This window comes from Leptopilina heterotoma, unplaced genomic scaffold (assembly GCF_015476425.1).
Source record: "Leptopilina heterotoma isolate Lh14 unplaced genomic scaffold, ASM1547642v1 Lhet_18, whole genome shotgun sequence".
Classification (NCBI taxonomy): Eukaryota; Metazoa; Arthropoda; class Insecta; order Hymenoptera; family Figitidae; genus Leptopilina; species Leptopilina heterotoma.
This window is the reverse complement of record NW_025110896.1, coordinates 1-288,358: the sequence shown is the minus strand read 5'-3', so window position 1 is coordinate 288,358 and position 288,358 is coordinate 1. Positions and strand designations below refer to the sequence as shown.

General features: G+C 24.4%; 1 protein-coding gene across 4 annotated transcripts; it reads right to left on the bottom strand.

The window, feature by feature from the left end:
* Positions 1-66,332: 66,332 nt before the first annotated feature.
* LOC122499912 (fibroblast growth factor 17-like) lies at positions 66,333-279,166 on the bottom strand. 4 transcript variants are annotated; one of them, XM_043608492.1, is made up of 5 exons: positions 278,733-279,166; positions 89,502-89,547; positions 85,442-85,574; positions 68,957-69,063; positions 66,333-66,900 (listed from the first exon to the last, which is right to left on the bottom strand). In XM_043608492.1, exons 1-5 carry the CDS (start codon positions 278,744-278,746, stop codon positions 66,457-66,459), a joined length of 744 nt encoding a protein of 247 aa, XP_043464427.1. In that variant the 5' UTR covers positions 278,747-279,166; the 3' UTR covers positions 66,333-66,456. The 4 variants fall into 4 exon arrangements, with proteins under 4 accessions (XP_043464427.1, XP_043464429.1, XP_043464426.1 ...); XM_043608494.1 differs by lacking the exon at positions 278,733-279,166 and adding an exon at positions 163,710-164,905 and having other exon boundaries at positions 89,498-89,547; XM_043608491.1 differs by lacking the exon at positions 278,733-279,166 and adding an exon at positions 163,710-164,904.
* Positions 279,167-288,358: the final 9,192 nt, after the last annotated feature.

Genomic DNA, 288,358 nt, shown 5'->3' with positions numbered 1-288,358 from the left:
AAAATTAGTGAAACTCTTAAGCCAGAACTCTTGAGCCGAAAAAATTTGTCGTGTTAAAAAAATAAGTTTGCAAAGAATCAAAATCAATTAATTTCAGAAAATTAGTCCAACTCTTGCGCGAAAAATAATTTTTTTTGTACATGAACTAAATTTAGAAATATTCTGAATCAATTAATTTTAAAAAATTAATTAAACTCTTGCATCTGAACTCTTGTTCTAAAAAAAAAATATAATTCAAATTCCGAATCAATTAAAAAATTTATTTTTTAAAACCAAAAAACCTTTTTTGTACAAAAAATACGCTGAAAAATATTTCGAATAAATTAATAATAAAAAAAATATTCAAATTCTTAAGCCAAACAAATTTTTTTTAAATAAAATACGCTTAGAAATATTTCTTGCGCGAAAAAAAATTTTTTTGACCAAAAATACTTTTAGAAATATTCCAAATTAATTAATTAAAAAAATTAGTTAAACTCTTGGGCCAAAAAAAATTAATTAAGGTACTCTTGCGCTAAAAAAAAAATTTCTTGTATAGAAAATACACTTAGAAATATTCTAAATCAATTAATTCAAGAAAAAAATAATTCGTTATACTCTGGAAAAAAGTTTCGGAACTCTTGCGTTAAAAAATTAGAAAAACTCTTGCGCGGAACTTTTGTACCATAAAAAGTTAGGTTTTCTCTTGCGCCAGAACTTTTTAATTAATTTAGAAAAATTAGTGAACTTAGAAATATTTCGAATTAATTAATTTTTTAAAAAAAATTGTTAAACTCTTACGCAAGGACTCTTGCGCCAAAAAAAATTACAGATAATATACTCTTGAACCTGAACTCTAGAACTCATAAAAAAATTTGTGCCGAAAATAAACTTAGAAATATTTTTTATCGATTCCTTAAAAAAAAAATAAAACTCTTGTGCAAAATTTTTTTTGAAATTAAAATAGGCTTAGAAATATTTTTAATTAATTAATTTAAAAAAATAGTAAAACTCTTGCGCCAAAAAATTTTTTTTAAATAAAATACGCTTAGAAATATTTCGAATTAATTAAAAAAAAAATTGTTAAACTCTTACATAAGGACTCTTGCGCCAAGAAGCTTGAACTCTTGAACTTGTAAAAAAAAATTTGTGCAGAAAATACACTTAGAAATATTTTGAATCAATTAATTAAAAAAAATGGAACTCTTGCGCCAAAACTCTTGAACCAAATAAAAATATTTATACTCTTGCGCCAAATAAAACTTGGTTTATGCTAAAAATAAATTATAAAAAATTACGAATTACTTAATTTTAAATAAAAATTAGTTCATCTTTTGCGACCAAAAAAAATCAGTTATGCTTTTGTACTTGAACTCTTGCGCCAAGAATACTTGTCTTGTATAGACAATAAATTTAAAAATATTCTGAATCAATCAATTTCAAAAAAATTAATTAATTAATTATTATTTTATTATTAATTTTTAAAAAGGTGCATTTTTTTAAATTAAAATTTTAAATAAAAAAAAGCAAAAGACTAAAAAAAATTGTTATCATCCGCAGTGTAATAAAAATACAATTTTTCGAAACAAAAAAAAATAATTTCAAGACACTAATAATTAAAAATTAAATTATTAATGAAAAAAAGTAAATAGAGATAAAAAGAAAACCATGATGAAAGTGGTTTTTTCTTTCTCGACATAAGAGTAAATAGCTACTCGATAAATATATACAACTAATTAATGTGAGACTATTTTTAGTGGATAGGATATAAAAAGTGTATAAAGAAAAAGCGCGAAAGTAATTTCATACAATGTTTTTGTGTTTGTAACGTTTGCGATTCGGCACGCGACCAATCCCGTTTTACGTGCACGTGCCGCTCAATCTAAATCTAATAACACAAACAGCCGTCCCACAATAGCGTGAGTTTTCATGTAATGGGACACCATGTGAACTAATCGTTCCGAAGTGGTCCTCGAGAGAGCGTATCCTGTTTCGTCGCAATTTGTTGACCCGACTAAAACATGTTCTCTCCTTCGTTTTTCCATTTCTTTTCTCTCTCTCTCTATTTTTTTTCATTCCACCGCACAATGAAACACGAGCGAGACTATTATAATAAAAGTTTACTTTAGTTGTCATTATATGCAAACTTTACGTGCGTTTTGCTTCAATTTATTTCGTAAATTTTTTATTTATCAACAATTAAACAATTAGTAAATATTATTATCTTTGATTTTTTTAAATTTGTTTAATTATTTCAATTCGTTTTTATTTTGGTAACTTTTTTTACATATTTTTTTTATTTTTGGTTATTTTGAATTGATTATTTGATTATTTAAAATATAAATTAATTTTTTTATTCAGGGTTGACACAAAAATTTAATTTTCTTTTCCCTGACTTTTTTTCCCTAATTTGCAGAAAAAATTTTGCATTTTTCCCTGATCCTAAAGAATATTCTGATTCACTTTAAAAATTAGATACTCAAAAAAATATTCTATCGCAATTATTTACGAATTTCTTTAATTGTAAAATTATTCGAAATATCAATAACTTAATTTATTTTTCAATCATTATTATTTTTTTTATAGGAAAAAAGATTTCAAAAATTTCAAATTCAAACCTTTTGAAATTCAATAACTTGAAAGAATATTATTATAAAACATGAAGAAATGGATTACTCCAAGTCTTCGACTCGTAGTGATTATTTTCATCGTTTCAATTCAATTATTATTTTCTAAAATTTTTAAATAAAATTCTAATAATTTATAATAAAGTTCTTCTGAGAATTTTCAAATTCATTTGTTTGCAATTCAGTTTTACTAAAATTTCGATTATTCGAAAATTCTTCAATTAAATATACATTAGAAAATAAAAACTTGAAATAATTTTAAAAAATTGCGATTAAGCTTTTTGAAAAAAATTAATTCCTTATAGAAATTTCAATTAAAAGTATAAAAAATTCAAATTTTCAAAGATTTTAATTTGAAACCTTTACAAAATTCAATTATTTCTAAAAATTGCAATTATTAATAACTTCACAAAAGTTAAATCTAAAACTTTATATGAAATTAATTTTTAAATCAATTTTTATTAGAAAATTCTACGAGAATTCAATTATTTAAATACAAATGTAAATAATTTATTGAATAAATGAATAAATGTTTCTTAAAATTTAATTCTTATATAAAATTATATCAAAAAATTTTTAAATATTTGGATTCTTTCGACGAATTTTAATAAAGATTTTAATAATAATTACATTCTTTGGGAAATTTGATTAAAATTGTATTAAAAAAATTATTGAGAAGAATTTTATAAAAAAGTTTACAACAATTGATTTTTTTCGAAAATATGAATGCAAATTCTATTTTTAATAATTGAATTCCAGTGAAATTTTCATTATTTTAGAAGATAATTGAACATTCGTTTAGAACTTTGTCAAAATTGTTTTTAAATAATTGAATTCTTTTAAGAAATTAAAATTAAAATAGTATAATATTGAAAATCATTGAATTAAGAAAATTTTTGATAATAATTGAAATTTTGACATGAATTTTATTAAATTTTTTAAAAATAATTGACATTTTAACTTTTAAAAATAATTGAATTCTTATGACGAATACTATTATTTATAAAACAATTGAATTTTGCAAATGAATTTTATTAAAATTCCTGAAAATAATTGAATTTTATCGAAGAATTTTGCTATTCAATTATAAAGATAATTGAAATGTTGACAACAATTTTTTTTTTATTTTTTGAAAATAATTGAATTTCTGCCAAGAATTTTATTAATTTTGAAAATAACTGAATTCTTGTGATGAATATTGTTATTTATGAAAATAATTGAATTTTGCAATGAATTTTATTAAAATTCCTGAAAATAATTGAAATTTTGCCATGAATTTTACTAAAATTTTTGAAAATAATAGAATTTTATTACTTTTAAAAATAATTGAATACTTTTGACGAATACTATTATTTATGAAAACAATTGAATTTTGTAATGAATTTTATTAAAATTTCTGAATGTAATTGAATTTTGTCGAAGAATTTTGCTATTTGATTATAAAAATAATTGAAATGTTGACGTCAATTTTTCTTGGATTTTTTGAAAATAATGGAATTCTTGTGATGAATACTGTTATTTATGAAAACAATTGAATTTTGCAGTGAATTTTATTAAAATTCCTGAAAATAATTGAACTTTGTCGAAGAATTTTATTAATTTTGAAAATAATTGAATTCCTATGATGAATATTGTTATTTATAAAAATAATTGAATTTTACAAAAATTTCTGAATATAATTGAATTTGGCGATGCATTTTGATATTTACAAAGATAATTTAAATGTTGACGAGAATTTTTAAAAAAATTTTGAAAATAATTGAATTTTGCAATAAATTTTATTAAAATTCCTGAAAATAATTGAATTTCGTCGAAGAATTTTGCTATTTAATTATGTAAACATAATTGCAATGTTGACGACAAGTTTTTTTAGATCCTTTGAAAATAATTGAATTTCTGCGATGAATTTGATTAATTTTGCAAATAATTAAATTTTTGTTAGGAATATTGTTATTTCTGAAAATATCTGAATTTTACTATGAATATTATAAAAATAAACTCATCGAAAGTTTAATTATCGAGAGTCGACTCGATGAAAATGAAAAAACAGAAAAAAAATATAGACCCTAATAAAAAATAGAAAATTAAAATCAAAATAATAAAATAAATTGTTAGTTGGAACAAAATTAAAAAAAGAAACAAAAATCAAGTGCAATTATACAGAAAAAATTGCCTGAAATAAGAAAAATAAAAAAAAAGTATAAAAGAAAAAGTTGATGAAAATTGAGCACACTGCATGGCTTGTGAAGATGTCATTTTGGACATAACAGCAATGTAACCCTCGAATGTCTGAGCTTCAATTTGGAATTATGGGCAATGGGGGATGAAGATCAACGATGACTGGATATGAGCAATCTAGAATTTTGCACCCCTTGACAGCAACTGATAAGATCATACGTTGATGCGTTATTCTACTGGTGGCTAAATTTGAATTCTGTTTGTGAGAGAGGAGTGCATGGTGTACCCACGAAAAAGCCGCCCTTTTCAAAAGGCTATTGTGTTTCATTCGCCGAGTCTTCCAAAGAACATTAACATCTGCTGATTACCGATCATCTTCCATCTTCACTATACATATAAATTTCGTACTTTATTCTCTTTATATTCAATAGTATTATGTTTCATGGAACACATTAATGTACATTCTGACATGAACTTTCTAATTATATGCAAACACTTTTTCTGTATTTTGACCCCTGAGCTTCAATCTCGAGTAAAATGTGAAAATGTAAAATAAAATGCAGAATTTAAAAACAAAATGTTGCAAATAACATTTTTTAAAATATTTATTTGAATAGTACAAATGCACCATTAAAATAATGGTAACAAAATTAATAAAAATTGTATAATTTATAAAAATATAATTAATAATTAATAACTATTAATTGCTATAATGAAGTAATAATTATAGTTATTTATTTATTTATTATCATTATTATTATTAAGATTGTTATGATTATTATCATAACTAAAATAGTATTTTTTTATAACTACTATTCTTAATAATATTACTTTTATTGTATTATTCTCCTTCGTCTATTTTTTAAAATAATTAAACTCAGTTATTAATTATTATAATTATTATTTATTAATTTATTTATTAAATTAGTATATTTACGAAGAAGTATATTGCTGAAATTGAAAACAATTACACAATACTTGCAAAAAAAATACCAATTTGGACATTTGTAGAAATAATCTACCATTTTAAGTAGAAAAGCCTTTGTTTAGTCAGACAATATTATTATTTTTATTTTAATCAAAATGAATGAGTTTCATTAATTGTTTAACGTTAATGTTGTGAAATATTTGTAGACTCGACCATTAATAAAGTTTTAAATTATTTTTCTTTTGCAAATAAAGATTAAAGATTAAAAAAAAAGAAAAATTGAGAAAAACCTTTTCCTGGTTGAAAAAAATTATTTTAATAAATAAAGAAACATTGGGACTATTATTTTTCGAATAAATTAAGAAGCAATTTTTCAGTTTCAATTTTTTCACTTAATATTTAAATCTAAAATTAAAGAGTTAATTAATTCTTTAATTATATTTATTATTATTATTATTTATTATTTGATTATTTATTTATTTAATTAATTAAAATTCAAAATTTAATTATACCTTTGGCACGAATAAAGTATTTTCATATCTGGTTCAAATAAAATGTTTTCCTTTGTTTAAATAAAATTTTCATTTAATTATTTAATTTTTTCGAATATATTATTATTAATGTAGTAAACAAAAATGTTTTTGGGGCTGAATAAATTTTTTATTTAAATTAAATAGAATTAAATTTATCAGAAACAAGGAAAAATGAATAAATTTTTATACTCTGAGGCAAATGGTTTCTTTTTCTGGTTAAAAAAAAGTAGCGAAAAATAAATTGATAAAATTTGTTTAGAAAACGATGAATTGAGAATTTATTTACAAACAATTCAAAATGGAAAATAGAGTGAGTGCCATCTGTGGATTTTGGATTCAACTGATTTGAAAGGATGCTGATAAGGCAGGAGACGCGAGAAGAGAGAAAATTTCTTCAGTACCAGCTGATGGTAAAGGGAATTCTATTCTATTCTCTTCTACAGTTTGCATTTCACTTTGTAGATGACGCTACTAATCACTTCTAACGTTACCAACTAATTCAAAATTATTGAAAATTCATTAAAAATTACTTATTTTCGATTAAAGTGAATAATTATAAAAAATTTTTTTTTGAGTAAATAAATAAATTTGTAAATTATTATTAAATATATTCTATTTCAATTTTTTTGTATTCTCATTTTTTCTATTTTTATTCTATTTTTTAAATTAATTTTTAAATTTTCTACTCTTAATTTTTTATTTTTACTTTTTTTATTTTTCTTCTTTTTTTACTTTTATTTTGTTTTTACTGCATTCTATTTTTATTTTTTTTCTTCATTGATTTTCAATTTCTACTTTTATTATTATTTCAATTTTATTGTTACTTTTTCTATATTTGTTTTGTTACTTTTACTTTTTTTTACCATTTCTGTTCTTATTCTATTTTTATTCTATTTCTACTTTTATAATTTTTAATTTTTTTTCTATTTTTATTCTATTTGTACATTACTTTGTATATTTTTATTTTATTTTTACTCTTCTCCTTTATTTTGTTTCTAATTTTATTTTTAGCTTTTCTATTTTTATTTTATTTCTACTTGTATTTTTATTGGATTTATATTTTTAATCTATATTTTACTTTTTATTTTTTTTTAATTTATCTTTTACTCTTTTTAATTTTCTTCTATTGTACTTTTATTTTATTTTTACTTTTTCCATTTGTATTTTATTTCTAGTTTTATTTAGAACTTTTCTGTTATTATTTTATTTTTACTGTCCTTTTTTCTACTTCTCTACGTTTAATTTAAATTTTCTACTTTCATTTTTTACTTTTTCAACTATGTATATTTTTACCTTTTCTGTTATTATTCTATTTTTACTTAAATTTATTCTGTTTCTATTTTTATTCCTTTTTTAATTTACTTTTTTTATTTTCATTTTATTTTTACTTTTGCTATTTTTATTTCCATTTTTTTATGTTTTCAAAATTCAAATTTCTTTTTTAATATTTTAAAAATGGAAATTTAAAAACAATTATTTTCATATATTAAAAAAATTAATTCCCAGCTAAAAAATTTCTTATTTTTAATTATTTTTTTACTTACTTCGTAAATTTACAAAAATAGTCGAACAAAAACAATTTTTCTTTATGTATTTTTTTTAATCCTTCAAAACTTTACGAAAAATTGATTTTCTATTTTCCATTTAATTTATTTTCTCCTAAAAATATTTTAATAATTACCAAATTCTATTAAAAAATTATCACCACTTTTTTTACAACTCAATATTCAATATACACCATTTAGAAATCCGAAACAACACCCAGAAAATAAATTTCCAAATTTGCTGTAATATTGCTCCGTAAATGGAGACACTTGATATCAGACATTTTAGAATTAAAAAAAAAACCCCTTAAAGATTGCAAATAAAGGATTCTTTTTCACTTCAAAAAAAAACAAAAAAAACAAAAAAAAAATTATATATCTCCATCGCCAAAATGAATGGTAAATTTTTTTGTTGGCATGCATTTTAAATTGTCATTCATATTGCCGCAGCTCGTGGAAGTGATTCCCGCGAATCCTCATCCCCCTAAGAGCAACTCCTTCTGCGCGGGGTATCGCTTAATTTATCTAGATCGTATTAGATCCCACGCCTATACTCATTTCATTGTAACTTAATCCAACAGCGTTTGTCGAGAGGTTTGGCAGCAAGGAAACGAGGTGAAGGAGAAAAAGAGATCGAGAATTCATATATATAATCAGAAGGATTTATTTCTAATTTAGATCGTTAAGTATCTGCTCCTTTTTTTCTCCTCCTCGAAATTATCATTCTCACACACACACACACACACACATATATTTATAACTGACCTGCAACTTGACAGGAATATAGAGATTTAAACGTTTCGGAACAAAATTATTAGATATCTATTGGAGGATGATTATAAAGGTTTTTTCGGAGAAGACAAGTACTTAGGACTATAATTGGGTGAATTTTTTTTTTTTTTTTTTTTTTAATGCATGACATTGTTTTTGTAAATTGTTTCTTGTGTAAAAATCAGCATCGCATCGTGTGTGGTCCAACCTGGACCGAATTGGAAGGACTTTGACTCTGTTTCGGGATTAGGGGAATCGCTTTTGTAAAATCCATATTGCATTTCACTCTCAAGGAATATAATTATACTGAAACGTAATACGAAATTAGCTATGGATACGTGACCCTTTCCCATGTGACGTGTGGCTCATTGGAAGCGATTATCTCCCTCTACATTTTTTTTTCTTTTCTTTCTCTCGATATATACCACCACTGGGGAGATTTCATATCTAGTCACATATTTTTGCACGATACATTTTTCCCTCCCGTGTGTTTTCAATTTTTTTTTTTTTTTTTTTTTTTGAAAATTCATGAATCAGTTATAAAAAATTTAAAAATAAAATTAATAAATTAATAACTAGATAATTGAATTCTTTTACAAGCAAATTTTATTTTACACAACTGGTAAATTTGTCCTAATATTTTTCAATAATAATTTCAGTAATAAAATATAATTAATTAATTAATTAATATTACTTATTAATAAAATTTATTATTATCTAAGATTGTTATTTATTTTTAATAAAATTTATTTTTCATTCGAAAATATATTTTCTAATTCTAATTAATAATTGTTTTTAATGAATTAACCATCGTTTCTTGTTAACAGTTCTACGTATTAGGTATTAGTGTCAAATTGTGGACGACTGTCTGTTATGCTATTCCGGAAATGTTGGAATGTCCCCGTGGCGCCAATGTCAGAGTAATATCGACACATTGCGGTGAACCGCAAATCAATTTGCACACATTGATTTCCCTTCTTTTTTCTAATAAATGTTCGATACATTTTTAATACATTTTGTCCATATATTTTTTTTAATTAAAAAAAGAAGTTAATATTGAATGAATACACTGAAAAAATATTTACTTGATTTAAGTAAATTAAATTTAAATAATAAATATTATAAACAAATAAAATTAATTATATTTATTGACTGTAGGACTTAATTATTTTTACTATTAATTACGATTATACTATTTATTAATTTTTTTATTACCAAATCAAACAATTTCTATTTCATTTAATTAAAATTGTACTTATTTGAATCAATATTATAAGAAGCAAATGCGATTTAATTTTTGCCTGGAAAAAAAAATTAAATAAATTAAATAAATTAAATAGATAAGATAAAATAAAAAAATTAAATTAATTAAATAAATAAAAATTTTAGTAAAAATTATTTGATACTAACAAATAATTGATGCAAATATATTTTTTTTTATTACCAGACAAGTAATCGTTTTTCGAAACGAATAAATTTTCTTTTTAGTGTATAAACATAAACAATTAATTTCTTCGTTTTATGTGCCTTAAATTTTTGATAAATGTTAAATATCGAAAAAAACGAGATGAAAAATGTCAACGTAACTATATAGATTGGAATAATTTTTTTTTTCATAAATTGTAAATTATATATTTATATCGCGCGAAGGAGTGTCAGGTCCATTGACGTCATCAGAGTTCGTTGGTACCTTGATAAAAGACCAGTCTTTCAATATGTGTTAAACATCAGATTAAAATCCCTTGAATCCAATTAACTTTCTGCGCATATCATTGAAATTTTTCGCTGAAAAAAAAAATTTCTCTATGTAAATAAATATATATAAAAAATTCATATATTTATATTTCTTTTATATTTGTATTTATTTATATTTACATTTATTTTTATTTTTTATTTTATATTTACATTCATATTTATTTATACTTATTTTTCTCAATAAAATTTAAAATTTATCAATTTTTTTTTTTTTTATTTTTAGATTACTAAATTTTAAATAATAATTTATTTATAAATTCAAAAGTATAAAATTCAGTAAGTGATACGTTTCATAAAAAAAAGTTGTCGTGGAGAAAATTATTCTTCCTAGCAGTTTATCTCGTAAAAATTATTTTTTTTATCTTGAAGAAAATAAAAACGTATTTTTGTTTTTTTTTTCACAAATTTTTATATTTTTTTTCATAATAAAGTTTTATTTATAATTACATTTCACGTATTTTTTGTGTAGAAATAAAAGAATTTCTCTTGAAAAAAGTACAAAAATGATATTTTATTTTCTTTTTTTTAAGAATATTATCAGTGCGTGAGCAATTGAGACAAACAATGCGAATCTTCCTTTTTTCGCTTCTTTTTATAAGCAAAAGAAAAAAAAAATGTAAAAACAAACAAAGGAAGAAAAAATATAAATATTTGTAAAAATCTACATTGTAATCCAAATATTTGCGAATAATGTCTCGATAAATGTGTGTTTACACTTTACAGTTTGATTGATAAAGGCGAATTTTGCAAGAATGTGTAAAAATTTCATTAGATATTTTTATTAAATATTTTGAATAATTTTAGTTGCAAACTTTTTTTAATTTATATTATTTTCATTTTTTTTTTTATTTTTTCATTACTTTCAATTATTTTTTTTTTCTCATAGAAAGCTTCATATAGTGATGTCGACTTCCGAATTTCTTAAAATCAATTATTTTAAAAATGTTGTTTTATTTTTATTATTTTTTATTTTATTTCTCTTACTATTTTCTCAATTTTATTATTATTACCTAATTTTAAATTATTTTCCATTTTTTTTCTTATTTTTGTATTTTATTTTTATTTTATTTATTGTCATTTTAACAAAATTCATAAGTATTATGAAATAATCTTTATAATTTTCCAGAAAGAATAATATGCAGTTTGTTTTTAATGCAGCTTTAAATTTTTGTTATGCAACGTATAGTCTTACGATCGCAGAACAAAATCTGTCGAGTATTTAAATCTTCTTTCATATTACATGCTCTGAAGAAAATGAAAAATATTTTTTAGATGAAAAATATACTTTTCAGTAAAAATTATGTAAAAAATAATAACTCATCGAGTTTTTTTTTATTTGTGTTTATTTTGTGTTTTTTGTTTGCTTTGTTGCTTCTTTGGTTTTTCATTTTTTATTTTATGGATTTTTATGCTTCTTTGTTTTTTGATTTTTTGCTTCTTTGAAAAGATGAGCTTCAGAGGAACACGAGTAAAAAGTATATGCGAGTCCTGAAGAAAATGATACTTATTCAAAAATAATCCCTAATTTTCAAAATAATATTATGACTGGACGACAGAAACACCAGTAGAGAAACATCTTGTTTTATCTTCTTTAATTCTGAGAAGAATCTCGAACATAGATACGTGGGAGATTCAACTTGATTTTGAAGAATTTGCACAGATTGTGTTACACATCCCTTTCCTATCTTTGTGAATATCTGCATTCTTGATGCAAGCAAAAAGGAAAATATTCTATTTTTAAATATCGCCTCAAAAAAAAAAAAATAATCCCTCGAAAATTTCCAGTAATAAAAATATCAAAATACTTTTATGGAGCAATTTCTTTGACCAGACAAAAATATTAATTTGCAGACAATTAAATTTTTATTTCTATAGAAATAAAAATTTAATTGTCTGCAAATTAATATTTTTCCCTAGTCAAATTTTGATTGTTTTGATTTATCAAAAAAAGTTTATAAAACCTCCCTGAAAGAAAGTATAAATCACCGCAGAGAAGAAATTGAACAAGGCAAAAAAATGTTTCTGATTAAATGTAAAACGTACAATCTCGACATTGGTCATCTATAAAAAGAAATTGTCATGATAAAAAACGAGAAACATTTTTGTTGATAGTATAAAAGCGATAGCGTGGGAAGATGTTCAACTCTTCTCTCATACTATCATTGAACATCATATTTTATTGGTAAATTAAAAGTGCAAATGAAAGAACCGACAACAACAACAAAAAAAAAAGAAAAAGAAAAAGAACCTCTCCCCTCCCCCTAAAAAAGAAACTATATCAAAAAAATGCCCTAATTAGTCGATTAATCGAGAAGCATTTTTTTTCAGAGACTCAAACCGTATTGAATACGATCATTACACACTGGGCGGATCGTATAACGAACGACATTTAAATACATTCACGCGTAAGAATTAATGGTGAAAGCGAACGATGAAAAAAAAGTAAAATAATAATAATAATAATTATTATTATTATTATTGAAACTAAAAACCGCCGCGCAGGTATAATATAAGAAAAACAGACAGTAAATGAAAAAAAAGAAAAAAAGAAAAAGAAGAGAAAAAAATGACAAAACGAAGATATTTTTTCTCTGTCTTTCTCGCCTCTTGTTTCATTTGGGATTTCAATCGTGAGATCTTGTTTATCGTCAGATCGGACTCGAGAGAAGTGCGCTATAGAGGAACTTACCCTCTTTTTCTTCTTTACCCAAGATTCACAGATCACGTGGGTGGATGAGAACAAGCGAAATAATTGGGCGGCCAAGAAGCTGACGGTATAACACCAAGCAAGGGCCTCGCGGTTAAGTATTATATGGGAGGCGCCACTCAACTTCACGTGTATATATTCCTTTCTTGACTTTCCGTTTTGCAGACATTTGAAAAATGAAAAAAAAAGAAAGAAAAAAAAGGGCCAGGGAATTTTTTTTTTTCAAGAATATAGATAAATGATTGTTGTTGAAAAATTCAAAATAGATCTAACTCAAAAAAAAAAGTTTGATTTTTAATTTGACACTTTGGCAAAATTCAATTATTTTCGAAAATTCAATTTACAACTTTCTAAAATTCAATTATTTCCAAAATTTCAATTGGAAACTTCCTAAAATTTAATTATATTCAAAAAATTCAATTCGAAAACTTGGGAAATTCAATTATTTATTAAAACTTGAATTGCAACTTTTACAGAAAAATGTTATTGGAAAATTCAAATTGAAAACCTGCCAAATTCAATTACTTTCAAAAATTTCAATTAAAATCTGTTGAAATTCAATTATTTTCAAAATTTCAGTTTAAAACATCATAAAATTTAATTATATTCAAAAATTTAATTTTGAAAACTTGATAAATTCAATTATTTATTAAAACTTGAATTGTAACTCTTACAAAATAATTCATTAACAAAAATTCAAAACCTGCGAAATTCAATTACTTTCAAAAAATCCAATTAAAATCTGTTAAAATTCAATTATTTTCAAAATTTCAGTTTAAAACATCCTTAAATTTAATTATATTCAAAAATTCAATTTGAAAATTTAGGAAGTTCAATTTTTTATTAAAACTTGAATTGAAACTCTTACATAATAAATTATTAACAAAAAACTCAAATTGAAAACCTGCCAAATTCAATTACTTTCAAAAATTTTAATTAAAATCTGTTAAAATTCAATTATTTTCAAAAATTCAATTTAAAACGCGTTAAAATTCAATTATTTTTAAAAATATCAATTAAGATCCTTGTTAAATTCAATTATTTATAAAATTGGATCTGAAACTCATTTAAAATTTAATTATTTTTACTAAATTCAATTTAAAAAGTTGTGAAATTTATAATTATTTATAAAAATTACAACTACAACTCTTCCATAAATTGAAATATTTTATAATATTCATTTTAAAAGCTTAAAAAATTCAATTATATTTATTAATACTTGAATTGCAACTCTTCGAGAATAAATTATTTTCAAAATTTCAAGTTGAAAACTTGTGAAAAATTAAATTTTAAATTTTTGTTACAAATGAATAAATAATTTTCAAAAATTCAACTTGAAAACCTGCGAAAATCAATTATTTTCAAAAATTTAATTTGAAAATTTGGGAAATTCAATTATTTATTAAAACTTGAATTGCGATTTATAGAATAAATTATTAACAAAAATTTAAATTAAAAACCTGCGAAATTCAATTATTTTCAAAAATTCCAATTAAAATCTGTTAAAATTGAATTATTTTCAAAAATCTTATTTTCTTAAAATTAAAATTTAAAACCTTGTAAGGTTAAATTATTTATAAAAACTCGAAATGTAACTCGTCCAGAAAAAATTATATTAGAAAATTTCAATTTAAAAAGTTCCAAAATTCAATTCTTTATAAAAACTTGAACTGCATCTCTTTTAGAATGAATTATTTTGAAAAATTTCATTTTAATGTTACAAGCAATTCAATTATTTTTTTAAAATCAATTTAAAAGCATGTAAAATTCAATTTTTATTACAAGTTACAACTTGAACTTAAACTCTTCCAGAATGAATTATTTTCAAAAATTCATTTTCAAAAACCTGTGAAATTCAATTATTTCCAAAAATTTCAATTTAGGTCTTTTTGGTCAATTAAATTATTTACAAAATTGAAACTGAAACTCTACCAGAATTGATTAATTTTAAAAAATTGCACATCAAAGTTATTGAATTTTAATTATTTTCATAAAATTTAATTTTAAACCTTGTAAAATTCAATTATTTAAAAAAAAACTTGTAACGCAATCAAAAAAAAAATTATAGATAATCAAAAATTTCAATTTAAAATCTTTTAAAATTTAATTTTTTATAAAAATTATAACAGCAACTATTCCTATAAATTAAATAATAATTTAACACTGATTCAATTATAAATAATATTTATTGATTTAGAGAATAATTTGACTTAAATCTTAAGAAAATAATTAAATTTACGATTGTTTTGAATTTAAATACATGGAAATTTTAATTATACAAAAAATATTTCTGAAAAAAATTTTGTTACAATTATTGAACAAATTTCTTCGAGTAATAAATTATTTAAATTAAATAAAATTTGTGTATTATTCAAAGTTTATCAATTATTATAAGGAATTGAAGAAAATTTAGTCCTCTTTCAAAATTCGTTGTGCTTTCAAAATTTTTAAAGTGTAACGAAAAGTTAAAAAAGATTTAAATCTTTTTAAAAAGTATATTTCCATTTTTTATACTTTTCTGATTTTTTTTTACTTTCTTAATTTTTCTGAATTGAGAAAATAATAATAATAATAATAATAATAATAATAATAATAATAATAATAATAATAATAATAATAATAATAATAATAATAATAATAATAATAATTTTAAAAAATAATTATTTTATTATTCAATTATAATATGACTTTTATTGAATAAAAAAAGAAAAAAGTGACAACAATAAATAACAATTATTGTTATTATTATTATTATTACTGTTCTTCTTAATCTCTTCCAAGAATCCAAAAATAGAACAAGCATTGCATTGCAAGGTAATCAAGAAATGTCAATAACTCTTTAGCAGAAAGTTTTAATTAATTCTCAATACACCTCGTTATAATTGCAAACCTTCGTAAATCCGAATCTTTAAAAAAAAAATCCAAATTTCAATTTTTTTCTTCTAAATAAGTTTATTAGAAAAAGTTAAGCAAAATTATTTGTTTAAATAAACTTTTGAATGTTTAATTTAATGTTAACTTATTAAATTTAATTTTAAATTAATTTTTGTTTTGGAAAAGTTTTCAAACTTTTATTAAATTAAAAAATATAAAATATAAAATTAAAAATAATGAATTAAAAATGGTAAATAAATTTATTTTGCTGAATGTAATTTTTTGCATAATTTAGTTTTTTTTGCATAGTTATCAATTTATCAAAATTCTATTAGAAATTAATTATTGCATAATTTGTCAAATTGAGCCCGCACTTTTTGGCGCGAGCGAATTGTGAAAACAAAAATAAAAAAAAAACGAAAGAAATATAAATAAATACAAAAAAGCAAAGGAGAGATAGAGAAAGAGAGACGAAAAAGACAATGGTATAGAACACAAGGTGAATTTCACTCTGTTGGCTTTGCGTGGGTGTGTAGATTGTAGATGCATGGCGAAGATTATTTTAGCTCGAGACCGTGAGTCGCGTGGCCTCTTCCCTCTTTCACCCCCTCTCACACTCTTTTTCCATCTTTTTCTTTCTGCCCCCTTTTAATCCCTTCCCGTGAAAGGACTCTTGTTGCCTCGTCCTCCTCCACCTCCTTGTGCGAGCGCAAACTTTGGCATTGCACACACAAACAATAAAATAAAACCTGGAATTTTAATAAGCCCACTATTGTATATACAGATGTTGCACATTATTTTTTATCCATTCGCGCGAGAGGAGACAAGGAAGTTTAGAGTGTGTGAAAAAAAGGCGCAGATGCAAATTTTTCAAACAAAATACGTCCATAAAGAATTCTTAGGTATATTCCCATTAATTTTTCTCTTCTTCAATTTCTCTTAGTTATTCTCTTATTTATTTCTCCTCATTTCTGCTTATTTCTACTTCTTTATGCTTCTTTCTGCTTCTTTCTCTTAATTTGATTGAAATTTATTACACTTTATTGAATTCAAATTTATTGAACTTTATTGAATTCAAATTTATTTAATCTTATCGAATCTTATTGAATGTTATTGAATTTCTTTGTAGCAAAAAATTTCTCTTTGAAAAAGGTATTTTATAGCACATTTTGTTTGCTTCTTTTTTATTTACATTTGGTAATTTCTGCAGATTATCTCTTATTTTTAAATGGTGGGAGAATACATGAGTTTTTTAAAAAAAATATTTACAATTTAGGGGAAAAATGCGACAAAGCGAAATTTTCATATAAAAAATACTAAAATTAAAAAAACTTTAATTAGTATTCTTGAGATTTAAATTAAATTATAATTATACTAAATTTCAGATAAGTTTTTTTTCAAGTTTACAGATTTCATAATAAAATCATAAAACTGACAAAAAATTTATTTTATATTTTTTTGCTGCCTTTTTCCTAATTTCTAATTTCTAATTCCTAATTCCTGCAATTAATTTTATTATTCATGAAAGAATTGAATTCTTACAAAGATTTTTACAAAAAATTGTTTAAATAATTGAATTCTGAAGGAAAATTTTATTATTTATGAAAATAATTGAATTTTGCAAAGAACTTTATTAGAATGCCTCAAAATAATTGAATTTTTGGAAATAATATTGTTGTTTATCGACATCATTGAATTATTTCTTTCAAAAATTTTAATAAAATTCTTGTCACAATTTCTATTACGTTTATAAATAATAAAATTTTCCTTAAAAATTTAATTATTTTCAAAAATTTCAATTATCTTCAAAAACAATAAAATTTTGCTTCAAAATTCACTTATTTTTAAAAATTTAATAAAATTCTTGTCAAAATTCAATTATTTTCAAAAATTTTAATAAAATTCTTGTCAAAATTTCAATTATCTTCAAAAACAATAAAATTTTGCTTCAAAATTCACTTATTTTTAAAAAATTTAATAAAATTCTTGTCAAAATTCAATTATTTTCAAAAATTTATTAAAATTCTTGTCAAAATTTCAATTATCTTCAAAAATAATTAAATTTTGCTTCAAAATTCAATTAGTTTCAAAAATTTTAATAAACTTCTTGTCAAAATTCAATTATTTTCAAAAATTTTAATAAAATTCTTGTCGTAATTTCAATTATCTTCAAAAACAATTAAATTTTGCTTCAAAATTAAATTATTTTTAAAAATTTTAATAAAATTCTTGTCAAAATTTTTCAAAATAATTGAATTTCAAAGAAGAAATTTATTACCTTTAAAAATGATTGAAATCTTGTGAGGAACATTGTTATTTATGGAAATAATTGAATTTTGCAAAGAAATTTAATTAAAATGCCTGAGAATAATTTAATTTTCAAGAATAACTTTGTTATTTATCTTTAATAATTGAATTCTTTCGAAGAATTATTTATAAAAATAATTGAATTCTTGGAAAGAATTTTATTAAAATCTAAAAAATAATTGAATTATTTCAAAAAAATTTAATTAAAATTCTATTTAAAATAATTGATTTTTTTCGAACAATTTTATTAAAATATTTGAAAATAATTGAAATCCTGTGAAAAATTCTAATATTTTTTGTAAATAATTGAATTCTTCCAAAGAATTAAAAAAAAATATTTTATTAAATAATTGATTTTTTCGAGAAATTGAAATTAAATTAAGAATTTACGTTCTTAAGAATTAACGTTTCTCGAGAAATTCCTGTAAAATTGTGTTAAAATAATTGAAATCCAGCGATGAATTTGATTGTTTATGAAAATAATTGAATAGTCTTTAAGAATTTTACTAAAATTAATAGAAATAATTGAATTTCTGAGAAGAATTTTATTATTTTTGAAAATAATTGAATTAATGCGAGAAATTTGATTAAAATGTTTAAAAAGAATTGAATTTCTGTGAAAAACTTTTGTTTGTGAAAATACTTGAATTTTTCGATTAATTAATTTTAAATAATATTAAAAATAATTGAAATTCTCCGTTAAGTTTTATTATTTATGAGAGTAATTGAATTCTTGCTTAGAATTTTATGAAAAATTTTTTTACAAAATAGAATATCTATCTATGAAAAATGTTATTGTTAGTGAAAGTAATTGAATTATTGTTAATTTCGGTTTTTCCCCAAATCATAAAATACTTTTACAAATTTTATATTCTCTCATCTTGTATTTATTTATTTATTTCAAAATTTAAAAGGCTCTCCAATTTGTATTTTTCCGAAAAAATGAATTTTATTTTGAAAAATAGAATAAATGGTGAAATATGCGTTGAGGGAGAGTGCATTACCCTCGCGACTGTATTGTTGTCTCGGTTATCGCTGGTCGCGAGGCGCTTATCAAAAAGGCGCACAAACTGTATACAGGTGAATGCGCATTCATCTCGAGGATTATCTGCCAGAGACACAACTTGTATTATACCAAAAATGTTCCTTATATTTATTCCCTTCAAACATCCTCCGTGGCGAATTTCTTTCCATATAGGTACAATAAGACCGCCAGCAACTGTTAACATCCAATGTCATCTTATCTTATTTCCGATGTTTCATTTATATTGCAGGAGGGAGAAAATATGACAGAGTCAAATTGTTGCGAGAAGAAAACTTATTTTGCAAAAGAAATAATCTTCTCCTTCATGAGAAAGAGGTTTGCCACAAAAATTAGATACTCAAAAAAATACTCTAATACATTTATTCCCAAATTTCTTTAACTGTAAAATTATTATTCCGAAAACATCAATAACAGCTTTTTTAAATAAATATTTAATCACTATTATTTTTCCACAAGAATAACATTGAAAAAAAATTTACTTAATTCAAATAACCGATTGTACTGAAAAATGAAGTTATTTTATTTATAATGGCGTTTTATTTTATAATCATTCTCGTTTATCCTCCATCCTTCAAAATACATATTTATATAAATATTATATCGTTTTGATCAGTAAAGAAATTCTCGTAGGTATCTCGCATGATACAAGGAGAATAAGGATGCGAGAACTTTTAATGTGTGTTTGAGACCGTAAAATAAACGTAACTCAATTACACGCTAAGACCGTAAAACGTTCGTAAATCTCAATGTTGATATCCTTTGCAGAACGTGCTTGTGCGTTGGAAGCTCGTCAACATTCACTCGTTACACATTTTTTTTGCTTCTTTTTTTTAATGGAACCATAAGTGCTGTTGATTCACATTCTGTTGGGTATTTCTTTTTTTTATTTTGCTCTCTTATGCATACAAATATCAGGGAAAGGACAGTGCAAGAGACGCTATAAATATTCATCCCTTCGTTATATTGGCCCTACCCTCATTTCATACAATAATAACAAAAGCCAACGTGATACCCGTCATATTTTTCCTTTTTTGCAAATGTATTTATATTCACTGGAGAGTGAGAGAGAGAACGTGAGCTGATTGTATCCAACCATAAATTATCGCCGTGACACAATTTATTTTTTATGTTTTTGATTTGCCGGCAAAATTTTATTTTTAGGATACAGGTAAAATTCAATATTTTAAGACACTTTATTCATAATAATATTGTATATTCCTACATAAAAATATATCCCACTGCGTTTATCGAATTTTCAAAATAAAGTTGTACAGGATCAATTTTTCTTCATTTGTTCAAAATTCAAAAAGCTTTTTCGTATCAAGCGAAATGTCGGAAAATTAGGTCCAAAATTCTATTTCAAATTTAGTTTTATAAATTTTGCTGAAGTTGCGATAGGTCAGAAACATCATGATTAAAATTTAAAAGATAAATAAATTAAATTAGACATTTTAAAAAACTCAGATTAAATTTTGTGTAACAAAAAACAACTTATCTCTTAGACACTTTTATGTAAAACAAAAATAAAAAAAGTTATCAATCTCTTTCCAAAAAACCACAAACAATTCAGATTTTTTTACTTTGAAAATTTCAAACTTTGGAATCTTCTTTAATTTTAATTAAAATCTATTTTTCTGCTTTTCTCCTCATATTTTGAACAAAAACAAACATTTTTTCCTTTAGACACATTTCTATAAAACAAAAATCAAAAAAGTTATCAACCTCTTTCCAAAAAACCACAACAAATTTAGACTTTTTTACTTTGAAACTTTCAAACTCTGGAATATTTTTCAATTTTTACTAAAATCTATTTATCTGCTTTTCTCCTCATATTTTGAACAAAAACAAACATTTTTTCCTTTAGACACATTTCTATAAAACAAAAATTAAAAAAGTTATCAACCTCTTTCCAAAAAACCACAAAAAATTCAGACTTTTTTACTTTGAAAATTTCAAACTCTAGAATCTTTTTCAATTTTTACTAAAATCTATTTTTCTGCTTTTCTCCTCATATTTTGAACAAAAACCGACAACTTTGACTTTAGTCAATTTTCTGCAACACAAAAATCAAAAAAGTTATCAACCTCTTTCCAAAAAACCACAACAAATTTAGACTTTTTTACTTTCAAAATTTCAAACTCTGGAATCTTTTTCAATTTTTACTAAAATCTATTTTTCTGCTTTTCTCCTCATATTTTGAACAAAAACAAACAACTTTTCTTTTAGACACTTTTCTGTAACACAAAAATCAAAAAATTTATCAACCTCTTTCCAATAAACCACAAAAAATTTAGACTTTTTTACTTTAAAAATTTCAAACTTTGGAATCTTTTTCAATTTTTAATAAAATCTTTTTTTCTGCTTTTCTCTTTATATTTTGAACAAAAACAAACAACTTTTTCTTTAGACACAATTCTGTAACACAAAAATCAAAAAAGTTATCAACCTCTTTCCAAAAAACCACAAAAAATTCAGACTTTTTTACTTTGAAAATTTCAAACTCTGGAATCTTTTTCAATTTTTACTAAAATCTATTTTTCTGCTTTTCTCCTCATATTTTGAGCAAAAACAAACATTTTTTCTTTTAGACACTTTTCTGTGAAACAAAAATTAAAAAAGTTATCAACCTCTTTCCAAAAAACCACAAAAAATTCAGACTTTTTTACTTTGAAAATTTCAAACTCTAGAATCTTTTTCAATTTTTACTAAAATCTATTTTTCTGCTTTTCTCCTCATATTTTGAACAAAAACAAACATTTTTTCTTTTAGACACTTTTCTGTGAAACAAAAATTAAAAAAGTTATCAACCTCTTTCCAAAAAACACAAAAAATTTGTACTTTTTTAATTTGAAAATTTCAAACTCTAGAATCTTTTTCAATTTTTACTAAAATCTATTTTTCTGCTTTTCTCCTCATATTTTAAACAAAAACAAACATTTTTTCCTTGAGACACTTTTCTGTAAAACAAAAATTAAAAAAGTTATCAACCTCTTTCCAAAAAACCACAAAAAAGTTAGACTTTTTTACTTTAAAAATTTCAAACTTTGGAATCTTTTTCAATTTTTAATAAAATCTTTTTTTCTGCTTTTCTCTTTATATTTTGAACAAAAACAAACAACTTTTCCTTTAGACACATTTCTGTAACACAAAAATCAAAAAAGTTATCAACCTCTTTCCAAAAAACCACAAAAAATTTAGACTTTTTTATTTGAAAATTTTAAACTCTGGAATCTTTTTCAATTTTTACTAAAATCTATTTATCTGCTTTTCTCGTCATATTTTGAACAAAATCAAACATTTTTTCACTTAGACACATTTCTATAAAACAAAAATTAAAAAAGTTATCAACCTCTTTCCAAAAAACCACAAAAAATATAGACTTTTTTATTTGAAAATTTTAAACTCTGGAATCTTTTTCAATTTTTACTAAAATCTATTTTTCTGCTTTTCTCCTCATATTTTGAACAAAAACAAACATTTTTTCCTTTAGACACATTTCTATAAAACAAAAATTAAAAAAGTTATCAACCTCTTTCCAAAAAACAACAAAAAATTTAGACTTTTTTAATTTGAAAATTTCAAACTCTGGAATCTTTTTCAATTTTTACTAAAATCTATTTTTCTGCTTTTCTCCTCATATTTTAAACAAAAACAAACATTTTTTCCTTTAGACACATTTCTATAAAACAAAAATTAAAAAAGTTATCAACCTCTTTCCAAAAAACCACAACAAATTTAGACTTTTTTACTTTGAAACTTTCAAACTCTGAAATCTTTTTCAATTTTTAATAAAATCTATTTTTCTGCTTTTCTCCTCATATTTTGAACAAAAACAAACAACTTTTCTTTTAGACACTTTTCTGTAACACAAAAATCAAAAAAGTTATCAACCTCTTTCCTAAAAACCACATCAAATTTAGACTTTTTTAATTTTTAAATTTTAATTTCTGGAATCTTTTTCAATTTTTACTAAAATCTATTTTTCTGCTTTTCTTCTCATATTTTAAACAAAAGCAAACAACTTTTTTTTTAGACACTTTTCTGTAACACAAAAATCAAAAAAGTTATCAACCTCTTTCCAAAAAACCACAAAAAATTTAGACTTTTTTAATTTGAAAATTTTAATTTCTAGAATCTTTTTTAATTTTTACTAAAATCTATTTTTCTGCTTTTCTTCTCATATTTTAAACAAAAACAAACATTTTTTCCTTTAGACACATTTTTATAAAACAAAAATTAAAAAATTTATCAACCTCTTTCCAAAAAACCACAACAAATTTAGACTTTTTTACTTTGAAACTTTCAAACTCTGGAATCTTTTTCAATTTTTACTAAAATCTATTTTTCTGCTTTTCTCCTCATATTTTGAACAAAAACAAACATTTTTTCCTTGAGACACTTTTCTGTAAAACAAAAATTAAAAAATTTATCAACCTCTTTCCAAAAAACCACAAAAAATTTAGACTTTTTTAATTTGAAAATTTTAATTTCTGGAATCTTTTTCAATTTTTACTAAAATCTATTTTTCTGCTTTTTTCCTCATATTTTAAACAAAAACAAACATTTTTTTCTTTAGACACATTTCTGTAAAACAAAAATTAAAAAAGTTATCAACCTCTTTCCAAAAAACAACAAAATATTTAGACTTTTTTAATTTGAAAATTTTAATTTCTGAGATCTTTTTCAATTTTTACTAAAATCTATTTTTCTGCTTTTCTCCTCATATTTTAAACAAAAACAAACATTTTTTCCTTTAGACACATTTTTATAAAACAAAAATTAAAAAATTTATCAACCTCTTTCCAAAAAACCACAACAAATTTAGACTTTTTTACTTTGAAACTTTCAAACTCTGGAATCTTGTTCAATTTTTACTAAAATCTATTTTTCTGCTTTTCTCCTCATATTTTGAACAAAAACAAACATTTTTTCCTTAAGACACTTTTCTGTAAAACAAAAATTAAAAAAGTTATCAACCTCTTTCCAAAAAACCACAAAGTATTTGTACTTTTTTAATTTGAAAATTTCAAACTCTGGAATCTTTTTCAATTTTTACTAAAATCTATTTTTCTTCTTTTCTCCTCATATTTTGAACAAAAACAAACATTTTTTCCTTTAGACACATTTCTATAAAACAAAAATTAAAAAAGTTATCAACCTCTTTCCAAAAAACCACAAATAATTTAGACTTTTTTAATTTGAAAATTTTTATTTCTGGAATCTTTTTCAATTTTTACTAAAATCTATTTTTCTGCTTTTTTCCTCATATTTTAAACAAAAACAAACATTTTTTTCTTTAGACACATTTCTGTAAAACAAAAATTAAAAAAGTTATCAACCTCTTTCCAAAAAACAACAAATTTTTAGACTTTTTTAATTTGAAAATTTTAATTTCTGAGATCTTTTTCAATTTTTACTAAAATCTATTTTTCTGCTTTTCTCCTCATATTTTAAACAAAAACAAACATTTTTTCCTTTAGACACATTTTTATAAAACAAAAATTAAAAAATTTATCAACCTCTTTCCAAAAAACAACAACAAATTTAGACTTTTTTACTTTGAAACTTTCAAACTCTGGAATCTTTTTCAATTTTTACTAAAATCTATTTTTCTGCTTTTCTCCTCATATTTTGAACAAAAACAAACATTTTTTCCTTTAGACACATTTCTGCAACACAAAAATCAAAAAAGTTATCAACCTCTTTCCAAAAAACCACAAAAAATTTAGACTTTTTTACTTTAAAAATTTCAAACTTTGGAATCTTTTTCTGCTTTTTTCTTTTTATTTTGAACAAAAACAAACAACTTTTCCTTTAGACACATTTCTGTAACACAAAAATCAAAAAAGTTATCAACCTCTTTCCAAAAAACCACAAAAAATTTGGACTTTTTTAATTTAAAAATTTTAAACTCTGGAATCTTTTTCAATTTTTACTAAAATCTATTTTTCTGCTTTTCTCCTCATATTTTAAACAAAAACAAATAACTTTTCCTTTAGACACATTTCTGCAACACAAAAATCAAAAAAGTTATCAACCTCTTTCCAATAAACCACAAAAAATTTAGACTTTTTTACTTTAAAAATTTCAAACTTTAGAATCTTTTTCAATTTTTACTAAAATCTATTTTTCTGCTTTTCGCCTCATATTTTAAGAAAAAACAAACATTTTTTCTTATAGACACATTTCTATAAAACAAAAATTAAAAAAGTTATCAACCTCTTTCCAAAAAACCACAAAAAATTCAGACTTTTTTACTTTGAAAATTTCAAACTCTGGAATCTTTTTCAATTTTTACTAAAATCTATTTTTCTGCTTTTCTCCTCATATTTTGAACAAAAACCGACAACTTTGACTTTAGTCAATTTTCTGCAACACAAAAATCAAAAAAGTTATCAACCTCTTTCCAAAAAACCACAACAAATTTAGACTTTTTAACTTTCAAAATTTCAAACTCTGGAATCTTTTTCAATTTTTACTAAAATCTATTTTTCTGATTTTCTCCTCATATTTTGAACAAAAACAAACAACTTTTCTTTTAGACACTTTTCTGTAACACAAAAATCAAAAAAGTTATCAACCTCTTTCCAAAAAACCACAAAAAATTCAGACTTTTTTAATTTGAAAATTTCAAACTTTGGAATCTTTTTTAATTTTTACTAAAACTATTTTTCTGCTTTTCTCCTCATATTTTGAACAAAAACAAACATTTTTTCCTTTAGTCAATTTTCTGCAACACAAAAATCAAAAAAGTTATCAACCTCTTTCCAAAAAACCTCAAAAAATTTAGACTTTTTTACTTTAAAATTTTCAAACTTTAGAATCTTTTTCAATTTTTAATAAAATCTTTTTTTCTGCTTTTCTTTTTATATTTTGAACAAAAACAAACAACTTTTCCTTAAGACACATTTCTGTAACACAAAAATCAAAAAAGTTATCAACCTCTTTCCAAAAAACCACAAAAAATTTATACTTTTTTAATTTGAAAATTTCAAACTCTGGAATCTTTTTTAATTTTTACTAAAATCTATTTTTCTGCTTTTCTCCTTATATTTTGAGCAAAAACAAACATTTTTTCTTTTAGACACTTTTCTGTGAAACAAAAATTAAAAAAGTTATTAACCTCTTTCCAAAAAACCACAAAAAATTTGTACTTTTTTAATTTGAAAATTTCAAACTCTGGAATCTTTTTCAATTTTTACTAAAATCTATTTTTCTGCTTTTCTCCTCATATTTTGAACAAAAACAAACATTTTTTTTTAGACACATTTCTATAAAACAAAAATCAAAAAAGTTATCAACCACTTTCCAAAAAACCACAAAAAATTTGGACTTTTTTAATTTGAAAATTTTTATTTCTGGAATCTTTTTCAATTTTTACTAAAATCTATTTTTCTGCTTTTCTCCTCATATTTTAAACAAAAACAAACAACTTTTCCTTTAGACACATTTCTGCAACACAAAAATCAAAAAAGTTATCAACCTCTTTCCAAAAAACCACAAAAAATTCAGACTTTTTTACATTCAAAATTTAAACTCTGGAATCTTTTTCAATTTTTACTAAAATCTATTTTTCTGCTTTTCTCCTTATATTTTGAACAAAAACAAACATTTTTTCCTTTAGACACATTTCTATAATACAAAAATTAAAAAAGTTATCAACCTCTTTCCAAAAAACCACAAAAAATTTAGACTTTTTTAATTTGAAAATTTTAATTTCTGGAATCTTTTTCAATTTTTACTAAAATCTATTTTTCTGCTTTTCTCCTCATATTTTGAACAAAAACAAACAACTTTTCCTTTAGACACATTTCTGCAACACAAAAATCAAAAAAGTTATCAACCTCTTTCCAAAAAACCACAAAAAATTCAGACTTTTTTACTTTGAAAATTTCAAACTCTGGAATCTTTTTCAATTTTTACTAAAATCTATTTTTCTGCTTTTCTCCTCATATTTTGAACAAAAACAAACAACTTTTCCTTTAGACACATTTCTGTAACACAAAAATCAAAAAAGTTATCAACCTCTTTCCAAAAAACCACAAAAAATTTGGACTTTTTTAATTTAAAAATTTTAAACTCTGGAATCTTTTTCAATTTTTACTAAAATCTATTTTTCTGCTTTTCTCCTCATATTTTGAACAAAAACAAACATTTTTTTCTTCAGACACATTTCTATAAAACAAAAATTAAAAAAGTTATCAACCTCTTTCCAAAAAACCACAAAAAATTTAGACTTTTTTAATTTGAAAATTTTTATTTTTGGAATCTTTTTCAATTTTTACTAAAATCTATTTTTCTGCTTTTCTCCTCATATTTTAAACAAAAACAAACAACTTTTCCTTTAGACACATTTCTGCAACACAAAAATCAAAAAAGTTATCAACCTCTTTCCAATAAACCACAAAAAATTTAGACTTTTTTACTTTAAAAATTTCAAACTTTGGAATCTTTTTCAATTTTTACTAAAATCTATTTTTCTGCTTTTCGCCTCATATTTTAAGAAAAAACAAACATTTTTTCTTTTAGACACTTTTCTGTGAAACAAAAATTAAAAAAGTTATCAACCTCTTTCCAAAAAACCACAAAAAATTTGAACTTTTTTAATTTGAAAATTTCAAACTCTGGAATCTTTTTCAATTTTTACTAAAATCTATTTTTCTGCTTTTCTCCTCATATTTTTAACAAAAACAAACATTTTTTTCTTTAGACACATTTCTATAAAACAAAAATTAAAAAAGTTATCAACCTCTTTCCAAAAAACCACAAAAAATTCAGACTTTTTTACTTTGAAAATTTCAAACTCTGGAATCTTTTTCAATTTTTACTAAAATCTATTTTTCTGCTTTTCTCCTCATATTTTGAACAAAAACAAACAACTTTTCTTATAGACACATTTCTGCAACACAAAAATCAAAAAAGTTATCAACCTCTTTCCAAAAAACCTCAAAAAATTAAGACTTTTTTACTTTAAAATTTTCAAACTTTGGAATCTTTTTCAATTTTTAATAAAATCTTTTTTTCTGCTTTTCTCTTTATATTTTGAACAAAAACAAACAACTTTTCCTTAAGACACATTTCTGTAACACAAAAATCAAAAAAGTTATCAACCTCTTTCCAAAAAACCACAAAAAATTTGGACTTTTTTAATTTAAAAATTTTAAACTCTGGAATCTTTTTCAATTTTTACTAAAATCTATTTTTCTGCTTTTCTCCTCATATTTTGAACAAAAACAAACATTTTTTCCTTTAGACACATTTCTATAAAACAAAAATTAAAAAAGTTATCAACCTCTTTCCAAAAAACCACAAAAAATTTAGACTCTTTTAATTTGAAAATTTTTATTTCTGGAGTCTTTTTCAATTTTTACTAAAATCTATTTTTCTGCTTTTCTCCTCATATTTTAAACAAAAACAAACAACTTTTCCTTTAGACACATTTCTGCAACACAAAAATCAAAAAAGTTATCAACCTCTTTCCAATAAACCACAAAAAATTTAGACTTTTTTACTTTAAAAATTTCAAACTTTGGAATCTTTTTCAATTTTTAATAAAATCTTTTTTTCTGCTTTTCTCTTTATATTTTGAACAAAAACAAACAACTTTTCCTTTAGACACATTTCTGTAACACAAAAATCAAAAAAGTTATCAACCTCTTTCCAAAAAACCACAAAAAATTCAGACTTTTTTACTTTGAAAATTTCAAACTCTGGAATCTTTTTCAATTTTTACTAAAATCTATTTTTCTGCTTTTCTCCTCATATTTTGAGCAAAAACAAACATTTTTTCTTTTAGACACTTTTCTGTGAAACAAAAATTAAAAAAGTTATCAACCTCTTTCCAAAAAACCACAAAAAATTCAGACTTTTTTACTTTGAAAATTTCAAACTCTGGAATCTTTTTCAATTTTTACTAAAATCTATTTTTCTGCTTTTCTCCTCATATTTTGAGCAAAAACAAACATTTTTTCTTTTAGACACTTTTCTGTGAAACAAAAATTAAAAAAGTTATCAACCTCTTTCCAAAAAACCACAAAAAATTTGTACTTTTTTAATTTGAAAATTTCAAACTCTGGAATCTTTTTCAATTTTTACTAAAATCTATTTTTCTGCTTTTCTCCTCATATTTTGAACAAAAACAAACATTTTTTCCTTTAGACACATTTCTATAAAACAAAAATTAAAAAAGTTATCAACCTCTTTCCAAAAAACCACAAAAAATTTGGACTTTTTTAATTTAAAAATTTTAAACTCTGGAATCAAAATCCTTTAGACACATTTCTGCAACACAAAAATCAAAAAAGTTATCAACCTCTTTCCAATAAACCACAAAAAATTTAGACTTTTTTACTTTAAAAATTTCAAACTTTGGAATCTTTTTCAATTTTTAATAAAATCTTTTTTTCTGCTTTTCTCTTTATATTTTGAACAAAAACAAACAACTTTTCCTTTAGACACATTTCTGTTACACAAAAATCAAAAAAGTTATCAACCACTTTCCAAAAAACCACAAAAAATTTGGACTTTTTTAATTTAAAAATTTTAAACTCTGAAATCTTTTTCAATTTTTACTAAAATCTATTTTTCTGCTTTTCTCCTTATATTTTGAACAAAAACAAACATTTTTTCCTTTAGACACATTTCTATAAAACAAAAATTAAAAAAGTTATCAACCTCTTTCCAAAAAACCACAAAAAATTTAGACTTTTTTAATTTGAAAATTTTAATTTCTGGAATCTTTTTCAATTTTTACTAAAATCTATTTTTCTGCTTTTCTCCTCATATTTTGAACAAAAACAAACAACTTTTCCTTTAGACACATTTCTGCAACACAAAAATCAAAAAAGTTATCAACCTCTTTCCAAAAAACCTCAAAAAATTTAGACTTTTTTACTTTAAAATTTTCAAACTTTGGATTTTTTTTCAATTTTTAATAAAATCTTTTTTTCTGCTTTTCTCTTTATATTTTGAACAAAAACAAACAACTTTTCCTTAAGACACATTTCTGTAACACAAAAATCAAAAAAGTTATCAACCTCTTTCCAAAAAACCACAAAAAATTTGGACTTTTTTAATTTAAAAATTTTAAACTCTGGAATCTTTTTCAATTTTTACTAAAATCTATTTTTCTGCTTTTCTCCTCATATTTTGAGCAAAAACAAACAACTTTTCTTTTAGATACTTTTCTGTAACACAAAAATCAAAAAAGTTATCAACCTCTTTCCAAAAAACCACAAAAAATTTGGACTTTTTTAATTTAAAAATTTTAAACTCTGAAATCTTTTTCAATTTTTACTAAAATCTATTTTTCTGCTTTTCTCCTCATGTTTTGAACAAAAACAAACATTTTTTCCTTTAGACACATTTCTATAAAACAAAAATCAAAAAAGTTATCAACCACTTTCCAAAAAACCACAAAAAATTTGGACTTTTTTAATTTAAAAATTTTAAACTCTGGAATCTTTTTCAATTTTTACTAAAATCTTTTTTTCTGCTTTTCTTTTTATATTTTGAACAAAAACAAACAACTTTTCCTTTAGACACATTTCTGTAACACAAAAATCAAAAAAGTTATCAACCTCTTTCCAAAAAACCACAAAAAATTCAGACTTTTTTACTTTGAAAATTTCAAACTCTGGAATCTTTTTCAATTTTTACTAAAATCTATTTTTCTGCTTTTCTCCTCATATTTTGAACAAAAACAAACATTTTTTTTTAGACACATTTCTATAAAACAAAAATCAAAAAAGTTATCAACCACTTTCCAAAAAACCACAAAAAATTTGGACTTTTTTAATTTAAAAATTTTAAACTCTGGAATCTTTTTCAATTTTTACTAAAATCTATTTTTCTGCTTTTCTCCTCATATTTTAAACAAAAACAAACAACTTTTCCTTTAGACACATTTCTGCAACACAAAAATCAAAAAGTTATCAACCTCTTTCCAATAAACCACAAAAAATTTAGACTTTTTTACTTTAAAAATTTCAAACTTTGGAATCTTTTTCAATTTTTAATAAAATCTTTTTTTCTGCTTTTCTCTTTATATTTTGAACAAAAACAAACAACTTTTCCTTTAGACACATTTCTGTTACACAAAAATCAAAAAAGTTATCAACCTCTTTCCAAAAAACCACAAAAAATTCAGACTTTTTTACTTTGAAAATTTCAAACTCTGGAATCTTTTTCAATTTTTACTAAAATCTATTTTTCTGCTTTTCTCCTCATATTTAAAACAAAAACAAACAACTTTTCTTTTAGACACATTTCTGCAACACAAAAATCAAAAAAGTTATCAACCTCTTTCCAATAAACCACAAAAAATTTAGACTTTTTTACTTTAAAAATTTCAAACTTTGGAATCTTTTTCAATTTTTACTAAAATCTATTTTTCTGCTTTTCGCCTCATATTTTAAGAAAAAACAAACATTTTTTCTTTTAGACACTTTTCTGTGAAACAAAAATTAAAAAAGTTATCAACCTCTTTCCAAAAAACCACAAAAAATTTGAACTTTTTTAATTTGAATATTTCAAACTCTGGATTTTTTTTCAATTTTTAATAAAATCTTTTTTTCTGCTTTTCTCTTTATATTTTGAACAAAAACAAACAACTTTTCCTTAAGACACATTTCTGTAACACAAAAATCAAAAAAGTTATCAACCTCTTTCCAAAAAACCACAAAAAATTTGGACTTTTTTAATTTAAAAATTTTAAACTCTGAAATCTTTTTCAATTTTTACTTAAATCTATTTTTCTGCTTTTCTCCTCATGTTTTGAACAAAAACAAACATTTTTTCCTTTAGACACATTTCTATAAAACAAAAATCAAAAAAGTTATCAACCACTTTCCAAAAAACCACAAAAAATTTGGACTTTTTTAATTTAAAAATTTTAAACTCTGGAATCTTTTTCAATTTTTACTAAAATCTTTTTTTCTGCTTTTCTTTTTATATTTTGAACAAAAACAAACAACTTTTCCTTTAGACACATTTCTGTAACACAAAAATCAAAAAAGTTATCAACCTCTTTCCAAAAAACCACAAAAAATTCAGACTTTTTTACTTTGAAAATTTCAAACTCTGGAATCTTTTTCAATTTTTACTAAAATCTATTTTTCTGCTTTTCTCCTCATATTTTGAACAAAAACAAACATTTTTTTTTTAGACACATTTCTATAAAACAAAAATTAAAAAAGTTATCAACCACTTTCCAAAAAACCACAAAAAATTTGGACTTTTTTAATTTAAAAATTTTAAACTCTGGAATCTTTTTCAATTTTTACTAAAATCTATTTTTCTGCTTTTCTCCTCATATTTTAAACAAAAACAAACAACTTTTCCTTTAGACACATTTCTGCAACACAAAAATCAAAAAAGTTATCAACCTCTTTCCAATAAACCACAAAAAATTTAGACTTTTTTACTTTAAAAATTTCAAACTTTGGAATCTTTTTCAATTTTTAATAAAATCTTTTTTTCTGCTTTTCTCTTTATATTTTGAACAAAAACAAACAACTTTTCCTTTAGACACATTTCTGTTACACAAAAATCAAAAAAGTTATCAACCACTTTCCAAAAAACCACAAAAAATTTGGACTTTTTTAATTTAAAAATTTTAAACTCTGAAATCTTTTTCAATTTTTACTAAAATCTATTTTTCTGCTTTTCTCCTTATATTTTGAACAAAAACAAACATTTTTTCCTTTAGACACATTTCTATAAAACAAAAATTAAAAAAGTTATCAACCTCTTTCCAAAAAACCACAAAAAATTTAGACTTTTTTAATTTGAAAATTTTAATTTCTGGAATCTTTTTCAATTTTTACTAAAATCTATTTTTCTGCTTTTCTCCTCATATTTTGAACAAAAACAAACAACTTTTCCTTTAGACACATTTCTGCAACACAAAAATCAAAAAGTTATCAACCTCTTTCCAAAAAACCTCAAAAAATTTAGACTTTTTTACTTTAAAATTTTCAAACTTTGGATTTTTTTTCAATTTTTAATAAAATCTTTTTTTCTGCTTTTCTCTTTATATTTTGAACAAAAACAAACAACTTTTCCTTAAGACACATTTCTGTAACACAAAAATCAAAAAAGTTATCAACCTCTTTCCAAAAAACCACAAAAAATTTGGACTTTTTTAATTTAAAAATTTTAAACTCTGAAATCTTTTTCAATTTTTACTTAAATCTATTTTTCTGCTTTTCTCCTCATGTTTTGAACAAAAACAAACATTTTTTCCTTTAGACACATTTCTATAAAACAAAAATCAAAAAAGTTATCAACCACTTTCCAAAAAACCACAAAAAATTTGGACTTTTTTAATTTAAAAATTTTAAACTCTGGAATCTTTTTCAATTTTTACTAAAATCTTTTTTTCTGCTTTTCTTTTTATATTTTGAACAAAAACAAACAACTTTTCCTTTAGACACATTTCTGTAACACAAAAATCAAAAAAGTTATCAACCTCTTTCCAAAAAACCACAAAAAATTCAGACTTTTTTACTTTGAAAATTTCAAACTCTGGAATCTTTTTCAATTTTTACTAAAATCTATTTTTCTGCTTTTCTCCTCATATTTTGAACAAAAACAAACATTTTTTTTTTAGACACATTTCTATAAAACAAAAATCAAAAAAGTTATCAACCACTTTCCAAAAAACCACAAAAAATTTGGACTTTTTTAATTTAAAAATTTTAAACTCTGGAATCTTTTTCAATTTTTACTAAAATCTATTTTTCTGCTTTTCTCCTCATATTTTAAACAAAAACAAACAACTTTTCCTTTAGACACATTTCTGCAACACAAAAATCAAAAAAGTTATCAACCTCTTTCCAATAAACCACAAAAAATTTAGACTTTTTTACTTTAAAAATTTCAAACTTTGGAATCTTTTTCAATTTTTAATAAAATCTTTTTTTCTGCTTTTCTCTTTATATTTTGAACAAAAACAAACAACTTTTCCTTTAGACACATTTCTGTTACACAAAAATCAAAAAAGTTATCAACCTCTTTCCAAAAAACCACAAAAAATTCAGACTTTTTTACTTTGAAAATTTCAAACTCTGGAATCTTTTTCAATTTTTACTAAAATCTATTTTTCTGCTTTTCTCCTCATATTTTGAACAAAAACAAACATTTTTTCCTTTAGACACTTTTCTGTAACACAAAAATCAAAAAAGTTATCAACCTCTTTCCAAAAAACCACAAAAAATTCAGACTTTTTTAATTTGAAAATTTCAAACTTTGGAATCTTTTTTAATTTTTACTAAAATCTATTTTTCTGCTTTTCTCCTCATATTTTTAACAAAAACAAACATTTTTTCCTTTAGACACATTTCTATAAAACAAAAATTAAAAAAGTTATCAACCTCTTTCTAAAAAACCACAAAAAATTCAGACTTTTTTACTTTGAAAATTTCAAACTCTGGAATCTTTTTCAATTTTTACTAAAATCTTTTTTTCTGCTTTTCTCCTCATATTTTGAACAAAAACCAACAACTTTGACTTTAGTCAATTTTCTGCAACACAAAAATCAAAAAAGTTATCAACCTCTTTCCAAAAAACCCCAACAAATTTAGACTTTTTTACTCTGAAACTTTCAAACTCTGAAATCTTTTTCAATTTTTACTAAAATCTATTTTTCTGCTTTTCTTCTCATATTTTGAACAAAAACAAACATTTTTTCCTTTAGACACATTTCTATAAAACAAAAATTAAAAAAGTTATGAACCTCTTTCCAAAAAACCACAAAAAATTTGAACTTTTTTAATTTGAAAATTTCAAACTCTGGAATCTTTTTCAATTTTTACTAAAATCTATTTTTCTGCTTTTTGCCTCATATTTTAAGAAAAAACAAACATTTTTTCTTTTAGACACTTTTCTGTGAATCAAAAATTAAAAAAGTTATCAACCTCTTTCCAAAAAACCACAAAAAATTTGAACTTTTTTAATTTGAAAATTTTAAACTCTGGAATCTTTTTCAATTTTTACTAAAATCTATTTTTCTGCTTTTCTCCTCATGTTTTAAACAAAAACAAACATTTTTTCCTTTAGACACATTTCTATAAAACAAAAATCAAAAAAGTTATCAACCACTTTCCAAAAAACCACAAAAAATTTGGACTTTTTTAATTTAAAAATTTTAAACTCTGAAATCTTTTTCAATTTTTACTAAAATCTATTTTTCTGCTTTTCTCCTTATATTTTGAACAAAAACAAACATTTTTTCCTTTAGACACATTTCTATAAAACAAAAATTAAAAAAGTTATCAACCTCTTTCCAAAAAACCACAAAAAATTTAGACTTTTTTAATTTGAAAATTTTAATTTCTGGAATCTTTTTCAATTTTTACTAAAATCTATTTTTCTGCTTTTCTCCTCATATTTTGAACAAAAACAAACAACTTTTCCTTTAGACACATTTCTGCAACACAAAAATCAAAAAAGTTATCAACCTCTTTCCAAAAAACCTCAAAAAATTTAGACTTTTTTACTTTAAAATTTTCAAACTTTGGATTTTTTTTCAATTTTTAATAAAATCTTTTTTTCTGCTTTTCTCTTTATATTTTGAACAAAAACAAACAACTTTTCCTTAAGACACATTTCTGTAACACAAAAATCAAAAAAGTTATCAACCTCTTTCCAAAAAACCACAAAAAATTTATACTTTTTTAATTTGAAAATTTCAAACTCTGGAATCTTTTTTAATTTTTACTAAAATCTATTTTTCTGCTTTTCTCCTCATATTTTGAGCAAAAACAAACATTTTTTCTTTTAGACACTTTTCTGTGAAACAAAAATTAAAAAAGTTATCAACCTCTTTCCAAAAAACCACAAAAAATTTGTACTTTTTTAATTTGAAAATTTCAAACTCTGGAATCTTTTTCAATTTTTACTAAAATCTATTTTTCTGCTTTTCTCCTCATATTTTGAACAAAAACAAACAACTTTTCTTTTAGACACTTTTCTGTAACACAAAAATCAAAAAAGTTATCAACCTTTTTCCAAAAAACCACAAAAAATTTGGACTTTTTTAATTTAAAAATTTTAAACTCCGGAATCTTTTTCAATTTTTACTAAAATCTATTTTTTTGCTTTTCTCCTCATATTTTGAACAAAAACAAACAACTTTTCTTTTAGATACTTTTCTGTAACACAAAAATCAAAAAAGTTATCAACTTCTTTCCAAAAAACCACAAAAAATTTGGACTTTTTTAATTTAAAAATTTTAAACTCTGGAATCTTTTTCAATTTTTACTAAAATCTATTTTTCTGCTTTTCTCCTCATATTTTTAACAAAAACAAACATTTTTTTTAGACACATTTCTATAAAACAAAAATCAAAAAAGTTATCAACCACTTTCCAAAAAACCACAAAAAATTTGGACTTTTTTAATTTGAAAATTTTTATTTCTGGAATCTTTTTCAATTTTTACTAAAATCTATTTTTCTGCTTTTCTCCTCATATTTTAAACAAAAACAAACAACTTTTCCTTTAGACACATTTCTGCAACACAAAAATCAAAAAAGTTATCAACCTCTTTCCAATAAACCACAAAAAATTTAGACTTTTTTACTTTAAAAATTTCAAACTTTGGAATCTTTTTCAATTTTTAATAAAATCTTTTTTTCTGCTTTTCTCTTTATATTTTGAACAAAAACAAACAACTTTTCCTTTAGACACATTTCTGTAACACAAAAATCAAAAAAGTTATCAACCTCTTTCCAAAAAACCACAAAAAATTCAGACTTTTTTACATTGAAAATTTAAACTCTGGAATCTTTTTCAATTTTTACTAAAATCTATTTTTCTGCTTTTCTCCTCATATTTTGAACAAAAACCAACAACTTTGACTTTAGTCAATTTTCTGCAACACAAAAATCAAAAAAGTTATCAACCTCTTTCCAAAAAACCCCAACAAATTTAGACTTTTTTACTTTGAAACTTTCAAACTCTGAAATCTTTTTCAATTTTTACTAAAATCTATTTTTCTGCTTTTCTTCTCATATTTTGAACAAAAACAAACATTTTTTCCTTTAGACACATTTCTATAAAACAAAAATTAAAAAAGTTATCAACCTCTTTCCAAAAAACCACAAAAAATTTGAACTTTTTTAATTTGAAAATTTCAAACTCTGGAATCTTTTTCAATTTTTACTAAAATCTATTTTTCTGCTTTTCTCCTTATATTTTGAACAAAAACAAACATTTTTTCCTTTAGACACATTTCTATAAAACAAAAATTAAAAAAGTTATCAACCTCTTTCCAAAAAACCACAAAAAATTTAGACTTTTTTACTTTGAAAATTTTAATTTCTGGAATCTTTTTCAATTTTTACTAAAATCTATTTTTCTGCTTTTCTCCTCATATTTTGAACAAAAAAAAACAACTTTTCCTTTAGACACATTTCTGCAACACAAAAATCAAAAAAGTTATCAACCTCTTTCCAAAAAACCACAAAAAATTTAGACTTTTTTACTTTAAAAATTTCAAACTTTGGAATCTTTTTCAATTTTTAATAAAATCTTTTTTTCTGCTTTTTTCTTTTTATTTTGAACAAAAACAAACAACTTTTCCTTTAGACACATTTCTGTAACACAAAAATCAAAAAAGTTATCAACCTCTTTCCAAAAAACCACAAAAAATTTGGACTTTTTTAATTTAAAAATTTTAAACTCTGGAATCTTTTTCAATTTTTACTAAAATCTATTTTTCTGCTTTTCTCCTCATATTTTAAACAAAAACAAATAACTTTTCCTTTAGACACATTTCTGCAACACAAAAATCAAAAAAGTTATCAACCTCTTTCCAATAAACCACAAAAAATTTAGACTTTTTTACTTTAAAAATTTCAAACTTTAGAATCTTTTTCAATTTTTACTAAAATCTATTTTTCTGCTTTTCGCCTCATATTTTAAGAAAAAACAAACATTTTTTCTTATAGACACATTTCTATAAAACAAAAATTAAAAAAGTTATCAACCTCTTTCCAAAAAACCACAAAAAATTCAGACTTTTTTACTTTGAAAATTTCAAACTCTGGAATCTTTTTCAATTTTTACTAAAATCTATTTTTCTGCTTTTCTCCTCATATTTTGAACAAAAACCGACAACTTTGACTTTAGTCAATTTTCTGCAACACAAAAATCAAAAAAGTTATCAACCTCTTTCCAAAAAACCACAACAAATTTAGACTTTTTAACTTTCAAAATTTCAAACTCTGGAATCTTTTTCAATTTTTACTAAAATCTATTTTTCTGCTTTTCTCCTCATATTTTGAACAAAAACAAACAACTTTTCTTTTAGACACTTTTCTGTAACACAAAAATCAAAAAAGTTATCAACCTCTTTCCAAAAAACCACAAAAAATTTATACTTTTTTAATTTGAAAATTTCAAACTCTGGAATCTTTTTTAATTTTTACTAAAATCTATTTTTCTGCTTTTCTCCTTATATTTTGAGCAAAAACAAACATTTTTTCTTTTAGACACTTTTCTGTGAAACAAAAATTAAAAAAGTTATTAACCTCTTTCCAAAAAACCACAAAAAATTTGTACTTTTTTAATTTGAAAATTTCAAACTCTGGAATCTTTTTCAATTTTTACTAAAATCTATTTTTCTGCTTTTCTCCTCATATTTTGAACAAAAACAAACATTTTTTTTTAGACACATTTCTATAAAACAAAAATCAAAAAAGTTATCAACCACTTTCCAAAAAACCACAAAAAATTTGGACTTTTTTAATTTGAAAATTTTTATTTCTGGAATCTTTTTCAATTTTTACTAAAATCTATTTTTCTGCTTTTCTCCTCATATTTTAAACAAAAACAAACAACTTTTCCTTTAGACACATTTCTGCAACACAAAAATCAAAAAAGTTATCAACCTCTTTCCAAAAAACCACAAAAAATTCAGACTTTTTTACATTGAAAATTTAAACTCTGGAATCTTTTTCAATTTTTACTAAAATCTATTTTTCTGCTTTTCTCCTTATATTTTGAACAAAAACAAACATTTTTTCCTTTAGACACATTTCTATAATACAAAAATTAAAAAAGTTATCAACCTCTTTCCAAAAAACCACAAAAAATTTAGACTTTTTTAATTTGAAAATTTTAATTTCTGGAATCTTTTTCAATTTTTACTAAAATCTATTTTTCTGCTTTTCTCCTCATATTTTGAACAAAAACAAACAACTTTTCCTTTAGACACATTTCTGCAACACAAAAATCAAAAAAGTTATCAACCTCTTTCCAAAAAACCACAAGAAATTTAGACTTTTTTACTTTAAAAATTTCAAAATTTGGAATCTTTTTCAATTTTTAATAAAATCTTTTTTTCTGCTTTTCTCTTTATATTTTGAACAAAAACAAACAACTTTTCCTTTAGACACATTTCTGTAACACAAAAATCAAAAAAGTTATCAACCTCTTTCCAAAAAACCACAAAAAATTTGGACTTTTTTAATTTAAAAATTTTAAACTCTGGAATCTTTTTCAATTTTTACTAAAATCTATTTTTCTGCTTTTCTCCTCATATTTTGAACAAAAACAAACATTTTTTCCTTTAGACACATTTCTATAAAACAGAAATTAAAAAAGTTATCAACCTCTTTCCAAAAAACCACAAAAAATTTAGACTTTTTTAATTTGAAAATTTTTATTTCTGGAATCTTTTTCAATTTTTACTAAAATCTATTTTTCTGCTTTTCTCCTCATATTTTAAACAAAAACAAACAACTTTTCCTTTAAACACATTTCTGCAACACAAAAATCAAAAAAGTTATCAACCTCTTTCCAATAAACCACAAAAAATTTAGACTTTTTTACTTTAAAAATTTCAAACTTTGGAATCTTTTTCAATTTTTAATAAAATCTTTTTTTCTGCTTTTCTCTTTATATTTTGAACAAAAACAAACAACTTTTCCTTTAGACACATTTCTGTAACACAAAAATCAAAAAAGTTATCAACCTCTTTCCAAAAAACCACAAAAAATTCAGACTTTTTTACTTTGAAAATTTCAAACTCTGGAATCTTTTTCAATTTTTACTAAAATCTATTTTTCTGCTTTTCTCCTCATATTTTGAACAAAAACAAACAACTTTTCCTTTAGACACATTTCTGTAACACAAAAATCAAAAAAGTTATCAACCTCTTTCCAAAAAACCACAAAAAATTTGGACTTTTTTAATTTAAAAATTTTAAACTCTGGAATCTTTTTCAATTTTTACTAAAATCTATTTTTCTGCTTTTCTCCTCATATTTTGAACAAAAACAAACATTTTTTTCTTCAGACACATTTCTATAAAACAAAAATTAAAAAAGTTATCAACCTCTTTCCAAAAAACCACAAAAAATTTAGACTTTTTTAATTTGAAAATTTTTATTTTTGGAATCTTTTTCAATTTTTACTAAAATCTATTTTTCTGCTTTTCTCCTCATATTTTAAACAAAAACAAACAACTTTTCCTTTAGACACATTTCTGCAACACAAAAATCAAAAAAGTTATCAACCTCTTTCCAAAAAACCACAAAAAATTCAGACTTTTTTACTTTGAAAATTTCAAACTCTGGAATCTTTTTCAATTTTTACTAAAATCTATTTTTCTGCTTTTCTCCTCATATTTTGAACAAAAACAAACAACTTTTCTTATAGACACATTTCTGCAACACAAAAATCAAAAAAGTTATCAACCTCTTTCCAAAAAACCTCAAAAAATTAAGACTTTTTTACTTTAAAATTTTCAAACTTTGGAATCTTTTTCAATTTTTAATAAAATTTTTTTTTCTGCTTTTCTCTTTATATTTTGAACAAAAACAAACAACTTTTCCTTAAGACACATTTCTGTAACACAAAAATCAAAAAAGTTATCAACCTCTTTCCAAAAAACCACAAAAAATTTGGACTTTTTTAATTTAAAAATTTTAAACTCTGGAATCTTTTTCAATTTTTACTAAAATCTATTTTTCTGCTTTTCTCCTCATATTTTGAACAAAAACAAACATTTTTTCCTTTAGACACATTTCTATAAAACAAAAATTAAAAAAGTTATCAACCTCTTTCCAAAAAACCACAAAAATTTAGACTCTTTTAATTTGAAAATTTTTATTTCTGGAATCTTTTTCAATTTTTACTAAAATCTATTTTTCTGCTTTTCTCCTCATATTTTAAACAAAAACAAACAACTTTTCCTTTAGACACATTTCTGCAACACAAAAATCAAAAAAGTTATCAACCTCTTTCCAATAAACCACAAAAAATTTAGACTTTTTTACTTTAAAAATTTCAAACTTTGGAATCTTTTTCAATTTTTAATAAAATCTTTTTTTCTGCTTTTCTCTTTATATTTTGAACAAAAACAAACAACTTTTCCTTTAGACACATTTCTGTAACACAAAAATCAAAAAAGTTATCAACCTCTTTCCAAAAAACCACAAAAAATTCAGACTTTTTTACTTTGAAAATTTCAAACTCTGGAATCTTTTTCAATTTTTACTAAAATCTATTTTTCTGCTTTTCTCCTCATATTTTGAGCAAAAACAAACATTTTTTCTTTTAGACACTTTTCTGTGAAACAAAAATTAAAAAAGTTATCAACCTCTTTCCAAAAAACCACAAAAAATTTGTACTTTTTTAATTTGAAAATTTCAAACTCTGGAATCTTTTTCAATTTTTACTAAAATCTATTTTTCTGCTTTTCTCCTCATATTTTGAACAAAAACAAACATTTTTTCCTTTAGACACATTTCTATAAAACAAAAATTAAAAAAGTTATCAACCTCTTTCCAAAAAACCACAAAAAATTTGGACTTTTTTAATTTAAAAATTTTAAACTCTGGAATCTTTTTCAATTTTTACTAAAATCTATTTTTTTGCTTTTCTCCTCATATTTTGAACAAAAACAAACAACTTTTCTTTTAGATACTTTTCTGTAACACAAAAATCAAAAAAGTTATCAACCTCTTTCCAAAAAACCACAAAAAATTTGGACTTTTTTAATTTAAAAATTTTAAACTCTGGAATCTTTTTCAATTTTTACTAAAATCTATTTTTCTGCTTTTCTCCTCATATTTTGAGCAAAAACAAACAACTTTTCTTTTAGATACTTTTCTGTAACACAAAAATCAAAAAAGTTATCAACCTCTTTCCAAAAAACCACAAAAAATTTGGACTTTTTTAATTTAAAAATTTTAAACTCTGAAATCTTTTTCAATTTTTACTAAAATCTATTTTTCTGCTTTTCTCCTCATGTTTTGAACAAAAACAAACATTTTTTCCTTTAGACACATTTCTATAAAACAAAAATCAAAAAAGTTATCAACCACTTTCCAAAAAACCACAAAAAATTTGGACTTTTTTAATTTAAAAATTTTAAACTCTGGAATCTTTTTCAATTTTTACTAAAATCTTTTTTTCTGCTTTTCTTTTTATATTTTGAACAAAAACAAACAACTTTTCCTTTAGACACATTTCTGTAACACAAAAATCAAAAAAGTTATCAACCTCTTTCCAAAAAACCACAAAAAATTCAGACTTTTTTACTTTGAAAATTTCAAACTCTGGAATCTTTTTCAATTTTTACTAAAATCTATTTTTCTGCTTTTCTCCTCATATTTTGAACAAAAACAAACATTTTTTTTTTAGACACATTTCTATAAAACAAAAATCAAAAAAGTTATCAACCACTTTCCAAAAAACCACAAAAAATTTGGACTTTTTTAATTTAAAAATTTTAAACTCTGGAATCTTTTTCAATTTTTACTAAAATCTATTTTTCTGCTTTTCTCCTCATATTTTAAACAAAAACAAACAACTTTTCCTTTAGACACATTTCTGCAACACAAAAATCAAAAAAGTTATCAACCTCTTTCCAATAAACCACAAAAAATTTAGACTTTTTTACTTTAAAAATTTCAAACTTTGGAATCTTTTTCAATTTTTAATAAAATCTTTTTTTCTGCTTTTCTCTTTATATTTTGAACAAAAACAAACAACTTTTCCTTTAGACACATTTCTGTTACACAAAAATCAAAAAAGTTATCAACCTCTTTCCAAAAAACCACAAAAAATTCAGACTTTTTTACTTTGAAAATTTCAAACTCTGGAATCTTTTTCAATTTTTACTAAAATCTATTTTTCTGCTTTTCTCCTCATATTTAAAACAAAAACAAACAACTTTTCTTTTAGACACATTTCTGCAACACAAAAATCAAAAAAGTTATCAACCTCTTTCCAATAAACCACAAAAAATTTAGACTTTTTTACTTTAAAAATTTCAAACTTTGGAATCTTTTTCAATTTTTACTAAAATCTATTTTTCTGCTTTTCGCCTCATATTTTAAGAAAAAACAAACATTTTTTCTTTTAGACACTTTTCTGTGAAACAAAAATTAAAAAAGTTATCAACCTCTTTCCAAAAAACCACAAAAAATTTGAACTTTTTTAATTTGAATATTTCAAACTCTGGAATCTTTTTCAATTTTTACTAAAATCTATTTTTCTGCTTTTCTCCTCATATTTTGAACAAAAACAAACATTTTTTCCTTTAGACACTTTTCTGTAACACAAAAATCAAAAAAGTTATCAACCTCTTTCCAAAAAACCACAAAAAATTCAGACTTTTTTAATTTGAAAATTTCAAACTTTGGAATCTTTTTTAATTTTTACTAAAATCTATTTTTCTGCTTTTCTCCTCATATTTTGAACAAAAACAAACATTTTTTCCTTTAGACACATTTCTATAAAACAAAAATTAAAAAAGTTATCAACCTCTTTCTAAAAAACCACAAAAAATTCAGACTTTTTTACTTTGAAAATTTCAAACTCTGGAATCTTTTTCAATTTTTACTAAAATCTATTTTTCTGCTTTTCTCCTCATATTTTGAACAAAAACCAACAACTTTGACTTTAGTCAATTTTCTGCAACACAAAAATCAAAAAAGTTATCAACCTCTTTCCAAAAAACCCCAACAAATTTAGACTTTTTTACTCTGAAACTTTCAAACTCTGAAATCTTTTTCAATTTTTACTAAAATCTATTTTTCTGCTTTTCTCCTCATATTTTGAACAAAAACAAACAACTTTTCTTTTAGACACTTTTCTGTAACACAAAAATCAAAAAAGTTATCAACCTTTTTCCAAAAAACCACAAAAAATTTGGACTTTTTTAATTTAAAAATTTTAAACTCCGGAATCTTTTTCAATTTTTACTAAAATCTATTTTTTTGCTTTTCTCCTCATATTTTGAACAAAAACAAACAACTTTTCTTTTAGATACTTTTCTGTAACACAAAAATCAAAAAAGTTATCAACTTCTTTCCAAAAAACCACAAAAAATTTGGACTTTTTTAATTTAAAAATTTTAAACTCTGGAATCTTTTTCAATTTTTACTAAAATCTATTTTTCTGCTTTTCTCCTCATATTTTTAACAAAAACAAACATTTTTTTTTAGACACATTTCTATAAAACAAAAATCAAAAAAGTTATCAACCACTTTCCAAAAAACCACAAAAAATTTGGACTTTTTTAATTTGAAAATTTTTATTTCTGGAATCTTTTTCAATTTTTACTAAAATCTATTTTTCTGCTTTTCTCCTCATATTTTAAACAAAAACAAACAACTTTTCCTTTAGACACATTTCTGCAACACAAAAATCAAAAAAGTTATCAACCTCTTTCCAATAAACCACAAAAAATTTAGACTTTTTTACTTTAAAATTTTCAAACTTTGGAATCTTTTTCAATTTTTAATAAAATCTTTTTTTCTGCTTTTCTCTTTATATTTTGAACAAAAACAAACAACTTTTCCTTAAGACACATTTCTGTAACACAAAAATCAAACTAGTTATCAACCTCTTTCCAAAAAACCACAAAAAATTTATACTTTTTTAATTTGAAAATTTCAAACTCTGGAATCTTTTTTAATTTTTACTAAAATCTATTTTTCTGCTTTTCTCCTCATATTTTGAACAAAAACCAACATTTTTTCTTTTAGACACTTTTCTGTGAAACAAAAATTAAAAAAGTTATCAACCTCTTTCCAAAAAACCACAAAAAATTTGTACTTTTTTAATTTGAAAACTTCAAACTCTGGAATCTTTTTCAATTTTTACTAAAATCTATTTTTCTGCTTTTCTCCTCATATTTTGAACAAAAACAAACAACTTTTCTTTTAGACACTTTTCTGTAACACAAAAATCAAAAAAGTTATCAACCTTTTTCCAAAAAACCACAAAAAATTTGGACTTTTTTAATTTGAAAATTTTAAACTCTGGAATCTTTTTCAATTTTTACTAAAATCTATTTTTCTGCTTTTCTCCTCATGTTTTAAACAAAAACAAACATTTTTTCCTTTAGACACATTTCTATAAAACAAAAATCAAAAAAGTTATCAACCACTTTCCAAAAAACCACAAAAAATTTGGACTTTTTTAATTTAAAAATTTTAAACTCTGGAATCTTTTTCAATTTTTACTAAAATCTATTTTTCTGCTTTTCTCCTTATATTTTGAACAAAAACAAACATTTTTTCCTTTAGACACATTTCTATAAAACAAAAATTAAAAAAGTTATCAACCTCTTTCCAAAAAACCACAAAAAATTTAGACTTTTTTAATTTGAAAATTTTAATTTCTGGAATCTTTTTCAATTTTTACTAAAATCTATTTTTCTGCTTTTCTCCTCATGTTTTAAACAAAAACAAACATTTTTTCCTTTAGACACATTTCTATAAAACAAAAATCAAAAAAGTTATCAACCTCTTTCCAAAAAACCACAAAAAATTTGAACTTTTTTAATTTGAAAATTTTAAACTCTGGAATCTTTTTCAATTTTTACTAAAATCTATTTTTCTGCTTTTCTCCTCATGTTTTAAACAAAAATAAACATTTTTTCCTTTAGACACATTTCTATAAAACAAAAATCAAAAAAGTTATCAACCACTTTCCAAAAAACCACAAAAAATTTGGACTTTTTTAATTTAAAAATTTTAAACTCTGGAATCTTTTTCAATTTTTACTAAAATCTATTTTTCTGCTTTTCTCCTTATATTTTGAACAAAAACAAACATTTTTTCCTTTAGACACATTTCTATAAAACAAAAATTAAAAAAGTTATCAACCTCTTTCCAAAAAACCACAAAAAATTTAGACTTTTTTAATTTGAAAATTTTAATTTCTGGAATCTTTTTCAATTTTTACTAAAATCTATTTTTCTGCTTTTCTCCTCATATTTTGAACAAAAACAAACAACTTTTCCTTTAGACACATTTCTGCAACACAAAAATCAAAAAAGTTATCAACCTGTTTCCAAAAAACCTCAAAAAATTTAGACTTTTTTACTTTAAAATTTTCAAACTTTGGAATCTTTTTCAATTTTTAATAAAATCTTTTTTTCTGCTTTTCTCTTTATATTTTGAACAAAAACAAACAACTTTTCCTTAAGACACATTTCTGTAACACAAAAATCAAAAAAGTTATCAACCTCTTTCCAAAAAACCACAAAAAATTTATACTTTTTTAATTTGAAAATTTCAAACTCTGGAATCTTTTTTAATTTTTACTAAAATCTATTTTTCTGCTTTTCTCCTCATATTTTGAGCAAAAACAAACATTTTTTCTTTTAGACACTTTTCTGTGAAACAAAAATTAAAAAAGTTATCAACCTCTTTCCAAAAAACCACAAAAAATTTGTACTTTTTTAATTTGAAAATTTCAAACTCTGGAATCTTTTTCAATTTTTACTAAAATCTATTTTTCTTCTTTTCTCCTCATATTTTGAACAAAAACAAACAACTTTTCTTTTAGACACTTTTCTGTGAAACAAAAATTAAAAAAGTTATCAACCTCTTTCCAAAAAACCACAAAAAATTCAGACTTTTTTACTTTGAAAATTTTAAACTTTGGAATCTTTTTTAATTTTCAATAAAATCTATTTTTTCGCTTTTCTTCTTATATTTGGGACAAAAAGAAACCACTTTTCCTTTAGACACTTTTCTGTGATACAAAATTTTAAAAAGTTATCAAGTTGTGTCTATAAAACTTCCAAAAATTCAGGTTTGTCACTTGACAATTTCAAACCTTGGTAGCTTTGTTAATTTTTAATAACATTAATTTTTTATTCTTGTTCCTTAATTTTTGAACAAAATCAAACAACTTTTCCTGTAAACACTTTTCTGTAGAACAAAAATCAAAAAAGTTATAAGCTTCTTTCTAAAAAAGTATCAAAAATTCGGATTTTCCTACTCTGAAAAATTCAAACTTTGGTATTTTTTTCAATTTTTAATAAAATCCGTTTTTCTGCTCTTTTCTTTAAATTTTGATTAAAATTCAACAACTTTTCCTTTAGACAATTTTCTGTTGAATAAAAATCAAAAAAATTATCACCTTCTTTCCAAAAAAGTATTAAAAATTCGGATTTTCTGGCTCTGAAAAATTCAAACTTTGGTATCTTTCTAAATTCTTTACAAAATCTGCTTTTTCGCCTTTTTCCTTAATTTTTGAACAAAATCAAACAACTTTTCCTTTAAGCACTTTTCTGTAGAACAAAAATCAAAAAATTTATCAGCTTCTTTTCACAAAAGTACAAAAAATTCAAATGTTCCTACTCTAAAAAATTTAAACTTTGGTATCTTTTAAAGTTTTAAACAAAATCTGTTTTTGCGCCGTTTTCCTTTAATTTTGAACATAAACCAACAACTTTTCCTTTAGATACTTTTCTGTACAACAAAAAACATAAATGTTACATTATTTAAAATTTCAATCCGAAAAACTTATTTTTGAAAAAATATAGTGTTTAAAAGATTCTCAACTACTCTGTGTGGAGGTATTCGTCGACTTTTTAGTGAGTTGTGAATCGTCTTAATTGGGCTTAAACTGAAGGCAGTATGAGAGAGAAGTAGGATATACTACTCTGTTTGGTATAATCTTTCTTATCGGGCCATTATCCGTAAACGAAGGTCCTTCTCTTCATGGCCGGAAATATTGTCGACCCTAAATGACTACCACCACCATACTCATTTCAACGACAAACAAAGACACCGACCAATTTCTCCGAAGATAGAGGTGAACAAGGAGTGATAATTACTAGAAATCGTTTAAAATTTTACGATCTTTTCGCAAGCAAAAGAAAAAAGACACTCTTTAAAAACCAAATCATTCTGTAGTTTAAAACATTCTATCTAATTAACGCCTTTTTTATTTAATTTACGACGAAAAATTGCAAAATCCTTTGCATTTTCATGCAGAAAGAATTTGTGCATTATTTCTTGTATTTTGATTTTTGAAAAGGTGAACAATTTTTTCGATTAACTAATTAACAATTAACTAATTATTTTTTTTAAACAATGTTTCTTATCACTGCTTTTCTAAGGAATATCAAATTAACACAAGAAACAAAAATTGTATGAAATATCATTATATTTTCATACATTTTAATTTTTTATGTTTTATTATATTAATTAACATAAATATTTTTAATAACATAAAGTTTACGAGCTAAATTAGCGCAATACAGGGTTTTATTACTTTTGAAAATAATTAAATTTTTAAAACAAAAAATGTTTATGAAGACCACGCTAAATTTTAAAATAATGTGATACAGAATATGAAGAAAATAATAAAACTTTTCGGAAAAGTTCACAATTTGAAATTAATTTAATTACTAAAACTGCCCTTTCCGGTTTGTTTCCACGAATTTGAAAATATAATACCAAATGAAAATAAATAAACGGAAAACATTAATCCAGTTTAGTAGCATTATTTTCCTTCTTCTCATGATGCACACCGCAAAGGATAGTTTAATAGAGGGGAAATATTTTTACTTCAACAAAGTATGAAGAATTTCTCCGCACGCAGGTATTTTTTTTCTCATTTTGTTGGTGACAATTTGTCGGCAATTTTGGGTTTTCTTTTCTCTTTCTATTTTTTTCTCTGACAAAGAGAAAGGACCTTGACGAGAGAAAGATACTGGTTCAAAATTTGTCACTCCGAGCGGTCCATCTTGTTCCGGAAGTGCGCAGGTGAAAGATGGTCGGCGAAAGGCCGACGAAAGGAGATGACAATAGGGTTAGAATAGCGAATGCCATCTAAAATATTACGTCATGCTGATCGTTTCCCTTCATTTTCTCTTAATTGTCCTGAAAAATTTGCTGCCGAAATTTATGTATATATCATTATGTTTCTATTATATGAATAACATTGAGAGAGAGAGAGAGTTCATTTTGCGTTTATTTTGGAGAAATTCTGGGTCGCAAGCGATTTTTACAGAATGACCTTCGTTATTAGTTTAGTATGAAGAAAATGAATAAAGCGGATGTACTTTCTTCATTTTTCGCTCGTTGTTCTTTTCTTACTTCCGTTGAATTTAGAAAATTTTTACAAATTTTTCTTCTCTTTTCAATCCTTCAGTTGATTTTCAGAATTTTTTCTTTATTACGAATAAGAATAATAATAATTAGTTATTATAATAATTTAAACATTTTTTACTTTTACAGTTTATGGCTTCAAAAAATATAATATTATAATTAATATTTCATATATAATTCGAGAAATCAAATTGCTCGAGAAATGTAATTATTCTTAAAAATGTTATTAAAATTCGTCTTAGGAATTTAATTATTTAAAAATTTGTTGATAATATTCTTTATGAGAATTAAATTTGGTAAAAAATCGTTCATTGAAATTAGTTTAAATTCTTGTACAATATCCCAAAAAGTGGGAGAAATTTACCAACATATTGGTCGTTAAATCATTTTGGAAACAAATAATAAATTATAGAAGAATTATAGCCAAGTAACATATACAGAAATAGAGGAATTAGTAATAAAAATAAGGTGCAAAAAGACGACCTACCGGTCTTTTTCTTGTAAATGGAAATTTTTTTATTTTTTATGGAAAAAAGATACAAATAAAAACCTGTTGAACCTCGATAAGCAAAGTAGAGATAAGATATACTGTACGTTAATTGAGAGATCTTAATTAGACATCGAGACCTCCCATATTATATACTACATTCGATTTTAACTCATGAATATGAAAATTAAAAATTTATTTTTTATTACAACTTTTCGTTTTTTTATTATAAAAAAAATTCTATTCAATTTCAATTTTCATTCAACTTTTCACTCGAACTTTAAGAAAAGAATTTGTTTAAGAATTAAATAAAATTTACTTCTTCAAATAAATTCCATTCAATTGTAATTTTTATTCAATTTTCCACTCTAACTTTAACAAAAAAATTTTTAGCAATTAAATAAAATTTAAGTAATTAAATAAACTCTATATAATTTCATTTTTTATTTAATTTTTAACTGTAACTTTAACAAAAGAATTTTTAACAATGAAATAAAATTTACTCTTCCAAATGAATTTCAGTCAATTTCTATTTTCATTCAATTTTTCACTCGAACTTTAACAAAAGAATTTATTTAACAATTAAACAAAATTTATTTTTTTAAATAAATTCCATTCAATTTCAATTTTCATTTAACTTTTCATTCGAACTTTAACAAAAAAATTTTTAGTAATTAAATGAAATTTAGTTATTTAATAAATTCAATTTTATTTTATTTTTTATTCAATATTTCACTCGAACTTTAACAAAATTTTTTTTTCAAATAAATTCCAGTCAATTTCAATTTTCATTTAATTTTCCACTCGAACTTTAAGAAAAGAATTTGTTTAACAATTATATGAAATGTACCTACTTCTTCAAATAAATTCCATTCAATTTTTAGTGTCATTCAATTTTTCACTTGAACTTTAACAAAAAAAATTCTAGCAATTAAATAAAATTTAGTTTTGCAATAAATTCAATTTCATTTTATTTTTGTTCAATTTTTCAAACGAACTTTAAAAAAATTTATTTTTTCAAATAAATTCCATTCAATTTCAATTTTTATTCAATTTTTCACTAGAAATTTAGAACACTATAGCAAGAAAAGTAAAAATTAGGGAGTGAAAATTTCTCGCTTCTCGAGAGCAAGGGAGGGAAAAATTCATAATTTTAGATTTTTAATAAATATATTTTTGAATTGAATTAAAATTGAAAAAAATATTAATTCTATCAATAATTTAATTAATAAAAATTACTTTTTCTATAAATTTTATTCAATTTAAATTTTCATTCAATTTTTCACTTGAAAAAAAAATGTTTGAATTGAATTGAAATTGAAGTTGAAATTAAAAACAATTTTAATTGAATAATAAAAAATATTACTAAATTAAATTTACTTCTTCTGTAAACTTAATTTATTTTTAAATATTATTATTCTATTTCTCACTGTAACTTTAGTAAAAAAAATTTTGAATTGAAATTGAAATTAAAAACAATTTGAATTGAATAAAAAAATATTAATTCTATCAATAATTTAATTAATGAAAATTACTTTTCCTATACATTTTATTCAATTTAAATTTTCATTCAATTTTTTACTCGAACTTTAATAAAAAAAATTTTTGAATTGAATTGAAATTCAAAACTATTTTAATTGAATAAAAAAATGTTACTGAATTAAATTTACTTCTTCTGTAAATTAAATTTATTTTTAAATATTTTTTTTCACTTTTTTACTATATAACTTTAGTAAAAAAAAAATTGAATTGAATTGGAATTGAAATTAAAAACAATTTTAATTGAATAAAATAATATTACTAAATTAAAATTACTTCTTCTGTGAACTAAATTTATTTTCAAATACTATTATTCGATTTTTCACTATAACTTTAGTAAAAAAAATTTTAAGTTAATTGAAATTTAAAAAAAATGATAAATTTTAAACTACTAAGATATTTGTTTTTGTCATCTGAAAAATGAATAGCTCTCAAAAAATTATTGTCCCTTCAAAAGTAATATTCGTGCGCAAATTTCTCAAAAAAATCCATTCCCACAAGGTAATAACAAAAATATGCAAATTTCCCTAAATCGAGAAAAGAAATTGTCGTGATAAGACGATATTTCCGCTATGCTATACTGAAAACGATTTATCAAGGACAAAGTATAAGAATTTCATATATATATATGACAAAGGACATAAAAAACAAAAACCATACAAATGTATATCTAGATTTTTGCACAAGATAAAAACTGTATTATATTTTCATGCGCATATAGAGTATATGTATATAATATTATATACATTAAAAAATATATACACATATACATCCAGAGAGGTAGTGTGAATGAAATATATCGAGAGGGTCGTATACAAGATAAGCGCGGAATAAAGGAGGGAGTTAAATTTAATAGCTTTCTCTGGTCGAGACACATGATTTCTAGATCAAACACTTGAACGCGTTAAGAAGGAAGCGGTATAAGGGTTGGCTTATAAGGGGATTGAAGGAAAGGATTTTTTTCTCTATGTTATTTGAGGAGCTCTTGAAAATCCACTCTCGGTGAAATCAACGGTTGGAATTGAAGTATCCTGTATAGATGCTTGTAGATTACACAAGTACGACTATACACAGTACTCCCTAGAGCTTTTCTGATCACAGTCCTTTACATCGTGCCACGAGAATTTCACAATAAAAAAAAGCAAAAAAAAATTAATAAATAAATTCAGAATAGAAAAAATCTTTCACTACTACTTGGCACACTTGTTTACTTCACATGTCAAAAATATTCTTCCATTTTTCGATTATTGAACATGTCAATTAATTTTCAATGCATTTTGTAAATTACAGGAAAAATTGATGATGGAGGAGAGGAGCGTGGCAGTTTTTTTTATTTTTGACCCCGTCAATGTTGTGAATAAAAATATTTTTTTATAATTAATGTTAAATTAAATGTCAATGTTATGAATACAAAATTTTTTATAATTAATTTTACAATTCATTTTTTCACTAGAATTTAGTAAAAAAAATTTTAATTACTAAAAATAAATGAAAAATAAAATAAATGAAGGGAACAAAATTTTAAAAACAAAAAATATATATAAAATACAAAAGAGGAATAAATAAAAAATAAATGAAAATAAATGAAAATAAATAAAAAACGAGAAAATAAATGAGGAGAAAATAGGGTAAGTGGAACAATTGACTAGAAAATAAGGCACGAAGAACAAAAAATTTCATTTTATTCCTATTTTCAAGATTATATTTTTGTAATATAACAATGTTAATTAATAATTTTGTTAATTATTAATATTTAAATAATATAATAGTGTTAATAAACAGTATTAATACTAAAAGTATTAATAATTATAAAAATCTATAAATAATAATTTTTTATTATATTCTACTCTGAGTTACCTTACTAAAACTTTATTAAATATTAATAGTTTTAATAATAATTTTGTACTATTACTTTTACTTACCTGATGTGATTGGAAAATCTCAGACAGTAAAATTTTACCTAATTATTTTAGAAATAGAATAGATAAATATAGTTTTATTGAACTTTTAAGATTACTATTAATTTTTTATTTAATAAATATTATTTAGTTATATGATTTATTATATTATTTACATAAATATTTGTATATTAGTTACTTTATTATTTATATAATTATTTATATGATTTATATTAATAATAATAATGCATTATATTTTTTAGGAATAATTAATTATTTCGATCACTTCGACTAAGTTTGAGAAGAGAATATTATTATTTTATTTTAATTTTAAGTTTTTATGTTACTTAATTAAAATTTTTATTTAATGTTTCACTCGAACTTTATAGGGAAAAAAAATGTTTAACTCATAAATAAAATCTACGTTTCCACTAAAAATTCCACTAAATTTCATTCAACTTAAATTTCTCAATTAATTTTTCAAATTTTAAGAAAAATTCAATTTTTATTAAATTTTTCAATAAAATTTTAATAAGAAAAACTAAAAAATTTTATAATTACTAAGTAAAATTAAATTTTCCACTAAATTCCATTCAATTGCAATTTTAATTCAATTTTTCATTACAATTTTAATAAAAAAATATATTTTAATCATTAAACAAAATTTACACCCCTAGTAAATTCAATTCAATTTTCGTTTATAATTTTTCACTAGAAGTTTAGTAAAAAGCTTCTCATATTGTAATTAAATTCTCTTTCCCTGTAACTTTTGTTTAATTTCAATTTTTATTTAATTTCTTATTAGAAATTTATTAAAAAAACTTTATAATTACTAAATGAAATTTAATTTTCCATTATGTTCCATTCAATTTCAATTTTTTCATTAGAATTTTCATTAACAAAAAACGTTTTAATCACAAAATAAAATTTACTTTTCTACTAAATAAAATTCAATTTCAATTTTTATTAATAACTTTTTACTTGAAATTTGGTAAAAATATTTTTAACATTTTAATTAAATTCACTTTTCCAGTGAATTTAATTCAGTGATTTTATTAAATTTCAATTTTCATACAATTTTTCTATTAGAAATTTATTAAAAAACTTTTTAATTAATAAATTAAATTTACTTTCAAAAAATTATTGTATTCTCGAAAATTAATTTTACTGTTACGCTATAAATACCATTCAATTTTAATTTTTATTAAATGTCTTACTAAAATTTTATTAAAAAAAATTCAAACTACCTACTTATTAAAAATTCCACTTTTTCTCTCAATATTATTCATAATTTAAAGTTTCACTCAATTTTTCCTCTAGAAGTTTATTAAAAAAAATTCCAAATCCGAAATAAAATATAATTAAATCCAGTTAAATGCAATATTTAATTCCAATTAGATTCTATTGATAAAGATTAGTTAAAATTTTTGTAAAAACATTAAACATCAATAATTATTTAAAAATAGTAAAAATGATTTTTAAATTATTTTAAAAATTATAATTAATTATTAAAATAAAAATAATTTATTATAAAGTTATTTTTAATTCTTTAATTAGTTGAAAAAATTTACTTACTTTGATATTATTTTCTTTTCCTTTCTTTTTGCTTCTGAAAAGGAAAAATAAATCGCTTTCAAAAAAAAATTTATTCTTCTCGAAAGCAATGTTCGTGGGTTTGAGAAAGAAAAAAAATTATTTTATTTTTATTCTTAATTGTTAATAATTATTTAGAAAGAAAGAAAAAAATTTAACCTGTTGAATAACTATCTATATATTTATATATTACGATGAGACAAAAAAAATAGCCGTGAAGCTAATGGAAAAGGATATAAGATGGAATGTAGAGGTATACAGACATCATTAACTCACAATTATTAGCAGTGTATGAGCGTGTATTTGACAGTGTTTTTTTTCTCTCTTTTGTTTCTCTCTTATTCTCTTTTCGTCATTTTCTCTTTTTCTGTTTCTCTTTCTCTCTCTCCCTTTTTTTCTTTCTCTTTTTCACTCACTCTTTCGCTTTCGTACGGGGGGCACACCAGTATTAAGAGTATGATTACGATTTATGTCGGAATGTTATTATTGCTAATTGCCGCCGAGCGAACTGTCCTCTCTTGTACTCAAATGTTTTCGCCATTTTTCTTATTAATCGCCAGCTTCTCTTTTTTTTTATTAAAAATAAATTAAGACTTTCATTTTAATTAACATATTAGATACTCGTCTGACTAACAAATTCGATCGCATTGCATCGATTTTATTATTTTTTTTCGAAAAAAAAATTTACAAGTCTACCTCTAAGCAGGAATTTTAGTATTTAGTATATTTAGATTTTTGATTTTAAATTACTATTTTATTTATCTATTTTATTGCAGTAAATCCGACAGCTGAAAAATCGAATACAAAAGACAAAATTTTCGTAAATTAATTATTACTTATATTTTGGTTTTGAATTTTTGTAAATTTGACTAAATAAATAGGAAATTAAATTTAGTTTCAAATTCTTTTTCAATTTCTTGATTTTTTAAATAATTTTAAATTATTATCATATAGTTTTATTGGTAGCGAATGAATAAAGAAATAAAATTAATTTTCTATTCTAAATTTGAATAAAAAAAATTTTAACTTACTTCAATTAGTAACTGACTCCTTTTTGCTTTTTGAATCAGTTTAAATTTACTAAAAATTTATTTTAAAAAATAACTGATTTTTACTGTCTCTTTCATTTTTACTTTCAATCTTTTTTTATTTTTCCTTTTATTTTTATCTCCAGTTTGACAAATTTTTAATTTCACTTTCATTTTTACTTTTTTAAATTTTCATTTTCAATTTTGTAGATTTGTGTTAATTTTACTTAACTATAAATTTTTATTTTCACTTTTATTTTCATTTTCCTCTTGATTTTCGGAGATTTTTATTTTCACTTACATTCTTACTTTTATAAAACTTATTTTTACATTAATTTTTACTTCTATATTAATTTTTAATTTCATTTCCATTTTCCCTTTTATTTCAACTTTCATACTTTTTTATTTTCACTTTCATTTCGAGAAATTTTTGTTTTCATTTTCCATCAAAGCGAAAATGAAAGTGAAAATAAATTTAAAAATTTATCTAAATGCCAATGAAAATAAATAACCTATCAAAGTGAAAGTAAAAATGAAAGTGAAAATAAAAATTTCTCAAAGTGAAAGTCAAAGTGAAAATTTAAAGTCCAGGTAAAAGTGAAATTACGTAATCGTAACAATTTTTTTATTAATTTTTATTTTCCCATTCATTTTCAATTTTATAAATTTGTATTAAAAATAGCAAGAGAGGAATAATAGAAAATAGCAAAAATAGAATAATTTAAAATCGCAAAAGTGGAATAATTTTAAATAGCAAAATTTTAAATAAATAAAAAATTTTTAATTTTAAAATTTTAAAAAATTTAACATTTTAAGTAAAATAATTAAAAGTACCAAGAGTGGAATATAAATTAGCAAAAATTAAATAATTAAAAATAGCAAGAGTGGAATAATTAAAAAAAAATAATAATAATAATTAGAAATAACAAGAATGGAATAATATAAAATAGCAAAAATTGAATAATTTAAAACAGCAAGAGTGAAATAATTAAAATAATTAAAAATAGCAAAAGTAAAATAATTTAAAATAGTAAAAAAAATAACTAACCAAAAAAAAAAATTGATCCAGGTTCTTTTTGCATTAATTCGGATAAAAATTAACAGATTAGAATAAAAAATTGTTTTATTAATTTCTTTGGATAATTTTTTATTTATCTTATTCATTTTTTTTTTCAAATAGACATTTTCGTGTGTCAATGACAGTTCGCTCGGGTACATCAACACATCAATTTTTTTTTTTTAGTTTTTTTTAATGAATAACGGAGTATGTATGCCTCTATATTACAAACGCGATTGGTGTAGGTGTGTCTTTTTTGTTCGACATCATCGTAAATTATTTATATATAATCCATTATTATTTCATCTTGATCGTCTTTCTTGATTTTAACATCAAGTGGAGTCTAACAAGTCGGTATTAAATATCTTACAATACACATCATCTTTTATATATTTTTTTTTATTTATATATATAATATTTATACTTTACCTTTTCTTCTGTGTAATAATTTTATTATTGTATATATATATTTATATTTATATACTATCTATCTAAGGTAGTCAGATTCTTCTGGATTTTCATTTTCTTCCATCAATTAATTTTTAACTTATCTCGTTCGCTTCGGTTTTTTTTTGTCGGCGGTGGGCAAAAAAGTGTAGAAAATGAGACAAACTTGTTCTCTTTTTTTAATTAGCCGTGTCAATTTATTTATCTTCTTTCATTTTTTTTACCGTATAACTTTTTAAACATTCGTATATAACATAAAATGTATTTTGATTAATTCCTCAAGTTTTAAAAAAATATCTAAGGGTTGCTTTCGTTTTTTTGTTGTTCTTGTTGTTGTTGCAATGATCAAACTCTTTCACGCACGATAAACTTCGACTCCAAGTTTACAGGTAAGTTTTTTTTTTATTGGAATGTCGGGTAACTTTGCTGCGCCGAAGAATTTCGAAAATAAAAATTCTGCATTTTATTTTTTATTAAATTTTATTTCTAATTTAATTATATTTGGTAGTTCGATTTTTTTTCGAATTTAATTACTTTCGGTAATTAATATTTTTGCAATGTAATTTTTTTGCAATACAATTTGTTTTCGTAATTTAATTTTATTTTTGTAAATTATTTGACGAGGAAAATTAAAATTGAGGAGAAAATTAATTAAATTCGGAAAAAATTGAAGGGTGAATGAAATTTAATCTTGGACACAGCAAAGCCACTTACACACATACAAAATGAGTATGTTTACTTTTAAAGGGTGTCGTTACAATACCGTCGATACCATATTACAATACAATTACAATATACGTTACATTAGCTGTCTGTTATTAAATTATAAGCGTCGGACTTTACGTTTCTTTTCTTATGAACAGTTGCATGTTATTTTTTTTGCGCTACTTTGTATAGATTTTTTTTTTAATTCGCGCGCCTTTCTACCAACGAAAATACAAATTTGAACAATTTTTTTCCCTGTTATTCGTCGTTGAAATAAATTAGGAAAAAAAATATTTACGACCGATTTACACTGGGAGTTACAATTTTTCAATTGCGAAGAAAACATTTTCTTTTTTGATAAACAAATCGGTCGTTGACAAAGCTACCACTTAACGGCGAACAATAGGAAAGAGTAAAAAAGTTCAAATTAAAAAAAGTAAAAAAAAAAAAAAAAAAAAAAAATTCAAAAATAATTAAATATCGTCGGAAGGAAGGCGTATTTTTATTAGTCTTTTTATACGCACGTTTCTTGCTACTTTTGTTATACTTTATAAAATTACATACAAACACCGCACGTCCGGGAACCCCTCTAAGCGAAATTAACTAATTACAATTAGGTAATTGAGTATTATCAAATATCAGGTGAAATTGGGAACACAAACGCGGAGGACTCACGAAAACAGTGAAATAATTGCCGAACAATTTTAATTTTAATGCAACACTGCATTTTTTGCATAAAAAAAAAAATTGAAATTAAAAGAAATTATTGTAATTAATTAGTTGACTACACTTATTTTTTGAATAATAGAAAAAAAGTTAAATTAAAGCAAAGAATTAATTAATTTACTTACACTTTTTGAAAATTAAAAAAAGATTAACTGAATTTAGAAAAAGTTATCGTAATTAATTAATTGACTATGGACTTGTATTTTTTGGAAAATATAAAATAAAAAAAATAAAATATGAAAAAAGTTAAATGAAATTTCAAAAAAAAAGTTGTTGAAGCAAAAAAGCGAACGAGTGATATGAAAATTGAAATACAAACATTATTTTGTTCGCTAACATAAAAAAGGACCAATTTCAAGAATTGTCGGACCAAAAAAATGACTTAGATTTGATTTTGAAATTGATCCCCCCCCCCCAAAAAAAAAAGAAAAAAATAATCCTCCTCGTTTATTTTCGAGATCCTCGACGGAAAAAGGTGTTCTTAAATCAAAAGAAAACGTACCAAATATAATTTTTTCTTTGTTTTTTGAAAACAAATTTAAATAAAACCGTAATTAATTACCTACACAATTTCTACATTAAATTTACAAAAAAAACACATAAATACAAAAAAAAACATTCAGTGATTAAATCACTCTAAATTTTTCTCTACTTATAATTTAAAACTTAAAGGATTATAATCTTTTCATAAAAATTGTAAATTTTTTTTAAAAAAATTTCTAACTACTTTTTTTTGACTCAAAGATAATTTATTTTTTTTCAGATAATAATTTACAATAAGTTCCTTAAAAAACTACCGTGATATAATTTAATTTAGTTCAGTAATGATAAAAATTAAAATTATATCTTTTGACTGAGAAGACCCTTCTCCGCGTAGGTAATACGACTGTGTAATTACATTAAAAAAAAAAAATTGGGCCGTGTAACCGAAACGGAAGAGAATCAAGAAAAACAGGAAAGAGAGCAGTACAGTTTTTTTTGTACATACGAGGGAAAGGAAGGATCGGTCGGTTTTCGTAATACATACCTAAATTAATTTCAATAAATAAGCTACCTAGGGAGCGGATCTTTTTTTTTTGGGAGAAAGAGGCAGGCGCTCCTTAGATGACGATCCTGCAAAGGACCAAAGGGATGAGCGGAAGTCGTTTCACGGACATGGCAACTTTTTACCATTTTATTTTTGTTATCTCTGAAAAAAGAAGAATTTTCCTCGTGTTTTTTTTTGGATTTTTGTTTCGCTGGAATTTTTACAAACAGAAGGTTTTTTCTTGGAAAAAATTTTCTATTTGAAAGAATTCTTTTTTTAAGGTAAAAAAAAAAAATTTGTCAAAATATTTCGCCAGATAATTTTTTTCTGTAGTAAACTACAGAAAAAAATTATCTGACGAAATATTTTGACAAATTTTTTTACGATAGTTTACTACAGAGGGGAATTCTTTTCTGTAGTTTAGAAAAGAAGAAATTTTCTACAGTAAAAAATTTACTAGTTAAATCTTTATTTAAAAATTTTTTATTTGAAAATTTCTTCTGTACTAAATTTTACTAAAAAAGAATTTTTTTAGTAAAAAAAAATATTATTTTCTGTAGTTTACTACAAACGAAGAGTTTTAGCCAGTAGTTTACTAACGATGAGAATTTATATTATTTGTAGTTTACTACAAAGGAAAATTTTTTTTCTTCAATTTACTAAAGACAAAAATGTATTTCTTTGTAGTTTACTAAAAAACGAAAAGTTTATTTTTCTGTAGTTTACTAGAGACGAAAAATTTTGTCTGCAGTTTACTAAAGAAGAAAATTTTTTTTCTCTAATTTACTAAAGAGACGAAGATTTACTTCTTTGTAGTTTATTACAAACGAAAACATTCCTCTTCAGTAGTTTATTGAGAAAGAAAAATATTATTTTTGTAGTTAACTGAAAGTGAAATTTCTTCTTTAGTTTACTAACGACGAACATTTTTTTTCTGTAGTTCACTAAAGAAGGAAATTAATTTTTTTTCCAGTTAATTATAAAAAAAATTTCTTCTTTTGCGAACTACAAAAAAAATTCTAACTACGAAAAATATTTTTTTGTAGTTTACTAAAAACAAAATTGTTTTTCGTAATTACTAAAAAAAAAACATTCTTCTGTAGTTTACAAAAGATTAAATATTTTTGTCTATAGTTTTCTTAATTTTTTTGTAGTTTACTAAAGACAAAATTTTTCGTAGTTTACTAATGTCAAAAATTTTTTTTTCTTTAGTTTAATAAAAAGAAAATATTTTTCTGTAGTTTACGATAAACGGAATTTTTTTCTCTGGGGTTTATTACAAAAGAATTTATTTTTTCAGTAGTTTACTAGCAACAAATTTTTTTTGAAAAATCATATTTTCATTTCTTGTAGTTTACCAAAAATCAAAATTTTTTTTGGGAAAATCGAATATTTTTTTTCTTGTAGTTTACTAAAGACCAAAAATTTTTCCGTAGTTTACTAAAGGCCAACATTTTTTTTTTGTAGTTTATTACTAATTCCTCTTTCCAAAGTTTACTAAAGACGAAAAATTTTCTTATGTAGTTCACTAAAGATGCAAATTTAATTTGTTTTGTAGTTCACTAAAAAAGAAAAGTTTCTTTTTCTTTATCTGTAGTTTACTAGAGAAGTAAATTTTTTTCTGTAGTTTACTAAAAAAGAAAAGTTTCTTTTTCTGTGGTTCATTAGAGATGTAAATTTTTTTCTGTAGTTTAATAAAAAAGAACATTTTTTCCTGTAGTTTACTGGAGACAAACACTTTTTGTAGTTTTTGAAAAACAAAAATTTTTTTTACGGTAGTTTGTCAAAGAATATTTTTTTCTGTACTAAACTACAAAAAAAATTTTTTTTAAGGTAAACTACAAACGAAAATTTCCTTATTTTGTAGTTTACTACAGTCAAAAAATTTTTGAATCAAAAAAATCCCAAAAAAAAGTAAATTTTCAGACGAGAAAAAATGTAGTTTCTTCTGTTAAAAATTCCTTAAAATCAACTCGACTATTTTATCAATCGATTTATATTATAAATAAGTACCTCAAGTGTAATTTACCAATAAAAAGATCCGTATAAAATTTGATGATGAGGAAATCGTGAAACTCTTCCTTGGATCGTCATCACGTCATATTCTGTACCTAACCTAGTAATACAGTCTGCGATTAGCATCCTAAGGATTAAATTCATTCGCGGTAAAGTTACATATATATATATTACACACACTCATACATATTACACACTCATTATTTTTTTCACTCTCTCTCTCTCTCTCTCTCTCTCTCACTCACGCGTACAAGCAAATACGCACACAAGTGCAACATACATACATATACACCAGTTATTATTTGCATCCATGGTTTTTTTTTTTTTTTTTTTTTTTTTTTTTTCCTGAAAAATACTGTGGATTTTGACCATACATTTATATTTCCTCCATATAATAAAATGCGAAACCTGTTTTTAAAGGATTTTCACGGAATTCATTTTTCTCCAAAGTATATACTAAATGCTTAATGCTCAAAGTGAGGAATGTATTGGACAATATCGCCAGTTTACAGTTTATCGGCCATTGAATTTTATAGCAACATGATCGCGTCGGAATGAGAGTCTGAGATTTCACAATAAGAACATTGAAGAAAAAAGAAGAAACGAATTGGAGAAAAGAAAACATGAAAATTTACAATATGTGTGGTAAATTTTTTTTTTTTTTTTTTTTTTTTGCAAAAAAAATTGTTTAACAAAATTAATTTTTAAACTTTGATTTCGCTTCGATGGAGCAGGAAATAAAAATGTATTGAAGGAGAAATTATAATGTGTTCAGAATTGATTCATTAAAATTCTGATTTCAAAAAAAAAAATTGAATCTCGATTTTTCAATTGAAAATTCAGAATTGATTCCTTAAAAATTCATATCTGAAAAAATGGAATTTCTATTTAACGAACAAAAACGAAAGAAACAAAACGACTTGTAATACACAAAAAATATTAATGTCCAAAGAAAAGAAATTATTAAAAAAAAAAAAAAAAAAAAATTCAGCCCAAAACAAAAGTTTCCGAAAGAAAAAACCACAGGATTGCAATTATCACAGGTGTATATATACAAGTGCACACGTACAAACACATTAACATACTATTTTTAGGCGGCATAATAGCACAGCGAGCGAGAGTTTTTTTTTTTTTTTTTAATTCTTTTTTGCGCGACTTGAGCTCTATAGCGCAGACAAATGCGCAAAAAGGAGATAACGAGTGTAGCGCACACGTCGCGTCGCCCACATTGACTCTATGGTTTTGTTTATTTTCTTCATTTGTTTTTTAATATTATTATTATTATTATAATTAATATTATTTTTCTTCTGTTTCTCATTCTTTTTGACTGTTGGCGCTGATCTGGCGCGACGCGAGCAACCAGAATCACGGCCGGAGCACGAAGCCTTTTTTCGTCAGTCAAATATAATAATCATTACGCGATAAGATTATCAAGAAAAATATACGAAAGACTCGCAGCATACGCAAGTAATCAAGGACAGTAACGATTAAGCGATTACCAGCGAAGCATATATAATTTAATACAGTCATTTTTTTTCTTTTTCTTTTCTTTTCTTTTTTTTCTGTTTTTGGTCGCTAGTGATCAGCCGAACGAACTGAACTTGTATACAAATTGAATTTTTTTTTTTAATAACTTGACTCGATGCATTTTGGATTCGATAAAAGTGGAAATTAGAGCAAATTTATATTGTTTAAATTATTTATCAAACTTTGGAACAAAAAAAGTCGGTTCACATTTTCGGTACAAACGGGACTTGTGTTTTTGAAAATTCAAGTTCAATTTGTGGAAAAATCTTTTTCTTTGGGCTTTTTTGAAATTTGACAAAAATTCGACAACACAGAAAAAAGTGAGTGTTATTTTAACACTGAATTCGGTGTTAAAAGTGTCTGCATCAAACTTTAGCTCGGAAGTGTTATTTTAACACTGAAAATAAGGTAAATTTTCTATTATAGAAAATTTATCCTCACTAAAATTACCCTACCAAAATTTACCCGCATCAAAAACAACACTCGCTTTTCTCTGTGAAGAATTTTTTTAATAAAAAATTGTCAAGAGTGCAAAAAAAATTTTTGCGAGGTGCGAAAAAAAATTGCTTAAGCGGATATTATTTGTGTTTTTTTAAATATCAGTCCAATTTTTCATGCGGCGTTCATTTTCATCACGCTACACGTTAAAGAGATTTTTTCATTATTATTTTTAAACATTAAAGAGAATTTTTCGTTTTTTTTGTTGTTTTTTCGGTATTAAAAAAGGGGATTTCGAGGGAAACTATTTATTTTTTAAATGAGAGGAATATTTCGATCAACAAAATTAAAATTAAAAAAAGTAGTATTTTTACAATAAATAATGTTTGATAATAAATTATTTTTAAATAATGTGAGTATTACTACTTTTCTTTTTTTAAATAATAAACTTTTTCTATTTAAATATGAATTTAAATATTTTTTTTCTAACGAAAATTTGTTATTATTTTTTTTATTTTTTTTTAAATAATACAATTTTTCTACTTAAATATGAATTTAAATAGTTTTTTTCAAACGAAAATTTGTTATTATTTTTCTTCTTTTTTTTAAATAATAAAGTTTTTCTATTTAAATATAAATTTAAATAGATTTTTTCAACCAAAATTTGTTATTATTTTTCTTATTTTTTTTTAATAATAAACTTTTTCTACTTAAATATGAATTTAAATAGTTTTTTTCAAACGAAAATTTGTTATTAACTAATAAAAATAAAAAAAATAAGAATGAAAGAACAAAAATAATAAGAAAAATAGAAAAAAATTGGTAGAAAAATAATAATACTTACATATAATAGAAAAATAATAACATGAATTCTATTGTTCATAAATGAATATTGAAATAGAAAATAAAAAAAATAATATGAACACTAGAAAAAAATAATCAAAAAATTGAATAAGTAGAAAAAAATAATATAAATACTAGAAAAAAATAAGAAAATAATGTCATTGTAAAAAAAATAATAAATAATAGAAAGATATTACGAATACTACAAAAAAAAATAATAAACAAAATCATATTAATATAAAATTAAAAAATAATTCAAATGTAATAGAAAAATAAAAAAAGTGTTAAAAGAATAAAAAAATAAGAAAAGAATAAAAAAAGAATGCAAAAGGAGTAAAAAATAGTAATAAAAACAATAGAAAAATAGAAACACTAAAAAAATACTGTCAAAAAATAAAAAATGGGGGAAAGATAAGTAAAATAAATAAAAATTTCCCAAATAGAGATCAAATTATTCCTCGCGGATAAAAAATCAATTTTTCCTTAAATATTCCAAATTCCCATTGTGAATTTAATACCAAAAACCTAACAAACAGTAAAAATTAAAATCATAAATTATTATAAAAAATATAATAAATTATATTTATTAAAAAAAATTCTCTCTCAATTAATTATTTTCCGAGGGGATAAAATTAATACCACTTTGATTCATACCTTTTTTTTTAAATGCAGGGATGTTTTTTTCTTTTCATTTTTTAAAAATTATACTCTAAATTTCACCGTCGTGTACATTATCTCATCTTGCTGCTCTCTGTGTTTACAAATAGTATAAAAGCTCATTATTAGAATCCGATTAGAAGAATTTTCTCGTGTGATATTCGTAAGGCGCGTTGTCGAATCTTTCGCTGCATGTTTTTTTTTCTTTCTTCTTTTCTTTTAATTATTATTATTATTAATTATTATTTTTTCTTTTTGTTAAAGTTCTCTCGTGTTTTGAACACTGATTTTTGTGTTTTTATTTTTTAAATGCTAGACTTTAATTTTCGGGCAGACGCAACTCCGACCGGACTTGAAGTTTAGCCGATTGGATTTTTTTTTTCCTGGGACGTCCCACAAACTCGAATATATATATAAATATATATATAAATATTTATAATAAATATATTTATATTTTTGTATAAATATATTTAAAAAATACGTATATAAATTTGTGAAAAGGGCAAATAAATATATAATTGTAAACATATATTTAAATATATTTGTTTATGTGTATAATTATATATTTATTCACACAAAGACGCATGTACGTATATTTATAAATAATTTATTTATGAATATACGTTAATTTATAAATATTCGATTCATAAATATTTATATACGTAAAATAAATATTTTATTTATAAATTAAATTTATAAATTAAAAAATTTATAAATGGAAAAAATTTAGAAATATTATTTTTTTTTTGAATTTATAAATATTTATAAATATATAAATTTATGTATATACTCGGAGGGTCTCAGGATCTCACGGATGAGGCAGTCTTGATCCACGAGTCGTAAAACGGCTCAATACTTGCTCGCATGAAGAAAGAGACGACTCCCGTGCCTTCTTCGCAATATGGAATGATCCTCCTCGCGTAACTTCCATCGATTTGAATGCCGATGACGATGCATCGTCACCATTTGCCTTGTTCGACCGCCTAATTGTAGGGAATTTTTCGCAGCCCTCAAATTTGTCGACGCCTTTTTTAATTGTAAATTTGTCGATGGCTCGCGCGTTTCTCGCGCGCCCATATTCATTGTTACTTTATTATTGTGTTTCTCAATATCTGAATTTGGATTGTATTTGATAAAATTATAACACTCCTGTCGGCCGTGTGGATTTTTTATTGGTTTTCCCGCTTTATTGAAGCCAAGATATCGTGAACTGTCCGCTGCACTTCGATACCTCAGGTACGAGCCGTTATAAACTTCGTAGAATTGACACATCGGACCCTTGTGCTTCTTGGTCTGCAAAAAAAAATTTTTTTTTGTTTTTAAAATATAATTATTTTGCAATTTTAGTTCAATTTATTTTTGAATTTTTCAATTGTTATTATTTATTATTAATTTATTATTATCCATTATTATAAATTATTATCAATTATTATTTCAATTATTATTATTAGTCACTAGCAATTCTATTATTCAGAAGCAAAAACAAAAATTAATTCAATTTTTATGCTTCAATTATTTCTTATAAAAAAAGCAGAAAAGAAATCAGTTGAATTTTTCAATTCTCAAATTTGCTACAAAATTTTCGACTTCAAAAACAAAAAAGAATTTATTTAATTTCTATAATTCTCTTTCAACTAAAGAATTCTATTTCAATTATTTTAGAAAACTATTTTCTATTTCAATTCTTTAAGAAATTAAATTTGTTTAATTCAATTCTTTTTTGCTTTTCAATTCTCAGAATTGATACAAGTACAAAATTTTTGAATTCAAAAGTAAAAAAAAATTATTTAATTTCTATAATTCTCTGCCAACTCGAGAATTCTATTTCAATTTTAGAAAACTATTTCTATTTCAATTCCATTTTAATTTTTCAATTCTCTAATTTACTACAAAATTTTTGTAATCAAAAACAAACAGGAATTCAATTAATTTTTTTATTTTTTGTTTCTCTAATTTTCTAATAAATTCTCTAAATAAAAGAAAAAAAATAAGTTTTATTTCAATTCCATTTTAATTTTTTAATTCTCTAATTTACTACGAAATTTTTTTATTCAAAAACAAAAAGGAATTCAATTAATTTTTTTATTTTTCAATTCTCTAATTTTCTAATAAATTCTCTAAATTTAAGAAGAAAAAAATCAGTTCTATTTCAATTGTATTTTAATTTTTCAATTCCCTATTTTCTACAAAATTTTTGCATACAAAAACAAAAAGGAATTCAATTAATTTTTTTATTTTTCAATTCTTTTATTTCTTTAATAATTTCTCTAAATTAAGGGAAAAAAATCAATTCTATTTCAATTTCATTTTAATTTTTCAATTCTCTAATTTACGACGAAATTTGTTTATTTAAAAACAAAAAGGAATTTAATTAATTTTTTTTTATCTTTCAATTCTCTAGATTTCTAATAAATTCTCTAAACTAAAGGGAAAAAATAAGTTCTATTTTAATTTTAATTGAATTATTTAAAATTCTATTTCAATTTTAGAATTTCTTCTAATATTTCAATTTTTCAATTCTCTGATTTGATACTAAATCTTTTAATTAAAAACAAACATGAATTCAATTAAATATTTATTATTCAATTTTCTAATTTGCTACTAAATTTTGTAATTCAAAGAAAAATATAGAAATTATTATCTACTTTAATTCCAATTTCTTTTTTACCAATTCTGAAATTTTTCCTACTAAATTTGCTAATGCTAAAGTAAAAAAATCAAATCTAATTTAATTTTTATTTTTCAATTCACAAATTCTCTAGTTTGCTACCTAATTCTTAAATTCAACAACAAAAAAGGAAATCAATTCTTTAATTTATTTGTTCAATTTTCTATTTGCTATTAAAACCTTAATGAAATAGCGAAAAAAGAAACTAATTTTTAGTTAATTGAATTTTCTTTTTTCAATTCTCAAATTTTTCTTTCTAAACTTTATAATATTAAAGCAAAAAAAATCAATTCTAATTCAATTCAATTTTCATTTTTTAATTCCTTGAATTCTCTAGTTTATTACTAAATTCTTGAATTCAAAAACGAAAAGGAAATCAATTCTTTAATTTTTTTTTCAATTTTCTAATTTGCTATTAAATTTTTAATTGAAAAGCAAGAAAGAAAATTAATTCTTATTTAATTGCATTTACATTTTTCAATTCTCTAATTTCTGCTACTAAATTTTCAAATACTAAATTTGAATTTCAGGATAGTAATAAATTGTAAATTTGGATGACCAAACAACATTTCTAAGTTGCAAATAAAAGTATGAAGAGACAAGAAAACTAAGTAAGAATTTAAAGTAAGTAAAATAAAAATTGCAAAAAAAAAAAAAATTCACAAAGTAAAATATATTTACCAGGCCGACTAGTTTCCACTTCTTGTTGAAGCAAATGTATCTTTGACTCTTATCGGCAAGGATATATAGCTTTCTACTAAAATCCTCTGATTGTGTCGTCAACGATTCTGAAACAGAAGAAAATTACAAATTCATTAATTTTTTTTTGTATTTGTTTTCTTTTTTCGAATAATCAAAATCATATTATGGGCAAAAACTGAAATATTTTTTTTTCAATTTTTAAAAGTCAATTTTCTCCTAATAGTTTTTTTTTTAATTCTTAAAAGTCAATTTTTTCCTAATCGTTTTTTTTAATTCTTAAAAGTCCATTTTTTTCCTATAATAGTTTTTTCAATTCTCAGAATTGAATTTCTATTTTTTGTGTAAAGTAGTAAATTAATAATTAGAGAATACTTGAAAATTGACACTATATTTTTTAAAAATACCGTTTATTGAGCAAACGAGTCAAAAAAAAAAAAAAAAAATTCTTCTGCAAAACAGGGACAATTATCGATGCAAAATTCCTCTTGACAATTTTAACATGTTTTTTTTTTTGCCTGACCTGTGCAGACTTCTTGAAGATGTCAAAGAAACCGTCTACTTGTTCTGTTTCCACGTAATCTGTGTATAGGCATTCGCGACGAATTGCGATCTTGTGTTTGAAGAGGCGGAAATGAGAGGAGAGGTGAAGAGAGAAAAAAGAGAGAAAGGGGCGAAAAGAGAGACAGAGAGGGAAATAGACAAAAAGAGAGAAGAGGAGAAAAATACAGAAAGGGGGAAAAAGATAGAAAGAGGGAAAAAGACAGAAAGAGAGAAAAAGACAAAAAAGGAAAAAGAGACAGAAAGAGAGAAAAAGAGGGAAAAAGAGAAAAATAGAGAAAAAGACAGAAAGGGAAAAAGAGACAGAAAGAGAGAAAAAGACAGAAAGGGAAAAAGAGACGAAAAGAGAGAAAAAGACAAAAAGAGAGAAAAAGGCAGAAAGAGAGAAAAAAAGGGAAAGAGAAAAAGACAGAACCAGAGAAATATAGAGGAAAAGAGAGAAAAAGACAGAAAGAGGGAAAAAGAAGCAAAGAGAGAAAAAGAGAGGGAGGCAGTTTTCCAAGAAGAGACATTTATGACGTGCGTTGTACCTACTTCGGCAAGGCCCTCTCCTGATTCTTCTTTAAATTTTACTACTACACAGAGAGACTTCCGAGTGAGGCGAGAGACGCTAAGAAAAGAAGAAAGACGTGCGGCTAGTTGGTGCTAATGAAGGGGACACAGACGGGCCCGTGTGTACTCTGCCACTTAGCGTTGGAACTTGGACTTCGAAGTGCACACTGGCCACTCATGAGTATGTACCATCTTTCGTACCAAGATTACGAAACACGCCAAGAGAACGTCAAGCGAGTGCTTAGTGTCCTTTGTTCTAGAAATATCAAAAAAAAAGAAAAAGAAAAAAAAAATTCGAAAAATATCCCTAACACCGTGTTCAAGTTTCGCTCCCTCACCCAGAGAACAATTTTATTTAAACCAAATAAATTAAAGAGAAAAAAATTAAGAAAAAAATTGAAAAATCATATCCACATAGGAACACGTACGAGTAAAATATGAGATAAATTCCTCCCCCTTATTTTCTCTTTAAATTTTTCTCCCTTGTTTCATCCCCCTCTCTCTCTCTCTTCTTCTGGCCCCACTATACAATAGTCTCTTATCCTTAGCGAGTCCCTCCCACCGGTTATTATCGAGGGTAATCGTGCCTAAAAAGTCGGTGTCCGCTTTTGATTAAAATTGGCTTTTAATTCATTTGGCAGCCTCTAATCTCGTGGCGGCTCCGATCAGAAGACTCTGTTCTCGCAAAATCTCCGCTCTCCATACCAAACGTAAACGGGTCAGGAAGGAGAGAGAGAGTCCATGAATAAATTCCTTCGCGTTGCTTTTCACCCTATATACGTATATGTTTATAATGGTTGATCGTTTTCAACGCAGCAAACTTTCCAAAGCGCAAGTAAAAGCGATTTACCCTCGGCAATCTAGACATTTTATTATTTCCTGTAGTTCCCAAGTGTTTTTTATTTCTTCTTCGATAAAGCGCAAAAATTATTGATGAAAACATTCATTTTATGAATTTTTGCAAAATAAGGATTTCTTTTATTGAGTTATTATTTTTAATTATTTCAGTACATGGACATTTTTTATGTAAAATTAAATCAGGCCTTAGACTCACGCGACTGCTGAAATTTATTACTTTTTGAAAATTTTTCCATCTCAAAAAACAATATTTATTTTTATGTAAAAAATTAAATTTTTAGAATTCATAGGAAAATTCTAACTTTAAAAGAGTTACGTTTCCAATTTTCATAAATTAATTCACTTCAAACAGTTACAATTTAAAATTTTATAAAATTTCAATATTGAATGATTTTAACTTAGAGTTTTGAAAAATTTTAATAATTCAAAATCTTCTAAAATTAGTTAAATTTGGCACATTTAATTTGTCATATTTAATTAATTATTAAAAATAATGGATTTACAGACGAATTTCAGTTAAAAAACCCAAAAAGAAAAATTGAATTTTGATCGAAGAAGTTACAAATAATTGCAGAAATTCAATTATTTTCAAAAGTAATAAAATTCTTATCACAAAATTCAACTGTAAATTTACAAAAAAATCTCGACAAAATCCCAACTATTTTCTTTAGAAATAAAAAAATTCTTCTTCAAAATTCAATTATTTGAAAAAATAATAAAATTCTTATCACAAAATTTCAATTATTTGTTTTAAAAATTTAAATAAAATTCTATGCAAAATTTCAATTACTTTCAAAAGTTTTTCGCAATTCAATGAATTTTAATATTTACTATTTTCATAAAATTTCGCAAACGAATTCAATTATTTAAGAAAAAAATTGATAAAATTCATCCAAAATTCAATTATTTTCATAAAAAATAAAATTTCTACAGGAATTCAATTAATTTAGAATACTATTTAGAATATTTAGAATAAATTTTTTCGAAAAACTCAATTATTTCTCAAAATTTTTATTCTATTCTTCACAATAATTCAAATACTTTCACTAATAATAAAATTTTTCATGGAAATTCAATTTTTTACAAAAATTTTTGATCAAATTCTAAGCAAGAATTCAATTATTTTCATAAATAATTAAACTCATCAAAAAATTTCAATGATTTTTAATAATATTTTTTAATTAATCAATCGAAAAATTCAATTATTTTCCCAAATAAAGTTTTCCACAAGAATTCAATTATTTAAAATAAAATTTTCATAATAATTCAATTATTTTCATAAATAATAAAATTCTTCTCAGGAATTCAATTATTTTCAAAAATTTTAATAAAATTCTTGTCAAAATTTCAATTATGCATAAAATGGTTATATTTTCTACTTTTTAATCAAAATTTATTAACTATTAACAATTTTCTAGTATTATTAATTTATTATAAATAAAAAGCAAAAAAATTTGTATAATTTAAATCAGTCAAACGAAATTTGTTATAAAAAAGCGTATAAAAAACAAAATGGTTATATTTTTTATTTGTTAATCATAATTTTTTTAAAAATTGTCAAATTTGTAATATTATTTTATTATAAAAATCATGAAAAAATACCAGCATATTTTTGATTTGTCAAACAATATTTTTTAAAAGAAAAAAAAACAAAAGCATATAACTAACTTCAAACTGCGGACGAAAGAATACGGAGATTATTGTAGTTAATAATAATTTATTATTAATTTTAGGTATAATTATTTTTATTATTAATATTATTAATATTAATATTGTTGCTACCATTATTTATTTACTTCATAATTTTTTAAATATTAATCATTAAATCGCATCAATCATATGTTCGACGTGGTGAGAAACAGGAAATACGAAATTGCGATCTAAATTGAAAAATGAATAATAATCGAAGAAAATGAACGATTTTGCAATGTTATAAGTTATAAATGCAGGATGTGATTTAACCTTTCGTGAAATAATAGTTACACTGGTTGATTAGTGACGTTTAGAGGTTTGTAATTTTTAATTGCAGTTTGCAATTAATAAACAATTAGAAATATGAACTTTCAACGATCAGCGATTATATACTTGGAATATCAGAAGAGTACAAGGTGATTTGAGAGAGAGCACCAATTAATTGCAGTGCTGCTACTAATTAATTGTATCCACCGCGCGATGGGACACCCGATTGCGTATATGGGAAACTGCGCTCGCGAGAGGAGCTATTTGTTCCTTCGCTTCATCACACCTCCATTTCTCTCTCTTAATAATAATAATATTAATGTTTCTCTCTCTCTCTCTCTCTTGAACAAGAAAAAGAAATTTTTTTTCTCTCTTGAACAAGAAAAAGAGGGTTTTTTTTTCTCTTGAACGAGAAAAAGAGATAATTTTTTCTCTCTTGAACGAGAAAAAAAAATAATTGTTTTTTTCTCTTGAACGAGAAAAAGAGTATTCAAATTGTTTTACAATTTTTTTTTCTTATTTTATTCTAATTAAAAAAAATAATTAAAAAATCAAAAGAGAAATGGTGCGTTGTGTAAAATATAAAAAGAAAGGGAAGGATTGTGTGCGTGTGACAAAATTGATAAAGTGGAATACTTCATCAGAGTATTTTCCTCCAGGAGCCGATGAACAAAGTCATCCTCGATATGACTATTCAAGTGCGATAGTCGATAACGGTTTGGTTTTGAATACCAATTATAAAGCGGATGTCCTATACTATATATATGTATGCATCTTGTCACGACTTAATTAATTTAAACACTCGATTAATTAAAGCAGCGCCCAACTGTTCACGCAAAACATGAAAAACATTTTAATCGAATAGAAAGCTTCAATTTGATATAGAGAACGATAAGCCTAATGAATATATATATATATATACTCTTTCCAGTGAAGATTTTTTTTTACCGCGCACAAAACTTCGTAATTAATTTCGTAACTAATTTCGTAATAAAGAAAATAATTTTCCATTTTTCGAGAGGAGTCAAAAAACAAAAAATTTACGAAACTTTTCAATTTATTCGAATAATTATTATACATTTTCGAAATGTGAATAATTATTTGTTTATGGGGTTTTAATTTTAATTTATTTTATATTATTAAAATAGTATTACTGAAAATTCTTGAACATTATTTTCATCATTTATATATGTATACAATTATTATTTTCTAGAATTTAAAACAAAAATTCTTCTTTGAATCAATTATTTTTAATAGTTTTTGAAAAAATTCTTAAAGAACTTTTTTTTTCTTCGATTACTTCGATTATACTGAAATTCTCAATTAACAATTTTTTACTCCAAAAGAAATTAATTATTTTCAAAAGTTGTTAAAAAAATTCTTCGTATAAATTAAATTTTAAGAATCATATTCAATTATTGAAGAAATTATTTATTTTTGTATTTAAATAATTGAATTCTCGTAGAATTTTCTAATAAAAAAATGATTTAAAAATTTATTTTCAGTTAAAATTTTGGATAATAATTTTAATATTAAAAGCATTAAAGCATGAATTTTTAGAAATAATTGAATTTTGAAAAGGTTTCGAATTCAAATTATTGGAAATGGTAGTTGGATTTTTCGACTAAATTTTTTTCAGTGTATATTTTTTCCAAGATTTTTTTTTACTTTTTTTCTTTCTTTTTTTAAGTTTCTTGTTACAAAATCGATAACAGTTACAGTCAATGGCAATGAACATAAAGAAAGAAGTAAATTTTATTGTTTCCAATGGAGCAAAGATTTGCAGAGCGGTAAATTACTTTGAAACTGCGCACACCAAATATATCTTTAAAAGTAGTGTAGATAATTTTCGAGAGACCAAATATTTTTCAAAAAGAATTCTTTTGAAATGATTACATGTTTTTTTTTTTTTTTTTTTTTTTTTTTTTTGAACGAGAAACAGTTTGAACAATTTGAGAAAACTAAGAACATTTTGAGATATAAAAAAGTAAAAGTTGATACGTCTAGAAAAAAAAGTAGAGAAAAGATTGAAAAAGATTTGAAATCTTTTTGAAGGAACAGTAAAAATATGCGTTTAAAAGTAGTAAATGCGAAAATCTTGAGAAATGTGTTATATACACATACGATTCTTAACTTTGGAATCTATAGTTTTCTTAGTCAAAGTTTATGTTCTCTCGTCAACAAAAATTTACGATAAAGCGCGCAATCAAATCAAGAACTTGTTCAAAGTGTCTCTTTTACGATATATTCAACTGCTGTAATTTTGCAAAAGAAGTTCCAAATAACTCGTTAAGTTTGAGGGTTACGATTTATACTGGACATTGTTCTGGATTATATGGATGATTCTTTCTGAAAGTCACATTTTGGTTGTGTTGATTAATTTCGCAATCGGTATTTTATATTTATTTTATAAAGTTAAATTATTTTTATACTCTTTAAAATTTGAATTTTAAATAATAATTAAAATTTCACATTAATTTAATTATTTACAAAGTTTTTTATAAATTTTTTCACAATAATTTAATTATTATCAAAAATAATAAAAATGTTTACAAATATTCAATTCTTCTGAAATCTAATAATATTCTTCACAAGAAATTCAATTATTTACAAATTTTTTTTTTAAAATATCGTCAAAATTTCAATTGTCTTTATAAATAAAAAAATTCTTTGCAAAAATTCAATTATTTTCAAAATTTTTTTTAAAATTCTTATCAATATGTCAATTATTTTCAACATTTTTTCTAAATTCAATGATTTTCAATATTTATTGAAATAAAATTTTCCAAAAGAATTCAATTATTTAAAGAAAGTTTTTATAAAATTCTACTCAGAAATTCAATTATTTTGAGGGATTTTAATAAAATTCTTTGCATAATTCAATTATTTTCATAAATATCAATATTCCTCGCACAAGAATTCAATTATTTTCAAAAGCAATACAATTTTTCTATGAATTTTAATTATTTTCAGAAATTTAAAAAAAACCCTCGTCAAAATTTCAATTATACATTTATAAATAACAAAATTCTTCGCCGAAATTCAATTATTTTCAAGAAATTTTCTCAATTTAGAGATTTACAATGTCTATAACTTTATTAAAATTCATCAAAAGATTTCAATTATTTAATTAAAATTTTACTGAAATTTATAATATTAAAGAAGTTTATAACAATTTTTGAAAATAATATTGAAAACTTTTTGAAGAATTTTATTAAGATTTTTAAAAATAAATAAATTCCTGAGAAGAATTTAAATAATAATTTATAAAAATAATTGAATTTCGGTGAAGAATTTTGTTATTTATAAATGTAATTGAAATTTTGACGAGGTTTTTTTTCTTAAATTTCTGAAAATAATTGAATTTAGTAGAAGAATTTTATTACTTTTGAAGATAATTAAATTCTTGTGCAAATAATATTAATATTAATATTGGCATTAAAATTTTTGAAATAATTAAATACATATGTATTTAAAAAAATTCTACTAATTTCAACAGAATTGAAATTAAAATTTAAAAAAAAACTTTTGCAGAATTAATTAAAAATTTTTGAAAATTTTATTTATTGAATAATTGAATGTTTCTTAAAACTGAATTCTTTCGTCAAGTTTTAATAAAATTTTCAAAAATAAATTGCATTTTTCGAGGAATTTACTTAAAATTGTATTAAAAATATTGTAAATTCTGCGATTGAAAATAATTGAATTTCTAAATCGAAATGTTATATTATTTATGAAAATAATTGAATGTTTTCGTAGAATTGTATCAACAAATTTTTTTCAATAATTACATTTTTTGATCAATTTTATGAAAATAGCTTGAAAATCATTGAATTGCGTAAAACTTCAGAAAAAAATTGAAATTTCGCAAAAGAATTTTATTTAAATTTTTTAAAATAATTGAATTCTTGGCGAAAAATTTTATTATTTATGAAGATAATTGAAATCTTGGCAAGAATTTTATTAAAATTTTTAAAAATATTTGAATTTTGAAGCAAAATTTTATTATTTATGAAGATAATTGAAATTTTGGCAAGCATTTTATCAAATTTTTTGAAAATAATTGAATTTTGAAGCATAGTTTTATTATTTATGAAAATAATTGAAATTTTAACAAGAATTTTATTAAAATTTTTGAAAATAATTGAATTTTTGGCGAAAAATTATATTATTTATAAAGATAATTGAAATTTGACAAGAATTTTATTAAAATTTATGAAAATAATTTAATTTTGAAGCGAGATGTTTGTTAAAATTTTTTTAAATAATTGAATTTCTTCGAAAAATTTTATTAATTTTTGCAAAAATAACTGAATTTTTGTGATGAATATTGTTTATTAATGAAAATACTTGAATTTTGCAAAGATTTCTATTAAAATCCCTAAATATAATTGAATTTCTGTGAAGAATAATTTTCTTATTTATCAAGATAATTGGGTTAAAACTTTGGAAATAATTTAATAATATTAAAAAATTCATACTGGTCAGAAATAGAAACAAATTTTGAATGTTTTGTATTAGAATTCATGGTAGTTTTATAGTTTAAGAGGCATACGAAAAAAGACACAAAAAATTCAGAATTTTCTTATGAATTCTAAAAATTTAATTGTTTCCAGTACTTTTAATAAAAATCCCTGACTTTTCCCTGATTTTCCAGACCAATTCTACTTTCCCTGACTTTTTCCTGAATTCCCAGATTTCCCTGACCTATGGCAACCCTTTCAAATCTACTAGAAATTTTTTTGAGTCTAAGATTCGTAATAATTGAAATATTAAAAAATGGTAATTAAAAAAGAATTTAAAGATGAAAAATTATTAAACAGAGTGCGGGAAGAGAAAAAGAGAAGAAGAAGATGAAGAAGAAGAAGAAGAAGAGGAATGAGAGCCACTGATGTGTCAGAAATTTGCAGCATCGCATAAACGTTATGAAAGGTATAATTCGAAAAGAGAATATAAAAGAGAAAAGAGAGAATGATAAAGAAAGCATTTGAGCGTCGAAGGAGGTTAACTCTTGTTATGAAGGTGCATATGGTGACCCTATCATTAACACCTAAACGGACGCTTTGCTTGGTAAACTGGCATCAGCTCTTTTCATCTTTTTCAACCAGAACCAGAAGCGTTGCATGTGTTCCATACCAAGATATCGCAGGAGCCGAGCGCGAGCGCGAGCGCTCGAGTGGTGACCGAGAGAGCTTACGCTCACTTCAAGATGTGGATCAAAGGTGCGACAGGTGAAGTCTCGTTTACCTGGCTGACATGCTAATCACAGACCCTTAGACTGCTAGAATAATTAAATTTCAAGCGTGTTATGAATTTATGGTGTTGCGCGCTCCTTCAATTATTAGATGCTGCAAAAATATATATCTTTTTCTTCAAATCTTTTACTTTTTACACTTCATATTTTCACAAAGCACAAACTGTCGAAATTTCTTACAATAATTATTACTATTAATCAAAAATATAATACTGCATAATTAATTTATTTTTAATTACTTTCTTAGATTTAACTAATTTAATTCTTTATTTTCTTCAACAAGGAATAAATTATAATTATTAATTTTATTATTAACTTTATTCATTTTTGTATGTAAATAAGTAAAACTAATATTCAATTATATCTACGAAATGCGAACATTAATCAATTAACCGATTTGCGCATCATTGTTATTCCCTTTCATACGCTCGAAATAAAGATTAGAAAGTACTATATATTACCCAATCTAATATAATTCATCTATTAAGATCCATTAAATGATTTTATAATGTAATTTTAATGAGATATTGTTCGGCATTCAATAAAGAAAAACATTTAGGATATCATTGCGGCTTCTTTTTCATTTTCATTTTTTTTTTTTCTCTTTTTTTGTTGCGTGTAAATAGTATTCTTACGACCCCATTTCTACGTTAATCAGGGAGCTGCTGCCATTGAGTATATATTATAATATGAGAAGTACTTTTCTGGCCTCTGTGTACAGATGCATATCTCCCATCAATGTATATAAGTACGTTTTCACAAACACAGAATGAATATGTATTAAAACTTTCGGTGAAAAGCATATCTTGAAAAAAGATCACGAAAATGATTACATATTTACCATTATACCACTATATATATTCAATTTTTAGCTTTCAAATGGTTTTATTTTTTAATTGAAAAACCTTCAACGCTCACTCTCTCAAATTGAATCGAATCTTATCAGCTTTAAAATTTTATTGCACTATAAGTTGTTTTGGAATGCAACTGCGGTAGATTTTAATTATTGTTACTTACTGACGATATTTACTTTTCTTATAGTACGCAATTTTAGATTATTTTCCCATATTGTTTCATTTTATTGATTAATTATCGTTTTTTTTTTAAATTTTAAGTGATCTAATTATTTTTTCTATGAGGTATTTATTACTGCTGTAGATATTAATTTCTTTATGGGGTATTTTTCTATAAAGTATTCTAGTAGAGTAATTTTTTATTGGGGTATTTTTTAGAAGAGTTTTTTTTTTATTGGACTATTCTTCTAGCAGAGAATTTTTCTATTAAAGTATTTTTCTAGTAGAGTATTTTTCTATTAGAGTATTTTTTCTGATGGAGTATTTTTCTAGTAGAGTATTTCTTTAGTAGAGTATTTTTTCTATTGGAGTATTTTTCTAGTAAAGTTAGTTTTCTATAGAATAATTTTTAAGTAGAGTATTTCTCTATTAGAGTATTTTTTCTGTTGGAGTATTTTTCTAGTAGAGTACTTCTTTAGTAGAGTATTTTTTCTATTGGAGTATTTTTCTAGTAAAGTTAGTTTTCTGTAGAGTAATTTTTAAGTAGAGTATTTTATTTCTATTTTATTCTATTAGAGTATTTTTTCTATTGGAGTATTTTTTCTGTTTGAGTATTTCTCTAGTAGAATATTTTTTTGATTGGAGTATTTCTCTAGTAGAATATTTTTTCGATTGGAGTATTTCTCTAGTAGAATATTTTTTCGATTGGAGTATTTTTCTATTAGTATATTTTTTCAAGTTTACTGTTCAGTAACCAATAAATTTTTGATGGAAAAAATCAAAACATTTATATTTTTACTATGCGGAGTACAAAATAAACTTGAGGAAAAAAAATTAGTTAAGTTTCATAAATCTGTATACATAACATATATAGAAACTGCGTTAAAATGAGAATATGAAGAAATTTATATATAAAACAATTTTGAAAGTCGATAAATTCAATTCTCAATATGAGGTCTTAGTCAAAATCAAAGAAGAAGAAAAGGAGTGTATTGGAGTTGTGGGAGAATTTTGTCCAAGAATTGAGCCCCCCTGCACAGTTTGCAACCGAATTCCAATGATCGTTTTATCGTTTCTCGACGAGAGTTGATTTGCTGTAGATTTCAAGTCGAGACGACCTCCCTTTGGGCTTTCAAAAAAAATTCAAGCCAAGGGTTGTCTCAATATTCTTCATCGGCTCTTCTACTCTTTCCCTGTTTTTTTACTATACGACGAATAGTAGAAAAAATACTGCACATGGTAGAAAAATTGTGAGGAGAAACTCTACTAAAAGAGTAGAAAAACTCTACTACAAATAGTAGAAAAAAGTGATAAACTCTACCATAAAATGTAGAAAAAGTGCAAGAGACTGAAATTCACTTCTACTTTTTGTAGTACATTTTTTCTCTATCTTTTTCTACTTTTTGTTGTAGAGTTTCTCTCTCTTCCTCTTTGCCTAGAAAATAGTGAGAAAAACTCTACTACAAACGATAAAAAAAGAAGAGGGGGAGATAAACTCTACAACAAAAAATAGAAAAGTAGAGATTGAAATTCTACAGCAAAAAATAGAAAAGCAGAGATTGAAACTCTACAACAAAAAATAGAAAAGCAGAGATTGAAATTCTACTAATAAAAGTAGAAAAGAAGAGAGAGAGAAACTACCACAAACAGTAGAGAAAACGAAAGATAAACTCTAATACAAAAAGTAAAAAAGGGAGAAAGAGGGTAAATCTATAAAATGTAGAAAAAAGAGAAAATCTCTACAAGAAATTGTAGAAAATGAAGAGTTAGGGAGAGAAAGAGTAACTCTACTACAAACAGTAGAGAAAAAAAGAAACTCTGCTATAGAAAGTAGAAAACGAGAAAGAGAGAAACTCTACAACAAAAAATAGAAAAGCAGAGATTAAAATTCTACTAATAAAAGTAGAAAAGAAGAGAGAAAAACTACCACAAGTAGAGAAAACGAAAGATAAACTCTACTACAGACAGTAGAAAAAAGGGGGAAGGAGAGCAAATCTATAAAATGTAGAAAAAATAAAAAATCTCTACAACAAATTGCAAAAAATGAAGAGATAGAAAGAGAAAGTGTAACTCTACTACAAACAGTAGAAAAAAAGAAACTCTACTATAAAAAGTAGAAAACAAGAAAGAAAGAGAAACTCTATCTATAAAAAGTAGAAACCGAGTAAGAGAGAGAAACTCCACAACAAAAAGTAGAAAAGAAAAGAGAGAAACTACCACAAACAGTAGAGAAAACAAACAAATAAACTCTACAACAAAAAGTAGAAAAAAAGGAGAGAGAGAAAGAAACTCTACAACAAAAAAGTAGAAAAAGCGAGAAGGAGAATATTTTCTCCCCTGCCATAAGAACCAACTGATCTTGAGTAATCGTCGGTCCTCGACGGTGCTTGTTGTCGTCTTGTGCAGATGGAAACAGGAGAAGATGAAACGGAGGTGTGTGATGGATTTGGGTGGAAGTGCCGACACGGCGGCGTCAACAACGACACAACGACGGGCGCGAAAACTGACTTTTCTCTTTTGCCCACCAAGTCCTATATATATATATATATATATATATATATATATATATATATATATATATATATATATATATATTTTGTATATATGTACGTACACCTTTTACTTTAACCCGCCGGCAAATACTTCTTTCGCCATTCTTTCTTCTTTTACGAGAAAACATCTCAAATGAGCTGCCACCCATTCTTCCACAAAAGAACACACTGAATGTGCATTTCGCACTGCATTATTACGTCGCGTATTATTATTCTCCTCCAAAGGGCAGGAAATATTTTTTAATCATCGTCAAGAGTCTATTTATTGTTGCTATTGTTGCTACAGTAATAATTACAACAATAATAATTATTCTTCTTATTATTGGTTAAAAATAAAAAATAATAATTATTATTGCAACTGCCACTGGTACCACTATAGTGTAGTACACTAGTAGGAGTAGTATAGTTGTACTACTGTTAATACTCTTACTACTGCTACTGCTACTAATTTTTTACCACTACTTACTAGGAGTGGTAATAGAAATAATAGTATTAATAGTATTAATAGTATTAATAGTATTAATAGTATTAATAGTATTAATAGTATTAATAGTATTAATAGTATTAATAGTATTAATAGTAGCAGTAGTAATAATAGTATTCATAGTAATAGTAATAATAAACGTAGAAATAATAGTTGTGGCAATTGTAATAATATTATTAATAGTATATATAGTAGTTGTAACATAGTGATAATAGTAGTAGTAATAGTAGCAGTAGTAGCAATACTGATAATAATGGTTCTAATAGTATTAATTGTACTATTGTAGTAATAGTGATAATAATGGTATTAATAGTATGAATTGTACTTTTGTAATAATAATAGTAGTAATAGTAATAAATATTATTACTAGTATAGTAGTAGTGATAGTAGTAAAAGTAATAATATTAGTACTAGTAGTACTAGTAGTAATAGTAATAATATTAGTATTAGTAGTACTAGTAGTAACAGTAATAATAGTAGTAGTTAATTATTATTTATTTATTTTTATAAATTAATTATTATTATTTTTCTTAATATTGGAATCAAATTATTTAATCGAGTGAAGAGTTTTTTTTGAAGAAACGACAAAAAAAAATAATGTTTGAAGAAATGATTTGTTTTGAAGGGAAACAAAAGATGTGAGGAGATTTTAAAAATTTACCGAATGAATATATCGATGGTATTTGAGAATGCAACCCTTTGGAGATAAACTGCCTTTATTTCTCCTATCAATATGCAAACTTTTATAAATCGATAAAACATTCAGAGACTATAGGAGTGTGCCGGTGGTCTGTACGAGGATATAAGACCGCCTGTGGATAGTAAACTTCCAATATGACATATATATTCCATTCCTTGTGGACAAGATTGGTAACATGGGCTACTCGTACTTTAAAACTTAATGCCAACTCGAGAAAAGAAAAATTGCATTTCTTTATTGAAAATAATTCTCATAACAAAAACAATATAATATGTGAATTTTTATATGCGTAACAACAAAAATATAAATTTTTACCTGTGTAAAATAAAAATAATAATATTATTATTATTAAATTGCGAACTCTAAGAAAATATTAATAATAAATTAATAAAATAAATAATAAGAATAAAAACAGTAATACCATTTTTATTTATATTATTATATTAATTTTTTATTATTATTAAATTATTTTTTTCATTAGTATAGAGACAGAAAAGTAATTTGAATTAACATAAATAACAATTAAACAATTATAATTTTCTGTAATAATTATATAGAAAAAAAAATAATTTATAAATAATGACTTTAGGAAAGTTAACTGAAAATAAAATTCTATCGTGAGGGCAAACTTTCAGAAAGAGAGAGAGAGAGAGAGTAAAAAATTTTCATGATTTTTCAATTATGACTGCCGACGAGAAAAAGTTCAGAGTAAGTACTTAACATAACTATAAAAAGGATTTTCACCCAGAGAAAAAAAAATTAAAACTGTGTACGAAACCAGCAGTATTTTTATATACGAATATTCGATAATAAATTTGAGAAAATGTTTTTAAAAAACTCGATAACTAAGAGAGACTCTTATCGAAAATATTAATGTCAATTAATAATTTTTGATAATTTATCAGTTTATCTATTACAAAGTTATAAATAATGAGAAAAAAAATGATAATTAATAAAAATGGATAAATAACGAAACTAGGCAATAAAAAAAGATAAAAAATTAAAAATATAGAAAAATATAAAAAATAGATAAACAAAAAAAGTAAATAAATTTTGTTTTCAATAATAATAGAAAAAATAATAGCAAAGAAGAAAATAGCGAAAATAATAAAAAAAGATAAATAATAAAAACAGACAAATAATAAAAATAAATAAAAAGAATAGTTAAACAAAGAAAAGTAGGTAAATAATAAATATATAGAAAGGAATAAAAAAAAGGCGAATATTAATAAAAATAGGGAATATAATAAAAAAGAGAAACAATAAAGAAGAGAAATAATAAAAATAGTAAAAAAATAAAAATACATTGTAGAAATAATAAAATCAAACACCACAAAAAAAGAATAAAATAAATAAAAAGAAAGTTTATCAATTTTCCAAGTCACTCGATAATTTCTAAATGTCAATTGAAACCATTTATATCGCGAGAGATAAAAAAAATTGCGAACTCTGAGCAAAAAAAAAAAAAAAATGACACTAAAATTTCTATAAATAGACTGCAAAAAAAAAATTGAAATCGTCACGATTTTGAGTCATCAGCGCAGTGTGTAATAAGCCTCGATTTAATCGATCGAGGTTGCATAAATTATAAGCTTTATTACCAAAACAATTATACGATATCTAGATAGTTTGTGTGTTGAGGAGGGCAAAAAAAATTATCTAACGCGCGAAAGTATCCAATATATTTAATGTCCTAGCATTCGTATACATATAATCAACACTTGTCAAGATTGATCGCAAAATTTCTTGGAAAAGTTGTAAAATCGCAGCAGAGGCTGATTATAATATTTTATATTATAAATATAAATAAACCTACGGGTAAAACGTCCATTTGTCCTTATCTATCCAAAGATGACTCTATGTTGTATCATACAAGTGCATTAGTGTTTTTTTTCTCTCTCATTTTTTTCCAACGTTATTTGCAATAGTTTTATATATAAATTTTGAAAGTAATTATATTGAGGAATTTTTGTATTTTATTATATTACGTTAATATTATGTTAATATATTACCTATATTATAATAATTATAATAATGTAATAATCTAATAATATTACATTATAGTAATATTATAATTATAATATATTTATTAATATATATTTGATTTCAGTCAATTAAATTTTATTTGAACCAATAATTACAGTATTTGTTGCAAATATTATTTATTGATTTAAATAATTTGATTTAAATAAACATTACTTGATTCAAGTAAATATTTATTTGATAATAGAAAACTAATCGGTTAATTAATTATTTTCGTCTCGAATTTTTTTTCAGTGTAAATTTATAAATAAATATTATTTATATCGAGAATAAAAAAACCACTGAAAAAAATTTTATATTATTATTATTATTATTATTAATAATTGATAATATTAATTAGTAATTATTATTAATTAATTATTAATTAATAAAAAGTGTAAAATCTTATTAAATTGTGGCAAATTTGATGAATACGTTGATTAATTAAAAAGATGAAAAACAGTTAGGGGGAAAAATTTGAATCAGATATTAAATTAATTTAATTTACTTACGATAAGGTGCGTTGTGATCATCAAGCTCAGTGGCTCTGACCTCGCGATCGATTACGGTAATATTGCCGCTGCTGCAAGTCGAGTAGAGACTCACGGAGCGCACCATTGCCGGAACCGCCCCGCGCATCACCACCTGAAATTAAAAATAATTTTTCCATAAATAAAGTAAATTTGCAAAACAATATTTTTTTCGTCATTTACAAAAAAAAATGCAATTACCTCTCTTGAAAATTTCAATTATTCTTTGAATATTTAAGTTAAAATTCACAAAATCAATTCAGTAATAATTTATTCAATAAATAATTTTTAAATAATAATTTTAAGAAATGCATTCAAAAATTCAATTATTAGTTAAGTTTAGCATTTAAAATTTTTTAAGAAAATTTTACTGAAATTTAATTTTATTAATTTTGTTTCTGTAAATTTAATTAATTTTAGAATTGTTTAGAATTTTTTGAATAAATAGTATTTACTTACAATTTAATATTTAATTTAATAATATAAAAATAATACCTAATATTTTATTTAAATTATATTTTTAATTTACGATAAAATAATAATTTCAGTTCAAAAATAAAATTATTTATGTTCATTTTGCGTAAATTCCACTTTTTAATTTCAATTGTACATTCTCTTTTGAAAATTTAATTATTTTTAAAAATTTTCTTTAAAAATTCTTTAAAAATAAAAATTTTTCTACATCAATTACAAATAATTTTTAGAAAGTTCTTCGAGAATTAAATTATTTATGTGTACAATAATATTAATTTTAATTCTATATTCTCTTGTAAAATTTTATTATTTTTAGAATTTTTAAGTACTTTTTTTACTTTTTTAAGCAATTATTAATAATTTTTAGAAAGTGCTTGGAAAATTAAATTATTTAAAATAATTTCAATCTGCTTTTTTCGAATTTCGTAAATTATTGTCAAAAATAGAAAAAAAAAATCCAAAGCTGTGTTTTAAAATTCATGATTATTCAAATATTTTTAATGAAAAAAAAAATATTTAAATATCTTCTTTTTGTAAAATTATTGGAAACTTCAAACAATTTTTTTTAAGTAAATATTTTTTTACTTTTACTTTTTTATTACTTTTAAATTTTCAAAATTTGAATCTTTTTGAAAATTCCCAGACTTTTCCTTGACTTTCCTGAAAAATTCCCTTGTTATTTATTTAATTAAATTTTTTCGCAAGAATTGAAAGTTTTTTTTTGTTTTTTAAGGTTCAATGGCCGACAACGACGTCGTTATAACGAATAACCAAGAGAAAGAGAGAATACACGTAACGATTTGTCCTGATCGACTTTTACGATCGATTCGCATATCACGCGACATCGCGGTACATTCAACGATACTTTTTTATTTATATAAATTGTCGTCTACTCGTTCTATTCTTGTTTGCATGTAACTATTTCGAAAGCAAAATCCCCCGAAACCATTAAATTTCATTTCTATTGCTTTTTTATTTGCCTGTAGAATCTTGACAAATTCACTGTGTTCCCTTTGAATAATTCTCAATCGATAATTTATTATATTTGGTTCAAACAAATATTGCACTAATGCATTGTAAATTTATCGATTAATTCTTTTTTTGCTTTTTTAATGAAAGAAGAGAAAAATTAAACTGAAATTAATTCATTTTAATGGGCAGTTCAAATTAGACGACTAGATTTATTTGTATTTTATTTTTTATTTTTATTTTTTATTTTACTTTTTTTTTAATTAATTTATTTTTTATTTTATTTCTTATTTTAATTTAATAACTAAAGAAATTAATGGGCCTTTTAAATTTAGTCACAAGATTTTTTTTCACCTGCTACTTAAAAAGGAGAAAATTCAACAGGAATGAATTAATTTTTATTTCCATTCAATTAAAAAATAATATAAAAACAATAAATAATTTATTTATTTATTACATCAAAATTTATTGAAGTGAAAGTGAAAATGAATGTTTAAGAAAAATATATTTAAAGTAAAGTGAAATAAAAAGTGAAAATAAAAAATCTACCAAAATAAAAGTGAAACTAAAAATGAAAGTGAAAGTGGAAAAGAAATAACATAATCGGTCTCCATTATAATAATTTATTCAATTAATAAATTAATAAATTTTCATTTAATTAACAAATAATGTAAAAATATAAGAATTTATTTTATTTATATTACATAAAAGGGTCAAGAGAGAAAATGATTCTAATAATAAAAATGCAAAATTAAAAAAAACTAAATTCGTCTCTTTTCTGTAAATGTTTTTTTTTTCTTTCATTTCTTTTGTAGATATTGTTACATAAGCGTACGTGTGGAAAACCGCAATCATTAATCTATATGGCAGGTAAGAACTCGCCAATGTAATCGAGTAAGTTTATAGTGATTCTTCGCAGTTAGGGTTTAAACCTACTAGCACGCGATGTTTGATGGGTCTTGTGACTCTTGCGAACTTATCAGAATCAACAATCTGACCCAGTCAATCTAAAAAAGCACCTCGCAATTTCATGTGTGTAAAAATAACCGCAATCCATGTTGAATAGAACATAAAATTTACAGACCATTGTAAATCACTTTTTTACATTTTTTAAACCACATGGCATTCGTTTTAACATTTTCTTTATTTTTTTATTTCGTTTTCATTTTTGAAAATAAGGGCACTCGACAAGTAATGGAAAATCGATTAGAAAAAAATGAAAAAAAAAATTGTAAACGAATTAATTCGTTTACAATTTTTTTTCATTTTTTATTTCTTTTTTATTTTGATTTAAAGGGCTTTTAAAAATTAATGGAAAGTCGATTAATTATAATTTTTTAAAATTGAAAATCATGTTATAAAATTGTAAAATTAAACGAAAAAGATTAAATTAAGTATTCTAGCGAGGAAAACATTATTTATTTTCATTGCGCCACTATTTTCTTATTGCTTTTCTTTTTTTATTTTTCTATTCTTTATTCTTTATTATTCTACTATTTTTCTACCTTTTCTATTATTATCTATTGCTACATTCTATTTTTCTATTGTTTCTAGTATTTTTCTACTGTTTATTTTTTATTATTTTAATTTTCAACTCTTTATTCGGTATGGAGTCAAAAGTTCCAAAACAGAAGTTCCAATTCCGAAGGATCCAAATTATTATTTTCCCAAATGATATTTTTCCAAAGTATTATTTTTCCAAAGGCCATTTTTACCAAAGTATTATTTTTCCAATAGTCGTTTTTTCCAAACATTGTTTTTTTTATTTTTTAAATTTCAAATCAAAAATTTCATTCAACGTGTGCTCATTCCAAAATTATGTTGTGAAATTAAATTTTTTTTTCAAATTTAAAAATAGTAAACAGTGAAATTATATTAAATTGTAAATTAGTAAAATTAGAAATTTTATTTAAACTATAAAATAGTGAACAGTGAAATTATATTAATTAAATTGTAAAGTAGTAAAATTAAAAATTTTATTTTAATTTAAAATTTTATTTAAACTATAAAATAGTGAACAGTGAAATTATATTAAATTGTAAATTTTAATTATGGTAGAATTAATACAAGTCGGAAAAAAATTATTTACATATCGAAGGATTTCTGTATTACAAGCATTCAGATAGAAAAAATAATGTGAAATATTGGAGATGCCTTATTTTTTCAAACAACTCCAATACTTTTCACTTATTTAACAATTCAACACTTTTTATTTTGGAAATTTTTTTTTTGAAATTTTACACTTTGGTAAATTTATATTTTGGACATTTTGGACTTTGGAACTTTTGTACTTTGGAAAAATAAATTTTGGATCTTTTCATTTTGGAACTTTTTTCTTGGAACTTTTCGATTGGAACTTCCGTTTTGGAACTTTTGTACCCTAATCCTTTATTCTTATCACTATTTCTATTTTTTATTTTGTTTTTTTATTTTTCATTATTCTATTTTTATCTTTGTTCCTCTCATAAATAAAAATTAGAAACTCTCACTAAAAATTATCTGCAATTAATTATCAACTGTATTCAATGATTATAAACAAAAAAAAAGTGCATAATATCAAATGAATGATATTAAATTTAAGAATCAGAAACTCACTTACCATCAGGAGGCACAAAATCTTCGCTAAGACGGTAAGCTGTGGTAACCTGAAACAAAACAAGAAATTCAATTATTTTCAACTTTGTCGCAACGATTTTAATTTCAATATTATAATATTCTATAAGTAAAATAGAAATAAAAATTTATTTTTTTATAAGTAAAATAGAAACAAAAAAATTTTTTTTTATAAGTGAAATAGAAACAAAAATTTATTTATTTATTTATTTACTAATTTAAAGTTACGCGATGAATTTTAATAACATATATTTATCTTTTTGCAAGCGTCAGGCGTCGAAATCACCGCGTGAGTCTGCAAATCTTTTTTCTCCAACAACGAAAGATAAAAATGATAAAGAGAGAAAATAAAGAAAGAAAGAAAGAAAGAGAGGAAGAGAGAAGAGTTCAAAGATAGGTATCGAGATCTCGCGCACAGAGAAAATATCTGGTATCTTCGCCAGGTGAACCTGTCCGGCACGTGCCAAAGAGATTAAGAGAAAGAAGAAAAGAAAGGCGAGGAGAAGAAGAGCAATAACAAGAACAAGCTCGAATAGCAATGCGAAACTTGACCTAAAGTTTGAAATTTCAATGGATTCAAGAAGCGGAAAAAAGAATTAAAATTACTTTTTAGTGTTAAGTAATTTTACTCCTAATTAGATTCATTCATTTGTAATTTTACCTCTAAGTTATTTTACTTAAAGGCAATTTTACCTCTGAGTAATTTATTCTAAGGAGTAATTTTTCCCTTAAGTTATTTTACTCAAAGGTAACTTTACCTCTGAGTAATTTACGATAAGGAGTAATTTTACCCCTAAATTATTTTACTCAAAGATAATTTTACCTCTGAGTCATTTTACCCCAAAGTTATTTTACTCAAAGGTAATTTTACCTCTGAGTAATTTTACCCCTAAATTATTTCACTCAAAGGTAATGTTACCTCTGAGTAATTTTACCCCTAAGCTATTTTACTCAAAGGTAATTTTACCTCTAAGTAATTTTACTTCTAAAAGTAATTTAACCCCTATGTAATTTTATTCCGAAGTAATTTTCCTCTAATTTATTTTACTCAAAGGTAATTTTACCCCTAAATTATTTTACTCAAAGGTTATTTTACCCCTAAGTTATTTCACTCAAAGTTACCTCTAAGTAATTTACCCTAAGTAGTAATTTTACCCCCAAGTTATTGTACTAAGTAATTTACCTCTAAGTAAATTAACTTCCAAGTATTTTACTTCTAAGTAATTTACCCTTAAGGTATTTTACCACTAAGGTAGTTTACTTTTAAGTAATTTTACCCCTAAAGAATTTTATTCCTAAAAGTAATTTTACCCGTCTGTAATTTTATACCGAAGTAATTTGCCTCTAAGTTATTTTACTTCTAAGTAAAAATTTACCCCTAATTAATTTACTAGTAAGTTATTTTACTCAAAAGTAATTTGCCCCTTAGTTATTTTTCTTCCAAGTACTTTTTTACTCATCGAAAAATTGAAAAAAAAACCAAAAGATTAGAAGTCCTTGTTTCCATTCAATGCGGGGAGATTTAATTGCAATTACAAAATAGAGAACAATGGCAATTGTTCTTATTAATCAGCGAATTTAAGACATTGCCTGATTCAATTATCCTCTCGCATGAACGTGTGTGCGGAGCTCTCCTTAGAAATCGCGATTACGGTGACATATTACGAATGGCAAATAATAATCCAGTTTGCAAACAAGCCTAGATGTGTGCGGTTATAGGTTAGCCACTAACTAGAGATGGAAATTGTCTTACGAAATGTAAATGCATCTTGTGTTACATTACAATATATAGATATATATCTTGGTGAATTATTTACGTAATTTTTCATTTTTAGTGTATTATAAAATGCAGGGTTGTTACAAAAAATTTTATTTTATTTTTCCCTGATTTCTAAAGAAAACTTTGAATTTTTCCCTGACCCTAAAGAATATTTTGATTCACTCTAAAAATTTATTAGATACTCAAAAAAATATTCTATTACATTTTTTATATACGAATTTCTCGAATTGTAAAATTATTCAAAAACATTAATAACTTCTTTTTTAAATAAATATTTTATCATCATTTTTTTCCATAGGAATTAAGATTCTTCATGTTTTATAATAATTAAAGATGACCGAGGGATAAAATCATTATTTCATTTTATAAGAATTTTGTTACTGTAACTTTCTCAAGATATTATTTTCATCATTTCAATTCAATAATTATTTTCTAGAATTTTCAGCTAAAATTCATCCTTAAATATTGATTATTTTTAATCATTTAAAAAAAATTCCATTAAACTTTTTCTAAAAAAAATTAATTCTACAAAATTAATTTCTCAAGATTATTTTCATCATTTCAATTCAATAATTATTTTCTAGAATTTTCAGCTAAAATTCTTCCTTAAATATTGATTATTTTTAATCATTTAAAAAAAATTCCATTAAACTTTTTCTAAAAAAAATTAATTCTACAAAATTAATTTCTCAAGATTATTTTCATCATTTCAATTCAATAATTATTTTCTAGAATTTTCAGCTAAAATTCTTCCTTAAATATTGATTATTTTTAATCATTTAAAAAAAATTCCATTAAACTTTTTCTAAAAAAAAATTAATTCTACAAAATTAATTTCTCAAGATTATTTTCATCATTTCAATTCAATAATTATTTTCTAGAATTTTTAGCTAAAATTCATCCTTAAATATTGATTATTTTTAATCATTTAAAAAAAATTCCATTAAACTTTTTCTAAAAAAAATTAATTCTACAGAATTGTTAGTTATAAGTTCTATATGAGAATTCAATTATTTAAATACAAAAATAAATTATTTATTGAATAATTAAATGTTTTAAAAATTAAATTCTCATAAAGAATTTTATCAACAAAATTTTTAAATAATTGAATTTTCTCGACGATTTTTAATAAAATTTTTAAGAATAATTACATTTTTAGGAGCATTCAAATAAAATTATATTAAAAATAATTGAAATTCTGCGATGGATTTCATTATTTATGAAAATAATTGAATTACTAAAAAGAATTTTATTATTTATGAAACTAATTGAATAGCTAATGATAATAATGAAATTATTGCGAAGAAATTTATAAAAAATTTAAAAATAATTGAATTCCAGTGAAATTTTTCCTATTTATGAAAATAATTAAATGTTTGCGTAGAATTTTATAAAAATTTTTTTAAAATATAATCGTATTCTTTTGGAGAATTTTTTAAAAATAATAAATATTTTGAAAAATCCTTAAATTTAGGAAGTTTTTTTAAAAACCTTTGAATTTCGGAGAAGCATTTTATTATGTATTTAAAAATAATTAAAATTTTGAAGAGGATTTTTTTTTTAATTTTTGAACATAATTTAATTTTTGAAAAGAATTTTATTATTTTTGAAAATAATTAAATTTATATAAATAATTGAATCTCTGTAAAAAAAATTCTTTTTTCATGAAAATAATGGAATTATTGAGAAGAAATTTATAAAAAATTTAAAAATAATTGAATTCCTGTGAAATTTTTATCATTGAATTGACGAAAATTTTTGAAAATAATTGATAGTTTGCGCCAAAAGTTTTCAAAAATAATATTATTTGCAGTACCATTTGTACTATTTATAATTGAATTAGAATTTATTTATTTATTTATTTTACAATTAGTTAATTTTAGAATTGACTAATAAAATTTTAAATCAGGTATAATCGGAATATTAGAAAAAATATTCATAAGTAATAGAAATCATTTATATATTATTTAAAAAAAAAATGGAGACTGGTAACGAGCAGAATATAGTATTTAATTCTCGGAAATTTGCAGAAAAAGCAGAAAAAACACTTAAAATTACATTATAGATGTATGTTTTTATTTTTCGAGTGGCAATTTATAATGAGCTTAGTATATCATTTATGTATGTATAATAAACTATTAGTCAAAGTCGTAATTCAGGTCGAGTATTGCGGCAATATTGGCGAAAAGAATGTCAAGATTGTGTGAAAATATTAGCGCGTGTGTGTATATGTATAGGAACCTGAGATTTAAGTGGATGGTCAGTTCATGTTTTTACTGTGAGAAAAGTTTAAGCGACAAATAAACCTAACTCATTTATCATCTTATGTATACGCACTGCATGCGACATGCATCAAAAATCGTATAATGCGCAACGAGCGCGTAACTCGACTCAGGTTTCGAGGTTTAATTGCGGCAGTGGCACTGGCACTCCAAGTGCAATGGCACTCATTTACGCTCGCTAATCAGGAAACTGAGTTTCTTTTCTCTCTCTCACGCACTCTTTTCTTTCTTTTTCTCCCTTCCAATTTTTATGCAAAGGGTAATTAAATATTTTTTTATTTCCAAAAAGAATCATTTTCAATTCAAATTAATAATTTCAATTTTTAATTTTTAATTTTTATAAATGAAATTATTATTATTAATAATTAATTTAAATATAATAAATTGAATAAAATATTGTACTATTTTATTCAATTTATTATATTTAAATTAATTAACTATTATTATTATTATTATTACTTAATTTTTTGCAAAGGGTAATTAAATATTTTTGTATAAAAATTAAAAAGAAATTTTTATTTACATTTTCATAAATATCCAAAAAAAATAAAAAATTTAAAAAGAATACGTTTTCAGGAAAATATATTTGAAAAAATAAATTACCTTTTGGTTTCTGTTCATTATTTTTAATTTATTAATTTTTTTCAATCGAAAAAAATGTAAATTTGCATATTAAGTTTCAGTAAAATTGACATTCTTGGAAATTGTGCTACATATTTGAAAATAACTTCAAGATCTTAACGATCATTTATAATGTGTCGGTATTAATATATATTTATCTCGCCTACATTTTTTTTTTACTTTTATGTCCTTACGTGCGCAAGTAAAACCAGTCGTCGTGGTTCTCTAATAATTTTTCTTTTTTTATTTATTTTATTCCAAATAAAACACCATTTCGATCCAATGACTCGTTATGAGCAAATAGCAAATCACGCTTTAAAATGCAATTAATTTTGCTTTTTAGTTTGGAAAAAAAATGCACTGCGCATATAAAATAAACCGGAAATATCTTGTAAAATCCACCCTCACAAATATATTTAGATTTTATTTTCATCAAAGTTGTTTGCATCAGAGAAAAAATTTTTTAAAAAGAATATTATAGTATTGAAACGAAGAAAATAATTTACTTTTTTATGAGTTTGTATTTTTTTTTTATTGGATTTTGACATTTTTATTTTTTTGATAATTATGAAGAAAAGTGTAAAAATTGAGTAGGAAGAAAAGTTCAAAAAGTAAAAATGAACGAAGAAAAAAAAATTTTACTTTACTTATTTTCATCAAAAATGAAGAAACTAAGTGAAAACGAAGAAAAGTAAATAAGTAAAAATGAAGAAAAAAAAAGAAAACACAAAGAAAACCAGAAAAAGTAAAAATGAAGAAATAAATTGAAAACGAAGAAAACTATAAAAAGTGAAAAGGAATAAAAGAAGTTTAAAATCACATAAATTGCAAATGTGTTGAAAATAATTTATGAACATGCTTAAAACATGTTTTGACATAAAGTGTGATTTGAAATTAATTACCCCTTTGCCGTTGTAATTTTGTAATTAAATGTCAATTGTACAAAAAAAATTTTAAACAAACTATCCTCAAAAGTACACTTCTTATTTCTTCAAAAATCCTGTTTTCCATTTTAAACTTTGTTGATTTTCGATTAAAAATAGAATTTCCAAATTAATATTCTCACTAAAATTAATTAATTCTACTCATTATTAAAATAAAATTTTTAGAATTAAAAAAAAAAAAATTTTTTCCGAAAATACAAAAAGGCCTCTAAAGATTTGGAGGAGAAAAATTAAAAAATAAATAAAAATAGTGAAAAAAAATGAATTTTGAAGAGGATTTTTAAAAATTTTTGAACATAATTTAATTTTTTTTACTTTTAATAATAATTAAATTCATATTTAAATAATTGAATCTCTGTAAAAAAAATTTTATTATTCATGAAAATAATGGAATTATTTTCAAGAAATTTATAAAAAATTTGAAAATAGAGAAGAATTTTATTAAAATTTTTGAAAATAATTTAATTTTGGTGAAGAATTTTATTATTTATAAAAATAATTGAAATTTTGACGAAGATTTTTAAAAATTTTTGAACATAATAGAATTTTTTTTACTTTTGAAAATAATTGAATTCATATAAATTATTTTATTACTTATGAAAATAATTGAATCCCTGAAAAAATTTTTTTAATTATGAAAATGACTGAAATTTTACTAAGAATTTGATTGTTAATTATTAAAATTTTTCAAAAATCTAAGTTTTTTAAAATTTCTGTATTAAGTTAATTGAAAAGAAATTATTTTCAGAAATGGAAAAAATTGAAGGTTTTGTATTACAATTCGTGGTTATTTTAATAGTTTATGAGACAAACAAAAAAGACACAAAAATTCTAAATTTTTGTATGAATTTAAAAAATTTAATTTTTTCAGTAGTAATTTTAATAAAAATCCCTGATTTTTTTGACTTTTCCATGAATTCTCTGACTTCCCTGACCTGTGACAATCCTGAATTACTATTAACGAATAAATTAATATTAAAGAAGAAAATAAAAAATATATTTATACTAAAAAATAAATTATTATTGTTAAAGAATAAATTACTATTAGAATAAATTTAATAATAAATTTAATAATAAATATTATTGGAAAATAAATTACCACTGAAGAATAAATATTATTATTAAAGAAAGAAAGAAGTAAATAATTTCAAAAAAAAAGAAATAAATAAGATCGAATAAATAATTTATTATTAAAATTTATTATCAAAAAAATTAATTATTTATATGAAGAAATAAATAATTATTAAATATTAAATTAAATTATTATTATTATTATTCGAATAAAGTCTTATTTATATAAATGAAAATAAATTTCCTTCTTTGGGTGAGAATATGAAAATGAGGCTATATCGAGAAGCATTACTCTCTCGATTACAGATATAACATGAGTGACGTGATTATAAGCGTGCACATTCGAAACGTCAGGAATTTCCGATCGTTATAATAATAAAAATTCCAAAGACGTGAGAACTCTTTTTTTGATTTCATTTAAGACTTACCAGATAATTATAGTCATAACTGTGCGTATGACCGGCGTTTGTGCGTCATTCCAGTTCAACTAAGTCGTTCCAATTAATATCGCAAAAAAAATGAAGAAAAAGAAGAAGAAGACGAATATCTAGCCGAGGAATAATTAATTACACAAAAAACTATTTCCAGCCGGCTTTTTTATAATTACATAACAGCCGAAAAAACTCACTTCAATTTCAACTACATTTCAACCAAAAATTATTCTCGAACTTTTTTTTTCAATTGTTTCGTTTTTATTCCCATTTTTTATTTTCCAGTATTTGTTTTATCCTTTTTGGTATTTTTTTTTGTTTTTTAATTTTCAGAATTTTTATTTTTATTTTTATTTCCGTTTTTTATTTTTCAGTATTTTTTTTATTATTTCCGTTTTTACTATTTGGTATTTTTCATTATTTCCGTTTTTTAATTTTCAGTATATTTTTATTTTCATTCACATTTTCTTCTGTATTTTTTATTCTTATTTCCGTTTTTTACTTTTTAGTATTTTTTTATTTTTTATTTCCGTTTTTTAATTTTCAGTATTATTTATTTCCAATTTTTATTTCCATTTGCTTAATTTGTGAAAATTTTTCCATTTTCAAAAAATGAATTTATCTAATTTGAAAACACCTTGCGAGGCTAGAAAAGATTAAAAAGCGAAATTACGCCTGTCTTCTTCATATCGACTTGACAAGTCGGTCGCTTTGATATACAAAAGATTAAAAAAAAAATATACGATATCGGCGTTTGAAGGTATATAGTATTTATAGCTTTTAAGTAAAATGCCTCTCTTTCGAAACGGTACAGAAAAAAAAATTGGGACAAAAAAAAAAAGCTTAGAGGCTAATAAACCATTCTATTTTCTGTACACACACAAACACCAAAAATTCCTTTTTTTTTTCCTGCGATAACTAAATGACGACTAGAAATGTGAAAAAAATTATAATAACAATAATAATACTATAAAAGTCCAATGGTCACCGCGCGAGATCAACGCACATTGAATTGTGTGCTCTCGAAAGATATTCCGGCCCAACACCCTTGGGCACGTGGGGGATATTTCAGTGGGGATTGTGTCGCCGGTCGCGTGAAAAACTACCAACACTTGAATAGGCTCCATAATATGAGAAAAAAAAAAAAAAAAAAAAAAAAACACGCGACTACCGACGACGACGCTTCAAAATATGCGACTCTCAAACTGACCGACCGCACGCATATATGACCTAGGATAAAGCGCGCGTATATCGAGACAGTTAATTCCGGTGTTCCCTGCGCTCGCATGCAAATTGCCACTGTTGCCACTCGAGTGAGAACCCTCGAATCCACGAGACAGACACACGATTCAATTAAAAGAAACATCAGCTTTGAGTTTCAATTGGTAAAATAGTCTGATCAATGGGGATTATCAATTCAAAATGGTTTTATGTATAAATGGGGTGCGAAAAAAACAATTTTTATCATCGCTCTCTCTCTCTGCTCATATGTGTTGACGTTTAATAATACCCGAACATTTATGGGTTATTTCGAAATTTATACTCTTGATTTAGTGAATTGAGAAAACAATTATTTTGCTGCAAAGAAAAAAAAATAAACTTTTTGACTAATTTTTATTTTTTTAGTAGTTTGTTTTTTTATTTATTTTTGTTTTCATTTACTTTATTCCTATTTGTACATCTTTCTATTAATTAACATTTTACGAGCAACAATTCTTACTGCCTTTTTTTTAAATAAAATTAGCAATTTTAAAAATAATAGAATTTAAAAATTTTCTATTTTTAATTTTTGTTGGAAAAAAAATGAATATATAAAATAATTTGCAATTATTGTTCGCAAAGAAATTACAATTGTTTTTACCTCGGTTTTTACAAATAAATTATTATTGGAGAATAAATTAATATTAAAAAAGAAGATTTTATTGAAGAATTAATTACAGGGTTTGAAACAAAAATTTAATTTTGATTTTCCCTGACTTTTCCCTGATTTCCAGAAAAAATTTTCATTTTTTCCTTGACCCTAAAGAATATTCTGATTCACCCTAAACATTATTATATACTCAAAGAACAAATTTTTTTAATAATAATTTAATTCTTTCGACGACTTTTAAAAAATTTTTAAAATAATGAAATTTTTCGAGAAATTCGATTAAAATTGTATTAAAAATAATTGAAATTCTGCAATGAGTTTTATTATTTATAAAAATAATTAAAGTTTTGACGAGGATTTTAAAATTTTTTTGAAGATTATTGAATTTTTCCGAAGAATTTTATTACTCTTGAAAATAATTGAATTTTTAAAAAGAATTTTTATTATTTATGAAAAGAATTAAATTATTGCAAAGAAATTTATAAAAAAATTTGTAAATAATTAAATTCCTGTGAAATTTTTATTATTTATGAAAATAATTAATTCTTTTCGTAGAATTTTATCACATTTTTTTTAAATATTTGAATTTTTTTTGGAAAATTTTATTATTAAATTAAATTTTATTAAATTAACAATTTTAAAAATAATAGAATTTAAAAATTTTCTGATTTAAATTTTTGCTGAAAATACTAAAAAAATTCAATTTTGAAGAAATGACAAATGCAGAAATTCAATTATTTAAAAAAAATAAAATAAAATTCTTCTTATAAAATTCAACTATGTTCAAAAATTTGAAAAAAATTCTCGTAAAAATCCCAATTATCTTTATAAATAACAAAATTCTTCTCCAAAGTTTAATTATTTTCAAAAATATTAATAAAATTCTTGGCAAAATTTCAATTATTTTCAAAAATAAAATGCATTTTTCTAATTTCAATGATTTTCAATATTCACTATTTTAATAAAATTCCCCCCAAAAAGAATTCAATTATTTTAAAAAAAATTTTTTAATAAAATCGTATGCAAACATTTAATTTTTTTCATTAATAATAAAATTTCTTTAATGAATTCAATTATTATTTTCATAAAGAATAATTTAAAATTCTAGAAAATAATAATTGATTTAAAATGAATTCCGATGATTTCTATTTGTCATTACAATTTTGAATTAATTATTATTAATTATTTTTAGTGTTTTCACAGTATTTTTAGTTACGATTTTTCTATTTTCTATTTTATTTATCTTATTTACTTATTAATTAATTTATTTATTTAATAAATAAAATAATACTAAATTAAATTAAGGAATTGGAAACTAAAAATAAAAGTTACTATGAAAGTTCAAAAAAATAGTATAAAATAAAATATGAAAATAGAAACTAGAAAAATACTAGGAAATAGTATAAAGTTCTACCAAAATAGAATAAAAAAAATGTTTATAAGAAAAAGTAAAATAGTAATAAAAAAAAATTTAGAAATACTAAAAAATACTATAAAGTCCTACTAAAATAAGATAAAAACTAAAACTGATAAAATAAAATAAGAAAATGGAAACTAAAAAATACTATAGAAATAGTAAAAATAGTAAAAAAATAATAAATAAAAAAATATTAAATAGGAAAAATTAAAATGCTGTCAAAATAGAAAAAAAAAATATTTTTATTAAATAGAAAAATAGAAATTGAAAATACTTTATAAATACTAAAAAATACTATAAGAATACTAAAAAATAGTATAAAATACTACCAAAATAGAATTAAAAATATTTATATTAAATAGAAAATTTGAAAATAAAAATATTTTAAAAATACTGTAAAATACTACCGAAATAGAATAGAAAAATGCTATTGGAAAATAGAAAAAACAAAACAAAAAATTCTATAAAAATCTGGAAATACTAAGAAAATACAAAAAATACTGTAAAATACAACTGAAATAAAATAAGAAAAAATATAATTACAAAATAAAAAAATTAAAATTAAAAACACTATAAAAATAATATAAAAATACTATAAAGATATTATGAAAAAAATATTAAAATACTAGAAATACTAAAAATACTAAAAAAATACAAAAATACTACAAAAATACCAAAAAGTACGACCAAAATAAAATAAAATAAAATAAAATAATACTACTCAAAAATAGAAAAATCAATAGTAAAAATACTATAAAAATACTAGAAATACAATAAAAATACTAAAAATCCTATAAAAATATAAAGTACCTCCAAAATAGATCATAAAATACTCTTATATAAAATAGAGACCACCATTGTGCTTGAGAATAGTTCGTCCACACATAAGAAATGAAGAGGAATTTTTTTATTGCATTTTTTCCTCAAAAAAGAAGGTCTTCTTCTTCTTCTTCTTGAAAAAAGAAATGACACACTAAACTTGATTTACACAATAAGCATCTCTTATATATATTAAAGGGAAACTGAAATCTTGTTTGCTTGAGAGACAGATTCAGTATAGTTATTATATAGTTATATAAGAGTAACACGATTCGTTCTGTACATTGTATGGTGAACCATGAAATTTACAACCTTTGTAATAATGGAACGAGAGCACGAGTCACCTGGTCTTCCGGTTGGACAATAGAAAATGCCCTAAAATGCGGTCCAAACAAGCGTAATAAATTCATCTCTAAATGGGTCCTAGGAAAAAAAAAATCTCTCTCTTCTGGTTAAAAAAATAGTCTCGTTTTTCGTTATTTGCAAATTTTTCTTTTCGAATATTTACACTTAAAAAAATACTTTACTCTGAAACTGAAAAAAATTTTTCTGAGTTAAATAAAAAATGTATTCGTTTCAAATAAAATATTTTTTAAAGCAAATAAAATTTGTATTTAAATTAAATCAAATTTATTTGTTAGAAATAAATAAATAAATAAATAAATAAATATTGAGACTAAATAAATTTGAAAATAATATTGAAGAGCAAAAACAAATTGTAATTTTTCGCATTTGTCATTGTAATTCGTTAGATATTATAGATTCATGGTCGAGCACGCGTCTTCTGTATGGCAGAAAGAGGAGGAAAAAAAATGTCTTTAAAAGTAAAGGATACACCTTTATCGGTAGTCTTGTCATCAAAGTCATAAAATCTAATCTCCCGCAGCTTGGTGGGTCTCGAGGTCTTGTGTGCGCGCTGACTCTTACTCTCCTCTTGCTATTTTGTCCTTGCAGAATAATTTTTTTTTAATTTTCCTTTCTTCAGTTATATATAGCAATCGATTGTGCGTGAATTGCGTTCCTCTACTTTTTTTTTATCCGCAGAATCACAATTATTTATTTCCATAACAATAACCATAGATATTCCATTGCGACAAGATTTTATCTCAAAAATTATTTATCTACATTTTGAAGTTTATTAAAGGTTTTTTTTATTATTTGAAGTTTTATTTAGTTATTTAGTTATTTAGTAATTTAATAATTTCGTAATTTAGTAATTTTGTAATTTTCCAATTTAGTAATTTCGTAATTTCGTAATTTTTACTTATCGAAAAAAAATAATTTTCCTTAAAAAAAAAATTGAACGTCGACAATTGCGATTTTCTAGGATTATGAATTTTTTGTTTATGAAATGATATACATTTGATTACGTTTGATAATCAGTAGACGGCAACAAGTTTTATAATTGATAAAGAAGAATGTGACAGCATATGCAACTTTGATGAGTTATTTTGTCTGCAATGGTAATCAGTGAATCAACTGCAACTCTGAAATTATGCAATTGAACATATCCGAATGGAATAAATTTGTATTTCTCTTCCAAAAGTAAAATTTGCCGCAGGGAAATTTTAAGTTTGCAAATTTTGTTTCTGATTTTGGAAACAAACTTTCTATTCTCATTTGAATCAGATTCCAAATATTCAAGCTGCATATACACCAAATATAAATGGTAATAATTATAATTATACGGAAGGGCAATTTTATTTTTTTCCCCTAAGCCCGTTTGTAGGTTGAAATAAATAAACAATTAATTACAATAAATAATAATTTTTATGAAGATTATGAAAAAGTAGATAAAATAGAAAAAAGTATAGAAAAATCTCCGGGAAGAGTCGAACCCCAGTCCTCTTCGTACTCTAAACGCGCCTTAACGACTACGACCAATGTCGATTTTTTTTTAGTAATAAATAACAATTTAAGTTTTAGTTTGTATTGTAATCAATTTTTTAGTTATAAAGTAAAGTTTTAGTTCGGATTGTTAAAAAAAAATTTCTAATAATAATTTCCAGTTAAACTTTGAAAGTTTGCAATAATAAATTACAATAAAAAATTCTTCAGATTCCAATCATTCCGTCCATTCTTATTTAACATTCAAATACTACGAGTCATTATATTCTTCCGTGCGTTAATGCTTGTTCTAAAAATAGCCTCAGTTGAAAAATGCAGTTAAAGATTGCAAAAAAATGTGCTCTGAGAGAGAGAGAAAGAGAAAAAAAGGTCATAATAATCGCTCTCCTCTACTCCTCCCTTTTTATTTCACAATTTCTATATGTGTACAATATAAATTTTTTCCTAGAATATTCCCAGAACGCGACCGAGTTTTTGTTATCGGTCGTGCGCACGGAGTTTGTCACGATCTGACGATGTGTCACGTAATATGCTAGTTGAATTGTGAATAAGCCATCAATCCCGGGAGTTAATGTGAGACAGAGAAAAAAGAAGGAGGGAGAGAAAGAGAGAGAGAGAGAGAAAAAAAAAGAGAATCGTGCGGAAAAAGAACAATAATGCGTAAATGCGTACTCGATACGTTATACAAAAAAGTATAAATTCGAATCAAAATCGAATCAAATTTGAATAAAAATTTTCTATTTGTAAAATTAAAACTCTATGAAAAATATTCTATTACATTATAATGCTTCTTTGTTGTAAATTTCATGGAATTTAAAGGAAAAAAATAAAGAAAAGCAGAAAAAAGGGGAAAATCGAAAGAAAAGAAGAAAAAACGATAAAAGGGAAAAAAAGAAAGGAAAGGAAAGAAAAGAGGAAGAATAAAAAAAAATAAAGGAAAGGGGAAAAATAGATAAATAAAAAATTACAAAGAAAGGAAGAAAAGGAAAATTTCAAGAGAAAAGAAAGAAAAGAAGAAGGGAAAAGTATAGAAAGAAAAAAAAGAAAAGTAAGAGAAAGAAGAAAAAAGAAAGAAAACAAGAAAAAGGGAAAAATAGAAATAAAATATTTAAGAAAAATGAGACAAAATAGAACGAAAAAGGAAATCATTTGGAAAATGAAAAAAATAGAAAGAAAATAAGAAAAATAAAGGAAAAAAGAATAAAAAACGGCAAAATATAGAAAGTAAAAAAGAAAATAGGAGAAAAATAGAAAGAAAAAAATAAAAGAGAAAGAGAAGCAGAAAAAGGAAAGGAAAAAATAGAAAGAAAAGAAGAAGAGGAAGAGGAAAAAACCAAAAAAAAAAAAGAAAAAAAGTAGGAAAAATGGAAAAATAAAAAGAATATTTTTTCTTTCTTTATAAAGTATAGGGAAAGAAAGAAAAAAAAGAAGTCAAGAATAAAAAGAAGAGAAAACAAGAAAAAAGGAAAAATATTAAGGAAATATAAGGAAAACGATAAAAAACAAAAAGACAACAAAAATACCAGAAGAAAAGGGGGGAAAGTAGAAAGAAAAGAAGAGGAAAAACCAACGAAAAAGAAAGAAAAAAGTAGGAAAAATGGGAAAATATAAAGAATATTTTTCTCTTTCTATAAAATATAAGGAAAGAAAGAAAAGGAAAAAATCAAGAATAATAAAGAGAGAAAACAAGGAAAAGGGAAAAATAGGAAGGACGACAAAAAATAGAAAGGAAACAAAAATACAATAAGAAAAAAGAAAAAAAGGGTAAAAGTAGAATGAAAAGAAGAAGAGGAAAAAACCAAGAAAGAAGAAAGAAAAAAGTAGGAAAAATGGAAGAATCTAATGAAGAAAGAAAACAAAAATACAAGAAGAAAAATGAAAAAAAGGGGAAAACTGTAAAGAAAAAAATATGAGGAAAAAATCAAGAAAAAGTAGAAAAATGTGAAAATATAAAGAATATTTTTTTCTTCTATATATAAAATATAAGAAAAGAAAGAAATGTGAAAAATCAAGAATAAAAAAGAGGGAAAACAAGAAAAAGAAAAAAAATACATGAATAAAAAAACAATAAATAGAAAAAAAAGGAAAGTGAGAAAAAATAAAAAAAAATACAAGAAAAAATGAGAAAGGAATAAAGGAAAAATAGAAAGAAATAGAAATAGAAAGAAGAGTAAAAAAAGAAGAAAAATAAAAAAGAAAGAAGAAGCAGGAAGGGAAAAACAAAAAAAACAAGAAGAAAAAAAAAGAAGAGAAAAAAGAAGAAGAAGAAGAAAAGAAAAAAAAGAAGGAAAAAGACGAAGGAGGTCCTTGAAGAAGTGGAAGAAGAACAAGAGCCACGCGAGAGGACGTACGCGACATGGTTTTTACTCGTAAGCCGCGACGTTCCACCGGCGTCACATTCATTCTGACACGCTCCATGTCAACCTCCCCCGCACATACAGACGAAAAATAAAAAAAAGGAATTCAACATCTTAAAGAGATGATAATTTGTAACCAAGGAATTAATTTCAAATGATTATAAAAATATTTATTTCTACTATTATATTATTATTTATTTTATAAATACAGTAAGGAAAAAGTAACAAAAATAACAAAAAATTTTTAAAAATGTATATTTCGTTTAGTTTGTAACTAATAAAGGAAATAAAAAAAGAGAAAATAACTGAAAATTAAAAAAAAATACTAAATAAAAGAATAAAATTTTATATATTTTTATCTAATAAAAAAATAAAAAACAAACAAACACAATAGAAGTAAGAAAAAATTACGTTTTTACTATAAAAACTATATTTTTTCTAACAAAAAATTATTATTATTATAATAATAATAATAATAATAATAATAATAATAATAATAATAATAATAATAATAATAATAATAATATTATTATTATTATTATTATTATTATTATTATTATTATTATTATTATTATTATTATTATTATTATTATTATTATTATTATTATTATTATTATTATTATTATTATTATTATTATTATTATTATTATTATTATTATTAAGCAATTAATAAAGAAAAAAAATTATGTCGCTACAATCAAAAAATAAAGTATTGTTATTAAATAATTTGTAATTAAATATAAAATTACTGTTTGTAGCGAAATTATCTATTTTTTTCGTTAGAAAAAAATAGATAATGTCGCTACAAACAATAATTTTTAATCTTCAAAAAAAAAGAATTGTTTACAAAAAAGAAAAATGCTAAAATTAATTCTCCTCAAATTAGACGAAACTGATCAAGTTGATTTATCCCCGCGCGGGAGTGAAAATATTACGTAAGACAAGATATCTTCCCAGTCATTGTTTGGGCAAAATATCACGTAGCCCATCAATAAACGATCGTTCTTTTCTATACTGACTCTCGTTCGATTCACTTTCATAAAGATAGAAAATCGTATATATAATAGCAAACTATATATTCAAAGTCTTTGGGAATTACTCTGTTATTATATGGTCCTATGAAAAATTTATGAGCCACGTTATAAAAATATCAAAAAATAGACCCAAAAAAAATACACACACACAAACTGTTATAAATATTCAGTTAGTGTAATTATATTTCAAAATTAGATCATCAAAAAAAAAAAAAAAAAAAGAAAGAAAGAAAAAGAAACATGGGCAATTTTTTAAAATTCGTCAAAGGCTATTATTTATTTAAGATAGGAGAAAAAAAATTTTTTACTATTTGGAAAATAAATTAAAAATAAAGAACAAGATGAAGAAGAAAAAATAATAAAAATAGAAATAAGGGAAATTGGTAAGCACACTATGCTTATTATTTTTTGACAGTTTATTTTTTAATGACTAAGTTTATAATGTCAATTTGAAATAAATTATTGTGCTGATGTTATAAATTATTTTCTTTTTACTATATATTTCACTTTGGTTCATTTTATTATCAACAATTAAACTAAGAATTCAAAATTTTTTCCCCACAAATTTAAACTGAATTTTTGTAAATAAAAATTTGAACTAAAATTGCGCGAGTATTATTATAAAGGTTCTTAAAAGACATCGAGTCGAGTCAATTGGCGCCGCTCGATCCATTTGCCGATAAAATCGAAAGTCGTCACTGACGTCATGGTCATCGAGTTTCATCCCTCTTCTCTCGTGATTCATATTTTCTGCGAAGCGTCCGCTAATGAGTTTTTGATCATGTCGCGACACAAAAGTACCCAACTAGACCATTTCTTTTTCTCTCTCTTTCATCATCATCAACATTTTTTATTCCCCAATCACTTTATTCGTTTCTGAGAATTGTTATTGTTTTTTATCAAAAGCAAAATTAAATTTCCAAGTAAATTCATTTTTAATTACTTATTATTTTTATTAATTTAATAATTAATATTAATTTAGCATGTATTCTCATTTATAAATTTATTTATTTATATTTCTGAAAATTGTTTTAATTAATTTAAACTTTTTACAATCCGAACCCATTTATCAATAAAATAGAAAAAAAATAACATTGTTATTTTGTATTATAAATAGTAATATTGCACAATATTATAAGGGAAGTGTTCCGGTTGTGGGCACCCTTTTGTTTTTGCCTCATAACATTTGTCCATGTGCATATTATTCAAATATATGTGTACGAATTTAAAGCTAGAGGTCTAAGGTGACTGTCAGTGAAGGAATTAAATTGATTCCTTTAAATAAAAAAGTTTTATTAGAAATTTAGTGAAATGGGAATTTTTTGACAAAAAAAATTTTGTACCCGGTTGTGGGCACCCTTGAAAAATCCGCTAAAAATGGAAAAATATTAAAGGAAACCAACACAAATAAAGAAGAAATGAAAGTTTCTTTATTTTAAGAGAATTTGCCGGGATAAAGAACAAAAATGATGACACGTTTTCACACTATGCTCATCGCTAACAAAAGCATAATGCTTGCATGTGAAGTAGCTAGTACGCATACCATAACGCACTTCTAATGCACTGAACGACTATATTCATCGCATTTAATGGAGTTTGCGGCTGTCACTTTCCTTGGCAGAAAGTTTAGATAGATGAGACAGTAGTCCTCATCATTGTCAGATGGTAGAGCCTCCTTAACATAAAGGTGCCCACAACCGGGAATGACAGTCATTTTTTAAAAAGACCAACACATTTTGTGATGCAGGATTTTGGTTAAACACGAAGGTAAATCACAAAATATAATGACAACACTGCAAAAAAAAAATTAAACCCTTTTTTTCTGAACGAATCTACACCCATATGTTGCTCTTCGAAAACAATACAAAATTACTTTTTTATTTATTTAATGCAAATTTTCTTTATTATGCTCACAGCTATTACACAAATGCATATATTTGTTTCGTTATCAATACGAAAAGTCCGTATTGTCAACGAACACGACTTGCAATACTTAGTTCAGTAAAGTCTGCTTGCCGTCGAAGTTTACGTAGGGGTGCCCACAACCGGAGGGTGCCCACAACCGGCGCACTTCCCCTATTATTTACGAAGCCTCCGTGGCCGTGCGGTTTTAATTGCGCGCGGTATGCAGATTTGCGTCGGGGGTCAGGGGTTCGATCCCACATGCGAGCGATATTTTTCATTCCATTATTTAAATTATATTTATCACTTAAATACTCTACCGTATTATTACTATGCTTACTGTAAATTAATTATTACACAACAATTACTGTATTTAAATTATTAATTAATTATTTATTATTATAATTACAATTATAAATATTATAATATTTAAATAATTAAATAATTAGATAGAGAAAAGATGTTTTTTTAAAATACTAGAATAATATTAATTATTGGCATTGATAAATAAAATATATTAATTAACAGAAATATTAATTATAACATTTAAATAATAATTAATACTGAAATAAAAATTAACACGAAAATTAAATTCCTCCTAATTTTTTTAACAGTGTTTGAAGAGAACCCACGATTCTAAATTCTAATAAATTAAATTTTTTCCCGAGCTCAATTAAACCGAATTAAAAAATATTCCCATCTAAAAAGTCGCAAACTCCAAAAAGACTAGAGACTAAAAATTAAAAAAAAAAAGAAAAGAAAAACACAGTAAGAAAGAGAAAAAAAACAAGACTTGTAATGAATGAGCGTAAAAAAGCAAGGCGTGCGCAGAAGCAATTAAATTATCGGTCGGATAAACGAAAGTGAGTATATATATTTAACTCGAAGAAAAATACTCGACGCTATTACTAATTAGCATAGAGCGGATAGAAGTCATTTGAATTAGTGAACAAGTTGGCTTCAACGAAAAAAAAAAAAAAACAAGAATAGATTTGCGAATGCACGAAAAATTAATTAATACGAGCGAGGACATTGGTTATCTCGTCGACCTCGTTTAATAAAGTCTAGTATCTATACGTAAATTCCGCAGGCTGTTCATCTTCATATATAGTATAAATAGAGTCGAGGGAAAAGTCAACGAATTCACCCGAAAAAAAGTGTGTGTGTGTTGGACAGTCGACGATTAGTTCCCTCTTTTTTTCTTTTTTTTTTCTTTTTTACTTTTTTATTCTCTAGTTTTGTGACGCGTGACTCAGCAAGGTTAGTCATACGAACTGCGAGCCGGAGAATCCGCATAAGAGCGAAAGTGCACTTTTAGGGCGCTTCCAGCAATCGGAGACCGAAGTTTGCTCGAATCGATCGATCAGGCTATTCCTAACCAATTAAGCGCGAAATGTATACAAAATGACAGTCAAGTTTTATTTACATAAATTCAACTTTCTTATATAGCAATAACCAGATACATGCACAATTCAATTAAATAATCTCAAGTTTAAAATAATTAATTTCGATATTTTAATTCTCCTCGTAATTCTTCCTCTATAAGAAAGCAAAGTAAAAAAATTTGCAAAAAAGTGATGAAAAACGTAATAAAAAAATATAATATTGAAAATTATTATTTTCAGTATTATATTTTTTTATTACGATTTTCATCACTTTTTTGCAAATTTTTTAAAATAAAATTTTGTTTTAAATAAATAAATTTAAATTAAATTAAATAAATTTAATATTTTAAAAATATTAAATATTAAATTGAATTATTTAATTTAATCGCATAATAATTATTACATGCTGTAATTACTAATTACTAATTACTAATTTTAATTTTAATAGTAAATAGAATAAGAGGAATAATAGTGAGAATAAAATTGTGGAAATTGGATATCGAAGGATAGAAGATAGAGAAAGCAATAAAAAGTAATTATTAAAATAGAATTTTTTTGTTGACCGTATGTTCTGAATTGACGCATAATTCGAATCGTAATCTAGATCTAGTTTGCGGTTGGTTTAGAAAATAGTATAGCACCGGGTGATAATCAATTTTCTCTTTCAAATTTCAAGATTAGTATTGTGGTCGATGATGACGATAAGACAGAAATAAAACGTTTTTTTTAGAATTGTTCTCTTTAGTAAATTAAAACAGATGGTTTCTATTCATTTTGGCTTCCAATTAATATTTTTTTAATTCCTAATTGTTATTAATTTATATCCTAATTGATATTTTAAATCATAATTAATTTCTTTAATTTTTAATTAATATTTCAATTCCAAATTAATATTTTAATTCCTAATTAATATTTTAATTCATAATTAATATTTTAATTCCTAATTTGCCAATAAAATATTCATAATAAAAATTCTTCGCCAAAAAAGTAAAATTCAACACCCCCTTTTGCAATATAGCTTTTAGCTTCCGAACTTATCTCCATTTTACTGACGAGTCATTTAAGCCGAGAGGAATTAATTATGAGAATAATGTTAAGCACGTAAGATATTTAATGAGCGCGCGAGGCAAGAATAAGGCGCTTCCGTACTCGAATTTTATAACTATACGTATGAGCACCTTATCTTGACAAATTGGTTTCAAAAAAAAAGAGGAGAAAAAGAAAAAAAATTTCTGAAAAAAGAAAGAAAAAAATCAAATGAAGAGCCACCAATCTCCCGCAGCATGGAATTATTAATCTTCAATAAAGCAAACGGAGGCAAATTGATCGTCGTCTTAATCGCGTTAATAAATCACGTGAGGAATCCAAAGCACGCGAACCCCCCCCCCTTTTTTTTTGTTACCAACCTAATTAAAACATTGCTATACACAACATACGAGAGAGAAAGAGAGGGAGGGAGAGAGATAAAGTCTTTATGGAGAGGAGTCTTGGTGTAGAGAAAAAAAGGAGATGAAGATGTGGAGGGAAAAGAAGATATTGAAGATTCTGTACACTCTAAAAATTTTTAAATTAAAAAAAATCGCAAAAAAAGGGAAAAATGTACAAAGGAGTTCAGAACAGTACAAAAAAGTAGAGAAAAGTAGAGAAAAGTACAAAAAAGTACAGAAAATTACAGAAAAGGACAGAAAAGTACAGAAAAGTACAAAAAATTCCAGAAAAGTACAAACCTGGAGAAAAGTAAAGAAAAGTACAGAAAAGGATAGAAAATTACAGACAAGTACAGAAAAGTAGAGAAAAGTACAAAAAAGTACAGAAAATTACAGAAAAGGACAGAAAAGTACAGAAAAGTACAAAAAATTCCAGAAAAGTACAAACCTGGAGAAAAGTAAAGAAAAGTACAGAAAAGGATAGAAAATTACAGACAAGTACAGAAAAGTACAGAAAATTACAGAAAAGTATAGAAAAGTATAGAAAAGGACAGAAAAGTACAGAAAAATACAAAAGTGAACAGAAAAGTACAAAAACGTACAGAGAAGTTCAAAAAATACAGATAAAAGTATAGGACAGTATAAAAGAATACAATAATGTACAGAAGAAGTAAAAAGTAAAAAAAAGGAGAAAAAGTACATAAAATGCAAAAAAGAATAAAAAAGTTCAAAAATGGTGGAAAAATACAAAAGAATTACAAAAATACAGAATAAACACAGAAAAGTGCAAAAAAGATCAGAAAAGTACAAAAAGGAAGGAAAAATATAAATGAAGTACAAAAATGTAAAAAAAAAGTACAGAAAACTACAAAAAGGACAAAAGAAGTTGAGAATTGTACAAAAAAGTACCCAAAAAAGTTTTAAAAAAAGAAGAGTACAAAAGAAGTGCAGAGTAGTCCAAAAATATAGAAAAGCTCAAAAGTACAGAAAAGTACAAAAATACAGAAAAGTTCAAAAATACAAAAAATACAGAAAAGCACTAAAACTCAGAAAGAATAAAAAATACAGGAAATTTCAAAAATACAGAAAAGTAATAAAAATATATGAATGTTTAAAAATACAGAAAAGTACAAAAAACTCAAAAGTTCAAAAATACAGAAAAGTATAAAAATACAAAAAAGCACTAAAATTCAGGGAGGATAAAAAATAGAGGAAAGTACAAAAATAAAGAAAAGTATTAAAAATATAGAAAAGTTTCAAATTACAGAAAAATACAAAAATACAGAAAATTACAAAAAACAGAAAAGTTCAAAAATGCAGAAAAAAAAACAAAAATAAAGAAAAGTATAAAAATACAAAAAAGCACTAAAATTCAGGGAGGATGAAAAATACAAAAAAGTACAAAAAATGTAGAAAAGCACAAAAATACAAAAAAATACAGAAATATACAGAAAATGAAATACATAAATGCATAAAAGTACAAAAAAAAAAATGCAAGAAAAAAAGAACCAATTCTCATCTCAATGGCAATAACAAGTTACTTAGGGACAATTAGCGATCGACTCAATCCCAAGGGCCTGTGAGATAAATATATATTCATAATCGCATATACAAGTTCAATTAAAAGAGATCCAGTGTGTGCATATAATAGAAATGTATTAATTCTCTTTGGAAGGCAAATTTGTTGTTTGTATCTCGCGTATCGCTTATAAATACTGTTTTAGACCTAATTAGCAATAAGCTATTTACACTCGCATGTAAGATAGTGAGTCCAGAGAGAATAAAGAGGGCTCGGGGTCCGCCTCAGGTCCAACCAGTCTTTTCCTCGCGGGAGGGACTTGGTCATGCTTGAGAGCACGCCAGGTACCTCAGCATCCAATCACTGGCAAGGATTATAACTAATTAGTCACGATACACATCGACAGTGATTCAACTGCTTTCAGGTGGTCCATTATGGCGACCAGCATCCCAATAATTGTCGCACCAAAATTATTTTTTTTTGTCTCAATTCAAAAAAAAATTTTTTTTTTGATTTTGATACATTTTTTGATATCAATTTGATATCCGCAGAAAAATTATGCAATGATAACTTTAAAAAAATTTTTTAATTCGTTAAAAAAAAGAATAATAAAGAGTAAAAAATTGTTTTACACGAATATTTTAAGTAACGAGAAAAAAAATTTTATACAAAATAAACAAATAAATAATAAATGCCAAAAAATAACAAATACCGAAATTTTAAGTAACGAAAAAAAATTTTAAACAAAATTAACAAATAAAAATAAATAATAAATGCCAAAAAATAACAAATACAAAAATTATTTTATACCGAAACTTTGAGTAAAAAAAAATTTCTGAATAACAAACATTATATTCTACTGAAAGTTTATAAGTAACGAAGAAAAAAATTTCTAAACAAAAGAAAAGAATAAAAATAACAAAAACAAAATTTATTTTATACTAAAAATTTCAGTGACGAGAAAAAAATCTTCGATCAAAGAAACAGTTAATTAAACATAATTAATTACACATTAATCGCCATTTAACTCAACAACAGTTATATTATCCCATTAACACGAACAGAAGCTCAATTATAAATCCAGTTTTCTCCCTTTTAATTTTCGACAAAAAAAGAGGAATTCGAATTTAATTAAATGAAGAATTTTTGAATTAAATATAGATTTTTGTGACATTGGAAATGTTTTTTTTTCTTCCAATGAGAATTTTTTTTATTTTATCTTTTTTTTATTTCAACGAGAATATAATATGTAAAATAAGTGAAGAGAGTTTTTACACAATCGTTAGTTAATGAGTGCCTCGGGCTCTGAAGGAGCAAATGAAGAAATAAGATATAAGCCCTCCCGGGTTGTTGACATTAATCATTTGAACAAAAAGTACATTAAAAAGTCAAATTTTCAAGTGGCACGTTATTAACAATGTTAAAATTGATTATCGAGTAGTGAAACACTTTCTTTTAATTTCCAATACGTGTTTTTTTTTTTTTTTTTTTTTTTTTTTTATTGAAAAAAGGAAAATATCTATGCGATGCTCGTATAGGTGATTAAAAAAAATTAAAAATGACTGGTATAGATGATTGAAAAAAGGAAAATTAAAAATGATTCGTTTGCAGGATTAAAAGGAAAGATTTTAAATGATTCGTATGTAGACATGATTAAAAAAAACGGTTGACGTTTGATTTATTAAAGGAATGTATGTTAAATTCAAATGTATAATTGCAGAAAGCACTTGTGCATGAAGGTGTTAATAAACAATTTGCGACAAGATTACGCCTCATTTAATCAGTTTATTCGCTCTATTAAGAAAAGATAGTTTATAATATGTGGAATCAAATTTATCAATTGGCTAATTAATGGTGGAGTTTAACAAATTGAATGGAAAAACTCGTTTAATTATCTTAGTTTAGAAAAACGATTTGAATCGTATTTATTATAAATTTCGATCCCTAATTTTTGTATTTCGTTTTTTCAATTTCGTTTTCAATGGAATTTTATTTAAAAATTTTAATTTATTTCGCATTTTTCAATTTTCAATTACCAATTTTTTCTAATTTGTAAGTTTCCATCTTTACTAACTTTTAATTTTCAAGATTTTCTAATTTTCAATATTTTTATTTTTTCTTTTCAGTATTTATCAATTTTCAATGCTATCCAACTTTTAATTTTCATTATTTTTCAATTTCATAATTTTTACCTTCTAATGTTTAGTAATTTTCAATATTTTTCAATATTTTTCAATTTTCAGAATTTTTTAATTTTCAATATTATTCAATTTTTTAGTATTTCTTAATTTTTAATTTGCAATTCTTTTATTTAATTTTCAGATTTCCATATCTATTTTTAAATGTTTCAATTTTCAGTACCTATTTTTAATTTTTAATATTTCTTAATTTCCAATTTTTGATTTTCTAGATTAAAATTTTCAATATTTTTCAATTTTTAAGTTTTTAGCATTTTTTAATTTTTAATGTTCAATTCTTTTATTCTAATTTTAGTTATGTTTCAATGTTTTAATTTTCAGTATTTATTAATTTTTAATTTTTAATCTTTTCTAATTTTCAATTATTAATTTTCTAATTTTCTAATTTTCAATTTTAGATTTTCAATATGTTTCAATTTTTTAGTTTTTAGTATTTTTTAATTTTTAATTATTTTATAATTTTCTAATTTTTAGTATGTTTCAATGTTTTAATTACAGTATTGTTAATTTTTAATTTTAAATCTTTCCTAATTTTCAATTTTTTAATTTTCTAATTTTCTAATTTTCAATTTTTAGGATTTTTTATGTTTTAATTTTCAATTATATTCTAATGTTCGAATTTTCAGTATTGTTTAATGTTTTAATTTTCAGTATTTTTTAATTTTGAATTTTAAATATTTCCTAATTTCTAGTTTTTAATTTTCTAATTTTCAATATTTTTCAGTTTTTTAGTTTTTAGTATTTTTTAATTTTTAATTATTTTCTAATTTTCTAATTCTGATTTTTTTTTTCATTGTTTTAATTTTCATTATTTTTAATTTTTAATTTTAAATATTTTCAAATTTTCAAATTTTCAATTTTTAATTTTTTAATTTTTTAATTTTTTAATTTTCTAATTTTCAATTTTGAATATTTTTAAATTTTTAAATTTTTAGTATTTTTTAAGTTTTAATTTTCAATTCTTTTCTAATGTTCGAATTTTCAATATTGTTCAATGATTTAATTTTCAGTGCCTATTTTTTAATTTTTAATTTTCAATATTTCTTAAATTTCAAATTTTTAATTTTCCCTTTTTTTTAATAAAAATAACTCAACTTTTTTAATTTTTAATTCAAAAATGAACTCAAATAGTTTAAAAAATTACAATTTACAGGAAAAATTAGACGCTTTTGGTTTGCAGAACTTCTAATCTTGATAAACAAGAAAATCAGTAGATCAGGTCAACGTTAGTCAGACATCTTGAGTAGTCGTGAATATAAGGTTGTTGTATATCTAATAAAAAATTGTTTTAAATTGTTTCCTCGTGGAAATTCTCGTTTCAAAACTACAATTCTACTGCTTTATAAAAAAAAATTGAAATTAAAAACTAAAAAAAAATTCTAAAGTAAATAAAATAAAAATACTAAAAAAAAGTTATACGAATTCAAATCTTCGCTCTTTTATTTTCCTTCAATTTTTCTTTTTTCTTTTTTTTTTACTTCTATTTTTTCCACAAATCTTTTTATTTTTTTCGTATTTTCTTATCTATTTTCGTTATTATTCTGTTGCAGAAACAAAAAAAATAATTCAGAAAAAAATACAAACAAAAAATAACATTTGTGTAAAATAAAAAAAATTAAATTATAAACTCAATTTATAATTTTAACTTAATTTTTTTTATTTTTCTTTTTGTATTTTCTTATCTATTTTTTTTATAATTTTGTTGCAGAAACAAAAAAAATAATTCAGAAAATAAAATACAAACAAAAAATAATATTTGTGTAAAACAAAAAAAAATCGATAAATTATAAACTCACTTTATAATTACATAAAGTGTTTACATAAAGTGTTATAAAGCAAAAGAGTAAAAAAAAAGTGAATAAAATTATCAGTGACAAGGAGCGTTTGCGATATTATTTGCGTAAAGTTTCCTTTCAATGACATTGAAATGGCCATAAAATGAGTTCAAGTTGGTTTTTTTTTTTTTATTCGCTGGAACCCTTCCGTTGGTTATTCGAGCATGACGTAAGTTTGAGTTTACAACGTAAACTTTTTTCTGGCACGCATTTCTCGCCTGTGCCACACAACCTCCCCTCCCACCCACCTTCTGTGCCCCCCTTGGGATGGTATGAATTTCGTGTCGATGGTTAGTGGTTTTGAAAAACAGTGGTGAGTATATAGTCGACTCTCAGAATAATTGTACTTTTGTTTTTACGGCTTTACAAGCCAGGCGATTGCTTCGTTTTGTGTTCAAAGTTCAACGATCGGCTCCCGAATTCCAATGGCGAAAACCCATGAGATCGTCACTCACGTGCTTTTGCTAACTAATTATTTGTTTTTTAGTTCTTTTTTTTTCTTATATATTTTTTGCTTCTTTTTGTATTTTTTGTCTGTTTTTTTGCATTTTTGTTTGTGTTTTTTGTCCCTTTTGCATTTTTTGTTTGTTTTTGTATTTTTCGCCTACTTTTTGCATTTTTGTTTGTATTTTTTGTCCCTTTTGCATTTTTTGTTTGTTTTTGTGTTTTTCGCCTACTTTTTGCATTTTTGTTAACAAACAAAAATGCAAAATACAAACAAAAAAATACAAGAAGAAAATAAAAATAAAAAATAAATTAAAGAAGAGAAAAAAATTTGTCTTTTTTGTGTATTTAATAAAAAAAAAAATGTCGCGTGTCAGATCATACTGAGAGTATTTTTACTTTCCCCTTTTTTTCGCTGTGTGTGCCAATTCTCTCGCTCATCCTCATATATACAATTTCCTTTTTTTTAAAGGTCGTAAGGTTCTAATCGCTCTGTTCTTCGAACACCTGAAATACATATTTCGTATATACAAGCAAACAAATATAAAGAACTCGACTCTAATCATTCGGGCAAATATATATATACACACCGCCAAAATGTAAATTAAGAGAAAGCCCGTACCAGCCCTGAGAACATGGAGAATTCGTTGAATAGATTCCGTTTGCGTGACTACATTCTACATATATTCATACTTCAAAATTAGCCCTTGGACTGTACTTAAAGTTTCACTCATACTCAAATTAAATTATTCTCTACATTAAAAAAAAGGCGAAAAAAAATTGCAATCGACTTCCATAATAACCGAGTGGAAGAAAAAATTGGTAAAAAAAATAAAAGAAGACTATTTGTACTGTAATTTTGTTTGGAAAAACTAATAATTAGTTTTTTTCCTTATTTTCTGAATTGCAAACATTTATTAAAGAATACATGTTATCATTTTTTTAACTTCTTGTAATTAGTTATTATTTTTTTGTCCTTTTGTCTTTTTAGCAATTTTTGTTTGTAATACCAAAAAGAAAAAATATTTTTCTAATTAAAAAATAGTTTTTCGATGGATAAAATGAATTTCTCCACTTGAGAACGCCAAGATTGCCACCAGGTGGCGAGGAATCGATTTGATCAACCAAACTGCCCTCTGACGGTGACCTTGGCGTTCGCAGGTGGACAGCGTCTCCATATTAAAAAATAGTCGTACGAACTGAAAGAAAGTGAGTCCAAGAACTGTAATTAATAATTAATATGAATAATAAATTAACAAATTTGATAAATAAATAAAAAAAAATTCGTTTATACCAGAAAATTCTTTGATTCACAGAAAAGTTAGTGTGTCAAGTATCGGTCTTCGGAGGGAAAAAAGATTCGACCTCAAAAAGTGATCCATCGCAAAGTGGTTTTACACACAAGGGGGATGGTTTGCATTTATACGGAAAAAGGTGTGTGCGCGCGTAAGTTTACAAAAAAAAAAGAGAGAAAAAAATAAGAAATGAGCGCAGAGACGAAAAAGGCGAATGGGAAATATGCCATGATCTTATAGCAGACAAGATGGGCGGAGCACGCACCAGTCAAAACAAATAATGCGAGACGTTTCAATCCCGACAAGTATATAGTAGTCAAGAGAGAAGTTACTTTACTCGCCTCATCTTTTGGGACCGGGACTCCACCTTCTCTCCTTATATAACTAACGGACACACACAGAAACTTAAAATCGAATGACTGGTGTGGTCCACCTTGTCATCGCAAAAATGTCTGAGACGAAAAAACCTCCCAAGATTTCAACTAATCGTTATAAATTACCTCGTATATATATATGTATGGCGTTTATTTACCGATAATTGATTGCCAGGGAGTTAGAAAAGATCCAAAATGGAAAAAAAATACCACTTTCATGCCAAAAGGTATAAATTATAATTGAATTAGTCCGAGCACTTAATTAGTAACGAATGGACCACACTCGTGGGTAAAATAAGAGAAAATAAATAAAAATAGATCCCAACCCCTTTTTTTTCATTACTGTTCTGACCAAATGGCTTCTTCGTCTTCTTCTTCTTCGAAATATCCACTGTCTCTGTCTATTCGTCGCGTCGTCGTTTGTACCTTAAGTCCACATTCACCTCTCTCTACTATATACTCCTGAAAGATAATTTACAACGAGGGTGTTGCTATTGCATGCTTGATGCAGGGTCTCCCTACTTTTTTTTTCTTTTACTTCACACAAATTGATACCGCCGCCGCCGCCACGGGAAGCCATAGTCAAAAAATTGTCATTTCATCCCGTCTGGGATTTTTCACCGACAGTTCTGACATTTCGTTTTTTTTTTCATTCGCTCAAAAATTTGTACAAATCGGATTCTTCGGGAAGTGCGCGACAATTTGGATGTTTCGCGATTTTATGTGAAATCTAGTGGAAAAATTATTAGATTCAAATATAACGATTATTTGTCTGCTGTTAAATAAATATTTACTTGAATTAGATGAATATTTATTTAATTCAAAGCAATATTTATTTCCTTAGAGGCAATATTTATTTAACTCGAAGCAATATTTTTTTCCTTAGAGGCAATATTTATTTAATTCAAAGCAATATTTATTTCATTAAATGCAAATTTATTTAATTCAAAGTAATATTCAGATTTTCAATGATTTTAATAATAAAAATTCTGCAAAGAAATCAATGAAAATTTTAAAGAATAATTGAATTCTTTTAAGAAATTTTATTGAAAATAATCAAATTCCCGGAAAATAACCAAAATAATTGAATTCAGATATTTCATTGAAATTGTATTAAAAAAAAAATTGAATTCTAGCAAATAATTTTTAAATAATTGAAATTTTTACAAGAAATTTATTAAAATTTTCAAGAATAATTTAATTTTGATAATTTATTAAAATTTTATTGAAAATAATTGAATTCTTGCAAAGAATTTAAAAATAATTGAAAATTTGACAAACTATTTTAAGAGTAATTGAATTATTTTGAGAAATTTTATGGAAAATAATTAAATTCATGCGACAAATTATTATTATTAAATATTTATTATTTAAATAAATATATTAAATTTTAATAATAAATAATAAATTAAATATAAAACTTAAAACATGAAGATATCGATCGCTCCAAGTCTTCGACTTGGAGTGATCGATATCTTCATGTTTTATGTTTAATTTATTCTTTTTTAGAATCTTTAACTAAAATTATTCTTTAAATCAATTATTTTTAATAATTTTTAACAAAGTTCTTTAAGAATTTTTAAATTTTTGTATAATTGGATTAAGCTTCAATTTTTCAAAAAACTAAGATTTAAATTTCTAATTAAATTCATTCAAAAATTCAAATTTTCTAAAAGTAAAAATAATAAAAATTCTGCAAAGAAATTTATGAAAATTTTTAAGAATAATTAAATTCTGATAATTTATTTCAATTGTAGGTATTAAAAATAATTGAATATTTTCAAAAAGCTTAAAAATACTTGAAAATTCGGTAAAAAATTTTAAGAATAATTGAATTCTTTTGAGAAATTTTTTTGAAAATATTCGAATTCACGAAAAAATTCAAAATAATTGAATTTCTGCAAAGGAATTTATCAAAATTATTAAGAATAATTGAATTTAGTTATTTTATTGAAAGTCTATTGAAAAAAATTGAATTCTCGCAAAGAATTTTTAAGTAATTGAAATTTTTACAAGAAATTTATCAAAATTTTGAAGAAAAATTGAATTTTGAAAATTTATTAAATTTGTATTAAAAATAATTTAATTCTTGCAAAGAATTTAAAAATAATTGAAAATTTGCTAAACTATTTTAAGAATAATTGAATTCTTTTGAGAAATTTTATAGAAAATATTCGAATTCACGAAAAAATTCTAAATAATTGAAATTCAGCAATAAATTTATCAACATTTAGAAGAATAATTGAATTCAGGATATTTTATTAAAATTCTATTGAAAATAATTGAATTCTTGCAAAGAATTTAAAAATAATTGAAAATTTGACCAAAAATGTTAAGAATAATTGAATTCTTTTGATAAATTTTATTGAAAATAATTGAATTCTTCCAAAGAATTTGAAAATAATTGGAATTTTAAAAAGAAATTTATAAAAATTTCTAAGAATAATTGTATTTAGATATTTTATTAAAATTGTATTGAAAATAATTGAATTTTTCCAAAGAATTTAAAAATAATTGAAAATTTAACCAAAAATGTTAAGAATAATTGAATTCTTTTGAGAAATTTTATTGAAAATAATCGAATTGATATATAATTAATATTTTTTATTAATAATTAATCTCTAAATTTGAATTTGCAGTTTTTTATTAATTCAAATTTAGAGATTTGTAAATGAAATTGTTGTAAAAATTTCTACCGATTTCTAGTTTCAATTAAGGGAATTTCTCCAAATTGTTTCAATCAATATTGATGATGTGTTTTTTTGTAAACAGACAAAATTATTATACATATTTTACCACATTAAGAAAAATATTTATTTTTTTTCAGAAAAGAATTTACATTTCTTTAGAGAACGACTAAAATTCAAATGGAATTTTGTGTTATTTTTAACTCGCGCGCTAGACACTTAGTAAACTTCTGCCTCAAAATAAGAATAATATCAACAAAGTCGAATGTGATGGGAATTAAAGAATAGGATTAAAGTGCAAATGAAAAAAAGAAGAATCTTTAAATAGTCGTTTCGTTCTTAAGAACGAAAATAACAAGAAAAAAGAAAAGTATTTTCAACATTTTAACTATGGATGTCTATTAATAAAAGCAATTGGAAAATTAATCAATAAAATAATTTAAGAGAAAAATAATTAGAATTGAAAAATAATTAAAACCGAAAAATAATTATAACATAAAAAATAAATCCAATAAATAATTAAAACAGAAAAATATCTAATTAAAACAAGAAAATAAAAAAGAAAAAAAATAATGAAAATGAAAAAAAAATTGAAATACAAAAATAGACAAAGGAAAAAAATAATTGAAACACAAAAATAGAAGACTAAAAAAATAATTGAAATACAAAAAACGACAAAGGAAAAAATCATAAAAACACAAAAATAGACCAATAAAAAAAATAATTGAAGCGGAAAAAGAATTGAAACACAAAAATAGACAAATGAAAAATAATTGAATCAAAAAAATAAATAATATAAAAATAAAAATAGTAAAAAAAACGTGATTATTCCGATTGTATAAAAAAAATATTTTTCCCCCATCATTAATATATTAAACAATAAATAATAGGAAAATTTAAAAAAAGAAAAATTTATTCTCTATTCCGAAAATTCACTTTTCTCTCATCTTCTGATTGTTTAAATGTCCGATAAAGTCACGAGAAGGGGAATTCTCTCTTTTTCTCGTTTCTTTTATCTGTTTTTCAATTTCTCTCTCTTTCTCTTCCACTGAAAATGGACGCTTATCGCAAGACTAACCGGAGTTCGGAACAATATTCAAGCAAGATATAACAGAAAATGGAGTTCGAGAAACCGCTTCTTGACTTTCGTGTAGCATCGCGCCGATTGTTTTGCACACGCTAACGAAAACTAAATTCCGATAAAACTAGAGTTACGAGCTTTAATCAAGAGAAGCTTTATTCCATCTAATTCAATTTACTTCTAACAAAACAATACAACAAACAATTGATTTATATATACAAAGTACACTTAATTGGGAATAAAAATAAAAACACAATTTTAAACCTTTGTCTTTAAATATTTAAAAATAAATTAAAGAGGCAGAATTTTGATTATTCAATCTATTTAATTAAATTTTGCAAAATTAGCTGCATTATATGGAAATTACTCTCTAAATCTGAATCAGTAGTTAGTAGATTTTTCCCGGTAAGAATAAAACGAGAATTCCGTTATTCGAGTTCTTTTCAAGATACATAACCAAAAGAGCATAAATCTTACTTGGGATGCTGGAGAGGCAAATTACCTCTAAATAATTTTACTCAGACTTGTTGTAACGCGTCAGTAAAACTGGCTGCCAGTATATCTGCTCGATCGTAACTGAAGCTAATGTTGGAATATAAATAATTAGTTACACGTGCAGTAAGCGTGCCCATTACACGTACACGTACAGAGAGAGAGAGAGAGAGAACTTCATGATCCTCGCACGCATATCATATTATAAGTTCTCGCCTCCGTTAAGAGTGCGGCTACCATCTTAACTAAAGCGCCACTAATTGCCACTCGGTTTGATAGGTTCGAATAATATATCGACCATTACGAATTCCAATATACAATTTTGCTTCCTACCTATACAATTTTGCGAAATGAATATATAAAAATTTTTCCCTTTTTCATGTAATTTCAATACTATTTTCGATTCAAAAATTTTTATTCTCTATTCTCTTCATCTTTTCGTCTTGCAGTTCTTCCTTTTCTTTGAGAGAGTCTTGTGTCTGACTAAACTTTGCCATTACTACTTAAATCGTTCTATATCCGCGCAATTCGTGTAATTCGTGTAATACGTGTAATACGTACCCTTCTCTTGATGTTCTGAATTTGTTTTATTTTTTATCTTTCACGTACTGAAAATTATCCAAAAGTAGATCTGTAAATTTGTACTTCTCTCTCTTTGTCTCTTCTTCTCAGGCAAAGACGAAGGAATTTTTATGAATTTTTATTCATTGTTGAAAAAGTTACCCGAGTTGGAATTAATTTTTCGACTAGGATCCAATTAAAAATCAGGAAAAAATGCTGCTTCTGGTAAAAATGAACATTGATGGATAAGAACATAGTCTCGTGCCGGAAGATGTTGGAGAGGCTGTGCGAGGAGCTGGGAAAACTTCTCGAGAGCTTTGACTTCTGTTGGTACACACGAATGGTAATTTATGGTCATTGACGGTTAAGTAACCCTGACCGATTCAAGTAAGTTTAGACTGGTTGAGATTGGTTTTGAGTCGAAGAAGATGAAGACGAAAGCGAAGAAGAAGATGACGATGAAGAAAAAAAAAAGACGAACGCCGTGTATGAACCGTGTCCTCTCTATAAATACATTACCTTGTTTACAGAGCACTTGTATACTCGACGACTCCTATACACCAGGAGGAATGTGGTTTCTTCTCGTTGTGTTCCAATAGTTTAACACCAAGTCGCGAGATATTTGCGATAATCAAAATCGACGATAATCAAAATCACTAATAGGGAATTTTTTTCTAAAGTTGTTTTTGGTTTGTAACTTTTGGGATTTTAGGAAAATTTATCACTGTTACAGTTGAATTCAACTTTCAACTGAATGATTCGTTAATTCAACTAAAAATTAGCTGATTCGACCCAAAATTGGTTAATTTAACTAAAACTTTGTTGATTCGATTAAAAAATTAGCTGATTCATCACAATCATTGTTAATTCAATCAAAAATTGTTTGATACAGTCAAAACTTGGTTAGTTCAACTAAAACTTAATTCATTCGAACAAAAATTGTTAGATACAACTAAAACTTTGTTGATTCGACCAAAAATTGGCTAATTCAACAAAAACTTTGTTGATTCAAAAGAAAATTTGTTACTCCAGCTAAAATATTGTTAATTCTACACAAATATTTTTGATTCAACCAACAATTGTTTGATGCAGCCAAAAGTTGGTTAGTTCAACTGAAAATTTGCTGATTCGACCCAAAAGTGGTTAATTCAACTAAAAATTTGTTCATCAGACCGAAAATTGATTAATTCAACTAAAACTTTGTTGATTCGGCCAAAAAGTGACTAATTCAACTAAAACTTTGTTGATTCGACCAAAAGTTGAATAATTCAACTAAAATACAGTTAATACAACCAAAAACTGTTTGATTGAACCAAAAAGTCGTTAATTCAACTAAAACTTTCTTGATTCGAACAAAATTTGTCCAATGCATCTAAAACTTTGCTGTTTCGCCCAAAAATTGTCTAATCATCACAAATTCTGTTGCTTCAATCGCAAAAATTATCCAATACAACAAAAAATTGCTTGATTCAACCTTTTGGTTGAATCAAGCAAATTTTTTGTTGTATTGGATAATTTTAACAGTTCAATGAATTATTTGAATGAATTCAATAAATTGTTTCATATACAAATATTCCTTTGCCAATGACTGAAAAAAAAAGAAACAAGAAGAAAAAAGGAAAAATTACAGAAGCAAACAACCTTCGCTTACATATCTAGTTTCATGAAAATTTTACAACTCGCAATAGTTACAGATCGATTAGTACACTTATTTAGAGATACTTTATTGCCAATCGAGATCAATACTTGGTATGTATGACCATGCAAAATAGTCTCTCTTTCCACGAATCTCTATCTCTCTCTTTCATTTCATGCAAAATTCCACGAATGGAATAAATATAGATTCTAAGGATCGTAAACATGAATAGTTTATGTCATCATTATCTTTCTCTAAAGCTATTTGTAATTTAGGAATCAAGCAATGACATTTGATGCTTTTTAATGTTTATTAAAGTATGATAAATGAATCCTAATTATATAATTCCTGTGTGTAATGGTCTTCTCTCAGCACACACGCAATCTTTATTGTAATGGTCCCACATTGTATTAATAAAAATTTTTATTCTCCTTTTTTCTCTATTCTTTTTTCACCTTGAATTTATGTTAATTTCAAAATTGTTGATTAATTAATTGTTGCAATTGTTATTTCTAGTTTTCACTGGGTATATAGATATTGAATTAAATAATGAATTAAAATGACGAATTTAATGTAGAATTAAATAAACAAGAAAATACTAAACTAACTAATGAAATGAATACTGAACTAACCATTGAATTCAATATTCAATTAATTACTGAATTGAATCATTAATAAATTCTTAATCAGTAATAAATCAAGAATTGAATCAAAAATTGAATTAACTAAAATATTGAATTGAATTGAAAAGTTCTCTGATTGCACACACTTGATATTGTAATAATAAAATTGTAAAATGCACTATATTGAGGTGAAATGACAAGCGTACATGTTTGTCCGGTCGATAAGAGCCTTTTTTTGAGACATGACTAAAATAACTGAGCTTCTTATCCTGACAAATGGTTGTGGTATGAAATCTGGCCCACACAGTGGGTTATAACGCCACATCTCTCTCTCTCTCTCTCATTTCTTCAGACTCGTCTCCCCTTAAGATTTAACAGTTGATTATTCCCAAAGATTATAAATCAATTTGCAACGGATGAACATTTATTGTCAATTGCAAAGAAAAAAATATTTTATATGACAGAAAAATGAAAATCCTTCCGTAATCAACTGCTGCACAAAGTGCATATAACTTTATTAACACACATTTCATTTTCGTTCACATATTTAAATGCAAAATAAATAAATAAATAAATAAAAATAATGTCTCAACAAACCTTAATTGTAATTTATTATAAATAAAAATATATAATTAATTGCAATTTGCAGTAAACAAATTCGTGAGACAAAAATGAATTATTAAATTGTAATTCATTCATGTTACTAAATTGGTTTATTGCAAATTGCAATTAATTATATATTAATTAATTTATTTAGTCAGTAATTTCCAAATTAAATAAATAATAAAGTAATTCAAAAAATAAATAAATTTAATGAATTTAATGAATTTAACGAATTTAATAAATTTAATGAATTTAATAAATTCAATTAATGAAATTGTAATAAAAATAAAAATAAAATAAAATTGTAATTTGTAACAAAAGAAAAATTTCACCAATAAACGAAATATGATTTGTATCCTATAAAAAATGAAATATTAGCATTTATAAAGTTTTTCTCATCCTCTAAAGCTTTCTACGCGACATTCTGAAGGAGTTCCACTTCCCGTTAAACACTTGATCGTTGTTAATCAAACACTCCTCTAAACCATTCAAAATCTTGGTCCTAAACGTTTATTTGATAACTTTTAGAAACTAATTTTACATGGGATTTGTCAAGTGCTTTTTTTCTAATTAACCATTTTTTTTTTTTCATTGAATATGAAAAGAAAACACGTAAATGCTTTTTAATTGAAGAAAGCGACACACACACTGTGAAAGAGGTTTAAATTTGTCCCCATTATGTCTTTTTTCATCTATTGAGAAGCGCTTAACATTCATTTCTTTACTTTTTTTCTTAATATGAAAAGAAAAAAAATGTCCACTTGACAGGTAACTGGAAAATTTTTTCTCTTTTATTGTCAAATCAAAAAGTGAAGAAAATTGACGAAAGTTATTAATTTCTAAATAGAGTTTTGTTGATGATTTTATTTTTTAAATTAATTTTCGATTTTCTTTATTTATTTTTTCGTTCTCTTTCATGTTTTCATTCATTTTTTATTTTTTTCAATTTTTATGTTTCATTTTCCTATTTATTTATTATTATTTTTTATAATATATTTTTTTTCATTTTTTATTTTGTATTCATTTATTTATTTCAATCTCACACGGGTTTGAACATTTATTATTTTATTTATAAACAAATATTTAATTTTTTATCGTTTCATTATTTTTTAATCGACTATAATTTTTGAATTTCTACTTTAGAAAATATATTTTTCTCTCGGAAAAAAAAATTTGGGACGCGCTAATTTTCAATAACACAATATAAATTACAGTAATTTTCCTCAAATGTTTATGATTTGAAACTTTCAAAAATTTTATAAACGCTGCAAACATCAGCTTCATATATATCTTTCTCTCTCTCACTCTGTCTCGAGATAATGAATCTTCCGACAGTAAATTTCACATTTAATAACATCAATCAATTAAAAAGTTGATGATACTCCGTTGAACATATCTCTACCTGTGTATTTTTGTTTCACTCAATATAAAATCTAATAGCAGCCCGAGGAGTATATAATTATTATTTTCTCTCCCCAAAACGAGCAAGTATAATTGATTTTTTATTATGTGGCCAATTTTCTGCTTTTTAACTTGAGATCTATCAAGTTGGCGCCATTGTGCTCATCACACTGATAATCTAATCTTTCAGATAATGTCTTCTCCTCTCACACGCACAATACTCATTCATTAAGCCTATATATATCACGATTAGCAAAACGATAAACCCCAAACACTATTTTTCAAGAAATATTTTCGAACATTTTTTTAATCAAATTTTATTCTTTTTTTCACCTTTTTTTTCTTCTTCTTTCTTTTTCCCCTTTTTTATTTTCAAATTTTATTCTATTTTTCTTTTTTTCCCTTTTTTTCTTCTTCTTTCTTTTTCCCCTTTTTATGTTTTTCCCTTCTTTCTTTTTGCTTATTTTTCCCTTTTCTTTATTTGCCCCTTTTTATATTTTTCTTCCTTATTTTTTTTCGTTTCATTTTTTTTCCTTTTCTTTATTTTTAAAGAAAACAGGCAAAAAGGAAAAACTTTTTTGTTTTTTTTTACCTTTTTCTTTTGTCCCTCTTCTGTTTTGTTCGAAAAAGTGAATTTACGAGTTAACAACATCCACTTTTCTCAAATGATAAATTTTCTACTTTATACTTGAACAGTCTCTAATTCAAGATAAATTATTTTGAACTTATATTGCTACTTTATAGGCAAGATTCTGAGCTCGAAACGACTATTGAGTGTCGCATATTTATCGCCGCTATTAAAACAGCATTAAGAATTTTTTTTTCTTTTCTTTTTTTTCATCATCATCTTCTTCTTCTTTTTCTTCGTCTCTTTTCTTCCCCGAAAGAACGCGGCTTGTCTCAAGTCATAAAAGCCGCGTTTCAGTGGTTCGATAGTTAAGAGAGAGAGAGAGAGAGAGAAAATATTAAACAGTAACATGAAGTCTCTTCAATTAGTTTTATGTAACATTTTAATTTTCTAATATACCAATTACGTAATTATTTGTGTTGAGATAAATTCCAGTTTTTCAATCACTATATACAATAAATCAGTTGTCGTCTTCTCTCTCTTTTCTTGTTTATAGTATTAATCATTATTCCGGTATTGAGAATTTATCCCGCGGCAGAAAATTCATATCATATCAATGCTTTGGTGATCAATTAAACAGAGTGTCAGAGTTGTCATTTTTGCTGTCATCTCTCTAAACGAAATACAAAAAAAAAAGAAAAAAAAAACTCGACTGTACCGGATTTGTTCAAAACTTGTGTCGATCCATCTTCTTACTTCTATCTTTAGAAGTAAAAATGTATCCAGATTTTCTATTAATGCCAGAAATTCTTTACAATTCCCAATATTTTATCCACTTCTATTTTTTTCACTATTTTTAAAAACATTTCTTACTAATATTTTTACTACCATTTTTACAACTACCTTTCATTGCTGTTTTTACTATTTTTTTTACTATTTTTTACTACCATTTTTACTACTGCTTTTCCTACTACCTTTTCATTTGTATTTCTTTAATATTTTTTTCTTTTTTCTTTTACTATTTTTACTACTATTTATTTCCTAATTTTCTTTAATACTTTTTACTGTTCTATTACTATTATTTTACTACTATTTCTTTTACTATTTTTACTAATATTTTTAATACTATTCTTATTACTATTTTTACTACTACCTTTTTATTGTTTTTTTACTAGTTCTACTACTATTTTTTGTATTGCTTTTTAACTATTTTTTAACTGTTTTTCGTTACTATTTTATATTGTTCTTTTCACTACGTTTTACTACCATTTTTACTATTTTTCACTACTATTTTTCCTGCTACTTTCTATTTGTTGTTTTAACTATTTATTTCCTGTTTTTCTTTAATATTTTTTACTGTTCTTTTACTATTTATTTTATTATTTTTACTACTATTTTTACTACTATTTTTACTACTATTTTTACTACTATTTCTACTACCATGTTTACTACCATTTTTACTACTACCCTTTTATTGTATTTTTACTACTTCTACTACTATTTTTTGCATTGTTTTTTAAACTATTTTTTACTGTTTTTCATTACTTCTACTACTATTTTTACCTACAATTTCTTACTGATTTTTTGACATTATTTTTTACCACAATTTTCAAAAATGTAAATATTTTTATAATTATTTGTAAACAAACGGAACTGTTACTCGATATTTATGAAAATTTGTTTTACCAACAATCGAAAAAAAACACTTTTCCTTCTTTTATTACCATAAACTATAAATAATTACATAAGTTCAGAAAAATAGAAATAAAACAACAATATTAAAAATAGTGAAAAAGAAAAATGATAAAAGTCGAGAAAGTCATAAAAGGTGTAAGTCATAAAATATAAAGATAATTTGTAAAAGTTATTATCTTTCCAGTTAATTGAGGTTCTTACGTAAAAATTGAAACATTAAGTGAAAAAAAAATATTTAACGCGAGTATATTCAATAGTTAATTTATTATAAATTTTAGGTAATAACATATTTTGACACGTCAAGAAGGCGAGAAATTGAATGGCTGTGAAAAGAAAACAAAAAAAAAAGAAAGAAAAAGAAATGCAAATCTCTTTATGGAAAAAGCAAGTCTTTGTTCTGCTCAAACAACATGTGAGGAAACGAAAAATTCCAAACATAATTTCAGTATAAATATCGGTCCCGTAAGATATGCAAAGTGCGATCAACACAAAATATCTGGTAATTACAATCACTTTGAATGCCCGCCTTGCCTCAGGCAGGCTCGCGCAACAGTACAAAATTTGATCGTCTTTTTTTTCTTCTTTTTTTTCGTCTTCACCCATGGGATACAAGGTTTCAGCTTTCATTTCACAAGAATAAATGTTGACAATGTTGATTTTATGCAGTAAATTTTCAGGAATCAGAAATTTTAGTGGTACCAATTTTTTTTTATTACAACTCAAAATGCTGCTTCATTTTTTTAGGGATAAATCAAAATTACAAATATTTCACTCAAATCCAAATTGAATCCGACCAAAAATTAAAATAGTTATAGTGGTACTTTTTTCTGATGGTAAAATTCATCTAAAGTTTGTGGTACCAAAGAGTAACCAAACCTTGATGGTAGCAATTTTTAACGGTACAAAAATCAACCAAACTTTAAGTGATTTTATACCAAAAGTACTTTTCAGAACAATTCAAAAAAGTCACTTTGAAAATGTGTTTTAACCAACCAAAGGCAAACGGATCTTGTGCCATTTTTTGACGGTAAAAATCATAAAAAATTTGGGGTACCGAAGAATGACCAAACGTTGTTGGTACCAATTTTTGAAGATACAAAAATCAACCAAACAATAAATGGTTTTCTACCAAAATTACTTTTCAGAACAATTCAGAAAAGTCACTTTGAAGATGTTCCAAAACGAACAAAAAGCTACTAACGTTTGTGCTACCAATCTTTGAAGGTTTTAACCAGCAATAATTGGTACCATTATTTGTTGGTAACAGTGATTTATTTATTATTTTTATCAACAATTTGTTGCTATCTATAGTAGATCATTGCTACCAACAAATTATAAATAAAAATAATAATTAAATCACTGCTACCAACAAACAATGGAACCAATTTCTACTGACGTCTTTTCAGCAACCAAACATTAATTCCTTTCCGCTATTTTTTATCCCAAAATTTTTAAATTGGGTAAAAATTAACCACAAGTTTGTTTGTTTGTTTATTCAGAATATTAAAGTTACGTAACAAAAATCTAGGCAGCAATTATAAATACATACAATATAATTGGATGATCCTCTCATAAGATCCTTCAACTTGGCAGATATACCTGACTGATAAAATGCAAGTATTATTAATGTGTTAATTTATCAACATTTCATGGTACTTGTAATTAGATTTTCTAGAGGAAAAAAGAAACCGATTTCTTCCCCTCTTCTGCGAATGAGAAGATAATTTCTTATAACAGTAAATGTAACATTAACTGTACTTGATCGTGCTTTGCAGTGGTACTGATTTCCCCGCGAATAAATTATTACCACACGTTACCTCACCACCTCCCATGCATACAAAAATCTAAATAATATTATTTATTTATAAATCCTAGCAGAAAATATGTAAATTGTCAGTGTTCGTGAGAGTATCAAATCGGTACCAAAGCGGATCAAATTGTTGCTGAAAATTTGGATCAAATAATTAATAAGTAATACAAATTTTCTGTATTGTTTTTATGTATCAAATTGATACTAAAGCGGATCAAGTCGATAGTGAAAATTTGGATCAAATAATTAATAATTGATCAAAATTTTCGGTATTAATTTAATGTATCATATTGGTACCAAAGCGGACCAAATCGATAATAAAAATTTAGATCAAATAATTAATAATTGATCCAAAATTTTCGGTATTAGTTTGATGTATCAAATTGGTACCAAAACGGACCAAATCGATAACAAGAATTTGGATCAAATAATTAATAATTGATCTAAATTTTCATTATTCTTGAGAGTATCAAATTGGTACCATGGTAGATCAAATCAATAGTGAAAATTTGGATCAAATAATTAATAATTGATCAAAATTTTCAGTATTAATTTAATGTATCAAATTGGTACCAAAGCGGATCAAATTTTCAGTAATGATTCGTTTTGATTTTGATACTTTTAAGCCAACAGTGACAATAACAAATCTAAATAAACATGTATGTTATAATTTATAGAAATAGGTACTAATTAGAAATCAATTTCAGCTACCGCCGATCAAAGCGTATATCCGCGCGCACTATATGATGAACAGCACGAAACAAAGATGAAGAAAAATGAGAGTGTACAGCACATAAATAATAAACGATCGAAACGTCATGGTATATACGGTCATAGAGTGCTTGGCAATCATTACTTGTTCAATTTCTTTTCTTTCCTTCCTCCTTTTTTTTTCTTCTTTCCTCTTTCCTTCAATATGCACACCTCTCTGTTATTATCAGTTAGATCCCTGATATATCGAGACAGAAATTATTATTGTCTGATTGAATGTGTAATTGCACTGACCGACACACCAAATAATAGCCTATTAGGCCTCTGCAGTTGGCGCGAATGGATTATAAGTGAAAAAAAAACGAAGAGAAAGAAGATGAAGAGGAGGAAGGTACATCAAAAGAGGTGAAAGCATCAGGCGCGAGATCGTTTAATCGGAATCTAATCAATTGCGGATCAAGCGGGCTATTAGGGATCCAAACAACAGACCCTGAATCGATTCATATATACGAGACCCTGAAATTAGGGACTAATCATCCATCCATCCCCTCTCCCCCACCTCTGCTCTTCTTCTTGCCCCCATAAAGTCCCGTGTCGATTTTTTTCAAAAAGTTCATTGCGACTTTTAACCGAAGAGAAAAAATAGGGGTCTGACCCTTCTTGCATCATTGGATTTTTCGAATTGTTGTATTGTACACTTTACTAATTTTTAATAAATTTAGTTTTAATTCTGATAAATTATGTTTAATTAGAATTGGATTTATTCTGATAAATACCCCAATTGGAATACTTTTTCATTGAAATAAATGTTCTGAATGAAAAAAAAAAATCTTTCTTCTCTAATTTAGAATAATAACAGTCTGTTGAAATGACTCTCGGGTTATAAACAGAGTGAAGTTGTGTATTTAGTTTTCCCATACGGAATGTTTTTGAGTACTCTCGAAAACGTAGAGTTGTGCACGTACAATATTGAGTGTCAACAGCATATCCAAGTGTGTTTAGTTGTCCTCAATGTGGTCGCGTTCTGAAAACTGACTTACGCATCCTATATTCAAGGATAATAAGAAATTCAATTCCTCTGAAATAAATTATACTTCCACTAAAGAAAGAAATAGATAATTATCTATTTCATTTTTTTATTGTTTATTAATAATATTCCCCTTTAAATCTGAGTAGATAAATTATAGTTCAGTATATAAATTCTAAAAGTAGAACCAAAATTCTAAATTTAGTCTTTAGAAATAGTATAAAGCTTATCAATTAATTAACAATAATAACATGTACAGTAATTTGATTGTATTTTCCAACAAATCATTAGCAATTTTTTTTTTCAAAACGAGGTCAACAGGAAAGCAGTCATTTTTGTACCTATAACCATCTCCGGGTTATTAATAGTCTTAAAGGGAACTACATTCCATATGTATATAATAGTGTCCGATGCATGCGATGATAAAACCAAAGTACTTTTCTGTTTTTAGTTCGAAAAGTTCAGAAGCATTTTTTCAATTTTTACTACTGTTCTAAAAATACGACTGCAGGGAAAACAAAATTTTGTTTCAGAAAAATTTATTCAAATCACTAATTACTTGTCCATTAAATAAAAATTAAAGGAAAGAAATAAAAATCAATTGCTAGAACCAAATATCTACTTGATACAAATAAATATTCGTTTGATAATAGAAAAGTAATTTTAGTTAAATCGAATAATATTCTTTCCAGACTACAAGTAGTAAACAAATAAATAGAAAATAAATTCCTAAATGGATGAAATGATTGAATACCGAATGTGGAATATAAAAATATATTTTGTTTTTTTTTTAGTGATGTCATGTGCCTGGAACAGAACGACGCTGAACAATTCATGAGGAAATGTCGATTTCTGTTGCGTATATATATATACGTGTGTTCGAGAGTTCGTCGTACCATCGACCGTTTCTCAGTAAACTGAAGTCGATTGTGATTAGTAACTTAACGCTGCTTTAACTAACGTGCACCGTGGAAAATGTCCCTTGATAATTTAATATACATAACTCTAGAGTGCAGTCGACGTTACACCTATTCTAAATATATTTTCTTTTATTCTACTAGAATTTACAATTTTTCGCATTCTCATCGCGTGAGAACGTATTTTTAAACCGTTCGACTCTATGAAGAACTATTAAAAAATTTATAAAATTAAATAATTTACAAATTAAATAATTTACAAAAAAAAAATTAGTGATAATTCAGAGCCACTCATTTTTATCAGTAAATATTTTTGCTAATTATGTTTTTTTTCCTGAACGAAATTCTAAGTAACTATTTTATTTATAAGAATAAATTTTTTCTCAACCAGATTTTTGTCGGATTTTTAATTTCAATTTATAGTGTGTTAAAAAAATTGTGTCACAGGTGATATGGATTTTTATCTCTTTAGCATAAAACGACAAGTTGTAAAGTAAAATTTATAAACAAATTGTCAATTACTTGGAATGAAGAATGAAAAATAAATCGTCATGAGGTTGCAATTTTTATAATGCAACTTGTTTCGAACGCTAATTGCAATAATGCGTGATGCGAACGAGTTACGAATAAAGTTTGTTTTTGCATATATAACAACTGTTTGCAGATATAGCGACAGGACAAATATCACGCCCGCGAATAGATAACCGCACATTGACAGACAGTCTGACTGTTGCTTTTTTTGCAATTCACGTCATCATAATGGGAAATTTGATATTTAAATGTCAGTCTAATCAAGTGATTAGATTCTTTCATTTTTAATTAAGTTATGCAAATAAATTATTATCTACTACTATTATTATTATTTGAATTTTCCCGGAATGATTCACAAAAATAATTGTCAATCATTAAAGAACTTTTTCAAAAAGTATTAAAAATAATTGATTTATAACAATGAATCAATTATTTTTAATACTTTTTGAAAAAGTATTTCTACAAGAGCTGCAACAATTCACCTGTACTGAATTAATTCATCAAACAAATAGATAAATCCATTTAAACTACAGCTCTGAAATGAATTCAGTGTGTCGATTTTTCGTGAGAGAGAAGAGTTATATGTGTGACAGTAGAATTTTCTCGGCACCAACGAACGGGTTTACGGACAAAACAAGATGCGCGATCCGAACGACAAGTCAGCGGAATAAAGTTTTCCCCGGTGACTTTGATATGGTATTGGTGCTGAATTTCACGTATACACAGACACACACATCAATTTCTGATGGTGATGGTAGCGGCGCCCGAAAACTTGGGAAAAGTTCAAGTGCTTTCTCTCTTTTCTACTTTTCATAGAGCTTGTGTACTTGTCTGTGTCTGCTCTATCTCGTTCACTCTCTTTCTTAAAAGTACCGGTGAGAAACTCACGCAGTAAAAGAGTTTCTCTCTCTCTCTCACACACATAGAAGACGTGAACTCTCTCTATATGTGAAAGAGAGAGAAGAAAAAGGTGGATGGCCCCGTAGCGCAATACTCTAAACTAAAGTCGACGGTATGCGGGGGCAGACGCGAACAAGGACTGGTAGTCGAACAAGCTTCGGCGATCGACTCGCCGAGTTCAATTTGTAAACAGGACTCTCAATAATGGAAGATTGTTACACCCGAGAGAGCACCACTACTGAACAATGCGTCGAAAGTTTAACGCCGAGAGAGAAAGAAGTAGTCTCTCTTTCTCTCTCTTTCTCTTGCTATATAACTATATACCACCCCTTCTCGAATCGATTTTCAAAGATATAGGTGCTTCGAGAGTAAGTTACTCGTTTTATATATTTTTAAGGTCTTAAAGTTAGAGTTGAGGTGAGTGTCCCACACTTGTCTTATCCTTAACTCATACACCTATTTACGCTCGAGATTAATATCCTATTGTTCAACGAAACTTCCACCGTACCAACAAATCTAAATTTCTGACAAAGATACATTTTATTTTAAAGGATTGTAAGTTCTTCTAGTTTTGAGGACAATTTGTCACCGTCAGAAATCCACTTTTGGAAAGTAAATTTTCCTTTAGGAGAAAATCTCTTAAAATCTTTGTCTTTCTATAGAAAAAAAAACCTCCTATTGTATTTAATAATAAATTTGTTCGCTTAAAAGAAATTTCTTTTGGCTCCAAAAAGTTTTATTTGGTTTAAATTAATTCCCATCGTTTCCAAAAAGTTTTACATGGTTGCCACAGGTCAAGAAAATTAAGGAAGTCAGGGAAAAGTCAGGGATTTTTATTAATAGTACTGGAAAAAATTTTTAAAAAACTTTAATTTTAATTCTGTTGAAATTAGTTTCAATTTTAAAAATTTTAACGCAATTCTTTAAAAGAATTTAACTATCTTAATAAACATTAAAATTCTTTCCAGAAATTCAATTATTTTCAACAATTTTTTTAAAATTCTCGTCAATATTTTCATTATCTATATAAATAGCAAAATTCTTCGACAAAATTCAATTATGTTCAGGAATTTTTTTAATATTCATTGTAAAATTCAATTATTTTCATAAATAACAATATTCATCGCAAGAATAAATTCAATTATTTTCAAAATTAATAAAATTCTTCGCAGAAATTCAATTATTTTTAATGAATCCAAAAAAAATTGTCAACATTTCAATTATCTTTATAATTAAATAGCAAAATTCTTCGACAAATTTCAATTATTTTTAAAAATTTTTCTTAATTCAATGATTTTCAATATTCTGCTATTTTAATAAAATTTCTCAAAATAATTCAATTATTTAAAAAAATTTTGACAAAGTTCTTAATGAATATTCAATTATCATCTAAAATAATAAAAATTTCACAAGAATTCAATTATTAAAAATAGAATTTGCATACATTTTTTCGAAAAAAATCAATTGCTGTAAACTTTTTTATAAAATTCTTCGAAAAAATTCAATTATATTCAGGAATCTTTATAATATTCATTGCAAATTTCAATTATTTTCATAAATAACAATATTCATCACAAGAATTCAATTATTTTCAAAATTAATAAAATTGTTTGCAAAAATTCAATTATTTTTAAAATTAATAAAATTCTTCGCAGAAATTCCATTATTTTCAAAGAATCCAAAAAAAATTCTCCTCAATATTTCAATTATCTTTATAATTAAATAGCAAAATTCTTTGACAAAATTTAATTCTTTTCAGGAATTCTAATAAAATTCATTGCAAAATTCAATTGTTTCCATAAATAATAATCTTCGTCATAAGAATTCAATTACTTTTAAGAGTAATAAAATTCAATTCTTTACAAAAATTTAAATAAAATTCTTTTCATAATTTTAATTATTTTCAAAAGTATTTCGTAATTCAATGGTTTTCAATATTTACTATTTTCATAAAATTTATTAAATAATTAAATTATCGAAAAAAATGTTGATACAATTCAATTACTTTCATAAATGATAAAATTTCATTTAGGAATTCAATTATTTTCATCGCAGAATTTCCAATATTTTTAATACACAATTATAAAATAAATTTAAGATTTAACTAAATGTAAATTTAAGAAACATTTCATTATTCAATAAAATAATAAAATTCGTTGCAGTAGTTCAATTTTTTTTCATAAATAACTTTTCATTCGTCACAGAAAATTAATTATTTTCAAAATTTCATATAATTAATTATTTTAAGGAATTTTAATAAAATTCTTTTCCAAAATTCAATTATCTCGATAAATATCAAAATTCATTGTAAAAATTCAATTCTTTTGAAAACTGATAAAATACATTCTGAAAATTAAATTATTTTCATAGTTTTTTACAAATTTCCGTTAAGAATTAAATTATCTTTTTTTATAAATAGATAGCGTAAATCTTCTCAAGAATTAAATGATTGTCAGAAAGTTTAATAATATTCTTGCCAAACTTTTAATTATTTAAACGAAATTAATTTAAAATTCTTCTCATGAATTCGATATATTTATATAAATTATTATTTAAATTCTTCTCAGGAATTCAATTATTTATTTATTTTAAAAAAATTTTAATAAAATTCTTCAAAAAGTTTTCAATTATTTTCAAAAATTGTTATAAAATTCTTTAATATGATAAATTTTAGTAAAATTTTAATTAAATTCCTTAAAAGAAATGAATTATTTTCAAAAGTTATTAATAAAATACTTTGTAAAAAGTAAATTCTAAGAAACATTCAATTATTGAATAAATTATTTATTTTTGTATTTAAATAATTGGACTCTCATTAATTTTTTTTCGAAATTCAAATTTCGAAATTTTTCGAATTCAAATCTTTTTGAAAATTAGAATTTTTCGTACTTTTAACTAAAAATTCTGCGTAGAATTAATTTTATTTTATTATTAATTCAGTGGGTTATCTTTAATTATTATAAAAGCATGAAGAAATCGAATGAGCCATTTCTTCATGTTTTATAATAATATTCTTTATTCTTAAATAAATTTATTAATATTCTTTAAAGTTATTGAATTTCTTTCGGTTCAACAAAGTTTTGTTTGGTACAAAAATTTCTATTTGCGGTCCAAACAATTTCCCTTTGGTTCAAATAACAAAATAACAAAATAAAATTTTTTGTCTGTTTCTAGGAGCAACATTAGAATAATCATTTTGGCCAATTAATCAAATAAATAAAAATACTCTTTTAGCTTCTAAAAAAAATCATTGAGATCTATTACTAAAAGCTTGATAGATAGGAACAACAGTGACTCCCTTCCTGTTGACCTCGTTTCAAAAACGTCTTTTACTGTGGATTTGTTGCAGAAGAGAGTAGTAAATTTTATAGCTCCTTTTAGGAAGTACACTCGGGTAATTAAAAGCTTGGACTGTATCCAAGAAGTATACATATTGCCTATAGTGAATCAAGGTCACCCATATAAATAAAGGTCATTGCTCGAATTTTTGATTTGACACGATTTATATAAACAACTTCCTACTTTTTCAGAAGAAACTATTAAACTATTAAAGAATAGAATTGAAAATAGAATTTAGAATAGAAAATAAAGAATAGAATTTAGAATATAATTTAGAATAGAATTTAGAAAATAGAAAATAAAGAATAATGGAAAATATAGAATAAATAGAAAATGAGAAGGATGCACTGATTCATATACAAGATCCTAGAAAATAAGAATCGATAACGAGGAGTAAATTTATTGTGCGATTCGTTTATAAATATTTAAACTAGCACGCACAAGTGACTGCGCGTTCTTAACGATTGTTTGATTACGACTTCACAGTGTGCCAATCGGGTCACATAAAAATTGTTAAAATACATCAGCAGGATATATATTCCAGTCTAAGCGGGAGAGTAAATGATGCAGTCAAGAGATTTGTGCATTACTTGAGTTAGTTGCACTCTCTTGGACCGATAACGCATCGTGCTCCTTATCACACTTTCGTCTCGGATTACCAACTCCAGACGATTTTCAAATGACGATATGCTTTCCTGTATATGTATATATATACACATTTAAACTCTCCTTCTGTAACAATCTCTTCTCTCTGCTTTCTTCTCATTCTAAATCCGAGTTTGTTCTCTGAATCTAAATTAGCAAAAACAAAAACTTCAATGTCTTTTCTTGCTTCTTCTTATTCTAAATCCGAATATTAGTTCTCTGAATCTGATTTAGTAGAAAACTGAAAAAATTATTATTTATTTGTTGTAAACTATACTTGTACCTAATATATCTTATACTCTTTTGCTCCAAACAGTTGCGATTCAGAAAGATATTTTTTTTTTGGAAAGTAACTATGGATCAGTGTTATGTTAGGTTCTATTATAATGATGAATTGTAATTACATTCATTATTAATAGAACGAGAATAGAATTAAAATCATCATTTATTGTTGCACGTACTTAGTATTAAGGAGTATTAAAGTCGTCATTAATCATTAGAAACGGTAGTGATCATTAATAGCAGAATTGATCTTCAATACCGAAATTAATCGTTATAGAAAGCTGGATAAGATAGAGAAGATCCAGAAGGACTAGAAAGAGCAGAAGAAGAAAGAGAAGATCCAGAAGGACTAGAAGGAGCAGAAGAAGAAAAAGAAGATCAAGAGGCAGAAGAACAAGATGATGTCGAAGAAGAACCAAACAGCAAATTTGAATGGTTCGGGGGTGGAATAACCGAAAAACAAACACATCCAATGACTGATGATAATAATGTCCACAGATGATGTTTTTATTGCGGCGAAATTTTCACGGTCATAAATGAATGAGCCTACGGTGAGTTTGTCGCGTCCGGGTACAGCGATAGGCTTTATACTTGTCGGTTATTACGAGAGTTGATAGGTGGGACATACGTCAGGGATAAAATAAGATGAGTTGAGCATCAACGAATAAATGGGCGGAGATTAGCGACCGTGTAAACACGTGCTGCACTTGGCGGCGTCATCAATTCTCCTACCGACCCCTTTTACCAACTTCCCTCTTCTTGCTTTTATATATACATACATCTTATGGTTTATATAGTTTACACGTTCACCTCTCTCTACTCTCTAAAGGAACGTTGCTGTTTTCACACGAAATTATTATTCATTCCTCCTTGCATCATGTTATGGTGTATACATGCATATGTATCGTGAATATACAAATACAAATAAAAAATATACAAATAATAAACATACAAATACCATGAAAATACATATTATACACATGTATATACACGATACGTGTTTATAATGTGTACATGCACACTCTGCCCTTTACAAACTTACACTCTCCCCTCATGTACACTCACTCTTCCCTAGATAATTCCTGTTCGAGTCATAAATCCCTCTCGTTAGTCGCTTTACGAATTGAGTTTTCAATTATCCTTCACTGGACACGACAGAAAATGGGTACTTAATGCATCTCAGATTTATCGATCGCGCTCGAGAAATTTATATACTTCGAAAGCGTGAGTGAGTTTCGTTTTGAACCCGGCAATAATATTTGTTGCATTATCATAAGTGAGTCGTTAAGCGACGCTTGATACTTAAATGCCCTGTTAATCGATTACTTGTAAATTGTAATTAGCGATAATGCACTAAAGAAAAAGTTACAGAAATATTAATTTTTTGAACTTCTTCTCTAGTGCATTAAAATTTCAATAATCTTTAGTTCTAATCTTTAGCAGAAAGTATTAACTTTCTGCTAAAGATTATTGAATTTAATTAACTAATATTCAAACAGAAGAAAAAATCAGCTCAATTGAGAAACCTAAATCAGTTAAAAATTGCTTTGATTCCCATTGTGTCTAAAGAAAAAAAAATCGAATTTCATTAGAGGTGCCGAATGCTGGTGGGCCCTGTGCCCTCATAGTAAACTGATATAGAGCCCGTATAGCCAATAAAAAGGAAGAAAAGGGGAAGCGAAATGCCACCAATTTGATTCTCTCGTTTTAAAAGATCGTTAGTCCTCGAGAATAGGGAATGAATCTTAAGATTTCAGGGTTGCCACGCTTTTCTTCTTTTCAAATTCCCTTGACTATTTTTATACAAAATTAAGATATTCAAAAATTTGAAATTTAATAACAAGAATATTATCATAAAACATTAAGAAATCAATCCCTGTCTTCATGTTTTATAATAATTAAAACTTACTACTTTGTTACTGTAACATTCTTCAAATTCTTTTATTTACAATATAATTTTACGAAATTTCTATTATTCTGAAATTCTTCAATTAAATATTATTAGAAATTAAAAACTTCAAATAATTAAAAAAAAATTCCATTGAACTTATTGAAAAAAATTAATTCTATAGAATTCTTAATTAAAAGTATGAAAAGTTCAAATTTTCAAAGATTTTAATTTGAAATTCATTTTTAAATCAATATTTATTAGAAAATTCTTCAAAAATTCAATTATTTAACTATAAAAATAAATATTTTATTAAACAATTGAATGTTTCTTAAAATTGAAATTTCATGAAGAATTTTATAAACAAATATTTAAATAATTAAATTCTTTCGACAAATGTCAATACAATTTTTAAGAATAATTGCATTTTTCGAGAAATTTGATGAAAATTGTATTAAAAATAATTGAATTCAACCGAAAAATTTTATTAGGTATATATATATAAATAATTGAATTTCTTTGAAGAATTTTATTATTTATGAAAATAATTGAATTCTTGTAGAGGATTTTACATTTCATAAAAATAATTTAATTGTTTCGAAGAATTTTATCTGGATTTTTGAAAATAATTGAATTTTTTGGAAGGAATTTTATTAAAAATTTTGAAAATAATTTTTTTTTTAAAGAATTTCACCTAAATTTTATTGAAATGATCTTCAATATAATTAAATTTTTTCCTAGAAATGTTATTAAAATTGTATTGAAAATAATTGATTTTCTAAGAAGAATTTTATTCTTTACAAAAATAATTGAATTCTAGACAAGAATTTTACAATTTATGAAACTAATTGAATTGTTTTGAAGAATTTTATCAAAATTGTTAAAAATAATTGGGTTTTTATTAAAACTCTTGAAATTAATTGAATTAGAAGAATATTTTTAAAAATAATTGTACACTTCCACAAATTTTATTCAAATTGTATTGAAAATATTTTAATTTCACGGAAAAATTTTACTAATTATAAAAATAATTCAATTCCTTTGAAGAATTCTACAAGAATTCAATTATTTAACTATAAAAATAAATATTTTATTAAACAATTGAATGTTTCTTAAAATTGAATTTTCATAAAGAATTTTATCCACAAATTTTTAAATAATTGAATTCTCTTGACAAATTTCAATAAAATTTTTAAGAATAATTGCATTTTTCGAGAAATTTAATGAAAATTGTATTAAAAATAATTGAAATTCTGCCAAGAATTTTATTAAAAGTTTTAAAAATAATTGAATTTCGGAAAAAAATTGTTTTAATTATAAAAATAATTGAAATTTTGACAAGAATTTTTGTAAATTTTTAAATTTTAATTGGATTTCTGCAAAGAATTTTATTAAAATTATTTTGAAAATAATTTAATTGTTACGCAAAGAATTGCAATAAAATTTTTCAAAATAATTTTATTCTTTAAAGAAATTTATTTTAAAATTTATTGAAAATAATACTTAAATTCAAATAAATAAATTGTAGCAAAGTTGATTAAAATTATTAAATTTCTTTGATAAATTTTAATAAAATTTTTAAAAATAACAACATTTTTCGAGGAATTCCATTAAAATTGTATTAAAAATAATTGAAATTCAGCATTGAGTTTTATTATTTATGAAAATAATTGAATCCCTGTAAAAAATGTTATTATTCATGAAAATCATTGATTAATATATGAAACTAATTTGTAAATAATTTAATTTCTGCGAAATTTTTATTGTTTATGAAAATAATTAAATCTTTGCGTAGAATTTTTAATAATTTTTTTAACTATATAATTGAATTCTTTTAGGAATTTTTATTAAAGTAGTAGATATTAAAAATCATTGAATTGAGAAAAGTTTTTGAAAATAATTAAAATTTTTGAATATAATTGAATTTCTGAGAAGAATTTTACTACTTTTGAAAATAATTGAATTTCTGCAATCATTTCTAATTGCTTCAAAATCCAATTTGTTTTAGTGTTTTTTAAAATTCTTCTATAAATCTATTATTTTTAATAATCAATTAAATATATATTAAAAAATTTAACAAATTTCAGAAGAATTTTAGTTTTTAAAATTTTTTTAAATTCAAGTTTTTTTTTAACATTTCTAATTAAATACATTTAAAATTGAAATTTTACAAAATTTTAAATCAAAATCGTTTGAAGTTCATCTGTTTATGAAAATTGTAAACGCAATTCTTTTAAAATTGAATTTTGAAATATTTAAGTGTAATTAAATTTCAAGAAGAATAAACACAATATTTTTAGAAAAACAACAATTTTCCAGGATTTCGATAAAAATTCCCTAATTTTGCCAGGTTTTTTCAAGGTTTATAAAATTCCCGAACATTTTCAGATTTCCAGGTTGAGTACCATCTCTGGATTTACATAATTTTTACACTTGATTTTCGTTTATTAACTATATAAGACCGACCAAAAATAGAAGTTCAAACCTTATTCGTTAATTTCGTAAATAGGCACAATATATCTATATATATGTGCGCGAGAGCATCAAGCGCGCGGTCATTCAAAACAATAAATTACAACCGAGATTTCCAAAGAGTACGTCTATAAATTAATTTAAATGGATTAATAGTCCATAAATTAAATTGCAAGGACTGGCTTTAATAACGGCCTTTCAAGTTACAGTCTTCATATAATGTTTTCTCCTTTGATAATATGGCCAGTTCATAGCTGGTTAGTCATATTAAAAACAGGCACACCAGGCATTTCAATCAAATCGAAAAACAAGCACAAGTACAAAAGTTGCAGCAAAAAAAAAAAAAAAGGAAATAAAAAAACAGTCCCATCTCTTTTGCATGTAATATAAATATATTAATATATAATTATAAAGAATGATTTAAGAAAATGCAAACTTTACATAATAGTTGCATCTGGAACACTTGTAATTGAGAATCATAATGAAATCGATGAAAATTGTTGATTGAATTTCAAGAGTAAATTAGCATTTACAAATTTGATAAGAATTTTTTTCGGATTTATTTTTTCCTTTTTTTTTTTTTTTTTGCAAATATAAAAGTATTTGCCGTGGGAAAAAGTGTGTACGAGAGAGGTGTTCCTGTCGTGTGATTAAAATCTTAAAGGCATCATACGCTCTATATATGTGTAATTATATCTTTTATATACTCGCTATATTGCATAGAACCGATGCGATGTCAGTAGTATCTGAAAACTATTTCACTTGATGTCTATAATCAATTTCTTGACAACCTTATTAGTTTTAAAAATAAAGATTAAAACCGGGTGAGATATTTTTTTTTCTCTCTTTTTGTTTCGTTTTGTCGAATCACACACGGCAAAGGGGGTGATTCGTGCGAGAGGTGTTTTGCGTCACCAAGGTCCAACGCTCGTAATGGAGAAAAAGAGAGAGAAAGAGAGAGAGAGAGAGCATTGGAACCAGCTCGATGAAGCGGCGGCGGTGGCTGATTGACTTTTTAATTGAACCAGTGCACAGGGCAATTATCCAGGTTCTTTTCCTTCTCCTTTTCTCCCATCGGTTTCTTTTCATTTGCTCACCAGTTAATGTCGTGTTTCTCGCGACTATACGAGTCGAACTTCTTTCACACACGATTGCAAAAAAAAAAGAAAAAAAAATTCCATTTATTAATAAATCCTTCATTTATCTTAATACTCTTGCAGTATTCATTTGCATATAATATGTTTATCAAGGGAACTAGATTTCGAAATTTTTTTTGAGAAAGAAAAATAATTATATTTTGATGCTGGGGAGAAAATTGTAAATTCAACGAAAACACAAGGGGGGGAAAGATCATAATTGAAAATATAAAAATTTTTTAATTAACAAAATAATAATTAGCAAACAAATACTTAGTAAATTATTGCATTAATTAATTAATTAGTAATTAGTAAATAAATAGTGACGAAAGTAGTCAAATTTTACTAACTATTTATCTTTTTACATTGTTTTTCTTTTGGGGAAAAAAGCGAAAGAATTGAAAAAAATCAATAAAGATTAAAAATGCCGTACGTATGTTAATTTAAAGAATGTGTCAGGTATAGGTGCATAGAAAAAAAAGAATTGAAACGCGTGAATGGATAAACATTTTAAAACAGGAATAACTTTTGTTGATAACTTTATAGACTGGCTGACAGGTACGATTGTAACACGACTGGTTAACATCACGTTATACATAATTGATTTTCACCTTTTTTTTCTCTTTTTTCTCCAAAGTATAATTATTTTCTCAGCATATATCGTTAGATTATATTGCGTTATTCAGTCACATATTATCAGATACCACATTAGCAATGCGGCATTAATCATCTTCCGGTAATTATCATATTGACCTCCACCGTCTGAAATAATGTATATATACATATACAAATACAAAAAAAATTGTCGACACATTGTCAATATACAATTCTCTAATAATTTTATGTTTACAGATCAGTAGGTCGCAACAGTTTTTACAGACAAATTAAATGTTTCTTCAGTCATTAGCGGTAATAAACTATGATTTTCAGTGCTAGCTGATGATTTTTTGTTTTGCTAGCCAACGAAGTGTTTTTATTTAAACAATTCACTGCTTTTTCAGTAACTGATAAAATTGATGATGGTAAAATTCAATTTTTTTCAGTTGAAACGATGCTAAAACGATGCTAGAATAAATACAATTTTGAAACTATTTTTGAATTGATTTACTATAGCGTTGAATAAATTATTTTCTTTAATAATTGTATAATGTTTCGGTCAATAGAGTGTAATTGGCGGCGAAATAAATGAGGGGACTATATAAATATATTTTCTAGTGCTGAATGTAAATTATTCGTTAGTCACCACTTGGTTTCGCGCTTCTTTCGGACATATGTTTCTTCTGCGGCCTGATTCTTGGATCAATCCCAGAGGGATGACATTAAAAGTGCAATAGCCCGATTTCAATGCACCCGTTCGTTCGGTTAACGACCGTCAGCAATGGGCCTCTTGGCTCCGATTTGCGGCATGTATATACACAGCTAATAAAGCCCTCATGCTATTCTCTCGCGCCAACAAAATACACAAATTGACTGGTCTTTGCCTTTTCTTTATGTCGTTTCTTGTCGCTCAAAGATTTGTCCAATCGAATGAATTCTATCGTCGAGCTAGTTTATAGGGTGGAATGTCCGACCCATGCCGCGCGCTTCAACCCACAAACAAGAATTATGCTCAATGGCTTTATGCTATTGTTGCTCCCAGCAAATACGCTCGACTCTGCCTTCTACTTCTTTTTTTCTACGTTTTTCTTCTTTTCCTTTCTCTTCTTCTTCTTCTCCTTTTTCTTCTTCTTCTACTTCTACTTCGCCTTTAACTTTTTCTTCTTCTTTTCCATCTTCTCCCAGTTCCTTCTTTCCTTCTTTTACTTCTACTTTTCCTCCTTTTATGAGAAAATGTAAAAAAAGGTTAGAAAGAAGAAGCAAAATAGGAAGAAGAAGAAGAAGCAAAACAGGGAAAGGAAGAAGAAGAAGAAGAAAGAGAAAAAGAATAAAATGCATCGTCAGGATAACAATGAAGATGTTCCTTGGCATAAGTCTCAAATGCAGCAATCTTTTATCGCTCACCGACTAAAGAGACCATCATCCGTCAGTCTTCTTATTAAAATAGCGTCTACTATTAATCATCCAATCATATTGTTCCTCTCGTATTGTTTATTCCATTTTTGCCATTCGCAATTCTTTTTTTCCCTTCTCCCCGAGCCACTTAAATCAGTTTTAATAATACACTTGACGCATGAGTGCACTGGAAAAATCCAGGGTGAAATTCCCGCTCTGCTTTTTCCGAGAATTGTATATATATACGTGTGTCTCGAGAGCGAAACTCAAAAGTCAACTTTCCCATGTCAACGATATAATTACCATATAATACCCGATAACTTGTCACGAGTAAATATAAAATGCCGGTAGCATTTCCGCATTACGACACCATATATACAATTTTGTTTGTGAAAATTGTTATTATACAATTTGTAGCAAAATTTTTTCACTAAAGAAGAAAAGGAATAAAGAAGAATGAAGAAAAATTCTACAACTATGAGTGTGAATGTAAACATTAACATTTAATGCTGTAAATTTATTCCGTTACCTAATATACTTGTTCGACTTTATTTTTTTTGCAACGTAATCCACACACCGGATGTAGAAATATTCTGAGTAAGCACAATTTGTACCGGTGGTTTATTATAATAACGCATCAGCGTTTCATTGCTGGTAGCGCGATATGGTAGGTTATGGCTACCGCGTGACAGGCAAAGTTGCTCCCGATCTTCGTGCCGACGCGATACAATATGCACAAATGGCCTCGGGGGTCAAGAACTCGAACATCGAGAAACAACATATGGATTATACCCATAAAGAATAACACGTGCTTATACACGATCTTTCTCTTTCAATTTGGATAGCTAACTTCATTCATTTTTTTCTTTTACTGTTCTTAAAAAAAAAAAAAATGTGCAATCATAGAAACAAAATATCGTTTGCCTTGAACTTGTAAGTAAAAAAAATTCCATTATTTCGTTAAAAATTTTTATAGATTCGTTTAAAAATTTCGTTAGTTTAAAAGCTTTGGTAGGTTTGTTTAAAAGTTTCGTTAGTTCGTTAAAAAAATTCGTAGGTTCGTTTAATAATTTCGTTAGTTCCTTAAAAAATTTCGTTAGTTCATCAAAAAGTTTCGTATAGACTCGTTAAAAATTTGGTAGGTTACTACCTTAAAAGGTTTCGTAGATTCGTTAAAAAATTTCGTAACAAATCCTCGGTTGTAATAGATAGATTTTTTGTAAATAATGAAATTTTTGAACGAATTTGTTCAATTAATTATTAACAAAAAGAGTATTGTTACGTATATTAACGAATTCGTATATTGTCGTGGGAGAAAATGAAATAACCTGAATGTCCCTCTGCGAGTGTGTAAATATAAATGTATTCCCATAACACACTTGTTTCAATGCAAGTAAGCGCACTTATTCGCCAGTCTCGCGCGAGGGAAAGGAGACTTGAAAGAGTGGTGTAAAACGTTCCTCGAGGTTGATAGGTAGCCATATACCTACTTAAGTACAGTCAGCGATAAGGCGTGTGCACCTCTTTTTCCGTAACGCCTTCCAACATACACTGCAAAACGAGTAAATAAACGCTAAAGCTCCATCGTAACACGCTCTGGGACAAACATTATATAGTCTTTGCTTTCTGGCACGTACCGCTTATGAACATTAGTCTTCGTTCTCTATAGGAGAAAAAAATGAGAGAAAGAAAACTATTTTTAATTTTGAGTATTATGTGTGTGTGTGTCTGCAGTTTATAGACTCAGAATATAGTACAGTCTTAGCTTCTTCTCGGTTTTCAATAAACAAAGTTGGATTATTTTTCTTCTTTGGATTATGTAATCTAATGAAATGTAATGAATTTCTAAAGCGCACAAAAATGCGCTTGTGAACATTAAAATATTCCCAAGTGCATTTTTGTCGAAATTAATTGAAACTAATTTAGTTTATTCAAATTAATATTTGTCAAAAGAGTCAAGGATTAATTTTAAATAAACTTTTTAATAAATATTTTATACAAACAAAATTTCAATTTATCAGAAACAATCAATTTACACTGTAAAAAATTTAGGGAGTTAACGGACTCGGGAGTTGGGAGTGAAATTTTTCGAGTTAAAATTTTAAAAATCAACTCCAAAAGAGAGTTAATTTCTAACTCCCTTCATTCAACACCCACGTGAGTTATATTTTCCATGGGGAGTTAGCATTTGGGTGTGAAATTTTAACTCTCTTTATTTAACTCCCCTGACATTAACTCCCAAATGGGTGCGACTTTTATAGACCCCCCGGGGGAGTTAAAATTTAACTCCCTTTTTTTACAGTGTAGTAGTTTCTAATTTAAATATATATCTTCGTTTCTATAAGTGTACATATAAAAAATTAGATCATTATAAATTAACACTCTATTTTCAGCCATAAACTCTAATTAACGATCGAATTACTCATATATTTAGTTCCATAATGTATATATAATTTTATTAATTCAATTTGCAGCGAAATAATTCTCTCAATAGGTGACTAATAACTTTTCTAACCGCAGTGTTATTAGAATTATCTTAATGAGAGCAATGCATTTACACATCAAATCGGTGCTTTCAGGGAGGGGAAAAAAGGGGGGAAATTCACATAAATCTTGCCTGTTCATAATATATGTTAAACACGTTGTACGGTCAACAAGTCTCTGAAGCGAAACCATGTATATGGGATTTCAAGGCAAAATTGTGTTGAGGAAAAAAGGACACTAAATGAAATACTCGTTACACTTCGTGAATATACTTTGTTTTTTCAATTATTTTCAAATCCTACATTTAATTAATTTATTGTCATTTTTAATACATTAAAAAATTTTAATCAAATGAAAAATAACATTTTTATTAATTCAATAATTTAATATTCAAAATTAATAAAACATTATTTTTTACGAAATAATTTTTCTCAATAAATAAAAATTAAAAGAACTAATAAAAAATATCGTTCTTTGATTTGAACTTGTTATTGAACTAAAATAACGAATAAACTAATTTTTACCACACGTTTATGGTAAAATTTAAAAGGTCCGGAGCTAATAAAGAAAATTATTGAGAACTATAAAACAAACGGTTACAATTTGTTGATCGACAATTACCATAATTACTTTTTAATTGCAACTATCAATAATTTCAATTTCCACAAATATTGCAACTTATCATTATTTCCAACGAGCATTAATTAAATCGTCATAAAGAAACAGTTATTAATTGCTTTGATTGTCCTTCTAAAATTACCTTGAAAGTAATTCATAAACTTTATTATCTTTGTAAATTATTTTGCAATAAGTCATAATTTTCTTCATTATATGAAGCAAAATCAATCATTATCTGCATACCAATGGAATTTATCGATAATTAATATATAATAATTAATTACATAACAAATACATAATAATTAATTACATAACTAATACATAATACATATATAATAATTAATAAAATAATAATAATTTCTCTGTCTTACTACACTGCAAACAAAATTTATTTCATTCAAACAAATGATTACTTGTTTACTATTAAATAAATATTTACTTGAAAAAAATAGTTTTTATTCAAATCAACACCCAGAGAAAAATTTTATTTAAACCAAATGTGAATATAATTTATTTAATTAATTTATTTAATTTTATTTAAAGCAAATTTAAATATAATTTATTTGTGATAAATAAAAGAATATTTATCTCAGAGCCAACTACAATATTTATTTGTTTCAAATAAATGTCTATTTGTACCAAACAAAATTTTCTTTAAACCAAATAAAATTTATTTAAAAAAATAAAAAGTTCAGTTGAGTCTGGGTGAATTTAGTATTTTCTTCAACCACTAAAATTATTTGATTCAAATAAAATTTATTTGATTTAAATACAATTTATTTGATTTAAATAAAAATGATTTCATTCAACTAAATATTTATTTGACAGTAGATAAAAAAAAGTTTACTTGAATCAAATAAATTTTTTGTACACATAAAATTATTATACATAAGTTTTTCTAATTGACAAATCATCATCATCAAAAATTCGATTCCTAAAATTCTAAAAATCGAGAATCGTGATAACGGTTAATGGACCATGGATTAATGACCATTTAGATGAAGTAAACAAGGTAGTCTCCCAATATAAACTTTCTCATCATGCTAATTAGAATATTTTTTTTCCCAAGTCTTTTCCACTCACACAAACAGATGCGCCTTCTCTCAAGACCTCACAAATTTTAGAAAATGAAAATCTTCTCGCCCTTTAAAACTTTATTCAATTTTGTTTCTATCTACACTACGAGGATAAGTAATAAATTCCTAAATGATTATCCATCCATTTAATCTGTTCACTGTCAATTTTTCGTCTCTTGGTAAATGAATAAAAAATTTCCTAAAAGAAGATGAAATCAATTAGATAAAAATGAATTAATGAAAATACAGGTTCTATTTCTGAAAAATTGTAGAGAATTCGAATCGTGGAATTTTTTTTCTCTTAATTAATTTCTTTTCTTTTTAAAAAGGAATTTTTTATTAATTTATTGGAAAAATTGGTGACGGTATTTTTTTTATTTACACTAGCACTGATGTGGGGGTTTAATTTACAGTACACGTACTGTAATTCCAGCTTAGAATTTACTAGGTGAAAGAAATTAAATAAAGCCCTACATTTGAGATAACTCGATATCAATCCGCGATGGGAGTCGGATAATGACATTAGGCGACCTTGTTTTTACGATTGGATAGTCTTCCCTTTTATTGATAATTCACGAAGGTAAGAATCGATATCTCTCAAATGTTAAAAATAGAAAATGGGAATTACTTTACAAATACTAGTTATTTATTTATTTTTATTATTTACTATTATTTTCTATTATCACTACCACGACTATTAAATAAATCTTACTTTCAGTCCCCTTTTTCCCCTTTTCCTATTTTTGAATTTTTAAATATTACTAAACTCAATTAAAAATATTGTAACCGAAAATTTATTTAGTTAAAAATTTATTTTTTCATTATACAAACAAAATTTTGTAAATAAAATACAAATAAAATTTTTTTTGAACATTTTCACTAAAAATAGGATAATTTTCCAATTATTTTCATAATTTAAGATAAAAACGTATTCAGACTTACACTTTTTTTTCTCAATTATTATATTTTACAACTAAATTTTATTGAAAGTAAAAACCACCAGACGAAAAAATAATAATTTTTTTCAAATATTGAAATTTAAAACTGCATTAAAAATCAAAAAAAGTAAATTTAACAATTTTAAACATTAAAAGTTATTTTTCAATCTTCTTGACGTAAATATTATAATTATAAAATTTGTTTTTTAAAAATTATAATATTACGTCAAGAATATTGAAAAATAATTTACAAACTTTCAAAATTGTTTTATTAATCTTTTTGTTTTTCATTTCATTTAGTAATTGTTGAAAATATTTATAACTCAAAAAATATTGGCGTCAAGAATTTAAAAATAATTTCTAAACATTTAAATTGTTTAATTTATTTTTCCTTTTTATTGTGAACAGAAATTTTTGAAAATATTCATAACTGAAAAAATATTGTCGTCAAGAGTTAAAAACTTTTAAATTGTTTATTATTTACGTTTCTGCTTTTTATTGCAATCAGAAATTTTTATTGAAAATATTTAGGTAATTTATTTTGATCGTTTCGCTTTTTTTAGCGAATAATAATTAAATAAGTAAAAAGAGACGAAAAATTAATGTTCTGGAAGAAAAAAAAAATTTCAATCTTGAATTTTGAAAAAAAATTGTACAAATTAAAAAAAATTGTTTTGGTAGTAAAATAAATATTTCATTGGAGAAAAGTAAATATATTCTCATTTTAAGCACGTAGATACGATTTCTGTTTAATTTCAATAAAAAAAAATATCTTCCATTTTAATTCGAAAACGATTATTTGCTTAAATGATAGAGGGAATTTAGTTAAACAAAAAATTTTCTCAACCTTGCATTTCATTTAACTGCGACTATAGTTTTCGATTTACCTTTTTTATTTTCAATTTACGTTTTTCATTTCTAAATTAAAGTTATAATTTTTTATTTACACTTATAATTTTCAATTTATACTTGTAATTTTCAACTTACGTTCATAATTTTTAATTTCCCTTAACAATTTTCAATTTTATTTTGATTAAAAAAATAATTGAAAATGATAAATGTAAATTAAAACAAATTTTAAACAAAATAAAATTGAAAATATTTATTTACCTTTATTATTTTCAATTTATTTTTTTACTTTTCAATTTACTTTTATAATTTTCAATTCAATTTCATAATATTCAATTCTATACTTTGCTTAAAAGAAGAATTGAAAATTATTAAGTTTTAAAAAATATTATAAACGTAAATTGAAACAAATGTTAAACAAAGAAAAATTGAAAATTTTGTATTTACCTTTATAATTTTCAATTTGCTTTTATTATTTTTCAATTCATCTTCTTAATTTTCAATTTGCTCTTGTTTAAAAACCGAATTGAAAATTATAGTTTTAAAGAATATTATAAAGGCAAATTGAAACAAATGTTAAACAAAGAAAAATTGAAAATTTTGTATTTACCTTTATAATTTTCAATTTGCTTTTATTATTTTTCAATTCATCTTCTTAATTTTCAATTTGCTCTTGTTTAAAAACCGAATTGAAAATTATAGTTTTAAAGAATATTATAAAGGTAAATTGAATCAAAATTTTAAACAAAAAAAAAAATTGAAAATTATATTTTTTTTCATAATTCTCAATTAATTTTTATTTTATATTCAATTTATCTTTATAATAATTGTCAATTACCTAATTTTAATTACCTAATTTTAATTACCTAATTTTCAATTTACATTCATAATTTTTAATTTACGTTTATAATTTTTTTGAATTTTCTTTTGTTTAAAAAAAGAATTTAAAATGTTAAAAGTAAATTAATACAAATTTGAAACAAAAGAAAATTGAAAATTATAATTACCTTTATAAATTTCAATTTCAATTAAATTTTATAATTTTCAATTTCTTTTGCTTAAAAAAAGAATTGTAAATTATAAACTTATAAAAAATGTTATAAACGTAAATTGAAACAAATTTTGAATAAAGGAAAACTGAAAATTATATTTACTTTTAAAATTTTCAATTTACTTTTGTTCAAAAACAGAATTGAAAATTATAGTTATAAAGCTATAGTTATAAATGTAAATTGAATTAAATTTTAATCAAAAGAAAATTGAAAATGATACTTTCCTTTATAATTTTGAATTCATTTTCAATTTATATTCAATTTACCTTTCTATTTTCTAATTAACTTGATAATTCTCAATTATACCTTCATAATTTTCAATTTACTTTTACATTTTTCAATTTTCTTTTGTTTCAAAAAAAAAAAAATTGACAATTATGAAATTGTAAGGAAAAGAAGAAAGAAATGAAAATAAAATTGAAAATTATAATGGTACAATTAAAGGAAATTAGAAAGAAAGAAAATAATAAATTTACAAACAAAATTTTAAAGGTAAATTGATAAAAATTTTGAACAAGACAAAATTAAAAATCCCAACCATAATATATTTGGTCAAAACAAGTACTCACGTAAAATTTGAAATCAAACAAAAAAAAATATGTTCAAATTTGCCTTTCTCTGACGAAAAAGATAAAAGAAACGAAATGAAATAAAACAAAATGTTTCGATAGAAAAATATTTTCTAAATATAGTTACTCGCATTAATAGCTTTGATCGACAGAGTTTTATACACATTTACAAACTTACAGTTCCCTTTGGATCATTATATTAATAAATACTTTAAGCGACGATTTTAACAGAGTTCTTTATTTTTTCTCCAAATATTTGTATAAAAGAAGGGTGCAGTTTTTAAGCACTCCATTATCACTTATTTTAGTCGCACTCATATTTCACGACTACGAGCATATATACATATACTCATCCTCTTGTATTGAAGAGTTCAACATTATAAACTATATACAATTCTGCAAAAACTTTTTACACAATTATCTCTATTTTATCCGTTAAAGGAATCGAAACATTTTTTCCCTTTTCTTTTTAAAATTCTGAAACATGAATTCAAATACAACAAGAGATATGATACGATAGTTTTAATTTCCGGTATGCAATTTTAATGCCATAAAAAAGGAAGAAAGTACTCAATCTTTTAGTGTATAAAAAGAATATATATACAGAATGTGAGATATGCGAAATATTACGTAACTGTTGCAGATAAGGTGCTTGTAATACACGTGTATTTATCACTATATTGAAATTCCAATCTTTGAAAAGTTCATTGAATCAAGTGTGACACACAAACACACAGACACAAAAACAATATGTATGCGGCCGATAAATTATCATCGTCGTCGGTTATTTCCATCACTCTCTCTCTCTGCTCGTGAATTTTTTTATAAACACGATACAAAGTCAAGTGTATAGTAATATATATATATTCGCGAAATCTTCATTTATATCTACATATATTAGATTAGTCTGAGATTAATATGAAATTCTTTATCTTTGCAATCAGTAATTGCACTCCTCTGCGGTATCGGTTTGTTTTAGTAAACAATAAATCCTATACGGTCCGAACGTTATTTATCCGCGATAAGATTGGAACCAAAGCTCCATTAATTAACATGTGATTCTGGGTATCGTATTACTTTTGGATTGATCGAATTACCTTCTCTTTGGACGACCCCTATAAATATATAAAAAAAAAGAAGAGAGAGAAAGAGAGAGAGAGAGAGTGGTAAAAAAATCTAAGAAGAATCGGCGCGTCCTAGCGGTTTTGAATATAAGCGAGGGTTTCCGACCGCCTTTTAATTAAGCGCGGCTCATCCACAAGGCATTTTAATTGCGAAGTCCGCTTATCTAAAATATGCCTCGTTATCGGAGACGTATCGTCTGATTTTCCGGCTGACAACCCAGCTGCGACTGATATCATTACGGAGAGAGGCGGAATTCCATAATCGGAACTTTACTGGAATCGTATATATGTACAATATGATTGCGGGAACTTATGGGGGTCTCTCTTTTCTTCATCACTTAAAATTGAAACTTTTCTTCAACGAATTGAAATTGAAGTAAAATTGATAAAATTGATTCTTTGAAAATCAATTTTTCATTTCAATTTCGTTCTTGTAATTTCAATTTTCGAAAATTGAAAATAAATGGAAATTCATTTCAAAATTCGATAAAGCTGAAGTTTGCCATAAAATTTCAATTTCGTCTTCATGACTTCAATTTTCACTTTTCATTCATTTCAATTCAAATGAAGCTGAAAAGTCCGCAGCGGTTTTAAAAACGAAATAGAATCTTTTTCTTCAATTTAAGTTCATTTAAAATTCATCTAAAAATTTTTGGTTAAAAAAGTCCAATAAACTTATTTTTAACCCAAAGTGAATGAAAGAAGCGAAATGAGTAACTCAATTTCCATTTATTTGAAAGTTCGATGAAACTGAAGTCCGCAACGTGTTTAAAAACGAAAATAGAATCTTTTTTTAATTTAAAATTCATCTTTGAATTTTTGAAACTTTTTTGGTTAAAAAAGTCCAATAAACTTATTTTTAACTACTAAAATGAATAAAAAAAAGGTGAAATTAGTAACTTTAATTTACATTCATTTCAAAATTCTACAAAGCTGAAGTCCGCAATTCAATTTCAATATCGTCCGCAACGTTTTTAAAAACGAAATTGAATCATTTTTCAATTTAAATTCATCTCAACTTAATCTCAAAATTTTTAAAAATGTTTTTAATTAAAAAATTCGAAGGAAATTTCACGGGAAATAAAATTAAACAAATTTAAATTTAAAACCTCGAGAAATTTAATAATTTCTAAAAGTTACAAACGAAACCCTTCCAAAATTCAATTTTCTGCAATTTTACAATTCCACAATTTTTAACTAAATTTTATCTCTAAATCAATTATTTTTAATAATTTTCCGAAAGTTCTTTGAGAAATCAATTAGGTATAAATACAAAAAATTCAATTTTTTATTGGTAATTATTGTTTTTTTCCAAAATTTATAAGGTACAATATTTCCAAAAAATTATAAAAAAGAAATCATTAAAATTAATTTTTTACAAATATTTAAAATAACTTTTGAAAAATAATAGTTTTTCAATTATATACAATATTGCGAAATTTCCAAACAATTGAAATTTGGTAAAATCTTTTAAAAGCTATTGAAATTTAGTAAAATCTACTAAAAATAATTGAAAGTTGGTAAAATATTTTAAAAATAATTGAAATTTGGTAAAATCTTTTTAAAACAATTGAAATTTGGTGAAATCTTTTTTAAAAAAATTTATTTTTGGTAAAATCTTTTAAAAAAGATTGAAATTTGGTAAAATATTTTTAAAATAATTGAATTTTAGTAAAATATTTTAAAAATAATTGATATTTGATAAAATCTTTTTAAAGTAATTGAAATTTAGCAAAATCATTTAAATATAATTGAAATTTGGTAAAATCTTTTTAAAATAATTGAAATTTGGCAAAATATTTTTAAAATGATTGAAATTTGATAAAATATTTTTAAAGTAATAAAATTTAGAAAAATCTTTTCAAAATAATTGAAATTTGGTAAAATATTTTTAAAGTAATTGAAATTTAGCAAAATCTTTTAAATATAATTGAAATTTCGTAAAATCTTTAAAAAATAATTGAATTTTATTAAAATCTTTTAAAAATAATTGAAATTTGATAAAATATTTTTAAAGTAATTGAAATTTAACAAAATCTTTTCAAAATAATTGAATTTTTTGAAAAATTAAAAAAAAGTATTAAATTTTTAAAGAATTTTAGTTATAAATTATAAATTGAAGATATTTCTAAATCCCTAAACTTTAAAACGATCAAATGAACGACAATATTTTTATTACTATTTTTAATTTGAATCTTTTTATAAAAAATATTGTCTTTATATAATTAAAAAATTAATTTTTAACAAAATAAATGTTTAGTTATACAATATTTTTTATTTCAGTTTAGTAACCCAGTTAGTAACTTTCAAAAATATTTATAGCAAAGAAAATATTCCTCTCATTAATACGTTCAAAAATTGTTGAATATTTTTTTTCCAAAATTCTTGAATCTTCATGTGAAGAAATTTTCCTCTGTTTAATTATTGTAAAAAATTATTTGCTTGAAATTAAAAATAATATAAATTAAACTATTGCACAGTGTTAAAAATTGAATTTAAAAATTAGAGTCGAAAATTAAATTAAACATTAAAAGTTCAAAATTAAATTACACACGAAAAAAAGTATTACATAGAACAACGATAATTAAGTAAAAATTAATTAATTAATTAATTAGTTAATTATAGTTTTAATTGAAGCAACTAAAAATTTCACTAATACAGTAAAATTTGTAGTTGTTGCAGGCAAAAAATTTTTTCCATGTATACATTTACTTTGAGTTGAAAATTAAATTTAACACTTAGAGTTCGAAATGGTATTAAACATTTTCCTAGAGTTAGAAATTGCTTTTTTCACAAAACGATGTTTTTTTAATGAAATTCAAATTTAAAGAAGTAACAAAAATACTTTTATTTGAAAGTTCAGAATTTGTGGATCATCTATAAATTTCAGGAACATTGTGGACTTTAGTCTCATTAAAATTGACACTAATCGACTCAGCCCAGTAGATTATTATTATTATTATTATTATTATTATTATTATTATTATTATTATTATTATTCTTACTATTATTCCTTATGAAAAATGAGTTATCAAGTAAAAAAAATTGTCGCTAATAATCATCTAAACCTACAATTAAAAAAAAAAAAAAATACAAAACTACTTTTGCCTAATGGAGAATTTTTTCCATTCATTGAGTCCAATATTCCACGCGCGTCTGTTTATACAATTTATCGCCAATTTCAGATAATAGTGTTCAGTATCAAAGATACAAAAGTCCATCGCCAAAGTGAAATTAACCGAAAAAAAAATTGCGTATACAAGGAAATAATAAATCAATTATACAAATAGATCAATTCCTCTCTCCTCACTCACAACAATAATCATCATCATCATCATTTTAGAGCTCATTAAAAAAAAGAAGCGATTTTATACACGATCCTTTTTAGTAACAAAGTAGATCCATTATATAGAATTTTACTGCGTTCTTTTATTGTGACTTTGATCGATGGGGCCCATCAGGTAAGTTGACGTGTGCTGAATGCGTAAAACTTTCCACACTCTCTTTTTTTTTCATGAAAAACTTTAAAACCTTTCACGAAGATTATTATTGTCCGAGGCAAAACTATATAACAGTAGTCTATACATTAGGGCTATATATACATATAGGGGCGGCGGAAACTACAATCTTTATATAGATATATATACACACATATATATATATACATTTCAGGTAAAGCAACAGCAATATATGCGCGCTTAGGGTGCAAAATTCGTGGTTAGGGTTGAAATCTTGCGGCGGTGCGTGAAAAAGAAAAAAGGGAGAGTGAGTGAGAGAAAAATTATAACAGGTACCAGTTAGAGAAAGAGAAATTTTTTTTTTGTCGAATAAAGAAAGTTGAATTACGAGGTCATGAGATATACCATAAAATCACGCTTCTAGCCCCTTCTAATCTTCCCCTTAAAAACATGACCGTTGCTTTTTAAGACGGGGTGAAAACTTTTTTCTAAAGTCGTTACGAAATTGAAAGTGCAGCTTGTTCTTTTCATCGAGAAGATATATTATATTATATATACGACGCATTTTCTTAAATATATATTTATTGAGGGATAATATATTCTCTCAATAAAATATATATTTAAGAAAATATGCGAGAAAAATATTTTTTATGACGTCTTAGTTTCAAATGCGAAAAAGGTATTTCACTCGATTCTACGATATGGACTAAGGGTCACAGAATGCCAAGTAAGAAAATCAATAAACCTCTCTAGTAGTAGTGTACTGAACTCTAATAAATTAAATCCCATTCTTGACTGATAAAAGCTCAAAGATGTTTCTCTTAGGAAAGTCATTCTCTAGAAGATTCTAAAAGACTCTAAAAAAACTCTAAAAGACTCTAAAAGACTCTCTAAAAGTCTCTCTAAAAATCTCTTTAAAATTTTCTCTAAAAACTCATTTAATTCAATTTCACTCATTTTTATCTAATTTTCTCTCCTTTTTAGAAGACCTTTCATTTTTCTTTCGTGATTTTTCGAAATTGCGGTCAAAAGAAATTTTGCTCAAAAGAAACGAAAAAGTTCCTCACGTTCTCCTTGCAGTATGAAAAAAAAAAATTATATTTGATACTTATTTTGAAATAAAAATATTTTGTGGTATAAAGATTATTTTCAGGTTATTCGAAATAATTTTTACCTAACTAAATATTTATTTGACAAACATTTGGTTCAGTTTGATCTAACATTTTGAACGTTCGAATAAACGACAATATTTTCAATTAATTTTCATTTTTTTTTTCATTTTCACTACTCTCACATTACTTTATAGAATTCTGAGCTGAAATTTCTGTTCCTAAAATTTTGAACAGACCATATTTTTTTCTTACTTTTCTTAATTCGAATTTTATCAAAAAATATTACAAAAAAAACTAATTTTGAACTAAATAAATGCTGAATTTACATTAATTTAGAATCTAATATAGTAATTTTCAAAGAATTAAAAATTTTAAGAAAAGAAAATATTAAGAAAATATTAAAAGATAAGAAAAGATTCGTTCAGTTGAACGTTCAAAATTTTAGTGAAATCTGAGCATTCAAATGAAGGAAATTTATGAAAGAAGTGAAATTAGTGACATTTTCATCACTAAAAAAAAAGAACAAAAAAAATATCTTTTTCCTTCAATCGTTAATCATGAACGTTATGAACTTCACCGACGACGTAGACTTCTTTTTTAATTTGATTTCTATTTACAAAACATTCTATTATAATTAAAAAATTAATTTTCAACGATTAAATAAATGTTAGGATAATTTTCTTGAAGTCTTGGGACGTTCAAATGAAGGACAAATTTTTGTTTAATTATTTTTGAAAATTACCAAAAAATAGAAAATAATGTGAAAATAACATTTAGAATAAAAATTAATTTTTTTTCAATATAAAAAACAATTTTTTAAAAAGAAGCAAAATTAAAAATAGTAATAAAAAAACAATTTTTTAAATAGAAGAAAAATTAAAAATAGTAATAAAAAAAAATTTTTTGTCGTTCATTTGAACCTTCAAAAACTTTAAGAACATTAACAAAATATTTTTCAATTTCAATCTTGAATTTTTTTTACAAATATTTGTGGATAAACAAAAAATTATGTTCCTAAATGTTTTTAAAGTTGAAATTGAACAAGAGTATTTTTATTATTTCTACTAATTTAGGAATTTCTACTATTTAGGAACCAAATAATATTTTCTATAATTAAAAACTTAATTTTCAACTAATACAATTTTATTTAAATTTAATTTAGTTTATTTAAATTTTATTTTTGTTTTTTAATTTGATTACTACTGTATTTTTCATTTCAAGCTATAGTATTTTTTTAAAATAATTGAGGACAAACAGAAAACAAAGTTAATTTAAACGTTCCTAAAATTCCGAACGCTCAAATTCAAGTCGATATTTTTTCCTTTTTCTAATTTTTATTTTTACAAAAAAAAAATAATTTTGTGTTTTAAAAAATTTATTTTTAACTAAGTGAATGTTTAATTTCAATTATTTTTCTTTTTTTGGAAAAATTCAATTGTCCACAATTCAACTGTATACAAGCAATGGTTAAAAGTAAAACTACTAAATTCAATTTAAAAGCTAAGAAATTAAAAATAACAAATTTAAAAAAATAAAATTAATTTAAACTACATAGAAGTTAATTTTTAAAAATAAAATTATTAAATTAAATTTAAAAACTATAGAAATTTAAACTGCATACCGTGGCGTGAAAAAGTATATTTTCGAGGAAACTGCACACGATTAAAAATTACAAATTTTATTAAAAAAAATTAACTTAATTTAAACTTCATAAGAAAAAAAATGCATGCAATCTTATTTTTATTAAATTTATTAAAATCTTGTATTCAGTTTTCTCTTATGCAATTTAACAGTATGCAGTTTAAATTAATTTTTTTATTGAACTTTGTAATTTTTAATCGCCTGCAGTTTTCTTTTATACAGTTTAAATTTGTACAGTTTTAAAATTAAATTTAAAAATTTTATTTTTAAAATTTGCTCGTATGCAGTTATCCTGTATGCAATTGTTTTTACGCACTTTTCCTCTATACAGTTCAAATTTATTCTACTTTTTATGTGAATTTGTATAATTTTGAATCGCCTCCAATTTTTCCCTAATTACCAAATTTGACAGCAAGCAGTCAAAATTTATACAGATTTTAAAATAAATTTAATAATTTTATTTTCAAAAATTTGCATGTTTGAAGTTTTTTCAAATACAGTTGAATTATGGGCAATTGATACCATCCCTTTTTGTACAGTAATTTTTTTCTACCTCTTTTGTACAGTAATTTAGAAAAAAATATTTCCTTCATTCGAACGTTGAAAACTAGGATAATAAAAAAATTAGAGAAATTAATTTTGAAAAATTTTGCACTCAGATAAAAAATTTGATCACTGAAGCTAATGTTTACAAACATATTTGGTTAAACTGTATAGCAATGCAACTGATGCAGTTAAAAATTTTACCTGAAGCATCGAAAAGTTTCTCTATAGAGAAACTTTTCGTTGTTTCAGGTGAAATTTTTAACTGCACAAACTAAAAATTTCGTCAACCTAGTGAAATATTCTCTAAAATTCGCTAAAATTGTTCCAGACGGAATCTTTTCTGCTCATAAGGAAGACTACACAAAGTATCCAAAAAGGTACAATTTTTACCGTAAAGAAAAAAAAACTTTTCAAAATTTGTTTAAAATTGTTAACTTAATTTGTTTAACTGTTTAAAACTCATTGTGAAGACGAGTGTTCTGAAAATCTTACATTTGGTTCCGCGTTAGACGTCGTGGAGTGTTGTGTTCGTAAAGGGGGTGCGTAATCCAGTGAGGACGTCATTCCATAGTATTTCATCTATATATGCGTATGAAAATCATGTGTGAGCACCGTATACACCAGGATCATTCACCAGTATCGTCGCGTGCGCCACTACCACAAAAAAAAATTCAAAAAAAAAATCTAAGAGGAAACCAGAAAAACCGCAAGAGCGGAACACGCGCACGTCTCACACTCTCCTAATATCTCATTGCAAAATGCTTCTTTGCCCATAGGAACTCCCATGAAAATAGCAATCATTGTATTTTTTTTTATAAACAATTACAATTGTTGAATATATGATAAATAATTGTTGATGAGAAAAAAAAACACTCACGTGCTTAAAGTGAGACGCATCCAGGCGCGTTGCGTCAGCAGCGTCGACGCATTGCGTCGGGCTGGCCTTCTTTAGCTGCTTTTAAAATCCGTTCATCAACACCACCCTTTCGGTTCGTCTGACGATTTGCGCACTCGTTCACTTCACCAGCAAAAATCACTCGGTCTTTCCTTTTTTTTTGCCCGAAAAAAATCCGAAACACACTTTTCTTCACTAGTTTAACACTTTCTTTTTGATTGGAAACCAAACACAAAAATCACTATTTCCACACTGAAATTATTCCTTTTGTTTTTAAATCCACACTGAAATTAATCCCCTTTTTTTCACTGAATCTATTTCCTTCGTTTTATCACCAAACCAGTGGCAATTTTTGATTCCTTGGGGGGGAAATTATTCCGTTTAGTTTTAATTCCTTAGAATTATTACAAATTCCGTCTTGTCAAAAATCAAAAGCACTTGCCACTGTGGTGAAACAAAAAACAATTTTCACTTTGAAAACAAAAAACGGTGAGCAACGGGAATCAATAAATCCTTCCCGCCGCCTCAAATGATTCCAATCAATCGTTGCACGTGATGATTTTTCTCGTTCTCGAAAACAAATTCAAATGCGTCGGCAAAACATGACACTGTACCATAAACATCTCAGGAAAATTGATGAAAAACCTGAAACACTTCTAAAATCCAAAATTCACTTTTTGATACTCTGAAAATCTCTCGTCGGATCAAAAATCCCATTTGATTCTAATCCGCTGTTCAGACGGACTGTTGGAATGATCAAGTATCGATCACTAAAGATCAGAATCGATCGAGAAAAAAAAAATTTCCGTCAGTATAAATTTTTCCGCATTTCGATCATGTGGACGAGATGAAAGCGCGCACAAATTAGAGAGTGAGAGAGAAAGAGAGAGAAATTTTTTTCGATAAGAGTTTTCGGGAGTTGCTCACTATTGGGAGCGTTTCGAGTGACTAACTCAAATTGATTGGAGACGATGTTGATGATGATGATGATGGGATATGGCATGGGAAAAAATGCATGTCGGAGTGTCAGTACTCAGCAGCGAAGCAGTAGTAGTAGCAAAACGGCTGCCACACGACACGACACGACACGACAAGAACTCTCTTCTCACCAAGAGTAAGAGTCTCCCACTGTGTTCAGTTCTCGCTTACCTGGCCGCTGCCTAGCACCCCTCCACTCTCATGGATTGTGTATTGTACACGAGGCTGCCCCTCCACTATCTTTAAGCCCCTCTCAATTCCCCCCCTCTCCTCACTTCAATCCCCTTTTGTTGTGTCGGCCTGCCACGCACGGCACCGGCACGTCGCGTACGTCGCTTTGACGTAACACTGATTCCATTATCGTCATCATCATCATTATCATCATTTAGGGGTTGATCATCATTCTCTCGTGAGGTTGTTGAGTCTGGTTGGTTCTTTGTCTATTCTTCTTATTTTCTTTGCTATTCTGTTTACTATCTCCGTACTGTACTATTCTCACTATTTTCTTTTTTTGCTATACTCTTATCTCGTTACTATACTATTCTCACTATTCTTTTTCTTTGCTATACTCTCTCCTTACTATACTATTCTCACTATTTTCTTTCTTTACTATACTCTCTTTACTATTCTTTATATTACTAATAACTATTCTTTCCTTACACAGAAAAAATGATAATCTAATTTTAAGAAGCGCCTACTAAAATAGGAGCCAAGAATATTCCCTATTTAAATTAAGTGCCCCCACTTAAATTAAGTGGGCCACTTAATTTAAGTAGGAAATACTCATGGCCCCTATTTAAGTAGGAGCTTCTTAAAATTAGATTACCGTTTTTTCTGTGTACTACAGTATAGAAAGAATAGTAATACTGAAGAAAGAGTTCCTTTTTGTTCTCCCTTCTCACTATTCTCTTTCTTTACTATACTCTCTGTACTACTCTATAGAATTAATTTTTCTGAACAAGTTTAATGGAATTTTTTTTAATTATAATAATGGTTTGTTTTTAGTTTTTATTTAATATCATAATCTGCAGACAGCATTCAGATCGAAACTCCAAAAAGTTAGTTGTGCAATTATGCGGACAGTTTATCTCAAGATTGACAAATCGGAAACAAAAAATCCAAATTGCTTTTTAAAAAGGAAGGTGTCTTGCATAGAAATCTACCATCAATAATGAAAAATCGACTAAAATAAAAAAATAGCAGATGTTTCAATAATTTGTTTAAAAATACACTATGTTTTTCAGTATTTTTCTAGTCTGCAAAAATGTTTTTTTTAAATTTTTTGACCATTTTCTGGTAAATTGTCACACAGGACATGCTAACAAACAAAACGAGTTATCATTTATTAAAATCGGTTAAGTAGATTCAGAGATAAACTGTCCGCAATTTGAGAAAACGTTATTTTGAGAAAAACGCGTTTAAACTTATATATGTATCGTTAGAGGCCATCCATAAATTACCTAAAATTCTTTTGCAAATTGAACCCCCACCATTTTTTTATTTCAGACACTATTACATACATTAGCACCAATGTTTCTAGTGGTCGTAACAAAAAGCTGGACCCCACCATGCCCTTAAAGACTTACTCAATTTGTCAATGACTTTTTACATTAATTGAATATTTTTTGAAAAATTTACTTTTATTTTTTACAATTGGTTATAAATACTTTAGGAGGTGTTTTCTGAAGTTATAAAGAGTTAAAAAATACAATAAAAAAATAAAATTTTTTAAAATTCTAAAGTGTAGTAGTACCTGAAATGCTACGCAAACATTTCATTATTTTTATAAATAAAAATTTCACAGGAATTCAATTATTTACAAATTATTTTCATATATTATTCAATTATTTTCATGAATAATAACATTTTTTACAGGGATTCAATTATTTTTCAAAAATAATAAAACTCAATGCTGAATTTCAATTAATTTAAATAAAATTTTAATCGAATTTTTTAAAAAAAAGTTGTTATTCTTTAAAATTTTAATAAAAATTTATCAACGAAATTTAATTATTTTATTAACCTTTGTTACAATTTATTTATTAAAATTTAAGTATTATTTTCAATAAATTTTTCAGTAAATTTCTTTAAAGAATAAAATTATTTTGAAAAATTTTAATGCAATTCTTTGCGTAACAAATTCAATTTTTTTTTAAAAATAATTTTAATAAAATTCTTCGCAGAAATCAAATTGTGTTTAAAAATTTTTCAAAAATCCTCATCAAAATTTCAATTATCTTTATAAATAATAAAAATTTTCTCCCAAATTCAATTATTTTCAACAATTTTAATAAAATTCTTGGCAGAATTTTAATTAATTTTATAAATATACAATTTTCATCAAATTTCTCGAAAAATGCAATTATTCTTAAAAATTTTATTAAAATTTGTCAAGAGAATTCAATTATTTAAAAATTTTTTGATAAAATTTTTTTTTGGAAATTCAATTTTAAGAAACATTCAATTGTTTAACAAAATATTTATTGTTATAGTTAAATAAAATTTTTGGAAAGTGTACAATTATTTTTAAAAATATTATTTAAATTCAATTATTTTCAAGAGTTTTAATAGAAATTCAATTATTTTCAACAATTCAGGTAAAATTATTTTAAAAAAGAAATTATTTTAAAAATTTTTAATAAAATTCCTTCAAAAAATTCAATTATTTTCAAAAATTCATATAAATTTCTTCGAAACAATTCAATTATTTTTATAAAATGTAAAATCCTCCTCAAGAATTTAATTATTTTCATAAATAATAAAAAAGTTTTGCAAAAATTATTTTTATAAATAATAAAATTCTTCAAAGGAATTCAATTATTTTCATATATATATAGTAAAATTTTTCGATTGATTTTAATTATTTATTTATTTTTAATACAATTTTCATCAAATTTCTCAAAAAATGCAATTATTCTTAAAAATTTTATTAAAATTTGGCAAGAGAATTAAATTATTTAAAAATTTGTTGATAAAATTCTTTATGAAAATTCAATTTTAAGAAACATTCAATTATTTAATTAAATATTTATTTTTATAGTTAAATAATTAAATTCTCGTACAATTTTCTAATAAATATTGATTTAAAAATGAATTTCAAATTAAAATCTTTGAAAATTTGAACTTTTCACACTTTTAATTAAGAATTCCGTATAATTAATTTTTCTCCTTCTTTCCTTCTAAAAATAAAAATAAAAAAATAATAAATAAATAAAAATTAAAAGAGAACAGCAGGAAAGAAGGAGAATAGTAGGGAGAGAGAATACTTTTTGTTCTTCCTATACTATTCTCTTTCGCTTCCTTACTCTTTTGTTTTGTTCACCTTCTCTTGATTTTTGACGGTTAAAATATCTGTAACTTAAGAGGCGTTACTACTTTTTTATTGTTGGTCGCTACCGCAGATAATAAGTTGTGGTTAATGTCAGTCGATGACTGTTGAATACTCGAGACGGTATAGTAGCATATTTTGAATTGTTTTGATGGTTTATTTTCGCCTCTACAATTATTAGTTTCTACTGTAAAATATATTTTTGGTTGTTTTTAAAATCTCAAATATATAAATTTAACTCTACCTCTAGAAACTGTCAACTATGAAAATCCAACTGAAAAACTACAACCTTTATTGGAGTTTAACAGAAGGAACTGTCGAATAGAAATACCAAACTGGGTAAAAAATATAATTGTAAAAACTACCAACTAGAAATAATCGACAGCATGTAGAAATTCAATAGTAAAAAAAACTATCAAGAGAACAGAAAATATCAACTATAGAAATTCAACTGTGAAAAAAAATTGAAAATTATCAATTGAAGAAAGTATCAACAGCTAATTTTTGCACTCAACATCCATAGTTGTCAATCACTTATTCTTGTATTCTTACTCTATAATTCCCTAATGGAAATATTCTGATCAATCATTTTCCGCAAGATTAATCAAACAAATCATGAAAGCTGATCAGCAATTCTTTGCTAATTCAATCAATAATAATCTACAAATATGTTGATAAATCACTCATTAACCGTATATAATATTTTTCTTATCGTTCTTAATGTCCTTTTTTGCATTTTATTTTGTCAACAGCAACACTGTTTCGATCAACGTTGCATCACCACAATTTTGATACACGTTTCTTTACTGAATTTTGATATCCTTCAAAAACCGGTCATTACTTATTGTCAAGTTTTTGAATAATCTCCACGTTTGCGAATATGTTGAAAACTTTAATAGTTTACAATTCCCTCAATCAATTTCGCACCTTTGAAAAATGGATCAGTTTTACGAATTCCAATTTTTCACTTTCAACAAAAAGGGAAGTTATAAGGGAAATTATAAGGGAAGTCTTCATAAGGGAAACTCCCTTATGAAGAGTATATAAAAGCCAAGTACAATATGATTCTATTAATCCAATAAAAATGTATATTTCGTTAACAAGAAATAGAATGCATTTGTAACAATTTGAAATTTTTGGGGAATGCTCATCCGAAATAAAAGTTTATAATTCCTGTATGACGATGAGTTTGAAATGAAAATAATTGGACTATCAATCAGAATGACGTTCCTTTGACGCAACAGAGAGCAATGCTTTTGTGATTTAGATGTGCCTTTACCTCTTAATCTGGATGATTCAGTATTCAAAATGACATTAATTGATGGCACGCCACTTTATCATTTGTACACCCTCTTACCTAACTTAGAAATAGCATTCTTTAACAAATGCTCCTGTCTTCAATTTATAAGCGTATACTCTATGGCACACCTAGAGAAATGATTTATTTGAATTAAATAAAATTTATTTCAAACAAATAAAAAAGGATATTTGTCACAGAACCAACTAAACTTTTATTTAGCTCAAATAATATTTTTTATTTGAATTAATATATTTCGTTTAAATATCCATTTTTATTTAAATGAAAAAAATTTTATATTTTCTTTAAATATATTTTATATTTAGAGCAAATAAAAAACACTTTTCATTTTAATAAATCCTGTAAGCATTCTAAAATATTAAAATTCACTTATAACCTTCAAATAAATTTAACAATCACAATCACTAATGGAACTTTTAATATTCATTAAAATAAATGTTTATTTTTATAAGAATATTTGTTAAATAAAGTCAGGTTTTTTTATTGTTAGTCATTTTACTTTACTTTTTCACTTCATATGTAAAAGTCCACTGTCACATTTTTCTCACAAAATCTCAAATAAGACACTAAAATGTAAATGAAATCACATACAAATCTGTTACTTTGTACTAATTAAAATTTTCACTTAAAAAGAAAAATTCTGTACTTAAATCAATTAAATTTGTTAACTATTCATGATGAATAAACCTCTTATAATTGTACGCGTTAAACTGTTAAAAGCAAAACATCTTATTGTTTTACTATAGCAATGCAATATGCGCAGGCGTCTACTTATAAGTCAAACAAACATTTATTTGAATCAAATATATTTTTTATTTGCTACAAATATACTATTTCATAAATTGCAAATATATTTCTTTATTTTAGATTAATTAGTGCATTTATTTGAAATAAATATTAGTTTATTTATTTTAAATAAAATATTTATTTGCAACAAATAAATTTTTCTTAAATATACACTTTTAGTTAAAATAAATAACTTTTTTCTCTGGGTGCATTTACTTTATCAGCTATTAATAATTCTCCCCGCATTATATTAGTACAGCATCGTCACAATTTTAATCAAATCACTTATATACGTTTATGACAATGCTTCTAATCATCTAATGAAACATTTTTCTTTCTCTTTTTATAATCCTGTAGATGAGTAAATTATTTGGTATTCAGTAAATAATTTTGTACTCTATAAATAATTTCGAATTTTATAAATAATTTCATTCTCTATATATAATTTCATATAAACAATTCGGTATTTTTTCAATAATCAATTTTAGTTTTCAATCAATTTTATTAATTAACTTAATTTCTTTCAATTTTTGTTATTTTGTTTATTCAAAAAATATTTTTGTATTCTCTAAATAATTTGCTATTGAATAAATATCTAATTATTTATTGAATAATTTATAACTCAATAAATAATTTGTTGTTTAATAACTAAATTTTCTATTAACTGAATTTTTATTAATTTGTTATTCAATAAGTCATTTTTTATTGATTAATTAATTTTTTATTTTATAAATAATTAGTTATTAAATAATTGTAATTACATAAATAATTTATTGGATAATTGTAATTCAATAAATAATTTTCTTATTGAATAAATAAATTTTTGTTATTTTGTTAAATCAATAAATAAATTAGTAATAAATTATCAATTTGGATACCATAATGAGGTCTCTAAATAATTTGACATTGAATAATTAATTTGGTATTAAATAAAAATTCTGTACTCTATAAATTGAATAAAAATTGCCAATTAAATTTTTATGAAAGATTCATCAATTATTTCTCAAAATATAAAATATAAAATTCTTCAAAACAATTCAATTATTTTTAAGAACAGTAAAATTCTTCACAAGAATAATAATTAATAATTAATTAATAATTTTTATTTAATAATTTGTAATTCAATAAGTAATTTGTTATTGAATTGTTAATTTTGTATTCAATGAATAATTTGTTATTGAATAATTAATTTAATATTTCAAAAATAATTTTTTATTGAATAATTAATTTAATATTCCAAAAATAATTTTTTATTGAGTAATTTGAAGTTTGGAAAATTATTTCTTATCGAACAGCTGCTTTTTTAACCAAATTTCTGATTATTTCATTATTCAATAAATAATGTAGTAATGAAAAAGTTATTTGTGATAAATAAGTTTGTAATAAATAAATTAATTAAATAATTAATTTTTTTTGCCTTATTTGTAATTCAATAAATAATTCAGTGCTCAATAAATTGAGTAAAATTTGTCTAGTTAATTAAATTATTTAGTTTTAAATTTGTTATTCAGTAAATAATTTGTTATTCATTAATTTGTCAAAGAAATTAAAGAGTAAATTTTTTTGATTGAATAATTTGTTATTGGATAATTTATTATTGAATAATTTGTTATTGAATAAATAATTCATGTTCTCAATAAATTGAGAAAAAATTGTTAAGTCAATTAATTGTCAACTTCAAGTCTTAAAAATTTGTTAAACCTGATAATAATTTTTTCTCGCTATAAACAAAATTTCTTGTCTCATAAGCATAATATTCTTCATCATCATTCTCACACTGCAATTTGTCACATTGAAAGTAATATTTGTCATCTTGTAAAATAACATATTTTTCATCTCTTATAAACATTTTTCTTCTCAATAAATTACATTTTTCAGCAAGTAGTAACTTTTTTTATTCCTCTATAATCTTCGCGACATTTTTCATATTGTACAAACAACATTTTTTCATCCTCACAAACACATATTTTTTTTATCTAATGAATTTGTTATTCATTAGATAAGATTTCCTTCTTTTTTCTTCTTCTTTTTAGAAAAAAAAATATAAATAAAATATGATTAGGCAATATTAATAGAATTCTTCAGTAAAACGCAAACTTGAAAGAGTACAAAATAAAAACGAATAGATTATCAACAAGTGATAAGACAATAATTGCGTAAGAATTTTGAAATCGTAAACGTTAGGGGGTCAACAGCACGAATTGTTTTTTTGTTTTTATTTTCAATTAGGTTGCACAAGAAAAGAAATCACTCATAGCGAAGTAAACGATCATCGTCCCTCGCGCGACTGTTCTGTGACATTTATTGCGAATTGTCCGCACAAGCAACGAGGGAGAGAGTGAGTGACAGTGAAACAAAATTGCAAATAAAAAAAAAAAAAAAAAAAGAGGAGCATCAACTCTTCTCGTTCGTGCCTGAATGGTGACAAAACGACTCGAGGGACAGCGAGTCGTCAGAGATAATTAATTATCAATCGACGCCTGATTATTCATATACAATATATTAGAGACAAACATATTTAAAGAGAGAAATTTCTTTCTATATTAAAATATAGTGAATAAAAATAAATTCTAAAAATTCTAAAATATATTCATGTATAATGAAGCGTTAAACGCACATTTTCTTTTTCACACAGACAAATTGACACAGTCATCAAAAAGAATATCTTGATTATCTTTTCGTTCTTTATCATTTTAGTTCCAGTTAATCCAAAAAAATAAATGAACACGATAGACGTGACCATTCGAATCACTTTTTATAATTTCAATTTATAACTTCTTTATAACTCTCGCATCTCTATAAAAAATGAGAATGTAAAAACCCCGCAATAATAGAAAATTTATTGAAAATAAAGTCTGGGAAAATTCAGAAAATTTATTTTTGTTAAATCATATTACGATTTGACAAAAATATATAAAATATTTTTGTATTAAAATATTTTTCAATCAAGTTTTTTGCGCGAAAAAAAGTGTACCTTATAATAATAGCAAGTTTTACGATATTTTTGGGTTGTAATTTATTCCGTTTTATAACAGAATCCTTGTTCAACGGATAACGACGTCTAATTTAAAACCAATAAAACATGCTTGAATAGCACGGGTTTATAACCGAATGTTACATTGTATACGGTATAATAAAAAAAAGAAGAAGTAAAAAAAAATAGAATATCGTAAAACGTTTAACACTCTACAACGTCGAGTGTGATAATCGGAAATAAAAACGTTTGTGACATTTTTTCAATTACTTTTTCAATTCCCATTGGAGTACTCTCTCTCTCTCTCTCCAATTAATTGTATATAGCTACTTATTTTATCGCGCACTCATTACTTATAAAACTACTTTGAAATTATACTGTCGCACTTTATTTTTAATACTATAATTCGTTGAAATCGTTTTTTTTTTAAATGAAGTAGTATTTTTATTCGTTGAAACGAAATTAAAAATTGAAGATATTTCTACTTTTTACACCTTCTTCGATTGAAATTTAAGTTGCGATTATTTAAAAAATTCATTTTTATACAAAATTGGCAGTTTTATTAATTTATTATATTATTTTTTTGTGACTATTCACTTATCTCTCTTGAAAAAATTATTCACAATTAATTATTAATTTCGAATTAATTACTAATTATTAATTAATTACTGTTTAATAATTAATTATTAATTAATATTCAAATACTAATTCTAAAGTTTACCTAGAGTAAAAGTGAAAATTATAAAGCTTCTTTATTCAATTATTCTCACAAATAATAATATATTCATTGGAAAAATTCAAGTATTTTTAAAAATAATAAAAGTCCCTGCAGTAAATTCAATTATTTTTCAAAATATACAATTTATAATTCTTCGAAACAATTTAATTATTTTTATAAATAGTAAAGGTTCTGTCAGAAAATTCAATTATTTTCAAAAAATTTTTAATATATAGATTTTCATGAAAGAATTTAATTATTTTCTAAACTTTTGATAAAATTCTTCGAAACAATTCAATTATGTTTATAAATAGGAAAAGTCTTCACAACGAATTCAATTATTATCTAAAAAAATTTTGATATAGAATTTTATAAAAGAATATAATTATTATTTTTCAAAATTTTTAATAAAAATTTTAAAAAATAAAAAAATAAAATTCAATTATTTTCTAAACTTTTGATAAAATTCTTCGAAAAAATTAAATTTTTTTTAAAAAAGTAGTAAAATTCTTCACAAGAATTAAATTACTTTTATAAATAATAAAATTCTTTTCATATAAATATTTTTATTTTTCACAAAAAATTCAAATTTTGTATTTTTTTCATAATTTATTTAATATTAATATTTTGAAATGATTATTCTATCATAAAAAAGAAGCAATTGGTAAATTAAAGTGTAAATTTCACCAAATATTTATATAACAACTTATAAATGATTTATATAATTTTAATTTTAACAAATCTTCTGGACGAACCCTTTTGTACATAGTTTTTCAAAAGTTTGCAAAACCGCAATTTTTATATATTGAGGAAGCTAAATGGTCATGAAATGAACAACTTGTTTATAAATAATAAAATTCCTCGCAGCGAATTCAATTATTTTCCAAAAATAATTTTAATATAGAATTTTATGTAAGGATTCAATTATTTTTAAAAATTTTTAATGAAAATTTTTGAAAGAAATCAATTATTTCTCAAGAATTTAATTATTTCCAATATAATTTTAATAAAATTTCTGGAACAGGTTGAATTATTTAAAAAAATTTTTTTTTTAAATTTTCTAAAATAATTCAATTTTTTAATTTTTATTTTTTAAAGTTTTGACAAAATTCATTGTAAATTTCAATTATTTTCAAACCTTTCAATTCACAATTTTACATTATTAAAAAAGACATTATTTTCGAGGAATTAATTTTCTATCAATAATTTTAATGCAATTTAATAATAAAACTATTAATTACAAACAATTATTGATAAACACGATTTTTTTAAAAATTTAAAAGAATTTTAATTGTAATTTCAATTTGCTAATTTATAATTAATTTGTAATTTGTGATTAACTGCTAATTTCTAATTACTCTTATAATTAATTGCCAATTTATAATTATTACTTTATAGTTATTCTACAATTAAAAATTATTTTCTATTTTACAATTAATTGGTAAAAAATAATAAAATAGAAAGCAACACTAAATTTGTTAACATTTTGTTGTATTATAATTTCTCTCTCTCTCAAAAATTAACTATTAATTACTAATCTTTAATTAATGTCTATTTAACATTTTAAGTAAATTATTCGAAATAAATTATTTTTTCAATTTTTCATAAAGTGATTCAAAAAAGTTCAATTATTTACAAAAATGTTAATAAAATCCTTCGCAAGAATTCGATTATCTTCTAAGTAGTATAATTTTTTTTCCTTAAAGAATTTAATTAATTTTCCAAATTTTTATAGAATTCTTTAGATGAATTCAATTATTCTCAGTAGAACTTTAATTAAATTACTTTAAAGAATTTTATTATTATCTTCTAAACAATTGAATTTGTATTTAATTTATTATTCTTATTATATTAGTATTATTATTATAATTCATATTTATTTATTATTTATAAATAATAAATCTATTCAGGTATTATTATAATTCTCTATTATTTAATTTCGGTATTTCGGTATTTTTATTATTTAATAAAAAAAATTTTGATCATTAAATTAAATTTTAAAGATATTTAAATACCTACATATTTCCAAATATTTCGTCAATATTTATTTTTATTTTCTGTTTTTTTTTCGTGAATAAATATGAATGAATTTTAAATGAAGAATGTATATAGGCTCGAAATGCAAGTGCACCCCTGCCAGTCATAGAATTCTCTCACGCGAGGATCAACAACTTAAGGGGAACGAATGCATTTGGGTTTAGACTGTTGTAGGGTTTTCTAGCGACAAACCTGTCAGAATTCTAAACGAAATGGAACGAACCAAGTGTCTGTTAATTACTGTAACGTTCCAATTCATTCTGGACCAGCACCATGACGAAATCCGTATCATCATTTGTTCTCCCATTAAACACGTCGAAATAAATTATACTCCTCTCTCGAAAAAGAAAAATATGTTTGTATTTTTTTTCCTCTCTAATATAAGAGAAGAAAATTAGTGAAACACAAAATGTCAACAAATTTGCAAAATTGCTTTCCAGGTTAATTTTTTTTTTATCCAGAAATTAATTACTGAAAAATTAACAAATTAATTAAATAGCAATTGATTTCATACAAATTAGAAATTAATTAATAATTAGTAATTAATTATAAGTTGGCAAATTATTACAAATCACTGATTATTTTAAACATTGTCACTTAATTACAAATTAGTAATTAACTGAGAATCAGTAATAATTAATTAATTGTATTTCTGAAAGAAATCAGAGCAAGAAAATGTTGATAAATTTGGAAAATTGCTCTCAATTTTATTATAAAGTTTATTAATTAATTACAAATTTGCAAAATTAATTTCTGTTTTTATAAGTAAGTTTATTAATTAATTACAAAAATGCAAAATTGATTTCTGTATTTATTAGTAAGTTTATTAGTTAATTGCAAATTAAGAAATAATTAAAATAGTAGATAATAAAATAAAGGAATTGTAAATTGCCAAATTAATTGTAAATTGGCAATTAATTGGAAATTAGTAGTTAATTCGAAATTGGTATTTAATTATAAATTAGTAATTAACTATGGATTAATCATTTTTTTAACAGTAATTAACGGAACAAAATGTCAACAAATTTGCAAAATGCTTTCTGTTTTTATTAAGTTTATTAAATACTTACAAGTTTGCAAAATTTATTTCTGTATTTATTAGTAAATTTATTAAATAATTAATTGAAAATTAAATAATTACAAATTGCCAATTAATTATGAGTTCGTAATTAATTACAAATTGACAATTAATTATAAATTAGTACACAATTTAAAAATGTCATTTAATTGCAAATTTGTAATTAGGTAATTAATGTTTTTCTGAGAGGAATCATTAAAAAAAAATAACAAAATTGTAAATTACTATTTATTATTTTATTTAGTTTGTTTACTAATTATAAATTGGGAAGTAATTGTTAATTAGTAGGTGCCCTCATTTTATTTATTAAAATTTTATTTATTAAAATTGAATTTATTTTAATTTTATTTATTAAACTTCTATTCATTCAAATTTTATTTATTAAGATTGTATTTATTTAAAATGACTTTTTATTATTTAACTTATTTAATTCATTTAATAACATTTAAAAAATATTCCCTAAAAACAGGTCTCGAACCTTAGCAAAAATATTTCCTGCCCCTCAACATTTTTTTCTCTCATTAGCACGCAATCGAATAAAGATATAATACTGCTTATCGGTAAAGAAAAAAAGGAGAATTTTTTCATTCCCTTTTCTCTCGAATTCCTTATTTTTTTCTTACGAATTCTTTAAAGTGGTCATCTCGATTGAGTTCCGAAAATCGGAACGTTTGATGATATCGAAATCTCAAGCTTATATCTCACTCTAATCTGGACCATTGGTGTCGCAGGCTACCTACTTGACTTTTTTTTTCTTTCCTCATCCTCCTCTCCAAAACTGTCTCGTGAACGACTCAAAAGTAGTTTGTTAAGCTGTCAGACAAAAGAGAGAGAGAGAGGAAAAAAAAATTTTAGCAAAATCGGAAGAATAGGAGACACGCTTAATTACGGAAGAGGCGACAAGTGTCAGACCTGCCAGTGAGGTGGGAGGTGGATTCTCCTTTTTTTTTTATTTTAAAGTACCTGCCAAAGTACCTGCGTTCCACTAGGCCCAACGAGAGTAAATCATTGAATCCTCCTTTTGTTGAAGGCAGAAAACGAAGCGAAGCCTTTTTATGGTCATGGTCTTTGAAATTCCTGAATCTCAAATTTGTCTTTTTACAGGAAGCTTTCGACCTTTAGCAGTGTTTAAGACTTTAACTATAGAAAATCAAGTTATTACTGTCACAGCAGTTGTCTCTATTTGATGTAAATCTCAATGAGAATATCAACAGCTAATCTTTTTTAAAACTATTCGACTTTTAAATGCATTTCCTTATATTTACGTCTCTTTTTGGGGTTCTCCTTTTGATTGCTCTCATTTGCTTATATATTTATTACTCTACTAATTTTTACTAATTAATTACTAATTTTGACTAAATATTACTAATTATTACTATTTTAAACTAATTTTAACTAATTATTACTATTTTAAACTAATTTTGACTAAATATTATTAATTATTACTATTTTAAACTACTTTCTACTAATTTTTACTATTACTATTTTAAACTAATTTCTACTAATTTTTACTAAATATTACTATTTTAAACTAATTTCTAGTATTTTTGACTAAATATTATTAATTATGACTAATTTTTACAAAATATTACTAATTCTTTATCATTTTTACTAATTCTTACTAAATATTGCTAATTAGTACTAATTTAAACTAATTTTTACTAATTTTTACTAAATATTATTAATTATAACTAATTTTTACAAAATATTACTAATTCTTACTCATTTTTACTAATTCTTACCAATTAAAGAAAATTTACTAAGCATTAAATCTAAAATAATAAAAAGTCGCCCACTATTTAAAATTAGTAAAAATCTTCACTAAGTTTTAGTACAAAAGAAATTTTTTTAGCAGAAAAATTTCTTTAGTACCTAGTTTTTTTCTAAAGTTCTAGAAAAATTTCTTTAATCAAGATTTCATAATAAATATTGTAATAATAATAACTAGAATAAATTTTTACTAGTTAGTTTATCCTGCCTTTAATTGTTCTCACTTATGTATTTTTCAACTAACTTTTACTAATTCTTACTAATTAAAAAAAAATTTTCTAAGCATTAAATCTACAATAGTAGAAAGTTGCCCATTATTTAAAATCAATAAAAATCTTTACTAATTTTTAGTACAAAAAAAATTGTTTTAACAGAAAATTTTTTTGGTATCAAAAAAATTCTTTAGTAGTTTTTTTTACTAAAGTTGTAGAAAAAATTACTTTAATCAAATTTTAATAATAAAAACAATTTTTAGTAGAAAAAAATTTCATTAACAGTTGAAATTTGTTTTTACTAAAGTTGTAGTAAAAAATAACTTTAATCAAGTGATAACAATTAGCATAAAATAATATTAGTAAATAAAATAAATAAACTAAAACATTAGTCTACTTAATTCAGATTCAAAAAGAAGTAATCCAATTATACTTAAGTACTTACGTAATTAATTAGTTTAACGACAACAATTGGACCCACCTGAAACACAAAAAAAGTTTAAATTAATTATTTTATTTAGATTTTTAATTTAACAATTAAAAATTATCAAAAGTTATTAAATTTCAATTTAATTACAATTAAATATTAAATCAAATATTAATGGAAATATTAAATTAAACATTTAGGGCATTTGGAAAATTATGACGTCTCATATAGTGCAAAGCATTTAATTAAACATTAAATTAATATTAATATTAAATTTATTATTACCTAAATAAATATCAATATTAATAATTAAAATATGAATAAATAAATAAATTCAATAATCGTTTCTAATTTTCCATTTCGTTTCATAATATTTTGAGTTATTTTGTTGTCAATTTTGCACGATAGATAAAATTATACTTTAGAATTGATTAAATGTCACGAGAAGGTATATCTAAATGATAATAAACTTCCCGTGTCCTTAACTTGAATTCTAAAACTGGAATTTCAATATAAAAACGGAAATTCGCGCTTAAACGAATTATCATTTAAATATTCTTAAAAGTGTCTCTAATGGGTAATCACAATCTTCGCTTATTTTTCATTTGAAGTCAAAATAAAATTCGTCGAAATTTACCAACTTCTTACATTACTTCCTTATTATTGATTTTTTATTTATTATATACGCTATCGCTTAATTTTCTTTTTATTGCACTTTTAATTACTTTCATTTTACTTTTATTTCACTTTTCATCAAACTCAATTTTATTTTCTATTTCACTTTTCATTATTTTCATTTTCTTTTTATTTCACTCTTAATTATTTTCATTTTATTTTTAATCTACTTTTCATTATTTTTCATTTTAGTTTAATTTCACTTTTCATCCTTCTATAACTTTAGTTTTTATTTCGCTTTTCATAATTTTTATTTTCGTTCTTTTCACATTATTTATAAACAGCTAATAAATATATATCTAAAAAAATTATTATATAATTAAATTTTATAATAGTTTCATTATTTTATTTTTAAAAAATGTTTAATATTAAGGACATGTAAAATATTTTTATTATTATTCTCGAACAAAGTGATAATAATTCCTCCAATATAATATTTTATTTTTATTATATACCTATTTTATTTTAATAAACAGATAATATTGAATGCGAAAAGAAGACCTTAAATCAAGTTGCATTCCAAAAGGTTTCACTGCATATTAAAATTTTCTTTTTTATAATTTAATGGTGAATTATACAGTCTTGGGTAAATATACAAATATATTTCCAAAAAATTTTTCTCAGTCCTTTTAAATCAGGCCTCCTTTAAATCATTTACGAAATTTTTCGATATCTTAATATATTTTCCCTACCGAATTATTTTTTTAAACTCTTAAATCTCTTTTTATATATTTTTAATTATCTTCATATATCTTCTATAATGATTTCTTTTTATTTTCCTTATTGCGGCCTTAGAGGAGGAGGCTTTGTGTCTTCTCTATCTTTTGCATCTTTTGTATCTTTTACATTTTCTCAATCTTCGATATCTTCTAATACCGTTCAGCCAGGAGCTTTTTAAAAACCTTTTTTGATATATTTTGTCAACTGTATCTTGATCTTAAATTATAATCTTGAACCATACCTTCAGGATCAGTTACTGTTATTATCATTTTTTTATTGTCCGACAATTTTTATTTTAATCGAACAATTTTTATTTGAATCAAACAATTTTTATTATCAAACAGTTTTTATTTAATTCAAATATTTTATATTTAAATCAAACAATTTTTAATTGACTTAAATAATTTTTATTCAAATTAAACAATTTTTATTTGAATCAAACAGTTTATACTCGAATCGAACATATTTTATTCGAATCAGATAATTTTTATTGAATCAAACAGTTTCATTTAAATCAAACAATTTTTATTTAAATCAAACAATTTTTATTGAATCAAACAGTGTTTATTTCAATTAATCAATTTTTGTTTTTAAAAAATAAATTCAGGGTTGCCACAAATCTTTAATTTTGTTTTTCCCTGACTTTTCCCTGATTTCCAGATCAAATTTTCACTTTTTCCCTGACTCTGAAGAACATCAATAACGTATTTATTAAATAAATATTAACTTATAAGAATGTTATTATAAAACATGAAGAAATAGATCGTCACTCCGAGTTTTCGACTCGGAGTTATCGATTTCCTCAAGTTTAATAATAAATTTAAGATGACAGAGTGATAAAAATATTATTTTATATTATAACAATATTGTAAATATAAATTTAAATTTTCAAAAATTTTAATTTCAACCTTTTTCAAAATTTAATTATTTTTAAAAATTCACACAACAACTCTTCTAAAATTCAATTATTATCTAAAATTTTACCTGAAATTCGTTTTTTAATAAATTCTTATTAGAAAATTTTTCAAGAATTCAAATATTTACATACAAAAATAAATAATTTATTCAATAATTGAATATTTCTTAAAATTGAATTTTTATAAAGAATTTTACCAAAATTTTTAAAAATACTTGAATTCTTTCGGTGAATTTCAAAAAAAAAAATTTCAGAATAAATGCAATTTTCTACCTATTATTATATTTAAAATTGTATAAAAAATAATTGAAATTCTGCGATAAGTTTTGTTATTCATGAAAATAATTGAATAGTTGCTAAAAATTTTATATAAATTTTATTAAATAATTTAATTTCTGTAAAGGATTTCATTTATAAAGATAATTTAATCCCGGAGAAAAATATTTACTATTCATAAAAATAATTAATTTCTTGTGAAGAATTTTATTTAAATTTTTGTAAATAATTGAATTTTTCAGAATTTTTTAAAACTTCTTTTTCACAATAATAATTGTATTCCTAAGAAGAATGTTATATTTTACAAAAATAATTTTATTCTACGACTAATTTTATTATAATTTTCCAAATTTATAAAGCATTTTATCAAAATTTGTTTAAATAATTGAATTTTCAAAAAAAAAATTTTTATTTATATAAATAATTGATTTCTAGCGAAGAATTTAATTCAAATTTTTTTTAAATAATTGAATTCTCATGAAAAAAAGTATTATTTGTGAAAATAATTGAATTCTCAAGAAGAATTGTATCGAAAATAATTCAATTGTATAGAAAAATTTTATTTAAATTGCAAGTTTATTAACTAAATCTTGTAAAGAATTTTGTAAAAATTTTTTTAATTAATAGAATTTTTAAAAGAATTTTATTTAAATTTTTCAAAATAATTGAATTTCTCAGAACTATTTTAAATTTTTTTCAATTCACTGAATATATTTCAATTCTTTGGAAAAACTTTTTTAAAAAATAAAAACTTATTGAATTGGCGCGAAGAAATCTATAAAAAATTGATATTTGAATTCCTGTGAAATTTTTTATTAAAATATTGTTTAAATAATAGAATTCTTTTGGAAAATTTTATTAAAATAGTAGATATTAAAAATAATTGAAATGAGGAAAATATTTAAAATTTTGCCAAAAATTTTATTAAATTTTTTTAAAGTAATTAAATTTCGGAGAAGAATTTTATTATTTATAAAGATAATTGAAATTTTGACGAGAATTTTTTTTTTAATTTTTGAACATAATTGAATTTATGCGAAGAAGTTCAACACTTTTGAAAATAATTGAATTTTTGTAATCAGTTGTTCTTAAAATTTCTATTTAAATTCATTAAAAATTGATATTTTCTAAAATTTCTAATTGAAACATTTTTTAGTTCAATCTATTCATGAAGATTGTAAACGCAAGTTTTTTGAAATCCAATTAATTTTGAAATTTTTAAGTAAAACTATTCATTAAATAATTTCTAAGTAATAATTTTATGATAGTTCTTCAAGAATTAAGTTATTTAAAAAGAAAATATTGTCAGAAATAGAAAAAATTGAAGGGTTTGTATTAGAATTCTTGTAAATTTCATAGTTTATGAGGCAAACAAAAAAAACACCAAAAATTCAGAATTTTCTTATAAATTCTACAAATTTAATTTTTTCCAGTATTTTTTAATAAAAATCCCCGACTTTTCCCTGATTTCCCTGACTTGCCTGACATGTGGCAACCCTGAAATTGTATTTGAACCAATAATTTTGTTACTGAAAACAAAAACCATTTAGTTGACTTAAATATACAAAGTACTTGACACAAATAAATATTTATTTGACAATAGACAAGAAATCGTTCACTTGATTCAAAATAAATTTTTTTTCTCCAGTGAAGGAGACAATTCATCGATGACACATATATGTCACTCTCGAAAAGACATGTAAACCTATATAGGCTGGTAGAAAATCTACTTCAAGCCCTTCCTGCTCTCTCACGATTTCCTCTCTGCTCAAATTACAAGGTCGACGATCATCGGCGTCGCTTCTTGCAAGAAGAGAAAAGAGATTCTCTCTCGTTCGAACAATGAGACAATCTGCTGAGCTAGGAGCCCTTTTACCTTGGTTGTGATTCGCCTTACTTTTATATGATCACTTGAGCCGCGCCGCCTAACGCTCCCTATTATGTACAGCACTCTTTCTGGGATGCTGCAATTATTACGAGCACTATTTGCTACCCCACTGTGAAAAGCAATCGCTAATTATCGCAGTGCACTCTCTCGTATCAAAAGCGTGAGAGCTTTCACTCGCACTTGGCTACTCACTCAGTTATCTCGACGATGAGTTGAAATGATTTTCTTCATGCTTTTATTAAGCGCATCTCCTTTGCGCCGCGGATACACTGACACCATTAACTGTCGGATTTGCAGATCGTAGATTACGCGAATAAACTTCAAAACGACTACCTGTTGACAGCTTTGAGATACGGGAATTGACTCTACATGATATTCATTCTGTTACACCGAGCAAATCACCGTGGATACTACTTGTGTCAGCGCCACGAATCACACTCTTCTTTTTTCATTTCACTTTTTGTAATACAATATTTTGTGTTTAACACAACTAACTGCCTTGTATTTCAATTTTTTTTTAATTTAATACTCTCTTTACATCCTCTTTTAATTCTAACAGCTTTTTATTGTTTTTATTTATTTATTTAAATATGTAAAGGACTTTAAATATTTGGTCTCAATAAACAGGATAATTTACTTTTCCCTCGTCTTTATCTCCTTTACGATATTTTTCCTTTTTGCGTTCAATAATTCAATAAAAGATTTTCCATGTTTATTTATTTATATTTTTGAAAAATTAAGCACCGAAACAATTTTTTTGAATAATTATAATAGAACTTATGAATTTTTTTTCTAAAAATTCCCAATTTAATAGCCAGCAGCTCCACCCGTTCGCCATCAGAAACGTATAAATTGGGAATTTTTACTAAAAACAAAATTCAAAAGTCCTATTATAATTATTCAAAAAAAATCTGAAATTATCAAAAATTTGAAAAACCAAGTTTCCTAAAATTCAATATTTTTTCTACTCTTTTATGGCAATTAGCTTCATTATTTATGGGCTCTAGAAAAACACTTTACTTATTTTATTGTCTTCACCCTTTGATAAAAAATGTAAAATTATTAAAAATTATCAAAAATTCGAAAAACCAAATTTCTTAAAATTCAACTTTTTTCTTTCCTTTTTATGGTATTTAAGTTCATTATTTTTGTGCTCTTCAAAAATACTTTACTTATTAAATAGTCTCCACCCTTTGGTTAAAAATTTAAAATTATCAAAAATTATCAAAAATTCAAAAACAGAATTTTCTAAAATTCAATATTTTTTCTACTCTTTTATGGCAATTAGCTTCATTATTTATGGGCTCTACAAAAAAACCTTACTTATTTAATAATCTCCACAATTTGATAAAAAATAAAAAATAATCAAAAATTCAAAAAACCGAATTTCTTAAAATTCAACATTTTTTCTTCTCTTTTCTGGCATTTAGCTTCATTATTTTTGGGCTCTTCAAAAACACTTTACTTATTTAAAAGTCTCCACTCTTTGGTAAAAAAATTAAAATTGTAAAAAATTATCAAAGATTCAAAAAACCGAATTTCCTAAAATTCAATAGTTTTTCTATGCCTAACTCTAACAACACTCCCCTAATTGAATTATTTCAAAAATTTTTTATTAAAATTGTATATTTAATTGAATTCTTCCAAAGCAAATTTAAAAAAAAATTTTTTAAATAATTGATTTTCTTGAGGAATTTAAATACAATTTTTAAGAATAATTTTATTTCTTGAGAAAATCCTGTAAAATTGTATTATTTATGAAAATAATTGAATAGTTGCTAAAAATTTTATTAAAATTTCCAGAAATAATTTGATTATTTATGAAAATAATTGAAAATAATTGAATTATTGACAAAAATGTTACAAAAAGTTTTAAAAAAAAATTGAATTTCTGTGAAAAATTTTATTATTTTTGAAAATAATTAAATTCTTCAATTTATAAATAATTTTATTATTTATAGGAAATTAATTGAATAGTTCCTAAGAACTTTATTAAAATTTTCAAAAATAATTGAATTCCTGGAAAGAATTTGATTATTTATGAAAATAATTAAATTATTGCGAAAAATTTGATTAAAATATTTAAAAAGAATTGAATTTCTACGAAAAATTTTGTTATTATTCAAAATAATGGAATTCTCGTGAAAAACTTTATTTGTGAAAATAATTAAATTTTTCGATTAATTAATTTAAAATACTTTTAAAAATAATTGAAATTCTTTGATAAATTTTATTATTTATGAAAAAAAAGAATTGAATTTCTCTGAAAAATGTTGTTATTTTTTAAAATAATTGAATTCTTCATAAGAATTTTATAAACATTGTTTTAAATGATTATTTTTTTCCAAATATAATAAATATTATGAAAATTTTATTTTAAATAATTGAATTCTTGTGGAAACCTTTATTTGTGAAAATATAATTATGTATTCTTGTTTAGAATTTTATCAGAAATTTTTTAAAAAAATTGAATTTCTATGAAAAATATTATTATTGAAAGTAGTTAAACTATTGTGAAAAATTGTATAACAATTTTGTAAAATAATTGATTTTTTCGAAATTTTGTTTGAAAATGCTATTCTAAATTAATTGAATTCCCGTAGAAATTTTATTATTAATGAAAATAATTGAATTTTGGATGATTTTTATCAATATTTTTTAAATAATTGAATTGTTTTTTGCAAAATTTTATGAAAATACTACATATTGAAAATAATTGAATTTTGAATATTTTTTGAAAATAATCGAATCGTTTTAAAGAATTTGATTATAATTTTTTAGAATAGTTTTTTGATTTCTATTATTAGAGAATTTAGAGTAGTGAAAACTTTCAAAAAAAACTGAAATAGTAGCTTTTAGTGGTTGAAATCTAAAAAAAATATTCAAATAGTAGCATAACGTAAAAAAGTAGTAAATAGTAGGTTTTAGTAGATGAGCGCGAAGCCTGTAATATACGTTTTTATTTACTTTACCATTTGTCCCCCCCTTTTCTTCATGTGATTTTAAAAACACCCTGCCATACTATGCTCCTCCCTTTTGAGTGCGCACAAAATAAAATCCAGGACAAAAATATAAATATGAAAAAAAAATTGCATTCGGAGATAATATAATAACTATAAACTGGTTCAAGCTTTGTTCAAAATGAGCAGCCAGTTGCGGTTCTTCTGTCTGTGAATATTGCATGTCGGTGTAGACCACATTTAATCAGTTTGTGGTTTGCAAGCTGCTCTTACGCCCTCACGCATTCTCAATACCTCCCGCACACGCAATGCATATATACGTATTGCGCGCTCACACGGGGGTTTTTTACAACGCGCAACGATTATAAGTCAATCAAAATTTTATTTTTACTACCATCACCCAGAGAAATTATTTTTCACATATTCTTTTTTTTTGCGATTCTCTCTCTCTCTCTTTCTCTCTCGGCAAATTTAATTCCCTCTCAAATTCAATTGATTTAACGCACGAATACAGTTACGTACAATATCAATAAAATGTCAGCACTCACAACCGAATTTAATAACGTTAAAATGTAATTTTAAATTTCAAAATTTATTTGCTACTAATTTATTTTTCGAATTAAATATTTTTTGAAAAATTAAATATATTTATTTGCATTTTAAAGAAATTTCCTTGCGATCGACAAGTATTCTAATTGAAAAAAAAATTGATTTTAAATAATTACTTGATTTATTAGCATGCGAAAAAACGAATAATGTAGTAAACACACAAGTGTGAAAGAAATATGGGAAATATAATTATTTTCAAACAGAAAGTTAAATATTTTCTCTTTGTCATCAATAAGGAAAAGAGAGAAAGTCAATTTAAAGAAAATATTAAAAAAAAATAACAAAAAACCAATTATTTTTTTCGTTCTCGCATATTTTCCGTTTCTTGATATTTTTCTATTGACTGTACTCATTAGAAAGTCAAAGGAGCCACATTCCATTACTTTCTAGAAACCAAGTCTCGACAACAGGATAATTATTTAATTAGCAACTGTAAAATAGTTCGAAGGTGCTTTTAAAAATAAAGCACACATTTTGACAAGCAAAGTCCTGCATTGCTTTCTTATATCCTTTTTTTCACTCAATTTTTTTGTTTTCTGAAATTTTTCTAAAGAATCTTACCAGAGTTGCCACGCTTTTCCTCATTTCAAATTCCCTGACTTTTCCAGGTTAAAAAACGTAATTTTTCCAGGTTTTTAAAACTACATTTATATTTTACAAAATTTTATATTTAATTTTAATTTAATTTTTAAATTTTATTCTTAATTTTACTAAACTCCCTGATTTCTAGACAAAACGACTTTTTTCTGATGTTCTATTACATTTATTTACGAATTTCTTTAATTGTAAAAATACTTAAAAACATTAATAATTTCGTTTTTAAATAAATATTTAATCATTATTATTTTTTTACAGAATTTAAAAATTTCAAAAAATTAAAATTCAATTACATATAAGAATATTATTATAAAACAAGAAGATATCGATCACTCCGAGTCTTCGACTCGAAGTGATCGCTTTCTTCATGTTTTATAATAATTAAAACTTGCTACTATTATTATTTTATGTTATAAAAATATTGTTATTGTAATTTCTTCAAAATTATTTTCACTTCAATTCAATTCTTCATTTCTAGAATTTTAAACTAAAATTCTTTTTTAAAACAATTTTTTTTAATAATTTTTGAAAAAATTCTTCTTTGAGAATTTTTAAATCCATTTGTTTACAATTCAATTTTACCTAAACTTTCGATTATTCTGACATTCTTCAATTAAATAAATTAGAAATTAAAAACTTTAAATAATTAAAAAAAAATCCATTAAACTTTTTGAGAAAAATCAATTCTAAATTTCCTTAAAAATCTTGTCAAGAATTTTATTATTTTTATTATATAATAAAATTATTCGCAGGAATTCAATTATTCTCAAAAAATTTGAATAAAATTCTTCGAAATAATTCAATTATTTTTGAAATTGACAAAATTCTTCGCAAGAATTCAATTATTTTCAAAATCGATAAAATTCTCCGCAAGAATTCAATTATTTTCAAAAATGATAAAATTCTTCGTAAATATTTAACTATTTTCAATATTAATTTTTACGTAATTTTGATTATTCTGACATTCTTCAATTAAATACATATTAGAAAATAAAAACTTCAAGAATTGAAGAAAAATTCAATTAAGCTTTTTTAAAAAATAAATTCTACAGAATTGTTAACTAAAAGTATGAAAAGTTCAATTTTTTTAAAAGACTTTAATTTGAAACATTTTCAAAATTCAATCATTTCTAAAAATTTACGCTATATTGCTTTCAATATTCAATAATAATATAAAATTTTAACTGAAATTCACTTTTAAATCAATATTTACTAGAAAAATTCAGGAGAATTCAATTATTTAAATACAAAAATATATATTTTATTAAATAATAGAATGTTTCTTAAAATTGAATTTTTATAAAGACTTTTATCAAGAAATTTTTAAATAATTGAATTCTCTTGACAAATTTTAATAAAATTTTTAGAATAAGTTGATTTTTCGGAAATTTGATTAAAATTTTATTAAAAATAATTGAATTTCTCCAAAGAGAAAAGAGTTTTTGAAACTTTTTTTTTATGAGTTTTTGAAAATAATTAAAATTTTGCCAAGAATTTTATTAAAGTTTTTAAAAATATTTGAATTTCGGAGAAAAATTTATAAAGATTATTGAAATTTTGACGAGAATTTTTGTAAATTGTTGAACACAATTAAATTTCTGTGAAGAATTATATTTCTTTTGAAGATAATTGAATTCTTGAGACGAACTTTATTAAAATGTCTTTTTAAATAATTGAATTTCTTTGATGAATTTTAATATAATTTTTAAGAATAATTTCATTTTTCGAGGAATTTCATTAAAATTGTATTAAAAATAATTGAAAATCTGAGATGAGTTTTATTATTTATGAAAATAATGAAATATTAGCGTACAATTTAAAATTTATTTTTAAATAGAATTCTTTTGAAAAATTTTATTGAAGTAGTAGATTTATTAAAAATCATTTAATTATGTAAAGTTTTTGAAAATAATTGGAATTTTGTCCTGAATTTTATTAAAATTGTTGAAAATAATTGAATTTCTAAGAAGAATTTTACTAACTTGGAAAATAATTGAATTTATGCAATCATTTGTAATTCCTTCAAAATTCAATTCCTTTTAGTGTTTTTAATTAAAATTCTTCTATACCTAAATCGATTATTTTTAATAATCAATTAAAAATATATATTAAAAAATTTATCTAATTTCAGAGGAATTGGAATAATTAAAATTTGTCAAAAATTTACGTTCTTTAAGACGATTTCTAGTTAAATTCATTAAAGATTGAAATTTTACAAAATTTTAAATTAAAATCTTTTGAAATTCATCTGTACTTATGAAAATTGTAAACGTAACTTTTAAGAGAAAAGTTTTTAATTGCAGATTGAAGATATTAAATAAAACAGAAAATTATGTTCAATATCAATACTTAGTTTTAGTTTAAATTTCTTCTCAATAAAAAGCAATGATGAAAATGTAAAAAAAAATATAATTATAATTAATATAATTAACAATAAGCCTATTACATAATTTAGAATATTTCAAAATAAAGATCTATCTCAACGAAATATTTCACGCTGTCCATCAAAATCTCTCCTAAATTTTGACAGCATCACGACTATAAAATGCCCTAAACCATTTCAATGGTTCGGAAACATCTGTTTAAGATCATTAAAAGAGCTTAAAATGAAATCTAACACAAATTGAGGTAGGTGCTAAAATTTTTTTCCCCAAAAAAAAATCTCCCATCTAATATTAGTAATAAAATATCTTTCAACGTCTTTATGCGCAAAATCATCACAAAAAACAGAAGTTGAAAATTTATTGTTCCTTGAGAGGCTGAAAAAATTTGAATTTCTAATGAGACAAAATAACTTTTTAAAAATTTTATTGAGAAACAATAAGGGAGGCGACGAAACTTAAGCAAAAATTCATTTCAAAAATACTTTCATCAAAGAAGTTTTTTTCATTTTGTATATATACTTTTCTGAGAAATAAATATTTAATCAAACTAGCATCTTTTGTGGCAAAAAATACAACAATTTGTTAGAAATTAATATAATCGTGTGTCTGTTTCTTCGCATAGAAAATAAATTCTTAAATTAGTATATCTCAGCGTGTGAGCATGATCTAACATTTAACACTGAAGCATCTTTTTAGCCGCTTCTCTTTAAAAAGGCCCCAAATTAGCATGTACTTAAATTAGAATGGGCACATCAATTACACGAGAACACTGAAATGAAATACAAATATCGATTTGTCCTATTCGGTTTGAAATGGAATTTAATTAAGCACCGGAGTCGAAAAAAAAGAAAAAATTTTTTTTTCCCGAATAAATAATGAATACATTAATATACATCATCAGGATACATGCTATTATATAAACGAGCAAATCTATCTTACAATCCTGTCAACGCAATTTTTGTTGCGGCTTTTTTATTTCCCGAAAAATTAAAATCTATAATAAAATATTCTTTAAAGAATTAGTAGAAATGTTTACTAATTTGAATTAGATGACTGACTTTTTGCTTTTGAATTAGTAAAATTTTACTAATTAATAGTAATTTCTTCTAATTTATTAGTAAACTTTACTTAGAAAATTAAGAATTAGAATTTTGTCCCATGAAAAAAATTTGTTTTTACACTTTGTCGTTTAATGTGAAACTGTCAACATTTTCAAATCATCAGAAAAAAAAATTCATTTACACTGACTGGTAAAAGTTGTATCACATCACTTATTGAGGCGCCATTCTAACGCCTCTATTACCTGTTTGCAAATATTACATTTCGTAAGTTAGTGCGTCTCTCATAAGACGTGCTTACAGTAAACTTCAGTTGACGCAAATAGAAGGAAATGAGAATCCATTGTGGTTACGACCGCAGAAAAGAGCATTACAGAAATTATAATTGTCACTTGAGAATTATATGTCGAAGTTATGGAAAATGTATTAATTTTAATTTTTCTCCACAGCTGTCCTGACATGTTAATTTCACTAATTTTCATATTGTTAATAAGAAAATTTGTTTTTCTCATCCGCAAATAATGACATTCCATCGGTTAAAATTTTTATTCAAATTAAATTAAGTTATTGAAAATAATAACAATAGAATCTGCAGAAATTTAAAACTATTAAATATTATAAATTATAATATTTATTTAACAATCAATTATTAATTCGTTTATTTTATTTATACACGAAAATTTAATTTTCTTTTCCCTGATTTCCACACAAAATTTTTATTTTTTCCCTGACCCTAAAGAATATTCTGATTCACTTTAAAAATTATAAGATACTCAAAAAAAATTAGTTCCATATAGAATTTATAATTAAAAGTATAAAAAATTCAAATTTTCAAAGATTTTAATTTGAAACCTTTACATAATTCAATTATTTCTAAAAATTGCAATTATTAATAACTTCTTCAAAGTTAAATCTAAAACTTTATATGAAATTAATTTTTAAATAAATTTTTATTAGAAAATTCTAAGAGAATTCAATTATTTAAATACAAATGAAAATAATTTATTGAATAAATGAATGAATGTTTCTTAAAATTTAATTCTGATATAGAATTTTATCAACAAATTTTTAAATAATTAAATACTTTTGACAAATTTTAATAAAATTTTTATTAATAATTACAGTTTTTGAGGAATTTGAATAAAATTGTATTAAAAATAATTGAAATTCTGCAATCAGTTTTATTATCTATGAAAATAATTGAATTATTGAGAAGAATTCTATAAAAAACTTTACAACAATTGATTTTTTTCGAAAAAACGTATGCAAATTCTATTTATAATAATTGAATTCCAGTGAAATTTTCATTATTTTAGAAGATAATTGAATATTTGTTTAGAACATTGTCGAAATTGTTATTAAATAATTGAATTATTTTGAGAAATTTTATTAAAATAGTAGAATATTGAAAATCATTGAATTAAGAAAAATTTTTGAAAATAATTGAAATTTTCCCATGAATTTTATTAAAATTTTTGAAAATAATTGAATTTTATTACTTTTTAAAAATAATTTAAGTCTTATAACGAATACTATTATTTATGAAAACAATTGAATTTTGCAATGAATTTTATTAAGATTCCTGAAAATAATTAAATTTTGTCGAAGAATTTTGCTATTCAATTATAAAAATAACTGAAATGTTAACGACAATTTTTTTTGGATTCTATGAAAATAATTGAATTTTTGCGAAGAATTTTATTAATTTTGAATTTTTGTGATGAATATTGTTATTTATGAAAATAATTGAATTTTGCAATGAATTTTATTAAAATTACTGAAAATAATTGAAATTTTGCCATGAATTTTATTAAATTTTTTGAAAATAATTGAATTTTATTAGTTTTTAAAAATAATTGAATTCTTATGACGAATACTATTATTTATGAAAACAATTGAATTTCGCAATGAATGTTATTAAAATTCCTAAAAATAATTGAATTTTGTCGAAGAATTTTGCTATTCAATGAAAAAAATAATTGAAATGTTGACGACAATTTTTTTTTTATTCTTTAAAAATAATTTAATTTCTGCAAAAAATTGTATTAGTTTTAAAAATAATTTAATTCTTGTGATGAATATTGTTATTTATGAAAATAATTGAATTTTACAATATAAATATTATAAAAATTTCTGAATATAATTGAATTTTGGCAAAGAATTTTTCTATTTATAAAGATAATTAAAATGTTGACGAGAATTTTTAAAATTTTTTTGAAAATAATTGAATTTCTGAAAAGAATTTTAATGTTTATTAAGATAGTTAAATTCATTCAAAAAATTGCGTTAAAATTTTTTAAATTGAAACTAATTTCAACAGAATTGAAATTAAAGTTTTTCAAAAAATACTTTATTAAATGATTTATTACTTTATTAGTAATAACTTTATGGCAGTTCTTCAATAAAATTAAGTTATTAAAAATAAATTATTGTTGTAAATAGAAAAAATTTAATGTTTTTTTTTAAATCGTGGTAATTTCATAGTTTAAGAGACAAACAAAAACACAAAAATTCAGAATTTTCTTATAAATTTTAAACATTTAATTTTTTCCAGTATTTTTAATAAAAAATCCCTGATTTCCCTGATCTGTGGCAACTCTGAATATTAAATTCAAAAAGGGAAAAAATACAAAAATAATTAAATAATTAGAAATTAATTAATAATTATCTGTTAAAATAAATATATATGAAAAATTGTACCCAATAAAGGAAAAAATACCAAAAATAATTGAATAATTAAACATCGATTATTAATTGAGTAATTAAAAAATAATTAATAATTGAATGATAAAATAAATAAATAAATACGAGAAATCGTAAATAAATTTATAATTTTCAAATATTAAATAATTCAAAACAAATTGTTATCGCAAGAAAGAGAGAGAAATTTCTTTCCAGTGACAAGGAAACAATTTCCGTGGAATTAAACGAAAATTCAAAGGAGAATTACAAGAGATAATTCCACTAATTATTATTACTGGAAATTGTCGTTTTGTATAAATATATCCTACCTGAATATATCAGTATCTTTATTTTTCTTTATTTTTTTTTTTTTAATAGAGCCGCACGTTATCTTGTATTGCTTCCAACTTCTAATATACAATATACTCTTATCTTGTTGTAATAAAAACGTATAATCGCATGAAAATATTAATAGAAAAAGTTGTAAAATTGAGCACCTCTGGCCAGGCCACACATGCAGTATTATCCTTTGCAGAGTGGATCTTTTTCTCTCACGTGTCTCTCTCTCACGTCTGTGAATGTTATTGCAGCGAAAAGTTGTGGTGTCACAAAACTGCGGTGGGTCCCGTGTTTGTGTCGTTCAATTATTGTCTCTTTAGTTTAAAAAAAAAAATTTTTCTAAATTATTTTTGTCTTCTTGTTCAATTTTTTATTTTTATAATTTTTATCTTCTTCTTCAATTTTCTCTATATTTCTATTTTTTGTCTTTGTTCAATTTTCTCTTTTTTGCTTTCCTGCTTCAATTTTTTCTACTCTTCTAATTTATTTCGTATAAAATTAAGTTTAAAACTCGGCGATAAAAAATAACATAACATTAATTAATTAATAATAATTAATAATATTTTTTTACTATATTTTAAATATTTTCAATTTAAATTTGCGGTAACTGTTAAAATATTCCATTCTAATAAATTTTCTGAAAAAAAATAAAAAATTTGAAGTTTAATAAAAAAAAAAAGAATTATTGTAATTATTTATAAATAAAATAAATTTCAAATTATTATCAGGTAAAAACTATTGTCAATTTGAAAAAAAACAAAAAAGAAAGCAAAAAAGCATTCTATTTTCAAAGCAATATAAAGAATGTTTGTAATCCACTTTTTTCGATATCAATCAACACTGTCTTTCTATATCTACACTGAATCAAGTATTATCACGAGTTCGCATTCCTTATTTTCCAAAGCATACTTATTTCAACAAAACAAATGCACTTTCCAATCTTGATAATATTGTATTCCTGTTGGTAAAAAATGATATCACTCTGTTAATTTATTGTTCCAAAGAATTTAAAGCTCAAAGAGTGTGTATATATATAAAATTATATACTCTCTTTGTACGGATGATTGAAATTTTATCATCAGGATAGGCGGATTAATCGCAGAGAAAAAAAAGGAGGGAAAAAAAATTCCTCTGCAAGGTCATTTTTGTACAGATCACTTTTTTTCGCATATCAAACAAGAAGAAGTGTAATTAAATCGAAATCGGATCAATTTTCTATTTTTAGGGAAACATCCCGAAATTATTCAATTTTTATCAAGTTTTTAATTTTTTATTTCATTATTATTTCGATTTATTATTTTATAAATTTTTCTTTTTTAGAATCTTGATTTTTAAATATAAATAATAATAAATATAAAATTGAGAATAATTTGTGGCTAAAGGCCTTTAGCCACAAATTATTATTCTTAATTTTATATTTATTATTTTATTTATTTCTATCAGAGGAAAAAAAATTTCCTCACAGGCAATAGAAATTTATTTGCAATAAATAGAAATTTATTCGTTTACAAATAGAAATGTATTTGCTACAAATAGAATTTTTAAGTTCAACTAAAAATTTATTTATTTATTTTACAAATCTACGGGCAGTGCCCTTTCGTGAAAATGTTAGTTTCGCCCATAAAAAATACTTACACGTTCCCAAATAAAATTTTTAAGTGCCACAAATATGAGAAGATTATCGCTGAACGATTTCAAGTCCCTGGCATTTATTAACAATATTAAAACTGTCTAATTTAATCTACAGTGAATTAAAACGATAAATCTGGTAAATCGTAGGGATTTTGTTTGTACATTAGTGTCACGAGAGTGAATAATTCAAGTTTAAAGTCCAATTATATATATTTACAATAAAACAATAAAATAAATTAAATTACAATAAAAATAAATTAAATAAAATGTTAAAATGTAAAATTAATAAAATATTAAAATAAAGTAGGTAAAATAGTAAAATAATAATTTATTCATTCATTTACTTGTTTATCAGACTTCGCACTTGATAATTAATTTTCAAAAAGTAGCAAAAAGTAGCTTTCAAACTAAAAAAAGTAGAAAAAAAGTGGCTATCGAAAAATTAAATTTGACGACCAAAAAAAAAACTAAACTGACAAATATTCCATTCTATATTTTATTTTCCTGACTTTTTCCTAATTTTTATCAAAAGTATTTGGGTCAATCTCTAGAAATGAACAAATTCAGAATTGAAATTTCATTTTAAAAAAAGTTGAAAATTCACTTTTATTATTAGTCCTTTAGCAAAAGGGGGATCCTAATAAGCCTATAAAATACGTGGTTACAATCTTTATCAACATTATTATTAAAAATTAATGTTTTTTAATCAGAATTTTTGTTGAAAATTTCTCGCAGCTAAATGGGTTTCAAAATTGATGAAAATTAATTAAAACTCGTTACTCAGGGGTTTTAGGGGTCGCCGATTACGAATCCGATGTCAGTTTCTCAAAATCCAAAATGGTGGATCCAATATGGCAGACACTTTCTTCAAAAATTTAACGGATTTGCTTGAAACTCGTTACTCGGGGGTTTTCGGGGTCGCTGATTATGAATTTCAAGATAGTTTTTGAAAATTGAAAATGGCGGATCCAATATGGTGGACACTTTTTTCAAAAATTCATCGGGTATGCTTGAAACTCGTTATTCGGGAGTTTTCGGGGTTGCTGATTACGAATCCGATGTCAGTTTTTGAAAATTCAAAATCCCGAAATCCCCAGAGCGACAAGTTTTAAGCCAATCTAATTAATTATTCATACTAGATCAGCCATTTGCAATTTTCAAAAACAAACATCAAATTCGAATTCAGCGACCCCAAAAACCCCTGAGGAACGAATTTCTATCGAATAGCATCAATCTTCAAATTATCCGCCATATTGGATCCGCCATTTAAAATTTTTTAAAACTGACCCAAAATTCGTAATCAGCGACCCCGAAAACCTCCTAATAACAAGTTTCAAGCAAAACCGATGAATTTTTCAAAAAGTGTCCGCCATGTTGGATCCGCCATTTTGAATTTTTAAAAACTAATAACAGATTCGTAATCAGCGACCCCGAAAACCACCAAGTAACAAATTTTATGCAAATCTGAGCAGTTTTGAAAAAAAATGTCGGCCATATTGGATCCGCCATTTTGAATTTTCAAAAACTGACATGAGATTCGTAATCAGCAACCCCAAAAACCCCCGAGTAACGAGTTTCAAGCAAATCCGATGAATGTTTTAAAAAATTGTCCGCCATGTTGGATCCGCCATTTTGAATTTTCAAAAATTATTATCATATTCGTAATCAGCAACTCTAAAAACCCCCGAGTAACGATTTTCAGGCGAATCCGATGATTAATAAAGTCTGTAATTTACGTGCTGTGTAATGGAAATATACCATGGGTAACGGAGGGGAGTTTTCTTCCATTATACAGCTTCAAAATGTTATGATTCTAATATAAAAAAATAAATATTATAAATAAATTAATGACAGCATTTGTTTTCTTTGTTTTTAAATAAAACAATGTTTTAAAGATTATTAAAAATTATTATTATTTACGTCCTAAAAACTAAATTTACTGCGGTAACGGAGGGGAGTTTTTATTGTGTCGATGAACACTGACAAACTAAAGATTCTTTTAAAACTAATTGTTTTCATTTTGTTTCATCATTTTATGCAATAACCATAACTATACTGACACTACAAAGAGTTTTGATGTATTTATTTCTATTTTATCGTTTTTGTTTATATTTTATAATTATATTTGTGAGCGGTAACGGAGGGGAGTTTTATTTCTGCACAAAACTAATTTAATTCTAGGTAAAAATAACTAACAAATATTTTACTTTATTTTTCATGATTCAATTAGAAATAAAATAATAAGTAGATATTACCGGGCAAAAGATTTTTTTGTATTACAGAATTAATATAATACCTTTTCTATAAATGAAACTTACTTCATGAACGGTAACGGAGGGGAGTTTTTATGCTATATAAACACGTGTATCTTTAAATATTTCAAATTTTCGATTTATTTTTCATAGGATCCGATTAAATCATGATGAATGCTATTATTAGGACGTAAAGATTTTGAAAAATTATTATTATTTATTTTTAAAAATCTAATGTACGTGTCATGTGTCCCGATTGTGAGAATGACCCATTTACTTCTTCTTATCCTGCTAATAAATCTAATTCCTGCAACGAATTTCATTATTCATGAAAGAATTTAAATATTTATAAAAATAATTTTTTTTATTCATGAAAAGAATTTAATTTCTACAAAAATTTTTTGAAATAATTGAATTCTGTTTGGAAATTTTATGAAAGTAGTAGATATTGAAAATCATTGAAATGCGAAAAGTGTGTAAAAAGAATTAAATTTTACAAACAATGAAAATTTTTGATAACTTTTAATGTATATGTGGTATTTTATTGAATTTTTTTTAAGGTAATTGAATTCCTAAAAAGCATTTTATTATTTATGAAAATAATTGAATTATTGCGACCGATTTTATTAGAATTATTCAAAATAATTGAATTTCCGAGAAGAAATTTATTACTTTTAAAAATTTTTCAAAGAATTTTATTAAAATGCCTCAAAATAATTGAATTTTTAGAAATAATTTTATTTATCGAAATAATTGAATTTTTGGAAAGAATTTTATTAAAATCTAAAAGAATAATGGAATTATTTAAAAAAATTTAATTAAAATTGCATTTAAAATCATTGATTTCTTTCGAACAATTTTATTACAATATTTGAAAATAATTGAATTCATGTGAAAAATTCTAATATTTCTGTGAATAATTGAATTCTTCGCAAAAATTAAAAAAAATTTTTTTTTAAGTAACTGATTTTTTCAAGGAATTGAAATTAAAATTTTAAGAATAATTACATTTTTTGAGGCAATCCTGTAAAATTTTATTGAAAATAATTTAAACCCTGCGATAAATTTTATTATTTATGTAAATAATTGAATAGTTGCTAAGAATTTTATTATTTATGAAAATAATGAAATTATTGCGAAAAAATTTATGAAAATGTTTAAAAAGAATTGAATTTCTGTGAAAAATGTTGTTATTTTTGAAAATAATTAAATTCTTCATAAGAATTTTATAAACATTGTTTTAAATAATTATCTCTTTCGAAATATAATAAATATTATGAAAATTTTATTTTAAATAATTGAATTCTTGTGAAAAACCTTATTTGTGAAAATAATTGAATTTTTCTATTAATTAATTTAAAATAGTTTTAAAAATAATTGAAATTTATTATTTATGAAAATAATTGAATAGTTGCTAAGATTTTTATTAAAATTTTCAAAAATAATTGAATTCCTGAGAAGAATTTTATTATTTATGAAAATAATTTAATTATTGCGAAAAATGTAATGAAAATGTTTTAAAAAAAATTGAATTTCTGTGTAGAATTTTGTTAGTTTTGAAAATAATTGAATTCTTCAGAAGAATTTTATAAGCATTGTTTTAAATAATTGAATTCTTATGGAAAACTTTATTTGTGAAAATAATTGAATTTTTCTATTAATTAATTGAAAATTTTAAAATAGTTTAAAAAATAATTGAAATTCTTCGATGAGGTTTATTATTTATGAAAATAATTAAATTCTTGTTCAGAATTTTATTTAAAATTTGTTTAAATAATTGAATTTCCATAAAAATGTTATTATTAGTGAAAGTATTTCAATTATTGTGAAGAATTGTATAAAAAGTAAAAACTTTGTTAAATAATTGATTTTTTCGAAATTCTTTTCATAATGCTATTCTAAATTAATGGAATTTCTGTGGAAATTTTATTATTTATGAAAATAATTGAATTTTGCATGATTTTTACCAATTTCTTTTAAATAATTGAATTGTTTTCATGAAATTTTATGAAAATTCTACATATATTGAAAAATAATTGAATTTCGAATTTTTTTTTGAAAATAATTGAATCGTTTTAAAGAATTTGATTATAATTTTAAAATTTATAATTTTATTTATTTATTTATCTATTTATTTATCTATTTATAATTTATTTGTTTATTTGTTTGCACCAGGAAGTAATTCCCGCGATGTTATTTTTATTCGCAACCGAGATTAATGACACTCTCGACAGATTATACATTTCATTTCCGAAGATCGAATTTTGATTCACGAATTTGAATAATAGAGTTAATAAATTCTCGAATAAATATAAATTGTCTCGAATTATTCGTTTTCATATAGATTTCTTTTTTTTTTTTCTTTTTTCTTTTTTTTTCTGCAGCTAAGAAATGTGATTAGTGTTTCATTTTATGACAAGTTGTGGGATTTTAATGCGCATACACTCAAACGTCAATAAATATGCTTTATATACATACATATATAGAAAGACTCTATTAGATTTGTCATGTAAAAACGCCGATTGGAAAATCAATTCAATTCATCTGCGTATACCAGTCGATAAGATTGCAACTCGCACTCATCAGTTATTGTCGTTACAGAAACTTATTTATTGACAATTGATATACATTTATACATATAATAATATGTTATCAAACCTATATGATCTTCAGTGAACTAAAAAATTAATTTTTATTCGTATTTTTAATATTTATTAATTAATTAAATCTAAAGACTATCAATAAAAAAAATTCCACTAGAAAAAAACGAAATTAATAACTTTTACTAAATTTTCAAAAAAAATAAACTCAAATTTTGAAGCAGATTTGAAAATAATTTTTATTAAATCATAATTAATATTATAAACGAAGATATATTCTATTTTTCTCAAAGAGAAGTTAAAAATTTGTCTTTTATATATTCTTTTGCTACTGGAGTCGAATTGGACAATTTTTAAGAAACGGAAGCACTTTTATATATTTCTTACAGATACTTGAGGGAATATGACGACTTTCTAGACCAAGAGACGTCACATATATATAAGTATATACATTTTTAACCTGACGACGCCAAAGAGAGACGATATGAACGATCAGTAAAGTTGAGGTGAATCTTTGCGAACAACTCATTCTTTTTTCTCCTTTTTTTCCACTATATACTTGCGTTTGTAGCCTCCTTCTGTTTGTCTACGTTCATATATTTGCACAAAGCATTCCTATGTTCCCTCATATACCGATCGCTCTGTTTCAACTTGCACACACTCTTTGCACATTTTTTAAAAAAATGCTTTTTTTCTTCTTTTTTTCCTTTTTAATAATCAATTCGATAATTAAATTTATTTTCTGCTATTTAATTTAGTTGAGGAAAAAATTCTCTTATTAATAAATTAATAACTTAACAAATTCATAAATAACTAATAAATTAATAAATTAACAAATTAATAAATTAACAAGTTAACAAATTAATAAATTAACAAGTTAACAAATTAATAAATTAACAAGTTAACAAATTAATAAATTAACAAGTTAATAAATTAATAAATTAATAAATTAACAAGTTAACAAATTAATAAATTAATAAATTAACAAGTTAATAAATTAATAAATTATTATTAAATAATTAATAATTGAATTTTATTCTTACGATGAATTTTACTACTTATAAAAATAATTGAATTGTTTTCGAAGGATTTATTAACATTTTAGAAAATAATTGAATTATTTCGAAAAATGTTATTAAAAATTTTTTTCAAATTGAAATTTTTCGTGAAATGTTATTAAAATTGTATTAGAAATAATTGAATTTTGGAGAAGAATAATCTAGTTCGATCCCTGTCTTAATTATAAATAAAAATTTGAAATTAACCAATTGAATTCGGAGTGATCGTTAATTTTAAATTTTTATTTATAATTAATTTTATCCATTAATAAAAATTATTGTACGGAAAAAATTAAATTAATTGAATTTACTAATTTGTTAAAAACAAACATTTTTGTTTAATCTGAACAAACTAAAGTGCATTATATTTGTTAACTTTTCTTTAAAAAACATTTTTTGCAGTTTTTTTTTACAGCTAAATGTGAAGGATATTTAATTAGTAATAATGATCCGAATGGCAAACAAAATGTGATTGAAATTTTCAGTGCGTGTGTCTGTGAGAGAGCTGCGAAAAAAGGATGATTTTGTTGGAAGCTTCATTAATTATACAAACCGGATTATGCAAAGTAGATCGAGACTGATGCCGAACAGTGACATTGATTCTCATGTTGTCGGCTACTTTGATAGATGTATTTTATATACTATGTACGTACAATGATAAAAATCACAGGCACACACATTTTTAAACACGCTTGTCAATTATGTTTGTCAAAAAAAAAAAAAAAAAAAATTCAGTACTAGTGTGAAGAGTATTTCCATTTCCTGAATTTTTCAGCATTGTTCGTAGAAAGCAATTCAGTTATCTATAATGTTTATTAAATAATCGTACAAAAAAAAACCAAACGGCAAAAAATAAAAATAAAAAAAAAATTCTTTAATAATAATTAATTATGCAATTAATTATGCAATTCGGAGAAGAATTTTATAATTTATAAAAGTAATTGAACTTTTGACGAGAATTGTTTTTAAATTTTTCGAACATAATTGAATTTCTCAGAAGAATTTTATTACATTTGAAAATAATTTAATTTCTCCAATTTTTTATAACTTTTCAAAAATTTAATTTTTTTAAAGTTTTTAACTAATTATTCCTAATTTATTTAAGAAGAAATAATTATCAGAAATAGATTTGTGATAATTTCATATATGAGTCAAACAAAGACACAAAAATTAAGAATTAGAATTTTCGTATTAATTCTAAAAGTTTAATTTTTTTCCTGTACTTTTAATAAAAAAAAAGCCTGGATTTTCTCTTATTTTCCTGACCAATTCTAATTTCCCCGACTTTTCCCTAAATTCTCTGACCTATCGGAAATCTGAAAAATAAAACAAAAATATTTTTCCAAAGACTAAAAAAATTTTGACATAAAAGGACTTTTTATTTCCCAGAATTTTATTTCAAAAATTGTTGATAAACTTTTTGGCAAATATTTGTAAATTGTATTCAGACTCTAAAAGTGTGAATATATAGTTTACGACTTTTTTTTTTGCAGCGAGAGAGAAAAAAAGGTTAAAAGGAGAGCATAAAAATCCTATCAACTATTCAACAGTCATCATCAACTTTTCCTTAACGATGGAACGAGCGGCTTCCGGCGTTCGAGTATACTCGTCTCTCTCTCTCTCGCATACCATTCTTTTATTCTCAAAGAAAAGTGCAAGCTTTTTGTATTTGCCAATAATATTCAAGATAGCAATGTGTAATCGTCATAAAACCGACAATAAAAGACTAATCCCTCAGCTATTCGATAAACCTTAGTCGCGCAATTCCCCTCCTCATTCACGCACACACAATCTATACTCTCTTTATTAATATACAGTATATAAAAAATCCCCCCCTCCTCTCCTTTGTGGTAGATTATTTTTCATATATAGTGGACATTGTGCTTCGAGCGATATAATATAATCTTCTTGTCTTGTCAATCGTCCAAATAAGCATTTCTACCGTAAAGAGATGAAAAGAAGACTTGACGTTATTTTTGTTCCGCATGAATCTTCGCTTCACCGAAGACGACATGGATTCAACGAGATTCAATATTTGCCGAAGAGAGATCTTCTCTCCACTGGATGTTTCTCCTGGACCACTCAAGTTCAAACCGTGGTTTTCATAAAGTTTTCGTCTTGAAATTTTTAAAGGAGGACAAACCGTCGAGAGTTTTGTTTACTAAAGGGCCTAGACCTCAGCGATTAAAAATATTCTTTCTTCGCATCAATGTGTATACCAAAATGAGAGAGAAAAAAAAGGAAAAGAAAAAATGACAGGACACGACAAATCGTTATAGTTTAGAAAATACAGCTGATTACACGAAGAAATATTCTATTGTTAGAAACAAATAATGTAGAAATTTATTTCTTACAAATAACGCATAGCAAATCCGATTTAGTGTAATTTTTAGTACCATCATCAATTTTACTATTATTATTATTATAAATAAATTATTTTCACAAATAAAAAACTTATTGAAGAATTTCAATTATTTCTAATACTATTTTAAATTAATTAATCAAAAATTCCATTATTTAAAATAAAATTTATATATTTATTATATTTCGAAAAAATTAATTATTTAAAACAATGTTTATAAAATTCTTATGAAGAATTCAATTATTTCCAAAAATAAAAAAAATTTTCACAGAAATTCAATTCTTTTGAACATTTTTATACAATTTTTCGCAATAATTCAAGTATTTCCATAAATAATGAAATTCTTCTCAGGAATTCAATTATTTTTGAAAATTTTAATAAAATTCTCAGCAACTATTCAATTATTTTCATAAATAATAAAATTCATCGCAGGATTTCAATTATTTTTAATACAATTTAACAGGAATTGCTCCAAAAAATGTAATTAGTCTTAAAAATTCTTAAAAATTCTCCGAAAAAATAAATTATTTAAAAAAAATTTTTTTTTTAAATTCTTTGGAAGAATTCAATTATTTACAAAAATATTATAATTTTTCACAGCAATTCAATTATTTTAAAATATTCTAATAAAATTATTCGAAAAAAATTAATTATTTTAAAATTTAAATACAATTTTAATTACATTTTTTCTTGAAATAATTCAATTATTCTTTTAGATTTTAATAAAATTCTTCCCAAGAATTCAATTATTTTCATAAATAATTCTTCGAAAGAATTCAATTATTAAAGATAAATAACAAAATTGTTTCTGAAAATTCAATTATTTTGAGGCATTTTAATAAAATTCTTTGCAAAATTCAATTATTTCCATAAATAACAATATTCATTACAAGAATTCAATTATTTTTAATAGTAATAAATTTATTGTTAGAAATTCAATTATTTTAAGAAATTCTAATAAAATCGTTCGCAAGAATTCAATTATTTTTCATAAATAATATAATGCTTTTTAGGAATTCAATTATTTGCAAAAAAAATTTAATAAAATACCACACAGACATTCAATTATTGTCAAAAATTTTAATTGCATCCTTTGTAAAACTTTAATTATTTTTAAAAACTTTTTATTATTGTTAAAATTATTATTGTTACTGTCTTTATTGTTACTATTATTGTTAATATTTTTCTACTACAGAAAATAATTTTCGTTCAATAAAATACTGAAAATTAACAGAATTAAAAAATATATCTTTGCTCGTTTAACTATTTTTTCTGTGATTCAATAATAGAATTGAAATCTCCACTAAATCGACAACGTAATGTTAATTATCCTATACGTTTGAACACTGATTATTATTATATCTTATTTCTAACACTTACAACCCGTTTTTTTAATGAATATGAAAATTAATTCTAAACCGAAATAAAGATAGAAATAAAACTGAAAATATTGCTAGAGATACAGTGCACGAATTTAAATCAGTTAATTGTAAAACTTCACGCACCGTCATTACATAATATTAATCATATATACATGCTACTTGAAAATGAAAATATTTACAGACATTTTATTTTACAATACAAATTATATCGAACTATCTAATTTTATGAATTTTTATTTAAATTTAAATTGACCCTAAAATAAATAAAAATTAATTTAATTAAAAATAATCGATTACTTGTTTATTCTCAAATAAATATTTACTTGAATCGAATAATTTTTATTTAAATCAATTAAACGACGTATTTCTCTTAAATAATTTTCATTTTGGTCAGTTAAATGGTATTTGCCGATAATATTAATAAAAAGTCATATTAATAATTATAAATAATAACAGTAATGATAAAAAATAAATAATGGTAATAAAAATATTAAAAACATTGAGCATTGAGATAATAATACATATGTCAATGCCGATAATAAAAAAAGTACAGTATCACGTGCATTGCAAAACAAGATCTGTTTGTTTTATTTTGTGATTCCCGCAGAGTAATATACTCTCGTGCTTATCAAATTAAAATTGAATTCTCATCGTTTTCCACATAAAATAATATATATTTTTATATAAAAATATCATCCAATCTCCAACTCATGAAAGGTCTAAAACATCGAAAACTTAAAAAAATCGAAACTCTAAATCGTAAGAATGTCCAAAAGATCGAATCTCCAACTCGTAGAAAATCCAAAACATCAAAGAAATAAAAAATCGACTCGAATGTCCACAACGAAAAAATCTAGAAAATCGAATTTTTTTTCCTCGAGTTTCGAACTCTCGTAGAAAATCCAAAACATCGAAAATAGAAAAACTAATTTATTAATAGCATACAAAAAAACAGTAGATTTTCCGAATATTGCAAAATTAATTTTTTTTTCACCTGAAATTATCTATACAATTATCTATATGCAGGAATTTTTCTTTTTCTTTTATCACTACATATTTTATCCGATAATGACATTTCCGTCAAGGAAAGGAATTTTAATTGTCGTGACGAATCAAAGAATAATTTTCTTTTTTTTCGATAATACATATATTGTATATACAATATGATATTGAGTGAGAATTCTAAGAAGACAACAAACAAACAAAAACAAAAAAAAAATGAAATTGAACGGACGCGTGTCGCTTTTGGTTGGCGCCGCGTGGCCGACGCCTGGGCCGAATCCAATAAACACGATCGAGAGTATAAAAATTCCAAACGCGCCTGACATCCGCGAATACCATTCTCGCGCTCGTATTCGTCGACTTTCAACTGTAAAACTCGATCTGATTTTTGCATTCTCCATATAGTCATGATAGAATAAACTTTTTCGAAAATTTCCAAAGTTTAACAGATGAGAAGAAAAACAAACGCATGCAAAGCGAAATAAATTTATAAGGATTTTTGTTACCCGGGGAAAAATAAAATTTTCAAAAAGTCGTTTTCTCTTTTTTCTGGGGAGAGGAAAAATCTATCTTTGTAGATTCATCGCTTTTAACAGCATTGCACAAAATAACACATTTCTCTTTCAATTTTTTCCAAAAAAAAAAGAATTTTTCCCCTTGTATTTAATTCCTTTTTTTTACTTTTTTTTTTAATTACAAACCAAAAAACCGACAATATATATATTTTTAAAAAAAAGGCGTTAATTATACGAGGACTCACACATCTCGCAGTCAAAATTCATTGAGCATCGTAAGGGGAAGCTTTTAATGATTATTTACTTTACCTGAAAAGAATGATATTTCAAGATCTTTTAAGTTCAGGGTGAAGAGAAAGGTGGAGGAGGAGGTTTATTTTGAAATCATTCTTAGAGAAACAATCCTCAAGAACCTGGCAACACTACTCGACTAACCACTTGTCGGAAAGATTCTTATAAAAAAAAAGAAGAGAGAGAAAAAAATAATAATATCTTTCTCACCAAGAAACTTCCTTGAAAAATTTCGGCAAAATCGTTTGGTCATGGGGATTAATTTCCTTTTGAAGGTGCGAGAAAAGGAAGGCAACGGTTATCCTCAATTGGCCTGTATCAAGAATCGTCGAGGAGAATATATTTGTTTTTCTTTTTCACGCTGTATATATTTTTCCAAACTCGAAACTCTCGGTCAAGTGTGTTTCAAAATTGAAAAGAAAAAAATGATTACTGACAATAGGCCACTTCCAAATTGACTGTACTAAATTACTAAACTACTACTAAAAAAAAACTTTTTTTACTACTACTAGTAAACTGTTAACTACTAAACACTGTTACTATAAACTATTTCCTTTTTTCCTGTTCTATTACATTTATTTACGAATTTCTTTAATTGTAAAATTACTCAAAAACATCAATAACTTCGTTTTTAAATGAATATTTAATCATTATTTTTTTTACAGAAATTAAAATTTTAAAAAGTATTAAATTCAATTACATATAGGAATATTATTATAAAACAAAAAGATATCGATCACTCCGAGTCTTCGACTCAGAGCAATCAATTTCTTCATGTTTTATAATAATTAAAACTTGATACTATCATTATTTTATATTATAAAAATATTGTTATTGTAATTTCTTCAAAATTATTTTCATTTCAATACAATTCTTCATTTCTGGAATTTTAAACAAAAATTCTTTTTTAAAACAATTTTTTTAAATAATTTTTGAAAAAGTTCTTCTTTGAGAATTTTTAAATCCATTTGTTTACAATTCAACTTTACCTAAACTTTCGATTATTCTGACATTCGTCAATTAAATAAATTAGAAATTAAAAACTTTAAATAATTCCAAAAAAAATTCCATTAAACTTTTTGAGAAAAATTAATTCTATATTTCCTTTAAAATCTTGTCAAGAATTTAATTATTTTTATAGATAATAAAATTATTCGCAGGAATTCAATTATTCTCAAAAAATTTGAATAAAATTCTTCGAAATAATTCAATTATTTTTAAAATTGACAAAATTCTTCGCAAGAATTCAATTATTTTCAAAATCGATAAAATTCTCCGCAAGAATTCAATTATTTTAAAAAATTATAAAATTCTTCGTAAATATTCAATTATTTTCAATATTAATTTTTACGTAATTTTGATTATTCTGACATTCTTCAATTAAATATATATTAGAAAAGAAAAACTTCAAGAATTAAAAAAAAATTCAGTTAGGAAACCTTTTTAAAAAATAAATTCTACAGAATTGTTAATTAAAAGTATGAAAAATTCAAATTTTCTAAAAGATTTTAATTTGAAACATTTTCAAAATTCAATTATTTCTAAAAATTTACGCTATATTGCTTTCAATATTCAATAATAATCTAAATTTTTAACTGAAATTCATTTTTAAATCAATATTAATAGAAAAATCCACGAGAATTCAATTATTTAAATACAAAAATAAATATTTTATTAAAAAATTGAATGTTTCTTAAAATTGAATTTTTATAAAGACTTTTATCAACAAATTTTTAAATAATTGAATTCTCTTAACAAATTTTAATAAAGAGTTTTTGAAACTTTTTTTTATGAGTTTTTGAAAACAATTAAAATTTTGCCAAGAATTTTATTAAAGTTTTTGAAAATATTTGAATTTCGTAGAAAAATTTATAAAGATTATTGAAATTTTGACGAGAATTTTTGTAAATTGTTGAACACAATTAAACTGTAAAGAATTATATTTCTTTTAAAGATAATTGAATTCTTGAGACGAACTTTATTAAAATGTCTTTTTAAATATTTGAATTTCTTTGATGAATTTTAATATAATTTTTAAGAATAATTTCATTTTTCGAGGAATTTCATTAAAATTTTATTAAAAATAATTGAAAATCTGAGATGAGTTTTATTATTTATGAAAATAATGAAATATTAGCGTACAATTTAAAATTTATTTTTAAATAGAATTCTTTTGAAAAATTTTAATGAAGTAGTAGATTTATTAAAAATCATTGAATTGAGGAAAGTTTTTGGAAACAATTTGAATATTTTATTATATGATTGTTTTATTAAATGTTTTTTAAATAATTGAATTCTTTTGGAAAATTTTATTAAAATAGTAAATATTGAAAATCATTGAATTGAGAAAATTTTTGAAAATAATTGAAAGTTTGCGAAGAATTTTATTAAACTTTTTAAAAATAATTGAATTTCGGAGAATAATTTTATTACTTATATAAAGATAATTAAAATTTTGATGAGAATTAAAAAAACTCTGAACATAATTGAATTTCTGTGAAGAATTTTATTATTTTCGAAAATTATTGAATTTCTACAATAATTTATTTTAATGTCTTTAACTAAAATTCTTCCTAAAAACCTCGTTTTTCTTTTGCAAAAATAAAAATCAAGTGGCAGTTTTTTTCTTCTATTGTCATCGTTATATTTTCACCGACAAAAAAAGTAATCGAATTAAAATTTTAATTTGAAAAATTTGAATACCATCCACTCGAAAAATAATGAGTTGTTTGACCAAACACCTTTATTTTTCTTCTATCAATCACACAACTACTTTCCATAAGAAAAATATCCAAATAAATAAAAAACAATTTTTAGTCGCTTTTTTATTTGTTCGTTTTTTAATTCTTCCCCTGAAGTTTTATTTTTTATTAAAAAAAGAAATTTATTAGGAAAATGTAATGTAAAAATTCAATTTTATATATAGAAAATAGTAATTTAGTTTTAGAATTTACTTTTTATTTTTATTATTTAATGAATAATCGATAATTTAAATCAAATAAATTTTTTCTTTATTGGTTTACTCTCCTTTATAATTATTGCATTTATTAACTTATTATTTGCTGATATTTTTTTTCTTGTGCACAATAATTACTATAATTCATATTTTCTATTTTAATATTAATAATTATTTTTTATTGTTCCAGCTTCCAGAACGATAAAAATTAAAGTTAATAAATATTCATAAAAATAAAGAAAGTATAAAGAAAAAAAAGTTAATTTTTCCATGTCATAATTAGAATACAATAATTAAAGAAATATAGGTACAATAATCAAGAAGGAAAGTAAAAGTACCCAAAATTAAAAAACTGATATTATTTGAAAGTAAATAATTTGATAAATGCATTAAATTATTGTCTAGTGTCTTGAAACGATCGTGGAAGAAAAATAGAGCGAAGAAGAGTTTCCTCTTCTATATATATATACGTACTGATGTGAACGGGAATCAGTGTTGAAAGGGAGGAGAGAAAATTGGAAGATCTAGAGGGTGGCGGAAGCATCGGTGGCGGCGACGGCGATTCGATATGCCAATGCTGGAAATAGCGAGAGAACCCGAAGAGCTACTGCTCTGATTTGGGTTACTAAACTGTAAACAAATTCCAACTTTTTGTTCTATCGATTATCGATTTGTCCTGGGTGCAGAGACCTCTCACCAGAGCAAACTTGTACTCTTCGAAAACCTACTTCGCCAACATTGTGTATAAATTGACCATCAACTTTACGTACTATACCAAAAAAAAAAGAAAAAAAAATTCAAACTATTAATAAAACACTCCCTGCAGTCTATTTTTAATATTAAAATTCTTCTTCTGAATTTCAAACCTATTTTTAAACTGTTCTCCTGAATTTCAAGTCTATGCAAATTTTTCCTGAATTTCAGGTTCACAATTCAATTTTTTCTGATATTCAAATTAATTCTCAAAATTTTTTCTGAATTTTGGATCTATTGTTAAGATTTCTTCCTGAATTTTAAATTCATTTTTTATATTTTTCCTGAACAAAAACAACAATATTAAAAAATTATTTTCCTTAATAGTATTTTTTTCTTTTATAGTAAAATCTTCTCCTAAAATTTTAAAACCATTGTTAAAACTTTTTCCTAAATTTGAAATCAACTTTTTAAATTTTTGCTGAATCAAAATTTTTTCCTGAATTTTTTTAACTTTGAAAACTTCAAAAAATGAAGGAAAATATTTTTTTAAACTATAAAACAATATCAGAAATAAACTAAACGGAAGATAAAGAAGTAAAAATAGAACTCTCGGGTCAGATTGTTCGTTAAAAATTTTCAGAGTAATAATTCGTGAATTAACTGTTTGTATTTGACAAAACAATTCGTCAATTTATTGTCGCATTGACTGCACACTCAAGTAAGGAGAAATTCTTTTCAATAAAAACGGCACCTCCCATTATATACATATATACTGTTTTTAATGAGAAGAAATATTTTCATTCGATCTTAATCTTCATCTATATATGCCTCTCTTTAACAACTAGAATTTAATGCATGACATATCTCATTTATTGTGAAAACTTGTCAACCGAGACCTCTATTGGCATTTATGAAATTCCCAAATACATTCCCAGACACAATTATAATAATCCACCCATCGTTTCTCAATGGGTTTTGGCGTTAGCAATAATATACTTTTAACATTCAATGGAACTCAAGCTGCTATATTGGGAGAGAAAGAGAGAGCTAAAAAACTTTTTTTTTCGAAAATGAAAAAAAATTTACTGTTGATTCTAGTAATTTATTTGATAGGAACGTGACTTCTCGAATCATCATCAAATATAAAGATCTCACCTTTCAGATAAACACGCAGCAGGCCTCAATCTTAAAAGTAACAGTTGTGTCTCAATATAAACCACTAGGGGGAGAAATAGGTCTCTCTCTCTCTCTCTCTATCTTTCTCTCTCTTTTTCTCTCAATATTTTATCTATAAATACAATTTTTTCATCAAAGAAGAAGAAGCGGGAAAATTACTGCGACTGGAAACCGTTAGTGTTTTGGCTCTTTCTTTTCATCATATTGGATAAATGACTCAAACATCCTTCCTCGGATGCCAAAACGAGAGAATTATCCTCAAGAAATGTTGTAACTTTTCTGTAAATTTTACATTGTAAATTTTACATTCCATTATGCAAGTACCTGCAGTAACAAAAAAGAAACAACAAAAGAAACAAAAAACATAAATAAATTAGACATCGAGGAAGTTAGAATTGAAAAAATAGTTGTGCCCAATTGTTCTCGACTTGTGCTTTGTTGCACGAAAATTTATTTCTCAAAAAACACAAGATTCTAGACGATTGAAAAACTCGAAATTCTGGACAAAAACATTTTTGCTCGACTTGCGCTTTTTTATACAAAAATTAATTTCTTGAAAATCTCGAAAGACTGAACAAAAAAATTGTTCTCTCGTTGCACGAAAATTTATTTCTTAAAAAACTGCTTTTTTTAACCAAAAATTCATTTCTTGAAAAAGTAAAAAATTTGGACAAAAAAATTGCCCTCTACTTGTGCTTTTTTGTTCAAAAATTCATTTCTTGACAAACTCAAAATTTCGAATCATAAAAATTGAGCTCAACTTGTGCTTTTTTGTACAGAAATTAATTTCTTGATACTCTCAAAAGTTCGTACCGAAAAATTGAGCTTACCTTGTACTTTTTTCTAAAAAATTGAAGCAAAAACTAAAATATAATTATTATTTCTTAATTGTTATAATTTTTTTAAACTGTTATAATTAATCATTGTCATAACCAACACTTCATTTACAAAAAAATCGTGTAGCACTTAAAGTTTTCAAATTAAAATTCAAAATAGCGACATATGGTCCCCATTTACATTCAGTATTTAACAGAATAAATTTGATTATTTTTTAAGAATTAAGGGGAAAGAGCACTCAAATTTTAACCCATCTGGAATATACATTACTGGCATTCCTTAAATTTCTTTTCTAGTATTTTTTAAAATTAAAAAAAAAATTCTGCATTAATTATTTATCTATCTAGAATTTAAACAGGCGAAAAAATCCTTTAAACACAAATTTATACCAAAATGTAGATATAAACATTAATAATCATGAAGCAATAATACTCTTAGGCTCGAAATAAATGTTGTACTCAACTAAAAAAATTATTAAACAAAATTATAAAATTACTAAATAAAGTTATTAAGGACAAATTGATTATTAATTAAATAGAAATAATAAATAAACAATTATTTTTCTTCAACTTAGAATTTATATTCTTTAAAGAAATACAAATTTTCGAGTTTCTAAAGAAATTAATTTTTCTCAAAAAAAAACAAGACGTACCCAATTAAACACAATATTTTATACAGAGTTTCAACTTTAAAGACCCAAAAAAGTTTTTTTTACCTCAATTTTGAATTTGCATAAAATGAAAAAATTTTCAAAAAAAAATTTCCTTTAAAGAACTCACAAATTTTGAGTTTGCAAAAATTTCGAGAAAAAAGCACAAGTTGTGCCCAATTGGACACTATTTTTTCTTTCCAAATTTTAACTTTGAAGACCTAAAAAATCTTTTTGGTTTTCTTGCCCAGAATTTTTAATTTTCTAAAAAAAAAATAATTCTGGCAAAAAAAAAACAAGTCGTACCCAATTAGAATCAATTACTTTTTTTCAAAATTTTGACTTTAAAGACCTAAAAAAAATAATAAGCTTCTTTAGGTCTCTAAAATTAAAATTTTTGCTCTGAATTTATTCACAAAAAAGTATAATTCAGCACAATTTCTGTTTTATTTTATTTTTTAAGGTCTGAAAAACTTTTTTATTTTTAAGCCCAGAATTTCGAGTTTAAAAAAAAAATGAATTCTAACACAAACAAGGAGAAGTCGTGCACATTTTTTTGTCTTTGAAAATTTTAATTTTCAACATCAAAGCTCTTTGGTTCCATCGTTCCGAATTTTGAATTTCCACAAAATTTTCGGATTTACAAAAGATTTTATGATTTTTTACCCAGAATTTTGAGTTTTTGAAAGAACGAATCCTTTCAAAATAAAGATCATGTCTAGCCCAATTGTCCTCAATTTGATCCACAAGTTTTGAACATTCAAATAAACGAAATATTTGTTATTAAAAATATTTTGATAAACTGCTGATTGCAATAAAAATACAAAACTTAAATTTCACATTTAGAAACATTATAATTTAACATGTGACGCAAAATTATTGTAACAAAATTTTAATTTAAAGAAGAAATAAATAAGTTTCGTTCCATTGAATTTTCAAAATTCTATCCAATTTTCCGACAGGCAACAAAGAATAGCGCAAAATCAAAAATCAAATTGCATCCGTATAGACACCTCATTCGTAAATAAATATAAAATAAAAATGTGTTTTCGTGCTCATAAAAAGGCGCGAATCAGACACGTGAACCTGCGACAAGAATGAGCTAAGACACAAAGATTTGAAAATTCAAAGTGAAAGAACAAGAAAGAGACAGAGAAAAAGAGAGGGATATAAGCAAATTTACGAAAAAATTGGGATTGGTCCAGAAGAACGTGCCATGGATCTCACGCTGGGTAAAGCATATCTTAATTGTCGAGAGAGGATGCGATATGATTCTCCATTTGTGCCGCCTGGGGTAAGAAAAGACTCGCCTTGTGACATGGGACTCGGTCCCTAATTGCAAATTTATTTTGCAAATTTCGAATGACGCCTGGGATTCGTGTGAGGTCGAAGCCCTTCTAAAAAGCGCATAGCCCCCTTGTTTTTTGCGACAACTTTATCTCCCATCCTATGACGTAAATCCTGATATCTTGTTTACTGTACACGCGAAAAACGAATACCGCAAAAAATCTCGCACGAATTTTACGACTCAATGTCCCTCTTACTGTAAATTATCCCCAAGTATTATAAACCATTCAATACACAAAAATTAACATAAGTCCAGCAAACAACAATTTTTTCCACAGCATTAGTATTCTCTTAGTCTACCAGCAGCTTGTTATCAATTTTTGAACCAAAAATTGAATTTTTGGTATAAAAATTTTTATCATCATTAGTATTCGTTGTCTATTAGCAGCTTGTTATCAATTTTTGAACCAAAAATTGAATTTTTGGTCCAAAAATTGTTAACAAGGTGCTAAATGATTAAATTCGAATATATCCTCATTTTCTCAACTCTTTTTCTTTTTCCTCTTGATTCCTTTGATGTTGTGGATGTTTCTGCCAATGATGTTGGATTCTAGTTACCATTCAAAGTTCCAAAACGTTAATAAATCGAGAGTTGGAAACTCCCCTGGTGAAGTTGAATTTTTGCATCCTTCCGCTCAGCGTGCGGTGTATTGTCATTTCTTTCACTTTCGCTTTCTTTGGCTATGTGGGTCTCATCTCTCAGAAGAAGAGGAGAGAATAGACGATGAACCACTGAATAGTTTTCCTCCAAATGACTATTCATGTAAGTGCCATACAGTACACCATTTCCGTGGTCAGTGCCATTTGTTTTCAATACTGCCAAATGGCAAACGTTACCACGAGGATAATCCTCTTCGCGGTTTTCCTGAACAGACACTGGTACAAAAATAGTCGAAAATAAAATGTTGTCAGTCTTTTCAAAATAGTCTCGCATTCAACACAAAAACGAAAAGGTGTGCCGCTTCTTAACCCATAATTTCCAAACAAAAGAAAAAGTTAAATTTCCACAAAAAAGAAAAAAAATTGCCCTCTTGCCTCTAATTATCAGCACATTATAAATGTCATAACGAAAGATTTTTTACGATATTTCAGGCTTCGCTCTCATCTTCAGTTTTGTGAAGTGTCTAAAAGGTGTTTTTTTGGTCATCAAGTTTTTTTCGAACATTAAAAATACGAAATAATTTTTGCACTTAGGGAAGTAAATATTAGACAAAAGCATAAAACTATCCTTCCTCTATGAAGCAATAAAAATACAGAATATACAACATAAAAACAAAAAATATCAAAATATTCAATATAAAAAATTGTTTTTATTGGTCAAATATTGTTGATCAAAAATACATCCAACAATTTTTGTAACAAAACAAAAAACTTTCTTCTATACGAAAAATATACAACTATAACAAGAAGCAAGACCAGCAACTATTCAGAAGAGACCAAAAACCGAATTATATATTCACACCATTAAAACTAATCCGTTCAAATAAATATTTCTGAAAAAGGAAAAAATTGTGAGGAAGGTGTCAAAAATTCTGTGCTAAGCTGATTAACTCGACCACAGTATATTTAACTGACAACAAATATAAACTCCCAAATAAATAAGATTTAGCCACACAATTCTCACTTTTACAATAAACTGTGACTATAAAAAGCAGCTGCAAATCAACAACAACAAAAAAACTGTCAATAAAATCTTTTATACATTCATCTCAGTTTTCTTTCATAAAGAGAATAAAAAATAGAAAAATAAAAAATTCAAAAAGAGCAATTAAACCCCGTGTAAAAATATCAATAAACAATTATTACTCTACTTAACATTCGCCGACAATTTATCATTTTCAAACATTAATTGCCAATAAATGTTTTGGTAGTTATTAATGCCAAACGCAGACTATGATTATACTGTATGTATATATAGGTACATATTTATTGCGATCTAGAATTTATGGGATGGTTCTGTAATGTTACCTACATACATACGTATATATACGTACGCAACTATCGAAAGCAATTCATGTTGCTCCAGAGAAGAAAACTCACCATTCTATATATGTATATATGCATTCATGATTCTTCTTCGACATTTTGCAACTTGACTGATTTATGAACAAATTCGAGTTCTTACTTGAAAAGGAAAAAAAAAGAAGACGAAACCTTTCTCCCCCGAAGACTCAATTGTATCGTTGACGGGAGATAATATAACTTTATTCTCTGTTTGCTCTTTCCCCCCTTTTTTAACAACTCATTTCAATTGAAAGCCCGATTAGCGATGACATTTAGGGAGAAGGAAAAAAAATCCGTGTTAACAAATTTATTTCAGGGAGATGAAAATAAAAGCAATGCAGCAGAAGTGATAAAAAAGTGACAGAATGAAAATTAATTACAGTAATAAATAAATTGAATAAAGAAATAGTAATAAATAAATAAATTATTTTTTTTTAATTTTACAATACAAATTTACAATACAAAATTAAACTATTCATACAACAATTTATCAAAATTGCGTGATTATGATAAAAACAAGAAGTGATAAATAAATAAAGAAAACAATTTTCATTTATTTTTTTACAATCTAAATTTAAACAATATTCAAAATATAATTTAAAATTGCAATTATGATAAATACAATAAATAATACAGGGCTCGAACCAGTGAAAGAGCTTAAAACCACAAATTAAATTTTTCATAACAATAAAACATGAAGATATCGATCACTCCTAATCTTCGATTCGGAGTGATCAGTTTCTTCATGTCCCAAGTGCGAAATGCCAAGACTGCAAAAACGGCCCATTATTGATCCAGTAATGTCTGCCGAGAATTGGCAGTAGTTACTGGGCCATTACTAGTGTTCAAAACGTCCCATTGATGGGCCAATGATGGCGCCGATGGTCAGATTTTCAAACTTTTTAAGACTCGGCCAGCTCTTGGCCCAATAATGGAACATTCACGGCAAAGTTGATCAATCTTTAATAGCAAAATTCAATTGCCAGTGATGTGACGAAGATCGGCCCATTAATGGCACTTTAATGGCAAACATTTTGTATCTTGGATGGCAAATTATAATTGCCAGAATTGGGGCGTAGCTTGGCCCAGGAATGGCACATTAATGTCTATCATTTTGTATCTATGATGGCAAATTATAATTGCCAATATTGGGACGTAGCTCGGCCCAATAATGGCACAGTATCAGCCAGTATAGTGTAGCTTATAAGAACCCTTTTGCTTCCTCAACTTCACGTCAGAGTAGCAGAGTGTTAGGCTGTGGTGCATCAGGTTTAGGTATCGATCCCCGCGAGCGGTAAGAATTTTTCAAATATTTGTAAGTTTGCGTTTAATTTAGGGAAATAAGCTGTATAAATATTATAAATTAATTAGTTAATTAAATAAAAAATATTTTTTTTTTAATTTTGTCAACACTGAGGAGTAATGGCAGCCAATATTGGGCCATTAATGTTTACAGAGAATTGGCTCCCGACGGCCTACCGCGGTTAACCTCCCGACAGTCGGGCCACTATTGTCTGCCAAGAGTAGGCACTGACTATGCCGTCACTGGGCCAGTTTTGGGCCGTTTTTAATTAATTAATTAATTAATTCAAATTGTATTTAAAATAATTGATTTCTTTCGAAAAATTTTATTAAAAAATTTAAAAATAATTGAATTTTTGTGAATAATTTTGTTATTGTTGAAAATAATTGAATTCTTCCAAAGAACTTTAAAAAAAACATTGTTTTAAATAATTGATTTTATCAAGGAAATTAAATTAAATTTTTAAGAATAATTACATTTTTCGAGGAATTCCTGTAAAATTGTATTAAAAATAATTGAAATTTTTCTATGAATTTTATTAAAATTTTCAAAAATAATTGAATTTTTATGAAGAACTTTATTAATTTTTTAAAAATAATTGAATTCTGGCGAAGAATTTTATAAAAATCATTTTAAATAATCGATTTTTTTCGAAAATTTTTATAAAAATTGTGTTTGTTTGAAAATAATTAAATTTCTGTGTAAATTTCATTATTTATAAAAACAATTGAATTCCTACAAAGAATTTTATTATTTACGAAAATAATTAAATCCCTGTAAAAATTTTATATTATTTACGAAAATAATTTAATTATTGCAAAAAAATTTACAAATCATTGAATTTATGCAAAGATTTTTATCAAAAAATTTTATAATAATTGAATTTCTTCGAAGAATTTTATTATATATGGAAATAATTGAATGTTTGGGAAGAATTTTATTAAAATTTTTTATAATCATAATTAAATTCTTTTAAAGATTTTCTTTGAATTTCTTTAAAATAATGGAGTTTCTTTAAGAATTTTAATTGAAAATTTTCAAAGTAATTGAATTTTATATGAACAATTTCTTTCAAGTTTTTAAAATAATCGTGTTTCTTAATAATTGAAATTAAACATTTAATTCTTGAATTTTATTAAAATTTTTAGAAAATAATTGAATTCCTTCGAAAAATTTCTTTAATTTATTGAATACAATCGAATTTTTTAATAACTGCATTGAAAATAATTGAATTTCTAAATAGAATTTTATTATTTATGACAAATAATTTAATTCTTACGAAGCAATTTGACTACTTATAAAAATAATTGAAATCTTGACGAGAATTTTTAAAAATTTTTTGACCTTGATTTAATTTTTATAAAGAATTTTATTACTTTTGAAAATGATTGAATTTTTGCAATTTTTTGTAACTTTTCAAAAATTCTCCAAATTATATCGTTAAAACGAACTTTTATTGTATTTTCATTCAAATTACGGACCTTTTTTCAAAAAAACATGACCTTTAAGGATTTGAAGTAAATTTACCGACTTTTACGGTATTTACGGCCTTTGTTCGAGCCCTGATAATAAATAAATAAAATAATTTAATCAAAATACAATAAATAATAGAATAATTAATCCACTACTCATCGGTAAAATTGAAAAATCCAAGAAAGACCCAAATACAATTTTGAAAATTTAATTTTTTGTTATTAAAAATAAAATTAATCAATTCTAAAAGTTACGAAACTTTATTGCGTTAAAAAAATCGCAACAAAAGGCAGGAATTAAATTGTATCCGCAATTAAAGTAAATAATTTCGAAACATATGAAAAAAAGAAAGGGTTTATTCAAAACGCATTTATCTTCAAGTTTGAAATTCTAATTAATTCCATATTCCGAGAAATTAATTAAGAAACGCAGTTTTGATAATTGAATAAGTTGATTTAAAAGGCGTAAATATAAAATGCTCAACATGTCCCTCTTATCTTTAGTGTAGTTTTTGGACAACTTAATATGCAAATGAAGAACTTTTTTCCTTATTCTTTATTCTCGCAGTTTAATATACATATATTTCGCGTTCAGTCCAGTGCGAAAGCAACTGGTCAAGACCTCCCAGCAAGATGGGAAACACCTCCCTTTTCGCGTAAAATAACTCACAACTCGGTTGGAAATTCTGGAAACAATTGGCCGCGGCTGAGAATATATACATATATATATATGAAACGACTATATATATGCAAGCTGGACCAAGAAGATATATTCAGCCGACAAAAGAAATGAAAGATGGAAAACTACAGGGCGAGGAAAAGAGTAAAGGAATTAACTCTCCCATTATCCTACTAACAAGGGACCACCACGAATTTATGTATTCCTGACAAAAAAGCTACCGCCGCAAAAATAAAGTAAAAAAAAGAAATTGTCGATATAATATGGGACGAAACCAAAAATGGCGAGAGCGTGCTACGCGGCTCGCGCCATTTCATTCTTGCAGGACTTCTCTCAAACTAATAACTAAACTTCAATAAAAAGGGTAAAAAAAAGAGTAGAAAATTCACCCTCGGCATAAATTACCTAATTTAAAGTAAAGGCCAGACGGTCTCCGTTTCTTACGGCTACACCAACAGAAAAATGTTATTTAAACAAAATATATTTTATTTTAGTTAAAGAAAACGTATATTTGTCTCAGAACCAACTAGACTTTTTATTTGTTTTAAATAAAAATTTTATTCGAGATAAATAAAACATATATTTTTGAGAAATAAATTTTTATTTAAACCAAATAAAATTTATTTGAAACAAATAAAAAGTCTATAGTTGGTTATAAGCCAAATATACCATTTCTCTAGGTGTAGGTACTCTCCACATTTGTGAACTTCTATCCAATATATCAAAAAAAATTTATTTGATTAAAATAAACGATTACTTGACTATTATCAATTAAATATTTACTTGAATCAAAAATTTTTTGTTTGAATTAATTAAATAGTTCAGTTTATGTTTGCTTCAAACACTGAAATTGTTGATTCAAATACAATTTAGTTGACTCAAATAAAAATTATTTGATTCAAGTAAATATTTATTTGATAATAGACAAGAAATCGTTTATTTGAATCAAATACCTACATTTTTTTTAATTAAATATTTTTTAATTAAATATTTACTTGAATCAAATAATTTTTATTTGAGTCAATTACATTGTACTTACTTCGAATACTGAAATTATTGATTCAAATACAATTTAGTTGACTCAAATAAAAATTATTGGATTCAAGTAAATAAAATATTTATTTGATAATAATTGGTTATTTGAAACAAATACATTTTTTTCCGGTGTAAGTGAGTTTAATTTATTTAAGGGTTAATAGTGTAATAAAAAAATGAAGAAGAAGAAGAAGGAGTTTAATAAAAAAACAATAAAATTTAGACAAAGAAAAAACTTAAACAATAAAATTAGACAAAGTTAATTAAATAAAATAAATTTAAGAAAGAATCTGATAGACAGTCAAAACAAAAGTTAGTCCAATGTCATGATTTCGTATTTTAAAAGAGGACAAATTAAATTTTAAATTCGTTTTGGTCAATAGGTAAAGAATTTAATTTTCAACATTTTAAACGATTAAAAGTTACAACTGAATAAAAATTACCAAAACAAAATTTAAATATGTCTTTTTCTTTTTAAAATACGAAATTATGACTAACTTTTTTCCGATTATTTGCTGGATTATTTCCTAAAAATCAGATACAAATGTTCAGTATCTTACTAATATTTTTTACTACTAAAAAGAAAATTTTTTCTAAAATTAAGAATATAAATAATTTTTTTTATGTTTAATTAATATTTAATATTTAATATTTTTTATATTTTTTTAATCTTATTATATAGGTCATTAAAGTTTGTCATTTGTTTTAATTTTAGAGGAATAATTTCAATCAAAGATCAAATTTGGAGTTTTTTTTTTATTAACGAAGAGCTTTTTTCGAAACGCGGAAATACTCCGAACGTTTTTTAGAATTTATTTCTGATTCAGAAAAAATTTTGTGTCTTGAAAAATGACGCTGAACTTGACAATTTTTTTTTAACAATTTTTGAAGTCGATTATCAAATTTGGTCTTCTTTCAACAAATTAGAGTTTTTTTTTATAAAATAAGAGCTTTTTCCGAAACATGAAAATACTCACAATTTTTATAAAATTTATTACCTATTCAGAAAAAATGTGTATCTTGTAAAACGAAGCAGCTCTTGTAAATTTATTTTTACAAAAATTTATTTTCGGAGTTGATTTTTAAATTTGGGTTTTTTTCTGCAAGTTTTTTATTTTTATAATATTTTAACATTTCTATTATTATTATTAGAGTCTAATAATAAGCTCTGTTGCAATTCTTTTTGCAAAATGCGTATTTCAATCAAGTTTTGCAAATAAATTGCAACAAAGATTATTTTTAGACTCTAATTATCATAATAGAAATGTTAAAATACTATTAAAATAAAAAACACTAACAATTAGTAAAATTTTACTATTTGTTAGTAAAATTGTACTGACTCAGACTTAGAGAGTATATTTCTAGAATAATTCAAATTTTAGATGGTTTTTGTTTTACGATTCTGACGCAAACTATAACTAATACAGAATAAACACCAGAATACATTAAAATTAAAATTCTACACAGTACCTACATATATCTTATCATTCTAAAAAATATATGTTTACCTCTAAGTAATTATAGTTTAAATATGTATTTTCTTCAACTTTGTTAAAATAAGTATATAATAAAGAAACATATTTCGCGTCAAGGACCTATAAACAGCTTAAAATTCAATAAATAATTGAGCAATAGTAGAGTTAAAAAAAAAGTTTAAAAAAAAAAATAAAAAAAAAACAAAAAAATTGTGGCTGGCAGTGCAATTTGTGGCACGCGAGGTTTGCCTGCGGCTGCCACGCGCCACTCTCGCTGTAGTATTCTGGACACGTGATTGGTTTGGACCATGTTCAGTCGTCTGTCAGAGATCAGGGAGAATTCTGAATGATTCTGACACAAATAACATATTTGCTGTCAACTACCATAATGAATATTTCATATGTAGTCCTCAAAATGTAAAATAAAAATAGAATAATTCTCTTGCAAATATATGCCATATAAACTATATGTATAGTATCATTATTTTATAGTATATAGTTTATATATACCAAATATATAATACATGTGAATAATTATACAAATACTCTTTATTTGACAGAAAAAATTATGTATATTGTCCCATTGTTTATTATTGCGTACATTAGGACCGCGATAAGTGGAAAGCTATTTAAAATAAGCTTTTTTGTTTTACATAATTTTACTTTAACATAAACGTCGTTAAACTGTAAGGTAAAAATTTATAAGCCAGTTCTTAAAATGTTAAGTGCAGTTACTAATTATTTATGAGTATATACAATGATATATTCTTTTTTGCAAAAAACAATTTTCTGTTTATCAAATATTATTGATGCTTATTTGAATTATTTATTACAAAAGACAAAAAATTCGTTAATTTTAGCTGATGCAGGTGAAGAGTTTGTTCTGTGGATAATCTATAAAAAATTATAACAGACATACAACTCCCTAAATTTGTATTAGTAAAAATTTTTACTACTTTCAATTGCTGACTATGACATTTTGCTTTTGAATTGGTAAATTTTACTATTAAATTAATAGAAATTACGCTATTTTTACACCGAAAAAGAATCAAATAATTGATTTCTTGACTAGTATCAATTAAATATTTACTTGAATCAAATAATTTTTATCCAGTCAATTTTTTTTCAGTGTATTAGTAAATTTTACTAATTCATTTAAATTAAGAGTTAATATTCTTAATACGTACTTTTAATTAATTTACTAATAAATTAGTAGAAATTACTATTATTCAGTAAAATATACTAACTGAGAAGCAAAAAGTCAGTTAAAATAACTAATTTTTCTACTACACTCTAAATTTAATTTGGTAAAATATTTACTGATTTGAATTAGTGAGTGAATTTTTGCTTCTAAATTAGTAAATTGTACTAATCGATTAGTAGAAATTACTATATGTATAGTAATAAAATTTACTACAATTGCAAAAAGTCAGTCACTAATTCAGATTAGTAAACATTTTTACTAATTCAAATTTAGAGTACTAATTATTTTCCACTATCAATTAGTTATTTTTCACTAATTGCTGAAGCAAAAGGTCAGCCACGATTTTAATAACAATTATAATTATTTTTAACTAATTCCAATTTAGAGAGTAGGCACTAATTCAGATTTTAGAGAGTATAGAGCATTTCCAAGCACTTATTCTGAATCAAGAAAAAAAAATAGTTAAGTAAATGTAAAAATGTTCAATTATTTACTTTGAAAAGGGGATATTCTATATATTCTACAGCCTTTTGGCTTTGAGTACTTAAGGAATTTTTTTTTTTCCTAAATAAATGAATAAAAAGTATTAAAGGTCGAATATCCTTTATGGCAGAGAGCGGAAATGTGCCTTTCAACATATTCTTTCTTGTATGATCGATTAACTCTGACCCGGTCTTTTCTAGAGCAGTTATCGATTTGTTCACTCGATGTCTCTTTATCCGTATATCTATTAGCCCTCCTCTTCCATTGAATCTAATGCAACTACCCTTTAATCTCACCTTTTTCATATTATAGTCTCCAACTTGAGCAAAGGGTTATACTTTTCTACATAGAAATATATACATTCAATATACTATAATGTACTATAAACCAAATTGTCAGCTCTTTTGTACTTTCAGAGGAAAAAAATTAAATAGCGAACTCGAAACTTGTACACTTTAAAAATATTTTATTCATCTCAAAAAAAAAAATTGTAAGCAAGTTTTATTTCAAATTTTATTATTCTATTTCGAAAGATTTTTCGAATAAGGAAAAAAAGTAAATGGAAAAATTACTAAGATAAAAACAAGATTTAAAGAAATTTCTTAATTTATTTTGTTATTTTTCCTAACAATTTTATCATTTTTTCCATGTTTGATAAAACTTTCCAAATTGTTAAATTTTGTCAGCGGCTTGCTAAGACATAAATTTTAAAAATTTATTAAAAGTTTAAAAAAAGTTATTTAAAAATACGAACTTTACGGACCAAAAAATGAAAAATTACGGACCATTTGCTGACCAATTACTGACAAAAATATACCTAATCAGTCCGAGTCAAATAAGAGAACATTTTACTTAAAACTAGAAATTAATTTTTTATAATAATTAAAGATGACCGAGTGATAAAATCATTGACAATTCAATTATTATTTACAAGAATCTTTAACGAAAATTCTTCTTTAAATCGATTATTTTTAATAATTTTCGAAAAAGTTCTTTGACAATTTTCAAATCCATTTGTTTCCAATATTCAATTATACGAAATTTCAATTATTCGTAAATTCTTCAATTAAATAAATATTGGAAAATAAAAACTTAAAATAATATTAAAAAAATTCAATTAAACTTTTATAAAAAAATTAATTTCAAAATTCAACTATTTTTAAAAATTCACGGTTTTTTTGCTTTTAATATTCAATTATTATCTAAAATTTTAACTCTAATTCATTTTTAAATCAATTTTTATTAGAAAATTCTACGGGAATTCAATTATTTAAATACATAAATAAATAATTTACTGAACAAATGAATGTTTCTTAAAATTTAATTCCCATAAAGAATCGTTATCAACAAACTTTTACAAAATTCAATTTTATTTCGTGTTTTTAACTAAACATTTTCTACAAATCCATTATTTTTAATAATTTTTGAAAAAGTTCTTTAAGAATTTTAAAATTTATTTGTTTACAATTCAATTTTACAAAATTTCAATTATTCGTAAATTCTTCAATTAAATATATATTTTAGAAAATAAAAAATTTAAATAATTTCAGAAAAAAGCAATTAAACTTTTTCAAAAAAAAATTAATTTCACAGAATTGTTAGTTAAAAATATGAAAAATTCAAATTTTCAAAGATTTTAATCTGAAACCTTTTCAAAATTCAATTATTTCCAAAAATGTACGCTCTAATACTTTTAATATTCAATTATAATCTAAAATTTTAACAGAAATCCATTTTTAAATCAATGTTTATGAAAAAATTCTACTAGAATTAAATTATTTAAATACAAAAATAACAATTTATCGAATGATTGAATGTTTGTGAAAATTGAAATTCTCATAAAGAATTTTATCTATAAATTTTTTAATAACTGAATTCTTTTGACGAATTTTAATAAAATTTGTAAACAAATTTCGACGAGTTCGATTAAAATTGTATTAAAATTAAAAATAATTGAAATTCTGCAATGAGTTTTATTATCTATGAAAATAATTGAATTCCAAAAAAGAATTTTTTTATTTACGAAAATAATTAAATCCCCATAAAAATTTTATTATTTATGAAAGTAATTGAACGATTGCAAAAAAATTTATGAAAAAAAATTTGTAAATAATGAAATTCCTGTGGAATTTTTATTATTTTTTGAAAATAATTAAAAGTTTGTGTATCGAATTGTATTAAATTTTTGTTTTATTAAATAATTGAATTCTTTTGGAAAATTTTATTAGAATAGTAGATACCTATTAAAAATCATTGAATTGAGGAAAATTTTTGAAAATAATTCAAATTTCTCATACGAATTTTTTTATTTATAAAGATAATTGAATTTCTGCAAAGTATTTTTTTACTTTTGAAAATAATAATTGAATTTTTGCAATGATTTGTAACTTCTCGCAAATTCAATTTTTTCAGTGTTTTTAACTAAAATTTTTCTATGAATCCATTATTTTTAATGGAGAAATTTATAAAAAACTTTGTAAATAATTGAACTACTGTGAAATTTTTATTATTTTTTTGAAAATAATTAAAAGTTTGTGTAGAATTTTATTCAATTTTTATTCAAATAATTGAATTCTTTTGAAAAATTTTATTAGAATAGTAGATATACCTATTAAAAATCATTAAACTGAGGAAAATTTTTGAAAATAATTCAAATTTTTGAAAATTATTGAATTTTTGAGAAGAATTTAATTATTTCTAAAGATAATTGAATTTCTACGAAAAATTTTCTGCAATCATTTGTAATTTCTATTTTTAATTTTAAATTTATACTCATAATACTTTCATTTTATGCTTTCATTTTTCGTTTGTTATCAAACTCCGGAAATTAAATATTTTCGAGTTAAATATTCATTGCAACCGAGAGAGTTTAGAGAGTAAATCTGATGCATTCGTGTCGAAATTTTATTGACTTTTGTTTGCAGTTATTTCAGTCTAGTATATACTATTTAGAGGAAAGAGTGCGATATTTGGTGGCGTGTTGACGGAAGATAGGAAAGAGCTTAAATTGTTTCTGGTCTGGCAGTTCTCTATACAGTCTGTATTTTGCCAGTGTGCGAAAATCCACCTTTATTCTGCCTAGAATCGCATTCAATAACCCTGAATGCAATGTTTTTGTATTTAACAAACAAAAATATGAAAAATTTGTGGTTAAAAATAATAGTGTGAAAATAGCTAAAAATTCATAAACTCTTCTTCTGATTGGTGGTAAAAGAGGAAGAGAAACAATTTCTTTCTGAGTATACGGGAGCAAATATGAAGAATAACAACCACTTTTTGATGAATAGAAGGGAGTTAATATCACAAATATGAAGAGGAACAACATTTTTCGGTTTCTCATATTCATAAAGTGTAAAAGCCCATAAAACGTTCTACCAAAATTTTGATTGATTGATACCCACTTGCGTGTATATAACGAACAAAAAAAGAAATAAAAGAATCGGAAATTCCATAGAGTACTATCTCGACTTTTTAACTGACTCGATTTTCCTCCCATCCATCTTCTTGTTGAAAGGAAGCGCCACATGGGCATGGTTCCAAAATTTCATTTTCGGAAATAGGAGAATTCGCTTTTCGTCTTGGAATTTAATTATCAAAAAGGCGGAAGTCAAACAAGAGACTCGTTGATCTCTTTTTATTTGGCGTATTTATTTTATCATCCTTTTCTCTCGTTCCTCGGGGTCGTTCAAGGAGTCAACTGTGTGCAAAATTATTGTATCCGAAAGTTGGTGCGAAACGCTTCTTAGTGAATACTTGCCAATATTCAGCGATATATAATGATTTAACGTTGATTGAGTGTCGCCGAATATGGTTGCGTACCTTCAGTCTCAGTTGAGTGTATCTCAGAAGAAAATTGATGTTCTCACACTACCAACGTACGTCTCTTGTATGGAGATGCTATAAGGTATGCACTTAAACTTCAAAAGCAGTTCACATCTTCTCGAAAGGTTGAATTTGCTTTTTGTTAAATTGCATTGTCGTGAATATTGGGTACGAAATGAGCGACGTAATTTGTAGAGTATCATCAGTATTAAAAAGTTGTTTAGAATTTCTATTATTTTAGTTCTATTAGAATTATTTTATCCTCAATAAAACTAAAGTAATGGAAATTCTGAACAACTTTTTAATGCTGACGTAGGGCTCCAACTTGTGAAAGTATTTAAAAATACGGACTTTACGGAACAAGAATAAAAAATTCTTGTTTCTTGAAGGTATTTCCCTCACTTTTCCACTTGGAGAAAATCGATTTTGATAAAAAATATTCTTCAAAATTTTGAGTAAATGTTCTTTTATGCAATAAGCCTTTCTGTTTGGACAAAATATGAAGAATATTTTATCCAAATCGATTTTTTCAAGTATAAAAGTAAGAGAAATAGGGTAAATGCACTAGTAGTCGGACACTTAAGGATACGATCTTATATTATGCTTTTTTTCTTGAAATAGCAAATATCTACTGTGTTTATAAGCACATTATCAATTAAATGAGTTCTTCAGGATTAAAAATCATGTAAATTTGTTACAAATACTTGAGTATTTAATAAAATATAAACATTTTAATGAAAAATTACGAATGCTTTAGTAGTCGGACACTTTTTTTCCTTGTTTCTATAGTCGGACATCTGTCAGATATTTTGGATTTATAAAGTAAAACAGATAATTTTTTAATTGCTATCGGCTGGAAAATGGAATTAAACCATACTAGAAGTTATTAATATAATATTTAAACCCTATAAGTTTTAATATTTATGATAAATTATCAACAAAACTTTGTGCCACTCATCGCGCTACTCGAAAATGGTTGTATCTATAGTCGGACACTATGATTTTTAAAACATTAAATAAAATATTTCTTGTTTAATTATTTTCGAAAATAACACTATTTTCATAAAATATAAACTTTACACATTCGTCCAGTATATTTTTTTAAGTAAATATCACAATGCATTATTATTTATTTGCCAAAAAACATGAAAGTGTCCGACTACTAGTACTGTCCGACTATACCCGCACTTACCCTATACCCATAAGATAGGCCATAAAAATTTATATTTTTTTCTGAAAACAATTTCAAGGTTGCCACAAAAATGTAATTTTGCTTTTCCCGTGAAAGTATTTAAAAATACGGACTTAACGGACCAAAAATGAAAAATTACGGACCATTTACGGACCAATTACTGACAAAAATATAACCAGTCCGAGTCAAATAAAAGAACATTTTACTTAAAACTATAAATTAAATTTTTCATAACTATAAAACATGAAGAAATTGACTCAGAGTCTTCGACTCGGAGTGATCGATTTCTTCATATTTTATAATAAATAAAGATGACGGAGTGTTAAAATCATTATCAATTCAATTATTATTTTCAAGAATTTTTAACTAAAATTCTTCTTAAAATCGATTATTTTTAATAATTTTCGAAAAAGTTCTTTGACAATTTTCAAATCCATTTGCTTACAATATTCAATTTTTTTGCAATTTTATTTTTAATTTAATGCCTGTATTTTATTTTTCTGTTCGCTTTTTTTTAATTTAGAAATGAAAATAAATAAATTGTAGGCATTAAATTAAAAATAAAAGTCTAAACAAAATTTTTTTTAAATTTTGTTAAAAATTTTAAAAAATAAATATTTTTTTTAATTTAAAAAAATAAAAAAAAACTATAATGCAGGCATTATATTGTTCTAATGTCAGTCTCAACCCTGTAAAATGCAGAAAATAGTTCATTGTAACGTTTTATAAATTAAATTGCGGCGCGACGACGTGATGCGCTATATTCAAAAATTCATTTCTCGAAAACAAAAAAAAACGGTTTTTTGGAAAACAAGTATTTCATCAGAAAAAAGCTCAGCTTTCATTTAAAAATAAAAGGAAAAAGAAAAAATGAACCCAAAGATGCGAAAAGTGAAAATTTATTTTTATTTTTTCAAAATTTATGTCAAAATAAAAAAATTTTTGAAAATAGACTTTGCCATTCGAAAGCCCATGAAAAAATCTAAAAAACCCATATTCTAATTTTTTTAAAAATTTTTTCCTCTAATTATAAGAAATAATCAAATTGGAGCGCGTCACGCAAAAGTTCAGAACTTCTACCCCCTCCCCCTTGGACAATTTTTTATAAAATTCAAAAAAATTTATATGATAAATTACTAACCTATAGGGCATATCATAAAAAAAATTTGGGAATAATTGGACAACATTTTTTTTTTTGGGTGGAGTTTTGACGTGATATCCACCATATATTAGAAAATAAAAACTTTAAATAATTTCAAAAAACATTCCATTAAATTTTTTCAAAAAAATGAATTCTGCAGAATTGTTAGTTATAAATATGAAAAATTTTGATTTTCAAAGATTTTTAATTGAAATCTTTTCAAACTTCAATTATTTCTAAAAAAAATTTATTCTATAATGCTTTTAATATTCAATTATTATCAAAAATTTTAACTAAACTTAATTTTTAAACCGATTAAAATTGTTTAAAAAAATAGTTATAATTCTGCAATTAGTTTCATTATTTTTGAAAATAATTAAATAATTGAGAAGAAATTTATAAAATATGTTATAAATAATTGAATTCCTGTGAAATTTTTATTATTAACGAAAATAATTAAATATTTTGCGTAGAATTTAATTAAATTTTTTTTTAAATAAGTGAATTCTTTTGGAAAATTTTATTAAAATATTAAAAATTGAAAATCATTGAATAGAGAAAAATTTTTGAACATAATTTAATTTCTGAAAAGAATGTTTTTACCTTTGAAAATAACTGAATCATTTGTAACTTCTCCAAAATTCAAATTTTTTAGTGTTTCTAACTAAAATTCTTCTATAAATCCATTTGACTGTACTGAAGTTTTTTTTTAAAGAACATGAAATTTACGATCAACAAACATTGTTAAATGGGCACAATAAATACTTATCTAGACAAGAAAATTGAAAATTCTATTGAAAAGGATAATTAAGGTGCTTTTAAAATTTTAAAAGTAGGTCATTTTCCCTTATAAATACCAAAGTCATGTTTCGAACTGCACAACATTGTTTCAATCGCTTTATAAGTTCAAGTAAAGAATTAAAATAACAATGAAAGTTCTTACTTTAACCCTACTAACAATTTTATTCCTCGTTACTATGTGTCACTACTCTGGTAAGTAATAATTTATTAAATTAAAAATATTAATAATATCGTTTATATTTTCTACAGAATAATTTCAATTTTTAAAAAGAATTAGCGTAGCAACTTTAGAAAATTGATATTTTTCTGGTTGGTACAAAATTGACAGAATTTCCCAAATCTGTATTAAAAACCTTAATTATTGATATATTTTATTAATAAAAATAAAAAAAAATTTGCAGATGCATTAGCGGGAACTCGTTTAAAGAGGTGTGGAGACGGTGACGCAGGTTATTGTGTTCATTCAACATGGTGTAAGAATAAAAATAAAATGGATGATCCGGAAAGTGTATGCAGGACATCTCAATGTTGCAAAAACGTAAGAATTTTACACTTATATATTAAAATTAATTATTATTTTTATTTAAAAATAATTAATCCATGAATATACAAATGCAAAGTAGAAATTTCTAAAAGAAAATTAAAAATTCCCCAAATGTGCGTAAATTCTAGAATATTTTTCAAGTAAATTTTACTATATTTCTAGAGAAAATTTGAAAAAAATACTAAATGAAATCAAATTTGTTTATATTACAGAAAGGGTTTTAATGCTGTCAAACAGCTGCTATTATCAGGAAAGAATATTAAAAATTCTGTAACCTTATAATATGAAAAATAAATCCAAATAAAAGAGAAATATAACACAAAATCAATTTTGTTTTATTTTCTATTTCCACTTTTTTAATAATAACAATTCTATTGGAATAAAAATTTATTTAATTCAAACAAAAAGATTCGAGAGAAAAAAAAAGTAAAATTGAACAACAAACAGCAATTTTCTGTTTATAAAATTTTTTCTAATTATTAAATCAAAAGGTCCAATTCAAACTCGATTATCCAAATTGATTCGGACTTTCGTATGCCCGAAAGTTCGAATAATAAAAACCGTAAAAAGTTGTCGAAAATAAAAGAGATATTTTATTTTCAACAGTGTCTGGATATCCTATTTTTTTCAAGTTGACTTCAACATAAAAAATATACTTAAAAGATGTCAAAAATGAAATTAATTATCATAGAAATACAAGGTTACCCGATATTACCCGACTTTGCCGTATTTCAAAAGCGATTGCAAATAAATTTACACAACTTTTACGGCAATAAAAATTGTTATATGGTTACTGAAAATAGTTATCTAGACAAGAAAATTGACCAAAGAATAATTAAGGTACTTCTAAAATTTAAAAAGTAGGTCATTTTTTCTTATAAATACCAAAGTCATATTTCGAACTGCACCACATTGTTTCTACCATTTCATAAGTTCAAACAAAAAATTAAAATAACAATGAAAGTTGTTACTTTAACTCTACTAACAATTTTATTCCTCGTTACTATGTGTCACTACTCTGGTAAGTAATAATTTATTAAATTAAAAATATTAATATTATTCATTATATTTTTAGAATAATTCAAATTTTCAAACAACAAATGTAAAAACACCAAAAATCAAAATTATGGTAGTAATTTAGAAATTTAATATTTTTTTATTTAATAAAAATGAAAAAATATTTACAGATGCATATTCGGGAAAGCGTGCATTGAGATGTGGATCGGGTAGCGCAGGCTATTGTGTTTATCCAACATGGTGTAAGAATAAAAATAAAATGGATGATTCAGAAAGTACATGTCAACATTATACTTGTTGCACAAACGTAAGAATTTATACTTATATATTAAAATTTATTATTATTGTTAATTAAAGAAAATTTAATCAAAATGAATATACAAATTTAAAATAGTAGAAACTTCAAAAACAGAACTAAAAATTTCCCAAACATGTAAATTCTAGAATTATTTTTTATTACAATTTTTAAAATTTACATTATTCGGACAAAAAAGTTTATTTCGAAAATTTAAAATAAAGTATTAAAAATGTAGAATTAAGAAAAAGTAACTTTTGCAATATAAAAATAAAATCGTAACTGCGTCTGGAATGTCTAATAAATTTTACGTACATTTTCAGAGTAAATTTTGCTAAATCCGAAGTACATTTAACTATAACATTCACTAAAATTTGTTACTTTGGAAATAGCACAATTTACTCATTACAGAAATTTTTGAAAAAAATTGGCACAAATTTCAACAAAAATTACTGTAAATTTAGATTTTATACTGGAAAAACATTTGCTTTAAATATTTATTCAAATATTTATTTGACAATAGACAAATAATCTGTTAAATATTTACTTAAATCAAATGATTTTTATTTAAATCAAAATTTGTATTTGAACCAATAAATTCATTATTATAGAAGCAATTACCATTTAATTGACCCAAAAAAATTATTAGATTCAAGCAAATATTTATTTGCTAATAAACAAGTAATCGGCTATTTGAATCAAATATTTTCTTTTCGGTGCAGTAAAGTGAAAGTTGCTTTATTAACTTTATTTTTTTTTCTTTCAAGTATAGATTAATTTGAAAAAAATACTAAATGAAATAAAATGCTTCTATGTTACAGAAGGGGTAATAAGATTGTCAAAAATCTGACATCAGGAAAAAATGTTAAAAATTTTGTAATCTGATAAAGCAACAAATAAATCCAAATAAAACGAAATTAATTTTGTTCGATAACTTTCCATTTCCATTTTTTCCATATACTCATAATTCCATTGCAATAAAATTTTATTTGAAATGACTTGGATGATTTGAAATAACTTCAATTAGAGAAAAAAAGGTAAAGCCGAACAACAAACAGCAATTTTCCTGCTTACAAAATTATTTCTGACTATTAAATCAAAAGGACAAATTGAAACTCGATTATCCGAACTGATTCGGGCTGATCCGGATTCGTATGCCCAAAAGTCCGAATAATAGAAACCGTAAAAAAATGTCGAAAATAAAAGAGATACTTTATTTTCTCTAGTTACTGAATATCTTATTTTTTCAAGTTGACTTCAACATAAAAAATATACTTAAAGAATGTCAAAAATAAAATTCATTATCATAGAAACACAAGGTTACCTTACTTCAAAAGCGATTACAAATAAATTTACACAACTTTTCCGGCAATAAATATTGTTATATGGTTCCTGTAAATAGTTATCTGGACAAGATAATTGGCCAAAGATTATAATTAAGGTACTTCTAAAATTTAAAAAGTAGGTAATTTTTCTTATATAAATACCAAATTAATGTTTCGAACTGCAGAATATTATTTCTACCATTTTATAAGTTCAAACAAAAAATTAAAATAACAATGAAAGTCCTTACTTTAACTTTTTTAACAATTTTATTTTTCATTACCTTCTGTCACCACTCTGGTAAGTAAAAATTTATCAAATTAAAAATATTTATTATGTGGAATAATTCAAATTTTCAAAAAATAAATGTAAAAACACCAAAAATTAGGATTATGGTAGTAATTTAGAAATATATTTTTTTTTAATACAAAAGAAAAATTATTTACAGATGTATATGCAGAAAAGCGTGCAAAGAGATGTGGATCGGGTAGCGCAGGCTATTGTATTCCTCCATCATAGTGTCAGAATAAAAATAAAATGGATGATCCAGAAAATACATGTTCACATTATGCTTGTTGCAAACGTAAGAATTTTACACTTATATATTAAAAATCATTATTATTTTGTTAATTTAAAAAAATGTAATAAATATTAATATATAAATTTAAAAATTAAAATAGTAGAAACTTCAAAAACAAAACTAAAAATTTACCAAATGTGTAAATTCCAGAATTTTTTTTAATTACAAAAAAACTTAACTTTGCTATGTTCGAAGTACATTCACTAAAATTTGCTACTTTGGAAATAGTATAATTTACTCTTTACAGAAATTTTTAAAAATAATTGTCACAAATTGCAACAAAAATTTATTTATTTAAATTTTTATCAAAAATTAACTAAAAAAAAACATTTGATTCAAATATTTATTGAAATATTTATTTGATAATAGACAAATAATCGGTTAAATATTTACTTAAATCAAATTATTTTTATTTAAATCAAAATTTGTATTTGAACCAATAAATTCATTATTAGAAGCAAGTACAATTTAATTGACCCAAAAAAATTATTAGATTCAAGCAAATATTTATTTGCTAATAAACAAGTAATCGGCTATTTGAATCAAATATTTTCTTTTCGGTGCAGTAAAGTGAAAGTTGCTTTATTAACTTTATTTTTTTTCTTTCAAAGTATAGATTAATTTGAAAAAAATACTAAATGAAATAAAATGTTTCTATGTTACAAAAGGGAAAGTAAGATTGTCAAAATTCTGACATCAGGAAAGAATGTTAAATATTTTGTAATCTGATAACGCAACAAACAAATCCAAATAAAAGAGAAATAAAACAAAATTAATTTTGTTCGATTACTTTATCCATTTCAATTTTTCCCTATAATCATAATCAGAGTGTTTAGAGTCATTGTCAAAGTCAAAGTCAAATTACAAAATCGCATCCCTGAGTCAAATTTATAGAATTAATTCGAACGGAATTAAAAATTCTAATTTCTAAAATTTATCAACAAGATGTCTAATAATAAATACGTTTAAAAAGCATAAAGCAGTTTGCTTCTCGATTGACTGCAATATTATGTTAATTTTTTGTTGAACTTTCTTTTTTCTTTTATCTGCAAGTATACCCCGTGAGAATCGATCGGTAAACACAAACGTCGAGAGGGCTCGTTTCGCAAAAATCGACAAGTCGATATCATGCGGTGTGGTGCCTCGTGCTTGGTATGACGGTGCGCGCCCACTAAATTATTATTCTTGTATCGCGGTGCCAAAATGTTTACAGGCTTCGAGAGTCGGCCTCACCGAAGAAGGTGTACTGGACGGTTCAAGAAAATAAAGTAGAAGGCGAAGAATATGAGGAAGAAGAAAAATGCTTAGTTATGACTTAGAACCGCTTTGCCCTCCTCATGTATATACAAAACCACACGTCTCTCTTTTTCTCTCCTTCTTTCTATCTATTTTTCTCTCTTTCTCCCTCTCTTCTTCTCCATCCATTTTTCTCTTTCTCTCTATCTCTTTTTCTCTCTTCCCTTCTTTCTATTTTTCTTTCTTCATTTTCATTCTCCTCTCTCATTTTTCTTCTTCTTTTTTCGCATGTCCACATTTCCTTATCGTTTGTCGTAACTAATTGTACAATGCTCTTCGAGACCTCGCTAAACTCTTGGGCCAACAAACCTCGTTCTTTCTCCCTATCTCTCCCTCTCTAAAATAAGAAAAAGAGGATTGCGAAGCATTTTCGGGTTATTTTTCTACAAGTGACACTTTTGTACTTGGATTTTTCAATTTCTTTCTTTTTTTTCTGTGAAAATTGTACCGTTTCTCTATTAAAATTACTTTTTTTTGTTTCAAAAGTCATAGAATAAAATTTAATAAATTTAATAAATTTAATAAATTTTAAAATTTAATAAAATTTTCCACAATAATTCAATTATTTTCATAATGAATAATATTCTTCTCAAGAATTCAATTATTTTTGAAAATTGTAATAAAATTCTCAGCAACCATTCAATTATTTTCATAAATAATAAAACTCATCGCAGGATTTTAATTTTTTTTAAAACTATTTTAAATTAATTAGTTATTCGAAAAATTCAATTATTTAAAATAAAATTTTTATAATATTTATTATATTTCGACAAAATTAATTATTTAAAACAATGTTTATAAAATTCTTAAGAAGAATTCAACTACTTTAGAAAATTTTAATAACATTCTTAGCAACTATTCAATTATTTTCATAAATCATAAAATTCATCTCAGGATTTCAATTATTATTAATTCTATTTTAAATTAATTAATTGGAAAGTTCAATTATTTTCACAAATAAAGATTTCTACAAGAATCCAATTATTTAAAACAAAATTTTCATAATTATTTATTATATTTCGAAAAAAATAATTATTTAACAATGTTTATAAAATTGTTATACACAATTCAGTTATTTTTAAAAATAAAAAAATTCAATTCTTTTTAAACATTATTTTAAAAAAATTCTTCGCAATAATTAAATTATTTTCATAAATAATAAAATTCTTTTCAGGAATTCAATTGTTTTTGAAAATTTTAATAAAATACTTCCCAAAAATTTAATGATTTACATAAAATATACTTCTTCGAAAGAATTCAATAATGTCGATAATTAACAAAATTATTTCCGAAAATTCAATTATTTTGAGGCATTTCAATAAAATTCTTTGCGAAATTCAATTATTTTAAAAAACTAGTAAAATCGTTCGTAAGTATTCATTTATTTTCAAAAATTTTAGTAAAATTCTTGGCAAATTTTATTTATTTTCAAAAATTTTAGTAAAATTCTTGACAAAATTTTATTTATTTTCAAAAATTTTCATGAATTCAATGATTTTCAACATATCTAATATTTTCATAAAATTTCCAAACAGAATTTAATTATTTAAAAAATTGTTTGTAAAAAATTTTTGCATAAAATTAGTCGAAAGAAATGAAATATTTAAAATTCTCATAAAATTCTTCGCAAGTATTAAATTATTTTCATAAATATTTAAATTCTTTCACGAATAATAAAATTCGTTGCAGTTCAATTCAATTTATTAGCAGGATAAGAAAGAAGTAAATATTTTTGATGAAAATTAGGAAAAAGTCAGGAAAATAAAAAATATTGAATAGAAATTTGTCAGTTCTGTGAAGTGTCTAAAACTAGTTTTTTTAGTTGTCAAGTTTAATTTTTTGATAGCCGCTTTTTTACTACTTTTTTTAGTTTAAAAGATACTTTTTTCTCTTAAAAATTTAATTTCAATTCCTCGAAAAAAACAATTTTAAAAAAAAAATGTTTTTTTAAAAGTCTTTGGATGAATTCAATTATTTACAAAAATATTAGAATTTTTCACAGGAATTCAATTATTTTCAAATATTTTAATAAAATTGTTCGAAAGAAATAAATTATTTTAGATAAAATTTTAATTAAATTTTTTTGAAATAATTCAATTATTCTTTTAGATTTTAATAAAATTCTTCCCAAGTATTCAATAATTTACATAAATAATTCTTCGAAAGAATTCAATTATTAAAGATAAATAACAAATTTATTTCTGAAAATCCAATTATTTTGAGGCATTTTATTAAAATTCTTTTCAAAATTCAATTATTTTCATAAATAACAATAGTCATCACAAGAATTCAATTATTTTTTAAAAGTAATGAATTTCTTCTTGGAAATTCAATTATTTTAAGAAATTCTAATAAAATCGTTCGCAATAATTCAATTATTTTTATAAATAATAAAATGCTTTTTAGGAGTTTAATTATTTTCAAAATAAATTTAATAAAATACTACACAGACATTCAATTATTGTCGAAAATATTAATATAATTCTTTGTAAGATTATTTTTAAAAACTTTTCATAATTCAATGATTTTTAATATCTACAATTTTCATGAAATTTCCAAACAGAATTCAATACTCGTATTATAATAAAAAATAAACACTAAACGATAATAACGCCAGTCCGAACTATACATACTTTCTAAAACAATAAAATCCCTTTTCGCAGTTTTAGGTTACGATAGAATTTAGTTTCGAGAATTCGAGGACTTTTGGACGAATTAGAACAGAATGTTGAAGATGAATTTTACATACATTGTATCATCTTTAGAGTTTTATTACTGAAGAGATTGGATGAAGGTTTGGAGACGACTTCCAGGTGGTCGTTAAAGTAGGCGCCAAAGTGTTGAGGCTCGTTGATGGTACTACTCATAACCGACACGTTTCAACATTTTATACAGTAATTAGGACGATATTCGTGGCGGTTCCAGTAAAGTTAGGTAATGCACCTTAGCGAACGTCTCTATTAAATCGTGTATTAAGTTGAGGTAATTACAACGTTGAAACCTGGGCCGAGCTACAGTTTTGCGCGTAATAATCGACCTGAAGATCAAGAGTGGATCTTAATAGTCCTTGATTCTCATCCCTCTCTTTCTCTCTGTCTCTGTCTCTCTCTCTCCTTTTGTATCGCTTCTAAACTCGGCCCTTTCTTATCATCTCCATTTCTCGTTATATTGTTTACTACCTTCTGCTTTAATAATAATATGCTAATTAATGGAAATTAATCTCTCTCAAGTAATTGTTATTATTCCGTGTAATCTACCCCTTATTATTTCTATTTCGTTAACCATTTTGTAAGCTTTTCGTTGTTCATTTTTTTAATTACTTTTTGTTTATTTTTTCTATTTACTTGTTTACTAACAATTAATTTTTTATTTTGTTTGCTTTTTGTTAGTTTTTGTTCAGTTTCTTATTTGTTGCTTATTTTATTATTTACTTCTATGTTTATTTATTTGTCTATTTGGTTTGTTTTTATTTTTAGTTCATTTCATTACTCTCTTAATTTTTTATTTACCTTTTCGTTTATTTCTTTTTGCTCAGTTTTTTATTTGTTTCTTTATAGTTTTACATTCATTTTATTTTTAAAATATTGTTTTTATTCATTTTTTTGTTTACTTTTTTTTGGCATATTTATTTTTTTTCTGATTTATTTCTCAAAGCATATTTTTAAGGTAAAGAACCACAAATAAAAAGAAGAATTTTTCACCTTCAGAAAGAGGCAAATGGAATTTTTTTTGGGAATAACAATATTAAAATGGGAGTTCCTCATAAATTGAACATCTTTCGACAAGCTGACAAATTTTAAAGGGTTGCTACTTTAAGGCGTCGTGAAAAAAAAAATATCTCCACTCTACTTGTTGTAAAGTAGATGCATAATATGAAACAGAATTTACCTTTTGGGTATATTATATTTCGGGATAAGATGTCGACCACGGCCACAAGTTCACAAGTAAATTAAATAAAGTAGCAAACCGCAAGCTCATTCAATCTTTCTTTTGAAAAGCAATAATGAAGGTGATTGTATTTTGAGTATACCTTTCCGACCAAAGTAACGTCCTAAAAAGTCTGCTCATCAACATTTTTATTCTCACACACACACAAATATACACACAAAGCTTCAAACACCTTCGAACAATCTATAATACTAAATTTCTTTTTTATCATAAAATTTTTATTATAAAAATTTTCAAACTCTCAATACTGAATATTTTTAGCATATTTTTATACCTATTTATTTTTGTATTTATTATTAGGTCATGTTTTTATAACTTTTATTATTATTATTACAGGTTTCGCACTCATCTACTAAAACCTACTATTTACTACTTTTTTAGGTTATGCTACTATTTAGGTAAATTTTTTAGATTTTTAGATTCAAATAACCGATTAATCGACTATTATCAATTAAATATTTAATTGAATCAAATAATATTTGTTGGAGTCAATTAAATGGTTCAATTCATATTTGATTCAATAATTTCAGTATTTGAAGCAAATATGAATTATGAACCATTCAATTGACTCCAATAAATATTATTTGATTCAATTAAATATTTTATTGACAATGGTCAATTAATCTGTTATTTGAATCAAATAAATTTTTTTCAGTATAAAATTATTTCTGTCAATTTTTTTTTCATCGCGAATTTATATGAAACTAAATTATTCCAAAATACTCGTAATTTTGTGCTTTCAATGACATTTAAAAGGAAATTATAATAACATTTAAACTGGGTATGAAGCACACTGCCATTGTATGTATACGTTTAAATTTCTTTCTCTATTTACGACTCGCACTGGCGGCGTTTCACGGCATTTAAATCAATCGTACATTCCAAAGAAATTATTGCAGGCGCTCTCCTGGAGCGAAAGAGCGGGCCACTTAGATGTGGTTTGGAAGAATACTCCAAATGTCGTCTCAAAACGTTGAAGATGGGAGTCTGCAAGTTGAGAGTGAGACAGGGAAGAAAGAGGCGAATGTTCTGCCGAGTGCCATCAAATATGATTGGATCTTTTTTTAAAGCAAAAAAAGGAGACAATTCTGCAATACATGAAGCAAAGGGAACAAAACAGATTTTATATAGCGAATGAAGAGAAAAAAGATTATTTTTGATGAAATCGGATATAGTACAAAACAGAGAGATTACCTATATAAGTACCTACTAGGTACTGAGAACCTGATTTCCAGACAAAACGACTTTTTTCCTGTTCTATTACATTATTATAAAACAAGAAGATATAGATCGCTTTCTTCATGTTTTATAATAATTAAAACTTGATACTATCATTATTTTATATTATAAAAATATTGTTACTGTAATTTCTTCAAAATTATTTTTATTTTAATTCAATTCTTCATTTCTGGAATTTTAAACTAATAAAATTCCTTTTGAAAACAATTTTTTTTAATAATTTTTGAAAAAGTTCTTCTTTGAAAATTTTTAATTCCATTTGTTTACAATTCAATTTTACCTAAACTTTCGATCATTCTGACATTCTTCAATTAAATAAATTAGAAATTAAAAACTTCAAATAATTAAAAAAAAATTCCATTAAACTTTTTGAGAAAAATTAATTCTAAATTTCCTTAAAAATCTTGTCAAGAATTTAATTATTTTTATAGATAATAAAATTATTCGCAGGAATTAAATTATTCTCAAAAAATTTGAATAAAATTCTTCGAAATAATTCGATTATTTTTAAACTTGACAAAATTCTTAGCAAGAATTCAATTATTTTCAAAATTGATAAAATTCTCCGCAAGAATTCAATTATTTTCAAAAATGATAAAATTCTTCGTAAATATTAAATTATTTTCAATATTAATTTTTACGTAATTTTGATTATTCTGACATTCTTCAATTAAATATATATTAGAAGATAAAAACTTCAAGAGTTAAAGAAAAATTCAGTTAAACTTTTTTAAAAAATAAATTCTACATAATTGTTAATTTTTTTAAAGTTCTGTGTCTGTCAGAATCAAAAGTAAAAAATTTGGTAGCAAATCCGCACGCCTCCCATTGGAAATATCGAGTTCTTGTAAAACAAAACTTCCCCACAAAATTCTTCACAACACCGAATATGTACGCAAAAACTTATTCGGCAACTTTTTTTCTCATGCGATTATATTTGAAACTCAAAAAACCGGAGGTGTTCAAACAACATTGGGTCCTATTAAAATTCGCATAAAATATCCAAGTTGCTTGGCAGAAGTAGACATTTAGTGAGCACCACTGCTACGTTAAACGTATGCCAAGAACCCTATAAAAATTCAATCCAACGTCTCTTAAAAATAATAATGCGGCGCTAGTCCGTACGGGGTCTTATAACGTTCTGAGAGAGTTTTTTGGGATGGGTCACGCATATGTGGATGTTCGCGTCCATCTCGAATAATTTTTATTTCCATTCTTTCTTTTTTTTCCTTCCTCCCAACTTTCTTTCATTTCTGTCTCTCTTTCTTTCATTTCGCGCATCTAAGCGTCTTTCTTTCTGTTTATTTCGTGATTCTTTTTGGGCTGACGTCGAGGAAACCCGTTCTCTCTCCTGCGCCCCGACACTACCGCCAATTAATAACCAATCATTTGTCGGCGATGAATAATCAAATTTAATAAGAGAATTCTTTCGGTTAGAGAAAAACCCCCCTTATAATAACTTGTCGCTTGTCTCTCCATTTTTCGACATTTTTACACGATAAACGCGCACATTTTGATGCGATTTAATACTGATAAAATTTTCTTATCTTAGTAATTTCTTCTTTTTTTTAAGGGTATTACTCTCTTAATCTGAATTTGGAAATAACATCTGAATTAGTAAAATGAAAAAATTAATGAATTTTCATAAATTTGATATTTCAGTGGGGTTTCTTGTGACGCACACCGAAGAAAGGTACCTAAGAAGCTAATCATTTTGAGGTTATGTTTCTGTTCTTTTTACCTTAATTAAAAGATTCTGTTTCATTTGAAACAAAAATCAGTTTTTATTAATTCAGGGTTGCTACAAAAATTTAATAATATAAGAATTTTATTATATTTTATTCTGCATTTTCATTTTGAAAATTAGAAACCTAAAATCAAATTTTTCTCCTTTCTTCGACGATCGTATTTTTGAATATTACTCAGCTCGAAAAGGAAACTCGAGAAGATCTTTATATTCAGTCCACAAAAAATTGTCCTTTTTCAGAAAATCAACGAATGTAAATTTTACTTTATATGAATTTCTATTCATAAAGTAAAATTTTCAATAGTAAGAAAACCGTGGTTTTTTTTCTTTATTTAAGGGGTTTTCTTCCTTTACTCTCAGGGTGGCTGCAAAGTATAAAATATTTGTCAGTTGAGAGTCGTAAAAAGAATTCCTCTTGGCGGTATTGCACTTAGAGAAACGAAAAGAGAAATAATACGAGAGAATGTTTTTAAATTCTCGTAGACGTATAAATTTGTAAAAACGATAGACGTAGTGAGAGAGAGCGTTCGTACGAAACAAGAGTTACTCTGGTGAAATATCTTCGAAATCAGGAAAAGAGACAATTTCAAGGTAGAGAAGAGATAAAGAGAGAGAGAGAGAAAAAAAAGGATCGGCCCAACGTCAAGGGAAAAAAAGTGTAAAGAGAGGATGAAAAAAATGTCAGACTCGTGATATATACCTTGAGGCATTCGAGTACCCCGGGGGCTGATCTGCTCCACGGGACTCCTTACATACGTCATCGTAAACCCCGTAAAATTATACCGCAATGATCGGATGATGCCTCCATTACGACTCGCGGATGTTATTACATCTCAGCTCAGATAACTTTAATCATTTGTTTCGATTCAATCGGAAAATATTTTTAATCCAAAATTATTATTGACAAGAATTTATAAATTTTAACTCTATACCTAATTTAAAAATAACTAATCAGGGTTGCCACAAAAATTTTATTTTGTTTTTTCCTGACTTTTCCCTGATTTCCAGACAGAATTTTGACTTCTTCCCTGATCCTAAAGAATATACGGATTCATAATCTAAATATTATTAGATACTCAGAAAAGTGTTCCATTACATTTATTTACAAATTTTTTTAATTGTAAAATTATTCGAAAACATCAATAAATTAATCAATTAATTAATCAATAAAACATCAATCAATAAATAAATAAATAATTCTTTTTTAAATAAATATTTAATCATAATTATTAATCCATAAGAATTAAGATTTTCAAAAAATTCCAAGTTTAAACCTTTAACCTTTATTTAAAAAAATTTAATAAAATTCGTTTCAAGAATTCAATTATTTTCATAAATAATACAATTTTTATAGGATTCAATTACATTTGACAAATAATGAAATTCTTCGCTCAAATTCAAATATTTTGAAAATCTATTTTAATAAAATTTCTCAATATAATTTAATTATTTAAAGAAAGGTAATAACATTCGTTGCAGGAATTCAATTATTTTCATAAATAATACAATTTTCAGGGAATTTTAATAAAATCCTTCGCAAGAATTCAATTATTTTTACAAGCAATAACATTTTTCACATAAATTCAATTATTTAAAAAAATGTAATAAAATTTGTTTTAAGAATTCAATTATTTTCATAAATAATACAATTTTTTATAGGATTTCAATAATTTGTAATACAATTTTAAATAAATTTCTCGAAAATTGTAATTATTTTCAAAAAATTTTTGCAAGAATTCAATTACATTTTTCAAATAATAAAATTCTTCGCTCAAATTCAAATATTTTCAAAATCTATTTGAATAAAATTTCTCAAAAGAATTCAATTATTTTTAAAAAAATGTAATACAATTCGTTGAAGGAATTCAATTATTTTCATAAATAATAAAATGCTTCACAGGATTTCATTTATTTTTAATACATTTTTAAATAAATTCTTCAAAAAATGTAATTATTTTCAAAAATTCTATTAAAATTCTTCGAAAGAATTCAGTTATCAATTATTTTTAAATAATTATTGCAAAAGTTCCTTGAATTTTTCAAGATCATTTATCTACAATTTAATTTTACGGAATTTCAAATAATCGTAAATTCTTCAATTAAATATATATTAGTAAATAAAAACTTCGAATAATTACCAAAAAATTCAATAATTAAACTTTTACAAAAAAAAAATGATTCTACAGAATTGTCCGTTAAAAGTATGAAAAATTCAAATTTTCAAAGATTTTGATTTATAACCTTTTAAAAATTCAATTATTTTAAAAAATTCATGCTATAATGCTTTTAATATTTAATCATAATGTAAAATTTTAACTGAAATTCACTTTTAAATCAATTTCTATTTAGAATTCAATTATTTAAATATAAAAATAAATAATTTATTGAATAATTAAATATTTCATAAAATTGGATTTTCATAAAGAATTTTCTCAACAAATTTTTAAATAATTGAATTTTTTCAACAAATTTTAACAAAATTTTCCAGAATAATTACATTTTTTTGAGGAATTGAATTTCTGTGAAATTTTTATTATTTATAAAAATAATTAAATGTTTGCGTGGAATTTTTTTTAATATTTGAATTCTTTTGGAAAATTTTATTAACATAGTAGACATGTAATAAAGAAATAACTAATTAACAAGCAACTAATTAATCAGTACCATATTCTATATTTACAGATTAATTAGTGTACCTTCACTGAAAATATTAAATAATAAATAAATTAACTAAAATTTATCAACAGAATTTATTTGAACTCAAATGTTTCACTTTCTGTTACTTTCTATTTTCCTGATTATATTGTTTTGCCGAAAGTATCAAAAATTCCAAAAAAGAATAATACACTGCAAAAATAAGTGTCTTATTTGATATCTTAAAATAAGATGTAAGATGGAAAAATGGTATCTTACATCTTAAAATAAGATGTTTTCTAAAGTATCTTACTGATTTTTAAGATGTTTTATACGTCTTAGATATTTCTTCTATCTTAAAAAAGTAAGATACTTCTGTAAGTTTTTTAAAGTATCTTAAATTAAGATGTTTCTGTCTCAATAAGATGTTTAGCGATAAGATACTTGTGAATTGTAAGATGCGAAAAAAATTTAAGTTACTAAAAACTAAGATGCATAAAATGTCTTACATATAAGCCAATAGTTAATCTCAAAACTTTTTGCCCCAAAAATACACAGAAAATGTGTACGAAGATACTTTTAGTATCTTAAATTAAGATATTTTAAATGACTAAAAAGTGACTACAATAACATCTTAGAAATGACTACCAAAACATCTTAAATAAGATACTTCTTTTTGCAGTGTAAATATGATATTAGTTTTAAAAAATTTAAGATTTGTAATTATTAATTATTTATATGAAAAAAATCAAGAGTCACTATAGAAATGTTTAACAACCACGAAATAATAGAAATTTCAAGCGTCATTTCACGGAAAGAAATTAAATATAGAATGCGGTTAAAAACAATTAAGAAAATTCGTTCCCAAAATAAAGTTGATCTTGTATGCATTAAGGCAGAAGGTTCGCCGGAGGCAGGCAGGCAAGCAGGCAAGGAAGGAAGGAGGATCAGGTGATGGGTGTACCATTGTCCCGGAGTCACTCTCGTTTAAAGCAGCGGCCTGTAATTTGAACGCATGATCTCCGATAGCGCCAATTTAACACCGATTGAGATCGATGCCGCGTGAGAGTGCTGACAAGCATTGACCCTGCTAAAAGCAGTGTGATCAAGTCAATTGAGAAAGAGAGGTCACGATCTTGTATTCAACGAATGCCATTCTAATACAATCATAATTTATGATTTATCTCCAGCGATATAATCGACAATATAATGCAGTTCGTGAATGCACAAAAGGTGAACAAATATGTCAATCGATTCCTATCGTATTAATTGCATATATGCAATAAGTACCCAATAAAAGCGTATATTATTATATTATTTTTTATATTTTTTTAAATTTTAATATTCCTCTTCACAAGAATTATTTTTTCATGAATAATAATTAATAATAATTATTAATAATAATTTTTTTTTTACATTCTTCAGAAGAATTCAATTTTGAATTAAAATTCTTAAAGAAACTTTATTATTTAAAAAAAATTCAAGGAAATTCTTCAAAAGAATTTAATTAGGATTTTTAAATATTTTTTAAATTTCTTCGCAAGATTTCAAATATTTTATAAATAACAAAATTCTTTAAAGAAATTCAGGTATTCTCAAATTTTTTTTTTTTTTTTTGAAAATCATACACTGAAAAAAAAGTTCTGGTTAGGGTATATTTAACACGATATTCTAGTTAAAAAACAACCAGAATTGTGGTTAAATTAACTAGAATTCTGGTTAACCTAACCAGAAAAAATCTAGTTAGGGCATATTTAACACGAAATTCTAGTTAAAAACAGGTTTTCTGGTAATTCCAACCAGAACTTTTTTTCAGTGTATGATTTTCAATTTATTAATTTTAAAATTGCAAATATTTAAAAAGAAAAATTATTTTAAAAGTTAGGAAACAAAAAAGCAAACAACTAACTTCATGTACCTTGAGATTCAATTTAACGAGAATAGACTGTAACTAAAAAAAAATATTCAAATTTTCTATTTAAATTACAATCAACTCTTAATAATTAAACTTTTGATAAACTGAACTTCTCAGTAAATTGAATTCTGTTATTTGGTCCCTTGAACAAATTTTGATTACCCAAAACATCCATCAATAAAACCCTTGATAATTTAAATTCTTTCCATGTCCCTTAAGTTTCAAGAGAGTCAACTGTAGTTACCAAAAATTTTAGTTATTTTGACTTATTTTGAAAATGAATTTAACTTATATGTAGTCATCAACTATTATTTATAATTAGTAGAAATATACAAATTGAATCAGTGACTGACTTTTTATTAACATATTAGTTGTTTTTAACAAATTCAAATTTAGAGAGAATAATTTACCATACAGTTAACTCTCTAAAAATCTAATTCGTTTTCTGGACCCAAAAAATAATTTTGACGTTAAAAAAATTCGATAAATAAAACCCTCGATAATTTGAATTTTTTCTTCGTCCCTTGAGATTCAGTTTACTGAATGTTCAATTATCAAGAGTTGACTGCATATATATTTAAAAAAAGAAGTTTTTCTTAATTGAATTTTGTAATAAATTAGAAAAATTCCAAAAAGTTAAAAGTCAAAAGCTAAGGTAATATTCGAAGATAAGCAGAAAATGAGTAGAAAGTTTCGGGTCGAAATTGAATTTCTAATTTCGGAAGTGGTGCAAAAGAGCCGCCTGTCAAGAATGTCGCTAGGGGGCCTGATTTTATTTCTTTGGTCCTTAGTCTTTGAGCCACTGCTTTAAATGTCTTGAGCCACGCGAGCAGACGCATCAACTCTACGTTTCGTGGGTGGTAGAGTTGTCCTTTTTTTCCTCCTCTTATTATTATTATTATTATTATTTCCACCATCCCTCTTCTTTCATCTCTTTGCTTGTCTCTCGGCTCTTCTTTAACTTCCCTCAACTTCCCATCCTCCTCCTCCTCCTCTCTTTCTCTCTTGTTGATTCCAATTAAATTTCACAACTTATGAAAGATTGTTGCTCTTGACTGATAAACTAGACACGTCAAGCCCTCTATGCTTGCGCCGTCTTTCATTCGCTCAACTCATCACCGCGCGCGATACACTCTTTTACTTTATTAAAAAGCGCACATGACGACGACGACGTTTGATGTGTAACTGAAAACCTAAAACGTTCCTCTACGTAATTTATATAATCAAACTTTATGATACTTATAAAAGTAAATTACTTTCGTACGTAACTTTTTAATGTATAATGACGTTGAGAAATTATGAAAAAAAATGAAGAAAGAAAAAAATTTATTGCAAGAGTGCGCATACTCATTATGCTGTCTTAAATTTCAACTTGCGCCTTTATATACCCTCTCGACGTTTTCTCGCTATAAAAGTCTGATGCGAGGTCACAAGGTCTTCATTCCTATATAGTACCAGAATTTAAGAAGAAAACTCAAATTATAACAATCACGCCTTTATCTTTACCTCTCTTCGATATGTGTAAATAAAATCGTTCTTAATTGCCAACTTTGTAAATTTTTAATTTTTAATTTGTAAATTGTAAATTTTAATAAAAGAATAAAAGGGAAATCAAAAGTCAGCAGTAAAATAATAATTATCAGGAAGAATTCCACTTTTTTGTAAATAAAAATAAATACAAATTTGTTGAATTGACCTCAAGAAAACAATTTCTTCAGGGTTGACGATATTCTCCTTCACCTTTTGGTTTACTCTCAGGCAAGGATAACGAGAGTCGTAAGGAAGCAATGAGACCAGAATAGAATCGCTAAAATTTATTATTGCCAAAGTAAATTCCCTGGACTTAAAATATTGTTGGGGGAAATCTTAATTTCGCTCTCAAACTTCAGGGCTCGGATCGACCAAATTAATAATTTTACTAGCAAAATATTTTACCAACTAAAAATTATCCTGGGAAAAATCGTAACTCCAACTATAATCTTTTCTCTCAGTGAATACACGTATCCAAGAGTTAAACTGACAGAGAGTTGAAAATATTCTGAACTTAACTTTCGAGAAATTAATCACTTCGACTCATCGTTTCAATGCCCAAGAAGTAAAGCAGCATCATCAGGAGGAAAAAAAGTTCTCCAAAGATATTGGAAGAAGAATAAAACCAAAAAAGCACTGGCATTGATTCATGTAATACCTACTCTGATATTTTTAACGTACTCTTATTTTCCTTTTCTTCAGAATTTTTCCCCAATTCCTAACTTTTCCAAATTTCCCTCTACTAATTAATAAAAATTTGCTGATGATCAAAAAATAAAATTATAAATTAAAAAAATAAAAGAATATAAATTAAAATAACCCTAAAACATAAAAATACAAAAACTAATTCATATGCGACAAAAACAATTGCATATCTTAATTTCGATATACACTAACGAGAATATCCAATTTAAACAAGAATCATAGTAGGTTACATAAAATACCGGTTCATATTTTGCCGATCTTATCAGGTCCTGACACAGCGAGAGCACCGTTCATCCGTCTGATTATAAGTCAAATGCTGATGATCAGTGGTTTCGAATATACATATATACAATTCCTACGTGTGTCGGATCATCCAAAGGAAAAAAAAAAGAATTTTTCTCCCACGCACGAGAATATTTTTACTTTCGTATTACGCAAAAGTATTTGCCTATTATCATTCTTTTCACCTCTTATTAAGTATTATTATATAAGAATTTATTAAAATTAAGAAAGGTGATCAACTTCTAAAATCAACTTTTATAATTGACGATGATATAATGTAGATGATATCAATCATATAATTGACGGTAATTTATAATCGGATCGGTTAGAAGAATTAATTCGGTTAATTAAAGATTTTTCGCCCTGTGAAACAAGACAAATAAGAAGTTCAGTGAAATTTGACTGATTTGTGGAGAATTATTACTGTAATTGTAACTCTTGATAATTAAACTTTCGATTGATAAATTCAATTTCTCAATTAATTGAATTTCTTTTCTGATCCCTTGAAAAAATTTCCATTACCTAAAACATAATAATTAAAATCCTGAATAATTTTAATTTTTTCCATGTCCCTTGAGATTCGATTTATAAAATCGACTGTAGTGAAATTTTATTAAAATTCATTTGCACAAATAATAATGAATTTTGAGTCATTTCCCACTGATTAAACAATTTAAGAAGAGAGCAAAAAATTTTAGTTAATAAACATTGAAAATTTTTTGTTATTTTTTAAATTTTATTTCATTGATTGGTGAATAAAAAAGTAACTGAAATTTTCAATTTTCGTCACTGAAATTTTCAGTCATTTTTTAATTGGTTATTTAGTGGAAATTAGCTGATTTTCATTTTCAACTGATTTTCAGTAAAATCTCACAAATAATATTATTTAGTCATATTCTACTAACTGTCTAATTAAAATTTGTAATATCCAGCACTGAAATTTTCATATATATATTTTAATTTTAATTTATTTTACTTCAATTTTATTTTATTTTAAATTTTACTTTAATTTAAAGATAATCACTAAAAATCAAACAAATTCTATAGTAAATGCCAGTAATTCAGATTTAGAAATTTTATTGGTGAATTAGAGAATGCACTTAAAGAAAAAATTTATGAAATTTTATAAAAGAAAAATTATGAAAAATATTTCATTTTGGGATTGTGTTAAAAAACAAAATTTAAATATAAAAAATTCGAATGTTTCATTAAAAAATTTTGGAACGTTCAAATGAAGGAAATCTTTTGTTATAAATATTTTCCAATAATTATTGAGTTCAATAAAAAGCAAAAACATAAATAAATTTATTAAATTCAATAAATAAATTTTATTTTAAATTTAATTATCATCTAACATTTTAACTGAAATTCATTTTTAAATCAATTTTTATTAGAAAATTCGACGAGAATAAAATAATAATAATAATTTATTGAATAATTGAAAGTTTCTCAATATCAAATTCTCACACCCTTAAAAAAAGTAATCTCACATTTAGAGAAAAATCCTCTTTAATATCCTCTCAATTTTTCTTAAATGTTAAGATATTTACTTCTTTCTTATCCTGCTAATAAATTAAATTCCTGATAAATTTTTATTATTCATGAAAAAAATTGAATTCTTACAAAGTTTTTTACAAACAAATTTTTAAATAATTGAATTCTGTTTGGAAATTTTATGAAAATCATTGAATTGCGAAAAGTTTTTAAAAATAATTAAATTCTACAAAGAATTCAATTACAATTTTTGACAATAATAATTGAATTCTTGCGAACGATTTTATTAGAATTTTTTTAAAATAAAAGAATTTCCAAGAAAAAATTTATTTCTTTTTAAAAAAAATTGAATTCTTGTAATAAATATTTTTATTTATTGAAAATAATTGAATTTTGCAAAAAAAATTTATTACAATGAATTAAAATAATTGAATTTTTGGGAATAATTTTTTTAATTATCAACATAATTAAATTCTTTCAAAGAACAATTTATATAAATAATTGAATTATTTCAAAAAAATGTAATTAAAATTGTATTTAAAATAATTTATTTCTTTGGAACAATTTTATTAAAATAATTAAAAATAATTGAATTCCTGTGAAAAATTCTAATATTTTTCTAAATGATTGAATTCTTCTAAAGAATTTTGTTATTTATCGACATAATTGAATTCTTTCGTAGAACTATTTTTTGTAAATAATTGAAAATAATTGATTTCCTGTGAAAAATTCTAATATTTTTGTAAATAATTGAATTCTTCTACTGAATTTAAAAAAAACCTTTTTTTAAATAATTAAATTCTTCTACTGAATTTAAAAAAAACCTTTTTTTTAAATAATTGATTTTTCGAGGAATGGAAATTAAATTTTTAAAAATAATTACATTCCTTAAGCAATTCCTGCAAAATTGTATTAAAAATAATTGAAATTCTGCGATGAGTTTTATTATTTATAAAAATAATTGAATTGCTAAAAAGAATTCTAATAATTGAATACCTGTAAAAATTTTTCATAGGATTGAAAAACAAATTCAGTTTATTGAGAAATTCAATTTATAGAAGGTTTAATTATGTAAATTTGTCTGTATTTTCTTTCAAAGAAATTAAAAATAATCCGTTTAGCAAGGATCAAGAACTCCTTAGAGAGCCTAAAAAGTATTAAAGAACCAAAAAGAAGGATCAATATAATTAAGAATATAATTAAACTCAGAGCGAACTAATTTCTGAATAGCCAAAAAAACAAAAAAACTAACCGACTAAAATGAATGAAGCCAGAAAAGTCTGAATCTCAAGTTCATCGAGATTGATAAACGAGAATCTCCGTTTAATTAAAAGAAAAGTGATACCAGTAATTGGATGTAAGAGCCGAAATCCGAAACTTTGAGTTATGTAAAAAAGTAAAGAATTAGCTGCGGGTTTCCGAGTAGAGAGAGAAAAAAAAGAAAACGAAACTCTTGGCAAAGTGACGAGGTATCTCACTCGTTGATGATGGCCAATGATGGTGATAATGATGACGAAAGGGACAAACCTCGCGTGAAGCTTTGGAAAAATAGCCCGTAAAACAAATCGATGGGAGCAGCTCCTTTTCTCATTTTGATGTCAGGAGAGTCGCTTTATAAGATGCCCAAGGCATTTACGAGCGATAGTATCTCCTCTCTTCAGTTTGAAATTCAACTTAATTGTCCAATCGTATCGTATGGGACATTATATTTTAAACGAGCGCGAAAAATCAACATAAATAACGCCGCCGTAAAGACAACAACCTACATCTGCCTCGTTAATCCAGGCGTTAACGGATCTCCCCTTACACGCTGTGTATATATGTATATATAAAAGTGCATAGTTTTTATAGCACAAACGAACACTACTATCAACAGAATATAAATTATTATCAGAAAATTGCGAACCACTGTTTTCAAAAACAAACTTTTATTATCATTCCCAACTGACTGCACGGGTAGTAATGTTGAGGATGTAAATCGTTTCTGTATAATTAATATACCTTTATAGTGGATAAGATTATTTAAATTTCTCTTCAAGGAAATTTCCCCTCGCGTATGTGTATTTCATTTCTTTTTCGGCTATTTAGTGCAAAAAACTAAAACAAGTATACCGGGTAAAATTTGTGTGGTCTGAGAAAAAGAGAGAGAGATCGTTAAGTATCACAGTCATCACTTTGGTCGTGAAGATTCTTTCACTTTATTACACTATACACTTGGACGATGAACCTCTAAAAGAAGACGCAAATTTGAATAACACGTAAAATAGTAAACCAATAAAATTGAATTGAGACGCTAACTTGTAATTTATGTGCGTCACTGTTTTTCCTGCAGGTATCCATCACTTTTACTGATTTACGAGAATCACCCATACGGTCATATATACATACACTCGAGGAAAACAAATTTTTTCTACATAACAAAATTTCTTAGCTCTTCATGAAAATATTACTACAAGAAATAAGAGTGTAAAAAATAGAATTTATTTATACTAACATAATTATACTGCGCACGTTGTCAAGATTTTAAAATTCAATAATTTATCTTAATTTTCTGGACCATCAATTTTGGAATTCCAAAATCAAAATTAATTATAATTTATTTCCTCTTACAAGTATAGGGAAAAAAGCTTCTCTTGGTTCAGCGATAAGTTTCTCTAGAATAGCCAAAATCTTAACTGGAACAACTAAAAATTTCGCTAATACTATGAAATTTTACTATTTGCGAAGAAAAGTTGTTTATAAAAAGAAGAAAATTTAGGATTGTCACTCTCTTGCTTGATTTTTAAATAAATATTTAATCATTATTTTTTTTATAGAAATTAAGATCAATTTTTTTAATAATTTTTGAAAAAGTTCTTTATGAATTTTCAAATTCTTTGTTTACAATTTAATTCTACGAAATTTCGATTATTATCTTGACATTCTTCAATTAAATACATTGGAAACTAAAAACTTTAAATAATTAAAAAAAATCCCATTAAACTTATTGAGAAAAATTAATTCTATAGAATTCTTAATTAAAAGTATGAAAAGTTCAAATTTTCAAAGATTTTAATTTGAAATTCATTTATAAATCAATATTTATTAAAAAATTCTACGAGAATTTAATTATTTAAATACAAAAATAAATATTTTATTAAACAATTGAATTTTTCTTAAAATTGAATTTTCATAAAGAATTTTATCAACAAATTTTTAAATAATTGAATTCTTGAGGAGGATTTTACATTTTATAAAAATAATTGAATTTTTTGAAGGAATTTTATTAAAAATTTGAAAAATAACTTTTTTTAAAAGAATTTTACCTAAATTGTTGAAAATTATTGAATTTTTATTAAAACTCTTGAATATAATTGAATTTAAATAATAATTTTAAAAATAATTGTATACTTTCCAGAAATTTTATTCAAATTGTATTTAAAATAATTGAATTCAACCGAAAAATTTTACTATATACATGGAAATAATTGAATTCCTTTAAAGAATTTTACGAGAATTCAATTATTTAACTATAAAAATAAATATTCTATTAAACAATTGAATGTTTCTTAAAATTGAAATTTCATAAAGAATTTTATCAACAAATTTTTAAATAATTGAATTCTCTTGGCAAATTTTAATAAATTTTTTTAAGAATAATTGCATTTTTCGAGAAATTTGATGAAAATTGTATTAAAAATAATTGAAATTCTGCTAAGAATTTTATTAAAAGTTTTGAAAATAATTGAATTTCAGAGAAAAATTTTTATTATTTATAAAGATAATTGAAATTTTGACGAGAATTTTTGTAAATTTTTAAATATAATTTGATTTCTGCGAAGGATTTTATTAAAATTATTTCGAAAAAAATTAAATTGTTACTCAAAGAATTTCATTAAATTCTTTTAAAATAATTCTATTCTTTAAAGAAATTTAATTAAATATGTATTGAAAATAATACATAAATTCTAATAAATAAATTGTAGCAAAATTTATTAAAATAATTAAATTTCTTTGCTAAATTTTAATAAAAATTTTTAAAAATAATAACTTTTTTTGAAGAATTCCATTAAAATTGTTCTTTCCAGAATATTTTTTACTTAATTTCGAAAAAAATTTCTTGGTAAAAATTAGAAAAATTTACTCTGGAAATATTAATTTTTAATAACAAACTGTTTAACGTTCGAAGAATATTTAAATTATTTTAAAATAAAAAATTAACTGTTAGAATAGTAAAGTTTACTTCAAAGTGGGTAAAATTTCCTCCGAAAAAAATAAAATTTACTATTAAAAATTGTTCTTTGCTAAATAAATTTTACTATTTTCGAAGAAAATTTCTTCGCAAAAATGGAAATGTGTAATTTTTAATAACAAATTGTTTGGCTTGTATAGAAAAATTTTTAAATCTAAAAAGTTTGAGAAAATAATATTAAACGATTTTTGAGTTTCAAAAAACTAAAATTCTTCCAGTTTGCAAAAAGTAGAATTTTTTTTCTTCAACAAAACTAAAAAATTTTCTAACTTACAAAAAAATGACAATTTTTAAAAATTTTCCTTAAAAACGAAGAAAAAATAGCAGAATATCCATGATTTTAAGATGTTTTAAGCAGAAATAAAAAAAGGGAAAAAAGCAGGAAAAAAGGTACTAATTGTAATTCCTGTTATTGCAAAAAAAATTATTAGAATCAATATTATCAGAATTACAAAAAAAAGATATTCGAAACAAAGCAATATTGTCAGAACTAAAAAATAAGATACTCGAAACAAAACAATATTGTCAGAATTAGAAAAGAAGATATTCAAAAGGAAAAAAAAAATTATAATCCGAGGGTCAAGAGAGAAATAGGTATTTAAAATGCAAATGGCACAATAAATTTGAAACTTTTCGTGTTGAAACAGTCTTCACTTGTAAATTTTCAAGTGAATATCACTTGTAAATTTTACGAGAGAATATCGTACATAGAAATATATGTAAAGCAGCGATGGTATATATAAGAATAAACACGTTTCCGAGGTTATTACGAAATTCCGACAATGTAAATGCTCATTATTGATATTAATTTGAATATTTTACATTGAGGTTATTTTCGTGGAATTCCTCGGATATTGTGGAGTTTTTGAATCGTTTGAATGGCAAGCTTCTCAACGAGTAAAGCAACCTTTACTCTACTGCTATATATACAATACATTTGCCCCCTTCATATATTCAACACTCATTTTCAATAAGAACAGAGAAGATATTGCAGGTAAACGCCTACGCGACCCTTTTAAGTGTTCCGCGGCTACTGCTTTTTCTTTGCATACATAATACAAAACGTATTTCGCAATCTCGTCTTCCGTCTTATGAAACTGTTTCACATTCAACTTATTTATAGCTATATATCTAAAGTCAATTATTTATATTACTTGACCGAGCAATTCTTGTTCAAATCGAATAAATATTAGTGATACAAAAAAAATAATAATTCAAAAGTGATTTTAGACACTTTACAAAACTGATAAAAATTCCATTCCATATTTTTTATTTTCCTGACTATTTCCTAATTTTCATCAAAAATATTTACTTCCTTCTTATCTTGCAAATAAATTGAATTCTTGAGAAATTTTTATTATTCATGAAAAGAATTAAATTCTTACAAAGATTTTTACAAAAAAATTTTTAAATAATTGAATTCTGTTTGGAAATATGAAAATAGTAAATATTGAAAGTCACTGAATTGCGAAAAGTTTTTAAAAATAATTAAATTTTACAAAGAATTCTATTAAAATTTTTGACAATTATTGAATTCTTGCGAACGATTTTATTAAAATTTTTTAAAAAATTGAATTACCAAGAAGAAATTTATCACTTTTAAAAATAATTGAATTTTTGTTATAAATATTGTTATTTATTGAAAATAATTGAATTTTGCAAAGAATTTTATTAAAATCCCTGAAAATAATTGAATTTTCGGGAATAATTTTGTTATTTATCGACATAATGAAATTTTTTCAAACAATTATTTATATAAATAATTGAATTCTTGGGAAGAATTTTATTAAAATCTAAAAGAATAATTTAATTATTTCAAAAAAATGTAATTAAAATTGTGTTTAAAATAATTGATTTCTTTCGAACAATTATTTTATTAGAATAATTAAAAATAATTGGATTTCTGTAATAAATTCTAAGATGTTTTGTAAATAATTGAATTCTTCATATAAATTTTGAAAAAACATTTTTTTAAACAATTGATTTTTTCGAGGAATTGAAATTAATTTTTTAAGAATAATTACATTCCCCAAGCAATTCTTATAAAATTGTATTCAAAATAATTGCAACCCTGGCATGAATTTTATTATTTATGAAAATAATTGAATAGGTGCTAAGAATTTTATTAAAATTTTCAAAAATAATTGAATTTCTGCGAAAAATTATGTTATTTTTGAAGATAATTGAATTCTTTATAAGAATTTGATAAACATTGTTTTAAATAATTAATTTTATCGAAATATAATAAATATTATGAAAATTTTATTTTAAATAATTGGATTTTTATTTAGAATTTTATTAAAAAAATTTTTAAATAATTGAACATCAATCAAAAAATGTTATTATTAGTGAATGTAATTGAATTATTGTGAAGAATTGAATAAAATGTTTGTTAAATAATTGATTTTTTCAAAATTTGATAACGCTGTTCTAAATTAATTGAATTCCTGTGAAGATTTTGTTATTTATGAAAATAATTGAATTTTGGATGAATTTTACCAATTTTGTTTTAAAATAATTGAATTCTTTTGCGAAATTTTATAAAAATACTAGATATTGAAAATATTTGAATTTCGAATATTTTTTGAAAATAATTGAATTATGTTTTAAAGAATTTGATTATAATTTTTGAGAATAGTTATTTGATTTCTAGTATTAGCGACTTTAAAGTAGTGGAAAAAAAGTGGAAAAAAATAATAAGAATAAGAAATGATAATAAGAATAAAAAATAGAAAATCTGTTTTTTGTTTTGCAATATAAAACGTTCATTTTTCCATGTCTTTTAAAAGTCGAGAGTCTTTGTCAGCAAATATAAATTTATATAAAGAAACACAAAATAGAAAAATTCACTAGTGCTTACGATTGCATCTCTACGGATTGTATAAGTGAAATTCAACGCGGCTTGAAAACTTGGGACGTTCATCGTTTTGGTATTAGGATGAGGTCGAGTATGGCTATAGAAGCTCTGACGTGGAAAGGAAAAGATACCCGCGCAATATCCCGAGGGAACCTTTTACAGTACCTAATAAAAATAGATCCTGCCCGCAATCGATATCTATACATTTAAGCACACTTTTTGCAATTTCTTTTAAAATACACACAAACACACACACAAAACAGTATCATTTCATCTTTAGAATTTTTTCCCCTTACATTTTTATTCGACAACAATTATTTTCCAACCTAAGATGATTTAAGTACTTCGTAAAAATACATCGTCACTATAATTCCAAAAATATTTATTAAAAGTATTTACTAAAAATATCTCCTAGAAATATTTGCTAAAAATATCCACTAAAAATATTCACTAAACATATTAGCTAAAAGTATCGACTAGAAAAATATTTACTAAAAATATTCTCTAGAAATATTTGCTAGAAATATTAACTAGAAATATTTTCGAAGAAGTTCCCCAAGGAAAAATTGAGATTATTATTGAATTGCAAGTATATTGGAGAGAGTAGAATTTGAATATATGCGACAGAGACAACTTTACTGAAATATTGACATTAAATTAATAATCCAAACATGATAAAGCGCTAAATGTCATAGATGCAAAGTGATCTTAAGCGTGCGTGGAGGCTTGAAGCATGATCGCTATCAGAGAGGGATTATCGCTACAAGCAATGACCCGATATATGGCTAACATAAAGTACTCAACGTGGCTTTACGGTCCTGCACAAGCACTATACCTACCGTAATACCCGATAATCTCAGTGTGCCGTGTTGCACCTATGTTTCTTGTACCTGTACCGACAGGTACTACAAACAGGTGTTGAACAATTTTCCTGCGCCTATCTGATGACTGCAAGAAAAAAACGTCGAAAGCAACACAAAAACTCCTTCCTTTTTCATTCGAAGCAAGAAAGTTATTATTGAAAAATAAATCTCAAAACGATAAGAAAAATAATCCTAAACGATGCGATGGGAAACATTCTGAAAGATAAGAATTCTAAAGAATAAGAAAAGATCTTAATTGCTAATTCTCTAATTATTCTCTGTCTCTAAAAAATTCTCTCTAAAAAATTATTACAAAATTTAATTTTTAATTTTATTCTTAATTTTACCAAACTCCCTGATTTCCAGACAAAGCGACTTTTTTCCTGTTCAATTACATTTATTTACGAATTTCTTTAATTTTAAAATTACTCAAAAACATCAATAACTTTGTTTTTAAATGAATATTTCATCATTATTATTTTTTTACAGAAATTAAAATTTTCAAAAATTTTAAATTCAATTACATATCAATTACATATCGATTTTTTATCATTAAAATTTTCAAAAATTTTAAATTCAATTATACATATTCAATTACATATCGATCACTCCGAGTCTTCGACTCGAAGTGATCGCTTTCTTCATGTTTTATAATAATTAAAACTTGATACTATCATTATTTTATATTATAAAAATATTGTTACTGTAATTTCTTCAAAATGATTTTCATTTCAATTGAATTCTTCATTTCTAGAATTTCAAACTAAAATTCTTTTTTAAAACAATTTTTTTTAATAATTTTTGAAAAAAATCTTGTCAAGAATTTAATTATTTTTATAGATAATAAAATTATTCGCAGGAATTCAATTATTCTTAAAAAATTTAAATAAAATTCTTCGAAATAATTCGATTATATTTTTAAAATTGACAAAATTCTTCGCAAGAATTCAATTATTTTCAAAATTGATAAAATTCTCCGCAAGAATTCTATTATTTTCAAAAATGATAAAATTCTTCGTAAATATATTCCATTATTTTCAATATTAATTTTTACGTAATTTCGATTATTCTGAAATTCTTTAATTAAATATATATTAGAAAATAAAAACTTCAACAATTAAAGAAAAATGCAATTAAACTTTTTTAAAAAATAAATTCTACAGAATTGTTAATTAAAATTATGAAAAGTTCAAATTTTCTAAAAGATTTTAATTTGAAATATTTTCAAAATTCAATTATTTCTAAAAATTTACGCTATATTGCTTTCAATATTCATTAAAAATCTAAAATTTTAACTAAAATTAATTTTTAAATCAATATTACTAGAAAAATCCACGAGAATTCAATTATTTAAATACAAAAAAAAAATATTTTATTAAATAACTGAATGTTTCTTAAAATTAAATTTTTATAAAGACTTTTATCAACAAATTTTTAAATAACTAAATTCTCTTGATGAATTTTAATAAAATTTTTAAGAATAAGTTTATTTTTCGGAAATTTGATTAAAATTTTATTAAAAATAATTGAAGTTCTCCAAAAAAAAAAGAGTTTTTGAAACTTTTTTTTGATAAGAGTTTTTGAAAATAATTGAAATTTTGCCAACAATTTTATTAAAGTTTTTGAAAATATTTGAATTTCGGAGAAAAATTTATAAAGATTATTGAAATTTTGACGAGAATTTTTGTAAATTATTGAACACATTTAAATTTCTGCGAAGAATTATATTACTTTTGAAAATAATTGAATTCTTGAGACACATTTTATTAAAATTTCTTTTTAAATAATTGAATTTCTTTGATGAATTTTAATAAAAATTTTAAGAATAATTTCATTTTTCGAGGAATTTCATTAAAATTGCATTAAAAATATTTGAAAGTCTGAGATGAGTTTTATTATTTATGAAAATAATGAAATGTTTGCGTATAATTTAAAAATTTTTTTTAAATAATTGAATTCTTTTGAAAAATTTTATTAAAGTAGTAGATTTATTAAAAATCATTGAATTGAGGAAAGTTTTTGTAAATATCTGGAATTTTGCCATGCATTTTATTAAAATTGTTGGAAATAATTGAATTTCTAAAAAGAATTTTACTAATTTGGAAAATAATTGAATTTATGCTTCAAATTGTTTGTTAAAATTAACTAATTTGATAGTAAATAGTCGATCACTCATTTAAATGGTTAGTTAAAATTTAGAAATAACTGATTTCATAGTAAATAGTTAGCCATTGATTGAAATCATTAATTTTTATTTAATTTCGATTAAGTAGCTATTAATTAGTTGGTGAATAGTTATTTTTCACTAATTACCGTTAAAAGATAATAATTCTATGGTAATAATTAATAAAGACATATTATTCATTCGTTAGTAATAATTACTAACGAATTATTATTCGTTAGTAGTAATTATTAATGTCTAAAAAAATTGATCCTTTATTTCGAAACGAAAAAAGTACACAGTGGTCTAAAGATGTGGACCGAGAGAGGAAAATTGAGAAGGAAAGAGTCCAGTGCAGTGATCGATCGATGTGGAATGACAGTCAGCAAGCAGTTCGACTCGGAAGACAAGTGCTCCGCCAACCAAGATGTTGACAGTATTCCAAGAGCATTCTCCTTTCGATGACGTAGGTTTACTCATGTGTGGCCCCTCCAATATGAGTCAATAAAAGTGCAACGCTCGATACCACGTCCCCTATAAGCCGTCAACTTTTTTTCTCCTCTTTCCTAAACCTTAATGAACTTTTCCCTCCTTCGCACATCAAGTTCAAGATAAATATAAATATAATAATATATAATCATTATTTTTATACTTCCGACTGACAGTTTGCTTTTGAATTAGTAAATTTTACTAAAAAATTAATAGAAATAATTTATCAGTAAAATATACTAATTTAGATACAGAAAGTAAGTCAGTTGTTCAAATTTAGAGAGTGTAGAGCAACATTGAAAACACAACATTTAGTAAACAAATCGATTCTGTTGATTGATTTAAAAATAACTAATTTAAAATTAGAGAGTGAACTAGTCAAAAGTGGCTAATACACTATAAGTGACTGATTTAGAGAATAACTCAAATTTAAAGAGTATATATATATTAATTAAGCAGTCTACGCAAAAATTGAAAGAAACAAATTATCAGCCAAAAACATATTATACAAAACTTTTCACGGGTGGTTAATTTCATGAGAACGGAAACCGAATGCATTGTGAAAATAGGGAATATAAGAGATGAAGAAAACGAGGGGCAAAAAGGAGAGAAAAGAAGAAGAAAAAGAAAGAAGGCACACGGTGATGGTCTTATCTTCTTTTGTACTTACATCTTTCCGTTACCGACTTCACCTATACTACTAATCTCCTTACTGGTCTTTCTACTGATTTACCGACATGTTTTCGTTGTCTTTTCTTGACTTTAGCGGTCGTCTGGAAAGAACTGACTGCGAATATACTTTTGCCATATCCCAAAGTCAACGACAATTTTAATCTCACACTGTTTCAAATTTTTCCCCAGCCATCTTCCCCTAGATATATTTCACAATATGTATAAGATGTATACAGTATATTGCAATTCTTTTCCTTTATGCCACATATACCCATAAACAGAATTCTTATTTACCTTCATGTTGATTTCAAAAGTATACAAACATTTTTGATGGAATACAAATAGAATAAATACCTCGATAAATACAATTCTTTCTCTTTCAGAAAGCAATAAATAATTTAAATTACAATTTTTCAAGAATTTTTTGTTTTTTAAAATAACTAATATATTCAATAACTTATAAGAATATTATTACAAAACAAAAAGACATAAATCATTCCGAGTCGAAGATTCGGAGTTATCAGTTTCTTCATGTTTTGTAATAATTAATTATAACCAAGTAATAAAATCATAATTTTATATTATAAGAATATTGTTACTATAACTTCATTAAAATTATTTTCATCATTTCAATTCAATTATTATTTTATAGAATTTTTAACTAAAACTCTTCTAACATAACATCAATTATGTTTAATATTTTTTCAACAAGTTCTTTAAAAATTTTCAAACTCAATTGTTTACAATTCAATTTTTACGAAATTTCGAATATTCGAAAATTCGTCAAATGAATAAAATATTAAAAAATAAAAACTTTAAATAATTTAAAAAAAAATTCAATAAAAATTTAAAAAAAATTAATTTTACAGAATTTTTAGTTCAAAGTATGAATAATTCAAATTTTCAAATATTTTCATTTGAAAACTTTTGAAAATTCAATTATTTCTAAAAGAAATTAACGCTATAATGCTTAAAATATTGAATTATCTAAAATAAAAAAATTATAATTTTATAATTTTTTATAATTTTAGATTTTTCACCAAAAAGTGGAGACTATTAAATAAGTAGAGTGTTTTTGAAGAGCCCAAAAATAATGAAGCTAAATGCTATAAAAGAGAAGAAAAAATGTTGAATTTTCAGAAATTCGGTTTTTCTGATTTATTTGAAAATTTTTAATAATTTTAAACTTTTTACCAAAGTGTGGGGACTAATTAATAAGTAAATTATTTTCCAAGAGCACAAAAATAATGAAGCTAAATCCCATAAAAGAGAAAAAAATGTTGAATTTTTAATAATAAATAAAAAAAAAATAATAATAATAATAATAATAATAATAATAATAATAAAAATAAATAATAATAAATTTAATAAATTTAAAATAAATGAAAACGGATGTAAAATTTATCAAAGAAATTAATTAATTTTTTGGGTAGAATTTTATTACACATTTTTTTTAAATAATTGAATTCTTTTGGAAAATTTTATTAAAATAGTAAATATTGAAAATCATTAAAATGAGAATAATTTTTGAAACCAATTGAAATTTTACCAAAGATTTTTGAAAACTTTGGAAATGATTGAATTTTGGAGAAGAATATTTCTAAAGATAATTGAAATTTTGATGAAAATTTTGAAAAATGTCTAACATAATTGAATTTCGGCGAAAAATTTTATTACTTTGAAAATAATTTATTTTTCTGCAATTATTTGTAACTTTTCCAAAATTCAATTTTTTTTAGTGTTTTTAACAAAATTTCTTCTATAAATCAAGTATTTTTTTTTAATATTTAATTTAATATATATATTTAAAAATTTAACTAATTTTTTTCGTAAAATTGAAATTATTATAATTTTTCAAAAATCTCAGTTCTTTTAAATTTCTAATTAAATTCATTCAAATTGAAATTTTATAAAATTTCAAATCAAATCCTTTTGAAGTTTATCTATTTATGAAAATTGTATTAACGCAATTCTTTTAAAATTTAATTAATTTTCTAATAGTTACGTATTTTTCTTTAAATATTATGATGTTTTTGAAGTTTCGATTTGTAAATATATTATTATTTGGTTGAATGTTTAATTAGTTTAATTTCAAGCCTGTATTAATATAATACAGACTTGAAATGAAACTAATTAAACATTCAACCAAATAATAAGTATTTTCCTTAAATAATTAACAAGTAATAATTTTATAGTAGTTCTTTAAAAAAATTAAGTTATTTAAAAGGAAATTATTGGTAGAAATAGAAAAAATTGAAGATTTTGTATTAGAATTGGTGGTAATTGTTTTCCAGTACTTTTAATAATAATTCCTGACTTTCCCGTGAATTTCCTGACCATGTAGCACCCCAAAAGAAGATTTGTCAACCTATATATTTTTTAATCTCAATCAATTGCAAGATTGCGAATATTGGAAAGAGTGGAGCAAGGATATTCCTTCTTTTTTTGGTACATATGACGATTGGATTTAATTTTGAGAAGAGAAATTTTTCGAGAAAATTTTCCTGACAAATACAGTTATAACTCGACAAATGTTTGCAGATCTGATAAAATGTAAGGTAAAAAAGAAGACATCTACTTCTCTGGTATATAACGCAGTGCATTTTTCCGCGGCACGCACCAACGATTTTAATGGAGGTACGTTGCACCCTGAACATAAATTTCGCGATCAGAGTACATTGCGTCCGGACGAACTTTAAGTATTTTATGTGATTAAGTTCTGCGACTCAGTTCGTCTTCTCTCTCTCTCTCATCTCTCTCTTACTCTTGAGTCTATATGCTTTTTCCAAACCCACCCACGGTCAGTCGTTTCTTTATGCGCTTTCTCTTCTTTTCTTCATCTTTATATTCTTCCTTTTTACTTTTTCTTTTTCTGCTTCTTCTTCTTCTTCTTCTTCCTGAACCCACAAACTCGCCTCTTGGAGGTTTGCATTTTCACAAGCATGTTTTTCGTGTGTGAACAAGTTACATACGCGGAAGATAGTACTCAAGTGTAGGCAAACCAAACATGTACTTTTCTTCATATGAATTCCTATATATACACACAAACGCTTTTGTATATATGAGAACACTCATGCTTTATCCAAGTTCCACTTTCAAAATCCGGGAAACAAAAATTCAAACGACAAATATCGTCCAACTTTTAAGTATTTTGAAAATTTTCCTGCACGTGAAACAGAAACAGAGAGAGAGAGAGAGAGAGACGATGAGAAAAAGATATGAAAGCGCGGCAAAAGAGGAAATATCGATGAGTTGAACGGGGTGTAAGGAAGCGACCATAAAGAACATTGCACATGGATGCATTTCCTATATATACATACATATATATATACGTAGACACTAAAGTACTAAATTTTTCAAAAAATGTCTGTGTGTATGCATAAGACGATCAAACGGAAAGAGATGGCGACAGTTTGTTTTTCCCCCGTTTGAAAAAAGAAGAGGAAAAAAAAGGGACAAACGTATACATAACTCAAGAGAGAACTTTTCCAGTCGATACGACGACCCTCGAAAATGAAATCGTGTCGAGAGGTCGTCAAGTACATACTACGAAAACTCGGGCACTATTTTCTCTATTTCAAATTTTCCAATAAATTTTATCTTCTTGCTTATCCATAATTTTTACCGGAAATAGTATATTCAAAGCCATCAATTTCAAAAAATTGTCCAGACTTTTTAATAATCGCCGCAATGAAAAACAATCATAGAAAAATCACAATAACAAATAACTAAAAAGAAAAAAAACAAAAAAGCAAGACTATAAAAGAGAAAACAAAAACATTCAAAATCAGGGTTGCCATAAAACTTTAATTTTGTCAATATAATTAATTAAATTTCATTTAAGTTTAATTAAATTAATTTTCCCTGATATCCAGACAAAATTTACACTTTTTCCCGGACCCTGAAGAACATCAATAACTTATTTATAAAATAAATGTTTAATCATTATTATTTTTCTATAGAAATTAAGATTCTCAAATTCAATAACTGATGAGAATATTATTATAAAACATGAGGAAATCGATAACTCCGAGTCGAAGACTCATTATTTTAAATAATAAGAATATTGTAACTATAAATTCAAATTTTCAAAGATTACAATTTGAACCCTTTTCAAAATTCAATTATTTCTAAAAATTCAAGCTCTAATGCTTTTAATATTCAATTATAATCTAAAATTTTAACTGAAATCCATTTTTAAATCAATCTTTACCAAAAATTCTATGAGAATTCAATTATTTACATACAAGAATAAATAATTTATTCAATAATTGAATATTTCTTAAAATTGAATTTTTATGAAGAATGTTATCAAAATTTTTTAAAATAATTGAATTCTTTCGGTGAATTTAAGAAAAAATTTTAAGAATAAATGCAATTTTCTATCATTATATTTAAAATTGTATAAAAAGTAATAACAATTCTGCGATAAGTTTTGTTATTTACGAAAATAATTGAATTCTTGCAACGAATTTTATTAAAAAAATTTTTAAAGAATTGAATTCCTGTACAGAATTTTATTTGTAAAAATAATTGAATTCCGAAGAAAAATATTATTATTCATGAAAAAATAATTAATTTCTTGTGAAGAATTTTATTCAAATTTTTTTAAATAATTGAATTTCTCAGAATTTTTTGAAACTTTTTGAAAATAATTAAATTTCATCAAGAAATTTCATTAAAAAATTGAAAATAATTGAAATCTGACAAAGAATTTTAAAAAAATCTTTTTTAAATAATTGAATTCCTGTGAAAATGTTTATTTTTGAAAAGAATTGAATTCTTGGGAAGAATTTTATTAAAATTCCTTTAATAATTGAATTGTATTGAAGAATTTAATTTTTTACGAAAATAATTGAATTTTATCAAAATTTCGTTAAATAATTGAATTCTCAAGAAAAATTGTATTATTTATAAAAATAATTGATTTCTAGCAAAGAATTTTATTCAAATTTTTTTTAAATAATTGAATTCCCATGAAAAAATGTATTATTTGTGAAAATAATTGAATTTTCAAGAAGAATTGTATTGTAAATAATTGAATTGTATAGGAAAATTTTATTAAGATTCCAAGCTTATTAACTAAATCTTATAAAGAATTTTGTCACAATTTTTCTAAATAATAGAATTTTTAAAAGAATTTTATTTAAATTTTTTGAAATAATTGAATTTCTCAGAACTATTTTAAATTTTTTTCAATTCTCTGAATATATTTGAATTCTTTGGGGAAACTTCATTAAAAAATTAAAAATTATTGAACTGGTGCGAAGAAATGTATAAAAAATTGGTATGTATTTGAATTCCTGTGAAATTTCTATTAAAATTTTGTTTAAATAATAGAATTGTTTTGGAAAATGTTATTAAAATAGTAGATATTAAAAATAATTAAAATGAGGAAGATTTTTGAAAATAATTAAAATTTTGACAAAAATTTTATTAAATTTTTTGAAAATAATTGAATTTTGGAGAAGAATTTTATTATTTATAAAGATAATTGAAATTTTGACGAGAGTTTAAGACAATTTTTGAACATAATTGAATTTATGCAAAGAAGTTTATCACTTTTGAAAATAATTGAATTTCTGTAATCAGTTGCTATTAAAATTTTTATTTAAATTCATTAAAAGTTAATATTTTCTAAAATTTCACATTGAAATCTTTGAAGGGTTTGTATTAGAATTGTTGTCAATTTCATAGTTTATGTGTCAAACAAAAAAAAAACACCAAAATTCAGAATTTTTTTATAAATTCTAAAAATTTAATTTCTCCCAATACTTTTAATAAAAATCCTTGACTTTTTCCTGATTTTCCTGACCAATAAATTCTAATTTCCCTGACTTTTCCCTGACTTGTGGCAACCCTGAAAATAATACCTTGTGTTCTGAATTTGAAAAAAATGAAAACATCTCACGATCTTAAATCAAATATAATAATTAATCATAAATAAAAGAAAAATTTCAATTTCTGAACGAAATAATAAATTTATGCTCGTTAATATTAAATAATACGGTGTCATTAATTTTGTGAAATTGAAAGTGAAAAATGGGAAGAGATGAGGGTCTGACGATTATATCATATTAAAAGAAAAAATGGAAGGAGGCGTAGTGTCGGTATTTTGAGTGAAACTCTAAATAACACTTTTGCTGTCAAGAGCCATCGAAACTCAGACGCAAATTGCGTTAATCCCTTTAAGTTTGAGGTGAGACGAAAGGAAGTTTTGAGTCATAGATTCCTGTGGTTTATTGCTTCGAGCAGGTAGGTATATAAGTTATGGGATTCCAAGCAAACCAAGGCAGAAAGAACAAAAGACACCTATAGCAGACTCCACAGGTGCTTTTCGTGAGATAGCATTTGTCACAAGTCGAATAGCCAAATTAAAGTGTTAGGGCCAAATAGTAGCCTAAAAGCAAAACTTTCTAACCCTGTCGTGTTCCCTCCAAACTAATAGCCAAAGCGAAATTAATAACTTTCCTAAAAAGAATTTCATCCTCTTTTTAATTCGACTTAATCGAAAATCTAATTTTCGGCTCGAAAGAATAATCTGCACATTTCAATTCGAAAGAATTATTTAAACATTGTTCTACGAAAGTCACAATCGGAACGTTGCTTCGCGGCAATTTTAAAATACGTTTTCTGTCTTAATTTCATATCCTACTTACGAAAACTGTGAACCTTATTCTTTTTCAAGTACGATTTTAATTTTTTGATGTTGCACTCATAGACCTAAAAAAATATTAGGTGAATCATTTTTGTGATATTCCGCATACAAATTAATTTCACAAAAATCATTTAGCAAATTTTGAATTCAAGTGATTCAAAAAATTCAATTATGTATTTTCAAAAACTAATAAAGTTCCTAAAAAATTTCCATTATTTTCAAACACAAAAAAAATTCTTTTTAAATTCATTTATTTTCGAAAACATTAACAAAATTCTTTAAAAAAAATTAAATTATTTTTGAAAACATTAATAAAATTCCTATAAAATTAAATTATGTATTTTCCAAAAATTTAATAAAATTCTTTCAAAATTCAATTATTTTCTAAAACTAATAAAATTCCTTTAAAATTAAATTATTTTCGAAAAAATTAATGAAATTCTTTAAAAAATTCAATTATTTTTAAAAACATTAAAAAAATTTCAATTATTTTCAAAAACATTAACAAAATTCTTAAAAAAATTAAATTGTCTACAAAAATTTGAATTAAAATTATTCAAGAACCAAATTTTTTCATATACTTTTTAAATAAAATTATTCTGAACTTCAATAATTTCTTAAAATAAATTCTATTTAAATATTAATATTAAAAAAATATTAAAAATAGAACAATAAAAATCGTAATTAAAATTAAAAAGATAATACAAAGTTTAGACACAAATATTCAGTCTTTATATAATATATTTCGGAATTTTAATAAAAAACTGTCTTAAATGTCTGAAAATGTCATTATTTTAATTGTTGAATTATCGCTTAGACTTTGAAGACTTATTCTATTTTAAAATTTAATTACTTCTTAAAATATAAACTATAACTTTTTCAAAATTCAATTATTTTCTAGAATTTCTAAATAAAATTCGTCACTAAATCAATTATTTACAAAAAAAAAAATTCACTTTTAAAATACATCTAAAATTCTATTATACTGACTCAGAAGTAAGAAAAAAAATTAAGATATTTTTCAAATTCCTGGTGATTTCATAGTCTTTAGGAAGACAAAAAATTCAAGGACACTTTAAGGTTCTCAAGATTTTCACAGAACACCCAAAAAAACTAAAATTTTTGTAGCATTTCTAGAAATTTAATAATTTTTCAGTATAGACAAAATTTCCTGACTTTTCTCCGACTTTCCTGATTTCTCTAACCCGATAATTTTTAATTGTTAATTAAATGAATTTAAAAATAAAATAAGAAAAAGAAAATTTGATACAAAATTGTTGCACTTTAAAGAAACAAATAAATTTATAATTCTTTGAAAATTGTTAATTCTAAACGACTTGAATTAAAAGGTTAAGGAAGTAAAAATTTCAAAAATTATGTCAAGTGTACAACGTTTCATTGACCATGAGTTCGTCAACCTCAAGTAAGCACAGTCTTTAAAATACCTTCTCATTAGTGATGAGAATATAAAAACCAAAATAAGACAAGCAGGTAATTATTATATCAATACACTGAAAAAAAAATTATTTGTTTCAAATATATCAATTATCTTATTCAAAATGTTAAAATAAATAAGTCTATTGTCGAATAAATATTTACTTGAATCAAATAATGTTTATTTTAATCGAAAAAATTGTATTTGAAACAACAATTTCAGCATTTGAAACAAATACTATTTAATTGAATTATATAAAAATTATTCCATACAAGTGAATATTTCAATATTAATTCGAATTTTCCCAGAATTTTTCACGAAACCAGCAGAGTTAGTCCCTCATTTTTTCATAGCTTTAAAATTTATTTTTCAATATTAAATATTTAAATATTTAAATATTAAATATTTAAATACTCAAATATTAACTTGAAACAAGTATAAATAATAAAAAAAAATAAGACCTATTAATAAAAAAATTATTCTTACTCTCAAATTACAATGCAAAACTTATACACTGAAAAAAATTTGTTTGATTCAAATAACCGATTATACTTGTCTATATATCAAATAAAATGTTTACTTAAATCAAATAATTTTTATTTAAGGCAATGAAATGGTATTTGACTTAAATACTGAAATTATTGATTCAAGTACAATTTTTATTTGACTGAGAGAAAATTTATTTAATTCAAGTAAATATTTATTTAATAATAGACAAGTAATTGATTATTTGAATAAAATAATTTTTTTTGTGAGAAACAGAGAGAAAGAGAAAATAAAAAGATTCGAAAATTGTTATTTGCAGAAGAAAAATGCGGAAATCGCATAAAATAGATTTTGTCGTAGGTAATATGCAAAGTAATGAGTAGGATGCTGAGGTATGTATATTTAGAGAGAGAGAGAAAATTCTTTTCTCTGCTCCGAATTGTAGGGGTGACCAAGTCAAGGCCCCACTCGTTTTGACTTAGCACATATAACCCTTCCAACCAATGACTCGAATGCACTTGGCGACCCACTTTTCGCCCCCGCAACGCCAAATAGAGAAAATCTAGGAATGTACAAGAAGCTCCTGGAATTCAGGGCCAGGTGCCAGATGCCAGGTGCGGAGCATGCAATCGTGATTGGAACATTGCCAATTTTTCGGGTCGTTCGATTCGAAATACTAGATTTCAAAAAAAAGAGAGGAAAAAACGAGCATAAAAGATAGAAGAAAAAAAAACTAGTGCCCTGGCAAAAGAACTTGTTAACAGACTCTTTATCAAAGTCAGCAGCTTATATTGGGTGTTTATCGACCTCTTCCGGAAGAATGAAAACTCTTTCCTCTAATACGATAGCATATATACATACACACAATATTCACTCTAATTTCCGTAAAAGAATTCACTCGTTTCAAGTGAAATCAAAGCAAAGTAAAAGTAAACTGGGTTAATGAAAATGAGAGAAAAAAAGGAAAATCTTACATAAAGAGAAATAGAATCGTTATTCATTCGAGTATAGTATTCTTACTGCAATATAAAATGTGCTCTTCTTTTGTGAAGAAAGGCAATTGAAATAAAGAGAGAAGAAGAAAAAAAAAATGTGATGACAAGCTTGACTTGTTGACTTGGTGAAGTAGTCGGAATATTTCCTCTTCAATTCCGTGCAGTAAAGTTCCCTTGCATCCCAAGAGCAAAGGGGGTTGCGCAATTATTTAAACGCACGACTCTAAATTGAAGGGCAAAATCCATTCGTTAACTTGTTTTCGTTGAGAAAAGTTATAGAAGAATATTGATATTGTTATTCCCTGCTCTAAATTCACTTCTCATTTCGCTTCAATATCAGATATAGAATTCGGGCACAAATTAAAGTTCAGTGGCGGAAAATTAAAATTTCATTCTCCCACGAATCATTATAAAATCAATTAAAAGTTTTTCTTCTTTCAATTAGCATATTAATTTATCCATTAAAGGACTTTTCTTAAGAACTTGAGAAGTATTTCCAGAATTAATGCTTTGCGAACTATTGAAAAAACTTCCTTTCTCTCCAACGGAGATATTTTTTTACAAATTGAAAAATTTTTCTAAAATTCATCTGTTTCTCTAAAACTGAAATTAATCACAGAAAAACATTTTTTACTTTACTCTTAACGTCACTAAATAGTTTGGAAAATATCTCGAAAGCTTTAATATCGATATTCTATTCAATTCTATTCCATTCTATTTTATTCAATTTAATTCTATTCTATTCAATTCCATTCTATTTTATTCAATTCTATTTTATTTTATTTAATTTAATTGTTTTCAATTATATTGTATTTAATTATATTCAATTCTATTCTATTCAATTTTATTTTACTCAGTTCTATTCTATTCAATTCTACTGTATTCTATTTTATTCTATTTTATTCTACTGAATTAAATTCTATTAAACTCTATTCTATTCAATTCTGTTTTACTCAATTGTATTCTATTTAATTCAATTCTATTCCATTTAATTTTATACAATTCAATTCTTTTCAATTATATTTTATTCAATTCTATTCAATTCAATTTTTACTCTACTCCGTTCTATTCTACTTAATTCTACTGTATTCAATTTTATTCTCCTCTATTAAATTCTATTCTATTTTATTCAATTCTATTCAATTTAATAGCTGTCAATTATATTCTATTTATTATTCTTTTCAATTCTATTTAATTTTACTCTATTCTATATTTTATTCGATTTTATTCTACTCAATTAAATTCAATCAAATTCTATTCTACTCAATTCTATTCTATTCAATTCTATTTTACTCAATTCTATTCTATTTAATTCAATTCTATTCTATTCAATACCATTCTATTTTATTCACTTCTATTTAATTTTATTCAATTTAATTCTATTCAATTATATTTTATTTAATTCTATTCAATTCAATTCTTGTCTATTATATTCAATTCTATTTAATTATATTCAGTTTAATTGCTTTCAATTATATTCTATTTCATATTCTATTCAATTCTATTCAATTATACTATATTCTATTTTATTCAATTTTATTCTACTCCATTCTATTTAATTCTAATTTATTCTATTTTATTCAATTATATTCTATTTTATTCAATTCTATTTAATTATATTCAATTTAATTGTTTCGAATTATATTTAATTTAGTTCTATTCAATTGGATTCGATTCAATTTTATTCTACTTAATTCAATAATATTTAACTTTATTTAATTCTAATTCGAAAATAATCGCGAAAAATAAAAACAGATAAAAATAAAAATTCTCTAAATTGTCAATTACAACTAAACCGAGAGAAAAAATTTTTATTCGGAATAATATCAAATAGAATTTAATTCTAATTCCAAAAAATTTGCAAAAATATTGAAACAGAAAAAAAAAATACTCCAAACTAATAAAATCCCAAATAAATCGAGAGGCAAATCTTTTATAGCAAATAATACCCGCTTGAAATTTAATTCTATTTCGAAAATATTCGCAAAAAGTAAAAACGTAGGTATAAAAATAAAAATTCTCCTAAAGTGTTAAAATACAGATGAACCGAGAGGTAAATCTTTTATTCCAAATAAAAGCTTGAATTTAATTCAATTTCAAAAAATATTTGCAAAAAAATTAAATCCAATAGAAAGCAAATTTCTCTAAAGTGATAAAATACAGATGAACCGAGAGGCAAATTTTTTCTTGCAAATAACATTAGCTTGATTTTAATCCTATCAAAGACTAATTCTCTCGTCAGAGAGTAATATAGAAAATGAAGTTAACTAACTTCCGGAATGTGATAATAAAAGCTCTCTCTCTCTCTTTCTCACACACACAATTTCTCTGCTGAAGCGAACGTGGAATATAATGTTAAAAGGATAAAGAAACTATAGTCTATCTCTTTAATACAGCCTTGGCGCTGTCTGGTCTCGAGTGAATTCTCTCGTTTCTATTTTCGGCACAAATCGAACGGGAACTGTCGACAAGTGCACTGATTCAAATCATTTTCCGTATTTTCCCTCCGTGCATCGAACCAATCCTATTCCACCCCTAAAAAAAGGGGGAAATCTTTCTCAACCCACCTAATGCAAAATTCAACAATGAAATATCATTTCGCCAAATGCTGCAGAAATTCCTTATCTATATATACATATTCAACTTTGGTCGATCATTCGAATTCAAAATTACATCATCGTACTTTGCGATTTTCGTTTGGGATTTTTTACATTTGTAAGGGTGCGTTCACAAGTGGTGTCACACAATTTTTTAAGATTTCTATAAACCACTTTTTTTCTGATTTTTGCTCCAATCAGTACGCTGTTTTTCTAAGAGTGTCAAATTCAGACAAAAAACGTATCAAAACGTTGCTTCGCAATAATTTTGATAAGTTTTTTTGTCTCAATTTGATATCTTTAGGAAAACTGTGATACCTCCAAAAAGGTGACACATTTTTTAACGTTCCCCAATCAGTAAAATTAGTTTCTATATCAATTAATTTTTATGAAATGTTTTGATTTGTATACCAATTTTTTTCAATTTACGTATAAGAAATGTAGAATCTATCAAACTATAGGCAACGACGAAAATAAATTTTTCCGAAATTTTTTACTTAACTATCAAATTTTACACATTTTACGAACTTTGGGGGCAACGGCCAGAATCAATTGTTGTGAAATTTCTATTTTTTAAACATTTTTCAAAGTATGGGGAACGGCTAATATTATTTTTTATGAAATTTTTGCAACAATTCATGGTTTCATGGTTTTAACTGACAATCAGTAACTAATTTTTTGCTTCTGAATCAGTTAAAAACAACTGATTTACACTCTCTAAATCTAAATTAGTTAAAAATAACTAATTATCAGTAAAATCGTGGAGGATATTTGCTTCTGCAATTAGTAAAAAATAACTAATTATTAGTAGATAATTACTAATTAATAGTAAATAAATAACTAAAAAAAATTGTCAAATTTCACTAATTGAATTAGGTACTATAAATTTCAGTCGTTTTTACACTAATAACCTAAAAGTAAATTTAACTAATAATTAGTCATTATTCACTATCTCATTAGTAAAATATTAATATTTGAATCAGTCACTGACTTTTTGCTATCAAATTAGTTATTTTTAGCTAATTCAAATTTAGAGAGCAGTGAAAAAATAACTGATTCTCAGTAAAAAATAATTTAAAAATTGGTCAGACTTGACTAATTGAATCAGTCAAAAAAAATTCACTGAAACATTAGTTATTTTTAACTTAAAATCAGTTATTTTTAAATATTTGTCAGTAGAACTATTACTATTTGAATTAGTGCCTGACTTTTTGCTTATGTGCTCTCTAAATTTGAATTAGTAAAAATGTTTACTAATTCGAATTAGTAACTGACTTTTTGCTTTTGAATTAGTAAATTTATATACTAATTACAATTTAAATAATTTTGCAAAAGTTCTTCGAGAATTACAAACAATTGAAATTTGGTAAAATCTTTTAAAACTTAATTGAATTTTTGAAAAATATAAATAAAAATGACCAAATTTTTGAAGAATTTTATTTATAAACAAGCCCATGATTTCTCAAAAATTTTAATAAATCCAAAAAGTAAATTTTCTTAAATTTTTATTTACATTGTTCGAAGATAATATTGAATCTTAAAAAATTATTATAAAACAATTCTAATAATTAGTTTTTAAAAATATTTTAATGTAATTTTTCGAAAATAATTGAATTTCTTAAAAGAATAATTCTAAAATGTTGTTATTTTTGTATGTATTTGAATTTTTGAAAATATGTAATTAAAAGTACCGAAAATATTAAAATTTTAAAAAATTTGAAGCTATTTTTTATTGATTTTCATTTTTAAATTTACCTTTAAAGATTTTTCATCAAAATTTGTGATATTTCAATTATTTTCAAAATTTGCAATTACAATTCTTCAAAAATTGATTTTCAAAAATTGTAAATTAATATTCGAAATAAATTAATTATTTTTAATTAAATTTTACAAAATTTCAACTATTCAAAATGAATTTTAATTTTAGATATATTTGACAAATTTAATTATGTTAAAAAATGATTCAAAAACAATTTTTGAAAGATTTGTTTATTATTTTTCACATTATAAAAATCAAAGTAAGTTGCACTTTTTTTTACTAAAAATTGTTGTATTTTGTTGCAATGTTCGGAAGAAAAGTCGAAAAAGTCGCAATTTTTAAAAATAAGTCGAATAAAGTCTTAATTTTCGTAGTATTTCCCTGACAAACATTTTTTTCTTGACATTTCCCTTACTTGATTGACAAAAAATTTGTTTCCCTGATTTTACTGACAAAAATTTTGTTTTCCTGACATTTTCCTGATTTTACTGACTTTTGTGACATGTGGCCACTCTGCCATAGTTTTCCAGACTCTTCCAGTTTGGAAAATGTTTCAAAAATAGAAATTTTACAACAATTGATTCTTGCCGTTGCCCATATATTCTCTCACCGTACTGAAAAAAAATTTATTTGATTCAAATAACCGATTAATTGACTATTATCAATAAAATATTTAATTGAATCAAATAATATTTTTTGGAGTCAATTAAATGGTATTTGAACCAATAATTTCAGTATTTGAAGTAAATACCATTCAATTGACTCCAATAAATATTATTTGATTCAAGTAAATATTTAATTGATAATAGTCAATTAATCGGTTATTTGAATCAATTAAATTTTTCTTTTTTAGTGTAGAAATTAAAATTTTGATAAAAAAAATAATTGTTGGAAATAGACACTTGTTAGCTTAATTTAACCCTAACTGTGCTTAATTTGCCCTAATTTTTGTAACATTAACAAAAAAGAATAGACAAACAGAATTATTTCGTTTCAATCTTCTGGGAAGGAAGACCCCCAAGAATTTGGATTGTCATAGAAGGTTGATGAGTGGGCAGCAGCATCATCATCTCGAGGGCAATAAAAAAAGAAGGATGAGTGTATTGTTGTGGGGAGTGAAGAAGATTATACTGAAAGTCTGAAGAAGAGTGACTGACCTTATAACGAACATGTGTGTCCCGTGGTCCCTCGATAGACAGTCATTGGGTCTCACTGGAGGGTGGTTTGCAGCGAAGAACGCACGCACCAAACGAACACGCTGCGCTGATGCACTGTGCCACGTGTTCCACGAATCACCCTACAACCCGGTCTCTGCTCGGTAGAAAGAAAGTAGCGATTAGACCTCGTGGCACCTAACCCTTCTTCCACCTTTCCACCTTTTCCCTCACGATAAATAAGTAATCCAGATTTCTCCTCTTCTTATCTTCCGTGAATATAAAAACCAAAACCAAAAAACACAACCTCTCCGATTCTTTTTTTTTTGCCCGGGAAATAAATCGTAGATCTTAATTGGCTCCGTCAAGTTTTTTCTTTAATATGTATATATATATATATATATGTATATAAATTCCCAGAACGTCAACGAATACGAGGTGGACAACGTGGTCGATAGCGCGGCGCTCTACTGACGTCGCGACGCTTCGTCCTGTCGTATCGTGGCCCGCGGCTCTTGCAACCCTCCACCCCCGCAGTTCGCGCAACCCCCGCCCCCGGCAACCCAACGGCACCCTCACTCACTCCGAAACAACCCGGAAACTGACGAACTCCCGCAAACCACCCTTATTTCGTATAATCCTCTCTTTCTCTCTCTCTCTCTCGCTCCTCTCTTCTCCTTCTTCCTCTGTCTTTCTGTAATTCCCCATCCTCTCTCTCACCCCCTTCACGAACACTCTCCTTCCTCACTACTTCACCTACACGTATATATAGATTTCACTCTCTGATACTCTCTCTCCATTCTAGTAAAAACGACTGGGAAATCATTTCTCTCAACTTTGCGTGGGTGACGGAATGTCTCGTCGACAATGCCTTCTACAATATTTTTCGAATTGGCTACTAATGTACATACTACGCCCCCTCTAAAATATTTTCTCCCTTGACAAGGGAGACATTACTCTCTAAATCTGAATTAGTAGTTGTCTACTAATAGTGCGAATTCGTTTACCACTCTCTATATTTCAATTAGTAAAAATATTTACTAATTTAAATTATAGTGACTGATCTTTTGCTTTTGAATTGGTAAATTCAATTTATTTTACTAATAAATAGTAATTTCTACTAATTTATTTGTAAAATTTACTAATTTAAAAGCAAGGAGTCAGTCACTAATTCAAGTAAACATTTTTATTTATTCAAATTTAGAGATCAATTGAATAAGTTGATTGACTAATTTTTAGTAAAAAACTACTATTTTCTAGTAGAAAACTACTAATTCATTAGTAAGTCGTATTTTTTACTATTTCAAATTAGTAAGCCGACTTACTACATCCATTAGTAGATTTTTTTACAAAAAAATTAGTCAAAACTGTTACTAATTAAATTGATAAACGAATCTGCACTATTTCATCAGCAGAAAACTACTAATTCAGATTTAGAGAGTAGGTTATGTCAAAATTATAAAAAAAAACTTATTACTGACCCAATTTGTCAAATTTGAATATTTTCAAAGTTATTTTTTACAAACTACTATATCAAGAATTTACTAACAATTAACTAATTGCTAGTGAAATAAAACTAATTCATATTTAGAAAGCTGAATGTGAAATATTGCAATACTTGAAAGAAACAATTACAATATAAGGCCTCGAACCAGTGAAAGAATTTAAAAATATATGGACTTTACGGACCCAAATCAAAATTTTTACCAAATTTTGATTGTCTGAAAGCGTACGAGTGGACCTGCTACTACTTAAAAATTAGAATAAAATTCTCTATTCTTCAAGATTGTGTAGTGTTCAGTCCCTACTAGAACTCAGGTAATTTTCAGATGATTAGAATTACTAAATTTGGAAAAAATGAATTTTTTTTGACGATTTCACAAAATTTCGATTGTCTGATAGCGTACGGGTGGACCTGCTACTACTTAAAAATCGAAATAAAATTCTCTATTCTTCAAGATTGTGTAGTGTTCAGTCTCTACAAGAACTCAGGTAATTTTCAGATGATTAGAATTACTAAATTTAGAAGAAATTAATTTTTTTTGACGATTTCACAAAATTTCAATTGTCTGATAGCGTTCGGGTGAGGGTGCTACTACTTAAAAATCAAAATAAAATTCTCTATTCTTCAAGATTGTGTAGTGTTCAGTCCCTACAAGAACTCAGGTAATTTTCAGATGATTAGAATTACTAAATTTAGAAGAAATTAATTTTTTTTGACGATTTCACAAAATTTCAATTGTCTGATAGCGTACGGGTGGACCTGCTACTACTTAAAAATCAAAATAAAATTCTCTATTCTTCAAGATTGTGTAGTCTTCAGTCCCTACTAGAACTCAGGTGATTTTCAGATGATTAGAATTATTAAATTTGGAAGTAATAAATTTTTAATAACTTTTTAACGAAATTTCGATTGTCTGATAGCGTTCGGGTGAGGGTGCTACTACTTAAAAATTAAAATAAAATTCTCTATTCTTCAAGATTGTGTAGTGTTCAGTCCCTACTAGAACTCAGGTAATTTTCAGATGATTAGAATTACTAAATTTAGAAGAAATTATTTTTTTTTTGACGATTTCACAAAATTTCAATTGTCTGATAGCGTACGGGTGGACCTGCTACTACTTAAAAATTAAAATAAAATTCTCTATTGTTTAAGATTGTTTAGGGCTCAGTCCCTACTAGAACTCAGGTGATTTTCAGATGATTAGTATTATTAAATTTGGAAGAAATAAATTTTTAATAACTTTTTAACGAAATTTCGATTGTCTGATAGCGTTCGGGTGAGGGTGCTACTACTTAAAAATTAAAATAAAATTCTCTATTCTTCAAGATTGTGTAGTGTTCAGTCCCTACTAGAACTCAGGTAATTTTCAGATGATTAGAATTACTAAATTCGGAAAAAATGAATTTTTTTTACGATTTCACAAAATTTCGATTGTCTGATAGCGTACGGGTGGACCTGCTACTACTTAAAAATCGAAATAAAATTCTCTATTCTTCAAGATTGTGTAGGGCTCAGTCCCTACTAGAACTCAGGTAATTTTCAGATGATTAGAATTACTAAATTTGGAAAAAATGAATTTTTTTTGACGATTTCACAAAATTTCGATTGTCTGATAGCGTACGGGTGGACCTGCTACTACTTAAAAATCGAAATAAAATTCTCTATTCTTCAAGATTGTGTAGGGCTCAGTCCCTACTAGAACTCAGGTAATTTTCAGATGATTAGAATTACTAAATTTAGAAGAAATTAATTTTTTTTGACGATTTCACAAAATTTCGATTGTCTGATAGCGTACGGGTGGACCTGCTACTACTTAAAAATCGAAATAAAATTCGCTATTCTTCAAGATTGTGTAGTGCTCAGTCCCTACTAGAACTCAGGTAATTTTCAGATGATTAGAATTATTAAATTTGGAAGAAATAAATTTTTAATAACTTTTTAACGAAATTTCGATTGTCTGATAGCGTTCGGGTGAGGGTGCTACTACTTAAAAATTAAAATAAAATTCTCTATTGTTTAAGATTGTTTAGTGCTCAGTCCCTACTAGAACTCAGGTAATTTTTAGATGATTAGAATTATTAAATTTGAAAGAAATAAATTTTTAATAACTTTTTAACGAAATTTTGATTGTCTGATAGCGTTCGGGTAAGGGTGCTACTACTTAAAAATTAAAATAAAATTCTCTATTGTTTAAGATTGTTTAGTGCTCAGTCCCTACTAGAACTCAGGAAATTTTCAGATGATTAGAATTACTAAATTTAGAAAAAATGAATTTTTTTTTACGATTTCACAAAATTTCAATTGTCTAATAGCGTACGGGTGGACCTGCTACTACTTAAAAATTAAAATAAAATTCTCTATTCTTCAGGATTGTGTAGTGTTCAGTCCCTACTAGAACTCAGGTAATTTTCAGATGATTAGAATTACTAAATTTAGAAGAAATGAATTTTTTTTGACGATTTCACAAAATTTCAATTGTCTGATAGCGTACGGGTGGACCTGCTACTACTTAAAAATTAAAATAAAATTCTCTATTCTTTAAGATTGTGTAGTGTTCAGTCCCTACTAGAACTCAGGTAATTTTCAGATGATAAGAATTTTTAAATTTAGAAGAAATGAATTTTTTTTGACGGTTTCACAAAATTTCAATTGTCTGATAGCGTACGGGTGGACCTGCTACTACTTAAAAATTAAAATAAAATTCTCTATTCTTCAAGATTGTGTAGTGTTCAGTCCCTACTAGAACTCAGGTAATTTTCAGATAATTAGAATTACTAAATTTGGAAAAAATGAATTTTTAATAACTTTTTAACGAAATTTCGATTGTCTGATAGCGTTCGGGTGAGGGTGCTACTACTTAAAAATTAAAATAAAATTCTCTATTCTTCAGGATTGTGTAGTGTTCAGTCCCTACTAGAACTCAGGTGATTTTCAGATGATTAGAATTATTAAATTTGGAAGAAATAAATTTTTAATAACTTTTTAACGAAATTTCGATTGTCTGATAGCGTTCGGGTGAGGGTGCTACTACTTAAAAATTAAAATAAAATTCTCTATTCTTCAGGATTGTGTAGTGTTCAGTCCCTACTAGAACTCAGGTAATTTTCAGATGATTAGAATTACTAAATTTAGAAGAAATGAATTTTTTTTGACGATTTCACAAAATTTCAATTGTCTGATAGCGTACGGGTGGACCTGCTACTACTTAAAAATTAAAATAAAATTCTCTATTCTTTAAGATTGTGTAGTGTTCAGTCCCTACTAGAACTCAGGTAATTTTCAGATGATTAGAATTATTAAATTTGGAAGAAATAAATTTTTAATAACTTTTTAACGAAATTTCGATTGTCTGATAGCGTTCGGGTGAGGGTGCTACTACTTAAAATCAAAATAAAATTCTCTATTCTTCAAGATTGTGTAGGGCTCAGTCCCTACTAGAACTCAGGTGATTTTCAGATGATTAGAATTATTAAATTTGGAAGAAATAAATTTTTAATAACTTTTTAACGAAATTTCGATTGTCTGATAGCGTTCGGGTGAGGGTGCTACTACTTAAAATTAAAATAAAATTCTCTATTCTTCAAGATTGTGTAGGGCTCAGTCCCTACTAGAACTCAGGTAATTTCCAGATGATTAGAATTACTAAATTGGAAAAAATGAATTTTTTTTGACGATTTCACAAAATTTCAATTGTCTGATAGCGTACGGGTGGACATGCTACTACTTAAAATCTAAATAAAATTCTCTATTCTTTAAGATTGTGTAGTGTTCAGTCCCTACTAGAACTCAGGTAATTTTCAGATGATTAGAATTATTAAATTTGGAAAGAAATAAATTTTTAATAACTTTTTAACGAAATTTCGATTGTCTGATAGCGTTCGGGTGAGGGTGCTACTACTTAAAAATCAAAATAAAATTCTCTATTCTTCAAGATTGTGTAGTGGCTCAGTCCTACTAGAACTCAGGTGATTTTCAGATGATTAGAATTATTAAATTTGGAAGAAATAAATTTTTAATAACTTTTTAACGAAATTTCGATTGTCTGATAGCGTTCGGGTGAGGGTGCTACTACTTAAAAATTAAAATAAAATTCTCTATTCTTCAAGATTGTGTAGGGCTCAGTCCCTACTAGAACTCAGGTAATTTCCAGATGATTAGAATTACTAAATTTGGAAAAAATGAATTTTTTTTGACGATTTCACAAAATTTCGATTGTCTGATAGCGTACGGGTGGACATGCTACTACTTAAAAATCGAAATAAAATTCTCTATTCTTTAAGATTGTGTAGTGTTCAGTCCCTACTAGAACTCAGGTAATTTTCAGATGATTAGAATTACTAAATTTAGAAGAAATGAATTTTTTTTGACGATTTCACAAAATTTCAATTGTCTGATAGCGTACGGGTGGACCTGCTACTACTTAAAAATTAAAATAAAATTCTCTATTCTTCAAGATTGTGTAGGGCTCAGTCCCTACTAGAACTCAGGTAATTTCCAGATGATTAGAATTACTAAATTTGGAAAAAATGAATTTTTTTTGACGATTTCACAAAATTTCGATTGTCTGATAGCGTACGGGTGGACCTGCTACTACTTAAAAATCAAAATAAAATTCGCTATTCTTCAAGATTGTGTAGTGTTCAGTCCCTACTAGAACTCAGGTGATTTTCAGATGATTAGAATTATTAAATTTGGAAGAAATAAATTTTTAATAACTTTTTAACGAAATTTCGATTGTCTGATAGCGTTCGGGTGAGGGTGCTACTACTTAAAAATCAAAATAAAATTCTCTATTCTTCAAGATTGTGTAGTGTTCAGTCCCTACTAGAACTCAGGTAATTTTCAGATGATTAGAATTACTAAATTTGGAAAAAATGAATTTTTTTTGACGATTTCACAAAATTTCGATTGTCTGATAGCGTACGGGTGGACCTGCTACTACTTAAAAATCAAAATAAAATTCGCTATTCTTCAAGATTGTGTAGTGTTCAGTCCCTACTAGAACTCAGGTGATTTTCAGATGATTAGAATTATTAAATTTGGAAGAAATAAATTTTTAATAACTTTTTAACGAAATTTCGATTGTCTGATAGCGTTCGGGTGAGGGTGCTACTACTTAAAAATTAAAATAAAATTCTCTATTCTTCAAGATTGTGTAGTGTTCAGTCCCTACTAGAACTCAGGTAATTTTCAGATGATTAGAATTACTAAATTTAGAAGAAATGAATTTTTTTTGACGATTTCACAAAATTTCAATTGTCTGATAGCGTACGGGTGGACCTGCTACTACTTAAAAATTAAAATAAAATTCTCTATTCTTTAAGATTGTGTAGTGTTCAGTCCCTACTAGAACTCAGGTAATTTTCAGATGATTAGAATTATTAAATTTGGAAGAAATAAATTTTTAATAACTTTTTAACGAAATTTCGATTGTCTGATAGCGTTCGGGTGAGGGTGCTACTACTTAAAAATCAAAATAAAATTCTCTATTCTTCAAGATTGTGTAGGGCTCAGTCCCTACTAGAACTCAGGTGATTTTCAGATGATTAGAATTATTAAATTTGGAAGAAATAAATTTTTAATAACTTTTTAACGAAATTTCGATTGTCTGATAGCGTTCGGGTGAGGGTGCTACTACTTAAAAATTAAAATAAAATTCTCTATTCTTCAAGATTGTGTAGGGCTCAGTCCCTACTAGAACTCAGGTAATTTTCAGATGATTAGAATTACTAAATTTAGAAGAAATTAATTTTTTTTGACGATTTCACAAAATTTCAATTGTCTGATAGCGTTCGGGTGAGGGTGCTACTACTTAAAAATCAAAATAAAATTCTCTATTCTTCAAGATTGTGTAGGGCTCAGTCCCTACTAGAACTCAGGTAATTTTCAGATGATTAGAATTACTAAATTTAGAAGAAATGAATTTTTTTTGACGATTTCACAAAATTTCAATTGTCTGATAGCGTACGGGTGGAACTGCTACTACTTAAAAATTAAAATAAAATTCTCTATGCTTCAAGATTGTGTAGGGCTCAGTCCCTACTAGAACTCAGGTAATTTTCAGATGATTAGAATTATTAAATTTGGAAGAAATAAATTTTTAATAACTTTTTAACGAAATTTCGATTGTCTGATAGCGTTCGGGTGAGGGTGCTACTACTTAAAAATCAAAATAAAATTCTCTATTCTTCAAGATTGTGTAGTGTTCAGTCCCTACTAGAACTCAGGTAATTTTCAGATGATTAGAATTACTAAATTTAAAAAAAATGAATTTTTAATAACTTTTTAACGAAATTTCGATTGTCTGATAGCGTTCGGGTGAGGGTGCTACTACTTAAAAATCAAAATAAAATTCTCTATTCTTCAAGATTGAGTAGTGTTCAGTCCCTACTAGAACTCAGGTGATTTTCAGATGATTAGTATTATTAAATTTGGAAGAAATAAATTTTTAATAACTTTTTAACGAAATTTCGATTGTCTGATAGCGTTCGGGTGAGGGTGCTACTACTTAAAAATTAAAATAAAATTCTCTATTCTTCAAGATTGTGTAGTGTTTAGTCCCTACTAGAACTCAGGTAATTTTCAGATGATTAGAATTACTAAATTTAGAAGAAATGAATTTTTTTTGACGGTTTCACAAAATTTCAATTGTCTGATAGCGTACGGGTGGACCTGCTACTACTTAAAAATTAAAATAAAATTCTCTATTCTTCAAGATTGTGTAGTGTTCAGTCCCTACTAGAACTCAGGTAATTTTCAGATGATTAGAATTATTAAATTTGGAAGAAATAAATTTTTAATAACTTTTTAACGAAATTTCGATTGTCTGATAGCGTTCGGGTGAGGGTGCTACTACTTAAAAATCAAAATAAAATTCTCTATTCTTCAAGATTGTGTAGTGTTCAGTCCCTACTAGAACTCAGGTAATTTTCAGATGATTAGAATTACTAAATTTAGAAGAAATGAATTTTTTTTGACGATTTCACAAAATTTCAATTGTCTGATAGCGTACGGGTGGACCTGCTACTACTTAAAAATTAAAATAAAATTCTCTATTCTTTAAGATTGTGTAGTGTTCAGTCCCTACTAGAACTCAGGTAATTTTCAGATGATTAGAATTATTAAATTTGGAAGAAATAAATTTTTAATAACTTTTTAACGAAATTTCGATTGTCTGATAGCGTTCGGGTGAGGGTGCTACTACTTAAAAATCAAAATAAAATTCTCTATTCTTCAAGATTGTGTAGGGCTCAGTCCCTACTAGAACTCAGGTGATTTTCAGATGATTAGAATTATTAAATTTGGAAGAAATAAATTTTTAATAACTTTTTAACGAAATTTCGATTGTCTGATAGCGTTCGGGTGAGGGTGCTACTACTTAAAAATTAAAATAAAATTCTCTATTCTTCAAGATTGTGTAGGGCTCAGTCCCTACTAGAACTCAGGTAATTTCCAGATGATTAGAATTACTAAATTTGGAAAAAATGAATTTTTTTTGACGATTTCACAAAATTTCGATTGTCTGATAGCGTACGGGTGGACATGCTACTACTTAAAAATCGAAATAAAATTCTCTATTCTTTAAGATTGTGTAGTGTTCAGTCCCTACTAGAACTCAGGTAATTTTCAGATGATTAGAATTACTAAATTTGAAAAAAATGAATTTTTAATAACTTTTTAACGAAATTTCGATTGTCTGATAGCGTTCGGGTGAGGGTGCTACTACTTAAAAATTAAAATAAAATTCTCTATTCTTCAGGATTGTGTAGTGTTCAGTCCCTACTAGAACTCAGGTAATTTTCAGATGATTAGAATTACTAAATTTAGAAGAAATGAATTTTTTTTGACGATTTCACAAAATTTCAATTGTCTGATAGCGTACGGGTGGACCTGCTACTACTTAAAAATTAAAATAAAATTCTCTATTCTTTAAGATTGTGTAGTGTTTCAGTCCTACTAGAACTCAGGTAAGTTTCAGATGATTAGAATTATTAAATTTGGAAGAAATAAATTTTTAATAACTTTTAACGAAATTTCGATTGTCTGATAGCGTTCGGGTGAGGGTGCTACTACTTAAAATCAATATACAATTCGCTATTCTTAAGATTTGTGGAAGGGCTCAGTC

Bases quoted from the DNA above. Each gene is read 5' to 3' on its own strand.
- LOC122499912 (XM_043608491.1), bottom strand. From the start codon at position 163,729: ATGCGTCTCACTTTAAGCAC. The intron at 89,548-163,709 runs GTGAGTGTTTTT...GTTTTGTTTCAG, and splicing joins ATGCGTCTCACTTTAAGCAC to GTTACCACAGCTTACCGTCT. The intron at 66,901-68,956 runs GTAAATATATTT...TTTTTTTTGCAG, and splicing joins AGTGGAAACTAGTCGGCCTG to ACCAAGAAGCACAAGGGTCC.